General features: G+C 37.2%; 7 protein-coding genes across 9 annotated transcripts in view; 2 read left to right on the forward strand and 5 right to left on the reverse strand.

Moving 5' to 3' along the window:
- The first annotated feature begins 44,221 nt into the window (after positions 1 to 44,221).
- On the forward strand, positions 44,222 to 47,280 carry LOC133880122 (uncharacterized). Its single transcript, XM_062319003.1, has 3 exons — positions 44,222 to 44,505; positions 44,669 to 44,927; positions 46,842 to 47,280. Exons 1-3 carry the CDS (start codon positions 44,383 to 44,385, stop codon positions 46,967 to 46,969), a joined length of 510 nt encoding a protein of 169 aa, XP_062174987.1. The 5' UTR covers positions 44,222 to 44,382; the 3' UTR covers positions 46,970 to 47,280.
- Positions 47,281 to 116,814: 69,534 nt separating this feature from the next.
- Positions 116,815 to 170,725, reverse strand: LOC133880205 (uncharacterized). Of its 2 annotated transcripts, XM_062319106.1 has the most exons (10): positions 168,474 to 168,716; positions 164,403 to 164,455; positions 162,458 to 162,558; positions 154,136 to 154,482; positions 140,691 to 141,173; positions 140,443 to 140,592; positions 119,143 to 119,241; positions 118,839 to 118,886; positions 118,277 to 118,685; positions 116,815 to 117,569 (listed from the first exon to the last, which is right to left on the reverse strand). In XM_062319106.1, the coding sequence occupies exons 3-10, from the start codon at positions 162,514 to 162,516 to the stop codon at positions 117,512 to 117,514; spliced, it is 1,653 nt and encodes a 550-aa protein (XP_062175090.1). In that variant the 5' UTR covers positions 162,517 to 162,558; positions 164,403 to 164,455; positions 168,474 to 168,716; the 3' UTR covers positions 116,815 to 117,511. The 2 variants fall into 2 exon arrangements, with proteins under 2 accessions (XP_062175090.1, XP_062175091.1); XM_062319107.1 differs by lacking the exons at positions 164,403 to 164,455; positions 168,474 to 168,716 and adding an exon at positions 170,674 to 170,725.
- On the reverse strand, positions 116,961 to 117,476 carry LOC133878991 (ankyrin repeat-containing protein NPR4-like). Its single transcript, XM_062317545.1, has one exon. The coding sequence runs from the start codon at positions 117,474 to 117,476 to the stop codon at positions 116,961 to 116,963; it is 516 nt and encodes a 171-aa protein (XP_062173529.1).
- A 14,897-nt stretch (positions 170,726 to 185,622) lies between the features above and the next one.
- LOC133880749 (uncharacterized) lies at positions 185,623 to 186,958 on the reverse strand. 2 transcript variants are annotated; one of them, XM_062319741.1, is made up of 4 exons: positions 186,810 to 186,952; positions 186,595 to 186,711; positions 186,028 to 186,082; positions 185,623 to 185,922 (listed from the first exon to the last, which is right to left on the reverse strand). In XM_062319741.1, the coding sequence occupies exons 1-4, from the start codon at positions 186,923 to 186,925 to the stop codon at positions 185,749 to 185,751; spliced, it is 462 nt and encodes a 153-aa protein (XP_062175725.1). In that variant the 5' UTR covers positions 186,926 to 186,952; the 3' UTR covers positions 185,623 to 185,748. The 2 variants fall into 2 exon arrangements, with proteins under 2 accessions (XP_062175725.1, XP_062175726.1); XM_062319742.1 differs by lacking the exon at positions 186,028 to 186,082 and having other exon boundaries at positions 186,893 to 186,958.
- A 391-nt stretch (positions 186,959 to 187,349) lies between these two features.
- Positions 187,350 to 215,126, forward strand: LOC133878992 (extensin-like). Its single transcript, XM_062317546.1, has 5 exons — positions 187,350 to 187,537; positions 188,131 to 188,497; positions 188,634 to 188,698; positions 202,207 to 202,349; positions 214,815 to 215,126. The coding sequence occupies exons 1-5, from the start codon at positions 187,350 to 187,352 to the stop codon at positions 214,925 to 214,927; spliced, it is 876 nt and encodes a 291-aa protein (XP_062173530.1). The 3' UTR covers positions 214,928 to 215,126.
- Positions 215,127 to 244,269: 29,143 nt separating this feature from the next.
- Positions 244,270 to 261,482, reverse strand: LOC133880131 (ankyrin repeat-containing protein NPR4-like). Its single transcript, XM_062319011.1, has 8 exons — positions 261,346 to 261,482; positions 259,942 to 260,321; positions 249,497 to 250,000; positions 249,259 to 249,408; positions 246,511 to 246,609; positions 246,217 to 246,264; positions 245,645 to 246,057; positions 244,270 to 245,002 (listed from the first exon to the last, which is right to left on the reverse strand). Exons 2-8 carry the CDS (start codon positions 260,312 to 260,314, stop codon positions 244,394 to 244,396), a joined length of 2,196 nt encoding a protein of 731 aa, XP_062174995.1. The 5' UTR covers positions 260,315 to 260,321; positions 261,346 to 261,482; the 3' UTR covers positions 244,270 to 244,393.
- Positions 261,483 to 279,984: 18,502 nt separating this feature from the next.
- LOC133878993 (uncharacterized) overlaps positions 279,985 to 288,358 on the reverse strand; it is a 38,758-nt gene continuing 30,384 nt past the window's right edge. The window contains exons 7-11 of the mRNA XM_062317547.1: positions 286,875 to 286,987; positions 286,564 to 286,626; positions 283,338 to 283,447; positions 283,156 to 283,221; positions 279,985 to 281,815 (exon numbers count right to left, since the gene is read on the reverse strand). Coding sequence (XP_062173531.1) covers positions 281,414 to 281,815; positions 283,156 to 283,221; positions 283,338 to 283,447; positions 286,564 to 286,626; positions 286,875 to 286,987 — 754 coding nt within the window. The 3' untranslated portion in view covers positions 279,985 to 281,413. The remainder of the gene's footprint in view (positions 281,816 to 283,155; positions 283,222 to 283,337; positions 283,448 to 286,563; positions 286,627 to 286,874; positions 286,988 to 288,358) is intronic.

Raw genomic sequence — 288,358 nt, forward strand, 5'->3', positions numbered from 1 at the left:
CGACTCGGCTCGGCTCGATTACATCCCTACTTAAAAAGATAAAGTATAAAGATAATATCTATCATAGCCCGGCGGATTCACTAGGTCTTCTCCACATCCGTGCCAGCTAAATGGGATCTAACTCCTAAAAAATGATCCTAAGCATTCCCTCTAGTAGGACCATATGCTGATCCAAACACGCTAACACAAATACTATCTATAAAATAATACATGTTTCATAGGTGGAAAGATACAAGCATAAGTCCGCGACTTAGTGAGTAATAATACGCAAGATACACATGTTATCATATGGTAAACTCAATTTAAATTAAAATCACATGCAAGAGAGTATTATTTCATTATACAAGATGATGATGTATGCAACATAGATATAGTGTATATATAATTGTAACAAGAGTCACATCATAGTTCAATTCCAAATGGTCTACACAAGATATTTACCTATTCCTGGTAGGGTTGGCGCTGTATTGAGTGACCTGTACTACAACATTGGTGCCCCAGATATATATGCATACCGTCATATACTAGCAGCCCGACTAAGTTAGCCTTTGGGTGGCCAACGCTATTAGGAAAGCCGTAACTGTGACCCATATTCAAACATGGTGCGCAGGTCACAAAATAACCACTGGATTCAAGTTCCATCATAACACATTATAAACTTTTGACCATAAAGAACAACCCATATAATAGTAAGCCCATGACCTTTTATCCACACGAAATGGTGTACCATGTCATACGATACAATTTAGTATTTACTGTATTTTACATGCATGCTTTCATAATTTCATTATCTTATCATTAATCACACATATTCACAAAATAGAGTTCACATTAATAAATATGACATTCCATGTAAGTTGTAAACATACATGTTTTGATACATAAAATAATTGTGCTATGCGAAAAACAATAATAACAAGTATCCTTGTAAGTTTTACTCACTTGTATTGCACAGCTCTTCCAAATAGTCTCATTAAGGCTCAAAACCTCGAAATATGAGAAAACCTAATATCAGCCTTAAACTCGAGTTAAAACATGTTTTAAGTCTTAAATAGCTCAAAATAAGCTTTCTGCCTTTCTGTCGATCGTTTGGTCAGGAGGATCGAACGTTCGGCTTAGACATTGTTCGTTTGTCAAGTAAAGGTTGAACGTTCGGTGCTCGGACAAAATCTCAAATCCAAACTTAAAAGCCACAAAACTGGTTCTAAGCAAGTCTTAGGGTCTTAATATGATCTCTAGTAAGAGGCGCCATATCCAAGGTCTTCTTAATTTTTTCCCTTCGTTCCAAAGGGACTCTCCCCTCGGGAATGCCATACCCGAGGTACTCCCTCATGCTGGCGTTAGTGATAATTTTGTCAAAGTTTATCCTCTCAAATTTTTTCCCTAACTGGGAAAAGGTAATCGTAGCGACAACCCTCCCCGCTTTAACTCTGGTAAGCTCAAGGGGTTCCCTCCCTATGAAAAATTCAACGAAGAATGTTAGACAAACATAAAAGCAAGTGACTTAAAAAGAGATGATAAGAAGAGGATATTTATAATCGTTTTCAAGAGATCTCCATTCTGGGAGTATCATCTGATCAGCAGGGAGAGGCTCTGTAGCGGTAGACTCCCATTCTCCCAAGACGTAAAAAAATTCATTGGACCATTCTTTCTTGTTGGAATAGTTGCCATGCAGCCAGATGAAGATTGGATTTTGGCGAACGTGGAAGGCCATTGCTTGTCATCATAGGCGGTAGGACAATAGATGTTGAAGAATTTCTAGATAGACATCTGGCACCCCTTCCAAGACTATCGGCCAAAGAAGGTATGACGCGAAGAAATACCTCCATCCATTCAATCTGATTTGGCTTGAGGCGACCCCAAGGAAATTCGGTAACTCTGGGCTATAGGCGGGAAAGGAAGGTGTAGCCCCGCTATGAACATCCTCTCGAAGGCACAGTTCTTGCCATTGCCAAAGGTTTTGGAAACCGGGTCTTGGAAATGGAGTTTGACGGAAGGACGGATGTCGTAGTTGTGCCAAAGTATGGCTCGTCCTTGGCCATGTATTTCGGCTCGTTAAGAGCCTCTATGTAATGTTCTAGACATTATTTAATGATTAAAGTATAAAATTTAAGTGATTAAATGGTTAGGATTAATTAGATGTCAAGAAAATGCAAGAAAACACCTAAAAAGTGCTAAAATTGGAGTTCCTAGTGCTAGCGTCTGGACGGTCATCGAACAGGTGGCCGAACGGCAACCATAGAGAGTAAATTTTGCTATCTAGGGTAGGCATTCGGACAGCCCACCTAATAGGCTAGTGAACAGGAACCGCAGAGAGCAGCGTTTTTGCGTAGGCGTCAGGACGATCACAACCACCGTCCAAACGGCTGTCACAGCAAATCACAAGGCACCAAATGCACGTGTGTCCAGACGCTCTCATTACCCATCCGGACGGCTCTAGATTTAAACACGGGAATGAGCTCATTTGGCTCATTTTCTCTTGTTCTCTTCATTCCAAACACGTTTTCTCCTAGGGTTTTTGAAGGAAAACCCAAGATCTACGAATATCTAAGCCTCATACCTCAAATCTAACTCCATAAATGTGATCTACGCGAGGAGATTCACGTTTTGACCAATCATTTTGAGGTAAATCGCTAAACTTATATTTTTGAAAATTTTGATTAAATCTTGCGAAATATGAGTTTGATCTTTGTTTATCTTTAGGTTTTCTACGGTTTGCAGCTTCCCAAAGATTGTCCAAACTCTGAGTAGCATTTGGGTGAACTTTTGGTGAGTTTGTTCAAACCCTAATTTATGGGGATTTGGTTTAGATGGTATTTTATAAATCTAACCCTAAGATTTTCTCATGGGTTGGTGATTATGGTTAATGGGTATATGCTTGGAACCCTTAAAATCTTATTAGTCTTCCAATGGTGCAGCTCTTGAGTGATTCAAGTGATAATTAGAGTGTTTATAGTTTAAAATGCCTAATGGGTTGCAATGTGTTATATGTGTAGTGATACATTGCGGGTTGAACTTAGGAGCCCATTGTGAACCAATTGTCCAATCATCCTAGGTGAGTATTCTACTCACTGAGAAAAAGATACTTTTTACGTATTTTATAAAATTACAAGTAATATGTATTTTCTTACCGAACCGACAATATGTTGAAATATATGTTTTGGAAGATTTAAGTTATTTGAAGTATGTTGAAATTATGCCAATGGTGTTATTGCAAATTGAAATGTATGTGAAGTGTGATTTAAATTGTGATTTAAATGTTTGATTGCCTACTGCGGTTGAGATTTAAATTACGCAAATATTGATTTATGAACTGATGTGTTAAACTGTTATGGATCTACATTGGAAGCATGTGTTAAAGGCATGATTGTGAAAATGAAAATATAGTATATTGTCAAGCATGAAGCATAAGCATATGGCATACAGAACATGGAGCAAAGTGGGATCCATGTCCCACGGGAAACTGAAACTCTAATCGGCAAGTAGTATGGGGGGTTCACATCCCATGCTATTTGGTTGATGTAAAACTCTAATCGGCATGTAGGACTGGGGATTCACTTATATTATTCGGTCGACGTAAAACTTTTATCGGCAAGTAGTATTGGGAGTTCACGTCCCATGCTATTTGGTCGATGTAAAATTGGGAGCTCACGTCCCAAACGAATGGAAATTTGCATGAGCATGCATAGCATTGTCTTTATAAGTGTGATGTTTTCATGATATGATAGTAGTTTTATGCTAGACGTATTAGTATGCATATGAGTTTTAATGGAGAAAAACATATACATATTTCTATCAGCTAGTTGCATGTTTTAAAACATTGAGCTTTAATGTACATGGATGTTTACATTGCTCAGAATTGGAAAATATTATATCTTTGTATAGATAGGAGAACTGTCATGTGTTCATCAGCAGAGACATGCTTGTATCTTAGAGTTCCACTCAAGTGCATGCATGATCGAACTGTTGTATCAAATGCACTAAGCTTCAATGTACCTAGATACAACATTAACCATTTTTAGTAATGCTAAGGTCTTCGTATAATTAAGCAAGATGCCATTGTTTTCTTGCTTAAGGCCTATGTGTACGTGTGAATCCGTAATGGAGTAACCGTGTGCACGTAAGTCTGAGCCACTGATCTAAAAGTAATATATTGTAAATGGGTCTATATGTAGAAGCTTTCAAGGTAAGATGTCTGGAACTTCTATATATATATATATATCCATAGCTGCATAGTATGCTTTAATGTTTTCTTAAAAGTCGGTGTTTACTGTATTAGCTACATGTGTTTTTGAAAGATAAATGTTATAAGATTGGGTAGCTGTTATTATAAACGAAAAGTCGGTTATTTACGAAAACTCAGTGATTAGTATACTACTGAGGTCTCAGTATGTTTTATACTAAGACGGTGAACTCATAATTTCACCTATACGGATGTAGCGAACACCACAACCGTATAGATGGACACAATGCATCCAGTTTTAAAATCCCTCTCTAAAACTCCGAAGGCCTTTAAACAACCTCCCTTTTTAGAATGGCTCCAGCGGCTACATTTATGCTACTCCTTTGGTTGCAGGTACACCTGAGGTGGATGACGATCCAATAGCTCTATTTATACATGTTTAAAAAAAACACAAAACAAAAATCAAAAATGGGTCGCCACACTCTAAAGGGTGTAACCCATGAACCTTAGGATCTTGCGCCACCTCCCCGAGTTGCAAAATCTCCTCATCACCGTATGGAAGATTCGGAGCAGGGTCCCGAGAATAAGATTGGGACCCATCGGATTGAGAGGAAAACATGATGCCAAAGAATCTAGAAAGCAAGAGAGAAGTGAAAGAAAAAGGAGAAATAGGGAAGGTTTATATAGAACTTTTTCCAGGAGTCCAAAGGTCGCGTCTTAAGGGCAAGTGATAGGTCTTGAATTATTCGATTCAAGACCCCTTAATTTGCATTTGTTATACCTAGTTTGTGTTATATATATAACGTTTTGTTGTAGTTTTGTGTTTTGTCTTATTTTCAGGTCTTAGTTGAAATCTAGTTCAAAACACTTGAATTAGACCTGAAAATACATCAAGGGTATTTTAGTCATTTTCAGAGTTCAAGATTGTTCCTGCCAATTAAAGAATCAACTAAGGCAAGTCAATCGATCGACTTTATAATCGATCAATCGACACTTATCGATCGAAGAAGAAATCGATCATGCGAAAGATGTGATCGATCGAACTAGGCTAGCCCCGAATGCGCTCGAGCGAAATGCAATCGATCGACATTATATCCAATCGATCGACTTTTGCATCTTCTAGAAGGTTCAAATATTTCAAATTTTTGTGCGATCCAAATCAAAAGTTGAATTCAATGGACAAAAATGGACACCGACCTCCTTTGTTTGTGCGGCTAGAATTGATTCTTGATGATATTTTGTAAATCCAAATCTCTATATATATGAGATGATGGATTATGGTTTAGTTTATTCATCTTTTAGGAGTTTCAGATTTTTTCAGGTGTATCGCTTAATTTCTTTGTGCTTTTAGTTTCCTTTGATGCAACTCTCTAGGCCAAAATCCAGAGAGCTCAATTCCTTTGTTTTTCTTCCTTTAAATTTCATGTTCTTGCTTAGTTTGCTTTACTTTTCTTTTCATTCTCTCTTTGTAATCCAAATTTGATAGCTTTAATAATAGTTGTTGTTCTTCAATTTTCTAGCTTATTCTTTATTGTTTCATTAATTTTCATGCTTAGATTAGATTCAATTATGCATAGCTAAACTCTTCCTTAAGGTTTGATCGAAATCTCTTCCAAAGCCAGGGAGTGTTTTTGATGTTCTTAAGATTTTCTAAATGTGTTTGATGATTGTGTGAGACTAGAGGATTGCACACTCATGCTAAAAAGTTTAGTTGTCAATATTTCAATCCATTTATTCATGAAAAATTGTTATACTTGTCTATGAGTTTTCTTGAATTCTTGAGTAAAACCAACGTTCTTAAAAGGGAAAGATGTCTTTTATAATGATTCTATTTGACATGATATATAGAGTTGCCTTATAGGGTATGCTAGGGAGCACCAATCATTTCATACATTTCGTAGTGTAAAATGATTTTTCATTGTAATTAATCTTTACATGGAATAGATCGGTGTGAAACTAAGATACCTTATCATTGTGGCATAACTAGGGTTTTCATGTATTGTGTATGCTTATTAGGATATTTTATAGAGTAGTAAGTTAGGGAGCATCAATCTCCCACACCTTTGGTAGTGTTGTTGCTTTTTCATTGTAGTTTTAATCTTTACGTGGTAAGTGTTTGATGTGAAACTATATGCTTTATCATTATGTCTTAACTAAAATATTTTCATGTCGAGGTCGTCGTAACGGTTGACGCACATTACGCGCTCATATCATGCATGTTAGGAAGATCCATACAGATTTTAAGCATTCAATTGGTTGATGATTTGATAAAATCATTACCCTAAGTTTTCTTTTAAGTTTGTTTCATTTTCTGCTTTCGTTTATCACTTTACTCGTTGTAACTTCAATTATACAACTTTACTTTTGTTTTTAATTCAAAGTTAAGTTAAATACATTCATTTGAATATCCCGTTACGCAAAACAACCCTCCAATCCTTGTTGTTCGATAACCTTTATTATAGTACAATTGATTCGTACTATTGCGAGTGGTTCAATATATAAATTTAAAATTCATGTATAGTGTCGTTGAGACACATACCAGCAAGATACACGCATGAGTCGAAAGGACCGGTTGTCCAAGAGCCGCATTTAAGTTGACAGTAATGACAGGCGTGCACACGGAGACCGGTCATCCAAGAGCAGCATTCAAGTTGATAGGCGTGCACATGAAGCTCGAGGTTACCGATTGGTGTTCCCTTTTCCTTGGAAACACAAGAGACTTATAGTCAAATGATGACCAACAAAGGGCAATAGCAAGGCACGCGCCCAAAAAAAAAAAAAAATTCCCCTAATTGAAGAATATCTTAGATAAGGGAAATTTGAGGGTAACTATTGGGAAATATTCTCAACAGTTAGTAAATGGGCTTACTTAATTCATGTAAGCCCATTAACATATATATTAAGAATGAGAAAACAAGTTAAGGCTAAGGCCCATCAAGAAACAATTTCAAAAGAAGCCCATAAATATCTCGGAAGCATAAAATCCCGGGATATTCGGGTTATCTCGAGATATTCGGGCTGTACGGATCCCGAGTATATAGGGAAGGAATCACAGAGTCAGGAAATCGGTTTTCACCCGATCCGGAGTGAACGGTCGAAATCCCATCTATAAATAAGTGCAAACCACCAAGTATGAGACTGATGAATTTTTTATTATAAAGACTTTATCTGAATTCTCGCCAAAAGATTGACTTCGGCATCGGAGTAGCCAAGCTCGGCTGACACTCCCGGCGAGCTCCTTTGTTGATATTTATGATTTTGCAAGAAGCTAGGAATGATATGATTTTACAAAAGATTGTACCACTGTACCAAAAATTGTCTCAACAAATATTATTCAATTTTTGAGTTGTTAATTTTAAGAGGTATAAGGTTCTTTGAAGGACCCTACCGTTACCTATACATTTATCTTTAATTATCATCATAGGCAAAGGCAAGCTCAGAAAAGCCAATTCTAAAACGTACCGGTCACGTGACAGATTTCTAATCCTAGAACTAGCTATTAGCATTCCAGCATTAAGAAAAGAGGGTATCTTGTTCACGTGATGCATGTACAATTCACGTGACTCGATCGCGTACGTTGCGAAGAAATAGTGTATCTTTTTCCAACCTGACGCGGTTCGTAGGTGTGGACTGGATTCGCCATTGAACACAAAATTGTTCTCTTGTGCAACTGTGTTGTGTCGGATCTTGAGATTTTGCTTGAATATTTAATCACCAATTGCAGCTGATCGACGACATTGACAAAAGCTTTGCTTTCAACTACTAATTTTGTCGTAAAGCCCCAAATCAGTGTGACGTAAGTTCCAGGATCTTTGACAATTCTATAGGAGGATTACAGATGTTCACTTTCGGTCATGATAACATTTTTTTATTTGATACTGACTTTATAATAATGATTTCACATCCTTTCCTTAATGCCCCTATGACGACTGTAATGGAAAAGCAAGCAGAGACAGATTTTAATTTTCTTTTTAAATTTTTTGAGGTAGCTTGTAGCTAGAGAGAAGCTATGGAAATATCGTTATCCATGGGAACGTGTATGCGTGCATGCGCCCGTGTTACCGTGTAGGGTATAGGAAATGAGTACTAAGGTTTCTTGCATATTTTATACATAATTTTTGTATAATTCTAGCGACATTTTTTTAAAATTCAATCATTAAATATTTAGAGTTCATATGTTGAAAAATAAATTCAATGGTTGATTATAAAAATAAGTGGTTAGAATTGTGTAAAAATTGTATAAGAGTTATGCAAAAAACATTACCCTTAAGAAATTAATAAAGAATTTGGGAAGTCTCCGATTTTGACAAGGATATTTTTAGAGGGCGAATATTTTTCTTTTATTCTGAGATTAATTATTGATACCTATGACAATATCTGGCCATCTGACCAGCTGCTAATGAATATATATAGATATAATTAAAACATTTTTGCCTTTTGTTACTAATACTTCAGACGAGGGTATGTGACACGCTCTATAGACTATATATAGATAGCAAGAGACAGACTCAAGATAGCATGAAATTATTAATTCAACTTTATATATATATTAACAATGGACTACTTTATGTTGTTAATAGCTGCAACACCATGATATGAGCGTGTCAGGATGTAAATAACCAAGTTTGTTTCGCCGCTGGATACTTATTTGTATAAACTTCATATGTAGTCGGTTCTTTTAATAAATGAGCCGATCATGATCGAACATAAAATTAGACTCGATTATTAACCGAGCTATACTTGTACAAATCCAACTTGACTCGTATAACTTCATATATAGGCTTCAAGAAATAGTGCGTATGTGCGCGCGCGAGGGCCGACTCTATGCCTAGGCCAATTAGGCTATTGTCTAAGGCCCCTTATTTATAAAATGCCTCAAAATCGGCTTTTATATTACATTTGTCAAAAAAAAAAAAAAAAAAAAAAAAAGGTAAAGGTAAAAGGCTTCAAGAAATATAAAATGTGAGGCAATTTGACATTCTATGAGGGTTTTTTTTTTTTAAAAAAAAAAAAAAAAAAAAAAAAAAAAAAAGAGCACAGCCTACATTATGTTTATATATTATTTATTTCTTATATTCTTTCATCACTTCTATTCTATCATTCTTTATTTCTTTTAATTAAATTCTACTTATATAAGAGTTTATCTTACAAGAAAAATAAAATAAGTTATTCATATTATCTATTGAGAATAATATATTAATAAATAACTTAAATATAAAAAATTAATTAGTAATGTTACATCTCAAAAAGCTATAAGAGTGATTTTTAAATTAATTTTTAATATTTATTATAAAAATTTATTATCTTAATATTTTAAAATTATAATGGCCTCATTTTAAATTTTTGTCTTAGGCTCCGGGTGTTTTTGTATATTTATAATTAATAAATGAGCCAAGACTGGGAACAAACTCGAGTTCGCACAAAAAAATAAATGAGCTAAACTTGAACAGATTATATAGTTTAGCGTGTTTTCGGCTCATATTCAGTTTATCCTAAATAAATACTCTCAAATTTTGAGAATAAAACTAAATCAACAAAGCTTGAACATTTAGTACTTGACTCGATTACAACACTATGAGCGTTACAAATTAAGTATACTAAATATAGTATTATCGTGCCCCTCCATTTTTATCTTTTTTTTTTTTATTGCGTATTTAATTATTGATTTGAATCCATTTCATCCCTCTTAAAATATTTATAGTATCTCTCATTCGTATAATCCTTCAAATTTCCCTAAAAAAAAAAAAGGCTTCAAATCAAGTTTTAGCTATCTTGTGTTTCTCTTAGCAACTTTTGTTAAAACTTATTTCCTACAAAGAGATTTAAAGTCGCCCATATGTCTTTCTCTCTCTCTCTCTCTCTCACACACACAAACACACATATATATACACTTTGGGTAATTAAATATACAGATAACTACTTATATGCAATGTTGTCTCCCTTGGTATTTCATCAAAAGTTATCATTCTTGATGGAAGGAAACGGTTGATTACGGATAAGGGTCTTGGTCTATTTATAAATAAGCTTGTGATTTTTTTATCAGTCACAACTTAAACTTCATAAATAGATAAGCCAAAAACTTTATCCAACACTCTCTATCTAGGTATATTGTGAGAGTTCATGCCATAAAATCAAGTTTTAGTGAGAAGAATTGAAGAAAAATGAGAAAACCCATTTTCAGGCCCAAATTGGGCGAGACCCGGCCGAAGGTAGGGGATGAAGTCCCCTCCCCGATTTCATACCCACACACATGATGGGCACGTGCTGAGTGTGGATTAATTGGGAAAAATTGAAAACAAAAAAAAATGGTACATTTTTGTGGGATTGTGATTCGAACAGCTCATGTAATGCCCCAGGAATTTAATAAATAATTAATGAAATTCGGTGTGCCTTTCACAGACTCATTTACCACTTAAATAAGTCCCAAGGAATCTATCTATAACTAATGAGCATTGAATGTTGCACATTCAAGTACCTTAGCTTGCATATATTAGCCTCTTAGTTTCATTGTGATATGATGTTTTGAATTATTTTTATGTTAACAGCAGTCTCAGGAACCAAGGGTAAAACAAGAGTTATCTTCCTGAGTTAAAGGCAAGATCTAGCATTCATCAAGACAAATGAGCTCCAGCGTAGTTCAGTTATGCTCGAGCGCATCAAGCACACTTGGGATCAAAGGCAGCAGGAAGACTCGCGGACTCCATCACATTAGGATCGAACACACATCAACTAGGCTCAAGCGCAACCTGAGCTCGAGCGCAAGAATACCTAGGATCGAGGGTAGTAGTGTGGCAGAGTTGACAGTAAGACACCAAATTCACTTAGGAGTTGTTTTACGATTTCTAATTGGATTAGATGTTCTCATATGTACAAATCTGTGAAGGATTTCACTTGTAATTTCTATAAATACTCTAGAGTCATCCAGCTTAAAGGATATAGAGATTAATTTACATTAAAGAATAGAAATCAATAGGATTAGAGGCTAAGGTTTTGGAGAAAATTTGGAGAATTTCAAGCAACAAATTGGAATTGATTTCTCTCTGACAAAGATGATTTTCAACATCTCTATGAGCGGCTAAACCTTCCTTAGGATATTGATGTAGCCATTTCCACGTCATACTGGTGTAATTATGTTTTCTCTTGGAAATTTTATGAACATGAGTATTGGTTGTTTAATCTTGAGATTGTTTATAATATTGTTTATATTCGATTTTGATATATCTTTTATCTTATCTTAGAAAATTATTTATCTTGATTGAACTCAACGTTCATGTTTTCTGTAATTATGTTAACGACATTTTTACAACGGTTTTAATGAACACAAAATCAAGAGGGTTTGACAGGCCATGCCTAAGAAGAATAAATTGTTTTACACTCTAGTTAATTTAATTTAGTTAAATCGATTTATGCTTGCCGAAAAATGAGTTTTGTTTATCCCTTGATTATGTGTAAGCTAATTAGGTTATTTGATAGCCCATGCCTAAGAAGAATTAATTGTTCTACAGCCTAGTTTAGGTTGAGCATTCATACCTTACCAAAAGATGAACTATGCTTATTTTTTAATAAAATAATTTTCTTGACGACATCGTTGAGTGCTTGACACACACACGAGTCATAATATTCATACACATGAAATTTCCATGTTAAATGCAATTTACTATTATTATGAGGTTAATTAGAGGAGAGATCAATCCCTTATATTTCTCCTTATTATTTACACTTTCATTAAATTTTTCTTTAGTAATAATTGCTACAAATCAATCAACTCTTTTTCTGGATTATATTACAATTAATCTTTGTAAACTTAACGATACAAAACCAACAATCTTTGAGGTTCAACACCCCCCACATAGACCCTATTTCACAAGGATCCATTCTATTGCGAGTTGTTTTTGTTATTGGTACATTTCACACCACATTAGTAACCCACCAGAATTAATTTGTAAAAATAATCGATCTGTGAGTTAAAGCTGAATTTTCCACATCAACTATCAGAGAGTTAACTAGAATAGACTATCCTAAATATCTATCAGAGTAAAAGAAAAGTGGAATATGAAAGAGTATACAGTGTTCTAACTACATTGCAAAACCTCAATACAATTCTGAGAATAAGTACCACAAAACCTCATTAACAAAACAACCTTATAGATACAACAACCAAGAATCAGCCTAAAAGTCTCCATTAAGACTCCTCGCTCGACCTCAAGCCTGATGAAAGACTAGTCTGCCAATTCTACTGGTACCTGCTAAATCTACAAGACAAGTAAATGTAAAACAAATGGAAAGAAAATAACAACTAGGTAAGTACATAACTTAGTAAGTAAGATACCTCGAAACCGAGTTCATGTTGTGAGCCCAACTTTTAATGCAATAAAAAAATTAAGTAAATCACAAGTTTCTGAATGTCATGCAATTTATAATACATTTTAGAAAATATGATGCCTCTACTATTATGCCAATGAAAAGAGACAAAGTAGGTTTAGAAAAGGATAATACACCATAACCTTAACAACAACAGTGTCCAGCATTTGAGATCATAAAACATGATGATGCATTAATAAAATATATCATATACTTATTGGTCATATATTTCCTCTGTATAGTCTACTCGGGCCCTTAACCCCTTCCCGCTCAGGTTTGTGCGTTTTCAAAAAAACCTTTGGTACAACACCGGTACCCCAGTACACACAACTAACAGCCATCATTACACAGCCCGACCGGGTCTGACACCGAGTAACTCACGTGGCTACCAATGTCATAAGGTCGTGATGTGGTGCCCCAAATTATTTACAGGGTTAATTAGGTCTTAATTGAAAATTAGGACTTTTTGACTTTTTGAGTTGACCAAATGTTCGCTTCCCACCGAGAATGTCCAAAGTTTCCACCAAGAACGTTTGTAATTCTCACCAAGAACGTTTGATGACGTGTTATACTGTGTGTCAGAAGGTATCTCCCACTCCTTCGGCATGTGTGTCAGATCGTACGCCAAACAACCGGAATCGTACAACGAACATTTGTCTAACCCTATAGCACACAAACGTTTGAGCCTCACTTGGTAAACATTGGCCACTGGCAGATTTGACAATCATTATCCACCTACGACCTTTTCGGTATAAATACCCCCACCCCTCATCATATTTTGTGTATTCCGTCCCTTGGAGCTAGTATTACTCTGCTAAGAGCGTGTGAGGTCGTTTCGGTGTGAGGGAGACGTTTCCAGTTTGAGGAGGTAATGCCCTTACCTTAAACCTATTATTTTACAGTCGTTATGTTGTCAATTTATTCTTATAAGCTTTAATCTTAGGTTTAATTCTCTCGTCGTTGTTTTAATCTTAATACTAGTTCGATGTTAGATATAGCCTTTTGATGCTTTAGACGTCATAACGTTTGCATGAGGTGTTATTATGGCTTAGAACCGTGTTTAGAGTGTTACTTAAACCCTAGGTACCCTAGGTCTTGCTTAGTAATAGCTTAGACTAGATTTTCGTGAAATGTAGTTTCTGCCAGAGACAAACGTTCGATCTCTCATGCTTCGATTGATCATTCCTCATAGTATGAACGTTTGCAGTCCATATCACGAACGTTCGACCCTTGAACACAAACATACGCAGATTAGGCAAAATGCCCATTTCAAACGTGTTATAAAGTGAGTTAGCTTTTAACTTGGATTTAACAATAGGTATTAACTTGTTTCAAAACAATTTGTATTTTCCAAAGGGTTTACATTTTAAAAATTAATTTTTTTTTTCGGGGTATTACATGCATTCTCATCGCCTTATAAAATTTTATCCTCTAAATTCAGTTTCTTTTTAAACAAAGTTAAAACTAACAATTAATAAAATTACACATTATACATAACATATCACAAATCCAACGATTAAAAAAAAAAAAAAAAAAAAAAAAACATTATCCAAAATACCATCATCCATCATATTACATACGTGCATATATAGATATGAAAATAAAACAAAACAAGGTTCGTGATCCTCGCGAGAAATCCCGATCTCCACAAAATGCTCACGTGCACTGGGTCGATGCTTGCTCCGTGGTCATGTCTCTTCATCGTCCTCATCCTCGCTCGCTGACTGTGACTTCTTCAATCTTGACACAATTCCCTAGATATTCAGCAAGATCTCTTGATCTTTCATCGTCGCTCTGGCCACTGTATCACGTGCGATCAATCTCGTGTGCACGAGCCAGTTCCCTGAGGACCTACTCCCCTCTGTCTTGTTGGGCTTCCAAGAGGTTCAAGCAATCTCCAATCTGTGTGAATATGAGTTGTTCCAACTGCTCTCAGCATCTCTCCATACATGATTGTCGATCACCACCCAGTTGTGATGACCGACGACCCTCGCCAAAATCTGCTATCAGGGCTCCATGCCATCTCCACTCGTAGGTGCAGCCTGTGACTGTGATTGAACATGCACCAAACTACTATTTGTTGTCACATTGTTAAATTACAAAAATACTTCTAATTATAATTGACTGGCATATTCAACTGGAGAGGATTCTGTTGCTGCTGCTTGCACAAGGCATGCAAAAGACATGCCCTTGGGAAACTAATCTAGTTGTACCGGTAAATTGGCCACAAATTCTGATTCAGGGTCCGACTCAGCATCCTTGTGCCCAAAGTGAAATACTTGAGATGAAAAGCATAACTTTTTTTTTTTTTTAAGAAACACAAAATCAATGTCAAATATACTTGTTTTAAAATATGTATATTTTCTACATGATTTTTATTTTAAATATTAATTTTATTTTTCGGGATATTAGGGCTCACCACTGAATGGTTTAAGGAGAGCATTACCATTTAGCCAATGTGTTATCCTTAGTTCATTAGTATTCAGTTTACATCTATATAGTATAACTCTATTCTGAAAATATGCTTTATATTTTTTACTTTTTATTTTGTTTTTTTTAATGATATCATCGTAGGGTAGTGAACATCATAATGATGGAAAATGCCATATTTATATAAATGATATTATTGCGTATTAAGAATAGCCACAACATCTTAAGACACATAGATGTGAAATTTTTTAAGGGCATTCCATATTGCAATTAAGTTGCTATAGTGATTACTTGGCCCTACAGGAATGTTGGTACAGTTTCTGGTATGGTGATGAGCTACACGTTCTTCGATGTTCTTCACGCTTCCCAAAACTCTACTAAACAACCAAACTAGAGACCCTTCTGGGGGTCCCGCTCCGATGCCTAAATTAGCTTCTATAAAAAAATAATGCTCTATGCATAATCAGTCTGAGTTTATACCTAGAGTATGAGCCTATTTATAGGCAAAGAGGTGGAGTCAAACCTGAATTAAGTTTCTTGTTCCTTCTTGATCTAGGAGTGTAATCAGAGTTCTACTTGGACTTTGATCCTTTAGTAGACATATATTCTGATCTGATCCCTTAAGATCCGAGATCAGATTTGGACTAGGAGTCCTATTCCTGGTAGAACTGGGAATAGGACTACTAATCAAACTAGACTTGGACTAAAAGTCCTATCCCGATTTTGCCAGGGATAGTACTACTAATCAGATTATAACTCCTACTTCAATTCAACTTCGAGCAGAGTACTCCTAATCCGGATTTCTTATGACAATTGATACCTGATTTCTTAGGACAAGCTTATTTCGGGACCTAGCTAACTGAGTTGACTCTCGGTCCCGAGTTATCTGTATTCTCGGGACCCAATATGGATTTACCTCATGTCGTGTATTCTTAGGAATAGTTGCTTAGTGCCCAACTCTCGTGATAGGACCTTCCAGGAGTGCTGCTGCCTTGGCTAGTTAATGTCTATCTCCCGAGATAGGACTTCCTGGTTGTCCTGCTGTCTTTTTCTTGGGCCGGTATTGACCCGAAGGTTCATGATTCTTTTGATGGGCAAGTCTGAGTAGAATTATTCCCAACAAGAAATATGATCATTTTATGTAACTTGATTGGAATAAGATAGTAAAAAAAGATATTAGGAAAATAAGATGCCAAATACCCACAGGTGCAAAATCTCTCTTAAGCATGTATAAAACACAATGGTCTTATTATAAAGGTAATACAAACAAATCTTATGCATAATGCGATCTTTACCCACAAGGAGATTTTGATTTGTTGTTGAATTTGACATTGGTTTATCGTTTATTTCATAACATTAAAGTATCTTATTTTTCTTGATTATTGTAGTTGATGAGTGCCAAATATTGTGTATTTGGACCCCTTGATTTGCACTAGTTAGACCTTTAGCCTTGTTATTTTCTAATGTTTTGGTTAGTTTTTGTGTTTTCTGTTTCTGTAGGACAATAAGAGAGGAATGACAAATTTCATAAGGAAATGACTGGAAATTCGGAGGTCCTGAAAAGTCGATCGATCGAAACTTTGCCTGAAGTTGATCGATCGAAATTTTCCAGAACCTGCTTTTGCAGAGCGCGCCAGAACACCCAATCAGAAGCCAAAAAACAGCTCTCCCTCTGATTTTTGCAACAAAACACGCTGGTTTCGTGTTCTTGGTTGTCTCTAGCAAGAGAGGAACCCTAGAGGAGGGTAGAGGAGTCATTTTACATGGGTTTCTAACCCTAATTTTCTTCTATAAAAGCCATAGCCATGCCTCCTTGTTGGGAGAGTAGAGAACAGCAGATAGGTTTAATTTCGTGCATTTTGTAGTATATTTCAGTAGCTTTTGTTCTCAGACACTTTATCTTTGTAAAGCTTTTCTTTTATTTCCATGGTTGTTCATCATGTTCTTGTGGTGTTCTTAGTCATGGAAGGCTAGTAACCTCAACTAAGGTTGAGGATGAAACCTTTCCACTGATGACACTCACACTCTTGATGTACCACTTGCACATTTAATGATATATATCATATTAGTTGTTCATGTTCCATTCATTTAATGCTTTATCTTTTGCAATGAATGTGGTTAGTGGTAGAAATAGGACATTTGATGTGTTTCAACCGATGGATACATTGTTTTATCAGTTTGAATGATGATATCCATTGTGATTGAATGATACATTGGATGATTTGATTTCAAATTGGTACTCTTTGTGATTTGTCTTTGTGTTGGATTCATTTAATGGTTCTAGGGTTTATGGTTGAGAAACTTGAATGACACCCTAGGCTTAATGTTCTTTGGGTGTTCAAGTGGAAACCAAGAGTGTGAGCTGTTGGATTTGGTTGGGTGGACTTCTTAGCCTTAGTTCCTTTTAATTTGCATATTTCATTCCATCTCTTTTATTTAGTCTTTTATTCTTGAATCAATCTTCAAACCTTTGGAACTAGGTTAAAATGAGGTTGATTAAACAAGACACCAATATTTGACCATTTCCCTGTGGATACGATCTCACACTTGCACATACACTATATTGCAAACGATTCGTGCACTTGCGAGTATTAAAATTTGCACAACAGCAGTTATTCATACTGCTTTAATTGTTGGTATTTTGTATTTCAATGCTTTATGGTAATAAATTTTCTAACTAAAAAGAAATTATGCTTTTCACTATGGGGTATTTGGAGCTTGATTTGGCGCTTTGTGTGGACGAATCACCTACTCCCATAGAATCAAGTATGCCACAAGAGATTATTAATCAAGAACCGTGGGAGCAATTTAATCACCTGAGTTTCATGTTCTCAAAATCTCATATTACCAAATGCATTGGGATTCTATTCCAAAATATTGTAGAGCCAAATATTTTATAAAGGCTATTTTGGAACATTTAGTAAGTTCCTATAAGGCTTCAGCCAGCACCCTTTCAAGAAAAAACCTTAGGCAGTTCCAAAAGTATGCATGAGCACATTATGGTAGGTACATAGAAGTCAAAAGGCTTGCAAATTAAAGAAATATGTTTATGGGCTAACACAAGTCTCCTGTTAGTGGTATACAAAATGTTACAAGGTTGTTATCTCATATGGTTTTATTGAGAACCTTGTTAATCAGTGTATATACCTTAAGATCAGTGGGAGTAAAATTATTTTCTTTTAGTCTTGTATGTAGATAATATTTCGCTTGCCCTCAATGTTTTAAGTTTGCTACCTATAATTCCTCTCACAAAGATTGAAATGAAAAATTTGGTGAAGCCTCTCAAGTCTTTGGCATAGAGATTCACAGAGACAGAAAATTAAAAAACGTTAAAACTGTCTCTGAAGGCCTACACCAAAAAGGTTTTGAGGAGATTCATAATGAAAGATTGTGCACCTTCATTAGTACCTGTTATCAAAGGGGAGAAATTCAGTAAAGAATAATGTTTCCAAAAGTACTCCATATGCATCTATAGTAGGCAGTTTAGTGTATGCACTAGTGTACACTTAGACGTGACATTCGACTGGCAGCATGACTATTAGGTTGATAGAGAGTTATAGATAAAAGACTTGTGGTATATGCAAGAAACCAAGGGCTATAGCTTGACATCCATATACACTAACCATTTAGAGATGATTGGTTATTCAGATTCAAATTTTGTTGAATGTATAATAGTAGAAAGTCTACTTCATGATATATTTTCTTATTGCAAAAGGGCTATATCTTGAAAATGTAGTAAGCAGACTATGGTTGGTATGTCTACCATGAAATTGCATGCTATGAATTCAGTTCGATCAAAGGCATTATGGTTGACAAATTTTATTAAAAGTCTCAAGATTGTCGATTTTCTAGAGAAACCTTTAAAAATTTTCTATGATAATTCTACTACAATTTTTCTTTTCTAATAGTAATAAGAGTAGAAGTAGAAGTAAGTATATTGACATAAAGTATCTCATTATGAGAGAGAACATTTAGAGACCAAAAATGTCTAGTGAGCATTGAATTAATGATTGTGAATCCAATGACTAAAAGTTTACCGGTAATGAAGTATAAAGTCATGTGGAACATATGAGACTCACTAATTCATTTTGTGCTTAGCTTCTCTCTAATAATCTATAAGCATAAATTTGTTATGAAAAATTGATTTTATCTGTTGGGATAAATAAAGTTATACCCACCACAATGACTTATTGGAATTTATTCATAAAGAATTATACAATTTTATCTAATACTACGAAACAATTAGTAGTCCGAGTATTTGATTAAAGAAGAAGGAGAAGATTGAAGAGGAAGAATTGTTAATATTATTATGAGGATGATGATTGTGGAACAAGTTGTTTGATTATTTATATTGAAGAGGAAGAATTGTTAATATTATTATGAGGATGATGATTGTGGAACAAGTTGTTTGATTATTTATATCGAAGAGGAAGAATTGTTAATATTATTATGAGGATGATGATTGTGGAACAAGTTGTTTGATTATTTATCAACAACACAGAACTTTGAAAGTCAGTTTGAAGGTGGAAGCATATGAAATTTTAGCGTGTAGGGCCCAGTGGGTGCGATCCACGTTTTAAGCTAGTTGTGATTCCCATATAACAGGAATGGCATGCAATGCAAGGCTGGATCTCCTTTGAAAATAATAATAATTTTAAATTCAGATTAGATAGGCCCATTTTCACGACTAAACAGAACGAACATATCCTCACTGCCACCCCCTCCTATTATTCTTCCAGTTTAGGGGTAATAATATGTAGTTTTTTCAACTGTTTGGAGTTTAACTCCAAGTTTATCACGAAAAGGAGAGAAAATTAAATTAAATTTAAAGTATAAAAAATAAATCAAAAAATTACAGAATATTTACTGCAGTTATTTTTTTAGCTCCTAACCAAATAAAAAAGAAATTAAAAAGGGAATTATTACTTGGATAAAAAATTTTGACATTGGATCAGAGAAAAAAATTTCAAACCTAATCTTTAAAAGTATAATGTGCCCTTTTAGTAGCATATTATTTATATATATATATATATATATATATATATATATATATATATAACTGGGAGAGTAATAGTAGGGCTGGCACTCCCATATAACTTTCTCACTCGAACGGTTGCATAATATTATTGTAAGGCCTCACGGCCCACACTATATCGTTCATTAATATTATATTTTGTAGGGGTAAAGCATACTTGTTAACTGGAAAAATTACATTTTATCCTTATGAAGTTTTACCCAAATTGTAATTTTGCCTTCAAAGTAAAAAAAGTTACAATCAATAGTAACAAAGTTTCTAAAATTTACAATGTAGCCATTCCGTTAGTTTATTCCGTCTTTCCTAACGGAAAGTACCACAAGTGCACCGCAAGTGCAATTTTTGGACCACACTTGATGAAAATACTCTAAAAAATACACCGTTGCTTTTTCAAAAAAGAACATCAACTTAAACTCACGCGTGACCCATTTTTCCTTCTGTTTACCTACTAGGAGAGAATTAAGAAGAGAGAAGAAAAGAGAAGAAGAGAGTGCTTTCGGAGAAGAGAAGTGTCTAGAGTTTGGCCAACAGCTTCTTGAATGAGAATATGGATGCCTCAACACAGGATGCAACCTCCGAAAAAGCAACAAGTGCATTTTTTTGGACATTTCCATCAAGTGTTGACCAAAAATCGCACGTGCGGTGCACATGTGTTACTTTCCATAAAGGAAGATGGAATAAGCTAATGAAATGGCTACATTACAAATTTTAGAAACTTTGTTAAGGTCGATTGCTACTTTTTTCACTAGTGAGGTAAAATTGCAATTTGAGTAAAATTTCGAGAGAATAAATTGTAATTTTCGTTACAATAAACTAGCAATGCCAACTGTGTATGGCCACGTTTTACCAACTCACATGCCTAACACATGGACAGTCTTTTTTCTAGTTAGGACCCAAAAAGTTTAAATGTAGATAAAAAAAATGACATTTGCTTTTATTATTTTGCAAAGGCTACAATAATTATTCGAATGCTGTAGGGAATTAGATTCTTTTCTTCTTCTTTTTTTCTTTTTCTTTTTCTTTTTTATGTAGAGCGAAGGACGGCAATGCTACACATTAAACTCTCATTCAACTTTCATCTTATTATTCATTAGTTCTTGAATTTACTTTTTTAAAACAATGATTAAGAGCTAGTAGGCCCAATAAAATAAAAATAAGATGAGAGTGAGTTGAGAATAATCCCACTCGACCTTGCTCGTTTTAAAGATTACAAGCTTTTGAATTCACATTGATTCGGTGACAATTATGAGCTCATAATCCACGAGCTCCACGTTCACGTTAACGCAAGCAAGAATTTCACAAATAAGGATTCACAATTGAACTGGAGAGTTCTCAATTAGTTTTATTTTAAAGGTAAAATTATTTTTTAAAATTTTTATGAATAATTTTATCCTCTAAATAAAAGATGTTTAGCAAACGCCAAACGTGACTTCCAACCACCGTTGACAGAAGAGACATCATTATCAATCAAGCTTTGCCTCTTTCTTTTTCTGCTGTCATTTTCCATTAATTTCTTCTCCCCACCACAGTCTGCTGCTGCCTTTCACTTTCTTGGAAATGGTTGTGATGATCTCTCTCTATCTCCTGCATTATTGGTCCGTGCATGCCTAACGAAGTCATGTATGTCTCGCGGGAAAGAGATCGAGATGGGATCAAAATTGGCGAGACGGAACGAAATGGCCCAACATTCTGACTCATATCAACAAGTGGGTCAATCATAATAACATTTTTCATGTCGGTTGGAGTATTTTGATGGCACCAGAATAATTTTAAAAGTTTCTTTAGTGTTATTTATGTATTCCTCTAAAAATGAAAAAAAAAATTAAAATTATTATTTAATCAAAATTTAATAGTAATTAATTACAAATTCAATAATAATTTTATAAAAAAAATTACACACAAAAAGATTTTTAATATTATTCGGCAGCACTAGGTGTTACAGTAAAATCATTAAACTTTCAAATCAATTTTTATGTGACTATCCGTACATCCTCTAAATAATTAACGAAAATTTTGCCGCATCATCAATGGGCCATGTCACTTCATCTAAAATTACAATCATACCCTTTTTCAATAAAATTCAAGGGGTGGCTCTTGGACTGAGAGGTGGCCCCAAGCCACCTTCCTAAAAGAAAGGGTGACTCATGGGCCCATGGCTGCTTCCCCACATGAGGAAGTTAAGGAGGTGTGACGGAAAAGGACTCTTACGCCAATTAATGCAGGAGTCATGTTGAAAATGTTTGGGATAATGCCTCAAATCTCAATATATTATATATATATATATATATATATATATATATATATATATATATATATATTATGAATGACATTGTTTGTAATGAATAAAATTATTATTTATTGATCTATTTAATTGGTTAGATAAATAAGTCTTTACATTAAGTATAAATTTAAGACAAAATTATTGTGTTTGAGCATTTTTTTTTCTCAAAAGTGAGATTTCCTGGCAACCCTGGTGCATTTTTTTGACTGTATTGATTCTTTTTACAGTGGAATATGAATTCTTGAGAGATGAAGAATATCGTTGATTAATTACTAGCTCTCACGCATACCAGAAATTGTACCAATTAAATATAATATGTAACACCACTCGTGAATGATATAAGTTTACTCGGTTTGAAGATCGTATGATAGAGAGCAAGCAAGATTGAGATTTAAAGTTTAGCAACGTCAGCTCAAAATCTTTTTCCTATTTGCACTTGCCTTAAAGTAAAACTTTGAGTATTTCTTTTTTTTTTTCTTTTTTTTTTTTTTTTCTATCCAGTTGGCAATCTTTAACCTATCTAACTATATGCATAATCTAGTGGAGGCCAGGCAGCCCTTAAATCTTATCTAAATATTAATGTTAGGTTAGAATAATGTTATTTAATAAACTGTTATATATGAGGTGATATAATTAGGGATGTAAACGAGTCGAGCCGAGCGAGTTAGAGCCGAGCTCGAGCGAGTTGGAGCCGAGCTCGAGCTCATTCATCACGAGCTCGAGCCGAGTTCGAGCTCATGATGAGTTTTAAAAATTAAGTTCAAGTCGGCTAAACGAGCTTGAGTCGAGCTCGAGCTCATAACAAGTCTTAAAAATTAAGTTCAGTTCGGCTGAGTTTGTTGTGCTATATAGTCTATTTAACATACAAAAAAAGAGGTGGGCTCATTTAAAAATTAATATTACATTATATAATATATAAACAATATATATTTATATTGTATGTTAAATAAACTATATAACTTACAATAATAAATAAATGATGTACTAATTGTTAAATATCTAATGATAATACTTATAACATATAATAAAATGATTACATGTTATATAGCACAATGTTATATTATTATATTATCATATAGTCCTATAATCCTACTATATTACATGAATAATATGATTAAGTATCTTTTATATATATATAGGTATATAGGTTTACATTAAACGAGCTAACTAGGCTCGCGAGCCGTTAAACGAGTCAGGCGAGTGGGTTGGGTCGGGCTTTAAACGAGTTAGGCTCGCGAGCCCCTATCGAGTTTTGTCGAGCGAGTCGGCTATGTATCACTTACTAATCGAACGGGTTTTTACAGTAACGAGCGGGTTTGTACAGTGTCGAGCTCGAGTTCGGGTCGAGTTTAACCGGGCGGGTATCGAGCGAGTTGTCGGACGGACTAGCTTATTTACATCCCTAGATATAATAGTAAAAATTAATTTTTGAATAATCAACAAGAGTTTAAAGAAAGAAAAATTAAAATCTAAATTTCATTATTACATTATCTCAATTATATAGCACTTTACACAATAACATTTTTCATTGAGTAATATATTGAAAGGATATGCCTATGGACTTTTGAGCCTATGCAATGCCTCCAAATTTTCAATACCGTTTCTTCGTACCGTGTCTTAAATTATTGAACCCGTATATTCAGAAACATTACCCCTCGTACTTTTGTTTTTAATTTTAATTTTGGGCTGTCCCGCTTTTATTATGTATTTTCTTTCTTGTTATAATCTGTTTATATATTTAAAAAATAATAATAATAATAATAATAATAATAAATAAAAATAAAAATAAAAATAAAAAACTATTTCTGCACAGAATATTCAAAAGGTAGTGTACGTCACCGAAAGGAATGTGTGGGATGACGTGGGTAGGATCTTAGCAGATAGGCGAATCGTGATAGAATCTTTGATTTTTGGTGATATTTTGGTTAGAATAAAGGGGAAAAGTGGTGCCGTAAGAGATGGTGCATTGTGGAAAGATTGGAGAGTCACCAATTTGATTTGAACTCGTCTCTTTGCCTCTCTACGGATTTTCCGTTTGCATCCAAATTGAAGTACTATAATATAGTCATTCTTTACTTGTCAAGTAAAGAATCGTGTTATTTGTATACACTATTTTTTTTTTTTTTAACATATTTATATTTAGCGTGTCTATCCGGCAAAGAGACGTGTTATTTGAATACACTTTTTTTTAACATATTTATATTTAGTGTGTCTATCAAGCGAAGAGACGTGTTATTTGAATACACTTTTTTTTTAACATATTTATATTTAGTGTGTCTATCAAGTAAAGAGTCGTGTTATTTATGTACACTTTTTTTTAACATATTTATATTTAGTGTGGGACTCATTAGAGTACTAGTAGCAGATTCCCTATAATGGTTCACTTCCCTATATTTAAGAAAAATTTGATAAAAAAAAAAAACACCAAAAATTGACCCACAATAGCTACCCTAAATTTACACATTTTGGTTGGGTAGTTACAGTGCTACCCAATTAGGGTTGGCAATTTTTTACACGACCCGCGAACCCGGCACGAACATGACACAAAAAAACCGAGTTTGGGTTTGTTATAATCGGGTTCGGGTCATAATCGGGTTGACCCGATTATGACCCTATTATAATCGTGTTTGGCGGGTCAACCAGCGGGTTGACCCACCAACACGATTATAACCCGATTACACGAGTTGACCCGCTAACACGATTGTCCGCCAACACGATTATAACCCGATTTTTTTTTTTTTTTTTTTAAAAAAAAAAATGAAGGTAAAAACTAAAATTGAAGGTTGAAACATGTGAAAACAGTGAAATTGATGCCAGGTCGGGTTGGGTAAACGGGTGACACGTTTATTAGTCGTGTTTGTCGGGTCGTGTTCGGGTCGCGTGTCACAACCCGATTAATAATCGGGTCGGGTTCGTGTCAGACCCGTTTATGTAATCGGATCAGTCGGGTTGACACGAACCCGACCCGTGAACCCGAATTGCCAACCCTATACCCAATGTATTGGGTAGCACTGTAGCTTCCCAATACCTTATTTTAATAAAAAAAAAATTCTATCTCTCTCTCCTCTCTCCTCTCTGGCTCTCTCCTTCACGCATCCTGAATCACTTCACCCGTCCTCCTTCCTTTCCCAACAAGAACGCCATGCTGAACCAGTCGAACCAACTGAACCAGCCCCACTTCTAGCCCTCTATCAACAACCTCCACGGGCAACTGATTTTGTTGGGGCAACCGCTCGCCAACCTTTTTCTCTTCTGGTGACGGCCTGACCGGCTGGGCCTCCTCGCCAGAGAGGGGTCTTAGAGGTACCCGTACCACAATCGGCGCAGGTCTTCAATTGTGGCTTTCTTCAGATGAAACCCCATTTGGGTTCTTGGTATTCACGTCCTCGGACTCCAATCCCTGCAGCAGAACACGAAATCAACCGGATCAGCTGGTTTTTGTGGCTTTCTTCGGATGAAACCCCAATTGTGAGGACTGGGCTGGTTTTTGTTTTGCTTCAGCTCTGTTTGTGGGTTTTGGGAATTTGTTGGCATTCTTCTGCAAGTGGAACCAGATTTGTTGGTTTTCATCCAGGATTAGCCAGAAAAGACGAGAGCAAGAGAGTCTAGAGAGATAAGACAGGTGGGAGAAGAAAAGAAATTGATAAAAAATAAATAAAAGTAGGAGAGAGAAAAAATAATAAAATAAGAGTAAAAAATAATATTTAATTGGTATAAGGAAAATTAAGGGAATCTATTGTGTGGTTTTTTTTTTTATGGAAACAAAAAGTGGTTTTGTTCCCTAAATATAGGGAAAATGGTTGGAAAGCTGCTGCTAGTGCTCTTAGGGATGGATCTGGGGTGGTCGGTAGGGGTTATGCCTCCTTAGTTCATTTGAAAAAATAAATAAATAAATAAACAAATATAGTTTGATTTTCAGTCTATTTGACCCATATCCATTAAAAATTTTGGCCTTACCTGTTAGAAATTTTTGCTAATTTTTACTGTTAAAGTGTGGAGGAATAAATATTTTAGAACTTATCTGTGTCGATTGGTTATTTGTGAAACGGTTTATAATTTGTTGAAAAATAGAAATGAAGTATGGGAGCAAGTCGAAAACAAATGAACAAAATTCTCAGCATATTTTTTTAAAGGTTCGTTCTTGAGTGCTGAAAACTTGGAAAGAAGAAGCTTTTTTTTTAAAAAAAAATTCCTGAGAATATTGATCTTTGTAGGAGTTGGAATCTTAGTAAAGAAATTTTGGGTTAATAGGCGGTTCAACCCCACTGTGAAAAGCATTATTCCACCATATTGTGACTGATATTACCTGTTGAATGAAAGGAAATTTTGGCTTGTATTGTAAATGATATGGTGTAGAATTGAGAAAAAAGAAAAAAAGAAAGAATAAAGCTATTGTAGAAAATATGCGTTTTTTTTTTTTTTTTTAAAGCACAGAAGAAACTCAAGAAGGCGTTAAAAATTTGAAGATGAAGAGATACCAAACCCACCCAGTATATTTTGTATTTATACTTTGACCACATATTTTAATTTTATTTTTTTTTGCCCCTTCCATCCAAATGTCTGGCTCCGTCTCTGAAACTCATGTATATGTAATGGATCTTACATGCATGGGTTCCACACTAAATATGAGTGTGTGTATTTACAAATATCATTTATCAACAAGTAATAGCTACTCAAGTAGGAGAAAACCGCTAGAGTCAAGGTCTACCATAGAGTCATGTCCTATGTGGACATTGACACAATTGGTAGTTTGTGAGAAAATAATTGAATGGTAGTTTGAGGAGACTATGTGTATTTTTTCCTTAATTATATTATATTTATTTCTTCTAACTAAATAACCGATTCTCATGGAAAATACCATCCTCTATTTTTTCGTCATGATTTAAAGTTGTCTTTTAAAAAAATTTAAATAATATAGCGTTATGTATATCGTTAGATACACTAAATTTTAAATTTTAATCAAGAAATAGAGGGGATGCTTTACATGGAAGGACAAACTAAAATCGAAACTCTTAAATAAGGTCTTAGTTGAAATGAGATAAGATTTATGGGAATAAGTTACAGTTCGATGATAGTTTATGCTAGAAAAATGTCATTTATCCATAAATAATAACACTCACGAAATGTCCCTAAGGGATAGGTCAATCCGGCTGGGGACCACGCCTCATAAAGCAGATGTCACTAGTTCGAATCCCTCCTCCCCCTCTTATGTGAACACATAAAAATAAATAAATAAATAAATAACACTCACGCAATTCATTCTTATATGTTATTTATGTATAAAAAAAGGCTTGAAGACTATTGCTTACTACTTTGATGGGAGAAGAAAAAAAACAACACATTTATTTATTAATTTATTCATTTTGATTTTCTTTAGAGCATTCATTTTGATATTTGAACACGGGAAAATAAAATCTAGTCATTAGGTTTTTAGACAGTTTCAATTTAGTCTTTGTTGGGAAATATTCTCAACAGTTAATAGATAGGCTTATTTGTTAATTACAAGCCAATCTATTAATATTAATCATAGGAAAGGCCAGCTACGTGATTTACTGAATGACAAGTCAAAGTCCAAGCTCATCCAAGAACAACATGTAATAAGCCAGGAAGATATCAAATTCTGAAATACCCGAGAGCACCTCGGAGATACCAAGATCGCGAAATACTTGAGAGTATTATGGACGTTACAATCCCCCGATGCCGGAATTTGAGAAATTCCAGATATCCCAGAATCAGTGCCACGATGCCAAAGTTGGAGGAATTTCGAATATCCTGGAATCAATCCCATGATGCTAAAGTCGTAGGGATTCCGGATATCCTGGGATCCCCTCTCAAGATCAAAGAATAGGTTCCCTACATATCCGGAGGGAACGGTTGAAGTCCCTACTATAAATATGTACAAGCCTCCGGGTATTCTCTAGTTTATATTATTATTTTTTATACTTGATCTACGCTCTCCCCAAAAGACTGACTTAAACATTGGAGTGGGATTGGCTGGCACTCCCAACATGCTCATTTATCGATCTTCATTGTTTTACAAGGAAAAGGAAGTATTTTTTATAAGCTTGTGTCATCGTATCGAAAACTATTTTAACAGTTTGGCGCCATCTGTGGGACCGATTTTAATTCATTTCCCATTAATATATCTATGATGGTGCACACAAGATCCACATATCCCAGAAGGAATAACCCTCCACCCGAGATGGGGGAACCATCTAATAACGAACATGTGGCTGCCCTGGAAACCCGGATTGCTCAAATGTCTAGGGATATAGAAGTTCTTACCGAGCAAAACCTACGATTATTAGGGCGAATCCCAGAAGAGTCAAACGTGAATGAAGGAGGATATGAAAGCGATGGACAAAATAATGGCCATCTAGATGGAGATGTGAACCCAGAAAGCAGAGGGGCTCCTCGGGATAACCAACTCTAGGACAATTCTCGGAATGACGGAAGTGAAAGAAATCTTCGCCAACGGAAGAAGAAAAGATTGAGTGAAGTGGTAGCGTCCCTGGACGAGAAGTACAATCGCGTTCAACAAGAAGTCCACCAAAAGGAGAAGGGCAAAACTTCTCTGGTAGATAACCTGCTGCACAAGACAGCCTCATCTTTCACCAATCAGATATCTACGGTTCTTCTTCCCAAGAAGTTTAAAGTCCTAAACATCACAATTTTCATCGGGATCAAAGACCCAACTTAGCATTTGGATAATTACCAGGCTCATATGGATCTCCATGGAACCTTAACAGAGGTGGCTTGTCGAGTCTTCCCCTTCACCTTGTCTGGAAGTGCCTGAGATTGATTCAAGAAACTTCCTCCAAAGTCCATTGATAGCTTCGATGAACTTGAGAAGAAAGTTCTTGGTCCAAAGTCTGATGGGATGTGTGCAAAAGAAGCCTTCGGGTCACTTAATGTTGTTGCGACAGCAGGATGATGAGTCCTTAAAGGATTACATGATGAGATTTCACCAAGCAAAGTTATCTATGGAAAGCCCTACAGACGAAATGGTGTATGCTTCTTTGTACCAGGGCTTACGAGCTGATGGGCCCCTGATGGCCGAACTTGTTCATCGTCAACCCAAGACCTTGCTGGAGTTTATGGATAAAGTGGAAGAGTTCATAAACCAGGAAGAAACACTCTGAGCCATCATTGGCTGCCGACAAACCCAAGCCTTGATTTCCAAACATCCAGAGAAGAAGAAGAAGAAGAACCCGCAAATGGAGCAGAAAACCGAGGCAAAACCGCGTAAGTAGTTCAAGGATTATAACTTCACGACCCTCGACGCGTTGATTCATGATGGAAGTTAGGAGAGATCCTAATTATAACTCTCACCTGTGTGTGTGTGTGTGATTAATAATGGGCATACACATCTATAAGCCCATTTACCTGGGCTAGGCTTACGAATTACTCTAACCTAGAATTGGGGTCGTTAATCGTTATAATTACCACTTAAAAATGGCTATATGTGTATGTGTGTGTGTAGACTTCATCAGCATGGTCTTTCTGTCTACTTATTTGTTGAGAACTTCTGATGTATGAAATCTAATGTACTCACATGTTTTGTAAAGGAATAGGTTCACTACATACTTAAATGTTTTGACATAGTGATGATGTTACGTGAATGATTCTTAACACGTAACGGGATTGATTTTTAGGTTTTAAAGGAATTTAGATATTTTAGATTCTAAGAGAACCTTATTAATCACTCACCTAGAGCTGGCTAGCAAAACGAGTTCATGTGTTGGGTTCCAGTCAACCTGTTTTTCCGCCAACCCGTTTAATTAAAAGGGTCAAACCCTTCAACCTTAACACGACCCACTTAAATAACGAGTTAACACAACATGATCCATTTATTAAATGGGTCGTGTTGGGTTGACAAAATTTGACACGACCCATTATATAATAAAGTCTATAAAAATAAAAATAAAAACGCAAATATAAACTAAAAAAAAAAATCATATTTTTTGAATAATCATATTACTCCACAGTAGAAAGTATAAAACGTTAAGTTGTTTTATTATTTACTTGTTTTGGTTTAACTTCAAGTTCAAAAACTTTATAAAAAAAAAAAAAAAAAAAAAATCTCAGCTAATTTTTTTAGTCTTTACCTTTTTGTTTCAAGTTCTAATTCAATAAAAGAAAAATACTTGTTTTGTCTTTTATGAGATTTTTTTTTTTTAAAAAAAAAAAAAATTATTATTTACGCTTCAAACAGTGAGAGAAAGAGAGAGAAGTAACATAATTATTTAGGTTTACTTTTTAATGTTAACGAGTTGTGCTGGGTTGACAAGACTCGACACGACTTGTTTGACCCATTATATAATAAAGTCTACAAAAATAAAAATAAAAACGCAAATATAAACTAAAAAAAAAAAAAAAAAAATCATTTTTTTGAATAATCATATTACTCCACGACTGAAAGTATAAAACATTGAGTTGTTTTATTATTTACTTGTTTTGGTTTAACTTCAAGTTGAAAAACTTGAAAAAAAAAAAAAAAAAAAACAATAAAAAAAACTCAGCTACTTTTTTTTAGTCTTTGCCTTTTTGGTTCAATAAAAGAAAAAGACTTATTTTGTCGTTTGTGAGATTTTTTTTAGTTTAACCTTTACTCTTTTAGACAATGAAAAAAAAAGAGAGGTTACATAATTTTTTAGGTTTACTTTTTAATATTAAAAAAAAACAGATTTAAATATATAGATAAAATCGTTTGATTTGTTAAGGACCCATTTATTAAATGGAACTAACAAATTAACTCTTTAATGGTTCGAACCATTTTAAATTTAATCCTAATTTTTTAATTTGGTGCCAAACTTGTAGGTGGTATAAAAAATGAGGAATGCTAGTCATCAAAATAATTTTTTTCAAAATTTGGTTCTAATTTGATGTGTCACAATCTCATAAAATTTATTATTTTGAGAAATGTGTCACAATTTCATAGAATTATAACACATCAAAATGAAATTAAATTTTAAAAAAAAAAAAATTTAAATTTTTAGCATTTTTCATAAAAAAAAAATAAATAAATAAATAAATCACTTCAATGTTATAGTTAAAGCTGTGAAGTGTAAAGGAGTAGGACAATAGACAGCGTATTGTCATGTCAAGGGCCAGAGTGTTTTTTATGGTAGGCCTTGTGATGAACGTGTGCTTTTTTAATGCAGGTTTTCAAATCTGTTTCAGACGCGTTTTTACTAGCATTTTAGGGTTTAGGTTGGTTGTATTGAGGTCAGTGTCACACCTAATATTAATTGAAAAAAAAAATAAAAAATAAAAAACCAATAATTATTTATGCATGCTGAATGGAAAGATGCATTTCACTTTTACAAATTCTTGGTTTCAACGCTAGTTTTTAAAGGTCATATTAATGGTGGAAAGGATTCGTTTGGTTTTTGATTGATTGAATTTGTGGCTTAAGATTCTATGCATTTTAAACGAGATTTTGAGTATTTATTCTAAGGTTAAATAGGGTATTGGTGGGTTTTTTTTTTTTTTTTTTTTTTTTTTTTTTTTTTTTTTATTATTATCTTTTGCTTCTTGTGTTTTATTTTTTTTTACCGCAATTGGTATCTAAATTATTGAAAAAAATAAAAATAATACCTCCATTTAAAAATTAACGATTATTCACATTAGCATCACGTAACACACTTAAAAACGCAACACTTGTCCATATGTCACGTAAGTCATTACATTAGTGCTAACTTGGTTGCCACAATTTTTTTTTTTTTAAAAAAAAATTTGAAGGCTTAAAAAAAAAAAAAGATTGAAATAATTGTTAGGGTTGGCTGGGCAAGATGGGGTGCCCAACCGCTCCCATTTTGGCGGTGGGGGGTGGCTCGATCTGGGGTGGCCGAACCACCTGCAAGGGACACGGGGGTGGTCTGGCTATCATCAAGGGTTAAACTCCATAAATTTTGTTTTTGTTTTTTTGTTTTTTCTTTGATCGGTCGGTCTGGGGATGACCGCACCACCCCCAAGGGCCAAACCCCTAATTTTTTTTATTTTTTTTATTTTTTTTTAGCCAACGAGAGTGGTCCCCCCCCCCCCCCCTAACCCTTGCCCAAACATAACAATTTTTTCAATCCTTTTTTTTTTGTTTTAGCCTTAAAATAAAAAATAAATAAATAAATATGTAGTAGCCAAGTCAGCGCTAATGTGACGACTTATTTGGCATCTAGACATGTGTCATGTTTTTAAGTGTGTTATGTGGAGTTAACGTGAACAACTGTTAGTTTTTAGACAAAAATTTGGACGGATATACATTTTTCATCTTTTTTCATAGTCCATATACCAGCTGTGATTAAAAATGAAGCACATGGAGCGAAAAATAAAAATAAAAATAAAATAAAACTACAAGTGACAAAAAGGTGTTTAACCCTTTATTTTATCTTTACATTTCAAAATTCGTTTATTTAAAAGTTTTCGTAATAGGATATTAATTTAAACCATAAAATAAGTTTTTTTAACCATCAATTAGATTTTTTTTTTTTTTCAAACCATTTCTTTTGTTAAACCCACACAATTTAACAAAGAAGAAAATTGAATTATCAACTGTTTTATAAATTAAAGCGGTGGCTGCTCAACCGATTTTGTCTATTTACAGAACCTTTAGCTTGGGATTGGAAATGTGAAGCCAAAATCTGTCTCTCCTGGAGTGATTAATGAAGCAAAAAAAAAAAACAATGTGGATAAGAATCACCTCCATAATCTATAATACTTTTGCTATCTTGAGCTTCTATTTCTCTGTTTGGGATTTGTCTAATCACAATTTAAATTTCATGTTCGATTTAATTGATGGTGTAGAGGAAAAGGGATGGAAATTTCTATCGTGTCTACAAACTTTAGAGGCATCCACATGCTTGGCTGTTGGACAGCACAAAAGTTTTGCAGTATATAATCAACAAACAAGTCTGAAAATTGAATGACAATAGTAGTCTAAAGAAAATTCATAAAGTGGTTTGGTATGTACGAAATAAGGTGAGAATTCGACTTTCAAAATAAATTTTTTAAGAAAAATTATAATTTAGCCATTTAAACTGTCAGTCATTTTGCAAATAGCTTCACAAACTGCCAACGCTTGAATTCTAACCCTCCAAAGTACCAAAAAGTTTTGAAAAATGTCTATTTTATTGAAATTTAGCTATAATACCTCTGTCATGTGTCATTTTTCAGTTTTTAAAAACAAAACTAAAAAATTAAAAAAAAAATTAAAATTTTTGTTTTGTTTTGTTTTTGTTTTTGTTTTAGTTTTTTTTTTTTTTTTTTTTTTTTTTTTTTTTTTTTTAAAATAAAATGAATGTTTGGGGGTGAGCCACCCATAAGGATCTAGGGCCCCCTCGAAATGGAACCACCATGGGTATGGGGTGTCGCACAGTCACCCCAGAAGTGGCGGCGGCCACCTTCGAGCCACCCCCAAATGCCCAAACACTCATTTTCTTCTTCTTCTTTCTTTCTTTCTTTCTTTCTTTCTTCTTCTTCTTTTTTTTTTTTTTTTTTTTTTTAAATATAAATAAAATTTTAGTTTTTTAATTGAAAACTGACACATGGCAGGAGTATTATAGACATATTTTGATAAAATTGACCTTTTTGAAACTTTATGGTAGTTTGGGGGACCAGAATCCAAATGTTGACAGTTCACGAGACTACTTGCAAAATAGCTGGCAGTTTAAGAGAATAAATTGTAATTTTTCTAATTTTTTAATTTTATTGACATTAATCGCCTTGAGTTTTACTAATACTTTGATGACCAGTGAGACTAAGTCAGACTATAACTAGTCGAACTTAAAACAACAATTTAATACTATTATAATCATCTCCAACTAAAATATTCACAATTAATCCCCAACACTACAATTTGTAATAGAAAAAAAAAATTCTTAAAATTTAGTTTTCTATTAAACTATTTATCGATAGTATGAAAATGGGCTGCTGTCTCTTAGAACTCAACCCACTGTGGGTACATTAAAGGTCCTCCTTTTTAGAGCATCATTATCAAGCTCTCCAAAATTTTCTCCAAATTTAACCCAAACAATATACTTTTTTGATTTTATCCATCACTTTTAAAAAGTCTCATACATCAAGCTCTCTAAATTTTTTTCTATTTTAACTAAATATTATTTTTTATTAGTTTTTACAACAACTGCTTTAACTGTCATCAACATCAAAATCACACGAACCCATCTCAGATTCAGCCCAGGAAAGCACCAAAAAGCCCAAAACTCAAACAGGGATTTATATGAGATTGCAAACACTAGGCTACTGACAGTCGAAAAACAGGGGAAAAATTCATACAGAAACATCAAAAAATCCTACCCAAAGCCCATTTGGTTTTCTTCTCAAATAACCCCAAAATTTTTATTTACCTGAAAACCTCATGAACCTAGAAAATTTTCCAATTCTTCTATGGCTTCTCTCAGAGAATTTCTATCCAAAAATTCAGTACCCATCAACCGGAAATCAAAACCTGAGAATCTACTTACCCAAAAATTGAATCCCCACTGTTTGGGCTTCGGGAAAACGTCGGAAAAAATCCAATCTTCAGCGTCGCCGGGGCCGTCCGTGACCCTCCGACGTCAACTTCCTCCCCAGCAGCGGCCGACCCACCAGAAGCTTCTCCTTCTCCCTCTCCCGATCTCTCAATCTCCCTATACGGTCCAGATTTTGATGACCCACCCAAAAGTGAAGACAGAAGGCGCTAGAGAGATGGAAGTGAAGACGAAAGGCGCGAATGGAAAAAAAATTGTTAAAAAATTCAATAGAGAGTAGAATTCGTGAGCCAGATTTGTAGTGAAAATCTGACAAGAGAGGAATTAGAGAAACAATAAAGAGCTTGATGCAGCATGCTTATTGAATCTTTTCTCCAAATTTTGGAGAAAAGTTTGAAATAGCTACCTTGATACAGATGCTCTTACTGCCATATGTTTATTTTAAAAATTAAAAAAAATAAATATAATCTCGTTAAACTGCTACCTTATTGTCAATGTACCATTTAAGTTATTAATTGTGTTAATATCCCACCTCAAACAATTAAAAAATGTCAATGTTTCCTCTAAAAGCAACAAAAAAACAAAAATATCCCTAAATTTTTTTGAATAAGACAAAAAATGTCCTTATAAATTAAAAAAAAAAATCTAAAACTAAAACTAAAAAATTAAAAAAAAAACTAAAATAAAAAACTAAAAAAAATTAAATAAAAAACAAAAAAAAAAATTAAAAGAACGATAAAGAACCTTTTTTTTTTTTTTTTAAAAAAAGGCAAACGAAAAAATAACTTAAAATTATAAAAACAATTTTTTTCTTTAAAAAAAACAAATAAAAAAGAAAAAAGAAAAACCAGTTTTTTATTAAATTAAAAAAACGAAAAAGAACATTTTTTTTAAAAAAAATACAGAATAAATGAAAATTATTTAAAAAAAAATAAACAAACGAAAAAAAAAAACAGAAAAAAAAAGTTGTTAATTTTTAATTTTTTTGGTATAATTTTTTTTTTACATTTTTTTAATAATTTTTTTTTTATATTTTAATAATTTTATGAAGGTTTTTTTATCATTTGAAAAACATTAATATTTTTTGGTATTTTTTTATATATATTTTGTAATAATTTTAAAAAAATATTAACACAATTAGTAGTTCAAGCGGTTAATTGACAATGAAATTGAAATTTTGAAAAAATTATGTTTACTACTTTTCTTTTTCTTTTCTTCTTTTTTTTTTTTTTTTTTTTTTTTTTTTTTAAATTCAATGCAGCTGTTTCTAACATTTTGTAGACAGTTGAGGGAGTAAGGGGCAGTGTTGCTGGTGTGTTGTCATATTAAAGGGTTGATTTTTTTAAAAGTAGATGCTGTCATATCACGTGTTGTCGTATCAAGGATTCCCTAGGTTTCATTCAATGTGGCGTAGGCTATAATTTTTGAATCCAAACAAGAGCATTCTTTCTACGGTCCCTTTTCTATCTTATACAAAAAATCACCCGGCGCAAATATTTTTTCGGTTATTTAATAACCGAGAATGATACAATTCTACTCGATAGGTAAGAAACTAAAAGAATTTTTTTATTCATTATTTCAATACAAAATATTTTTCTTTTAAGACTTATTTCTCATTTTTTTGCATTTTATTGAATACTTTATCAAAATTTTGTGAAAAATGTGAAAGCAGGTACAAACTTATATTTGTACATAAAAAATATTTAATTGATATAAGGAAAGATAAGAGAATATATTCTAGAGTGTATTTGGATAGAGAAACAAAAAGAAATTGTGTTTCTTAAATTTAAGAAAAATAAAAAAGGAAGCCGGTGTGAATGTTCTACTGTTTGTCAACTTTAAAACATTCTAACTTTTTTTTTTTAATATATATATATATATCAGATCAATTATTTTTTTAGTGACCTCTTTATTTATGACACTATTTTTTTAGAAGTGTCATAAATTACATCCTAAAAAATTTGCACTGCTTCCTTAAAAGGGGTATGTTCCTTAAGTTTTAAGAAAAATTTAAAAAAAATTACAAAAATCACTCTACAGTATCTTTTTTAAAATTTTAGTTTCTCTGAAAAGTGAATAGTACTTCCCATATTCACTTTCTATTCAATTGTTTATTCACAAAATATATTTTTTTATTGTAATTTTTTTTTAATTTAAAGTAAAAGTAAATAAAAATAATATTTTAATAATATAGAAAAAAATATAAAAAAGATACTGTAGAGTATTTTTTTTTTTTTTAAAAGAAGAAAAAATGGTTATTTTTAAGAAAAAAAATGATTTTGTTTCGTATGTATAGGGCAAAATGAAAAATGGTTTTGTCTCCTACGTGTGTATATAAAGGATGGACCGGGGGCACGGTGAAGTAAAGAGTAAATAAGTTATATATTGAGGGTAATTTGGTACTAATTTATGAGGGCAAGGGCCCACATGCATGGAGTTGTGGGAAGAGAACATTTCCCTTTTCCACTTCGCCTAAAAATAGCGTGTCCCAAATTCTTATTCTTCTTCGCGTGTATGGCAAGATGCTCCTTGTGAGGCCCAGATTCAATCTAATCCAACTCGGCCAGCTGTGATGCGCTTCCTTTTGACTCATTCTGATGTGATCACCGGCTTACTTTGTACCATTAATTTGTGGCAATATTGTCTTTTGCGATATCAGTTCCCATTTATCGGAGTAAATAGTTAAAATTTTATCAATAAATAGGTATAAACGATTAGGTATTTTTTAGATGATTTTTTTTTTTTTTATTATACAAATTTGATTTGAATTCTTCCCAAAATACTAATGTAGGTATAGGAGTTAGTCCGACTATCACTTCCGCGAGCTTCTTTGTTGCTATTTTTTTATTTTGTAGAGGTAAAAGAATGATTTTACAAATACTTGTATCACCGTATCGAAAACTGTCTCAATAGTGATGATTATCTTACAAAAATATAGAATAAAGGTCCGTTTAAGTTTGCGATTTCAAAAAGTGCGATTTAAAATCACTGTTTTAAAATGTGCGATTTAGAAAAAATGATTTTTAAAGAAGCAGTTAAGCGTTTGGCAAAATCACAGTTTAATCTTTAAAATTGTAAATTAGTCTTAAAAATTCTACTTTTTCAAAAAAAGTACAATCTTACTTGCGATTTGAAAAAACAGATTTTCTGCGTTTTCAAATCAGTTCCCAAATAGTTTATGTTTTGGAATTTGGTTTAAAATCGAATTTATTCTTTACGAAATCGCAATCCCAAACGCACCCTAAGAAATGAACTTATGCCTCTTCTCAACGATAAACCTTTAATACAAATAAACTCTTTTGAAGATAACTCATATACTAAAACAAAGATAATTAAAACAACACTAACTCTACAACTTGAAAATAAAACAAAAATAATTACCACAATACTAACTTCAAAATAGATTACTGGATGTTGTATTCTTTATTTTATTATCGGGCCAAGTGATGCTAAAACAATACACTTTATATAATAATTATACAATATTGTGTAAAATGTGTTTTGTTAATATTATTACTCTTTATTATCATAATGTACGTCAGATGACATGGTGGTAAAGGTTGACGTCACTGGCTGATTGGAACCTTCCGTACGCAGGATATATATATATAACTTGGGAGCCGATGAATAAAAGCAACAAGGATTAAGGCTATATTCGAATCGAATTGAGTCGAGTATTGATTGTTTAAGTTTGACTCATTTAATTTTATTTCGAACACGAGTCGAGTTCGAATTTATCATCGAACGAAATATTTGTTCAAGTTTGGTTCATTTAATTTTATTTCAAACACAAATCGAGCTCGATCTTATCACGAGCTGCTCAATTAACTTATATGATTATTATATAAAGTAAATATCATGATTGTTTATATTTTCATAAATTCTATACTAATCATTAATTAATTAAGTCTTGTTAAAATTTTATCATCTGAGTTCATTAAATAAATTAACTTGAATCTTAAATAATATAATCTTGAGTTTATATGTATGTATATAAATTTATTATGCACATATACAAATTACATGTGTGCACACAAACATATATAACCACTCACAAACACACTTATGTACAAACAAATCTATAAAATTAAACTCACAACAATAATTCAAGCTATATCTATTATATTAGGAGGATGATTCATTTTTACTTCAGATGTTCTTATTACAAAATTAAAATAATACTAAGAAAAAATTGTAAAAATGAAGTTACACGAGTTTATACAAGCTTATCCAAGTCGAGCCGAGTTTATACGAATATGTCTCATTTAATATTCGAACATATTATTGTGTTCACGAACAGCTCATTTATTATTCAAATCGAGTTTAATCGAACCGAATTGAGCCGAGTTCACGAGCGGCCGAGCTCATCTTACACCCCTAACTAGGATGGAGGAAACGGAAACGTGGCATTCTTTTTTATAAGATAGGATGGACTTACAACTTTTGGATAATTTTTGTATAATTTTAAGCGCATTTTTAGTGAACTTTTTAAATTTTTGTTTAAATTTTAGTTAAATAATTTATTTTTGTTATTTTATCCAATTATTTTTTTATTTCAACTAAATATTAATTTTTTATTAGTTTTAAGCAACCATTCTTAACAAATAAGAAGAGAAAAAAAAATAATAAGTGAAGTGAAAGGAGAAAGAAATGATAAAATATTCAATAGCTCATGAAATTTGTGAGCCAAATTTGGAGTGAAATTCTGACAAGAGACAAAATAAAGAAATCATAAAGAATTTGTTAAAATAGATTTTTTTTGAGTTTTTCACCAAATGTTGGTGAAAATTTTGAAATGAAAAGCTCATTGGGATGCTCTAACTACTTTTTTTAAGATTAATCATTGAATATTTATGACTCATATATAGGTCCGATTAGTTTAAAAAAAGTTATTAGAGTTGTACGAAAGTTATGTCAAGAATTTAAAACAATCATTTTGCTTTTTTTATATACCGAAAAACAATTGGAATGGTAAAATGCGAAGCAGTACATTTTTTTTTAATTTTTTTTTTAACATAGCACTTAAAATTGTCATTGAGTTTAAAATTTAGTAATAATCTATTCAAAATTTAATTGTAATTTTTAATATCACATTATTTAAAAGGGTGAGAATATAAGAGTGTAGATATCATTCCTTATTCAACGAATACTTCCTAAAGAACTGGAAGTAGCCAGTATTTGTGGCCAAAAGAGCATTTTTTCTTTATGTAGATTTTATTTGTTTAAAAAATAAAAGAAAAAAAAAATACAATATTCCATTGTGTACTTTGTTAATTTACGGGCACTCTCTCTCTAGACTCGAGCTGCTCTTATCATACACGAACTCGTTTATGATTCGATCTTGTATAAAATCCATAATATTACTTTTGTTGAATTGTTTATCTATTTTGTCAAATATATTCTTTAATAATTTTAATCTTTTTTTCAACTTTAATTTTTTTTTGCTTTTAATTTTGTACCTCCTTGTACTAAAATTCTGATGCTGTTACTAAAATAATGGTATTACTGATATATAAAAGATAATATATATTTTTTAGTTTGTACTTTTTAAATTTGCTTCCCAATATATGCCTTTTGCCTTGAGGATTGAACTTCTTAATTAGTCATGGCATTGAGCACACCCGGAGATGAGGCAGAAAGTGAGCACCCCATTGCGTACGCTGCGCTCTTCAGTCTTCACATGGAATAAATACACTGTTCACGATAATTTTTTGAGATGATATCCTTGGTAATTGAGAATGGTCCTTCTCAGTGGGTACTTGGTCTCCAGCCTATATGTTTCCCACATGTCTCTCTTGGTGCACGTGCACCGATCACTTTGTTCTAAGAAACTTCTATAGCAAGGTGATGCTACTGTAAAAATATGGACTGCTTTTAGGATAACTCTATCCTTCAGCCGAGCCTTCAGGTATAATTCAAAGATGAAGGGAAAAGGTTCTGAGAAGAAAAGAATGCCATAAATTAGATGGTGAGACTACATTGTTAGGAAACGAAACAGAAGAAATAAGCAAAACAAACACACATGAGCGCCAAAGTCACGTGGTTCACTTTTACTTGTACAAAGAGTTGCTTCGGTTTTTCACTATGCATAGGAGTTCACAACACTATGAATATATGTATAACGTCTTGTTCAACTATTATTAGGGCTTTGTGGTATCCGTGTCTTTAGTCAAAGGGCTCGCATTTTTGGAAACATTGCCCTCGCGTACTTTCGTTCTTAACTTTGTTCTTGGATTGCTCAGCCCAATCGTGTTTTATTTTGTTTTTGATTTTTGAGGTAATCTATTTTACATGTATTTAAAAAAAAAAAAAAAAAAAAAAAAAAAAAAAAAAACTATTACTAGGGCTATAGACCCAAAGGTCAATATTGAAACTTTAAACTTTAAACTTTTAACGTCTTGTTCAACTATTACTGGCTATAGGCCTAAATAGCGTGTCCCAAATTCTTATTCTTCTTCGCGTGTATGGCAAGATGCTCCTAGTGAGGCTCAGATTCAATCTAATCCAACTCGGCCAGCTGTGATGCGCTTCCTTTTGACTCATTCTCATGTGATCACCGGCTTTCTTTGTACCATTAATTTGTGGCAATATTGTTTTTTTTTCCAATATCAGTTCCCATTTATCGGAGTGAATAGTTAAAATTTTATCAATAAATAGGTATAAATGATTAGGTACTTTTTTAGTTTTTTTATTTTTATTTTTATTTTTTTTTATTATACAAATTTAATTTGAATTCTTTCCAAAAATACTAATTTAGGTATCGGAGTGAGTCCGACTATCATTTCCACGAGCTTCTTTGTTGCTATTTTTTATTTTGTAGAGGTGAAAGAATGATTTTACAAATACTTGTGTCACCATACCAGAAACTGTCTCAATAGTGATGATTATCTTACAAAAATATAGAATAAAGGTCCATTTGAGTTTGCGATTTCAAAAAGTGCGATTTAAAATTACGGTTTTAAAATATGCGATTTGAAGAAAGTGATTTTTAAAGAAGCAGTTAAACGTTTAGCAAAATCGCAGTTTAATCTTTAAAATTACAAATTAGCCTTTAAAATTTTGTGTTTTTAAAAAAAGCAACATCTTACCTGCGATTTGAAAAAGCAGATTTTCTGCGTTTTCAAATCAGTTCTCAAATGGTTTATGTTTTGCGATTTGGTTTAAAATCGAATTTATTGTCTACGAAATCGCAATTTTAAACGCACCCTAAAAAATGAATTTCTGCCTCTTCCCAAAGATAAATCTTTAATACAAATAAACTCTTTGAATATAACTCATACTAAAACAAAGATAACTAAAACAACCCTAACTCTGCAACTTGAAAATAAAACAAAAATAATTACCTCAATACTAACTTCAAAATAGATTACTGATGTTGTGTTCTTTATTTTATTATCGTGCCAAGTGATGCTAAAACAACACACTTTATATAATAATTATACAATATTGTGTAAAATGTGTTTTTGTTAATATTATTACTCTTTATTATCATAACGTACGTCAGATGACATGGCAAAGATAGACGTCACTGGCTGATTGGAACCCATCCTGATATATATATATATATATATATTCCAAGTTTTAGGAGCCAATGAATGAAAGCGACTAGGATGGAGGAAACGGAAACGTGGCATTCTTTTTTATAAGATAGGATGGGCTTACAACTTGAATAATTTTTGTACAATTTTAAGCGCATTTTTAATGAACTTTTTAAATTTTAGTTAAACAATTTATTTTAGTTATTTTATTTAATTATTTTTTTATTTTAATTAAATATTAATTTTTTATTAGTTTTAAGCAACCATTCCTAACAAATAAGAAGAGAAAAAAAAAATGATAAGTGAAGTGAAAGAAGAAAGAAATGATAAAATATTCAATAGCTTATGAAATTTGTGAATTAAATTTGGAATGAAATTCTGACAAGAGACAAAATAAAGAAATTATAGAGAGTTTGTTGAAATAGATTTTTTTTTTTTTTTTTTTTTTTTTTTTTTTTTTGTTGAGTTTTTCACCAAATTTTGGTGAAAATTTTAAAATGAAAAGCTCCCTAGGATGCTCTAACTACTTTTTTTAAGAGTAATCATTGGATATTTAAGACTTACATGAAGGACTGGTTAGTTTAAAAAATGTTATTAGAGTTGTACGAGAGTTATGTCAAGAATTGTACAACAATCATTTCTCTCGTTTTATATACTGAAGAACAATTGAAAAATGGTAAAACGCAAAGTAGTACAATTTTTTTTTTTTTTTATTAACAAAGTACTTAAAATTGTCATTGAGTTTAAAATTTAGTAATAATCTATTCAAAATTTAATTGTAATTTTTAATATCACATTATTTAAAAGGGTGAGAATATAAGAGTGTAGATATCATTCCTTATTCAACGAATACTTCCTAAAGAACTGGAAGTAGCCAGTATTTGTGGCCAAAAGAGCATTTTTTCTTTATATAGATTTTATTTGTTTAAAACATAAAAGAAAAAAAAAATACAATATTCCATTGTTTACTTTGTTAATTTACGGGCACTCTCTCTCTAGACTCGAGCTGCTCTTATCATACACGAACTCGTTTATGATTCGATCTTGTATAAAATCTATAATATTACTTTGTTGAATTGTTTATCTATTTTGTCAAATATATTCTTTAATAATTTTAATCTTTTTTTCAACTTTATTTTTTTTTCTTTTAATTTTGTACCCCTTAGACTAAAATTCTGATGCTGTTACGAAAATAATGGTGTTGTTTCGTAAAGATTGTTAGGTGGAGGTTTTTTTTTTTTTTTTTTTTTTTTTTTTTTTTTTTTTAAGGAATGTTAGAATATTTACTATGGTCTTTCTTTGTTGGGGCCTTATGTGATTTTGTATCTTTTTTTTAATAAATAAAAAAAAACTACAGCTTGAAACTGGTTATCTTTTTATTCTTTTTTTCTTCTGTGCCAAGTCAGCATAGAAGTACTCAATAAAGAACCCAGTGTGATAGCATTTTTTTTTTTTAATAATAATTAGTGTTGACGTGATACAATTTGTATGGAAAAATCAAAAAAATTTGTAATGTAGTGAATTTTTTTTTATTTGAATAATAATAAAAAAAATGAGACATGATTAAATGCACATATCTTGTACACTATTTTTTTAAATTAACTATTAAATCTGTAGGATTTATGTGTAAATTTTTGTAACTCTTACAAATTTAATAATTAATTTCAAAAATTAAAATGAATTTGAAAAATGAGTTGTATGTTCCCAAACAGGCAAACACGCCAATGTCCTTTCGTAATTTTAACGACGTCATTATTAGAATGTGCAACACGAGGATAATGACAAGGACAAAGACGGACAAATGTGTTAAGAAGTAGGCCCAGCCCAAGCACCGATTAAACGGGTGTTTTAAACCCAGGTGTTTAGTAATGTTTACTGTGTTAATTTACTGGCTCTCTCTCTCTCTCTCTCTCTCTCTAGACTCGGTCGAGCTGCTCTTTTTATACGGAAATTTGAGAACAATTATCTCGTCCTGGTTTTGGGTTTAGAGCTCGCTCATCTCTTCTCTGTGGCCCCTTTCGTTTTGCTGTCATTTTCTTTGTTCACTTGAGGAAAGCTTAGAGGTAGAGATGAGTGGTCCTCCAGAATGTGAAAGTGTTACTCTTGATCTTCTCAAGAAGAAGATGGAAGACTTTGCTAAGGAAAGGGACTGGCAGCAGTTTCACAGCCCCAGAAACCTCCTTTTGGCTCTGGTATAAATGCTCAATCTCTCTCTCTCTTCTTTGCCTAGCTATGGCCTATAAACAATTAAGACCTTTTCTTTCGCCTCATCCATATATATATATATATATATATGTAAACAATCTTTTGTTCTTGTGGGGGTGAAGTTATTTGTCGTGATGAAATATTTGGCAGGTGGGTGAAGTTGGGGAACTCTCTGAGATATTCCAGTGGAAAGGAGAGGTTGCGAAGGGACTGCCTGATTGGAAAGAAGAGGAGAAAGTGCACCTGGGTGAAGAGCTTTCAGATGTTTTGCTCTATCTTGTTCAGCTCTCTGACGCCTGTGGCGTTGATCTTGGCAAAGCTGCTCTCAGAAAGGTTCAACTTAACGCGATGAAATACCCAGCTCCAAATCAGCAAAGCCAGACCAACATGATCAATGGCACCCAGACTGGTTGATTTTTCGATCCAACCTTTTCAGTTTCCATTGCATGGAGACTAGTGATTGCATTAATTCTGTTAGATTTCGCTACTCTTTTGGCAAGTGAATCAGATCCATCCGACAGATAAGATATTTGGTGGTGATTGATATCGTCAAAATTTCTTTTTTGACTTTAATTTTACTTTTCCGTATCTTTTAAAGTTTACATTAAGCATATGGAATTTATGAGTTGATTTTGATCCTTATTTTTTATTCGTATCCGAAAGAGGATAAGTTTAAAAAATGGATTCTTTTCTATAAATAAAAAATTATTTATTATTAATATTAATTACACTATTACAAGCCAATGTATGCATGTTTACCTTATTGACCAAAATAGCGTCACGTACATTTAATTTGCAAAGTGAGGTAGCGTCCTTCCAGCTTTGAAAGCCACACGTACAGTATTTATACGCATTTGATATTGAGATGGGATACGGTTGCAACTTCTATACAATTTTAATAAATTTTTTTTTTTTTTTTCAAAATCAATCATTAGATATGTAGGACCCACGTATAAAAAGACAGATTCAATAGTTAATTTGAAAAAAAAAATTATTGGAGTTGTACAAAAGTTGTAAACCTATTATATCTCTTTGAAATTTTTTATCTTATTGATCAAATACACATTACTACAAGAAACCTGGTCTTTAGCAATGAGAAATTGTCATTGCTAATAGTGTGAAAGTCATTGTTAATTACTTTTAGCGACGACACATTGTTATTAATAAGTTCTTACAAAAAGATGGATGTTGTTGCTTATTAGCAACAACTTTATTTTGTTGCTGATAACACCTTATCAACAACAACAAAGGTCATTGCTAAGAAGCATGGTGTCGTCGCTCCTCCTTTCAGAACACAAAATGACTGTCGTTGCTGAGAGTGTGTTGTGGATAGTGGGTTATTAGCCAAAGTCGTCGCTGATAGTGGGTTATCAGTTACGACATAAAGTCGTCGCTGATTACAACTTATTAGCAACAACCTCAAGTTTTCGCTAATAATTTTTATTTATTACTTTTTTAATTTTATTTATATTATTATCAATGCTAAATTTGCCATTAAACTCCTACACCATATAAAATATTTCACTCTCTTTGAGTAAAATATGATTTATATTCAATTAAAAATATGAATTACAAGAAGTATATACGTACAAGCCTAGCAATTAAAGTTCACATTAGACATAAATTACTCTCTTCACTACACCTTATTCCACTTTGCTTGATACACATTTGCTTCTTTTTCTTCATCTTCTTGGATCCATGTACTTGCTTTCTTGTCATTAAAAGTTTTACGTAAAGTTTAAGAAAGCACACTTTATAGAACTAGAGTATAAATTGCTAAACATATAACAAATTATTATGATAAAAAAAAAAATAGGCACTTGATATAAGCAGAACTCACGAAATGGTGACCTATTTTATGTATGTCAAAAAGCCACCAAAAATTTATCATCTACCAGGTCCTCAAAAGGGCTCAAAAATTAAATACAAAAAATTAAGACCTCAAGAGGTCTACACCTTAAGCCTTGAGGGACAATTTATGGAAAATAAAACAAATCATCTTACGTTTTCACTTTTTTTTTTTTAAAAAAATCTTATGAGGCTGGGGTACTCTTTTTTTGTTTACATGGATGTTCAAAATTGACTCAAGTTTTATGCACAATGTTAGATTATATGTTAGATTATATTCTTGTACTGTCCCATATGGGCTATGTTGTGTATATGTCTTTCATGTCCTAGCCTATATATATAGGCCTCTCATGTACAGTATTTGTGTGATTCAATATATATCCTTTCTCTCAACATGGTATCAAAGCACAGGTTCTGAATCACCAATTTATTTTTATTTTATTTTTTTCTTTTCTTTCTTCCGGCCTCTTCCCAGCAATTTTCCGGCGCTGCCGTTGCTTCCGCCGTATCTCATCGCTCTGTCTTCCTCGGTTCTTCGTCTTCCAGTCCTTGTTTCGACCTGGTTTATATACCAATCGAAACCTTGGGAGACCATCGTGCTAGAGCCGTAAAGAACAGCCCGATCGGAGCATTCACGCTCCTCCACGCGCCGCCTGAAGATTCTGCCGCCGCCAGACTCTGCTGCCGCTCCGCCGCCATACGATCCAGCCGTTCGATCACTCCAATTTTAGTACAGATCCATAGATCCACCGCCTAGCTGCTCAGAGACACCAAGTATGTCCAAATTGGACGGTGGACGTGCCGCCATGCGCCGCTAGAAGATTGCAGCCTGCTGGTTCAAGCGCCCACGCGCCGCCACACCTCGCATGTGTCATCCACGCGCCAACCTTCTGCAGTGCCACGTCAGCTACTGCCACGTCAGCCACTGCCACGTCAGCATTGGTTTGACCGTTGGCCGTTGACTTTGACCACTGCATCGGCTAACCAGGTGTTTTCTACTTATTTTCTCGTTCTGATTTCATTTTTCTGGTCTATTTCTGCATTTGGCATCTCCAGATGGCACAAAACAAGATTCTTACTCATATTCATGCTAAATTGGATGGCACCAACTACATTGTTTGGTCCCAATCTATGAGGAGCTTTCTTAAAGGCCGCAAGCTCTGGCTTTATGTGACTGGGGATATCCCCAAGCCTACTAAAGTTGATGCCGAAACTGATGATGCTTTCCACACTTGTCTTATTGATTGGGACAGCAAACATCATCAGATTCTTACGTGGTTTCGTAACACCACCATTCCCTCTATTGCGGCTTTATTTAGCAGTTTTGATGATGCTCAGGGTGCTTGGAATATGCTTGCTTCTCGCTACTCATCGATTGATGGTTCTCGCGAGTACCAAATTATTCTTGATCTCTATCGTCTGAAGCAAGAATCAGATCAGACTATTACGGATTTTTTTGCTCACATGCAGTTCTTATGGGATCAATTGGCTCTTTCTGATCCTGCTTGGAGGGACCCTACTGATGCTCAGATGTATGCTGCCCGCAGGGACCAGCATCGTCTCTATCAGTTTCTGATGGCTCTGCGGGATGATTTTGAGCCTGTTCGTGGGCAACTTTTGCATCGTTCTCCTCTTCCCACTTTGGACCAGGCTGTCTGTGAGCTTGTTCGAGAGGAGACCAGATTGTCTACTTTGCGCTCCTAGCACACTCAGCATACTCATTCAGTATTAGCTGCTCCATCTCCTCAGACCGAGCACTCTGACAGGTCTGTTCGTGGACCCTCCAAGAATCGTGACAATCCTTTTTGTCGCTATTGTCGCCGTTGTGGGCATACCATCGACAAATGTTGGCGCAAGGCCAAATCTTCTACACCTGCTGCAGCTGTTACCACTACTGAGAGTGCTTCCTCTTCGGCTGCCCCAGCTGTCCCTCTGGCGACTCTACCGGATCTACTCTCACCTTATCTCCAGCTGACTTTGAGGCAATTATCAACCAGGTCCTCGCTCGTTCTGGTAAGGCATCTTCCTCTGTCCTCTCCGTTTTGCCAAGTAAATCTTCCTCTTGGCTTTTTGAATCTGCCTGCTGCAATCATATGACGCCATATGCCTCTTCATTTACCACTTCTGTCCCTCCACCACATACATCTTTAATTCACACAGCTGATGGCTCTTCTATGACGGTTCAATCCTTAGGCACTATTCATACACCTTTCCTTTCTGTTCTTGATGTCTTTCATGTGCCTAAATTATCCTTTAATCTCTTATTTGTTCGGCAATTGTGTGAATTGGGTTATAGACTTATTTTTGACTCCTCTGGTGTGTATGTGCAGGATCCTCGGACGGGCCAGACACTTGGGACCGCGCGTAGAATTGGGCAACTGTTTGAGCTTTCCTCCTTACACCTTTCCATCCCTGGTGTCTCTGCTGTTGCCGCTTCATCGCCGCCATCTCTTGCTCTTTGGCATTCGCGTCTTGGTCATGCATCTGTGTCTCGGGTACAGGTTTTGGCTTCTAAGGGTTTATTAGGTTCAGTGTCCAATAAGTTTTTTGATTGTATTTCTTGTCAACTTGGGAAACAACCAGCTTTGCCTTTTAATAATAATGAGTCTTTTGCATCTGCTTCTTTTGATTTAATTCATTTTGATGTTTGGGGGCCTTCCCCTGTTCCTAGTATGAGTGGCTCACGCTCTTTTGTGATTTTTGTTGATGACTTTTCCCGTTACACCTGGGTGTTTTTAATGAAATCACGTTCTGAATTATTGGATATCTATCGCAATTTTGCAAAAATGGTTGAGACTCAGTTTTCTAAACACATTAAAGCTTTTCGTTCTGATAATGCCTTAGAATATACTCAACAGGCTTTTCAAAATATTTTAAAACACTATGACACTGTTCCTCACTTGTCTTGTCCAGGCACCTCACAGCAAAATGGAAGAGCTGAACGTAAACTTCGGCACATTCTAGACACTGTTCGTGCTCTTCTTCTTTCCTCTTTGGTTCCTACTCCTTTTTGGGGTGAAGCCACTCTCACAGCTGTCTACACTATCAACAGGTTGCCTACACCTCTTCTTGCACATTGTACCCCTCACGAGCGGTTGTTTGGCTCTTCTCCCACTTACCATCAACTTCGTGTTTTTGGTTCTGCCTGTTTTGTTTTGCTCCAATCTCATGAACGTACCAAACTCGAGCCTCGTTCTCGATTATGTTGCTTTCTTGGGTATGGGGTAGAACAAAAGGGTTATCGGTGTTATGATCCCGTGTCACACCGCCTTCGCATCTCTAGAAATGTGGTCTTCTGGGAGCATAAGTTATTTCATGAAGTAGGGAAATTTTGCATGCCCTCTTTCCTTCCCTTTACCACACTTCTAGAGACACCTCTCTCTCCCTCTACCTCTGGTGATATTTGCCCCGAGTCTTCCTCACTTGAGCCGCAGTCTTCCAATGCTCATGATGACACTACGCTTGAGTCCCCAGATTCTGTTCCTTCCGAGGCTCCGGCTCCTGCCTCCCCACCTGCTCTTTGCCGATCCACTTGGGTAAAGTCTCTTCCATCTCATCTCTAGGACTTTCATTGTTTTCATGCCTTAGCTGCCTTACATGAACCTCACTCCTATCGTGAGGCTTCCACTAACCCTCTTTGGCAGGACGCGATGAAAGAGGAACTTAATGCATTACACAAGAACCATACATGGGATCTGGTTGACTTGCCTCGAGGGAAGTCTGTTGTTGGGTGTAAGTGGGTCTACAAAATCAAGACTTGTTCTGATGGTACTCTTGACAGATACAAGGCTCGTCTTGTGGCCAGAGGTTTTAATCAGGAGTATGGTGTGGATTATGAGGAGACCTTTGCTCTTGTTGCTCTCCTATCTTCTGTACGTGCTCTATTGGCTGTTGCCGCCTCTCGACATTGGTCACTTTCTCAAATGGATGTCAAAAATGCCTTCCTTAATGGCGATCTCAGTGAGGAAGTCTATATGCAGCCACCTCCTGGTCTCTCTTCTCCTCCGAACAAGGTATGTCGTCTTCGTCGGGCTCTCTATGGACTAAAGCAAGCTCCACGGGCATGGTTTGCTAAATTTAGCGCCACTGTCTTTGGTCTTGGCTACTCCATTAGCTCGTATGACTCTGCCTTGTTTATTCGCCGCACAGATCGAGGCATCATTCTTCTGCTGTTATATGTTGATGACATGATTATCACTGGCGATGATTCTCTTGGTATTCTGGAGCTCAAGCAGTTCCTCAGTCAGCATTTTGAGATGAAGGATCTTGGCACTCTCAGCTATTTTCTTGGCCTTGAGATTTCTTCTTCTTCTGATGGTTTATATTTGACATAGGCTAAGTATATATCTGATCTGCTTTCACGGGCCAATCTCACAGACTGTAAGATCGTCGACACACCGACTGAGCTCAATGTCCGCCTCAATCTACAGGATGGCGAGCCTCTTCGTGATCCTTCTCTCTATCGGCATTTGGTTGGTAGCCTTGTCTATCTTACTGTTACTAGGCCTGATATCTCATATGCTGTCCATCAGGTGAGTCAGTTTATGGCTGCACCCCGTTCTACTCATTTCTCTGCTGTCCTTCACATCCTTCGCTACCTCAAGGGGACATTATTTCATGGGCTCCACTTCTCCTCTCTGTCTCCTCTTGAGTTGTATGCTTATACTGATACTGATGCGGATTGGGCAGGTGATCCTATAGATTGGCGCAGTAAGAAGCAGTCTGTTGTTGCTCGCTCTAGCACTGAGGCAGAATATCGTGCTTTAGCTGATAGCACCTCGGAGCTCTTTTGGTTGCGATGGCTATTACAAGATATGGGTGTCACTTTTTCTTCAGCTACTCCTGTCTACTGTGACAATAGAAGTGCTATTCAGATTGCCCATAATGATGTTTTTCATGAACGGACCAAACATATTGAGATTGATTGTCACTTTGTCCGTCATCATCTTTTTCAGGGCTCTCTACAACTTCATTCTGTCACGTCTCATGATCAGTTCGCGGACCTCTTCACAAAGTCTCATCCTCCAGGGCGGTTCCGCGATCTTGTGTCCAACCTCAAGATGGTCTCTTGCACTCCGCCTTGAGTTTGAGGGGGGGTGTTAGATTATATGTTAGATTATATTCTTCTATATTGTACTGTCCCATATGGGCTATGTTGTGTATATGTCTTTCATGTCCTAGCCTATATATATAGGCCTCTCATGCACAGTATTTGTGTGATTCAAACACACAATAAACACTTCAATATATCTAGAGGTTGAAACCATGAAAAATACTTGGATGATTGTAAAAATTCAATAATAAGGTATTAAGCATGGATTGAAATGTTGCCGTTGAATAATGTGATACCAGAATTGTCAGTGATAACCCCAAAGAAAAATCACTCTATAACAAAAGGCCTTCATTATTTTCTTTTTCAATTATATATAACAAAAACAACTCGATTAAGAAAAGCCATATTCAACCTTTCTTACATGAAGAGAGAGAAATCAGGATGATCTCATGAAGCATGTGCAGTTCAAAAATCTAAAGAGTATTACTGCTTGCAGAACATAATATCACTATAACTATAAGTTGTACTTATGGCTAAATAAGCAACAGTCCTGCACCATATCACGATGGTATAGATTCTTTTGCTCTGAAAAAGAAAGGATGAAAAGTCCACTGCAAGAGAATTAACAATATATTAGACCAATATAAAACTAACAATAGTTGATTAGCAAGAGGTTATATTTCAAAAATGAGTCTTTCTTATGCATGTATTTGTAGTACACGTTTTATCAGTTGCCACAGAAAACACATGGTACCATGGTACCACATTTGAAAAAGGGAGAAGGAGAGAAAAAAAAACTCAAATAAACCACTGTTATATGAAAAAAAATGATTGCAGGAGGTAGGGGGCATGGGGGGAACTTCTGAAGACAAACGAACAAAAGATGAAGGTAAATATAGTCTCATTGAAATAAACACAAAAGCAAAGGAAATAAATGCTACTACAATCTTACATCAAAGATTATGGAACCAAACTGCAATCCAAAAAGTGATATCCATCGGAATAAGAAAGAACCCAGCATCCTGAAGTGTTGGCGTTGGCTGATGTCTGTAATGAAATCCATGAGCAACCAATCCATGAAAATACTGAAAATGGAACAAACCTAGTCCATAAACATCTGAATAATTCTTATTTTGACATCCAAGCAGATACTTAAGAGAAAGTTACAAAACCAAAAGTCCAGCGATATAAAGATTATTAATAAGGCTTCAGGAAAAACATTACTTGTACGTCCTTCAGAAAGAAGCATCAAATTTGAGAAATTCAAGTTTGTTCATATCCTAAAGTGAGTTATATAGCTACAGTACAAAAAACCACGAACATGGTGTGCTAATACACTTTTGAGTCTAACCATGTTCTTAACAAAATCACCAACCAACCAAAAGGGAAAACATTATAATGGAACACGATGTACTCCTACAACTTTCAAGTGTAAAACTTAAGCAAAATAAACAGCTAAACAAACATCCCTTAATGCATATTATCATGATTTTTTCCCTGAATCGTTACTTCAAACAAGAAACTCCCATAAGTAGATATTGTCATGTGATTTCCAGAAACATCTATCAAAGCACAAACACATTGTAAAAGCAATAATATTAGCAACGATGGAAAAACCAAATTAGCAATAAATGAGAGAGGGGACCTAAAAAACGAGCCCAGCAAGGTCAAACTTCCAATTATCAGCAAGGAGAGAAACTTTAAATAGCAACAACAATAACGAAAAATAATACAATCCTGATGCTTTAAATTGTCAACATACCTAGCCATAAAATCGGTCACACTAGTCAATCCATGTGCATAAATACTGCCCTTGCGTCATAAACTGTTATTCTATATAAAATGAATGGGAAGGGGGGAAGCAAAGATTCAAAACTAAATAGAACACCAGAGGGTAACAGATAGAAGAAGCTTCATAATTAAACAAAATACCACAGAGTTACAACTACATGAGCTTAATAGTAGGGGGAAAGACAAACGATTACAAAAGGTGTTATGAGTTTTTTTTTAATCACAAACTCAAGTGTCTCTCATCCCTAATCTTTCCCATTGCAACAGCTCATATTTTAAAATTAGGTGACTACGCATAAGTCCACTATCACTATCAATCCGATAGACACCTTTAAATTAACTATGTCAAGAGGTTGCCCTAACTTGAATCACCTTCCACGCTCCGTCCTGGCCTAGGAAGAAGAGAATTTCATATCATAATCATGTCCATCATAACAATTAGTGAATGTGTAAAAATAAATTATATTGTAAATATTCTCTAACATCATAAGTGCCATTAGCATATCTATCTTCTCCTGAATCTCTTCCATTCTTTGGTTACACTCTTTATGGTTGTTGACATGGATTGCGTCACGCAACCGAGATGAAGATGAGGTAGGTATGACACCATACCCCATGCCTCTAACATGGCCATATTGTGGCCCCCCTAGTACTTGTGTCATTACAGAAGCTTCCTCCATGCTATCAGTGCCTTCTTCGAATGTTTTCTCCATCATTTGATTCTACATAACCAATATAACCTTTAATTAAATAGTTTATGCAAGTAAGCTAATTATATAATACATTATAAGAAATCATGATTATCAAATAAACTTTTCATTTACTTACGTATAAAGTCTCACAATGTGGGTTCACAAAAGAACCATTTTTCTTTCTGTGAGTCTTCTTCTAAAATCCACCCAAGGGGGCTCGACTCTAGTTCCCAATGGGGCTCGACTCTAGTTTTCTTTGTCTACACATAATACACATATAATAAACGTATACTTCCAACAACATTATTATGATACTATAATAGTTTAAAAATCTTACTTCTTAATCGTGATGACTTATGAATGGTTTGGAGCTAGCCGTGTGATTTGTTAACAATTTACTTCTATTCTTCTTATTCCGTCTAGACTTAACCTATTGAATGGTGTCCAAAAATAAAGTATGAGTTAAATTAAAGAGTTGTATGTAAATCATATCTAACAACATTGTAAATTTAGTTTAATAAGATTTACCTTCCATGATTTCTCATGAAATTAGTCGCATATCATAATCCATGCGTTGTCCATGATACCTTTGGGGATAGTGGCCCTTGCCTTAGCTTCACCCTCCTCTTCATCTTCTTTGACAAATGGTTTATAGTGTTTGGAGTAAAGTTTGCTGCGAAGTCATGTATAGCTATGCTGAAGTGCTCCATTCTGTGTCAACATCTCCTCCACACGATTCATGTTCAGGGTGACATAAGACTGAGACATAATAATAAAGAAAATGGTTAAATACCTAATTGCCCCATGTGGTTTACAAACTTTATTTTTTGCCCCTTGAGTTTTCATTTTTATCATAAGAGGTGCTATGGGAAAAGGCAGAAATGGTACCTCTGTTCATTTTTCCGTCCTAAACTAACGTCTGGCCATGTCATCCTACACGTGTTGGCGTACCTATGCAACACCTGTCCCTAGACCCATCTCAGTGCTGACGTGGCTACTATCTATGAGAAAAGACAAAAATGGTACATCCATTCATTTTTCCGTCCTAAACTAACGTCCGACCATGTCATCTTACACGTGTCAGCGTACCTATGCAACACCTGTCCCCAGACCCATCTCAGTGCTGACGTATATATATATATATATATATTATTTTATTTTAAGGACTAAAAAAATAAAAAATTCCCCATGGCCCTTGGGGGTGGCTGAAACCACCCCCATTGGGCTTGGGAGTGGCTCGGCCACCCCCATTTGGTCTGGGGGTGGTTCGGCCACCCCCATGGGCTAAAACCTCTTATTCTTCTTCTTCTTTTTTTATTTTTTATTTTTTATTTTATAATTATTTTATTTTATTTTTATTTTATTTTATTTTTTATTTTATTCTTTTTTTCTTCCACTTTGGCCCTGGGGGTGACCGAACCACCCCCATGGGCCACGGGGGTGGTCAAACCACCCCCATATAAGCCGGTCTGGGGGTGGCGGAAGCACCCCCAGGGGCAAAAGTGAAAAAAAAAGGTGAACGGAGGTACCATTTTCGTCTTTTCCCATAGCACAGGTACCTCCTACGATAAAAATGAAAACTGAGGGGGCAAAAAATAAAGTTTTTAAACCACAGAGGTGTATAAGGTATTTAACCCTAAAGAAAATAATGGTCAAAACTTTATCACATAATTTGTATTAAATAACATTATTTCAAACAATAAGAGATGTAACTTAATACGGTTTCTTAAACGTTGACTCATGTTCAGGTGGGACCTTACACCAAGAAGCATGATGTAGCTCGCAATGGTTGCGAACAATTTGGCTCACCATCCTCGTAAATTGCCCACCACCCTTGCCTACAGCTCCTTGGGTCCCATCCTTGATTTCTAGACGAATGAGACCACCTTTACACAATTCCTTGAACTCTATGCACTTATTCCTACCCCTTTTTCGTCTAATTAACGTGCTCTCCGTTAGGCGAAACATGGAAACATAGCCAATTATATCTAGTAAAGTAGTCTGTTCATAGTCTATAACAAAAAAGGAATCTCTTTAAAAATCAAAATACGACTACACAAATAAGATATGTGGGCTTACATGGTGCAGTTAGGATAGATCCCTGTAAATTAGATTGTGCCGCTAAATGCACCGCATCAGCCATCGGTGAGTCTGTACTCGTATCTTCACCTTCATCAATGAGAGACTGTGAGCCATGATGATTAATCTGAGCTCCAGCCCTAGCCTAGGCCAACTCTTGCTCTCCTGATGCAGCAGCTATATAACTATACTCACCGACTAACAAAAGTTCAGAAACTTAATTCACAAGCAATCAGGAACAACACACAAAGTATTAACGATGGCGTCTCACCATCGCTTGAGAAGTCTCATCTCAAGAAAATTGGTTGCTGTAACTTTATTCTCAAAATTGTTCTCTGTCGTCTCCTTACAAAAATCACACTTAAATAGGGTTCTAACAACAGACTAACAACCCTTAACCCTACTTACCTTCTTGGGTCCAAGCCCATTATTGGAAAATAAAAGACTAAACCTTAAATACGTAACTTACCAAAATAAGAAAACACAACTTGTAAACCAAGAAAACAGAAAAACAGCAGCATCCTAAACATTATTCTTGGTGGTCCTATGGTCCACCATCAATCCCCCCTTCCCGGAAAAGAACTCGACTCCGTCGAGTGAAGAGCTAAGTACTCCTCATACAGATCGGGATTAAGACGTTGAACTTCTTCAGTTTTAAGCCAGCTATCATCGGACGCAAGGCGATTCTTCCAACGAACAAGGAATTTCTGATACCCACCCCTTCGTGTAGAAACCAACTGATAATCAAGGATAACATCAATTTGGTCACGTGATGGGGCATGAGTAGGAAGGTTGGCAGGGGGAGCTGCAGTGGTGGCAGCTTGAAAAACCTCCGCAGGACTGCCCAGATAAGCAATCAAATCTTCCACATTAAAAATGGGACTGATGGACAGAGTGGGAGGGAGTTCCAAGTGATAAGCATTGGTGCCCAACCGTTTAAGAATCTTGAAAGGACCAGCCCGACGATGGTGTAACTTGTGGAATGCTCCTCTGGGGAATCGCTCGGGTCGCAAGCGAACCAACACAAAATCACCAACATTAAAGGTGACAAGACGACGATGGAGATCAGCATACTGTTTATAATTTTCTGCACTAACCACCAACCGGCGACTTACCTCAGCATGAATATTGTGAATGTGCTGCAAAAAATCCTCAGCACCTTGACTAGCAGGGGAATGTAGGGGCATGGGAGTGAGATCCAAGGGAACCTGTGGACGACAACCCGTAACAATCTCAAAAGGAGAGAGCTCGGTGCTACGGTTAACAGAGCTATTGTAGGCAAACTCCGCCTGTGGAAGAAGCAGGTCCCAAGTAGTGTGATGGTTAGTTACCAAGCAACGTAGTAAATTGCCGAGACTCCGATTAACGACCTCGGTTTGGCCATCATTTTGAGGGTGAAAAGCACTCGAGAACTTGAGTTTGGTTCCCATTTCAGCCCAAAGAGTTTTCCAAAAGTAGCTGACGAATCGAACATCACGATCAGACATAATAGAGGTAGGAACACCATGCAAACGGACAAATTCCGTAAAGAACAAGGCAGCTATCCGAGAGGCATCAAAAGTCTTGGCACACTGGAGAAAGTGAGCCATTTTGGAGAATCGGTCAACAACCACACAAATAGAGTCATGCCCTCGTACGGTCTTGGGTAATCCGAGCACAAAATCCATGCTAAGGTCAAGCCATGGTTGCTCGGGAATGGGCAGGGGCGTGTACAGGCCGGTGTTTGTCTTGCTGCCCTTAGCAAGTTGGCATGTCCGACAGTGCTTGATAATGGTCAAGATGTCCTTCCGAAGCTGTGGCCAAAACAAACGATCTTCCACCAAACTAATTGTTTTGTCACACCCAAAGTGACCCGCTAGGCCACCGAAATGTAGCTCTTAAACCACTAGTTGCCTCAGAGAGGATTGGGGAAGACACAACCTAGTGCCTTTGAAGAGGTACCCCTCATGCAGGCTGAATTCAGCTTCAGTGGCCCTGGGTAAAGTGCTTAGTCGGGTATACAATGGGCCAAAATCGGGATCATCTTTGTAGGTGGAGGGGAGGTCGGCAAAACAAGTAACCTCCACGGATAATGTCTGAAGCAAGAGAGACTTGCGGCTGAGGGCATCAGCAACACGATTTTCCACTCCCGCCTTGTGTTTGAGCACAAAAGTGAATTGCTGGAGGTAATCAAACCAACGGGCGTGCTTGGAGTTGAGTTTCTTTTGGGAGTTGATGTGCCGCAAGGAATCATGATCCGTAAAGAGAACGAACTCAGTGTGGATTAAATAATGGCGCCAGTGCTTCACAGATTGCACCATCGCATACAACTCGAATTCATAAGTGGAGTACCTGCTCTTTGCCTCGTTGAGTTTCTCACTGAAGAAAGCGATGGGGTGGCCTTGCTGACTGAGAACACCTCCAATGCCGACATGGGACGCATCACAAGCCACCTCAAATGGAAGTTCAAAATTGGGAACACGAAGGATAGGGGCCTCGGTGAGGAGTTGTTTAATGTTGTGAAAGGCTTTGGCAGCAGTAGTCGTCCATAAAAATGCCCCTTTCTTCGTACATTCTGTAATGGGAGCCATAATGGAACTGAAACTCCTAATGAAACACCTGTAAAACGAAGCAAGGCCGTGGAAACTCCGGACCTCATGAATGTTGGTGGGAGTGGGCCACTCCAAAATTGCTCGTACCTTCTCTAGGTCAGCAGAAACACCCTTAGAGGACACAATGAACCTCAAAAACTACACACTGGATTGGGCAAAAGCGCACTTCTTGAGGTTAATAAAAAAACTTTCAAAGCGTAGGGTATGCAATACCTGGGCTAAGTGGTCCACATGTTCTTCCAGATTTCGACTAAAAATTAAGATATCATCAAAATAGACCACTACGAACTTGTTGATGAAAGGCCGCAAAATATGAGTCATCACTCGCATGAAAGTGCTTGGAGCGTTAGTGAGCCCGAAGGGCATGACAAGCCACTCGAAAAGCCCATCTCTAGTCTTGAAAGCGGTCTTCCATTCATCGCCAGGGCGAATGCAAATTTGATGATAGCCACTCCTCAAATCGACCTTGGAGAAGATTGTCGCACCATGTAACACATCCAACATGTTGTCAAGGAGAGGGATGGGAAACAGATACTTGATGGTAATCTTGTTAATGGCCCGACTGTCCACACACATACGCCAACTACCATCCTTCTTAGGAGTCAATAACACTGGCACAACGCAAGGACTAAGACTCTCTCGGATGAACCCACGTTCCAGGAGCTCAATAACTTGGCGGTGTAATTCTTGGTGCTCGGTGGGACTCATACGATATGCTGGAAGATTTGGAAGTGAGGATCCAGGGACAAAATCAATGACATGCTGTATAGACCGCATAGGTGGCAATGTGCGCGGCAGCTCCTCTGGGGTTAGATTGCTGAATTCTTCCAGTACAGCTTGTATCATAGCAGGGTGCGGGATTGCAACTTCTGCAATGGTGGGGCGGGCAACAAGAGCCAACACCACTTCTCGCTCCTGGCAAGCCTCCACAAATCCCTCAACGTGAGAATCCTGCTATCATCACGGGGATTAACAGCAAAGTCTTGTAACTTCATGGGTTGAAGTATCAATCGGTGCCCCTCAAAGTTAAATGAATAAGTATTACGATGCCCATCATAATGGACTTTCCTGTCAAAGAGCCACGGTCGTCCTAGCAGTAGATGGCATGCCTTCATGGGGACTACATCACACCACATGGAGTCTTTATAGTTCTTACCCAATGAGAAGGAAATCAGGCACCTATTCCGCACAGGAATTGATGTGTCATCCACCCAGCTGAGTTTGTAAGGTTGTGGGTGCTTTTCTAAGGGCAGTCGCAATTTCTGGACAGTCTCTTGGGAGGCAACATTCATGCCACTACCGTTGTCAATGATGACATTCAATGCCTTTCCATGGTGTTCGACCCGAGTATGAAAAATATTGGTGCGAAGCCAGCTTTCTTCATCCTTGTCTTCTTTTCGTTGCCTTGCTAAAATACGGCGATTCACACACACAAGTAGTGTGGAACTCTCCAGGACCTCTTCAATTTCATCCTCCGAACGGGCCTTATCCTCCTCCAAAGGTGGAAAATTTTGCACACGTTGCTGCTATTGGGGTGGAAATTCTTCCCCACAAATCAGTGTGCACTTTTGATCTCTGGTGGGACATACCACGACAAAATGGCCTTTGCCTCCACATTTGAAACATTCATCCCGGGCCTTATCACCTCGTGCACCCATGGAGTCTTTGGACTTCCTTTCTTCAAACGAATTCCAGCCCGATGAATGGGACTTCTCATACTGGTTACCCATGGCTGGTCGGGTAGGAGGTTTATCAGAACTCATTGGTGTCGAGCCACTCCAATTAGGCTGAAAATGCCTTAGCATTGCAGGCTGTCGTTGCTATTCTAGTCGGACAGCAAATTGGTAAGCTTCCTCCACGCTCATGAGGCGCACGGTAAGGAGTTCTTTACGGATATCTTCCTGCAATCCCACCTTGAACCGGGCTAGTGTTTGTCGTTCAGCTTCTGCAATTTGGCTCCGTATGCTCAATTCGTGAAACTTGTTGGTGTACTCATCCACGGTCATAGTTCCTTACTGCGGTAGAATTAATTCCTCAAACAAGGAATCTTCATAGTCCAACGGGAGGTATTTTTCTTGTAACTTCATCTTCATCTCGTCCCAATCGGTGATGGGTGGTTGTTTGAGCCTATGTAACCGCTCTTCCACATTGTGCCACCAAACACGCTTGCCCCTTTAACTTCATCTTAGCAAACCGAACCTGTCGGTCCAACGATAAACCTGACCAATCAAAATAGTCCTCAAGAGAGGTGAGCCAATCCTGAAAAGTATGTGGTTCGAACTTTCCATGATAGTCAGCAACATCGACATGGACTCTTCTAGCAGCATCGTCCATCCGGGATTCTACACGTTGGTGCAGCAACGATACATCATGATCACGCTCCTCTTTGCGTTTCTCTCCCGAACATTCAGGTTTGTCAAACACATGAGTCCAGATCCTATCCACCCTTTGATTCGTCACATCCATCTTCTGATTCAAGGAACGCAACTGTTCCAGGACTTCGTTGAGTACTTCATGCTGTTGTTGGGGCATAGGGGCGGCGTCAGATTGTCTACCACTACGTGTACTCATGGCTAGTTGGGATCGAGTTGCTCTAATACCAATTGATGCAGCAGCTATATAACTATACTCACCGACTAACAAAAGTTCATAAACTTAATTCACAAGCAATTAGGAACAACACACAAAGTATTAATGATGGCGTCTCACCATCGCTTGAGAAGTCTCATCTCAAGAAAATTGGCTGTTGTAACTTTATTCTCAAAATTGTTCTTTGCCGTCTCCTTACAAAAATCACACTTAAATAGGTTCTAACAACAGACTAACAACAGACTAACAACCCTTAACCCTACTTACCTTCTTGGGTCCAAGCCCATTATTGGAAAATAAAAGACTAAACCTTAAATATGTAACTTACCAAAATAAGAAAACACAACTTGTAAACCAAGAAAACAGAAAAACAGCAGCATCCTAAACATTATTCTTGTTGGTCCCATGGTCCACCATCATCTCCCTTCCCTTGCCACCATTTCTATTAGGGTAACAACTTGCTAACATGCCAAAGAAACCCATCAGACATATAACCATATTACATCATACTAAGTCACTATGGAACATGTTCATACAAATAATTTAGTTAACTATACATTATGAAACATCAAACAATATGTTCATACAGTAAGTACTTACACCAAACTGAAATATATTCAACACATATCATCATAAGAGTTTGTATGAGAGTTGCTAGAAAACTCCTCTTCGTGTTCAGAGTCTGTGTTATCGTTACTAGACAACTCTTCTTCATCATCGGAGTTTGTATCATGTTCCTCATTATACAAGCTGTCATCAATGAACATGCTTTCATCAAGTTGCACATATACTTCATCAACAGCTATTAAGGTAGGTTCTACGTCATCTCTACATAACAAAGTTGAGTCTTCACCATTTTCTTATGCAATAATGGCATTGAGATATGATATGTTGCTACCCCATGAAACAACTATTAATTTTTTTTATTAAACAAAAAAGCACAAAATCATGTAAATGGGTTGGGGTTTGGTTTTGTGTCTTTTATTTAAAAGAAAAATAAAAAAAATAATAAAAAAAATTCAATAGTTGTCTTTGGGTGGCAAAATATCATTTCTCAATGGCATTACCCCCAACATATTCACGTTCCTGGTGTACCTCATCACTGATTCCTTGGTCATCTTCTTCATTATCTCTCTCTAGTACTATTAGAATATCGTATATGTTTCTATGGGTCATCTTCTGCACCACTTTCCAACTACCACCCAATTTGATATTACTCAAGTAAAATACTTGTGAAGCTTGAGATGCTAAGATAAATGGGTCAAATTCACACCATGTAAGAGAAGTATTCACAATTGTAAAGTATTGGTTCGTTTGCATTTTTGTTCTAATCCCAGTGTTCCACCAATCGCACTCAAATAGATAAACACGATTTCGCTACTCTTTTGGCAAGCGAATCAGATCCATCCGACATATAAGAGATTTGGTAGTGATCGATATCGTCAAAATTTCTTTTTTGACTTTAATTTTACTTTTTTACTTTTACTTTTCCTTATTTTAAATTAATTTACATTAAACATATGGAATTTATGAGTAGATTTTGATCCTTATTTTTTATTCGTATCCGAAAGGGTATAAGTTTAAAAAATGGATTCTTTTCTATAAATAAAAAATTATTTATAATTAATATTAATTACACCATTAAAAGCCAATGTATGCATTTTTACCTTCTTGACCAAAATAATGTCACATTTAATTTGCAAAGTGAGGTAGCGTCCTTCCAGCTTTGAAAGCCACAGTACGTATACACATTTGATATTTGTTATCTTATCAATCAAATGCACATGACTACAAGAAACCTAGTCTTTAGCAAGTTCCTAATAGTGTGAATTGAAAGTCGTCACTAATTACTTTTAGCGATGACACATGTTACCTATAAGTCTTTACAAAAAGATGGACCTTTGTTGTTTATCAGCGATGATGGCATAAAGTCGTCCCTGATTACTGATGAGTGCCAAATATTGTGTATTTGGACCCCTTGATTTACATAAGTTAGACCTTTAGCCTTGTTATTTTCTGATGCTTTGGTTAGTTTTTGTGTTTTTATGTTTTGTAGGTTAATAAGTGAGGAATGGCAAAATTCATGTGGAATCGCATGGAAAATTCAGAAGTTCTGAAGAACTCGAACGATCGAACGAACTTAAAAGTCGATCGATCGAATAAAAGTTGATCGATCGAAATTTTCCAGAACTTACTTTTGCAGAAGCGCGCCAGAACACCCAATCAGGAGCTTCTCCATGACAAAAAGCAGTTCTCCCTCTGATTTTCACAGCAGAACACGTTGGTTGCATGACCTTGGTTGTCTCTAGCAAGAGAGGAACCCTAGAGGGGGTTAGAGGAGTCATTTTACATGGGTTTCTAACCCTAATTTCCTTCTATAAAAGCCATAACCATACCTCCTTGTTGAGAGAGTTCAGAGAACAGTAGCTAGGTTTAATTTCGTGCCTTTTGTAGTGTATTCCAGTAGCTTTTGTTCTTAGACACTTTCTTTTTGTAAAGCTTTCCTTTTATTTCTATGGTTGTTCTTCATTTTCTTGTGGTGTTCTTAGTCATGGAAGGCTAGTAACCTCAACTAAGGTTGAGGATGAAACGTTTCCATTGATGACACTCACACTCTTGTTATAATACTTGCACATTTGATGATATATCATATTTGTTATTCAAGTTCCATTCATTTAAATGCTTTATCTTTTGTAATGAATTTGGTTGTTGGTAGATATAGGACATTTAATGTGTTTCAACCGATGGATACATTGTTTTATCGGTTTGAATGATGATATCCATTGTGATTTGTTCATTGAATGGATACATTGGATGATTTGATTTCAAATGGGTACTCTTTGTGATTTATCTTTGAGTTGGATTCATTTAATGGTTCTAGAATATGTGGTTGAGAAACTTGAATGACACCCTAAGCTTAATGTTCTTTGGGTGTTCAAGTAGAAACCAAGAAGTGTGAGTTGTTGGATTTGGTTTGGTGGATTCCTTAGCCTTAGTTCCTTTTAATTTGCACATTTCATTTCATCTCTTTTGTTTAGTCTTTTACTCTTGAATCAATCCTCCAGCCTTTGGAACTAGGTTAAAATGAGGTTGATTAAACAAGACACTAATATTTGACCATTTCCCTGTGGATTCGACCTCGCACTTGCACACACTATATTGCAAACGATTCGTGCGCTTGCGAGTACTCATTAAAACACACATCAATTACAACTTCTTAGCAACAACCTCAAGTTGTCGCTAATAAGCTTAGTGTCGTCGCTCCTCCCTTCAGAACACAAAATGAATGTCGTTGCTGAGACTAGTGTTCTTATCAGCAACAACTCGAATGTCGTTGTGGATAGTGGCTTATTAGCAACGACTTTGAGTCGTTGCTTATAGTGGGTTATGAGCCACGACGTAAAGTCGTCGCTGATTACAACTTATTAGCAAGAACCTTAAATCGTCACTAACCATTTTTATTTATTTGTTTATTAAATTTTTATCTTCTTCATCTTCTTGGATCCATGTACTTGCTTTCTTCTTGTTAAAAGTTTTCTGTAAAGTTTAAGAAAGCACACTTTATAGGACTAGAGTATAAATTGCTAAGCATATAACAAATTATTATGATACCAAAAAAAAAGGCACTTGATATAAGCAGAACTCACAAAATGGTGACCTATTCTAAGTATGTCAAAAAGGCACCAAAAATTTATCATCAACCAGGTCCTCAAAATGCCTCAAAAATTAAATATAAAAAATTAAGACCTCGAAAGGCCTACACCTTACGCCTTGAGGACTCAATTTATGGAAAAATAAAGCACATCATTTTACCTTTTCACTTTTTAAAAAAATTCTTATGAGGTTGGGAGATTAGGATCCTCTATAATTTTAAAGAAATTTGAGATTCTTAAATTATGTGAATTCAAGCTGTTTTTTACATTAATGACATAAAAAATGCAACATATTAAAGATATGACCTGTTATCGAGGCAATAAAAAAAAATCATTCCAATCTTCACTTTTGAAGAGATGCTTCTTTACTAAACCAACAGACAGTTTTTTGCTCAAAGCTTTTATACAACATAAAATGTAAGAACCTGATAAAAAAAATACTCAATTCTCATTGTTAACATGTCATATTTATAATATGTATTATTTTCCATGCCGTTCAATGCATCAAACGACATAAATTCACATAATTTGAGAATCCCATTTTTTTTTTTTAAAAAAAAAAAATTGTAGGGCATCTTTATTGAGGTTGAGGTACTTCCTTTTTTTTTTTTTTTTTTTGTTTACATGGATGTTCAAAAATTGAATCAATTTTTATGGACAATAAACACTTCAATGAGCCTGTTTCGACACGGTAGACTAGCGTTTGGTTACTTGTTTTAAAAACAAAAACTGAGAAAACACAAAAAATGGAAACAGGTTCAACCTGTTTCCGAAAACAGCTCTTATGAAACAAGAAAAGGCGCCTTTGTTTTTAAGTGCACAATGACGAAGAAAGTATTGTTGATATGGGGTTCGACTCATGGGAATAATCAAAAGCATTTCACTGGCTTTGCTAAAAATTCCTACCAAAACCACCTAACCCCAATTAAAACTCATTGACCCACCATAAAAAATACAACATATTATTAAACTACCAATATTCAAATTCCTCCAGCAAAGTTGTTTAAAACTAAGATAACTTAAATCACAATACCAACATATAAACTAGAATAAGTACAAATATATACTGTATACTAAACAAACAAATAAATAAATTAAACAACACAAAGAATTCTAGAGGAACCCAAAAAACTCACTGACTAGATGAAGAAAAGGATGGTCACACATATAGCGAGATGCCTCAGGACCGCCATGGCTGTCATTTACGCCATCAAAGGTGGCGCTTTGGCTGGTCTCAACCTGGCTCTGATCCTCGATGACCTCGTTGGCCTGGACTACGGTGAAGGAGAACTCTCCTAAGGAGTGCTTTTCGAGGTCCCTGGACCATAGGAGCAAGTCTTCAAGAGAAGAATCAGCGTCATTACTATCATCCTTGTTCATACGGGCTAATAGGATTTGAGGGATTCTATCAAGAGAAATTAGGGAATAGACGAGAAAATAAGAAAAAATGGATCAGGCCTCCAATATATATTACTGTTAAAGATGGATCCTGGTGTATGTGTGTGGATTACTGTGCTTTAAACGGTATTACTGTTAAAGATAAGTCTCCTATACTGTGATGGATGAGTTACTTGATGAATTGGGAGGAGCACAACACTTATATAAGTTGGCTCTTCACTTGGGTTACCATCAAATTCAAGTCCATGATGAAGATGTGCCAAAGACCGCTTTTTCATTGGTACCCATCCTTGAGGGTAAGGTTGTTTTTAAGGGTGGGAGAATGATAGGATTCTCGCACCTTCTTGATTGGTCACTACGCTTGGCTTGGTCACTACATTAATCTCTGTTTCTATTTTATTTTCTTGCGAATTACGTTTGTCTTCCTATTTCCATATTTAGCTTGATTTTATGCTATAAAAAGATGTAGATGTTGTATGGCTTATTTGTAACACCTGAGATATTAATTAAGTGTTTAAGGTGTAAGTTAGAATAATTCAATGATTAGAATTAGTAAAATGCAGGGACAACACTTAGAAAATTCAAGAAAGGGAGTTTCTGGGTGGGCGTCCGGATGCTCACTTGACCGTCCAGACGGCCTTGGCAGAAAGTCTGTGTGTGCAGCGTCGTCTGAACACCTCTGCGAACATGAAAGTCTGAGAGGACTTGTTTGCAACCCTGTCCAGACACCTGTGCGAACACTTGCGATTTATCGTGAGGGCAGCCGGAAGCTCACTTAGCCCATCCGGACAACATTGGGCTTAAATGCGAGACTGAGCCATTTCTGGTTCATTTCTTCGATTTTTCTCTCTTATTCTACACGATTTTCTTAAGGGTTTTTGTAGTAAATCCTTGATCTATGAAGATCTAAGGGTCCAATCTCAAATCTGACTTTGGAAGTGTGATCTACGTGTAAGGATCTTCGTTTCTACTGATCGTTTTGAGGTAAATCATTAAACTCATGTTTTGGAGATTTTTGGTTAAATATAGAGAAATATGAGTTTGATCTAGTGTTTTCTTTAAGTATTGTGCTACTTGGAGTTTGCTAGACGTTTCCCAAACTTTGGGTATTGTTTGGGTGAGCTTTTGGTAAGTTTTCCCCAAACCCTAATTTATGGGTATTTTGTTTAAAGGGTATTTTGTGAGTTTAACCCTAATACTTTCTTATGGGTTAACGTTTTTATGCTTGGGTTAGTGGTTAGTGTTTATGGCTATGTGTTTCGAACCCTTAGAATTTTATGGGTAATCCAATGGTATAGCTCTTGAGCGATTCAAGTGCTACTTAGAGTATTTATTGTTTAGAATGCTAAATGGGTGCAATGTGCTATGTTTTTAGAGACATTGTGGGTTGAGTTTAAAGTCGTTGGGAGTTATCATACAAGTGGCCTTAGGTGAGTATTCTACTCACTGAGAAAATTACTACTTTTAAGTATTTCTAGAAAATGAATTGATATGTGTTTTTATTACCGAACCGACATTATGTTAATTATGTGGTTTGAATGATTTAAGTAGTTTCAATTATGATGAGATATTTGCATGAATGAAAAGTGTTATTGAATTGATTTGAAATGTTTGATTTCCTACTGTTGTTGGGATTTAAATTGCGCAAAGTTGTTTGAGAAATAACATGTTGACTGGTCTTACCATTTTATAAAGAATGCATTGTTTGCAAAGAGAAAGAATATAGAATTTGAACAGCAAGCATGAAGCATGTACATCGAACAAGATAATAGTGGAACAAAGAAATAAAAGACTGAGGCAAGCCTCTAAATTGTATGACAAGATTAGTCATTGGGGTGTGATTGCAAGCTTTCACTACCTCTGAACAAGCTCCATACAGCAAAGAGAAAGAACTTAGAAAGAGAAAATTAGGGCAAGCCCCATATAGCTAAAAAGAGGAAAGAAATAAAAGAGATAGAAAACCTAAGCATGTATATCATTGTCTTTATGAGCATGATGTTTTCATGATATGATAAATAGTAATTTTATGTTAGACATATTGGTATGCATATGAGTCTTAATGGGCAAGAACATATGTACACTTCTATCGACTGGTTCCATGATTTAAAAGCATTGAACTTTATCTTACATGGATGTTTATATTGCTCAGAAATGGAAAATGTTAATATCTTTATATAGATAGACAAACTATCATTTGCTCATCAACAGAAACATGCTTGTATCTTAGAGTTCCACTCAGGTGCATTATCGAACTGTTGTATCAAAGGCACTAAGCTTCAATGTACCTAGATACAACATTAACCCCTTTTAGTAATGCTAGGGTCTATGTATAGTTTGTTAGTTTTATTGGCTACATTTTGTTGACAAAATGATTACTATGTAAGTGTGCTGCTATAACAGGGATACCGTAATTATTTAGAGTCTTCAGAATATTCAGAGATTTATTTCTCCGATATGGAAAGGGCCTTGATATGACAATTATCAGTGTCACAAGTTTCAAGAAGGGAATTTTTGGATTACAAGAAGATTCTATGCAATTTACAACTCAGCAAAAGTCGGATCCTCAGTTGACTATTTGGACGGCCCAGTGAAACATCTGGATGACCATCAGTGTTCGAGAAGATTCTGAACAACTCATCATCGACATTATGCAATCATCCAGACGATAGGACAACATAGTCCAGACGCTATAAAGTGTTCGAGAAGATTTTGAACAGCTCAATACAAGCTTGGTGAAGATAGCTTGCAACCGTCCAGACTCCAAGGCAACTCCGTCCGGACGTGGAGACTAAAGTTTAGTAAGGAAACGCGTGAAGCGCGTTATGGAAGTCTGTTGCAGCTTGCCGTCTGGACGCCCTTTGTCTAGGTCCGGATGCCTGTAATGTCCCGAATATTAAATAGCATTTTTGGAGTAAAATCTAGAAGATAAACAACTAGGATTGATTAGACGTTTAGAAAATGCAAGAGGACACGTAAAAAACACTTAGAAATCCAAGAAGTGTAATTTCTATCTCTGGCGTTCGGAAGGTTGCCTCAAGAATCACGCGGCATCAAATGTGCGTGTGTCCAGACGTTCACTTATCCCGTCCAAAAGCTGGACCACGACTTAAAAACGCACATTCGGACGGCTGATCAATCCCGTCCGGACAACTCCTAGATTAAAATCGGACAGAGAGCCCTTCCATGCCATTTTTACGGATCTCCTCCCCCCCTCTCTCGATTTTTCACCCTAAAAACCGTGATCTATGGAGATCCAACCGTCCAAACTCAAATCTGATTGTGGAAACATGATCTACGAAGCCTGATTTACGTTTCTACCGATCGTTTTGAGGTAAATCGTTAAACTTGTATTTTTGGGATTTTTGATTAAATCTTGTAAAAATGAGTTTAATCTAGTGTTTTATTTTGGTGTTGTTCTACTTGGAGCTTGCTTGTGATTCCCCAAACATCGGATATTGTTTGGGCAATTTTTGGGTAAGTTTGTTCAAACCCTAGATTTTTGGGTATTTAATTTAAATAGTATTTTGTGAAATTAACCCTAAGATTTTCTTATGGGTTAATGTCATTTTAAAAATGTTAGTGTTTATGTTAGTGTCTTAATATTTATTGTGATTAGGTTAGTGAAAATAAATTATGGGAAGTGTTTAAATTTAAGGGTATATGTTAGAATGTGGTTTTGGTGCCTGATCCAAAACAAATGTTTTGGATTAGTTGGATTGTGGTTAAATTAGTAAATAAGGTTTATGGGTGTGTGTTTGGAATCCTTAAAATATTATGGGTTTTCCAACGATTTAGCCTCGAGCGATTCAAGTGCTAATTAGAGTGTTAAATTATTTAGAGTGCTAAATGGTGCAATGCGTTATTTCACAGTGATGCATTTGCTAGGTGGTGCCTAGGAAACCTAGTGCTTTTATCCGTGGAACCAAGGTGAGTATTCTACTCACTGAGAAACTATTATTTTCACATATTATGAAATTGCAAAATATATATGTTGTTTTATAAATTCGAACCAATTGTATGTTAAATATACTTGTTTTAGATGATTTGAGTACTTTCGAGTATGTTCAAATATATCAATGACAGTTTGAGAATATAGTATCATGTGTTGCATGTTTTGGATGAAATATTGAATTGTTTAGTAAAGCATGATTTAGCAGCATGATACAATAATGAAATATTTACTGGTCAAGCACAAAGCATAGATCATACAACATATAACCCAGCAGCTTAATAGTAGTAGACCTTGGGGGACCCATGCCCCACAGCAGTCCAGCAGCTTAACAGCAGCCCAACATCATGCATAACATATAGCATGATTTATGTTGTGTGTGGTTTTCATGATTACTATGTTGTAGTTTTGCTAGACGGATTAGTATGCATATGAGTCTTAATGGCAAAGAACATATGCATCTTTCTATCGACTGTTTGCATGATTTATGGGAATTGAGCTTTAATATACTTAGGTGTTTACACCACCAGATTTGGGTAATGTAAGTGTTTTGCAGTAGGTAGGCGGAATGTCATTTGTTCTCTAGAAAGACGTGCTTGCATATTAGAGTTTTACTCTAGTGCTCACATGAACGACAGTCGTTCAAAGGCACAAAGCTGTAATGCTCATGACATGAAGTTACTTACATTTGGCAATGCTGGATCTTTGTATTGCTGAGTAAGATGCCATTTATTTGTGCTACGATGTACTTAGATGTTTACGCTACAGGATTGGGTAATGTGAGTGTCCTGTAGTGGGTAGGCGGAATGTCATTTGTCATTCAGTAAAGACGATTAGAGTTTCACTCTAGTGCTCGCATGATCGACTGTCGTTCAAAGGCACGAAGCTGTAATGCTCATGACACGAAGTTACTTACATTTGGCAATGCTGGGTCTTTGTACATTTGAGCTACCATTTACAAAAGTATTATTGTAGGTGAGAATGTATGTAGTTGTTTCCAACAGCGGAACTTCTATGTATAATCTCAGTTGCATAGTATGTTTTGAATGTTTTCTATTAGTTGGTGTTTGCTGTATCAATGATAAGTTCCAATTATTATATATTTGGACACCTTACTTTACATTAGTTAGACCTTTAGTTTTGATATTTTCTCTTCAAAGCAGGAAGGAAAAGCTCCTAATCTTGTGCTAGAAAGGCATTGCACCTCCTAACATCAAAATGGGAAAACGGGGATTTCAGACAACCCAAATATTAACGGAAATGGCATTTTTCTGTAATATTTGATTGAGTTTACGAAGCCTCATGAGTAACGCTTCGATCCTTGAGAAAAGAGTTTGTTTATAGTTACAAGCTAAAAGTTAGGAGTTAGAATTGTGCTTGATTGAGCTCGTTTTTTGCTAGTTATGGTGTTTTAGTAAATTACCAGTCATTAAGGAAAAATGGCATTTTTAGAGCCATTCAAGCACAAGTGTTAGGGCTGACGTGGTAGCATTATTGAAGACAAAAGGAAAGCTGAAGACCTGGAAGAGTGCATGATTCACTGCGATGTTACTTAAGCGCACTTATAAGTCGCCAGAGCACACTTACAAGGCGCTCGAGTGCAATCGCGCTGACATGGCAGGCACGAATTCCCATGTTCTAACGGCTGCTGACACCTTAAAACCCTTGCATCTTTTTCTCCTATTAGGTTTTTGAGGGGTAGAGGCGCCATTTTGAAAATATGGTCATAAACCTTATCATTCTTTTCTCCTATTAGGGTTTTAAGGGGTAGAGGCACCATTTTGTTAAATTTGGGTTTTAAGCTAAATTTTTGCTATAAATACCCCATGCTAGGCACCACTTACATCATCAACTTTCTTCAGAGCATTGTTTTAGCTCTTGTCTTGTTTTTCTTTTGTAAATAAAAATTTCTTTTGTATTTCCTTTAATTTATTTAAAGTTATTTAGTCTCTATTCCTTTTTTTTTCTTCATCAATTTATTTTATTTCTTTATGTTTTCATTTCAAGATTGTTCGGTTTTTTAGTCATGAGAGGCTAAAATCCTCAACTAAGGTTGAGGATGAAACCTCATCAATGATAATACCTACATTCTTGTCATGATGTTCATAGATTCGATGTTTTTATCATTTTATATTTGAGTTCTATTTCAATTTATTGATTTATTTCTTTAGATTGAGAATTTTATCTTTTAGTGGATATTTGTTGTGTTTCAACCGATGGATACATCGATTGATTTCTTTGAGATTGGGATATCCATTGTGATTTGTCTGACAAACGGATACAATGGATGATTTCTACTCTAAGGGATAATTGTTGTGATTTGTTTTTTAGTTGGATTCATCAAATGGTTTCATGCTTTGTTGTTTAAGAACTTGAATATCAAGCTCATTTAATCGAATTTATGAATATAATGCAAGAGTATGGTGTTTGATTTGGTTTGGTGGATTCCGATACCTTAGTATTTTTTTCTTGGTGTTTGTTTACTCATTTTCATTTCTTTGTTCTTAAAATCCAAAACTCGGCTCTAAGTTAAAATAAAATTAATCTAAATAGAAATTGATTTTTTTTTTGTTTAAACAAACTTCCATTTGGATACGATCTCGTACTTGCGCATGCACTATGCTACATATGACTCGTGCCCTTACTACTAAAATTTGCACAACAAGTTTTTGGCGCCGTTGCCGGGGAAGTGTTGATTTGTAAGAAGAAAAAAAAAATCAAGTTTTTTTTACATTAATTTTGTTTTTCTACTAGATTTTATTTTTTATTTATTTTTTCGGATTTTTGGTTTTCTCTTTCAGTTTTTGTTTTAGGTTGTGCTGAATCGCCGAAGTCGATCGATCGACAATCTCAGTCGCTCGAGCAACCTGAGCCAGTGCCAAGAAATTCAAGAACATTGAAGCTCGAGTGCACCAACACACGAGGCATCACCTGCGGAAGTTTAGTTGCTGAAAGTTTTGCCAAAAATTGATTTTTGGTCAAGTCTTGTAAGTTTTAAGTTTTAATTTTTATTTTTTTTGGTATCTTTGTTTCGTCTTATGCTTTTGTGTTAGTTTTCATTTTTCTTTTATTTATTTTTGTTTGTGTTGTCTTGTAATTAGAAAAATAAAAATAAAAATTGCTAGTGTGGTCTTACGGTGCTATCGAAGTGTCTAGGCAAGTTCTGGCTAAGAAAGTCTTTGGACTTAAGAGGTCCGTGTGACCACCCTCACTTTCCTGGGAACGAACCTAGGTTTTTGGAGAATTCTGTCTACCCCACTTGCATTTTCTTTTAGTAAAAAAAAAAAAATTGGTCCAGTTTGTGGAATATCTGCATGCTAACGAGGGTGAAACATGAATTTTCCATTTGATGATTTCAATAATTTCTTTGTACAATATGCTTTACATAGTTGTAGGGCGCCAGCTCCTATCAACTACCCTTAAAATTTTCACCCATATGGACCATGTTTATATTGCTCCAATCCCTATCATAATCTAGCAATTGTCCATCCTAGGGACAATTATCTAATCTTCCACGTGAGCAAATGAACATAAATTTCTACAGCCCAGGATTTGAACCAAATTCTAATTTTTACAACCCGGACTGGAGCAACCATTTTGATTTCTCGTGGCAAGCTCAAGCCCCAGGAAATTATGCTCCCCAATGCCATGAGCTGCACCATCTTGAATATTCGCAGTTTGATAGCCAATCTTCCAAATCCTACAATCAATCAGTACCACAGTCCACTCTTGAAGATACTCTCAAGGCCTTCATGCAGATCACAGGCCAGGCGATTTCCAGGATAGAAGGACAGCTCGAATATCTGGTTGCTGAAGTCAACAGAATATAGGAAGAAGAGTTTCAAAGTTACTTGATGGCTGAAAGACACTATTTTGTGCAAACCAAAATCATCCTCAAGTTGTGCGGTTGTAATGGGATATCGACACTCTTCATTTGTGAGGTTGAAAGTGATTGAATGGGTTAAATTTGTTGTATCAAATTCTATATAAATAGAGAATGAATGTGAGAGTTAGGAGAGTTGTTTATTATTTATGTTTTAGTTTTTGTGCATTAGTTTGATGCACCCTTTCCTTTATGTTTACTAGAGAGCTTAGAATTAGTGTATTTTAGTTCTGTTGCTCACTTTAATTCCGTTTTTATTCAAGTAAAGTTTGAATTTAGTTTGATGCAATTGTTCTTTATATTTTCCAGCAACTTCTTTCTTCTTCCTTTCTTGTTTGTTTCATTTTATGTTTGATACAACCTTGGAATCCAAAAATTCCAAAGAGTTTAGCTAGTTCCTTTAGTGTTTTTCTTTAGATTTTCCTTTCCTTAATTCTTGTTCTTCGTTGTTCTTAGTTCTTAGATTAGTAATTTTATTAAAATAAGTTGTTTTACATATTGATAGTTTGATTTGTAGTTTCTAAATCCTCTTAGAGAAATGGGATCTCCTTCTTCCATAAGAGAATCCCATTTCTTCATGAGTAGCTAAATTTATTATTGGGTGTTGATGGAACTCCTTCCAATTGCCATGGCTTAATTGTGTTATTCTTGGATTTCTATACATGTGTGATGATTGCATAGCCTAGAGGTTTGCAAAACTCTAGTGAATGTTCTTCAAAACAAATTCAATCTTGAAAAGAAGGATCTCTTATCTATGAGAATCCTTTGATTCTTGATTGAACTCAACATTTCATTTTTCTTTGATTAAGGGAATGATGGTTATGTAATGGTGCTTTGTGACATAATTTATGTGAACTTGAAGAATCATGCTAGGGGACATGTATCACTCCACATCCTTTTGGTTTAATTGTTGTTTAGATGCTTTTCAATTATAGTGTAATTTTATGTGGGGGTAATGTGTGAAAATAAGATGGTTTATGCTTTTTCCATAAATATGTATGCTTATTGAGAGGTATTGTAGTTCATACTAGGGAGCATTAATCATTCATGCGTAGATTTTAGTTGGATGAGTATTGTGTAACTAAATAGGTTATTATTCCCTCTTAACTAAAGTAGTTTCATGTTGAGGTCGTCGTGTGATTGCCAATTATTACGCGCTCATATTATGCATGTGAAGGAAATCCGAGATAGACATAATATGCCATGTGTATGAGGATTGAGTGAAATCAATTCCCTATACTTCTCATTCTCTTAAATCTCTCCATTTTTAATTGTTTTTGGTTCATGTTAGTTTAGTGATAAAAATTGAAACAAAATTTCTTTTTCAATTAAATTGGATAATGTCTTAGATATTTCACAACCAAACAACCCCCAATCCTTGTGGTTCGATACCTTCCTTAGTCATATTCTGCAAAGTCTCGTACCATTGCTAGTGGTTACAAATATTAAAATCCATGTAGTTGTGAAAACCGATAAAGTTTCAAAACCAAAATTATTTATTTTTAATCATCGGTTGGAATGCTACCATCGCTCGAGCGCACTTCCTTGTCGCTCGAGCCCTTGGTCGCTCGAGTGCACTTACAAGGCACTCAAGCGGAATCGCGATGACGTGGCAGGCACAAATTCCCATGTTCTGATGGCTGCTGACACTATAAAACCCTAGCATTTTTTTTCTCCTATTAGGTTTTTGAGGGGTAGATGCTCTATTTTGAAAATATGGCCCTAAACCCTAGCATTCTTTTCTCCTATTAGGGTTTCGGGGGTTAGAGGCACCATTTTGTAACAGTTGGGTTTTAACCTAATTTGCTATAAATACTCCATGCTAGGCACCACTTACATCATCAACTTTCTTCAAAGCATTGTTTTAGCTCTTGTCTTGTTTTTCTTTTGTAAAAAAAAATTTCTTTTATATTTCCTTTAATTTATTTAAAGTTATTTAGTCTCTATTCTTCTTTTTTTCTTTGTCATTTTACTTTATTTCTTTAATTTATTTTAAGTTATTTAGTCTCTTTTTTCTTCTTTTTTTCTTCGTCATTTTATTTTATTTCTTTATGTTTTCATTTCAAGATTATTCGGTGTTTATAGTCATGAGAGGCTAAAATCCTCAACTAAGGTTGATGATGAAACCTTATCAATGATAACACCTATATTCTTGTCATGATGTTCGTAGGTTCGATGTTTTTATCATTTTATATTCGAGTTCTATTTCAATTTATAAATTTATTTCTTTAGATTGAGCATTTTATTTTATGTGGATATTTGTTGTGTTTCAACCGATGGATACATTGATTGATTTCTTTGAGATTGGGATATCCATTGCGATTTGTCTGACAAATGGATACAATGGATGATTTCTTTTTTATGGAATAATCGTTGTGATTTGTTGTTGAGTTGGATTCATCAAATGGTTTCACGCTTTGTTGTTTAAGAACTTGAATATCGAGCTCATTTGAATAGATTTTATGAATAAAATGCAAGAGTATGGTGTTTGATTTGGTTTGGTGGATTCTGATACTTTAGTGTTTTTTTCTTGGTGTTTGTTTACTCATTTTTATTTCTTTGTTCTTAAAATCCAAAACGCGGCTCTAGGTTAAAATAGAATTAATCTAAATAGAAATTGATATTTTTTGTTTATACACACTTTCCTATGGATACGATCTCATACTTGTACATACACTATGCTATATATGACTCGTGCGCTTGCGAGTAAAATTTGCACAACAATCAGCTATGGGAGTTTTCAAACAAAAGTTTATAAAATTGGTAGCTGTAATAGTGTACACAAGACAAAAAAGGAAAAGTTGGTTCATTGCGAAAACTCAGTCAGTTTAATATCACTGAGGTCTCGGTATGTTTTATACTAAGATGGTGAACTCATTCTTTAATCTGTGTGGATGCGGTCAACCCCCACAACTGTGCAAACATTGATGCTTTTGTTGCAAGTTCTGCTGATATAGATACAGACTCGTCCACCTAGTGTATGGGATGCTATGATTGGAGCATATCACGACATTCATAAGTCACGGACTCATGGGTAGTCCGCATTTTGGATATTTTGATATGACTCGTGTCCTACATGGCACAGTTATTTGTTGAGCCTATATTTTGGCATGTAGTTAAAGTATTGTTATGTTAAGCTTTAAACAGATAGACTTGTAAATGGCTCCTGTTGTTATTAACTGTTATGTATTAGATAGATGTATTTTCACTTATGATATGTGTTCCGTTGCACATTGATTATTATATTCCACTGTTAGATGTAACTCTGAATATCATGTGCATGTTATGGGGCATGTGCCATATGTTGGCTGAGCGACATGTAGTTGTGCCACCGCGAAGATCTGTTTGTATGTTTTCAAAAAAGAAAAGAAAAAGGGGAGGTCACAACTCTGCCTAGAGAACTCCGAATCAGACTTGTAGTAGGTCTTCTAAAGCATATAAATAGAGGTCTTTAGGCTTGTATTATTTATAGAATTTGGTATTGAATTCCATTATGCTTAGAGAGGGTGTTTAGGCAGAGATTGTGAGATTTACTAGCTCTCTAAGAGTTTTGTTTGATTTGATCTTTTGAAGTCTAGCTTAGGGAGGAGCCCTAAGCTAAAGGATTCCTTGAAGACCCCTTCAGGTAGGAGACCTGGTTGGGAAGCGTTCACGTATAGGTATGTGTCAGAGTTCAAGGTACGACCACTACATCGGGTATGTGAGTGCTACTGCTTTGTAACTAGCTTTGTTTTCTAAATAGTGGATATCCTGGGTTTGGCTGCCCCGGAGTGTTTTTTTCTCTTAATTGAGTTTCCACTTCGTTAACAAAATATATGTCTTCTTTTAAAATTCCTCATTTAGATATTTTGTTACACAATTGATCACACACATACATTAAATTAGGAGTCTATTATTTTTCAATTGGTATTAGAGCAAGTACACTCGTGTTTGGATTAATTTCCTGAGTGTGATCCTCATATATATATTTTTTTTCTGACCCCTATATTTTATCATGTTTGTCAATTTTGATTTGATGGAAAAAGGAAAACTCTAGAGGATGTGCATTGAATTGTTCAAAAAATTTGAAGATTTTCAAACTTCTAGCATTGACCATATGCAAAGACTTAACAATTTTGAAATAGAAAAAAGATGTTCTTATTGCAAAAATTAAGTCTTTGGAAGATGCTCTAATAAAATAAAAAATGCCTCTGGAAAAACTTTTTGATTCTACTTTGAGTATTGATAGTATTGCTTCTTCTTCACATGCTATGCCTGCTTATAGAACTATGTTTGTTAAACCTAGCATGTCTATTCATCATACTCATTTTGCTTGTAGGGATGCTGAAGGGACTAGTCTTAAAAATTCTAATTTTCCCCACATGTCATCACTACGGCGTTAGTGGTCAAAGACCTTGATATAAACAGCATGTGCCTAGGGAAGATGAACCTGGTATTAAGAACCAAGTTAAGACCTTAAGTGATCAAGTCAAACTTATTAGTGGAAAGCTAGGAAGCCTTACTCCTAATGGGAAGAAATCTGTCATATTTAATAAAAGGAAGAATACTACCAATAAACAAGTCTGGATTAAAATAGAAGACAACCTGTGTTTGGTTGCTCATACTGCCTTGAAAATATTTGATACTTGCTTGTGGTATTTGGATAGTGGATGCTTTAAACATATGACAGGTCACAAGACACTTTTAAAGGAAATTCAAATGGGCAGAGGAGGAAAAATTACCTATGGAGATGGAAGTCAATCCAAAGTCATCGGAAAAAAGGGCTTATTGATATTTCGAGACTTGGAGCATCTCAAGAGGCCTTATATGTGAAAGGACTCAAGGCGAATCTCCTCAGCATCAACCAATTTTGCGACAATGACTTGGTGGTTAAATTCTACAAAAAGGAATGCAATATCTTTGACAGCAGTGGAAAATGGCTAATGGGAGGAGAAATGAGTATTAACAACTGCTATGGCTTCCGTGGTCTCACTTCAGAGCCTCATATAATTTGCAACAAGGCAACCGTTGATGACAGTGAACTATGTCATCAAAGGGTGGGGCACTTAAACTTCACAAATATGCTCAAGATTGCCAGCAAGGAAATTGTCAAAGATGTACCCAAGATGGAGAAAACTGGGAAAAGAGTATGTGGTCCATGCTAGCTAGGGAAGTAGACTCGAGCAACTCATAAGAAAACTTAAGGTATTCTCACTTCCAGAAACTTAGAATTGCTACATATGGATCTCATGGGTCCTACTTGAACTTTAGTCTAGGTGGAAGAAAGTATATACTGGTGATTGTGGATGACTATTCCCGATTCACATGGGCTTTTCTTCTCTGGGAAAAGTCTGATGCTTTTGATGCAGCTCAACAATTGTTCAAGAAATTTTAGATTGAGCAAAATTGCCCTGTCATGAGAATCCGTAATGATCATGAAAGAGAATTTGAGAATGCCAGATTTAAAGAATTTTGCCACTGACATGGCATTTAGCAAGAGTTTTCATCCCCCATTACTCCTCAACAGAATGGGGTTGTGGAGCGAAAGAACAGAGTTATACAAGAGATGGCTCGAGTAATGATCCATTCAAAGGATCTGGCTCAACACTTTTGGGGAGAAGCTATCAACACTGCCTGTCACATCATCAATAGAGTCTACTGCGGCCAGAAACCAACAAGACTCCTTATGAGATATGGCGAGGAAAGAAGCCCACAGTCAAGTATTTTCGGGTCTTTGGAAGTAAGTGCTACATCCTTCGAGACCGAGAAAATCTGGAAAAATTTGATCCCAAAAGTGATGAAGGAATATTCTTGGGATACTCCACCAATAGTCATGCTTACAGAGTATTCAAAAAAAGAATAGGAACTGTGATGGAATCAATTAATGTGGCAATTGATGATGAAGAAGTTGGGTCACCTACCATGGGGGAGAAAACTTTGTCCTTCTTGGAAGAGCCACCTACTCCTTCAACTGATATGGTCAAGCCATCTTCTTCAACCCAAGAAACACCTGTCATTCCTTAAGTAGCTTCTCCTCCACCACATCCTCTAGAAAACTGTGTCTTCTGGGGATATTGCCAATGCATCTGAAGATGAGGATGAACCTACTAATCCTCCTAAAAGGTCATGGGTCAAGCTTAATCATCCTTCCAGGCAGCTAATTGGGATCTCGATGAAGGACGTCGTCTGAGAAATAGAGTGATCTAACAGTCAGATGAAGTAGCAAATCAAGTCACATATAGTTGTTATCTTGCACAGGTTGAACCAAAGAAGATTGATGAAGCTCTACAAGATGAAAGCTGGATCACTACAATGCATGAGGAACTGCATCAGTTTACAAGAAACGATGTGTGGACTCTTGTCCCCAGACCTTCAGATAACAATGTCATTGGCACCAAGTGGATTTTTGAAAACAAATCAGATGAGCATGGTACGGTGATCAGAAATAAGGCTTGTCTCATTGGTCAGGGGTATACTTAGATTGAAAGAGTAGATTTTGATGAAACTTTTGCTCCGGTTGCTTGCTTAGAGTCCATTCGAATCCTTTTTTCCATTGCTTGTCATCTTGGATTCAAGGTTTATCAAATGGATGTTAAAGGTGTCTTTCTGAATAGCATACTTCAGGAAGAGATGTATGTAGAACAACCAAAAGGGTTCCAAGATCCTCATCATCCTCAACATGTCTACAAGCTAAAGAAGGCCTTGTATAGCCTCAAGCAAGCTCCATGGGCTTGGTACGAGCGTCTGACTACTTACCTTTTGGCTAAAGGATTCACAAGAGGACAGGCTTACTAGACTCTATTCATCAGGAATCAAGGTAATCATATGCTCATTGCTCAAATTTATGTAGATGACATCATATTTGGAGCAACTCTGGATTCCCAAGCCCATGATTTTTTTGAAGAGATGAAGCAGGAGTTTGAGATGAGCATGATTGGTGAGTTGACCTATTTTCTGGGACTTCAAGTTAAGCAAACTCTTGAAGGGATCTTTATCTCTCAATCCAAATATGCCAAAGATCTGGTGAAGCGGTTTGGTCTAGATGGGAAGAGTCATGCTCGTACTCCCATGAGCACAAATGTCAAGAACAATGCTGATGTTACAGGCAAACAAGTGGATTCTACTCTCTACAGAAGTATGATTGGGAGTCTTCTCTACCTTACAGCTAGCCGACCAGATATTGCTTTCAGTGTGGGAGTCTATGCTCGATTTCAAGCAAATCCTAAGGAATCCCACCTCACTGCAGTCAAGTACATTATCAGGTATGTTAATTATACTATTAACTATGTCGTTTGGTATTCTAGAGAAACAAATCTTGTGCTTGGAGGTTACTCTGATGCAGATTGAGCTGGCAATGTGGATGACAAAAAGAGTACATTTGGAGGATGTTTCTATGTTGGGACTAATCTAGTGGCTTGGTTGAGTAGGAAACAATCTTCTATTTCCCTCTCAACTGTTGAGGCCTAGTACATTGCTACTGGAAGCTGTTGCACTCAGTTGATATGGATGAAGAAACTTCTTTGTGACTATGGTCTCACTTAGAACACCATGGTCATCCACTGTGACAACATAAGTGCCATTAATATTTCCAAGAATTTGATTTAGCATTCTAGTCCCAAGTACATAGACATCAGACATCAATTCATCCATGATCTTGTAGTATCTCTTTCTTTTATACCCACTGACAACTAATTGGCTGATATTCTTACCAAACCTCTCGATGGGAGCAGGTTCGAGTCTCTTAGAAAAGCTATTGGTGTTTGTGACATGTCCTAGACATTTCTCTCTTCATGCTTCGATTAGACTTTAGTATGCTCCTTAGTCTTTTCATCTGGGAAAAGAGGAGGGGGGGGGGGGGGGGGGGGGATGCAAGTTGTTCTTTAAAGTCTTTTAGCTATCTCATGTATTTTTGCTTGATTTCTCAGTTCATTGTGTATTGATTGAATATGCTTATATATGATTGAAAGTTTATGCCTAATATTTGCTAAATTCTTCTACTGCATCTTAAATCCTAGATAGTGTATTCCTCTCATGCAATGAAATTGTGCACTATCCAAAGCTCCCATAAAGTAAATTAATTTTTTTTTTTTTTTTTTTTTTTTTTTTTTTTTTTTTTTTTCTCTCTGATTTCTAACTTCTGAAAATTCTGATGAGATAGATTTATTTTTTCAAGATGGTCAATTGACCAACTCGCTAGTTGAACCTTGATGTGGTTGTTTTGTGTACAAAAATATCAATAATAAAATTACCACTTGCAATAGTATGTGTTAGTATTTTGGCCTCATTCTGTGTTTGGACAAAATCACTTAAGTGTAAAGATGCTGTAAACAGGGATTCTACTATTCAGAGTCTTCAGAGTTAGAAGATTTTCAGTTCCCTGTCAGCCGTCCGGACGATTGAGCCATCCCGTCTGGACGCCCATCTGTCCACTGTTCCATCCGTCCGGACGACGTGTCTTACCGTCCGGACCGCCAGACAGACCAGCATCATCCGTCCGGACGACGTACTCTTTCCGTCCGGACCCCTACACTGTATTGAGAAGCTTCTGTTCCAGCTTGCATCAGTCCGGACGTTTCAGCAGTACGTCTGGACGCCTCTCAGTACACGATCAGTTTCAGATTTCTTTCCAAGTTCCAAAAGAGGGAAGATCGATCAATCGTCTGGACGATGTAGTATCCCGTTCGGACGCGCGTGTCCTTAAGGTAAGAATCGCAATTCAAATATCACCGTCCGGACGTCTGACAGCTGTGGTCTGGACGCGCGTTCATCAAAGAAGGAAATTGCCAATTCGACTTCAACCGTCCAGACGACTGCCTATCATGGTCCGGACCCGCGCATAGCAGATATGGAAATTGCGTGTTGAAGAATAGCCGTCCGGACGCTCATCCCCCATGGTCCGGATGCTCGAAAGCCTTATAAGGAAATTACTTGCAGCGGACGTGCGACCGTCCGGATGATGTACCATCCCATCCGGACGAAGCTCTTAAACAGGAAAGATTTCCCCGCGAAATTTTCAGAAAATCTTGTCGCACAGTTTTCCGTCCGGAAAGCCCATGTCCACCGTCCGGACGGTGCCCATGTATATTTTTCCTGACACTTATTTGAGCCCCCAGCCTATAAATAGAGGCCCATGGGCATTGAGAACTGCAAGAATTCGGTGTGAATTCCATTAGAGCTCAGAGAAGTCATCAATCCCTCTGAAGCTGTTTTACAAAGTGTGTTGTGCTATAAACCGAAGTCTATCTTATAGGTCAGCTCTAAGATAAAGTATTCCATTGAAGATCCCTTTAGGTAGGAGAACCTGGTTGGGAAGCGTTCGTGTTGGGTTACACGTCAGAGATCAAGATACGACCACTGCATCGGGTATATGTGAGTGTTACTGTCTTGTATCTAGCTATGTCTTCTGAATAGTGGAATTCCTGGGTTTGGTTGCCCCGGAGTGGTTTTTCTCTTAATTGAGTTTTCACTTCGTCAACAAAAATCTGTGTGTCATTTATTTTCTGCTGTGCTTTAATTTTTGTTGACACTTATGCACACACTTTATTTCTAGAAGTCAATTTCGTTTTTCAATTGGTATCAGAACAGGTACATTCTGTTTTGGATTTATTTCCTAAGTGTGATCCTCATCTCTTTGTGACTTCTATTTTTTTTATTACACCTTTTATCATGAATTCTTCTCAGTTATCAAATGAGGATTTTGATATTAAGCTCTTTAAGGTTTTTAATAAATTAAAGAATGCTCAACATTCTAAAATTTCACATAAAGAGCTTAAAAAGGTTGTTAGTATTTTGGCCTCATTCTGTGTTTGGACAAAATCACTTATATGTAAGGATGCTGCAAACAGGAATTCCACTGTTCAGAGTGAAGTCAAAAGAATTTCAAAGTTCCCTGTCAGCCGTCCGGACGATGTGTCATCCCGTCCGGACAACCATCTGTCTACTGCTCCATCTGTCCGGACGCCCATCTGTCTACTGCTCCATCCGTCCGGACGATGCATTATCCCGTCCGGACACCAGACAGTCCAGCATCTTTCGTCCGGACGACGTGCTTCTTCTATCCGGACACTTCACTGTATCGAGAAGCTTCTGTGCCAGCTTGCTCCGTCCGGACGTTTCAGCAGCACGTCCGGACGCCTATCAGTTCTCGAACGGTTCACTGATTCTTTCCAAGTTCCAAGAAAGGGAAGATCAATCAACCGTCCGGACGATGTGGTATACCGTTCGGACGCGTATCTCCGTAAGGCAAGAATCATAGTTCAAAATGAACCATCCGGACATCTGACAGCTGTGGTCCGGATGCTGGTGCATCGTATATGGTAACTGATGATTCGACTTCAACCGTCCAGACATCTCCCCCTTATGGTCCGGTCGCACGCACATCAGTTATGGAAATCGCGTGTTGAAATTTAGCCGTCTGGACTCTCCTGCCCCTTGGTTCGGACGTGCCAAGCCTGTTATAGAAATTACTTGCAGCGGACGTGCGTCCGTCTGGATGATTGAGCCATCCCGTCCGAACGATGTTCTTATACAGGAAAGATTTCTCCACGAAAATTTTGGAAAATCCTGTCGCACAGTTGTCCGTCCGGACGGCTCACAAGCTTATTTTGCCTGACGCTCATTCTGACCCCCAGACTATAAATAGGGGTCCTTGGGCACTTAGAGTTGCAAGGATTCAGTGTGAATTCCATTAGAGCTTAGAGACGTGTTATTTCCTCTAGAGCCGTTTTTCAAGTGTGCTGAGCTATAAATTGAAGTCTATCTTAGAGGTCGGCTCTAAGGTAAGGAGTTCCATTGAAGACCCCTTCAGGTAGGTGAACCTGGTTGGGAAGCGTTCGTGTTGGGTTACACGTCACAGATCAAGATACGACCACTGCATCGGTACATGTGAGTGTTACTATCTTGTATGTAGCTTTGTCTTCTGAATAGTGGAATTCCTGGGTTTGGCTGCCCTGGAGTTGTTTTTCTCTTAACTGAGTTTCCACTTCGTCAACAAAAATCTTTGTGTCATTTACTTTCCGCTGTGCTTTAATTTTTGTTGACACTTGTTGCACACACTTTACTTTTAGAAGTCATTTCAATTTTTCAAATGGTATCAGAGCTTGGTACACTCTGAGAAGATTAATTTCTTGAGTGTTTTTATTTTCGACTTCTATCATGTCTGAATTGAGTATGGATAATGTTGTTTCTATTTCTCATGATATGAATGTGCATAGAACCATGTTTACTAAGCCTATCATGCCTCATACTCAATCTGGTCCTAAAGGAAAAAGGGTAAGTCAATCTATACCTACTTGTTGTAATCACTGTGGTATTATTGGTCATACTCGTTCAAATTGTTTTCAAATTAGGTCTCAGAAACCTTGGAAGAAAACCCTGATCCCTAGAAAAGATGAACCAGGTTTGGAAGAACAAGTTAGAATGTTGAGTGATCAAATGAAGCTCATTAGCGAGAAGTTAGCATCCCTCACCCCTAATGAGCTAAATTCTGTCCTGGTTAACAGTAAAAAAATCTTCCAAACAAGTCTGGGTTAAAAAGGAAGATAATCTATGTTTAGTCTCTCATACTGTACTAAAAATTCTTGATACTTGTTTGTGGTATTTGGATAGTGGTTGTTCTAAGCACATGACAAGTGATAAGACTCTGCTCAAAGAAGTTCAGATGGGAAAAGGCGGGCGAATCACCTATGGAGATGGGAGCCAATCCAGAGTCATCGGTAAAGGGATCATCGACATCCCAGGCCTCGGAACATCTCAAGAAGCCTTGTATGTTGAAGGGCTCAAGGCGAATCTCCTCAGCATCAGCCAATTCTGTGATAATGACTTGGTGGTGCAATTCTCCAAGAAGGAATGTAATATATTTGACAGCAGTGGCAGATGGCTCATGGGAGGAGAAAGAACTGCTAACAATTGCTACGGCCTTGCTGGTTTGACTGCAGACCCTCAAATCTTCTGCAACAAAGCAACCATAGATGACAATGAGCTATGGCACCAGAGGTTAGGGCATCTCAATTTCTCCGATATGTTCAAAATTGCAGGCAAAGATGTTGTTAAAGGCCTGCCCAAAATGGAGAAGACTGAAAAAGGAGTCTGTGGGGCTTGTCAGCTAGGGAAACAGACTCAAGCTGCTCATAAGAAGACCTCAGGTATTCGTACTTCCAAAAATCTAGAATTACTGCATATGGATCTCATGGGTCCCACTAGAACTGCTAGTCTAGGTGGGAAAAGATATATTCTGGTTATTGTAGATGATTTCTCTCGATTTACTTGGGCCATTCCTATTCGAGAAAAATCTAATGCTTTTAATGTAGCTCAGCATTTGTTCAAGAAAATTCAGGTTGAGCAAAATTTCCAGATTATGAGAATCCGTAGTGATCATGGAAGAGAGTTCGAAAATTCCAAGTTTGAAGAATTTTGTCTCTCTTATGGAATCAAGCAGGAATTTTCCTCACCTATTACTCCTTAGCAGAATGGAGTTGTTGAAAAAAAGAACAGGGTAATTCAGGAGATGGCTCGTGTAATGATCCACTCAAAGAATCTTGCTCAACACTTCTGGGGAGAAGCTGTAAACACTGCCTGCCATATCATCAACAAAGTCTACCTTAGGCCTGAAACAAACAAAACTCCCTATGAAATTTGGCGAGGTAAGAAACCCACAGTGAAGTATTTTAAAACTTTTGGGAGTAAATGTTATATACTTCGTGACAGGGAAAATCTGGGGAAATTTGATACCAAGAGTGACGAAGGCATCTTCTTGGGATATTCCACAAACAGTCGAGCTTATCGTGTCTTCAACAAAAGAACAGAGACTGTGATGGAATCAATAAATGTGATTGTTGATGATGAAGAAGTTCAGAGATCTATCAGCGGGGAAGAAAAATAGATTGATTCAGTTGATTCTTCAGCAGCTCCAACTGGTATTATTGAGCCCTCTTCAAAAGAATCTCTAGATGAATCTTCTCCTACCATTTCGGGTTCCACTCCCATTACTTCCGAAGATGAAGATATTCCAGCTAATCCTCCTAGGCAATCACGAGTGAGGCACAATCATCCTCCTCAGCAGCTTCTTGGGAATTTAGATGAAGGGCACAGATTGAGAAGCAGAGTCATTCAGCCTATAAATGAAGTAGCAAATCAAGTCACCTACAGCTGCTATCTTACTCAGACAGAGCCCAAGAAAGTAGATGAAGCCCTACAAGATGAAGGATGGGTATCTGTAATGCATGAAGAGCTACATCAGTTTACCAGAAATGATGTCTGGACTTTGGTTCCCCGTCTTTCAGAACAGAATATCATAGGAACGAAGTGGATCTTCAAAAATAAAACTGATGAGCATGGTACTGTGGTTAGAAATAAGGCCCGTCTTGTTGTACAGGGATATACTCAGATAGAGGGAGTAGATTTTGATGAAACATTTGCCCCGGTTGCCTGGTTAGAATCCATTCGAATTCTTCTCTCTGTTGCCTGTCACCTTGATTTCAAGTTGTACCAGATGGATGTAAAGAGTGCATTTCTGAACGGTGTTCTTCAAGAAGAAGTCTATGTGGAAAAGCCGAAGGGTTTTCAAGATTCTCATCATCCCCATCATGTGCACAAGCTGAAGAAGGCTCTTTATGGGCTTAAACAAGCGCCTCAAGCATGGTATGAGCGTCTCACCACTTATCTCTTAAGCAAAGGTTTTGCAAGGGGGCAAGCTGATCGAACCTTGTTCATCAGAAATCAAGGTACTCATAAACTGATTGCTCAAATATATGTTGATGATATCATTTTTGGAGCTACTTTAGACTCTCTTGCACATGAGTTCTCTGAAGAAATGAAGCAAGAGTTTGAAATGAGCATGATTGGTGAGCTGAACTACTTCCTTGGTCTTCAAGTCAAGCAAACTATTGAGGGCATCTTCATCTCTCAATCTAAGTATGCCAAGGATCTGGTCAAAAGGTTTGGATTGGATGGAAAGAGTCGTGCTCGCACCCCCATGAGCACCAGTGTCAAGATTAGCAGTGATCTTGCAGGAAAATCAGTTGACCCATCCCTTTACAGGAGCATGATAGGGAGCCTCCTGTATCTTACAGCCAGCCGACCAGACATTGCTTTCAGTGTGGGAGTTTGTGCTCGTTTTCAAGCCAATCCTAGGGAATCTCACCTTACTGCAGTAAAGCGTATCATCAGGTATGTAAATGATACCCTTTCTTATGGCATTTGGTATTCTATAGAAACAAATCTTGTTGTTGCAGGATACTCTAATGCAGATTGGGCTGGAAATGCTGATGATCGAAAGAGCACCTTAGGAGGATGTTTTTATGTGGGGAACAATCTTGTAGCTTGGATGAGCAAGAAACAAGCCTCCATATCTCTCTCCACTGCTGAGGCTGAGTACATTGCTGCGGGTAGCTGTTGTACCCAATTATTATGGATGAAAACATTGTCAGGGGACTACGAATTCTCTTAAGATACTATGATTATCAACTGTGATAATACTAGTGCAATCAATATTTCCAAGAATCCTGTTCAGCATTCTCGGACCAAGCACATCGACATCATGCATCATTTCTTGCGTGATCTTGTGGAATCCGAGGTAGTATCACTCTCATTCATCCCCACTGAAAATCAATTGGCTGACATTCTTACCAAACCTCTAGATGGTAGCAGGTTTGAGTCTTTTCGAAAAGCCATTGGTGTTTGTCCATGTCCTAGACATGATGTTTCCATGCTAGGATGAAGTCTTTGTCCTCTGATAGCATGATGTTGTTTTTTTAAAAAAAAAGGGAGAAAAAGTGGGGAAGAGGGGAGTTTTTCGTAGCAGGTTAAGTCTTTCACAAGGTATGTCAACTATTTCGTGTATTCTCTCTGCCTTACTAGTTTGTTGAGCATTGATATATTATGCTTACATGTGGGTGAGAACATTATTCTGACATGTGCAATAGTTTTCCCTGCTCATTGTTCTGGTTGATAGTAACTTGTCTCATGTGATGACCTCATGCACTATCCTAGACTCCTCGAAGGTGCGTATTTTTCCTTCTCTGACTCTTTGCTCCTAGAATTTTTTGGATAAGAGAAGAAGTTCTTGTTTGGATGGCCAAAAATGACCACAGGCTAGTTGAACCTAGCACCTATAAATTCTTCCACTCCCTACAGACTGCAGTATCATAAGTCACAAGTAGTAATTCATCAAAACTTTTGTGCTTTAAATTGTTTAATCACTTCTTATGTGCTTCAATTTACCTTGCCCTCTATGAGCAAGTAAAAATTTTACCTTGTCCTTCATGGTACAAGTAAAGCTGAATATGTGCTGTCACTTAGGGGGAGTGTATCAGATGAGGGTGTCTAGGCCCTAGCAAGTTATAAGGTTTCACTTTTGGCTTATGTGTCTCTGACTTTCTCTCTTGTTTAGCAAATCTGGTGGTTTCTTGTCATTTTTGTAAAACGCAAACCTTATGGATAAGAGTCTTCACATACACACGCTTTACATGAGTTGAGCAGGCTATCTTCTTTATTTTGGCAGGGTAACATTTGTCTATGCTATGCTTATCTATCACCTCTATGTTCTCATAATATTGACTTGCTCTATGACTAGTTTTTCAGACAAATACTGCATGTGCTACTATCCTTGTGACGGTCCTAACTCTGCTGATCTCCCGCTCTTCGAAAGTTTTCTTCATCATTTCTTTTCAGTCTTTGTATTTGAACAACTGTTGAACTTATATTACTCTATTTCCCGGGTCCTTCTAAGACTGTTAGGGGGAGTAATTTTTATTACAGTTAGTTTTTATTACTCTGTTTACCCTTTGTCCCTTTGTGACAAAAAGGGGGAGTAATTTTTATTTTGGACTGGGAATGTATTTCCAAACCGGTCAAGTGATTTTTGTCCCAGAATGGCCAAAGGGGGAGTTTGTTAGTATTTTGGCCTCATTCTGTGTTTGGACAAAATCACTTATATGTAAGGATGCTGCAAACAAGGATTCCACTGTTCAGAGTGAAGTCAGAAGAATTTCAAAGTTCCCTGTCAGCCGTCCGGACGATGTGTCATCCCGTTCGGATGCCCATCTGTCTACTGCTCCATCCATCCGGACGATGTGTCATCCCTTCAAGACGCCCATCTGTCTACTGCTCCATCCGTCCGGGTGATGCGTCATCCCGTCCGGACGCCAGACAGTCCAGCATCTTCCGTCCGGACGATGTGCTTCTTTTATCCGGACAGTTCACTGTATCGAGAAGCTTCTGTGCCAGCTTGCTCCGTCCGGACGTTTCAGTAGCACGTCCGGACGCCTATTAGTTCTCGAACGGTTCACTGATTCTTTCAAAGTTCCAAGAAAGGGAAGATCAATCAACCGTCCGGACGATGTGATATACCGTCCAGACGCATATCTCCGTAAGGCAAGAATCGCAGTTCAAAATGAACCGTCCGGACATCTGACAGCTGTGGTCCGGACGCTGGGCATCGTATATGGTAACTGACGATTCGACTTCAACCGTCCGGACGTCTCCCCCTTATGGTCCGGACAGACGCACATCAGTTATGGAAATTGCGTGTTGAAGTTTAGCCGTCCGGACTCTCCTGCCCCTTGGTCCGGACGTGCGAAGCCTGTTATGGAAATTACTTGCAGCGGACGTGTGTCCGTCTGGACGATCGAGCCATCCCGTCCGGACGATGTTCTTATACAGGAAAGATTTCTCTGCGAAAATTTCAGAAAATTCTATCGCACAGTTGTCTGTCCGGACGGTTATGGTCCACCGTCCGGACGGCTCACAGGCTTATTTTGCCTGACGCTCATTCTGACCCCCAAACTATAAATAAGGGTCCTTGGGCATTTAGAGCGGCAAGAATTCGGTGTGAATTCCATTAGACCTTAGAGACGTGTTATTTCCTCTAGAGCCGTTTTTCAAGTGTGCTGAGCTATAAATCGAAGTCCATCTTAGAGGTGGGCTCTAAGGTAAGGAGTTCCATTGAAGACCCTTTCAGGTAGGTGAACCTGGTTGGGAAGCGTTCGTGTTGGGTTACACGTCAGAGATCAAGGTATGACCATTGCATCGGTACATGTGAGTGTTACTATCTTGTATCTACCTTTGTCTTCTGAATAGTGGAATTCCTGGGTTTGGCTGCCCCGGAGTGGTTTTTCTCTTAACTGAGTTTCCACTTCGTCAACAAAAATCTTTGTGTCATTTACTTTCCGCTGTGCTTTAATTTTTGTTGACACTTGTTGCACACACTTTACTTTTAGAAGTCATTTCAATTTTTCAAAGGTGAAGCAAGAAAAAGAGTCATTAATTATGCAATTGTCTGAATCACATGCTTTGATTGACTCTTTGAGATCTGAAAATACCATGATGTTTAACATTATTGATACACTAGAGAATAAATTAAAAGAATCTGATGATCTCTTGAAAAATTTCTCAAGTGATAATTTGAAAAGCATGCTTTGTATTCATTTAGATGTTCCTAACAAGTCTGGTTTAATTGTTAATGATTTGAGTGCTTCTACTTCACATGGTTCTGATTCTGAATTAGATTCCACTATTATTATGCCTGTGATAGTAGACACTGCTTGTTTGAATAATTCTTGCTTTAATAATCATGTGATGTCAAAATCCAAAGACACAGGTACACAAGCTCATGGTAAGTTTGTTCCTACTTGTCATAATTGTGGGAAGATTGGACATATTAAGCCAAATTGTTATTTGTTGAGATCCCACAGGCCTTGGATTAAGTAGGATGCTTTGAGGAAAAGTGAAGCTGAAGATTCTTCCTCATCTAAATATGTCCCTCCTCATAGGAGACATATAGAAGGTAAGGGCAATGTTATTTGTAAGAATGCTAATCATAATTTTGCAGAGAATACAAAGAAGCATTCAAACAAAATAAGCTTGCCTACCTGTCATCACTGCGGCATCACCGGTCACATCCGATCCAAATGCCCACAACTCCAGAAGTTGAAGGTTCAGAGGAAGCTGCAAACTAGAGCTACATCAGGCACTCTACCTCCTATGGCGCTTCAGGCTCCACGGCATCAGCAGCAGTTTGTTCTTGCCTATCAGAGTGACAAATCAAAGAAAAATAAATCAAGGCGCTACAAGAGAAAGCCGCAGAAGCCCATGAGCTACCATGACTATGAAGGGTTTCTGAGCTTGATGCAAGGTATGCTAAGGAGAATGGACAACATAGGCAAAACCTGCAAGCTACCGCCACGGGTTAAGCTGGTATGGGTTAGGAAGGATGAGACCATTCACCCCTTGAGGGGGAGTTGACTCACCTAGTAGGTGATGTTTCCCATGCCTAGGATTTTGGTTCCTAAATCCTAGTGCATGTCAGGTATGTTTGCATTGCATTATTTATCTTGTCATATCTTATTCATGCCTTGCATTCTGTTTAAGGAACCATTTATTTTGTCCCTATATTTTCTCTTGTTGTCTTGAGAAACATCTGCAGATATTTTTGGGGATGACAGTTAAAGCACGTCAGGTGGCTGCTTTTCTATCTTGGTATTTCTAAACCTCTCTCCATAAGGACAGGTTTGGTTTTACCTTACATGCTGGGATTATATGTCATTTCCTTTTCTGAGCATGTGTTTGTTGTTATTTTGTTTATCGGTTTTCAACAAAAAAAAAAAAATTGGGGAGAAGATGCGGAACTTTATTTCTTTCTTTTGATAGCATTTCAGATATTGCATGTGTTTTTGCCTGATAACTCAGTTCATTGTGCATTTATTAAATATGCTTATATATGATTGAGAGTTTATGCATGATATCTGCTAAGTTTTCCTGTTGCATCTTAATGATAGATAGTTACTTTCCTCATGCGATGAAAATGTGCACTTTCTAAGACTCCCCTAAGGTACATCTTTTCCTTCTCTGACTTTTTGTTTCTAGAAATTCTGGATAAGAGAAGAGGTTTTCGATAAGATGGCCAAATTGACCAAATGCTAGTTGAACGTAGAACCTAAAAATTCTGGCATTCTCTCTAGGTTGCAGCATCAAAAGAATCAATCAGTTACCTTTATGAATTCTGCACGATATATGTATATTTTCTGCTTATGTGCTAAAATATGCCTTGCCCTTCATGTGCAAGTAAAATTTTACCTTGTCCTTCATGGTACAAGTAAAACAATTAGATGCTGCATCTTAGGGGGAGTATATCAGATGAGGGTGACAAGGCCCTAGTAAGATAAGGTTTGACTTTTGACTGTTTCTTCATTGATTTTCTCTTTTTTGGAAAATCTGGTTGCTTTTTGTCATATCAGTTGAATTCATACCTTTTAGGAAAAGTCTTCACACACACACACACGCATTGCATGAGTTGAGTAATCTATTTAAAATTTCTATCTGCAGGGAAATTTGTGCTTATTGAATACTTAACTCTCATTTATATCTTTGCATATTTTTGCAATGCTATTTGACTGTTTTATCAGTTGATTATACATGCGTGTTTTGAAGCTAACTTTTGAGAAAAATATTTTTCTGCAAATTTTTCTCCAGTTTCAAATTTTTAGTGTGAAGCGTCTGGATGGACCTACTCTTACATCCGAACGAGCGCAATCTGGCCATATGCTGATCTAGCAGTTGTCATCTGGATGGTTAAGTGACACATCCGGACAGGATCTCTACAGGTTTAAGACTTGCGTCTCTTTTTCTGCCATACACACATCTTTTCATTTTTATTGATTTGTCATGGCATGTTGTGTGTTTTCCTTGTGGATTTCTCCCGAGATTTTGGCATTCTTTGCACATCTCTTCTCATCCCATGATCTTCATTGTGTTTTCCATTATTCTTTTAAGCTTTTGTGCTTTTAGAATATTGGAATATTTGTTGGGATATTTTCTTGAGATAGAGTGCATGGAAATTCTATTTTGTCTATGTGTTGGGTGGATATTGTTATATCTGTGCTATTTGGATTACTATATTTGCTTGTGTAATTCATGCGCATCCAAATTGCAAGTTGTCATAATACCACATTCTTTTTGGAACTAACAAGAACTAATATTTCCTTGTGGTGTTATGTTTGGATAGATTTATGTTAAATCCTTTCAGGAATATGATGTCCAGCAACTCTCAGCTCAATATATGACAGATGGATCCTTTGGAAAACTGACAGTGGTTGAAGTCGGATGTTCAAAATTTCCAAAGGTCTTGGGTTTTGAGATGAGCTTTTTCCCTAGCTCATGCAAAGCTTTCCGTAGCATTCCCTCAGATCTACATCAGTCAAAGGTTCAGTGGTGAATCTCCTCATTATCTGCGGATAATCAGTTTCAGGCTTTGCAAAATCAAGAGATTGAAGATTTTTCAATCCATGGTTCCCGGCTTCCGAGCTAGAAGCCGAAGTAGTACAAATCCAGCCTTTACGGATTTCTCTCCGATACTTGATCAGATTTGGTACTTGGAGGATTTCTGTTCCTCTCTTTTTGGCCACTTGCAGACTTTTCTCTATTTTCCTATTGTTTTGGATTTTAGAAAGTTTATGTATGTGGATATTATTACTCTGTTTACCTTGGTCCTTCTGAGACTGTTAGGGTGAGTAATTGTTGTGTGGTTTCTCTCATTACTCTGTTTTACCCTTTGTCCCTTTGTAACAAAAAGGGGGAGTAATTTTTATTTTGGACTGGAATGTATTTCCAAACCGGTCAAGTAATTTTTGACCCAGAATGGCCAAATGGGGAGTTTGTTAGTATTTTGGCCTCATTCTGTGTTTGGACAAAATCACTTAAGTGTAAAGATGCTGTAAACAGGGATTCCACTATTCAGAGTCTTTAGAGTCAGAAGATTTTCAGTTCCCTGTCAGCCTTCTGGACGATCGAGCCATCCCGTCCGGACGCCCATCTGTCCATTGTTCCATCCATCCGAACGACGTGTCTTACCGTCAGGACCGCTAGACAGACCAGCATCATCAGTCTGGACGACGTGCTCTTTTCGTCTGGACCCCTACACTGTATCGAGAAGCTTCTATTCCAGCTTGCATCCATCCAGACGTTTTAGCAGCACGTCCGGACGCCTCTCAGTACTCGATTAGTTTCAGATTTCTTTCCAAGTTCCAAGAAAGGGAAGATCGATCAACCGTCCGGACGATGTGGTATCCTGTCCGAGCGCGCGTCTCCTTAGGGCAAGAATCGCAATTCAAATATCACCGTCCGGACGTCTTATAGCTGTGGTTTGGACGCGCGTTCATCAAAGAAGGAAATTGCCGATTCGACTTCAACTGTTCGGACGACTGCATATCATGGTTCGGATGTGCGCATTGCAGATATGGAAATTGAGTGTTACTGTCTTGTATCTAGCTACGTCTTCTGAATAGTGGAATTCCTAGGTTCGGCTGCCCCGGAGTGGTTTTTCTCTTAATTGAGTTTCCACTTCGTCAACAAAAATCTGTGTGTCATTTATTTTCCGCTGTGCTAATTTTTGTTGACATTTATGCACACACTTTATTTTTAGAAGTCAATTTTGTTTTTCAGTATGAATCCTTGTAGGATAGAGCTATATTGAGGGTGTTGAACCTCAAGGACAACGTAGGTATTGCTATCAAGTTTTTAGAGATTAAATATAACTTAATTAAAAGAAGTTTGATTTGTTTTTTGTTTTCTAAAAATAAATACATAAAAGTAAAAGACATAAATGTAAAGAGAGTAGTGATGAGAGAAAGAATATGGGGTTGATTTCCCCACTCACCGCATTACAATGGTTAATGATAAATTAATAAGGGAAATTCATTTTATCATAGTATGCATGATATAGGGCTCGTCTCACTCGAGTAGTTAAGAAATTACCTCTAAAGAATAAGTATAATCCATCTTCGGCTAGCATAGACAGTCCACCTAACCACTAAGATGCGGTATGACCCGTCTTCCTTAGGTATGGATTAGCTACGTCTTTAATAGGATATATACAATCAATGGAATTGTATAACCCATCTTTGGTTGGTACGAATTGTCTACCTAAATTACACTAAACTAGGGCGTAGGACATTCCGTTTTCCTTAGGCATGTCCAATCTAACCCTCTTGATCATATATAAATTAAAACTGTTGTATAACAATCATTCACATAATCACAAAAAATATGAAGGATTGAGTTCAATCAATATAAAAGACTTTCAAAGACAAGATACGAAATTCATAATGATTAAATATAGACATTAAGATCAATTCTCATAGTTATACAACCATCATGCATGTAAAAAATCACAAACTAAAATACAATTAAACTATTGTTACTTAGAAAGGGCTACATCAACACCTTATTATGAATTTAGCTGTTCATTGTGGTGCTGGGATGGCTTTCTGCCATGTTCTTCTCCTCCTCAACTTGTCAAGCCGCCAAGAAGAATTTTCTGTCTAAAGGTAAGCACACCTTTTCTTAAAACTTAGGGGTCTATTTACAGAGACTAGGAGAGGCTTAAAAGTCCTAGGAATCCAAGAAAAATTGGAACTTAGTCTCTAAAATTACGAATTAGGAAAAACCTATTTCTGATATATTTGTTTCATTTTCTATTAGCTTTCCAACGTCACCAATGTTGTTGAAATTCGATACTTACGCAGAAATTTATGGTTGAAAAATAAAGAGACTTCTAATTAACAATGTGTATGAACAATGTGCAACAAAATATTAAATGCGGAATTAAAGGAGACAAATATTTTGTTGACGAAGTGGAAACTCAATTAAGAGAAAAACCACTTCGGTGCAGCCAAATCCAGGATATCCACTATTCAGAAGACAAACGTAGTTACAAAGTAGTAGCACTCACATACCTCTGATGTAGTGGTTGTACCTTGAACTCTAACGTGTAACCCAACACGAACGCCTCCCAACTAGGTCTCCTACTTGAAGGGGTCTTCAATGGAATCCTTTACCTTTGGGCCAATCCCTAAGATAGACTTCACAGCTTATCAAGTCACACACTGGCAAAAGCTAGAGAGCTAGCAGATCTTCAATATCTCCCTAAACACCCTCTATAAGCTATAAGGAATTCACCACCGAATTCTGTGTTGAATGCATGCCTAGAACCCCTTATTTATAGGCTTTAGAAGCCCTAATTACAGTAAAACATAGTCTCTGGCACGCGCATCCGGATTGTAGCCTTGGCTGTCCGGACGGGCTACTGTTTCTGTGTCCGAAAAGCAATTCTGGAAAATTCTACAAGGTTGTCCGAACGCTTAATGTTTCTGTTCGGACGGAGGCCGTCCAGATGATTCTAATGGCCGTACAGACCATCAATTTACATCATTTTTCGTTAGCTTTCCAATGACGCCAATTTCATCCCAATCCGATTTTTGAATAAAACATTATGTCCAAAATATCGGAGGGTGTCTGGACGGCATGACCGAGCGTTCGGACGATCAACTGCATCCGTCTTTCCAAAGTAGCACTGAAAGCTTCCATAACAAGGCCGCGTTTGGATGGTGTTGCCCTAGCGTCCGGACGATTGCACTTCGGCTGCACGTAATTACCATTATAAGGCTTTGAGTGTCCGGACCCTGAAGGCTGATGTCCGGAAGGTTGAACTGGTGCATGCAATTTCCATATATGATGCTTGATCGTCCGGACCATGAAGACTGACGTCCGGACGGTTGAACTTTGTATGCATAATTTGCCTTATGGAGGACATCGTCCGAACGGGATTGCACATCGTCCGGATGGTTGTAGTTGTCTTCCAATTATTGTGTCTTGAGGCAAAAACCATAATGCTTGTCAAACACTGAATGGCATCCGGACGGTATAACCACGTCGTCCGGACGGATGCACTTGAACGCTGGATTCTTCTCGAAGTCTGAAGAGTGGCCGGACGATTTGTCATTACGTCCGAGCGGATGCAACCTTGAACTGTTTGAAGCTTCTAGACACTGATGGGCGTCTGGACGGAAAGTTCTCGTCGTTCGAACGGATGATGCTTTGACAGATGAGTGTCCAGACAGAATACCACGTCGTCCGGACAGATGTTGCTGATTGATGAGCGTCCGGACAGAATACCACGTCGTCTGGACGGCTGACTGGGAACCAAAATGAACTTCCTTAAAAACTTCACAGAATCTTCTTGAAGAACATAGCTGAAGAGTAGACTCTGGATAAAGCAGCATCCCTGTGAAAGCAACAACATTACATAGAAGTGATTTTGTCCAACATAATGTAGCCAACACAAAAACTAATAATGGTCAAAACACTGAGACATGTGCAGAATCCAAATTTGAATCCAATCCGATTTTGACTCTTATTGGAGAATTTTCGATTTTATCCTTTCGTTGATTTGATTATACTTAACCACATCATATATGTCCTTAATTATGATTGGTTAAACTTAACCATATCTTCTAGGTCTTCGCAAAGTGTGCTTTAAGTCCAAAATCAATGGAATCAATTTCATGTTTATTTAAAACCCGAAAAACAATAAAACAACACAAAATCAAACAAATAACAATGCTAAGGAATTAACATATATAAGTTAAGGGGCTTGAATGTGCAACATTCGGCGCATATCACACCCCTAAACATACATATTGCTAGTCCCTTAGCAATACAAAACAGAAAGAAAACTAGAAAACAACAAGATAAATCATTCTTTCGTGGGATGTACAACTGCATTTAGCGTATGCAACAAGTCTTATAAACCCTTAGGCCTCCCTAGTGGACGAGTGAAGTCTCTTGATATCTCGTGAGGGTTTACCAGAGATGATACACACAAACATTATGCAAGATCATGTTATCCGTAAGATTGAAGTGGCACAAAAACAATGATTCTCATTCATTAGCAAGCTTAATAAAACAAGGGATAATTACACTTAACCCCCTTGATTTATCCACGGTGTGGCGATTTACCCCCCAATGTACCAAAATTGGTACATGACCCCTCCGAACTTGCCAACGTGTGGCAAAATTAACCTTCCGTCCAATCGACCGTTCGTTTGGACGGAAAATCGGTCTCGTGCAAGTCACGTGACCGTTTAAGACAGAGACCCTCCCCAAGTCACGTGACTTGCACGTGACCGACTTTCCGTCCAAACGAACGGTCGATTGGACGGAAGGTTGATTTTGCCACACGTTGGCAAGTTCGGGGGGGTTATGTACCAATTTTGGTACATTGGGGGGTAAATCGCCACATCGTGGATAAATCAAGGGGGTTAAGTGTAATTATCCCATAAAACAAACTCCATCTTCACAATTTCAGGGAATTAAAAATTAAGCTACTAACATGGCATTATGAGATATCACAAGATTCAACTAGTGTAAATTGAACTTAACACATAGTCATGAGGTTTCAAAAACTAATCTCAATCATGAATAGTTCAATACTCAAAATTTGCTGGACTCAAGGAAAAAGAAGTAGAGAATTAAGGCATTATCTTGGCTTTAATTCTATTACAGATGATTTGATGGAGGAATCAAAAGTCAAAATTAAGTAAGTTTAACTGATTCATTGTTTTAATCAAAAAAATATAAACTAGAGTGCAATTACAATTGATTTTACAATTGTTTAGAGGAATCAATTGTAATTAAATAGTGACTGGAAAAATTAAAATTATTTTGGCTAGGTTTTATTTTCCTTTAGGTCCTTCACCAAGCTGATTTAATTTAACCAGGTCAGGGTTTTTATTTAATTAAAAACATGTGCTAGAGAGAAACTGTGCATTAGATGCAAGAGGGAGATTGAGCTTTGGGATAATACCCAAACCGGTAAGGATTGCAGTTGATGCATGGGCCAAGGAATTATTCCTTGGCCCCATGCATCAGTTCCAAGGAGTGGAAGGCTAGAGTTTTCCTAGCCCTAGCCGTCCACTACTAGAGAAGTTCTAGTTCGACTAGAACTTCTGCTACAACTTGTCCCACATTGCTTAAATCTCCATCTCTCATAGTATTCAGATCATATAAATAGATATGCTTGTAGCTTTTTAGAAAATGAGCAACTACTACAGTTCTTTAGTTTTTACTAAGAACTAATATTCTTGAGTTCAATTTTGAAGAGCAAGTTGAGAGCCCACTCTCTTAGTTATCATTAGCCATTAGTGAGAATATCTGAAGGTTCATCACACGTTCTTCAAGGAGCAAGGAGCTTAATCTTGTCCATAAAGCCAATGAGTGGCCATTTAATTTTAAACACGTTCATGCAAGTGTTTTGCTTTGTAGTTTAAGTTTAAAATAGCATCGTTCTTCACCTGTTCTTCATAAAGTTCGTTCTTGGATTTGGAAATTTTATTTTCTGCTGCGCAATATTGTTTTTGCAAACCAATTTCCAACAATTAAAAGTGCATTGGGCCTTGGAGATAAAACACAAGCCCATGCTTAAGAGTTGGTTCAATGGGCTAGGGTTCTAACCCTAGTCCTAGACACATGCAGAGAATATTCTCTCCTCATGGCCGTGTGATGTAGAGGCATGGCGAATAATTTTTTCCCCTTGGTCGTGCACCTTATAGAGTAGGGATTGGAGTTCTAGTTCTACTATGATTCCAATCCTATCTCTGCTACAGCTCCAGTTTATCTACTAACCCTATCAGGAGTGTAAATCCAAGTCTATAAATAGAGGGCCTATAGTGAAGCATTATTCACCAATTCACTATATCAAAGTTTGTGAGTCCAAACTGACGGTCATATTCAGTCATTAAAGATAAGATCTACAGGTTTTTGATCAAGAACCCTAATGTGATGACCTATTTTTTTTTATTTTTTATTTTTATACAAATCATTTGCATAAACATTAATCTCTTAAAAATACAAATGGATCTTCACAGTGGCACGACGATTTGTTGCAAAGCCCACATATGGTACATACCCCATAATATGTACCTGGTAAATCAGAGTATAACATCTATCTATCAATGCAGCATAAAACATAAACCTGAATAGCGGAAATCACATCATAATCCTCTATTACAAACTGATTACAACAAAGAGCCACATAACATCTATCTATTCAAGTCTTATCAGTATATTAGTTACATAACAAGAATGGCTTTACAAAGAATAAGTGACACAAGCGTCACAAGCCATATACCAAACCTATAAAATAATGGACATCGGTGGACCAGCAATTACGACCGTCGCGACGAGTTTTAGTCATAACATCCCAAATACACTGCTACAAAACCATCAGCTACGATTGGAGTACTTGCAGGTAAAGGAATAACATCTACATGGTTGTGGTGGTGGCCACATCCGCATAGGTGAAAGAATGAGTTCACCGTCTCAGTATAAAATATACCGAGACCTCAGTGATATTAAACTGACTGAGTTTTCACAAAACACCAATTTTTCCTTTTTAGTCTTGTGTACACTATAACAGCTACCAATTTCATAAAATTTTGTTTGAAAAACCCCAATAGCTGATATAGTAAACACTGACTAATATAAAACATTTAAAGCATATTATGTAGTTGTGAACATATATATATAGAAGTTCCAATCTACCGCTTGGAAGTTTCTACATATTGACCTATCTACAATAATACTTTAATATCAATGGCTCAGACTTACACATACGCGATAGCACCATTGCGGGTATACACATACATATAGGTCTTAAGCTATAAAACAATGGTATCTAGCTCAACATACTAAGACACAAGTATTTGCTTGCTATAGTAATACCGGTATCTCGTACATCGATGCTTGAAAGCACATATACATACGTACTAATATCACTAAGCTTTGGCTAACGCTGACATCTCAGTACAATGAAGCTCAATGCATTTTTATAAACATTAAATCATGGCATTTAGTTTAGCTGTACTAAGACATCCACATCTCCTGAACTAGATGACACCATGCCAACACCTATCAACTTATTGCCTTTGGACGTCAATGGATCATGCGAGTACTAGAGTCAGACTCTAATATACAAGCACGTCTTAGCTGAAGAACAACAACAACTCGCGCGGTATTACATGGACATTATTATCTTTAATTCTGGGCAATGCAATCATCTACGTACTCTCAAACTCAATGCATTTAAATCATGCAACCATCCGATAGAATTATACATAAGCTCTTTTCCATTGACACTCTTATGCATACTAATACGTCTAGCAAAACTACTCATAGCATAAAAACAACACACTCATAAAAACAATGCTATATATGCTATGCATGTTGCTGGTTTACTGTGGGCCTTGATTCCTATTGCTGCTGTTTTACTGGGTTTGCTACTGTTAAGTTGCTGTTTTACTATGTATGCTGCGTTTTGCTGCTGTTGTATGTATGCTCTATGCTCTGTGCTTGATCAGTATATGTTTCACTACTGTATCATGCTGTTAAATCATGTTTTGCTAAACAATGTTCTCTTAAAACTAAACAATCCAATATTTCATCAAACACTTTGGAATCATTCAAATCATACTTCACACACAATATTCTATTATCAAACTGTCATTGATATATTTCAATATACTCTAAATTATTCAAATCATCCAAAACAAATATATTCAAAATATAGTCGGTTCGGATTTATAAAATAACATAGATATTTTGCATTTCTATAATATATAAAAATAGTAGCTTCTCAGTGAGTAGAATATCACCTTGGCTGCGTAGGACTCATGACTCGAATACTTCTTTGTGTTCTAATTACTTGGATTCTATATTGGAGAACACATTGAAGTCTCCAATCATGACACATTCCTGTAAACATTGGTAACATTAGACTATGCTATTGAACCAATACTCTATGACACATAAACTACCCGCGTGCTCACACGTAGCGTCACTTGTTTCTAAAGCTAGTTAGGCATCCTAAACTATTATTAGGCTAACATTTAGGTCTAGGTTCATATTTTATCTTGTTTATTAACACTAAAGTGCGTTTATTTTCCTTAGCTCATTCATTCTTGTTGTATTACATTACTATTACTAACCCTTTTATAGCTTGTCATTTAATTACTAAGTTAACAATACACACACACACACGCACACACACACACACACACACACACACACACACACATACAACACTTAAACCTAATCCATGATACACTTAAGTACTTTGTGTAAATGGATAGATAAATTAGTTACTAAATTAACTTATTATCATTCTTAACTATTAAGCCTTATAATTTTTTTATCCACTTAAGCTAACTAAGTGTATTCGGTCCATATACACTTAATTATCTAAACACATTAATTATCTAATTACACCACTAAATGAACTCTAAGCCTACTATGTATTTCCATCACTTATATATACTTATTGACTTAAGATTGTATTAGACATAACAACTCTAAAAATTTAAATTGACTTCTAAAAATAAAGTGTGTGCAACAAGTATCAACAAAAATCAAGCACAGCGGAAAATAAAAGAGACATAGTTTTTGTTGATGAAGTGGAAACTCAATTAAGAGAAAAACCACTCCCGGGCAACCAAACCCAGGAATTCCACTATTCAGAAGACGAAGCTAGATACAAGATAGTAGCACTCACATGTACCGATGCAGTGGTCGTACCTTGCTCTCTGACGTGTAACCCAACATGAACGCTTCCTAACCAGGTCTCCTACCTGAAGGGTTCTTCAATGAAATTCCTTACCTTAGAGCCGACCTCTAAGATAGACTTCAGTTGTAGCGCAGCACACTTGAAACGGCTTCAGAGGGATCTTGAACTTCTCTGATCTCTTGTGGAATTCAATACCGAATTCTTGTAGTTCTCAATGCCCAGGAGCCTCTATTTATAGGCTGGGGGCTCAAATGAGCGTCAGGCAAAATATACCTGGGCGCCGTCCGGACGGACAACTGTGAGACAAGATTTTCTGAAATTTTCCCAGGGAAATCTTTCCTGTTTAAAAGCCTTGTCCGGACAAGATGGCACATCGTCCGGAAGGTCGCACGTCCGCTGCAAGTAATTTCCTTATAAGGCTTCGAGCATCCGGACCATGGGGGATGAGCGTCCGGACGGCTGAACTTCAACACGCAATTTCCAGATCTGATGTGCGTGCGTTCGGACCATGAAGGTAGTCGTCCGGACGGTTGAAGTCGAATCGACAATTTCCTTCTTTGATGAATGCGCGTCCGGACTATAGCTGTCAGACGTCCGGACGGTGATATTTGAATTGCGATTCTTACCTTAAGGAGACGCACATCCGAATGGGATACCACATCGTCTGGACGGTTGATCGGTCTTCCCTTTATTGGAACTTGGAAAGAATCTTAGACTGTTTGAGTACTGAGAGGCGTCCGGATGTGCTACTAAAACGTCCGGACGGATGCAAGCTGGATAGAACCTTCTCGACACAGTGGAGGGTCCGGACGGAGAGACACGTCGTCCGGATGGATGATGCTTGGTCTGTCTGGAGTCTGGACGGTATGGCACGTCGTCCGGACGGATGGAACAGTGACAGATGGGTGTCCAGACGGGATGGCTCGATCGTCCGGACGGCTGATAGGGAACTGAAAATCTTCTGACTCTGAAGATTTTCTGAATAATAGAATCCCTGTGAAGCATCTTTACACACAAGTGATTTTGTCCAAAACACAGAATGAGGCCAAAATACTAACAACCTCCCCCTTTGGCCATTCTGGGACAAAAATCACTTGACCGGTTTAGAAATACATTCCCGGTCCAAAAATAACAGTTACTCCCCCTTTTTGTCACAAAGAGTCAAATGGTAAAACAGAGTAATAAAAACCAACTGTCATAAAAATTACTCCCCCTAACGGTCTCAGAAGGACCCGGGAAACAGAGTATTATAAGTTTAAGTGTTTAAAAAAATTAACAGAAAACAACAAAAAGTCTCAAAATATCACAAAAAGGAGACAATAAAAACAGAGGGAAATCAAACATCCTCTGGCATGGGTTGAGTCCGATCTGCATCATCCTCATCATCACTGGTGCTAGGGTGATGAAACTTCAGGCACTCCTGAAGGTCCAGTTGGTTCTGCTCTACTTGCAGGTTGATGGAGTGCACTTCTAGCTGCATAGAAGTGATGGTCTGCTGCATGGAGGACATGGATACCTGCATATTGCTCATCCCCCCCTAAATGGCAGCAAGGGCCTCCATGATCTGGGAATAGTTGACCTCCAGCTCAGAGGGCGGGACGGTCTGGGAGGATGAAGCCATCTCTGGAAATCCAACAGGCATGGCAGCAGCTACGGGCACCTCATCATCGGAGTTAGCCCTACGCAGCTGCGCATTGGACTTCATCAGGGTTTGCTTGCGGATGGGCTATTGTATCTTCATCTTTGGCTCACCAGTGACATTGACTCTTGACTGAAGAATAATCTGAGTGATCAGGCAGCCAAACGGAAGACCAGCATTTCCCTTATCACAGGCCTCCGTCATAACACCTAGAATGTGCTTGCACAGGCAAAAGGGCAAGCGGAGGTGGACTGTATAGATGAACTGGGCCCGTTTCAGGATCAGATCACTGTGCCGAACAACAAGCCAGATGTTCTGCTGAATGATCTTGGCCAGCATGCGGTGGGAGGGAGACAAAGCGCCAATCCTGATGGAGGTAGAGCGCTCCTTGCCATGGGGAACGGCATGGAAGAATTCCCTGAGATCATCTAGAGAAGGAGGAAGCACCACTTCATTGTATGGGATGGTTGAAATCTCGAGCACTGGGACTCGGATGATGTGACTGATGACCTGGGGATCAACAGTGATGATGTGGCCTGCCACGGAGGACTGAAGCACCACTCCATGATCATCGTTCTGCACCACTTCCAGGTTGGCGTAGAAAAGCTTCACCAGTCTGGTGTACACCACACATGCACAATTATGGAGATATCCCCAACTGTAAGTCTGGATAATGTCAAGAATGTTGTCTAGTGGTGGCACCATGATATTAGATCGAATAACGTTCCACTCATCAATGACAGTGCGGTCCATAATTTTGGCCTGGATTGCAGCTCTATCTTCCATAGTCCTCTGACGGATCCTGCGAGGTGGACTGCCGGCTGACATGATTCTGGACAGTGTATCACAATATTAGTCCTAAAAAAAATCATCACAAGTACTCCCAAAAAAATAGATATGCATCACATAATTCCAAAATTAAAAAGAGAGAGAGAGGCTAGAAAAATACCTGGAATGGATTGAGAATGCAAAAAAGACAAGGATGAAATTACTCCAATAACTCCAAAAACACTCACTTACAAAATGCCAAAAAGAGGAGATTATGTGGGGTATGGAGAAGAGAATGCGGTCAACTGAGCTATATATAGCCTCTATGGGGTCCCCGTCTAGACGCGCGCTACATTGGGAACATACGGACAGGTCGTACGCATCCTACAGTTTTACAAACCGTCCGCTCAGTGGTTGACGTGAGCGTCCAAACTCAAACAGGTCCCGTCCCGACGATTGGGCTCCATTCCCGTCCAGACTCCAAAAGAGTACCGTCCGGACCACTAACTCGTCCGGACGTCAATAGAGACCGTTCGGACGCTTCACACTAAAACAACAGAAAGATTGAGAAAAATTCACAGAAATCAAAATTTTCAAAGTCAGTTTCAGAACACGCATGTATAAACCACTGATAGCACAATCAGAGAACATCTCAATACTAAGTAGTGATATAAAAGAGAGTTGAGAATTCAATTAGCACAAATAAGTTCTTGCACATGCAAAATTCAACTAGTCACCTCAACTCATGCAATGCGTGTGTGTGTGAAGACAAAAACCATCAAGGTAAGACTTTCGATGACATGACAGAGAGTAACTAGATTTTCTAGACAAGAGAGAAAATAACTGGAAGATAAGCCAAAAGTCAAACCATATAACTTACTAGGGCCTAGCCACCCTCATCTGATACACCCCCCCTGAGATGCAGCACCTAAATGATTTACTTGTACCATGAAGGACAACGTAAATGTTTTACTTGCACGTAAAGGGCAAGGCATAAAGCAAATGTAGCACATAAGCAGAGAATATATACTGTAAAGCATAGATTTCATACGATTAACTGCTTGTTTCTTATGGTGCTGCAAACTATAGGGAGTGCCAGAGTTTATAGGCTCTAGGTTCAACTAGCATGTGGTCAATTTGGTCATCCTATCAAAAATTTCTTCTCTTTTCTAGAGTTTCAAGAAACGAAAAGTCAGTGAAGGAAAGATGTACCTTATAGGGGAGCTGTGGATAGTGCACATTTTTCATCGCATGAGAAAAGAAACTATCCAATTTTTGCATATACAGGAAAAACACTTGGCAAATCATAGTCAAAAACTCTCAATTATATCTAAACAAAATAAATTAACACCCAAGGAATTGAGATATCAAGAGAAAATACATGCAATGATCTGATAAGCCAAGGAAAAAAAATTATCTTGTAAATTCTCCCAATTTTTTTTTTTAATTAAAAAATGCAATATGGAAAAACATCATATGCAAGGCAAAATCAAACCTGGTGATGCCAATACAGAAAAATAGTCGCTCGACCTGCTTTTTCTGTCTTCCCCAATAAACACCTACAAAGGTCTCCAAACCGAACTAGGGGGCAAAAATAAGAATACCACTTGTTCCTAGATTGCAAATATAACAGTAAAATAAGCAATCAAACCTGATGCCATAGGATTAGGAATTGAATTCTAGGCACAAACACCCGAAACTGCTATGTGCGTCTGTACCCTCTCATGGGGTAGCTGTCCTTCTCAACCTAAGCCTGCCTTCCAGTGGGTGGTTGCTGGCAGGACTGCATCATCCACTCCATCATGTTCTGCATCCAGATAGGAGGCTCACTGGACTATTGCTCTTCTTTCATCTTCTGAGGCCTTCTAAACTGCTTGGGTTTGCTCTTGTAGGTGCCACTCTGATTGGCTGGTACAAACCGCTGCTGAGGCCGCTGATGCTGAGGAGCATGAGACCAAGGGGCTTGATAATGATACCTTGGTGCTTGGTGAGGTGCCTGATGCCATGGAGTTCGATGCTGAGCCGCAGGTCTAGTGCCATATTGAGCTTGTCTGGGCACTTCTTGCTTGGCTTTGGCCTTTTGTGCTTTCAGGAGAGAGCAGTGAGGGCGAACATGCCCACTGAGACCGCAGTGATGGCAAATGGGAGGTCTTCTGATGGAATGAGGCTCCTGAATGCCTGGAACATCATCGTTGACCTTTTCCTTCTTTTTATCTTCAATAGTGGGAGGAGGCTCTGGGATTGTAGGTTTCACAAACACAGTCTTTGAGGAAGAAGGAATATCAGAAGAGGGAGCTACATACCCGAGGCCAGTCTTGTCATTTGGACTCTTCTGGATGGACAGCATACGGGTCAGCTTCTCATAAGTAACTCTTTCTAGCTGGAGCTGTGTCTCTAGTAGCTTTTCCTCGAGCTCTTGTACTTTAAGCAAGAATGAACTCTTCTCGGTTTAAAAACTGTTTAGATCATTCAGGTGCTGCTTTCGGCCTTCCCTCTGCTTCTCATACTCTATGTAGAGTGTCTTGTAGGCCTCCTTAAGCTCTTCCTCATTATCGGTATGCTCCGAGTAATAAGAGTCTTCTTCTTTAACATGTGGGGCTACAAAGGCCATAAATTTTTCAGACTCTAGAGCGTCTTCTTCTGACTCATCACTGAGAGTCACATTGTATACTTTCCCTTGCCCTTTCTAAGATTCCCGCAATCGGCCTGGATATGCCCAAAGCCTGAGCATGCAAAACATCGGGGTCCTCTGGGATCTTTCTTATCTTTTTCCTCAGGTTCAGCTTCTTTGCGAGATTTCTTTACTCTTTCAGAAAACTTCTTTTTGAACCGATCACCTTTCATCAGTCTTCTGAAATTTTTGGCTAACATAGCCACAGCCTTTTCTTCATCCTCAGAGTCATCTTCAGATGATGCTTCTTCCTTCTTCTTGGAAGCCTTTAGAGCAATGGTCTTCAACTTCTTGACCAGGGGCAGAGACAGCTCATATGTTTGAAGAGATCCCACCAGCTCTTCAGTCTTCATCTCCTCAAGATCCTTGCTTTCTTCAATGGTAGTCACCTTGATTCTGAAATGCCCAGGCAAAGATCTTAGAATCTTTCGGATGAGTTTTACATCCGAGATAGGTTTCCCTAGACTCACCATGGAGTTCCTCAGGTCACTCATCTTGGAGTAAAACTCTCCAAAGGTCTCTTCTTCCAACATCTTAATTTCTTCAAATCTTGAAATCAACATTTGAAGTTTGGCAGATTTAACAAGTTTCATGCCTTCATATGTTGTTTGCAAGATTTTCCATGCTTCATTGGCTGATTCGCAGTTTGAAATTTTGGCGAATTCAGAAGGAGAAAGTGCTTGGCATAGAGCATGGAGGGCTTTATCATTTGAAAGTCGGGCGTTTTTCAGAGGGACAGTCTCGAGTGTTGTATCCTCTGGTTTAGTCCAACCAGTTTCAACAATATTCCAACAGTCAATAGATTTTAAAAAGAATCGCATCAGAGCTTTCCAATAGCCATAGTTCGTACCATTGAAGGTAGAAACAGAATTAAGTGTTTGAGACATAGTAGCAAATAAAAGTCAAAAGTAAATGGCACTCAAGAATTTAATCTTCTCAGAGTGTACCAAGCTCTGATACCTACTGAAAATTTAAATTGACTTCTAAAAATAAAGTGTGTGCAACAAGTGTCAACAAAAATCAAGCACAACGGAAAATAAAAGACACAGTTTTTGTTGATGAAGTGGAAACTCAATTAAGAGAAAAACCACTCTGGAGCAGCCAAGCCCAAGAATTCCACTATTCAGAAGACGAAGGTAGATACAAGATAGTAACACTCACATGTACCGATGCAGTGGTCGCACCTTGCTCTCTAACGTGTAACCCAACACGAACGCTTCCCAACCAGGTCTCCTACTTGAAAAGGTCTTCAATGGAATTCCTTACCTTAGAGCCGACCTCTAAGATAGACTTCAGTTGTAGCACAGCACACTTGAAACGGCTTCAAAGGGATCTTGAACTTCTCTGTGCTCTTGTGGAATTCAATACCGAATTCTTGCGGTTCTCAATGCCCAGGGGCCTCTATTTATAGGCTGGGGGCTCAAATGAACGTCAGACAAAATATACCTGGGTGCCGTCCGGACGGTGGACATGGGCCGTTCAGACGGACAACTGTGCGACAAGATTTTCTGAAAATTTCGCGGGAAAATCTTTCCTGTTTAAGAGCCTTGTCTGGACGGGATGGCACATCGTCCGGACGGTCGCACGTCCGCTGCAAGTAATTTCCTTATAAGGCTTCGAGTATCCGGACCAAGGAGGATGAGCGTCCGGACGGCTGAACTTCAACACGCAATTTCCATATCTGATGTGCGTGCGTCCGGACCATGGAAGGTAGTCGTCCGGACAGTTGAAGTTGAATCGGCAATTTCCTTCTTTGATGAACGCGCGCCTAGACCACAGCTGTCAGACGTTCGGACGGTGATATTTGAATTACGATTCTTGCCTTAGGGAGACGCGCGTCCAGACGAGATACCACATCATCCGAACGGTTGATCGATCTTCCCTTTATTGGAACTTGGAAAGAATCTGAAATGTTCGAGTATTGAGAGGCGTCCGGACGTGCTGCTGAAACGTCCAGATGGATTCAAGCTGGATAGAACCTTCTCAACATAGTGGAAGGTTCGGATGGAGAGACACGTCGTCCGGACGGTATGGCACGTCGTCTGGTCGAATGGAACAGTGACAGATGGGCGTCCGGACGGGATGGCTCGATCGTCCGGACGGCTGACAGGGAACTGAAAATCTTCTGACTCTGAAGCTTTTTTGAATAGTAAAATCCCTGTGAAGCGTCTTTACACACAAGTGATTTTGTCCAAAACACAGAATGAGACCAAAATACTAACAAACTCTATATTCTTTTCACCTTAATCACTACATCTAGTACTTTACTCTTATTAGTTTCTAACCTTCCAAGTAGTTTAGATTTAGGACTTTAATCTTATTTAACATATCAATTTATTAACTCTTATTAAACTAGATTATAATCACATTTGTAATATATCGTTACTAAAGCTTGAGGCATATACATAGACTTAAAGCTAAATATTATGCTAAGAATTGATTTATTAATAATCCATATTTCTTATGAACTCTATTCCAATATTAGTTATGTTTATATTTCAACATCTAACTCATTATCTATGTTTATTTAACTATCTCGATTATCAATTCTTGTATTTCCTTTATATCCATTTATTTACTTACTATATATCTTATGTCCTTCTTATGTCCTTTACTCCTATGCTTTGATTCTCATTTCTCATTTAGCCAACCATCATAAAGACCTATTCACATTTTAGTATCTATACAAACAATTCCAACTTAATTCCCTTCACTTGAAATCAAACACCAAAGACATCCATAATTCTTGATAATAGTTACCACAATCAAACCTTCATTATTTCAACAGTATTTGCCAGTTACCCAAAAGGATATAAATACATTAACTTCAAACTCTACACCATCAAGCCAACACTAAATCTCATATCACATTAACACATACATACTCGGCCCTATACCAACCAAACATCCAAACCCATACAAAAATCAACTCAAACCATATTTAAATGAACTCGTAACTCCTAAGTGAGATACCAATAGATTTTCTACAAAATCACATAGGAATACCTATTTATTCCTGTATCATAATCAACTAAACTTTACTCCAATCAATACTTTAAAATCCTACTATACTCATTAGAATCAACTTCTCATTTAGTCATAAAAACATACATCACCCAACAATCCATAACAAGCCAAACTAACTAAAACTACATTACCCAAAAACTAATCCATTCTAGCAAATCAAATACCCATTCGACTAGCAATCCATGAAAACCCCCAAAACTATATAGATCTATCCCATAAAAACTGCACCGAAATCCACCATACCTAACTTAGTTTTCGGTTAACATTACCTCAAATCTGCAAATCCAAGACAAAGAAATCATCCAGCAACATACTCCAAATCACCCCTCATTCATAACCAAATTCCATCAACAAGGCTCAAGAAAACATCATCAAATCATAATAAGCACCCAACATTGCATCCATACAACCAAACCACCGAGAATCACAACTCAATCAACAGAAATCATCTAAACTAAAATACCCTTTGAACATTCTTTAACCGGTAGCTACAAAAACCCCAAAGAGGAAGACCCATTCGGTTCAACCAAAAATTAAGGAAATACAAGTAAAATCAAAGACGAGAAGGAGGAGGAATCTCACCCACGAATTTTCTGCATTTCGTACTCTCACATGGTTTGGAACATCACAGGTTTCACTCCATCTCTGCGTATATCTCCCTCTCAATTGCTCTCACGGGTTTGTGTGTGTGTGTGAGAGAGAGAGAGACGAAGAGAGGAAGAAGGAAGAGGGGGAAGGGGCATGAGTTGCATGAAACAGGGGGGGCTATGTGCGTGCTGTAGAAGAAAAGAAGAAAGGAGAAGGAAGAAAGAAAAGAAAAGGAAGAAGAAGGAGAGAGACGTGATTGGGGAATGAAGGGAGAAGATAAGGCAATTTTCTCCCAGCCAACCATGGACTGACACATGGTAAGTGGGGATTGTATTTTTATTTTAAAGTCCTTACTGGCATTTCAAATTGTTTACAATTTGTGAATGGCCGGGTTACTCCAACTATGAACCAAAGTCTTCTTCAACCTTTTACGGAGGCGGAAGTTCGGGTGGCCCTTTTCCAAATGCATTCTTTGAAGTCCCGGGTCCAGATGGGTATTCAACAGGTTTCTGTCAAAAATCTTGGGCTGTTGTGGGCAAGGAGGTGACTCGGGCAGCTTCATCAGTTCTAAATGGAAGGTCTATAGAAGCTGGGTTGAATGTCACTAACATATGCTTAATTCCTAAGGTGGCAAATCCTACAAGTGTGACCGAGTTTTGACCAATTAGTCTCTGCAATGTGCTTTATAAAATAATTTCAAAAGCCATTGCCAATTGGTTGGAACATGTGTTGCCCCATATCATCTCATAGGAACAAAGCGCATTCATTCCGGGAAGGCTCATTATGGACAATGTTTCGGTGGCTTTCGAAACATTACGTGCTATGGATACGCGGTTAAAGGGAAGGGAGGGTTTCATGGCCATGAAATTGGATATGAGCAGAGCAAGGCCTATGATAGGCTTGAGTGGGACTTTTTGGAAGAGATGATGAGGAAGCTTGGATTTGACAATCGGTGGGTCAACCTTTTGATGTCTTGTGTCCGTACGGTATCCTATGCTATTCTTGTAAATGGATAGCCTTTTGGTCAAATTATCCCGACTCTAGGTTTACGTCAAGGTGATCCTTTATCGCCTTATTTCTTTATTTTATGTGTGGAGGCAATGTCAACAATGATATAACATTTAGCATGTGAAGGCTCTATTAAGGGCATTGCCATTTCTAGAGGAGGTATTCGGATCAACCATCTCCTCTTTGCCGATGATAGGCTCCTATTTTGTAGTGTAAATTTAAGAGAATGGGACCACATACATCAGCTTCTTGGGCAGTACAAGGCAGCAACTAAATCGTGTGAAAACATCATTATATTTCAGCCACAATACCTGGATGGATGATAGGATTTTAATCCTAAATGGTACGGGTCTCAACTCAACAGCAAACTATGAGAAGCACCTTGGCTTATCAACTCTAATTGGAAGATCTAGGATCTCTACTTTCAATGGCATAAAGGGTAGGATTTGGAATAGGATAAACGGATGGAAGGAGAAGTTCCTTTCCCATGCCGAGAAGGAAGTTCTTCTCAAATCGGTCATTCAAGCAATCCCCACATATACAATGAGTGTCTTTAGGCTTCCAAAGACACTATGCAAGGTGATAAATGCGATGATGGGTTAGTTTTGGTAAGGACACAAGGAAAACCTATCTAAAATTCCTTCGATGTCTTCGAAGGGTATGGGAAAGAAGAAATTGGAAGGAGGGCTGGGTTATAGAGATTCGGTCAGTTTCAATACAGTTCTTCTTACAAATTAGGGTTGGCGTTTACTCAAATTTCCACACACACTGGCAGCAAGGGTGTTTAAGGAGAAGTACTTTTCAGAAGGTGATTTTCTAAGCTCTTCATTGGGTGCTAAGCCATCTTATACATGGCGAAACATTTGGGGTTCCAAACAACTCCTCAGAGATGGTATTATGTGGAGGATTGGTGATGGTTCGAATATTAAAATTATGGGGGATAAATGGCTACCAATTACTTTTTCACACAAGATTCAAATTCCAATTCCAGGAATAAATCCAGAGGCCAAAGTAAGTGATTCAATTGATTTTACTGTGAATTGGTGGAATTTACCTGTAGTTGAGCAATTATTCGCAACCAATATTGTAGAACAAATATGTAGCATAGCTATTTCTCCTCGGTGTATGCAAGACCGGGTGATCTGGGTAGGCACAAAAACATGGCATTTTTTAGTAAAGAGTGCATATCATCTTGAAATTGAACGTCAATCAAGCTCACAATGAAATAACTTTTCTGCAGCTTTGGCTACACCATTGTGGAAGAAACTCTGGGAGTTGCATCTTCCACGGAATGTCTTGCTTTTTCTTTGGCGAGCATGCAATGAGATTCTGCCCACGAAGTATAATTTATGTAGACGCAGGATTGTTGATGATCCTCTCTATTCCATGTGTGGAACAGAAGCCGAATCTACTGTCCATGTCATTTGGAGTCGTGAAGCAGCTAAGGCAGTGTGGAATGAGAGTCCAGTTCGAATCTAGAAGTGCTCGGTGATGGAGACTAGTTTTGTGGATTTATTTGGGAAATTGCATTCCAGATTGGAGAAGGAGGAGATCGAATTAATGATTATGATTGCTCAGAACATAAGGTTTAGGAGGAATTAACGGGTTTTTAAAGGAGAGCTTGTGCCTCCCATCTGCTCGATGAAATGTGCAGTTGAAGATCTAGAAGAATTTGGAAATCTAGTGAAGGCAAGCTATCAAATGTCGATCTCGGTCTCAGTCCTCCAACAACTGAGTGGTCTCATCCAATGGGGTCTGTGATTAAAGTGAACTGGGACTCATCAGTCAGTCGCTGAAAGAAAATGATTGGCGTGGGAGTTGTTGCACTGGATTCAGCCAGTTGAGTAGTTGCTTCCTTGTGTTCGATACATATTATGGACTTAACAATTGCAGAGGCCTACGGTGCGTGCCAAGCAGTGGAATTTGGGCTCTTTCTGGGTATTCAAACAATTCTTTTGGAGGGTGATGCTTTAGAAATCACTAACTCTTTTAACAACATTGAAGACAGCGTTGGCAAGTATGAAAATTTTATTCTGGACACTCGTTCCATACTTCAGGGTTTTGGGTCTTGGGATGTTTCTCAAGTAAAACAGGAAGGTAATAGGGTGGCACACACTCTTGCAAAATTTGCTATTTCTTCTGAGCAAAATAAAGTGTGGTTTGAGTCTTACCCGACATGTCAGTCAGGACTTGTAAATTCTGAGCTTATTTTGCTAGTTAATTAATGATATTACAAGATCCCTTAAAAAAAAAAAAAAAAAAAAAGTCTCTACTTTCATAAATTACAGCAAGACCCCATCTAACATTATTTCTATCATTTGTTAATTAATATATAACCCCACATTTACTTTAACTACATTCTACCTATATAATTAATTATTTATTCAACTAGGACTCATTATTATTATTACTCTAAGTCTATTATTTTATCTTAGATTTATTTTATTTCCATCATACAAATATCACTTAAAATCTAATATTAATCCATCCTATTTAGTAAATATGATTTATTAATCGTTAAACTCCCTATTTAATTTCTTGATCTTTACACTAAAGAACATTAAGAATGTGTTCTTGATCATTCAACATGCAAGGAGCAACTCAACCAAAATCAAGTAGCCCTAAATGCTTAGGAGAGGCCGAATTTGAATTGTAAGTAGCCTGAACTTGTTTATTTATTTAATCTAGCATTGTTTATCTTGAAAAAAAATAAAAATAAAAAATTCCTGGGATCCATATTCCTATGCGCTTACCTGTACGTGCATGATCCCCAACAATATGCCATATGCTCAAATAGTTTAATAAATGAATAACAATTTATATCCATTACAAACTTTTAAATGACAACATAGATATAAATTAAATCATTGGGATTTACGGCATAATCCCCAACCAAATTTATATAGAAACTTAAACTTTTGGAGTAAATAACCTTTTAGAATGTAGAAAACAAGCCCCCATAAGTGCTACCTTTTTAGCTTGTCTACTACTTGATTGGATGAACTCGACGCGAAGTAATTTCTTTTCAAATAAAAAAGTCTAAGGCCTCATGTCTTAGCCCGCATAGATGGAAATTGATAGGCTTTCAAAGAGTTCAGATATGACGGAGAGAGAGAGAGAGTAAACAGTTTGGATCTTTTTAACATGGGTTGGATCATTTTTCACCTTCATTTGTGGGTCTCCCTGAACAAGTGGATAGGGTTTATCTTCAGTCACTGTATGAATTGAACACAGCCAAATACCGAAATGTTTCTATAAAAGCCTAAGAAGCAGATCTAGGGGCAAATGAATGGCCTAGCCTATTGGTCAATAAAAGGGGTGCCTAATTAAGTAAGCGGTTTGATGGAGTAGTAGTTGTACAGAGATGGATCTGCATGAAACAACGTACACCTACTACAAGAAGAAAAATTGAGAACCGCAAGAGGGAGGTGAGCACTCGTACATTAAATATCCACTAATAAAAAAAACTAGATTAAATACGCAAAAATTTAGATCCATCAATTTCTTTATTTTTTCTTATAAATTGGGAATTTTGTAAATTGTCATCTATATTAATTGTTGCATATCCTTAATATCAATGATAAATATGATTGCCCTTCGAACTTGTCCTCCTTGCAAAGGTGAAAATATGTACTCGATCAATATGTTACATATGAGAATTGCAGGTAAAAGTTTTTCAATCGATTGGCAATATAAAGAAAAAAGAAAAAAGAAATCTACGAAGGTTATATGATTAATCAATTACCAGTGTCAGACCAATATGCTTAATACATCACAAGCTGAATGAACACAAATTTCATTCTAAACTCATATCGTCTTTAGTAACCCAATTATTAAAATAAATTACTTAAGAAAAATGTTTCTTTTTCCTATCGAAGATACTAGGCCCATATGTTGACTTGATCATGTCAAAAATAATGGGAAACTGCATAAAACCAAATAGGATGACTGTAACACTAGCAAGACAAATGACAGGAATGGTCACCCATGATTTTCCGGGTAGTATAATGCAAATACCAGCATAAAAGGTGATCATCATAGTTGCAATTGAGAAGAAAAGAGTGGAAAGTCCTATTATCATCTTTGTCGGCAAGGATCCGAGAAAATCTTCTTCCGCATAACGTGATGTAAGGATTCCCAGAAAGACCAATACTGAAGTTGATGAAGAAAAAAGTGATAATACATCGCATATGATGAAGACCGTAAATAACCTTTTATGTGAGAACATTGGGAACCCCGTATTTTGATCGTTACCACCTGGAACAGTGAATGCTGCAGTGAACATAATGGTAATAATGAGAGCTCCTACAACTGTACAAGAAGTTGCAGTGCCCTTCATCCATTCCTCCCCTCCCTTCACCATGTCCTTGTGGTCATGATTAAAGAGTTCTCTAGCTGTCATCTTTGTTTCATTTCGAATTTCACTATGTAGAGGATTGCAAATGCTCTCCACCTCCTGCATTTATTTCTAAAATCTTAGAAATTAGAACTTGAAGAAATATATAAGACAGATGAATTTATGCTTTCTTTTGTGGCATCTCTTGCGATCTGTTAAATCTCTTATTTCTAGATACTAAATTACCTTAAAGAATTGGGTTTTGTATTTTTACAACTATGAACTATAACATATTGTTGAAATAACATACGATTGAAAATCCTTGTTTTAGAAATATGCAAAAAGAAAACAACAATTTTATTTATGGTGCCAACACTCAACTTCATTCTATGTTTATGATGAATGTCGAATAATGGGTTTTCACTCTCTAATGGAAGGTACGTAGTTGAAATTCATCAAGTTAAGTCAAGGCCTTTTAATCAGTTACAAGGTACGTACGCATATAATTCTTCAATATTCTTGTGAAAGTTTAGTCTTAAAAAGGATAACTAACATACTACAACAATTCTGAAACAAAGACATCTTAATCTCTTAGCTATGAGGGTTGTTATCACTTACCCTTGTCGTCTAATGAAACTTCTCAGTTTTCTCCTCTTGATAAGGAATGTACTTTTATAGGTTCGATCCATGAAAAAAGAAAGATTTGAAAAGGGAAAAGTTGCCTTATTTTATAGTCTAGTAATTTCATTTGATGTAAAATAACTTGAAGCATCCTACTTATAAGGGTAATCACATTAGAAAAAATATAGACTAAGAGATATGATGACCTGAAACCATTGAACTTCACTCTGCAAGCGTCACCTGCAATGCGATCACGTTTAGTGGAAGGTTCTAACATCGCTGCCATGTGCAAGATAGTGCTTTTTGATGAATCTCGAACATTTGTAACTGAATTTTTCGCTTTACCAAGCCGGTATATAAGGTTAAAAATTTTAGCTTGACGATATAGGACAGCATAAAAAAATATGTTTCTTCCCATTGTGTCAGTGGTATATAAAAGCTGGTGATCCACTTTCACTATTTCATCAATAAACTCAATAACCCCTCCCTTGATGGCTTGGAAGATGGCGTCATTAACATAATCAGCATTCATTTGCTTTACTTCACTACACATTTGAACTAAAAGTTTACGGGCTTGGTAATTGAGCAACTTCATTTCATATATTTGCTTGATTCCTACATCAATAATCAATACGTCATTAGCTGAACTAGATTAAAATAAAATAATAGATTGATCAGCAAAAAGAAAAACAAATTGAAGAAGAATACAAGAAAGTTGACGATATTTATAAAAAGATATGGAATTAATCGAGTGGATCATGTATATACCCAAGAGCTTAAAGAGATTCGAAGGTAGCCGACGTAATAGGCCTAGCACTGAAAAGTGAAAAGGAAAGTAACTCACATAAACAAGTTAGAAAATTATTGCTAAATATTGAAAATTGAAGTATTTGTTAATCAGGTATGAAAACTATTTGAAATTTGACTTATTGAATATGAAATATTTTTAGCTATTACAAGGTGTGCGTCATGTACGTGCTCATGCGCCACGTACACTTACATTAAAGGCACCCAAAGATTTTTAGTGTTACATATAAATGGTTAAGAAAAGGGAGTTTGGACGATGACGTACCTGATCCGCTAATCTTTACTAGATCACTTGGTTGTTCATTTGGTTTGGGGATGTCTATATGAATTTCACTGGTGGAAGGCTCTGATCGAATGGTTATACCTTTCAACGTACAAACAAGTCCAATGAATACTATATCTTTGTCATACTTTAAACCACATAGGAAACATACAAATGCAATCTACCAAATGAAATATAACTTTCTTTTAGTAAGTTAATATCCATCCTATTAATTTTGGGTTGTTGCTCGAAATTAATAATCAATAAGAAAACATATAAAATAAAAGAATAAATTGATAGAACAACTAAAATTAAAATTGATTTGGTTGGATTGGCATGCCTTTCCCGTGGTTGGCTGCCATATTAATAGGGGATGCCCCAAGGCTACAAATTATTATTTTAGGGATATTATCTAGAATCTTGCTTGTGGTTTGTGCCTGCTATGATCTTGCTGATAAGTGTCGAATATTGCATATTCGAGCCCCTTAACTCGCATATATTAGCCTTTTAGTTTTATTGTAATATAATTTATTTATTATTATTTTCTTTTTTTATGGTTTTTGTGTTTTTAGCATTTTTAGGCAAAGGAAAAACGTAATTAAATCCACCAGTCAAAAGCTTCAAAGCGAAATTCTGAAATTCTGCCATGACATGGTGAGCTTGAGCCCACTGGCATGCTGTGCTCGTGCTCTGTACACCATCAGGCCACCAGCAGGAACCCATGACATGGTGAGCTCGAGCCCATTGGCATCTTGAGCTCGAGTTCGATCAGCACACCATCAAGACACCGGCAGGAACCCACGACATGGTAAGCCTGAGCCCACTGGCATGTTGAGCTCTAGCACATTCATGCCTGCTATGATCCTACTTTTCCATGTCTATGGCTACTGTAAGTTTGATTTTCCATGCCTCAAAATTCTCGCCTGCTCAAGATCAACATTCTTCTCATAGTTTAAAATCTGAAAATCGTTCATGCAAGGAGTGGGCATCTTACCACATGGAATCATTTGAGAGTAAGTCGATCGGTTCATTGGACCAACAACTAGGTTAGGTCGCGATACTCTTTCCCTATTTTCCAATGCCCTAGCAACCGCAGGGGTGTCACTTGGAGTGTGCCCTAGTCATTCAAAGTTTGCAAACCTGTGCATCTAGACGTCATCTCTACCTATTGATAAGTGTTAAATGTTACACATTCAAGCCACTTAATTCACAATTGTTAATGTCTTAGTTTTGTTATAGTTTGATATTTTGTGTTTTCTTACATTTTGTAGACTTTGGAAGAAAAACACTCAAAATTTATCAAGTTCCAAGCTTAGGACAGAGTTTGCAAGAAGCTGAAGTCAGCAAAATCTATTATTTTTGTAAAGACTTAAGAATTATCATGTTTTTGTATTTTAATCATAACTTTCTACTTAAGTATAGGACTGTGATAAAATGAGTGGCTTTCAACCGCTAATACAAAAGGCAACAAATATTTCTTAATAGATTTTTCATAATTCGGACGTTTACTGTGCCAAAATTGCATTGCAATATAGGACCAAAAATCTAGACGAATTTGGAAAGATTCTTCAAATCCTTTTCCACATTGGTTTGGGTTTTGAGTGTCATACTTGGACTTGGAGATTGACTTACGATTTTCCTAGGTTTTCTAGAGCTTCTAAGGCTCTCCTAATCCCAATAAATAGACATCTAATTCATCTTTTAAGGGTATGCTACAATAGAAAATAGAAATCAATAGGATTATTGGCTAGTTTTAGGGTGAAAAGTTCTTCAAAGCTCCAGTAGCTTTTTGGGATGACTTTCTCTTTGGCAAAGATGATTTCCAGAAACTCCATAAGCAGCTAATTCATTTGTAGGATATTGATTTAGCCCTTTCCAAGTAATTATCGTGTAATTGTGTTTTTCTTCGAGAATTATATGAACATGAATGATGGTTGTTTAATCGTGAGATACTTTAATGTTTATATTCAATTTTAATAAACCTTTTATTTTGTCTTAGAAAGTTGTTTATTTCTATTAAACTCAATCTTCATATTTTCTGTGATTGTATGAATGATGGTTTTACAACGGTTTTAATGGACACAAAATCAAGAGGGTTTGATAGGCCATGCTTAAAAAGGATGAATTATTCTACACCCTAGTAAATTTAATTTAGGTAGAACAGTTCATGTCATGTCGAAAGATGAGTTATGCTTATCCCTTTGATTACGTGTATGGTAATTAAGAAATTTGATAGTTCATACATAGGGAAGAATTATCATACCGCATCTTAGTGGTTAGGTGGATGATCTGTGCCAACCAAATTAGATGAGCTATTCTTATTTCTTAATAAAAGAAATTTCTTGACGACATCGTTGGTTGCTTGACAGACACACAAGAGTTATGTCATTCATGTAAGTGAAACTCCTATGTTAAATGCAATTTATCAATATTATGATGTTAGTGATGAAATCAATTCCTTATATGATCTTCTCCAAACTATCTTATCATTACTTTTTTGTTTTTATGTAGTTTCAATTATAAAACCAGAAATCAAATATCTTTTCTGAATTAGATTGGAGTTAATTTCAATAACTTAACAACAACGTACCTACAGTCCTTAAGGTTCGACACCCTCACATAGACCCTATCCTACAAAAATTTATTCTATTGCGAGTGATTTATTTATTATTGATACACTCAAGACTACATCACCCGTGACCTTTTTGAGACACAAAACATGAAAAAACAAGATGAACAGTAAAGTGCGAGGGAACTTGCAATCTATTGACATAGGGATGATCACACCACAACAAGTGTGACCATCCCACATCAGATCATCCCCACCGAAGGTAATAATCATCTCACACTAATTTTCTCTTGCTTTATTTTCTCTTTGTTGTCCGTCGGATTTCCACCCTAGAGGGATTTGTTCCTTCCATTCGATCATACACATAGATTTCGTATCAATTGGTAGGCTTTCTTGCATGTGATACACTGGCATGCATTGTATAACTTGGGAAATTTTAATTTTAAGGTTCAAGTGGGCGTTATTTAATTGTTGAAATTTAATTACGATGCTTTTTGAAAATAATTTTCTAAGGTTTAAATTTATTAAGTAGAATGTATAATCGTTTTTTAGGAAAAACAAAAAAGAAAAAAAAAACGAAGAAGAAGTACTACAATATAAGTAATGTTAGGGACCATATTTTTATCCTTTTAAAACCACCATCGTATTTTGAATAGATCACTATTAGATTTTGATACAATGGTGATTTTAGAAGCCATATCAACTTTGGGATGATAAAAAGAGAATCAAAAGATGCTCCCTAACATTACTCATTAAAATATAATTGTGGTTGTTCTTATTATCAATGGATTAATATGATTGGTGTTGAATAAACTCATAAATATTTTAGTTTCTTGATATTTAATTTAGGGCTGTAATTGCCGAGTCTAGCTTAGCTTTAGGATTCTGGGACTATAGGACCCTTAATTATTCGAGCTGGGTTAAGAAATATTTTTCCAAGCTCGGCTCGCTAGAGGCTCAGTCTAGCTCAAGCTCGAGCTCGGGCTCGTTCAAAACACCATTTGAGCTGAGCTCGCGCTTTTACCTGGGTATTTGTTCCTCTTCTAACTCGTCTTCTAGTCCACTGGAACAACGCACAAGTGCTTAACCTCTCCAGGTATTTCTTTACTCATAAGAAGCTAAATATGAGATAAACAAGGTGGTTGGAACTAATCAAGGATTATGATTATGAGATCAACTACAAACTGAACAAGGTCAATATACTTGCTGATGCGTTGAGCAGGAAATCAACGATCGAGTTAGCTGCTCTGGGAGTTTCTCAATCCTAACTAGTTACGGAGCTTGAAAGAAAGATATTAGAAGTGGTGGAAGAAGGAAAACCAGCGTTTATTGCATGTTTCGTTTTGCAACTAGAATTGCTTGGAAGGATAGAAGCTGCTCAAGTTGAGGACGCATAGTGTTTGGAGATCAATCAACAACGCAAAGAAGGTAACGCAGATGAGTTTCACCTTGGGGACAATGGGATGCTCACCCTTTTCAAGCAAGTATGCGTGCCTGGCAGGGGGAGCTAAGATGCAAAGTTATTAACGAAGATGTATATCATCCATCCAGAAAGTACGAAGATGTACTTGAATCACGATATCTCCAAGTACGTTGAGCAGTTCTATACTTTTCAACAAGTAAGGAAGAGAACCAAAGGCTGGTACGAATGCTGAAACCACTACTCATGCCCAAATGGAAGTGGGAGGAGATAGAAATGGACTTTGTAACCGGTTTTTCGAGGGCACCAACCAGTGAAGACACTATATAGGTAGTGGTGGATAGCCTAACGATAAGCGCACAATTCCTTCCAATAAAGGTTAAGGATCCAATGGATAAGTTGACAAGGTTTTTTGTCCAAAACATTGTACGACTTCACAATGTATCTTCAATAATGGTTTCAAATCGAGATTCCAGATTTACCTTCAGATTCTGGCAAAGCACACAGAAGGAGATGTGAACATAACTGAATTTTAGTACTACCTTTTCGCCCACAGATGGATGACCAATCCGAGAGGACTACTAAGATTTTGTAGGATATGTTAGTGGCATGCATATTGGACATCAAAGGTAATTAGATTCAATATTTGACTTTGATTGAGTTCGCCAACAATAACAGTTATCAAGAAACTATCAGGATACCACCTTACGAAGCGCTATACGGACGAAAGAGTTTGAAATTGAAAGGTATTGAATTGCTGTATTGATCGATGATTTACAATGAGAAGAATATCTTAATATATACAGAGAGAATACATGATGGAAAAAGGAAAACAATTAATGATGATTACATCGTATGGAATCAAGGTATTCTATATTGGAAATGATCTGCATAGTTGTATTAGAACGGTTTCCTTAGTGAGTGATCTTTGCTGTCTGTACTTTCCTTCTTAGGCTGGATATGCTGCCTAGGCTGCCTTGTATAGCTAAGGTATTTCCATTCGTGTATGCATGCTGCGTGATTGGTTGCATGAGTTGGGGAAATTAGCTGCATGAGCTGGAGCTAAATGCACACGATCATCTGCAGCATGATTTGCTGTAGAATTCTCTCGGTAGCTTCCTTTGATTGAGGAGGTGGATAACATATCCTTAACATCCCCGCTCAAGTTGATGGGGATAGAATCAACCATCAACTTGCCACGAAGGAGGAGAAACCGGGCCTTGGACAGGCATTTGGTGAAAATATCGGAAGGCTGAGACTGAGTAGAGATGTAGCGAGCCAGGAGATCTTTGTTGAAGATTTTCTCGCGAATAAAATGATAGTCCACCTCGATGTGTTTCATGCGAGCATGAAATACTGGATTCGAGGAGAGGGAGAGAGCTCCAAGGTTACAACCCAAAGACACGGAGTTTTAAGGAGAGGAACTCGAAGCTCTTGGAATAGCAAACGAAGGCAATACATTTTAGCAACAGTGAGGGCCATGGATCGGTGCTCGGCTTTGGTGCTCGATCTGGCAACTACGGCTTGTTTCTTGGCAGCCCAAGAAATAAGGAAAGGCCCGAGATAAATGCCATAACTGGTAGTTGATTTGCGATCATCAGGGCTTCCGGCCCAATCGGAGTCACAGTAACCATTGAGTTGCAAGGATCCGCAAGTGTAATGGAGGCCAAACGCCAAGGTACCCTTCAAGTAGCGCAAAACACGCTTGGCAGCAACCATGTGGACGGTGTTGGGAGAGTGAAAAAACTGATAGAGTTGATTGACACTGTAGGCTATGTCGGGGCAGGTGAGGGTGCAATATTGTAAGGCCCCCACAATGTGTCGATATTCAGAAGGGTCATTGAGAGGATCCCCATCAAACTGGGAGAGTTTTCTGTCAGTGGAGCATGATGTGGAGGCAGGCTTAGCTCCATCCATGTGTGTCCGTTGGAGAAGATCAGAGACATACTTGCTTTGATTGAGAAGGAGAGCATGTGGCAGCCGGGTGGCTTGAATACCTAAAAAATAGGAAAGCGCCCCCGAGTCTTTGACAGCAAAATCACGTTGGAGGTGTGCAATGAGACCTGAAACAGCAAAGGGAGAGTTGTTGGAGACAAGGATGTCATCCATATAGATTAGAACAAATACATGTATGGAATGCATATGAAACATGAACAGGGAAGTGTCTATAGCCGAGCTATTGAAACCAAGTTCCAAGAGAGCTTGATAAAGGTGCATGAACCAAGCCCGAGGGGCCTGTTTCAGGCCATAAAGGGACTTCCGGAGCCTGCATACATAGTCAGGAAATTGGGGATCCTCAAAGCCTTTAGGCTGTTCCATGAGGACCTCCTCTTCAAGGTAGCCATGGAGGAATGCATTGGAGATGTAGAGCTAGTGAATAACCCAATTAAAGTGGACAGCAAGGGCTAACACCAAGCAGATTGTGGCTGGCTTAATGACCGGGCTGAAGGTCTCATGGAAGTCCACACCCTTTTCCTGATCAAACCCTTTGGCAACAAGTTGAGCCTTATACCTATCAATGGTTCCATCAGCCATTTGTTTCAGCTTGAAAACCCATTTATTCCTGACAACCTTCTGATGAGAGGGCCTTAGACATAAAATCCATGTGTTATTGGTCATAAGGGCATGGTATTCGGCCTGCATAGCAGCAAGCCAACAGGGGTTCTTCACTGCTTGCTGGAAGGTCTTAGGCTTGGCAGGAAGAGTGGTGGGGTAAGAGCAAGGAGAAGATATTTGGTAGAGGAGTAAAGCTGGTAGTCTGAAAAAATTTTGGGATGAAGAGAGTTGGTGCGGGACCTTGTGAGCATGGTATGAGTGGGTGGAGCATTGGCAAGAGCCAAGGATAAGTCACTGTGCAAAGGAGGGGGGACTCAGGAATAGGGGAAGGAGCCGAGATAGGGGATATTGGTGGTTCTAAGGTAGTGCCTAGACTAGGTGGAGAGGCCAGGGGAGTTTGACTTTTAGGGTTAGTGAAAATGGTAAGGGGAGTAGAGGAAAGGGCAGAGCCTAACACAGGACATGGACTAGGGGTAGGGGAGGATGGGGAAGGCTGAGTCTCAATAGGACTAGAGGTAGGGGAGGGTGGGGAAGGCTGAGGCTCACAAGGAGAGGGGACATCCATTGGGTGATATTGCACAGGGGATGCAGGGGAGGGTAAATGCACAGAGGAGATACCTGGTGGAAGTGTGAAGGCAGTACTTGGAGGAGAGACCACTGCAAGGGCACTAGAAGCAGGTTGCTCATGGGCTGGAAACTGCAATTCATCAAAGATAACATGACGAAAGATATAAACCCTTTTAGTTTGCATGTCAAGGCACTGAAAGCCTTTTTGGGTGCTGCTGTAGCCAAGGAAAATACATCTTGTGCTGCGAAAGGCAAGTTTGTGAGGGGTTTATGGTCTAAGGAGAGCGTAGCAGGCACAACCGAAAATTTTGAGAGGAGAGTAATCAGGGTGTTTGTGGAGGATTTTAAAGTAAAGAGAGTGGTGATCTAAAACTGGTGTGGGAAGGCGATTGATCAAGTACACGGCTGTGAGGAAGGCATTAACCCAATAAGTGGAAGGAAGATGGATTGAGCCAAGAGGGTCAAACCAGTTTCTGTGATACGTCTATGTTTGCATTTAGAAATAACATTCTGTTCCGAGGAGTAGGGGCAGGTGAATCGGTGGAGGATGCCATGACTGTCAGTGAAGGACTTGAAGGCCATAGACACATATTCTCCTCCATTGTTAGTTTGGAGCTGTTTAATGGAGCAGGAGAAGATGTTCTCAACAAGATTTTTAAATTTCACAAAACAGGGAAGAACATCAGATTTTTGTCTTAAGGGATAAAGCCATGTAAATTAGGAGTAATCATCTATAAACAAGACATAGAATTTGCAACCACTTTGAGATAAGAAGGGGGAAGTCCACACATCCGAGTGAACTAACTCAAGAGGATGTGTGGACACCCGATGAGAGTCCATGAAAGGCAATTTTTTTGCTTTTAGAGATTTGACAAGAATCACAAATTTTATTAAGTGTAGTAGAGCCAGTACAAGGCAGCAAGGATTGCTGAATAACTTATTTAAAGCAGAAACTAAAGGATGGCCAAGTCTAGAGTGCCAGATATCGGCCGGGGCAGTGACTCCTAGGAAGGCAGTGAAGCGAGAAATGAAGGTTGCAGAAGTGAGAAATGGAGCTCTGGACTAGACCTTATTGGATTGGAGTTGCTTGAGGTAGATAGGATAGAGACCTGCTTCACTCGGCCCATGCAGGAGTATCTCCTTGGTCTACATATCCTTAATGGTAAAGTGAGTAGATGTTAGTATAAAATAACAGTTGTTATCTTTGCAAAATTGCTGGATAGAGAGTAAGTTAGCTGAGGCATTAGAACAATGTAAAACTTTGTGAAGATAAAATTGAGAAGTAGGGGTAGTGATGAGTGAAGAACCAGTGTTGGCAATCTGCAAGCCTCCTCCATTCCCTACAGTGACACAATTTTGACCCTGGTAAGGTTGCTGCTGCAGTGAGAGTTTCTCCAATTCAGAAGTGACATGATGGTTAGCACCGCTGTCCAAGTACCATGGTTGTTCAACTTCAGGAGGGGCAGGTGTGTAAGCAGTCATGGCGGCCAATTGAACAGGAGGATGGCGACCTTGGAAAGCAAAATCCATCCTGTGGTAGCAGTCCAAGGCTTGGTGACTGATCTTCCCACAAATCTGACATGGAGGCCTATTGTGGGAAGCAGGGAAAGAAGAAGGTTTCCCATACTGGAAGTTGCCAGGATGCTTGGGAGAGGTAGATGACTGCTGCTGGGAAGGTTGAGAGCCTGCAGAAAAAAGCTGATGATGGGACAGTCAAGGTAGGTGCCGACCATATTGTGGAGCTCCAAATTTCTTGGGAAAGTTTTGGTTTTTCTGTCTGGTAAGATGGAAGGCAAACTAACCTCCATCTGGTTGAAGAGGTTTTTGATGAACTTCAAGGAGTTGTTCATAGTTGAGCAACTCAGTTTGGAAATCCTCAAATGGGACTACTGTATCGCGATTGCCATAACTGAAAGTTGTAACAAACGTGTGATATGAAGGGTTGAGGCCTCCAATCACATAGGAAATTAGATCTTCATTGTCAACTCCTTTGCCAATGGCTGCAAGTTGGTCAGCTAGGCTCTTGGCAGTAAGGAGATAATCTATGCAGGTTTTGGAGCCTTGGTTTATGGTTTGGAGTTGACGTCTGAGGCTGGTGATTCTAGTCCGAGAGGTGGGTGTAAACCTTTTTGCAAGGTGAGCCCAAACCTGTTGTGCTGTGGAGAGTCCATAGACCATGGACAAGACCCTCTGAGAGAGAGTTGCATTCAGCCAGGCCAGTACAAACTGGTCATTTTTCTGCCATACCAGAAAATCCAGATTTATGGTAGATGTGGATTTGCCCTCTGCATCAACAATAAACTTGGAGGGACAAACTACCGAACCATCAATGATGCCCAACAAATCGTGTGTGCTTAAGGCAGGAATGAACTAAGTAGTCCAACTCATGTAGTTTGGACCTTCAAGCTTGGTTGTCACCAAGGAAGTGATGTTGGGGACAACAAATGAAGGGGCAGAGACTGCAGATGAGGAAGCCATTTAAGCAATGGATGGGAAGCTTAGTGGTAGGATCGAAAAAGGGGTTAGCCAATATTGGCTCTGATACCAAGTTTGAAATTGAAAGGTATTGAATTGCTGTATTGATCGATGATTTACAATGAGATGAATATCTCAATATATACAGAGAGAATACATGATGGAAAAAGGAAAACGATTAATGATGATTACAGCGTATGGAATCAAGCTATTCTATATTGGAAATAATCTGTATAGTTGTATTAGAACGGTTTCCTTAGTGAGTGATCTTTGCTGTCTGTACTTTCCTTCCTGGGCTGGATATACTGCGTGGGCTGCCTTGTATAGCTGAGGCATTTCCTTTCGTGTATGCATGCTGCGTGATTGGTTGCATGAGTTGGGGAAATTAGCTGCATGAGCTGGAGCTACATGCACACGATCTTTTGCAGCATGATTTGCTGCAGAATTCTCTCGGCAGCTTCCTTTGATTGAGTAGGTGGATAACATTTCCTTAACAGAAAGTGTTAGTAGCCCTTGTACTGGAGCAATGTCGGTGACAGACAGTTGTTGAAACCAGAGATGACTCAAGACACTTGGGAAAAGGTAATCTTTTTTAAACATAGGATGGCCTCCAGTTAAAGTAGACAAAAGAGTTACATTGATAACCAGAGACGTATGCTGGAGTTCGAAGTAGGTGACATGGTGTTTCCTAAGATATCCCCACTGAAGGGAGTTAAGATTTGGGAGGAAAGGAAAACTGATCCCTCATTTTGTTGGACCTTTCAAGATTACTAAAAGAGTGGGAAATTTAGCTTATCAAGTTACCCTAAAATCAGACCTGACAAGAATGCATGGTGTCGTCGATGTTTAGATGCACAAAATTCATTGAGTTTGAATGTATAAGATAGAATTTTAGGCGTTCAAACTGGAATTTTTCCAGTTTGAACAACAAAACAATAAAATGCCTATATAAGGCCTTGTACACTTGATTTAGTTGCTGAACCATGTTTCCTCATACTTTCACGCACCTCTCTCATTTTTCTTTCTCTTCATTGGGTTCAAGCTTTGACCATGGGTTTTGATTCAAAGTAAAATCTTCCATAACGTCTAAGCTTCGGGTTGCGATTGAACGTTAAAGCTTGCGTGATACTAAAATCCTAAGAGTAGGCTAGGTTTTTCTTAGGTAATGTAATTCTATGCAAAATCCAACCTCCTAGCAAGGGTATGAATTTAGATAGTCCAAGGCCAAAGAGGGTTCGACTTCAATCAAGACACCCCAATACCAGACAAGGGTATACCTTTCAGCAGTCTTATGATAGAGGAGTTTCAATTCTCGAGTCAAAACTGTGAGGACAAGCGCTCGGAAGCTAGTAAATCCCACCACCTTGGTAAGGGTATGCCTTTTGATAGTCTTACACAAAAAAGGGTTTTGAATCTTGGAGGGGACCCCGTCACCTGATATAGGTTTAACATGTAAACTGTGTTGGTTTGTTTTAATTGGTTACATTTTGTTTGACAAAAACACTTCCATAACAGGGACATCGTATTTCCAAAAGGAAACGGCCCAACAGATGCTGAAGTCAGTCGGTTCCCGTTTGCAGAGAAGTCCAAATGTTGAAGTGAAGACTGCGGACGGAGGAACTTTCTATGCAACCGTTCGGACGCTAGGGTTTGAAGTCCTAAAGCGCTTCAGTAATTTTATGAAGTCGCAGTTGCAAGTCCAAATTCCTATGGAAATCCGAATTTGAGTAGAATTTGGATTTCAAAAGCCTATTTAAAGAGTCTTCTAGGTTATGTTATTATAAGAATTCTGAATCGAATTCCAGTGTGCTAAGAGAAGGTTTTAGGCAGATATTGTTAGATGTTCTAATTCGCTTAGAGTATTTATGTAGTATTTGTTCAACTATTTGAAGCCTAACTAGAGAGGAGCTATAGTTAAAGGAATCTATTGAAGAACTCTTCAGACAGAGTCTGGTAGAGAGGCGCTCAAGTATATGTGCTTGTTAGAGTTCAAGGTACGACTATTGCAAGGGTATTGTGAGTACTACTATCTTGTAACTAGCTATTTCTTCTATTAGTAGATTTCCTGGTTTTGGCTACCCAGGAGTGGTTTTTCTCTTTGGTACAAAGAGTTTCCAATTCATAACCAAAATATTTGTGTCTATCTCTTTACTGCTTTTATATTTTGGTTGCGTGTTTGGTTGCTATTGATTTAGGAGTCATTTTTATTTTGCAATTGGTATCAGAGCGGGTTCACTCGTGTTTGGATTAAATTCCTGATTGAGATCCATGACTCATTTTGTTAAGAATTCTTCTCAGTTATTTGAGAATGATTTTAATAATGATTTCTATAAGGATCTTATGAAATTAAGTTAAATCTCTAAGATTTCTCGTAAAGAGCTTAAAGATGTCACAATGGTTGTAACCGAAGACTTCCATGACTAGTCCCTCCGGAAAGGAGACAATCATCTCAAAGGTTTGTTCGTACTTGCCATCATTGTGGCGTCATTGGGCATATTCAACCACACTGTCCTCCGTTTCGCTCTCGGATCAAGAAGCAAGAGCCAAAGAAAGGTAAATCTTTTACTTGATCTTCCGAGACTCATCATGCTCCTAGGCAAAAGTGGCAATCCCCCCAAAAGTTTGTTCCCACTTGCCGTCACTATAACAAGACTGGCCATAACAATGCCAACTGTTTCAAGTTGAAGCGTAGTGAGCCTAGAGATAACAACCTTTATGAAGGGTTATCAACATGATAAAAAATGTCCTGAGCCAATTTGACAAATTTGACAAGGGTTACAACCCTGCACCTAGTGTCAAAAGGGTATGGCTAAGGAAGGATGAGACCATTCACCCCTTGAGGAGGAGTGGACTCACCTAGAGGTAGGTGAGTACATGGCATGCCTAGGGTCATGGTTCCTTATCCTAGAGCATATCGAGTTCTATGCATTGTATCTTGCAATTATTGCCATATATTTTTGCTCATACTTTGCATCTCTGTTTGGAACTCTATTTATCCTCATACTTCTCTTGGTTACTTTATGAGAATATTTAGCAGGTTTTCACGAGGATAACAGAAAAAGCACGTCAGACAGCTGCTTTTCTGGTAATATCAAACCTCCCTCGAAGGACAGGTTTGTTTTTCTTTACATGCTAGTTTTAGGCTTTGGTATCTTAGTCCGATTCTCTGAAAAGTATGTTTTTGTTATTTTTATTTTGTGTGTTTATTTTTCAACAAAAAAAAGGGGGAGATGCAATACAAAAGATTTGTTTCTTTTATTTAGCATTTCAAATATCTTATGAGTTTTTAATTGACATATTTAGTCATGGAAGGCTCTTCAAGCTCTTTACGCATAGAAGACAACCATCTCAAAGGCTTGTTCCTACTTGCCATCATTGTGGTTTCATTGGGCGAATTCGACCACACTATCCTCGGGTTCGCTCTCAGCATTCGCTCTAAGTTGTAGCACAAGTAATAAATAAAGCATTAAAAAATCAGAAAATATGGATTGAAAAGATCCACTACTAAATGTGCTTAAAATATATTCTTGAACTTGTCCTTATAGAAACAATCAGGGACCAATCATTGCAGAAATAGATGGTCACTAACGAACTAAGTAAAAGAAAAGTGTTGCATCGTCGGGGGAGCTTATCAGATGAGGGTGACTAGGCCCTAATAAGATAAGGTTTGACTTGTGACTGATCTAACATTAAATTTTTCTCTCTTGTTTAGAAAATTCAGTTGTTCTAAATCATATCAGCGAATATCATACTTTATGGAGAAAGCTTTCACAAACACACACGCATAGCATGAGTTAAGTCATCTATTTAAAATTTCTATATGCGGGGAAATTCATGCTTATTGAATACTTAACTCTCAGTTATATCTTTGCATATTTTTAAATTGTAATTTGACTGTCTTATCAATTTCTTATACATGCGTGTTCTGAAGCTAACTTTAGGGAAAAATATTTTTCTGCAAATTTTCCTCTGATTTCAGCTTCCAGCTAACTTTGGTCCAAACGTGCTCGCCTCTGTCGATCGATGATCTGGCAGTGTGCTGTTCAGACAAGTGAGTAACACGTCCGATTGCAATCCCATTACTTTCTTGGCCAGCCGCACATCATTTTTTTTTATTATTTATCATGTCATGTTCTATGCGTTTTCTCGCATATTTCTCCATAGATTTTGACATTCTCTGCACATCTTTTCTCATTCCATTGTATTTTCTTTGTTTTCCATTGTTCTTTTAAGTTGTTATGCTTTTTAGAATAATGGAATATTTATTAATTGGAATTTTTTCTTGAGATATTGTGCATGTAAATCCTATTATGTCTATGTGTTGGGTTGATATTGATATATCTGTGCCATTTGGATTGCTATATTTGCTTTTGTAATTTTTTTTGGCATCCAATTGACAGCCGTCATAATACCCCAATTGTTTTGGAACTAACAGGATCTAATCTTTCTTTGTGGTGGTATTTTTGAAAATATTTTTGTTTAAATATTTTTCTAGAATATGCCATCCAGCGGCTCCCAGCACAGTATCCGACAGGTGGATCACTTTGAAAACAAGCTGTTGTTGAAGTCATATGCTCAAATTCCAAAGGTCTCACAATTTAGATGAGCTTATTCCCCCAACTCCTACAGAGCCTTCTGTAGCATCTTTCTTCAGATCTACACCAGTTAGAGGTTCAATGGTGAATCTTCTCACTCATCTTGCAGACCAGTTGACAAGTGGATTTCAATCTGCGAATGATCAATTTCAGGCTTTGCAAATTCAAGTGACAGAAGGTGTTCAGTCTTTGCATACTCAGCTTCAGGAGCTAGAAGCCGAAGTGGCTCAACTTCAGATCAATATGCAGAACATTCTCCGTATCTTGATGCCAGAGGGCCAGCTTGACTTGACTTGGTGCCTTGAGGATTTTCTTTCTTCCTATGGTTATTTGAACTACTGTTGAGACACTTTATCATTATCCTTATTGTTTTGAATTTTAGTACTTTATATCTGTGGTTTTTCATACTCTGTTTTACCCTATGTCCTTTTGAGACAAAAGGGAGAGATTTTTTAATTTTTTAGATCGGGGTTGTATTTTTAACTGGTCAAGTGAATTTTGTCCCATAATGGCTAAATGGGGAGTTTGTTAGTTTTATTGGCTGTATTCTATTGACAAAATCACTACCATATCAGTGTACTGCTGAAAAAGGATGTCGTAACTATTCAGAGTCTTCCAAAATATTCAGAGTTTAACTCCAAATTAGAAAGAGCCTTAATATGGTAATATCAGCGTTACAAGCATCAAGAAAGCAATTTCTGGAGCCAAGGAAGTTTCTGCGTAGTTTACAGCTCATCAAAGTCGATTCCCTAGTTATCGTCCGGACGCCCATCAATGTTCAAAGAAGTGTCCAAACACCTCAGCAGATACCAACCACAAGGAACTCATGCTCGCACAAGTGTCCGGACAGCCTAGCAGACACCAACTCCTAAGAGCACCTATTCGCACAGGTGTCCGAACAACAAACTAAAGGTTGTGAACAGTGAAGACAGCATGCAATCGTATGGACGGTGGGGCTATGCCATCTGGATGCGATGACTCAAGATTAATGAAGAAACGCTTGAGACCGTGTGAAAAAAAAAGTTGGTTGCTGCTTGTTGTTTGGAAGCCCATTATCTTAGTCCAGACGCCGCCCAAAGCACTCTAAATTAGAGATTTATTAGTTTTTCTAAAGCCTATATATAGAGGTCACTAGGCATGTATTCTTTAATGAATTCGGTACTGAATTCTTGTGTACTAAGAGAGTGTGTGTAGGCGGAAATAGTGATATTTGCTAGCACTCTTAAGGTTTTTATTGTGTGATTTGATCAACCCATTGAAGTCTAGTTTAGAGAGGAGCCCTAAGCCAAAGGAGTCCATTGAAGACCCCTTCTGGTAGAAGACCTGGTTGGGAGATGTTCACGTATAGGTACGTGTCAGAGTTAAAGGTATGACTACTGCATTAGAGGTATGTGAGTACGAGTGCTTTGTAACTAGCTTTGTCTTCTGAATAGTGGATTTCCTGGGTTTGGCTGCCATGGAGTGGTTTTTCTCTTGATAAGAGTCTTCACTTCGTCAACAAAATATGTCTTTTTTAAATTCCGCATTTAAATATTTTGTTGTACAATTGATCACACACACACAATCACGTTAAATTAGGAGTTTTTATTTTTCACAGTTGTTTGAAACCTTATTAGTAAACATGTTGCCTTATTGAGAAAGCTTTCACACATGACACGCATAGCATGTGTTGAGTAAATTGTTTAAATTTCATATCTTTAGATGAATTTTTAGCTTATAAATTACTGAACTCTCAATTATATGTTTGCGTATTTTTATTTGCAATTTGACTGATTTCTTAGTTTTAGATACATGCGTGTTTTGGAGTTTCTACTATTTTCTCCTATTTTTAGAGTTTCTGTGTGAAGCGTCTGAATGGCTGTGGCTCGCATCCAGACACGCGCGGTAATGTTGTTTTGACAAACTGCGATCCAGACGTATAAGTTTACCGTTTGGACGGGCGTACCAGGTTTATAAAACCCTCGCTCTCTCTCTTGAACCGCCGCACTCTCATTTTTCCTTAAGGTTTCGTTTGTTCTCTCTCGATTTCTCTCATTCTCTTCTCGAGATTTTGGTGCCTTTTTGTCTTATCTGCATTATCTCCTCTCAATATTTATTCCAGGTATGCCCTTTTTCTTCTCTTTCATTATTTGTTTATGTTTATGTGAATTAAGGGATTATGGATAATGGATTATTTTGAGAATGTTTGCTTGAGATTAATGCTTGCTGGGGTTGAAAATTTATTTTTGGCATATAATTGCATGCATGCACTTGATATTTTTGCTTGTCCAATATTAAGTTTTGCATGTGTAATTATTATTGGACTAGATTAATTTTGCATGCTTATGCTATTTTTTTTTTTTTTTGGTCATACTGTTAAGACATGCATATCACATGATTGTTAAACAGCCTCAATTTTCGGTCTGACTTTTTATTTGGATATTGTGGTTTGGATATTCAGTGTTTTGGGATATTTTTTCTGTGAAATTTTTTTTCAGGAAAATGTCTTTCGTTGTTGAAAGTGACTCTTAAGGCCGACTCTGTAAGAAAACAAAAGCGAAGATTGCTACTGCCAAGGAAAAAATAGAGACAAGGTCAATTGTGATGGAGCGGGCTGTTATCTGATAGGATGTCATGGTCGCCCCTTTTGACTTCATCAACCAGGTTTTTCAGGAACATGGTTGGCAAAGCATGTTCACATCCAACAAAGTCTATCCTAGACTTGAGTGAGAATTCTATGTGAAACTGCAGATTGTTCAGATTGTGTAGAGCTGTCTGGTTCTAAAGACAAAGGTGTGCGGACATAAAATCAGAATTTATCATGCTCTCATCAGCGTAGTGACCCACATCTCGATGTCTCCTACTCTTGGGATTCCTTTCACAGATTACGTGGATCCCCCCTCTATTGAAGACTTACAAATGTGCTTTGATCCTCAGAGAACCCAAGTTTGGACTAAAGAAATGAAGAATATTCCAATTGGCTGGCTGCAGTCTCCTCACCGGCCTCTACTTTGCATTATGATGCAGAATTTGTAACCGCTCTCCAAGAACAGCAATCCCACTATTAGAAGGGCCAGATTTCTGTATGCTATCATCCGTGGAGTTTCTTTCTGCCTATGCAAACACATCATCATGACCATGATAAAGATGTAGGAGGAAAGTCAGATGGCATTTCCCTATGGATGTTTGGTGACTAGGATTTGCCAAAGGTTTGTGACTGACATTCCCTCCTATGAGCCTGAAGCTACACCTGAATGAGCTTTTGGAAAGCATACGGTCATGAAGTCCAATGATCAGCTCCAGTGGCACATGGACTCAGAAAAGCTAGCTCATCCAGCTCCACCAGCTCAGCCAGAGCCTTCAGCTGCTTCTTTTTCACAGGCTGCTCCTCCTAATGATGCAGTTTTGAGTGCACTGGATTGGATTACTGGTCAGCTACAGTCCATGCAAACCCAAATGACTGAGGGGTTTCAGAAGTTTGAAGAGCGTTTCCAGCTGATAGAAGCCAAAGTGGAGCAGGTCAATATCAACATAGAAACATCTCCACGTTATTTGGCGCCTGAAGATCAGCAGGATTAAGTGTTGTGTCACTTATTTTATTTTATCTGTTGTTTGATAAATATTTTATTTTCTGGGCTATTTTTGTTGAACTCCGGATATTTTTTATAATTTTGTAAATTATCATTGTTTTTTTTTACTGGTGGTTCATACTCTCTTTACCCTTTGTACTTTTGAGACAAAAATGGAGAGTATTTTTTATTTTTTGTACAAGTCGTTTTTGTCCCAGAATGGCCAAAGGGGGAGTTTGTTGGTTTATTTTAATGGGCTACATTCTATTTGACAAAAATACTTCCATAATATAGACTTCCATAATACGGACACCGCATTTCAAGAAGAGTTACTGCAAAATATTAATTCCAATATGAAAAGTGCTTAATAAGGAAATATATGCACAAAATAATCACTAAGAAGGCAAGATTCTGAAGAAGGAAAGTTTCTAAAGACTTTACAGTCAGAAAAGTCAGTTTTCCTTACAACTTGTCCGGACTCCCAGAAGACCAGAAGCCACATTTCGGACACCTAGCTCAGAAACTTAGAGTTCTATCCATGTCCTAATGCCACCAGTGAAGGGCAATGTCAATAAGTTCAAGTTTGGAAGAAGTCCGGATGACCTAGCGGACGTTGAAGTCAGTAGGTTCCTGTTTGCAGAGAAGTTCGAACGCTGAAGATTGCGGACGGAGGAACTTTTTATGCAATCGGTTGAACGCTGGGTTTCAAGTTCGGACGCGCTTCAGTAACTTTATGAAGTCACAGTTGCAAGTCCGGACGCTAGAAGTCAGGTCTGGATGCCGCGTATGGAAATCCTAATTTGAGTAGAGTTAGGATTTCAAAAGCCTATTTAAAGGGTCTTCTAGGCTGTGTTATTGTAAGAATTCTAAATAGAACTCCAGTGTGCTAAGAGAAGGTTTTTAGGCAAATATTATTAGATGTTCTAATTCTTATAGAGTATTTGTCTTGTATTTGTCCAATCGTTTGAAGCCTAACTAGAGTGGAGCTTTAGTTAAAGGGATGTATTGAAAAACTCGTTAGATAGGGTCTGGTAGAGAGGCACTCAAGTATAGGTACTTGTTAGAGTTCAAGGTATGACTTGTACATGGGTATTGTGAGTACTACTATCTTGTTTTTCTCTTTGGTGCAAAGAGTTTCCACTTCGTAACCAAAATATTTGTGTCTATCTCTTTACTGCTGTTATATTTTGGTTGCGGTTGATTATTTAGGACTCATCTTTATTTTTCATACTACTTTCAAAGGAGTTTACCCAATCACAAGACAAAAGGAAAGGCTCGAAAGCCGCGTCCCTCCTCCAAAGAGGGACTTTAGGATCTTGATCGATGGCCGGGCCTTGTGGACCCAGACTAACAGGGAGGGGGTCGAGGGTCATTTGCCTGAAATTGTCAGGGATATGCATAACAAGAGAGGGAGCAAAAGCAATTAGCTTTTATTTCTTTTCAACAAAATTTGAAATTACAGGTTGTGCTCCTTCTATGCTCAAGCATTTATGTGGCTTTCCAGTTCTACTACATTTTAGGTAGGTATCATTGCATCAAAGCTTGGATCTTTGCGATTCAATTGGTCGCCTGTTAGGTTTCTATCATGTCAAATGTCTGTAAACAAGTAGTGGCCCACGTGGGTTGCAATATTTTATCTTCTCTCAAAGTACCCGATGTTGCTATTTGATTTTCTACATTTGATATTCAACTGTTGGATTTCCCTAATACGGTTGAGGCATGATGGGTTATTTCCTTCCCTGCTACCTTGACCCTGGGTATCATTTGGTGATGGGCGACAAATCAAGATTAAACCTAGAAATTGCCTTGAGCGCTGTCTCCCAAAGGGCTCTCGTGCATGTCATGGAAGTGCTTAGCTTTCTCATCACAAATTTTGATCGTTAAAGAAGTTGGTTGTTTGAAGGTGAGCTTCCTATGTTCAAAATCCATCTTTTAAACAAGCGCAAACCACTTGGGTGTACGAAGGTTCATTTTATGTTAGTAGCGGACGTGGCACCACCAGGTAGCTTGAGAGTTCTATTCCCTTCTCAATATTGCCCCCTCAAAATCTGTGGGAGGCACACTTATCTCATTGTGAAGGTCCATGGATCATGATCCTCTTAAATTATTTGTTGGAATTTGAGATAATTTGGGCAGGAGATTGTAAGAGACCTATTATGGGACCCGTTTGACCAGATAAGTGGTTGGACAACTCAATTTTTATTTGGTTAGGTAGGTTCCAGAAGTGATCTCTCAAAATTACTTATCTGAATTCTCTCAAATTTGAAAAAATAATTTGAGAGGATCCTAATCCACCTCGATGCATGGCCCGCCTAGCCATAAATGCCTTTTAAGGTGAGCTTCCCCATTTATACTAGACTTAGGTCTTCACCATTATATAAGGGCTTGTTATGCACGACTTTCAAAGTGTTGAACTTTCTGAAGCCGTTGAGGACTTTTAAAGCAGAGGACAGTCTTACTTTCATTAATTAATCTCTTGGAGTGTTATTCAAACAACACTTTCAACAAAGAACAAACCTAAAGTTTCGATTAAGGAGATCAATGGAAGAATTGTCAATAAGTTGTAGCAGGCAAGTGGCTCGTTTGTCTTGTATAAGAGAGAATCATCTACAAAGCTTTTCCGAGTATAGACTTCTTATAATTTTCTCATTCTTCTATAGTAAAGTGATTTTCTGAGTTTGGTTACTCTAAAATATTCAAAGGGTTTTACTTTGCCAACAAAAATCTTGTGTGTTGTGATTGCTTGGTTATCATTGTTGTGGTTTTGTATTTAAATGAATTGTACTACATAATAATCTTTAATTGAAAATTGTTGCTGCACATCACCTATTCACCCCCTCTAGACGAGTATTTGAGGTCTAAAATATTTTTCAAAATCTATCCTTTATTACCTTGCCTATCCATGATTAATTCAATACACAAAGGATCCGCAGGAACATCTCACTGAAGGAAGACAATTTATCGGGGACCCTTCACCTTTGACATTGGTCTTCAGCTTTTACCAAATCAAGTCTCCTTACCAATTGGAGATAGGAACAACAACTCTATAAAGGTAGAGAAATCCCGATTACAGGTATGCTCACTCTTGAACCTTTCACCTACAATTTGTCCGTTGATTCCCTCTCTCTCACTCTTGCTAATTTACTAGTGGAAGGTGTTTCTTCCGTCATCTCTAGCGATTAACTCTCACTGTTGTCATTTTTTCAGGTTTCCTTTATCGGAAGTTTGGTGTGAGGTCGTCGTCGTAACAATATGAAACTCTAAAGGATAGTTAAGAGGAAGGGTTCATCGATATTTAAGGTCGAGAAAATTGAAATATATAGAATATCACATCCCTCATATTCATATATAGAACAATTTAATTAACGAAACCGTCTTTTTATTTTCAAACAATTAAAAAAGAAACTCAACTCTTAAAGATGTGACACCAATCCTCAATAATTTAGAACATTATAAATATTATATTATGCAGCCTACTCATTTTTCTTGAATGCAAATTCGGAGGGACATACAGGAAGGCATAAATAAGAAACTGAAATGAAATATGCAAATAAGAAACAGAATGATACATACAGGCATAGATCCAGTTTTTCCAAAACACGAGCTGGTTCCCACTCGAAAATGCAGAAGACTTCCAAGCCAATGCGTTCAAAGGAGAGTTACCATACATGTTCGGAACAATAGCAGAACGTGGGCAATGCTGGAGCAAGTGCAGAGCAACATCTATTGTGTCGTACGGTAGAGACAAAATTAATAACAAAGGGAAATTATTCAATATTTCAAAGCATCGGAAAAAAGAAGATTGAATAATTACATCTTACCAAAATTATTGACTAGTATGAACCGGGTCAGAACCGTGGAAGCATCAATGTCGCTTAATGTTTGATGATTTTGCAGAGAGGCGGAATAAAGATAGCGAGCCACTTCTATATTTCCATACTCTAGAGCCGTTATAAGTGGAATACGATTCTCTTTGTCTGGGATGTTAATCAAGTTAGTGTTCATTGTAAGCATGCAATGTACCATGCTAGTATTTTGTAGAATAGCAGCCTGGGCTAGAGCTGTCAAACCATACTCATCACTTATTGCTAATTCCTCTTCCGACATTAACTTCACTAACTCCTCCACAATTTCTGTATGTCCTGCAAAGACAGCCACGTGAAGAACAGTGCGTCCATGGACTGAAACTCTTGCACTCGTTGCATCTTTGTGGCGGCTAAGGAAATTTTTTGCAGCATCCCAGTTACCATTGTTGATAGCCGTATGCAAAGGCTCATATGGAACAAGGTCTTTGTTGATGTTGCCTGCAAGGGGGAATGAGAAAATTTTATGTGTGGGGCAAAACTTTAAAAAATAAAAATTGTGAACAAAAAGGCATAATATATGAGGTTACTACTCATTGTTTTTTCGGAATCTAATGGAGTAGCAAAAACAAATAATTGAATATTAAAAGTGTTAGAATATATTTCATATATTGAGTTTATATTTTCCATGTAAGATTATTCTCCATTTAATTGCGATTGTAATCAAACCCTTGTTAGATTCAGCAAAGAGACCATTCTTTCGGCTTGTCACATTCAAAATAAGGTAGCTTATAAGAAAACCAGTAAAAATCCTTACGAACTTTGGGGAAGTTGGAAGCCTAGATCCAAATACCTCAAAGTGTGCAACTGCTTGAGAAAGGTCATATTGCTCGAGCCTAAAATAATTATCATGTGCAACCTTTTGTCTGACATAGGGTAGCACTAATTTTATATATGACAGAGCGTTGTTTCTGCATGCCTTGATGAAAGGTTGCACGATTGATCTCAGCTCACTCATCATCGATCACATTGCTACAATCTATAACTCAAACAATCTTGCCCTTTCTTATGTTGTGTGATAAGCAAGTTATTGACTCATTTTAAGGTTCCTCAATCTCAAGAGACCACAAACCTCACCTTTCGATCGGTTTTCTGCTGTAAAATCTGAATCCAAGAAGAATATCAACTCCATTGGTTCTCAGCCCTCTTCTTCTCAGGCTGGCTCTTCTTCCCTTTTTGCTGCTGCACCTGTTGCCCCTAATGTCTCTTCTATATCTCAGCAAGAAGAAGTTATTGAAGAAGCAGATCCAAATCCCGAATTAAGGCTTTGGGGCATGTGCAATATAAGTTCGTGGATCATGATCTTATGGTTTCTCCATAAGCATTCAAAGACTTATTTCAAGATGGAAAAATGATCCTTTCTAGGCTCCTTGTCAGGATGTCCAAAAGCCTCAGTATGATCTTACCAGGGATGGAGAGTAGTTTGCTTGAGTTTTTCCCACTTTGACAATTGTGACAAAAATGGGGAGAAGTTTTGAGAGGGGAATTAGGACTCTTCTAGGGAGTTGATCCACTCGAAGGGTGTTAGTTTTTTATATTGGCTGCATTCATGTAACAAAAGGTTATTTATTTGTTGAAGAAATTGGTGTTCAGATCATTCAGAATTCAAGATATTTCTTCAGTGTCCAGACACAACCCACACCAGTGGACGCAACTTCCAGAGATCCTCTTGTTCTGCAAACTGTTCTAATAGGTTAGCGAACGTGACTTCCTGAGAGTGCCAGTTCTCTAAGGTGTCTGGACACCTAGCGGACACAACTTCCCGAGAAGGTTTATTTCATGTATGTGTCCGGACAATAGGGTTACCTATTCGGACATGATGTACTGAAAATTTTTCTTTCTAATTAGTGTTCGGCACGCGTTAGCCTGTCCGGAAGCCGCCGCCCATGAAACTGTTCCTAACTTGTTTTAGGGCACTTTTAAAGGTTATTTAAAGGTGTTTCAAGGCAATCTTTGTTTATGGATTCAAGTATAGAATTAATTCATTTTGCTAAGAGAAGGTTTTAGACTTGTATCTCTCTTAAAGTGATGCTTTTGTTTTCTTTGTTTAACCGTCAACCATTGAAGCTAACTGAAGTTCCTGTAAAGGAAGATCAATAAGATTTCTCAAGAAGGGTCTGGGAGAGAAGCAGACAAGTGGGTCGCTTGTTGTAATTTAAGAGAGTAACTACTGCAAAGGTGTTGCGAGAACGAACTTCTTGTAAAATTCGTTGTTTCTTCATTATAGTTGACTTTCTGGGTTTGGCTGCCCTGTATGGGTTTTTCTCTTTGAGTTCAAAGAGTTTCCACTTCGTAACCAAATATCTGTGTTAACTATTTTACTGCTTTACATATTTGGTTATCTGTTTTGTTGTGTTGGTTTGGAGTCTATAATTATTTTCAATTGGAATCAAAGCAGGTTCACTCTGTTTGGATTAATTTCCTGAGTGTGATCCTAAACTCCTTTTTATTATGTCTTTTCTCCTTAATTCTGTTCCTTCCTTTGATGGATCAAATTATAGCTATTGGAAATCTCGCATGAGATATTTTCTAAAATCATTAGGCGTTTGGCATATTGTCGAATCTGAATGGATTGCATCAGATACGACAATAGTTGAATGGACTACTCTTCGAAGACAAACTCATGTTGTGAATGACAAAGCCATGAATGCTATATGCCTAGCACTTTCACCATCAGAATTCTCACGAATTTCTCATTGTGAAACTGCTCTGGAAGCATGTAATGTCCGAGACATTACTTAGTGTTTGAAGTGTAAAAGTTAAGTTATTAAATGATTAAGACTAATTAGATGTCATTAAAAATGAAAGAAAAGCATTTAAAAGTGCTAAAAATGAGTTTCTAGAATTGGTGTTTGGCCGGTGACCAAACGGCAAACACTGAGAGCAATGTTTTGTTCTCTGGTGTAAGCATCCGGACAATCACAACAACCGTCCGAACGACAATCTCAGAGACTAAATTATGTGGCACAAAACGCACGCGTCCAGACCCTCACATAACCCGTCCGGAATGCATTGGGTTTAAACGCGGAAAGGGATCTTTTGGACTCATTTTTCTGGAATCTTCCATATTTTATCTCATTTTCTCTTGATTTTTTCATGGGAAACCCGTGATCTACGATTTGATAAGCCCCATACCTCAAATCTAACTTCATAAACGTGATTTATGCAAGAAGATTTATGTTTTGACCGATCATTTTGAGGTAAATCACTAAACTCGTATTTTTTAGATTTTTGGCTAAATCTTGTAAAATGTGAGTTTAATCTTGGTTTTTCTCTAGGTTTTGAGCAATTTGGAGCTTACTAGAGATTCCCCGAACTCCGGGTAGCGTTTGGGTGAGCTTTTGGTAAGTTTCTCCAAACCTTAATTTTTGGGTATTTGCCTAGATGGTTGATGAGTCACAAATATTGTATATTTAGACCCCTTAATTTACATTAGTTAAACATTTAGCTTTATTATTTTATGATGTTTTTGGCTATTTTTGGTGTTTTAGCGTTTTGCAAGTCATTGAGAGAAAATTGGCATTTTTCATGTGTAATTGCAGAGAAGCAGGGAGAGGACAAAATCAGACAGCACAAGTCGCTCGAGCGACTTTGATTTCGATCTAGCGACAAACCGCTCGAGCGTAGCATGATGTGCTCGAGTGCATTCCCCACACACAGCTGGCATAGCGCCCGTGCGCTGCACCGCAGAAGCCCTGACGAATGCCCGAGTGCGCTCGAGCGCACTTATACTGACCTGAAATTGCGGAAACCCTAGCCAGCTCTATAAATACCCCTCCTTCTCATTTCTTTTGGGAGAGGACACTAGGAGAGCACCCTAGGCACCATTCTCAATGTATTTTAGGGTTTCTTGGGTGATTTTCACCTAGAACTCCCATATTTTGTAAGTTCCTTTGATTTTAATGCATTCTTGTAGTTTGTTTAAGCTTTCTTTTGCCATGAGAGGCTAAAACCTCAACTAAGGTTGAAGATGAAGCCTCGCCATTGAAGAGCAACAATGTTTCCATGCTAGTTTATGCTATTTGATTTTATAGGCTTTTGATTTCCAATTGTTCTACTTCCATTTCATTATTGAGATAATTCTTGGGTATCTCTTGTGGTTTCCGGATACATGTGATGATTTGAGGTTGCCTCATTTAATAATTTAGGTGATTTTTATTTATCAAAACGTTGGGTATTCGTTGTGTTTCATTCAAGTGGGTACATTTGATGATTTGAAGAAAAACTAGGTATCTTTTGTGATTTGAGCAAAGAATGGATTCAATGAATGATTTAAACGATTTTTGAAGTAAAGTAGAACAAACATAAGATTGGACGGTGAGAACTTCAAATGTGTATTGATGAACATGAGAATATGTTGCTATGATTAGGTGGGTGTGAATTCTAAAGCCTTAGAACCCTATATTTTGATTATTTTACTTTGTTTAGTTTGTGGTCTTTTGTTAAAAAGCCCCAAATTTGGAACGAGGTTAAAATAGGATTAGTTTGAATACAGATTAATTTTCGCAATGCAATTCCCTATGGATTCGACTTCGCACTTGCACACACACTATATTGCACATGATTCGTGCGCTTGCGAGTACTTTTAAAACTCACAACAAGTGTTTGGCTCCGTTGCCAGGGAATTGTTTTATTTGTGGAAATTGATTTTTGTTTGAATTGATTTTATTTTTCTACTAGTTTAGGTAGATTTTTGTTTTGTATATTTGCTGTTTTGTTTCTGTTTTGTGTTCTAATAAAAACCAGAAGAAAAAATAAATAAAAAATGTGTTGGTTTTTTTCGGTTCTGTTTCTACAGAATTCAAGCCTCTGTAAAGTCGCTCGAGCACATCCCAATCCGCTCGAGCAAAACTTGCCATGGCCAACATGCTCAAGCGCATCCTGCTTCGCTCGAGCGACTTTTGCTGGCAGCAGCAGCTCTGAAGCAGATATGATAGCCCTCTTAAGTCTAACAATTACTATTCTAAAAATAGTGAGTCAGAAGATGAACAAAATGAGCTTTAAAGCACCTACAATAAGTTGTTTTTAAATTATTCTGAGTTAAGAGATCTAAACAATTAGCGTGTGAAAAGGCTTAATGAATTTGAAATTGAAAAAATCAAATTGATTGAAAGAGTTAAGTCATTGGAAGATGAATTGAGTGAATCACATATTCATTTGAAAAAAATTCTCTAATGATAAGCTTGTTCAAATGCTAAATGACCAAAAGTGTTTTTCTGACAAATCTGGATTAGGCTTTGATAAATTTGTTGCTTCTTCTTCAGATGTTGCTTCTACTTCTAGAACTATATTTGTTAAGCTTGAATTATCTGAGTCTCGTGTTACTTGTTTAGATAAAGGAAATAATGCCAGCTTTAATGATCATGTGAAAATTGAACCTAAAATACATGTCAAGATGCAATCTAAGCCTAAATTCATTCCTACTTGCTATCATTGTGGTATCATTGGTCATACTCGACCACACTGTCTTCAGATTCACTCTCAAAGACCTTGGGCTAAGAAAAATGATCCTAAGAAAGGAAGAGCTGGTGTAGAGCTTTCCATGCCTAAATATGCCCCCTGCAAAGGAGACAACCTTCTCAAAGGTCTGTCCCTACTTGCCATCATTGTGGCAAAATTGGTCATACACAATCTAGCTGCTTCAAATTGAAACTCCGTGAGCATAAGAATGACAATTCCTATTATAAGAAAAGCTATGAGGGGCTGTGCGACATGATGACAAATGTTTTGACAGGGTTAGATAAGTTGGACAATAGTCACAACACTGCACCTAGTGTTAAGATGGCTTGGGTTAGGAAGGTTGATATCATTCACCCTTTGAGGGGGAAGTGGTAGTGGACTCACCTAGAGTTAAAAGGTCACATGGCATGTCTAGGATCATTGTTCTTGTTCTTTTTTTATATCCTAGAGCATGTCGAGTTCCATGCATTGCATTTTATTGTTATTTTCTTATTTTTTGGTTTGCATATGCTTTGCATCAATTTTTGAGTAATTTCTTTGCTATACTTTAAGTCTCTATGCATTTAATGGTTTGATAATGTTTAAGAGAACAACTAGCAGGTCTAATATTGCTTTCAAAGTTATTCTAATGCTGACCGGGCTAGCAATGCGGATGATAGAAAAAGCACTTCGGGCGGCTGCTATTCTATTTTGGTTGAGTCCCAGGTGGTTGCTTATCACTTTTATATTTTGGTTGAGTCCCAAGTGGTGTCATGCCCACTGATAATCAATTGCCTGACATCCTTACCAAAACTCTCGATGGCAACAAGTTTTATTTTCTTAGGAAAGCTATTGATGTTTGTGACATGTCCTAAACATGTCTCCTCACATGCTAGGAATATAATTTCTTGTATTTTTTAGTCTCATTCTCTCAGCATGTCCTTTGTTTCTGTTCTTTTTCTTTTTCTTTTTTTCTTTTTTGTGTGTGAAATTTCTTTTAATAAAAAAAGAAAGAAAGGGAAGGTAGAATTGTTTATCTTTGATAGTTTATCAAATATCTCATGTCTTCTTCACTAATATCTCAGTCTCTATGCTTTGTTAAATATCTTTACATATACTTGAGATGATCTAGTTTGACAACTACTTTGTTTCTTTGCTGCATCTGAGGCTAAATGGTTCATTTCTCTCATGCTATCTATATTGTGCACTATCAAAGTTCCCATAAGAAATGTTTTTTTCTCTCTGGTATTACTCTGGATATCCTCTTGAGAGAATCTTTTAGTGTGTTAGTAAAATTGACCAACTCGCTAGTTGAACCTAGAACCTAAAAATTATTGCATTCTCTCTAGGTTACAGCACTAAGAATGAAAGCAATTGATTCTCAAAAAAATATGGATATAAAAAGTTCACTACTGAATATGCTCTTAAAAAGTTCTTACACTTGTCCATAAAGAAATAGTCAGTGACCAAATCATTGCGAAAAGAGACGATCACTAATGGACTAAGTAAAAGATAATGTTATATCTTAGGGAGAGTGTATCGGATGAGGGTGACTAGGCTCTAGTAAAATAAGGTTTAACTTTTGAGTTGCCATACTCTATACATTCTCTTGACAAGCCATTCAGTCGTTATTACCTTATTGGTGTTCACTTTGCTTTTTGGATTGGCTTTCACACACTACACACATGGCATGAGTTAAGTGAATTTTTGTTTTCTTTCTTTCTTCTGCAGAGAAATCTTGGTCATATTTTTTTGCTTCTCATATATATTTTTGGATATTCTACCTTGCTATTTGACTGACTTCTCAGTTTTAAATACATGCATGTTTTGGTTCTCTCATTGAAAAATTTACTCTCTTTCTGCCTTAAAAATTTTGGTTTTGTGTGTGGAGTGTCCGGGCAACCCTACCTTGTGTCCGGACACCAGTGCCAGGGGTTAGTCTTGGGAACTCCTATCCAGACACAGTTTCCAGGTGTCCGAACACGAGTCGGGTTTCGTTTAAAAATTGCCTCATCTTTTTTTTCCCCACCGATTATGTTTTGCCCTAAACGTTGTTTACTGCTTGCTGCTTCATCTTGTGCTCTTACTCAAATCTCTGCTGCTTTTCTTTCTCCTCGTCAAGGTATGTGCATTCTCTTTCTTTTAGTTCTTGGTTTATTTTTGCGACTTTGGATTTCTAGGGTTTTTAGTTCTAAGATCTCTTTTAGTGGTTAATATTTCCTTGGATTTCCATTGTTCTAGAATGTTTGTCTGTGGTTGGGAATTCTTTTTCATGTAATTTTGAGAATTTTTGAGGTTATCACATTATTTTGTTCTTCTTAAAATATGATATGCACACCATGTGTTTGATAAAATGCATCAAGCAATTCTCATTATATGTTGCCATTTTCTTTGGCTCCTCCTTATTCCATTTCCTTTTTATGGGATTCACTTGTGATTTCATCATGGTCTTGCCTTTTTTGGTATATTTTTGTTGTGTGTGTTTCAGACCATGTCTAGCCGTAAGAGATCTAAGGCTTAGATTGATGCTATTATTGAACGCATTCGTCATCAAATGATTGTGATTGAGCGTGGAGTCTTAAGGTCTGACATCAGGGCTCCTCATTTCCAGTTTATCTATCAAACTTTTCAAGAGAATGGGTGTCTGAGCATTTTTTATGAGGTCAACATCTATCCACAGCTGATACATAAGTTCTACATGAACTTGAAGCCAAATGCTCACTATGCTACTCCATATGTGGAATCCAAAGTGTGCAGCACCAAGCTACACATCACTCCTGAGGTAATCAGTGAAGTCTCAGGCATTCCACTTACTCCTGCTCTAAGCACGCCTTTTCCAAATACAGTTACTCTGCCTCCAAGGGTTGAGCTTATGGAGTGTTTGAATCCCAATGAGGAGTATGAGTAGGAAGAACATAGGAACAAGATTCCTTCTAGTTATCTGTGCACTCCAGAATGTCTATTGGCCAGAATTGTCATGCAGAATATCTGGTCCATCTCTCGCAACAGTGAAGATACACTTGATAGGGCTCGGTTAATATTTTCCATCATCAATCAGGTTCCATTCTGTATGTGCAAGCACATGGTGATGACCATGATAGAGCTTCAGGCCAAGAACAACATTGCATTACCGTTTGGAGGGCTCATCACTAAGATTCTAAGAAGTTGCCCTTCATTCCTCCCTTTGAACTGATTGAGATGCCTAAAGGGTGTTTTGGGAAGGCAACCATGTTGAAATCTAATGCTCAGCTCCAACGGTTTCATATGCCTGATGAACTTGATTCTTCTAATCCTTCGGCGTCTTCTTTTGCTTCTGGGCCATCTAATGTTAAGCTTATGAGTCTCATGACTTAAATGAATGACACGCTTCAGTCTATGGATCAATGTATACGGCTCGTTGAGACAAATGATGTGCATATCAAGCTGAAATACCGGACCACTCTCTGCAACATACTCCCAAAAGATCAACATGATTAAGTGCCATGAGCTCTGAGGAAATGAATAACAAAAGATTGGCGAGTCTACCGAAAGGATCGGTGAGGAAATGAATAACAAAAGATTGGCGAGCTCGGAGGCAAGCGATAAGCTTGTTGTCTTACTGAGTCTAAAAATTACAAAGGGTTGTAACTTTTGCTTGTGGATATAATCTATATAATCCTATAGTGATTTTTCGGGTTATCTATATGAAGTACTTTTCCTAACCTTTGATTTTCTCAAAGGGGTTTACGCTTCGTAACAAACGTTTTTGTGTTGTGGTTGTGATGTTTAGTTAATTTATTGCCTTTCAATATTGTTATAAATATTGCTTGTATAGAAGACGGCTAGGTCACAAGACATAACCATTAGTTCTAGCCGTCATAACATAATGCTGGAAAATAAACTAAGGACGAAAAAAAATAATGGAAAATACATTCCTTATTAGCTAAAACACTTAGGGAAATAATATATGGAGATTTTACTCCTTATTCACTGTTGTCTTGGGGATTCGGTACTGCCACGTAAGCCCTAAAATTTTGAACGTATCAACTCATTTATGATGCTAGGAGTTGATAAGATAGATGATGGGTAGAGCTTATATGGAGTGATCGATTCACCTAAATTGAGGAAAGTTACTCTCCATAGTAGTGCAAATAATACGATCAAATGCTACCAAGGTTGCTTAAAGAATAAATTTTATAGCTAAAATTTTGGAGTTAGTTTCCCACCAAAACTAAAAGTTTGAGGCGGTAAGGAAAAACTAAAGTATAAGGTATGAAGGAATAGGTACAATCTATTCTAAGAGCATCCCCAACAAGTTCTCCAAAACTTTAACCAAATTAAAGATAAAAAAAATCTACTTTTGTTATTTTAACTACTACTTTTAACAAATTTCTTACACCAAACTCTCCAAATACTTCTCTATTTTAACTAATGCTCCGTTTGTTTCGACGTAAAATGGTTTCAGGGAAGTCATTTTTCTGGAAAATGTTTTTCGCCGAAAGCATTTTTCGGTGTTTGGCGCGTACAGAAAATCACAAATATTTTTCATATTTTTATTCAATCATATTAACCTATAAAAATTAATTTTTATTCAAAACATATAAATATTAATATAAAATAAAATAAAAAATCATCGACGACGAGATTCGATCACTGACCGACAAGATTCTGACCATTTTTACCTGATTCCGGCTAATATAGCCAGAATTCGAGATAAAGGCCGGAATCTGGATAGTTTCGTCGGAATGTGGGATAGCCGAATTCTGGCCATCTGGCCGGACCTTGCAAGATCCGTCCGGCCAGCTGGGATTCGGCCTCTCTGGCCGGATCTGGCCAGCCTAGCCGGATTCCGGCAGTTTCGTCGGAATCCGGCACAAACGGCCGGATTCCGACCATCTGGCCGAATCTGGCCAGATCCGTCCGGCCAGCCGGCCGTTCTGGCCAGATCTGGTCGGGAACCGGCCTCTTTGGCCAAGGCCAGTCGGAATCCGGCTCTTTGGCCAGATCCGGCCAGATGGCCAGAATTCGGCCGGTCTGGCCCGATTCTAGCCAGATTGGTCGCCGGAATCTGGGCTACCGGATTCCGACGAAGGTGGCCGGATTCCGTCGCCAGATTCATGCGACATTAACCGGATGTTGTTGGATTCCGATACCGGCAATATTTCGATGGTGGTCGGCTGCTTGAACGTGAAGGTTGACTGTGTCGTTTAAAATAGATCGACCGTGTCTGGTGTCTTCGGAAAACGATTTACGCTTTTTACGCTTTTAAAAAGCGTAAATTATTTTCTGAAATTTACTAAGCATTTTTGGTCAAACAGAAATTATTTTCCGGTTGACTATTATTTTCACCCCTACAACACCGAAAAATGCCGAAATCATTTTCCAGAAATCATTTTATGCCGAAACAAACGAAGCATAAATATTAATTTTTTATTGATTTTAAGCAACCACTCCAAGCAAATGAGGAGAGAGGAAAAATGAAAAGTGAAGTGAAAGGGGAGAGGAATTAAAAAAAAAAAAAAAAAAAAAAAAAAAAAAAGCTCATGGAATTTGTGAGCAAAATTTGGAGTGGAATTCTGACAAAAGACAAAATAAAGAAATTATAGAGAGTTTGCTGAAATTGGCTTTTTTGAAATATTCACCAAAATTTAGTGAAAACTTTGAAGTGGAGAGCTTGTTGGGAATGCTCTAAGTCATAAATCTAAATAATGAGTTTTAAACTAAAGAGGGGAGGTATAGTAGAATGATTTGAACTCATGATAAATGTAGAAGAGACAAATGATGCTCGTAAGGTCGTACGTGGTAAAGTGACTTATGGGTAGATGTGATTAAGGATTATGGATGATGATCATGTAAGATTTGAATGAATGAAATACGAGTGAAACTAAGTGCGAGGATTAGATTTGGCTTTGAGATTAAGGATATAATGTTTGGTGCTGATTATCTTTGAGGTCTATTAAGGTAGCCCAATGTGAGCACAATATATCAATAGGGTTTGTACAAATTTTGAGGTCGAAATTTAAATAAGCAGAGGGGGATGTTGTGATGCCCAAGACTTTAAATAGATGTTTGAAATATAAATTGGATGGAGTAAATGATTAGAGTTAGAAAAAGGCAGCAAGAAAACACCTTGAAAACGCTTAGAAATCCCCGTAAAATCAAGTTTAGGGAAGTCGTATTTGAACGAACGAAGAACAGAATCTAGACAAGAGAAGCTGAATGTTCAAATGGACATTTTAGCTGTGTCCGGACTTGGGAGTATGTCCATTTCCAAACATGTGTCCGGACATGTTTCGGGACACACTTGGCAGTAGTTTGCCTTCTATTTGCGTGTCTAGACAACTACTTACCATGTCCGGACACTGGTTGGGATAAAACTGGAAATTAGTCTTTTTGGGCCCATTTCTTTCGGTTCTCTCCCACTCTCTCATGATTTCTCTTATGGTTCTGATAGAAAAACCTTATTTTACGAAGATCTAAGCCCCATACCTCAATTCTAACTTCGGAAACGTGATCTACGTTTCTACCGATTGGTTTGAGGTAATTTTGTAAACCTTTGTCCTTTGAGATTTGGGTTTGATTCTTGGAAGATTGAGTTTAATATTCCAATATTCTTTAGGTTTTGCATGTTTTGGAGCTTCCTAAACGTTTCCCATGCTCCGAGTTGTGTTTGGGTGAATTTTGGTATGTTTTCCAAAACCCTAGCTTTTTGGGTATTTATCTAAGTTGTGATTTTAAGTGCCAAAACCCTAGTTGATTGGAACACTAGAAATTCTATGGGTATTCCATGGGTATAGCCCTTGAATGATTCAAATGCTATTTGAGACGTTTAGAGTTCAAATTGCTAGATGTTGTGGAATGTGTCGAATTATAGTTGTGCATTACGAGTTGTTGTCTAGGAATCTATAAGTTGAGCCCAACATCCAAGCACCCATTGTGAGTATTCTACTCATTGAGAAAAGATGCTATGATTTACATATTTTATAGAAATGAAATGATATGATGAATTTTGATTCGAACCGACGATAGTTTGATGATATGTGTTTTGGATGTTTTCAATAATTTCAAGTTTGTTGAGATATGACAAGGATGTTTAAGTGTTTTGAGATTACAAATATGAAAGTATGATTTGAGATATGTTTTGATGAGTTTTAATGCCCGTTGCGGTTGTAATTTAAATTATGCAAATTGTGATTGAGAAAATGACATGTTGAATTGTTTATGTTTTATGAAAAAGTATGTGTTAAAAGCATGACCATGATGTAAATGTATAATGTTTGAGCATGAAGCATGAGCATAGATGTGAGAGAAATGCATAAGACATTATAAGAATCGAGACAAGTCTCTAGCCTTGTACAAACGGACAAGTCCGTGAGGGCAAACCCTCGATAGTACTGTAAATGGAATGTTAATGACGTTATGAAGGACAAGTCCTTAGAAGGAGTGAGTTGCAAACTCTCACTATCTCGGGGCAAGCCCCATAATATTAAGCAAGTGTACACAAAAGGATATTCTAGAAACCCATTGGCCTGGTATACACATTAGTCCATATATAACACGCGCACCCGACCCTGCGCTGTCTTTCTGTAACACATAATTTGCTCTAAAAATTTTAGACCATTATCTAGTGAGGATCAAAGGTTTCTTCATCTTAGCTTTCACCTTTGGAAGTGCCTCCGTAATTAAGGTACACACTATAATCTATAATCTATAATATAATCCTTGCGTGTAAAGAGATCGGTCTTTAAGGACAACACTTTAGCGTGATTCTATAGCATTGTGAGACCCTTCCTTACTCTTCATTTTAATCTCTTGCATTATATTTATCTTATTATTAATTTTCATAAATAATAATATTACTTATTTATCAACAAGAATTTTTGGACTATCAACTTATTTTACAACAATAAGCCTAATGTTTAGAGGGAGAGATATAACCAGTTGGGCATGGAGGGAGAGAGAGAGAGAGAGAGAGAGAGAGAGACCTGGGATGTCTGATAAGTTGATTGGCTTGTTCATTGTAGCCAATGTATTCCAAACTTCTTTGGCGGAATCGATTTCCCTAATCTTCGATAATATGTCCACCCCGCATGAAAGTTGAATTGCATGTAAAGCTTGAGCATTAATCTTTCTCCATTCCTTATATGTATCTTTCTCAAAATCGTCCGAATCAGGTGTCAGGGTTGGTTTCATGATTGGTTCCTCGATAATGAACCAAAGTTCTTGACCCAACAAATAGTTTTTCATTGAAGCACTCCAATTCTCATAATTGTCATCTCTAAGAAGTTCAAGAACAATTGAGTTTGAGATAGAATCTGTTTCCTTGCTTAATCTGTCAAATTACGAAACATGTTACGTGAAACTCGGAACATATACGTACAGATCATATCATATATATTTCGTTTACAAAGCAATTTAGATTTTGCTTTCAAAATATCCAAAAAAAAGAAAAAAGAAAAAAAGAAAGGCAACTGCAATACTACTTGAGAGAAAGCAATTTATAAATATCGAAACTGTAAGTATTTATGATGCAATCAAATAATAAAAAGAAACAAAAGAAAAGGATATGGGCTACTTCGAGAGAGCCGTGATCTCCAATGGCTACTTCGAGAGAGCCTTGATCTCCAAAACAACCAAAAAGATCTAGGTTTTCATAATATTCAGCATGCTTATTCATTGAGTAGGATTACACTTAAATAGATGACGTCTAGGTCATAAGACATAACCATTAGGTCTAGCCGTCATAACACAATGCAGGAAAATAAACTAAGAAGGAAATAACTAATGGAAAATACATTCCTTATTAAACTAAATACTTAAGGAAATAAAATATGGAGAATTATATTCCTTATTCCAGCCGGCTTGGGGTTGCTTGGTGGCTACGGTAATGCCACCTAGCCCTAGGAAAATCTGAACGTATCATCCCTCTCCCCTAACATCTTCCTTGTCCCCAAGGAAGAATTCTGGTTTTGCAAAAATTAGTCCCTATCCTTCCAACCTTGGCTTCATCTCTTCTTCCTCCTTCACATTCTGCTCCAGCATCTCCTTGTCAAGAACATCGCAAAGAACAACCTTTTGAAAATCCTCAAAAGCTGGAAAACTATAAGGCCAGCTTTGGACTTCATTCATCATCTGTATTTTAGCATCCTCCCATAGCCAAAATGGATCATCTCCATAGGTGCAGAATTATGATAGATAAATACTGGGCCAAAAACCTTCTTCCATGGCTCACCAGCTCTGAATTTCAGCACCAGGTCTTTTCCAGCATAGTGAGCAGCCTTGCCAAAAAATGTATAAATTCCAGTAGCAATGACCACGGCTTCTATCTCTCCCTGTTTGCATGTCGAACCTGAATAAACACGATCACCAGGGCCTTCAACACTAATTATATCACCAGGAACAAGAATAGACGCATTTTGCTTGTACTCTTCAACAGGAACATGTTGTCCATGTTGTCGTTCACTGGTTCTCCCCAAAAGAGCTGCATCCTTAGCCCCAAAGAATAGTGTTGTGGCAACCGGAGGTTTTGTAGAATCCTCAGCTTTCTTGTTTTTTGTTCGCGTCTCTAACACAGCTTGGGGCTTTGGCATCAACAGGTCATTTTTTGTTGTCGGAGAGGTGCGTGGTGGAAAAAAACTTGCAATTCTTTTCCTGATCTCCTCCATTCGTTTGCTTGCTTCTTCTTTGTACACAAGGAATTCTGACCGCATCTTGTCTAGCCTCGCTTGTTCCTCTTCATTCCAAAAAGACATGGTGATGATGTGGATCGGAGATTGTTGTAGAAAACAATCAAACTTCGCTCTAATACCACTTAATGCAATCAAATAATAAAAATGAACAAAATAAAAGGGATATGGGCTACTTCGAGAGAGCCGTGATCTCCAATGGCTACTTCGAGAGAGCCTTGATCTCTAAAACAAACCATAAAGGTCTAGGTTTTCATAATATTCAGCATGTTTATTCATTGAGTAGGATTACACTTAAATAGATGACGGCTAGGTCATAAGACATAACCATTAGGTCTAGCCGTCATAACACAATGCAGGAAAATAAACTAAGAAGGAAATAACTAATGGAAAATGCATTCCTTATTAAACTAAATACTTAAGGAAATAAAATATGGAGAATTAAACTCCTTATTCCAGCCGGCTTGGGGTTGCTTGGTGGCTACGGTAGTGCCACCTAGCCCTAGGAAAATCTGAACGTATCAATTTATGATACCTATATGTGTTTTCGATTTTCTATTTGTACAAAATGCTTCTCTTTTTTATTTTTTAAAAAGATTATATCCATATACTGTTTAGGCATCATCGTAATTATTAATTTAAATATTTCTTATAATACTATTCCTCTACAATCTTCGCACAGGATTCCAAAATTATTGGCCGAGTACTGTTAAATTGAATTGAAGTTCATCTTATTTTTTGTTCTATTCATCACCCCACATCCCTCCCCCATTCGCCCATGTCATATGGGCTCTAGGGGATGACGTGATTATGTACGTATGGCATTACTTTACTTAGGTTCTGTTGGTTTCAAAGTAAAACATTTTTTAGAAAATGTTTTCCATATTTTTCGGTATTTGGTACTAACGAAAATCATGGTCAAACAGAAAATATTTTTGGTTCATTAAGAAAACCAGCTTCTTTAATTTTCATAAAATGGTTTCATGTTTCTAAAACCGTAAACCGATGTCTAAGTTTGAGCTTCTCCTTCTTGCACACATTGTCTCTCACAATTCATTCTCCACAATTGTTGGAATCCACCGCCCCCAGAGTCCACAATCGTTCGCTGCCAAAGTTTGTCCGAAATGCCGCCAATAACTGGAGTCCACTGCTGACTACTAGTTGCCTCCATCAAAAGTTGCTAGAATTTGCCACTCTGTACGGTGGAAGTCATCACTCATATTTCGCAATCACTAATTTTGCATACCAGCGAAACACCAAAAAATATTTTTAAGAAAATCATTTTTGTTAAAAAGATTTTCTCACAACATATATTTGTTAGGGAAATTATTCAAGGGAATTCTAACATGTGCGCTTCTCCCCATCTATCTCCTTATGTCTCTTAATTGCTCCATTTTTTCCTAATTTAAAAGGCAAGATGGAGCGACCAAACTGAATATTGTAGTTGGGCATAACCATACTACTACTCATCCACTAGGAACGGCTGAGGAGGGGCTTAGACAGTGGGATCCACAGGCACTCCCTCAAGTCCGATTGAGACATACTCTGATCCAGCCTCATTAGTACATCAGTGGAGGCCAAGATGGTTTACACTAATGAGGCATGATGATTTCCATTGTGAAATTTGAACCCATGTCCTAGTGTGTACCTAACCACTTAAAAAATTTACTTAGACCACTGAACCACCATCCTAAATGGTAATTGTTCATCTTTAAAAGTAGATAGCCTCTTGATAATATTTGGACTCTTAAATTCGTTAAATGGGAACCATCAAAATAGTGAATTTTAATTATTTCCTTCTTACACCAAATGTTGAACTAACAAACCTTATCTCTTTGATCACCTGAAGCTCACAAAGACACAACTTATCTATTGTTGCTCAGCACTCGTCAACCCAGGATACAGGATATCCCGAGATCGCCATGGAAAATACTCGTATTGGGTCACCCCAGAGGCAAATACGCCCCGGGAGACCATGACCGGTGAGTATACTGCAAAGTAGTCTCGGATAGGAATATTCTGGGATAATAGAGTTAACTTGTTCAGACAGCACGATCGAGATTGGTCCCGGGACAGGTATTTCTCGGGACAACCAAGGCAGAGGATATATGGGAGGTTGTTGCGAGGTCTTAATCCCGAATTCTTAGGGCTCTTATCCCACTTAATACGGGATAAGAGCTCTACTCAAATTCGAATTGGAAACAACTACAAATTGAATAGGGCTCGAAGTCGAACATGACTCCTTGCCTATAAATAGGCCCATACCCCAGGTATGAAAAACAACTCTGATTATTGTGCTTTCAATACTCGATAAAAAAATGTCTTAAGATACTAATTTATTCATCAAAGTAAGACCCTACTGGCACACCCAGCAAGCTACTTTGTTTGATTTCTTTGTCTTGTAGCACTCGGTGAAAGCACCAAGAAAAGAGTACATCACCAAATTGGAATCTGTCCTAACAAACGTAATTTGGTCCAATCAAATCAAAAGCATTAAAAGTAGTTGAGAAAATGGCTAAATATAGGCATTCTAGTTCTAAAATATTAAATATGAGCATATATCAGACATATACATTTAGCACTAAATAAATATGTTAACTCATAAGAAAACATACTATTTAAAATGCAACGACATCCTAATCACATAAATTAAAAACACCCTCTACGTGGAACACAGGCAATGGCCAAGGCAAGACTTGTTCTCATTATTAATGCCATCAAGGCAATGGGCATATTACACCGAACATTAATACTTTGCCGCTTTGTCTTTAGTTTATAATTTCAAAATAATAGAGCTCTTCTGGAAGGTTAACACCCTAAATTAATCAAGTGTACACTATCAAGTAGATTTGATATGATTATCATGTAACTCCATGACAGTGTGGTCGTTAATGATATATAATCACATTGCAAGCAACACTGCTACTAATTCACCTTCGATAGGTTCCCATTCAAGGGCTTCAATCAGCATTCGCCCCATCCATCTAGAATTGGATCAAGATCAACTGGTTCAGATACCTTTCACTTGTCTTCTGCAAGTTTGAGACCTTACTTCTAAGACTACTCAACTTTTGCAAGTCCTTATCTTGACAAAATCTTCTTAAAGTCTCCTCTATCTCAGAGTCTATTCTAAAAAAACAAAAGAATCCACCTATAGCCCTATAATGGATTGAGTTACATAGTGCCACCCGGGTTTGGAGCCCAATTTTTAGAAGTTCATGTGCATTCATGCATGTGTCATCACCTCATTGATCGGAGGTCCAAGGGATCCTTGGAAAAGCAGTTTTAAATACCAACTGAAAGCTACTAAAATATATCTTTGCCGCATTCCCTTGATCTTGGGGGAAGAGGGAGGGCTTATTAGAACAACAATATCAGACAATATAACAAAATTTAATTTTATTGTTTCTCCTCTATCCTTCAAGGAAGTATAGTCTTGTAATCCATAAAGTAAAGTCACCCTCACAGGGAGCAGGGCTCAAGGCCAAGACAAGATGCCTTTACTTTGTCATTACTATAGATATATGATGGGAACCATGAGATTCTACTCATGAGTCTCTCTCCCACTTGATATTTTAAAAAACATATGGGTTTATCAAAACAAATGTAATCTCATTATAACTGAGACCTTGCCTTTTGTGTTCCTTTTAAAAGAAACATCATTCCTACTATCATTAGGAACCACAACCCTACATCATTCTTTCTTGCGCTAGAGAACCTTAAATAGTTAGGTTATCTTAACTTTCATTAAGATGGCAAATTCCAGTCATATGATTTTCATTGGAAACTGCCCTATCTTAAACTTGGCAGAGACCTGAACCAACAATATCAAGAAATCATCTCCCTAAGTTTGAGAAATCCAAACACCTTAGTGTTCAACACAAACTTAGTACGAGGGTTAAGCGAAGTAGGTACAATTTCAAAAGAAAAAACTAGCACTATTCATGGTAACCAAATTCATCTTAAAGATCATGATTACCTAGGCAACCTTCCATCAATGAATTAAATTCAAGGTTTGTTAGTCCAGTGTACCTTAATAATATGTCCAACCATAATGCCACCACAAAACAGCTCATAAAAAATTCCCTTGTTTTCTCAACCATGCTGCTAAAATTCGGAATTCTAGATTCGAAACAATGATCTTATCTTACCATTGCGTCAACCAAGATTCTAACATGCAAAAACAAGTTCCCAACAAATTTTAAGACTTGTCTAAAGTATCAAAAAATTGTAAAAGAGCTTCAAATGACTTGAAATTTTCCAGTTAAGATTTCAATATGTTTTAGTTTCAAGAACATTTTTTCAATCACAGGAGGTGCCTGGAAAAAATCCAGACAGCAACATACAGAAAACACATAAACAGAATTTCTACAATGCTACTATATTTTCCATATTTTCTATAAAACCTTCTCTAATACCTTGTTGGGAATAGTGATGCAAAAACATAATTGGGCAACGGAGAATATCAAAGTTTGTGAAACACATGTGAAGAACTATGCTATTTAGAAACTAAACTAACACAGAACAAGAAAACCTACTTTGTATTATGGGCACCCCTTCGCAATTGGGACAAATCTTCTTACTCCTCCAATGAGAATCACGTGTAATCACGTGTAGCCTTAAAGATGTTGAGACCTTCAAATCTTCTCACAATTGACTACGTATAGCCGAGAGTTTAGGCTCTCAACATGCTCTCACAATATATTAATTTATTCTTGAGATTGCTCAAAAATATAAAGTTCATAGTAAAAACTGAAGAACTCAAGTATTCATATGTTTTGACAGAGCTACAGGCTTCTCTATTTATAGGCTTAGGAAAGAGAAAAATGAGATAAATTTTTGAAATGTGGGACTAAAATCCAACGATAAAGTGAACGACTAGGGTTTCCTTAACCCTAGCATTCACATGCTAAAAAAACGTGGCCAAGAATAGGGATTAATTTCCCAGCCCAAGCGCCTACCCAGTAGACTTGGGCTTGGGTTTTATCCTAAAGTCCAATCTCCTATCTATACATCTAATGCATTGTTTCTCTCTAACCTATGTTTTAATAAATAAAAATAAGCAACTCAATAAATAAAAAGTCTCACATAATTAATTCACACTAGCGAGCGGTAAGGGGCCCAAATGAAAAATAAATAAAAACTAGCTTCAAATAGGCTTGTGACATTTGTCATCTCATGATTATTACAAGTTACTATTTAATTACAATGGATTACAATATATATATATATATAAAATAAAAAAATAAAAATTGTAATTGCCTTCTAGTTTATATGTTTTTTATTCATTCACTTAATCTCTTAATGTTGACTTTTGATTCCTCCATAAAAAATTTTCGTAGCAGAGTTAAAGTCAATAATACTGTCACTTGAATTCTCTACCTCTTTTCCTTGAGTAACTGATTTTATTTACTATTCTTATACTTGTGAAAACTCTTTTCACCATTTATATAAGTATTTTAATAACTCTTACTAAAATGCCCGGCCCTGACTAGGGACTAAGAATAATTCAATCTATAAAATCTATCTGAATGAAAATTTTCGTATCATTTAAATAAAGGATATGGATTCCATCTTGAGAAATGTGTTCCCAACAATGCTACATGTGATCACCCAATGTACTGAGAATTTTAGCAGCAGTAAATGTCTCACTCCTAAATGTATCAAAGTAACTACTACTTGACATCTGAGTTCACAATCATTTGAGGATTTGTAATCAATGTCATAAGAAGTCTTTCTAAACTAAGTTATTATATTGACAATGTTTGATAGGAATGACTCACATAGTCAATTCTGTGCACTAAAACTACACATCAATTTGAGGTCTCTATTTCACTCGATCAAGATAAATCATCGTGATAATGCATAACAGTCTTTCAAAATGGAATGCCAAATTCCATTATCGACTATGAACAAAAGGATTTTAGACTTTAAGGTTTATAATCTAAGATTTTGTGTGATAATCTCATTAATCATACCATAGACTACATTTAATGTAATCTAAGGACCATTTATATGAAAGTCATAAATAAATATGCAAAAAGATTATATGATATATGCTCAATAAAATAAATCAATGAATAACAAATTTATTCACCGTGAACTAAAATGTCTTTCAAATAACTACATTGAGATATATATATATATATAAGTTAAATGAGGCCAAAGTAGAAACTACTTCCTATCTGTTACCTTTAGAGCTTTCTTTCTTATATATAGATACATTTTGTCAAATTTCTAATTGCATCAAACTCTAAAAAATATGTTACCTTCTCTATTAGTGGTATTAAAATGCCTGAGATCGAGCTCTTTGTGGAATGTAAAAATAACAAATAGGTCCATTTTGTCAAATTCTGTCCTAATTTACGGATGCCGTTAGTACTGTGCTACTTTAAATCTAATTATATAACGATACGTGCCACCCATAATAAAAATTATATAACAATATAAAACTATAAAACTGTAATATATATATATATATATATATATATACACACTAAAAACTAAATTTACTTAATTAAAAAAAAAAGACACGTATAGGCCAGGTGGCTCGGCCCTAAAAAAAACAAAACGCCTTGTATCACCTGAAATGTTACAAAGAAAGAAAGAAATTAGTAGTACCTTGATAACTTTGGAGGTTTGGCCGTAGCATAAATGGGAATTGAGGGAGTTGACGGCATCTTCCACCTTTGAAATGTTACCCGCTGTCACTGTCGATGTTGCTGCATTCACACCGTCAAGAAACCCAACATTAAAGAATAACCAAACCTGAGCGAAGAAGAAAAACAAAACCACGACAACGAAGCAGAAGAAGCCTTTCAAAAATGAACAAGAAGGCCATCCTTATTTGCATAATGGTCTCTTCCACCTCCTTTTTCTTATTTTAATTTAGTTTTTCATTTTTACATATTTATATTTTACATATTTATATTATTTTTTACTATGGGTGACACATTTGAATATATAATTCTAGAATAATGGTCCCACATGCATGGAACTCACATTATGTAAGAGAGGTTGTGTAGGAATCTACACTAAAGAATTCACAGATTTTAGAAATTATTATTATTATTTTTTTTTTTTGAAAATTGGAGATTCGAACTAGTAGCCTCCGCTTTATGAGACGTAGTGTCCAGCCTATTAAGCCACCTCAATTTTTTTTAAAAAAATTGAGCATATGAACTCATTTCTTATTTTTGCATACAATAGGAAGCTCTCATAACATTTTTTATATAACAAAGAACTTATTGTGAATAAGTGTAATAGCAATTCTGATTTTCAACTTCTTCTTTTTTTTCTTTTTTTTCTTTTTTTATTTTTTATTTTTTTAACAAAGATTTCCTTCAAATTAGACTGTATACAGTTCTTCAACCCAATCTATAAAAACGACGTGTGCACATGCTTTTTTAATAAAAAATATTTCAACATTCCCTACTATTAAAAAAGTATGTGTTTTTCACATGCTCAATGAACACATGTCATTTTTATAAATTAGATTGTAGGAAGTTCTTCCAACTAAGTTTGAAGGAAAATTCAATCCCTTTTTTTCTTTTTCCCTTTTTCTTTTCGATTTTATACAGATAGAGTTGTCTTTTTAAAATTTGAGGAGTATTTTTATCTTATTGTGAGACAAAAAAAAGTATACTTTAATTTTCTGATCGACAATTTGACTCCATTCTCTCTCCTTGGATTTGCACATAAACTCTATATTATATATAGAATTTGGAAGATTTTAAACTCATATCCGATGCTGAAAATGCAACCTTTAGCATGAAATCGCTATTTTCACTAATTAGTTTGAGGTAAATCTGAAACCATAGCTTTTCGTACATTTAGGTTTGATTTTTAGAGTTTGAGCTTAATATCTCAAATCTCTTTAGATATTTGGTGTTTTTGTTCAGTTAGAAGCAACAATAAAGCATTGAGTTTTATTTGGTTGAGAGATCAAGGTAAGACCTAAAATCCTAGATTTTTGCCAAGTGTTGTAATTGATAATTTGTGTATTTAATCCAAAAATTTTCTTATGAGTTAGGTTAAAAACAAATTTAACCTAAAAAATATCCACCCCTCTCTACATGGCTCACCATACCCCCACCAAGTCTAACTTGTCCGTTTACTTGTCCCCATCTATCTCCTCACTCTCTCGTGTTCATGATTAAAACTTAAAAACAAAGGAATTAAATTAATAGAGACATTAAATGTGGATTTTAATTATTTTCTTCAGAAAACCTCACCAGTTACCACAGCTGTCATTTGTTAACAGATGTAAAAAAAACTATAGCAAAAATAGCATATTGCTTCATATAAATCCGCAATTTTTAGGTTTGACTCTTTTAAAAAAATTGAATAAAATATGATTTGTTTTATTCGTAATTGAATTTTTATTTTGTTTGCGAATTTCAAGGTTTGACTTTTTAAAAAAATTTAAATAAAATATGATTTATTTTTTAAAAAAATAGAATCAAAATTTCGTATCCAAACAAAGCAACTTCCCTACATCCATATTTACGCAAACATAAAATTTGATTAAAAAAAAAAGAGAAGGAAATAAGTAATAATTACTTACAGGGTTGGACGAGCTGCGTTCCAAAACCGCAAGCTTGTAAGTCCCAGTGTGCACTGCAGTAGACGAACTTAAAGAGGTAAAGCTATACCCCCAAAAACAGAAAGATTAAAAGAATGCCCGGTTTGAAAGTTAGCGATGCTTTTCTTTTTTTATAGCAACAAACCACTTTCCCAACCACTCCACCACTGGAACAAAAAACTAGTCCAAAAAGATTGCCATTCTTTTCCCCGCCCGCCCAGGGCCGGCTCTATGTTTGACGGGGCCTTAGGCGAAATTAATAGTAAGCCGAAATAGATGAATTGTTCAATGCCCATTAATTTCAACTTTTGCATGTTGGCGGCAGAAAAATAAACAAAATGTTTTGCAGGTAGGAGCTGGTTTTCAATGAAAATAATAATAGATAATATAATGCATTAGGATAAGAGTATGCTCTATGCATGGGACTAAGATCAATAAAATAAAATAATTATATATTAAAAATATTACTGTAAAGTTACGAGAATACCCATGAATAACCCGAATAGTAAGACACAGAATATTGCAAGGATTAGGCGATTTAAGGTTGGTTCCTTATTATCCAAAAAGAAATAAATAAACTAAAAAAATAAAAGGAAACAATGTTTACTCATGTTAATTAAGCGGTCGGGTCATCGAGGACGTTAAGCTATACCCCCAAAAACAATCAACTCCGTCATCGTCCCCTCATCCACTCCCGACATCACTACACAATAAAACAGTACCGCAAACCGTCCAGTTTTACCCGTAAAGGTACAACGGAGGACTCACAAACACTCACCCTTGAGTTCCCCGTGAAGAGGAACCCTAAGAGGAGGACTTTGGTGTGTATTCCCCGATCACTTTTTGTGCTCCCTTGTCATGTTAACATAGGGTCTTATGTTTTAATTCATTTGAATGTTTTATGAGATATTTGTTTTTCCTTTATGTGATTTACATGAATTTCACTTTTTTTTTTTTTGAAGTATTATTCTGCTTTTGAAAGCCAAAAAAAGGCAAAATTTTATTTGATTATTGTGCACAAAAGGAATACAAATGCTTTTAAAACAATAAAAAGTTAATTAAGCATTAAATTTGAATTTTTTTTTTTTTAATGTTCAAAATTATATGGATTTTATTTTTATTGAAACATAATAGGTACATATCACACTAACAATATCATATATAGATTCCAATATTTTAAATGTTTTAATTTATATGGATTAAAACTAAAATTATGGTTCTTTTGATAGTAAAATTTTATGTGATTTATATATTCATGTAATGTTCTTTGTGTAATGGAGAATTATGACACATGGCATGAACAAATAATTTTTAAACATTAAACCAGTTTTTTAAGTAAAAAAAACCGGTGAATTTTAAAGGTTGAACTAGTTTTGTCATGATTTTAATAAATTTATTGTACTTTGATTAAAAAAATCATGGATGTTAATCTTCATGAGACCAAACTAAGGATTTTTTCGCATTATATCATTAAGTGTCATTATAGCCCCATTAAGTTGAGATTTTTTTAAAAAAATAAAATTAAAAACATGCATTAATTCTAAGTGGTCAGATTTTTTTTTTTTTTTTCTCCAAAATCTTGTTTCAAAAATTTTCCTTATATGAGATTTCATTAAGTTCAAAATTTTAATGTACAGTATTTTGGTTTCAGAGTTTACTACTCACCAAAATTATAGAGAGACAAAATTTAAAACTAAGAACGTACTACATTAACTACCCATAATTGACCATATAGGTATTGCCTGCATTAATTCTAAAGAAACCGTACAAGTAAGTTGAAAAGTCATATTACTCTATTAAATTGGTTCTTTATACCTCTCTCTCTCAGTCTCTCTTTAGGGTTTGAAACATCTTGAATTGTAAAATCAAGAACATTCAGCAGTGACATTCAAGAGAAGAACAGAGTGTTGAAGTACATAATTTTATTGTGTTTTTTTTCTTTTTTTTTCTTTTTTGGTTTTGTGGAGGTTGAAGGACTTCGTGTTTTATGCATTTTTATTATGAGAATCTAGATATTGTTCTTGCTATATTTTTTTTTCTTTTTACATTCCGTTTTCAACCATGTCTACCTATGGGAATAAATTTTCATAAAAAATGTTTATTTTTCTCTGTATTTTTTTTTCCTAATGTTCAAAATTATTTGCGTTTTATTTGTATTGAAATATCTTCTTGATATTTTTTTTTTCTTTATACTTTTCATTTTAAACCATGTATACCTATGGGAACAAAGATTTAATTTTTTTTTTATGTGATTTACTCTATTTTTAACCATTTTTTGAAAGTGTTTTTATGTTGATGAAAGCAAAACAAGGCAAAAATTTATTTGATTGTTGTGCATAAAAAGAATATAAATACTTTTGAAACAACAAAGAGATATTAAGCATTGAACATGATGTGATGATTTATTTGATTATGTTAAATGTTCAATGAAAGATTTTGTTTTATTTTGTATTCGTAAAAAAATATTTTGTTTAGTTTGTTTAGTATTGTTTTAAATGTTTATAATTACTTGGGTTTTATTTTTATTTAAATCTAATAGGTATCTAATAGGTATCACACTCATAATATCATAGATTCTGCTAATTTTTTATTAATGCTTTGATAATTAGATTAAACCATATTTTCTTCTTGCTATTTTTTTTTTTTTTTTTTATTTTTTTTTTATACTTCTTTTTCGTTATAAACTATTCATATGGAGTCCCCAAGGAGTAGCTTAATCGGCTGAGGACCACGCCTCATGAAGCGGAGGTCACTAGTTCGAATCCCCCATCCCTCATCCCCCCTCTTGTGTGGATATGTCAAAAAAAAAAAAAAAAAAAAACTATTCATATGGGCACAAAGATGTGTAATATATCATAGCTCTCATCATTATAACTACTACCATTACTATTTACTAAACTGCTTGTCAAAGAGCGAATTTTTTACGTTTTGACAAGCAAAAGATTAGGGCTTAAAAAAATATTAAAACAAGTCCAAAACACTAAAAATCGACTGAAAATATTTTTAAAATCGTTTAAAATAGGCTTTAATAGAGACCCAAAGAATGCTCAAAAGGCTCATTACCTAATTCGCAGGTAGTTGATAATAACTGCATTTAATAACCATAATAATCGCACGGATGCAATTAGTAAAAACATGACGCAGATGCAGATACAAACATAGATGCGGAGCAGATATCTAAAAGTAATATCCGCATTTTGTGGATGTAGTTGTGAATATTGCAAATAACTTCATCCGCATGTATACCCCTGCGCTACCATCCCTAAATAGATCAAAGTCACTCTTTCATTACTTTTGTGTCCCTCCAAGAATGATGTGGCTTTTAAAATTACTACTTAATCAAAATTCAATAGTGATCAGTCACAAGTATAATGGTGATCTTAAAAACTACATCATTTTTTGAAGGATACAAGAGTGACAAAATAGTGACTTCTTGCATTACTCATAACAATTAGAAAGGGGGATTTTTTTTGTACCATTAGTATTCACATTTGTGGAATATTTTGTAATCTATAATTGATAGTGTCATAAGCTTTCATTGTCTTCTCCGTAGAGATAGGCAAAAGATGCTATGCATAAATTCCAATAGGTTCTCAGTTTTGTCTTTATTGGTTCCTTCACTTCCTTGATTTATCTCACGGAAAATTGTATATAGCCAAAATTTAATTTAATTCACTTGATTTTTTTTTTTTTTTTAATGGCATCCCTCTCGTTAGGGTTTGGCTTTAAACTATACGGTCAAATAGTGGAATGACCATTGTACCTTGTAAGCTTTATAAAATTACAAAATTACTCTTAATTTTTTGAATGCATGGGTATTTTAAGAATTTTTCACTCCTCCATCAAAATTTAAAAGAAAATCTTAACAAAAATGATTACAAAAACAATGAAAGTTAAAAAAAAAATAAAAATTAAATGAAGTTTCGGACAACATTTACATTCATTTAAAGATATGTTAATTGTTCTTTACGTACACCAAAAAAAGAAAAGAAAATTGAGTATATATAACTGGTGTTGTGTTGTGAGTAGTAAAAAATGAGTATATTTACTTACTGTCTTTAGAAGAGCTCTCTTTAATTACTCTTGTCTTCACTCTTCACCCAATGCCCAATGGAGGAAGAACCGAACAAGGCTTGGCAGAACCACGAAACTTCTCTTATATTTCCTTCTTCCCTTTTTTAATCTTAAATCAGATTACCAACGCAAGGGACAATAAATAGAGAATGTAAAAGGGAAAATAAGGGGAGCCGTTATGCTTGCCTCTTGGAGCTAGCAAGAATCCCTTTTCATTTAGGAGTTTGCTTGCGTAGGAGACCAAAGAATTCTTTTTATCCTTAAGAAAAAATACACAAGCTTTGGAGAAGAATTAAAGGCTATTCAAGAATGAAGTTTTCTCTAGTTTTTCTATTCTTTTATTATTTTCTTATGAGGATGATTTCCATCCGATTTATGTTGTAACTAATACTTTAGTTAGGGCTCGATTGAAGCCCTACTCATGTCTCTTTAAGTTTTTCAATTTGCCTTAATTGCTACAATTTGTATGTTGATGCTTAACTTGATTAATTCTAGTTTCTTGAATTCTTCGCATGTTTATGTTTAGCTAGCATAGGCTTATGGTACGGATTTGTTATTTATGTCAATTTAGATGACCGAGCCCTGGGCATAATAGAGTAACGAAATAACTTCGCCACAAGTTTTTGGATTAATCAATATAAAGACAACTAGAATAGATATCATGTACCAATATGAGTGTGTTTACTGATTTACATAGATTTATGCTTTCTTGAAAAACAACTTAGTAGATACCATGCTAAATCTTTAAAGAATAAAAAAGTTAGAGTCGATACCATGCCTAACTCGTTGGTTAAGGAAATCAATAGTTTTTTGAGAAGATACAATTCCCTTGTGATCAATAAACATTAAGCATCATGTTATGATTGTAGTATTGTGCATATTGTGAATCTTATTTGAGTATGATTAGCGGTGGATATCCATTCTCTCTCCTTGAAATTGCACATAAACTCTATATTATATATAGAATTTTGAAGATTTTAAACTCAAATATGACACTGAAAATGCAATCTTTAGCATGTAATCGTTGTTTTCACTAATTAGTTTGAGGTAATTAAATCTGAAACCCTAGATTTTCGTACATTTGGGTTTGATTTTTAGAGTTTGAGCTTAATATCTCAAATCGCTTTAGATATTTGGTGTTTTTGTTGAGTTATAAGCAACTTTAAAGCGTTGGGTTTTATTTGGTTGAGGGATTAAGATAAGACCTAAAACCCTAAATTTTTACCAAGTGTTGTAAATTGATAATTTGTGTATTCAATCCAAAAAATTTCTTATGGGTTAGGTTAAAAACAAAATTAACCTAAACATATCCGCCCCTCTACAAGGCTTACCATACCCCCACCAAGTCTAACTTGTCCGTTTACTTGTCCCCATCTATCTCCTCACTCTCTTCGTGTTCATGATTAAAACTTAAAAACAGAGGAATTAAGACTCTCAGATTCATTAAATTAATAGAGACATTAAATGTGGATTTTAATTATTTTCTTCAGAAAACCTCACCCGTCACCACAGCTATCATTTGTTAACAGATGTTAAAAAAAAAAAAAAAAAAAAAAAAAAAAACTATAGCAAAAATAGCATATTGCTTCATATAAACCCGCAATGTGAAAGTTAAACTTCCCGAAACCTTGCTTTAATGGCTAAGTGTGGGGTCGCAGATCCTCCGGTGGATTGGGATGATGACTCTCGATGGAGTTAACAACATATAAGAGGGAAGAGCTTGCGTGTGGAAGCTCCAAAGCTTTGCTTTGCAGCCAGTGTCTACAATCTCTAGATTCAGAGAAACTTGTTGCTGCATAATGGTACCCCCGGGCTCAGGAAGCTCTTCTTTTCAAGATCAGATGGGAAGTGAAAGTTAGATTGATTTCAAAGTTTGTTTCAAAGTAGTCTTGTCTTTAGAATTTGCTTTGTATAATCTCTTTGGTGTTTAGAGCTGTTTTTGTTAGCTTTTTTAATCGTTTGTTGTTTCCTCTGTTATGAGGAAGCGTTTGTGGTTTTGTGTTTAGTTCTTGTTTGAACCAAGTTTTCAGGCATCTGGAGTGTTGTTTTTTGTTATGTTTGAGCAATAAAGATTTTATTCACTCAAAAAAAAAAAAATTCCCGAAACCCATATTTACGCAAACATAAAATTTGATTTAAAAAAAAAAAAAAAAAAAGGAAATAAGTAATAATTACTTACAGGGTTGGACGAGCTGCGTTCCAAAACCGCCGCTTGTAAGTCCCAATGTGCAGTAGACGAACTTAAAGAAGTAAAGCTATACCCCCCAAAAACAAAAAGAATGCCCGGTTTGAAAGTTGGCGATGCTTTTCTTTTTTTATAGCAACAAACTTTCCCAACCACTCCACAACCGGAACAAATTACAAACTAGTCCAAAAAGATTGCTATACTTTTCCCCGCCCAGGGCCGGCGGGGATGAGGCATTTTTGTAATATTTAAATATTAATTAATTAATTTTTTTTTTTCTTTTGGAGATTCAACGTCATATTGTTAGTAAGAAATTTGCCTCTACAGATTCATTTTAATATTCATTAATTTCTTATTCTTTATTTTTAAAAGTTTTTTAAATCTAATGCATATTTCTAGTAAAAATTAACAACTAAAAGTATTTATAAATAAGAAAGTTACATAATAGAATAATTGAACCTGATTCAACATACTCACTTTATTACGCTCTTAACCTGAACAAGAAAAGAATAAATTTCTTTAACAATTAGTAATGAGCGGCTAATTATACAAACTGACTAGTATTTCTTTCATATGCTTAATATAATTTATTAATTTTTGTTGAAAAAAACATAAATAATTTATAGGAACACAAACTTTCCAAACCAGTCCGTATTCAAAGAAACCAGTCCGTATTCTTTCATATGCTTAATGCCATTGCCGCCTACAACGCTTAGTTTAGAAAAGACTTTTGAAAGACTTTTATGAGCAACTTGCTCATAATTATTCAAGGCACGTTGTCTGGGCATTGGAAAGACCCTCTCTATTCCACATCAATAATAAAAAATAATAATAAAACAACTTCAAAAAATGAGCATTTTGAAAATGTCTCCAATTCACTGTTGGTGCAGATGTCTCTCCTCCAGCTCTTTGTTTTTTTTTTTTTTTTCCGTCATTTCGGTGTTTATTGTAGGATATGTCCGTTTGTACACTTCTAGATTGTCATCTCTCCTTTTTCCAAAGGTAATATCCATGAAATTTCTTTCTTTTTTAGCTAATAACTTTTAAAATTGATGCAGTGTGATGTTGTGGGTCGTAAAGATAAACAACAAGAGATTCACAACAGTTCTCAAACCTTAAATTGTATCTAATGTTTTGAGGCAACATAAGAGAAAAACTCATCGATCTCTCAGTAGTTCATATTGAGAAACTGATAAAAACAAAATTCAACTCCTTTATTACACCGCAAGCTACGTATTTATAGACTCATAGTAGCGGGATTAGTTGGAGCCAAAGAAAAAATAATCCAAAAAAGGAAAAGGACAATTAAAACAAATCATATTATATTATAAGAAATTGGTAGTGGATACTCTAGCTAATTAGATTCTCCAATAAATTCGCCATTAAAAAAAAAAAAAAAAAAAAAATCTCCATTCTTTTGGAAGCTTCATCATTAATGCGTTAGATTCTTGGATATTGTCTTTTAAGGCGCTAGCCGATTTCTCGATCGCTTATTGATTCAATTGCTTCTCTCAATCCCGATCCCTAATCGCCTATTAATTCAAGGATCATTTCTACGGACTTTGATCCCAATCACTTTTCCCCCCGATTGCTTCTCATCCAATCGCCTTTCCAAAAGATTATTCGAGACAACACTTACATCTGCTCTTACCTTTCTTAGGAACTTACACGCGTCACAATCTACATCATCCTTCAAGTCCTCATTGGAAGAATCACAGTGAAGGGAACCAGATGCTTAACGTTGAAAATGTCAGACATTCAAATGTTGCTCGAGAGTTTAAGCCGATAAGCATTAGAATTGATCTTCTCAATAATTTATGCTAGACAAATCTTGCGGGCAGCTAACTTATTATACTCTCCCACCAGCAAGCGATCTTTAGTTAAGACAACCCACACAAAATCTCCTTAGTCGAATTCTACAACTCTTCTCTTTTTATCTGCACTGGCCTTGTACTTCGCAGTGGATTCTTGCAAATTCCGAGTAGTCATTTGATGGACCTCTTGTATTTGGGCAATTAAATCTTCTGCCTTAGTATGTACTCGCTTCAAGTCTAGAACAGGTTCCAAGTCGATTAGTGCTTGAGGATTAACCCCATAAATAATATTGAAAGGACTACGCCATGTACTCCGATTAGTTGCTTGTTATAGGCAAATTCAGGTTGAAACAACTTATATATGATCCCAAGACTTGAGATGTTCGCCAACTGAACTCCAAAGCAAAGCTCCCAACGAATGATTGACGACCTCTATTTGCCCATCGGTTTAAGGATGATAGACTCTACTAAAGTCAAGCTTGGTGTTGGCCATCCTCTATAAGCATCGCCAAAAATGACACAAAAATTGCATATGGACAATGGTAACCCGTGAAGTCGGTATACCTCTCGGAAATACAATTGGACCACATTGACAGCATCAGATGTTTTCTTGCAAGCAATAAAATGAGCCAACCTTAGAAAATCGATCAATCACAACAAAGATGGAATCATTACCCTTTTGTGTTCGTGGTAACCCCAAAACAAAATCCATGCTCACGTCAGTCCAAGGACCCTCTCGAATAGGAAGTGGCATATACAACCCTGTGTTAGTAGTAGTTCCCTTAGATACAGGGCAAATTCGATAGACACTCACAAGTCGCTCAACTTCCACAAACTTAGCCAATAGAATTGATCGGACACCAGTTTGAACGTCTTGTCCCAACCCATATGCCCTTCGTCATGCAGCTGTTGGATTATTTTCAACCACAAACTACCCTAAAGAACGCAAAGTTGCGTTCCTTTAAGAGAAATCCATCAAGAAGGCAATAACCACTTTGATTGTCAATGACCCCATTGTTGAGCAGTAGACCAAAAAACAGATCAATACATAATGCATCTTTTACAAACTCAAAACAAAGTACCTTCGTCTTCATTGAAGTTATTAGCGGTGTTTTTCGACTGAGAGATCCGCCACTTTCTTCAGGACCACAAATTTTTGTTTGACCGTGAACGTAAATTGCTGCACATAAGCTGCCTGTTACGTACCAAGGGTAATTAGAATTGGGTTTTAAATTAGGTAAGTGTTGTACTTTCGTTTAAGAGAATAATAGGTTTATTAGTATGGTATTAGTCGTATAATAGATTGATTAGGAAAATAAGGTGTCTTGCTTATAAAGCAAGAATCCCTAGATTAAGGGAATTATATCCCATTATATTAGGTTTTTTTATTAGGAAGGAAATAATGGAATTAATTATCCCATTAGGTTTAGTATTATTTATGTAATATTTATTTATTTATTGTTTCAGTATTTTCAGCTTTGTAACCCTATAAATAGGGTATTGAATAATAAAATAAGATATCAAGAAGAAAAATTATAGTCAACTCTTATGTTTGTTTAGGAGTTTTTAGAGTTTTTCAAATAACCCTAATTTTAGAAGGCTCAGGATCCTTCGAATACCTTATTATTACACGCACCCACTACCCAATTATTCATTGTTCATCCCTTGTTAGGTCCGTAACAAGGGCATACTGGCCTAAGCGGCGTTTTCCAAGTAATTTCTTCCCAAAATATGCTACTCCAGCAACGACAATGACAGTTTCAACGGCTATATAGCTAGAGATAATGGCTGTGTGAGGCACTAAACAACATGTCGCATGGTATGCTAATAACGATAACGTTCGGTACCTAATAGATAGCCATGCAGTTCAATTGGCAGCAAATGACAAGTCGTTTGATACAAATGGAAACAACATGTTGTATACATCGGGCAAATGACAAGTAAGATCAAAACGATAGGTTGTTTTTCAAGTGAAAAAAGAATGATGTTGCATTATTTGTGCAGTTGTTTTTTATGTTTATTATGGATCTTTGATATCTTGTTGAGTGGTTGTTTGGGAATTAAATTTTTGAGAATTAGAATTGAATTCTAATTCACTGCACGAATTTTGAGATTTGACTTTGTTAGATAAAATTTGAAAAAGTTGAATAAAATATGATTTGTTTTTTAAAAAGTAGAGAAGAATAGAGATTCTTCTCTATTCCCAAACACATGTTGGGGATAAATTCAACTCAACCCGATCCAAGGAGGAGATAAACATTTAACAACTACTTCAGATAAATCAAAGAATTGGGATCGGACTCATGGTCCAATCAAATAAGAAGAATTATCAGATCAGAAGTCTAAGAAGATATTCCAATTAGAAGTCTAATAAAGGATTAAAGTCCAATTAGAACTCTGACAGCAGTTCTAGATCAACAAGGAGCAGAAGTCCTAATCCAGGTTTGACTCCACCTCTTTGCCTATAAATAGGCACATACCCCAGGTATAAACGAAAAGACTCAGTTTTTATGCATAGAGCATTATTTTTCTTACAGAAGCTAATTTAGGCATCAGAGTGGGACCCCCGGAAGCGTCCCTAGTTTTTGTTGTTTTGCAGAATTATTGAGAAGCATGAATAATATCAGAGGAACGTGCAGATTCACACCATATCGGAAACTGTACCAACAGTTTGGCGCCGTCTGTGGGAACGATTATTCGTTCCTCATAAAAAAGAAAAAGAAGATCTAGCATGGTGATGAACACACATTCCGGAAGCCAGACCAACCAAGAGCCCATAGTCCGAATGGAGCCAGTAATTCAAAATAATTCGCAGCCTCCACCGTTCCCTCCCCCAGGGGGTGGATATCAAAATCGCATAGCAGCGTTGGAAGCCCAGATCGAATCCTTAACTCAGCAGAATGCCGAATTATTGCGCAGGAGGCCAGGACAGCCTAATCCTGAGATAAACAGGGATGAGCGTGAGGAAGAAGATCACAACAGCAACACTAATCCTCGGAGGGAGGATGCCCGCCAAGGAGATCTTTGCAGAGTTATTGCCGAGCTGGAGAGAAGGTGCACGTACATGGAGATGGAAAGAAAAGATAAAAGATACTAAGTAATCCTCCTTACAGGAATGCAGGCAAGTATTGTGATTTTCATAAACAAGCAGGTCATTACACCGAGGGGTGCGTAACCCTAAGGTTGTTAATAGAAGAATTCATAAAGAATGGCAAGCTGGTTCGGTTCTTGGGAGAAAAACGGAACCAGCAAGAAAATAACAGGCCTAAGAATCATCAGGACTATCAGCCACGGGATTACTATCCCCGAGATCGTCCTCAGCTAGAAGAGAGGCATCAGGAGAATGATCCCCGAGATGACATAGAAAGAAGAAATCTCTCGGATCAGTCCTAGCCAAGAGTCTCGGATCAGTCCTAGCCGATAGTCTCGGATCAGTCCTAGCTGAGTGCAAAAAAAAACTCTTGGATCATTCCTAGCCAAGAGTCTCGGATCAGTCCTAGCTGAGTACAAGAAGATAACTCTCGGATTAGTCCTAGCCGAGAGTCTAGGATCAGTCCTAGCAGTGTGCAAGAAGAATTTTCTAGGATCAGTCCTAGCCGAGAGTCTCGGATCAGTCCTAGCCAAGTGCAAGAAGAAAACTCTCGGATCAGTCCTAGCCGAGTGCAAAAAGAAAACTCTCGGATCAGTCCTAGCCGAGAGTCTCGGATCAGTCCTAGCCGAGTACAAGAAGAAAATTCTCGGATCAATCCTAGCCGAGAGTCTCGGATCAATCCTAGCCGAGTACAAGAAGAAACTCTCGGATCAGTTCTAGCCGAGAGTCTCAGATCAGTCATAGCTGAGTACAAGAAGAAAACTCTCGGATCGGTCCTATCCGAGAGTCTCGGATCAGTCCTAGCCGAGTGCAAGAAGAAAACTCTCGGATCAGTCCTAGCCGAGAGTCTCGGATCAGTCCTAGCCGAGTACAAGAAGAAAACTCTCGGATCAGTCATAGCCGAGAGTCTCAGATCGGTCCTAGCCGAGTGCAAGAAGAAAACTCTCGGATCAGTCCTAGCCGAGAGTCTTGGATTAGTCCTAGCCGAGTCCAAGAAGATAACTCTCGGATCAGTCCTAGCCGAGAGAAAAAAATAAAGAGAGCCAGGGGGTAGAATTTAACCCTCAGGTTTTACAGTTTCTTCGGGAGTTAGCCATTCCAAGTGACAGGGAGAAAACCCTAAGGAAAAACAATAAGGTAATGGGGGGTAAGATTTAACCCTCAAGTTTTGCAGGTTAGCGGGTTTTCAGAAGGAGATAAAGCTCGGGTTTCCTTAGACTTGGAATTCCCATTATTCAAGCAAGCTTTGGATAAGGGAATTGGGGGGTAATTGTTGGGGATAAATTCCACTCACCCGATCCAAGGAGGAGATAGACATTTAACAAATACTTCAGATAAATCAAAGAATTGGGATAGGACTCATGGTCCAATCAAATAAGAAGAATTATCAGATCAGAAGTCTAAGAAGATATCCAATTAGAAGTCTAATAAAGGATTAAAGTCCAATTAGAACTCTGATAACAGTTCTAAATCAACAAGGAGCAGGAGTCCTAATCCAGGTTTGACTCCACCTCTTTGCCTATAAATAGGCACATACCCCAGGTATAGGCACATACCCCGGGTATAAATGAAAAGACTCAGTTTTTATGCATAGAGCATTATTTTTCTTACAGAAGCTATGTAATGCCCCAGATTTTTAAGACATATTTTTTTTAATAAAAATTATTATTGGAATAAATAACCATTTGTCTTATAAATTGTTTATAAATATTTTCAAATGATTTTTGAATGAACCGGTGTTTATTTAAACTGATAAATTATTTTATCACCAAATATTTATTACTGAGCTAATGAAATTGAGGAATAATTAACCGTAAATATTTATTTACCTATTTTTATAAATTCATAATATATTATTATACAAATATATTTATGATTTAATTATTCAGATTTATTAATTAGTAATATGTAATCGCACTGCACCAAACTTTCTCCACCATTTTCATTGTTAATTCCCACTCAAAATTCATAATCTCCACTGCGTTTAATTAATCATCCACTGCGAATGTATTGATCGACCAAACTCCACCATTTCTCCACCTGCAGCAATCATCTTCCACTCTTCTCCACTGTGTATTTTTATAAGATCACTTCAACCACCTGCACTCGATTCTTCTTCTATAAAAACTGGGCAATTTCTCATACAATCGCACACTTCTCCTTCGTTCTTTCTTCTCCTTTCTCCTTCTTTCTCATTCCTTTCCTTCTCTCTGCATTTTGAGAGATTACAGGAGACTGAGTGAGGAAGTATGAGACAGTGAGATAGAAGAAATTGAAGAGAGGCATAGATGAAATTTTGAAGTCAGTGAAGGAACAGAGACCCGGTTCCTTATTTTCTTCTTTCTTCTCCTTTTCCTGTTCTTTCTTCTTCTTCTCTTAGACCGAAACACCAACAGAGAGAGAGACAGAATTTGAGAGACCAAAAGAGAGTGGAGGAAACCCGGGTAATGAACCCAGAACCACGGCAGTGAAGGATCCGAAGAAGCCGATTTTAGATTGTGACCCACTGAACCAGCTGGAAACCGTGGACTCCAACTCAACCCACTGAACCCAATAATGCAGAAAACCCACGGCAACCCAGACCCATCAACCCAGCACGGATCCACAGCCCGTAGCTAACATTGATCTGCGATCCAGCAATCCCGAGCACTCCATTTCCTTCTGAACAACCGAACCTGCCGAGACCAGCAACCGACTAACCGAGACCACCGAACCAGAAGGAAACCCCGACCCCAGCAGATTCCAGCAACCCGGCAACCCCGTGAACCACCGTGACCCAGTAAAGCCCGATGAACCCAGCTTGTTTTCCGGTGAAGGCCGTATGGCACGAACCGAACACAGTAAGGAACCCAATCTGACTTCAGGTCAAATCCCAACGACCCGTGCAACCATGAACGAGCCAGTGAACCCAGAACCTGTAGCAGTGACTGAACCCAGTGAACCAGGGCCTTGAACCCGCAACCCCGCCTGGCCGAACCCATCTTCAGTAACCGGTCCTCCATAAACCAAGACTCAACCAAACCTCGACTGATCTACCGTGACTCTCGGCAAACCTATAACCCGTAGCAGGCCTGAAGCAAACCCAACGAAGCCGTGACCATGACTACCGTGACCCGCATTCCCCGAAGCCCAACAGCCCATAACTGAACCCGTGAAGCCCAGCCCAGAGAACCTGCTAGCCCAGAGATTTGGCAACCCAACAAGTTAAGTCAGCCCAACAGCAACCCAATTAACCAAAACCACCAAACCATCGATCCAGCCCAGATACATAAATCCAACCCAATCCAAGTTGACCCATCCAAGCCCAGTTGTGATCCAGCCCGAACCCAGCCGGCCCATAACCAAGAGCCTAGCCCAGAATCCTTTAAGCCCGATTCTCAGAAAACCCATAACCCGAACCCAGTCGACCCGAGCCCATAACCCATGAACCCGGCCCATCTCATACCCGTGACCCGAACCCGAAACCCGACCCGCCGGTGACCCATCTCCGGCAGAACTCCGGCGACTTTCCGGTGACTTTTCCGGCGACTTTCCGGTGATTTTTCCGGCTATTTTTCCATGACCGAACTCACCGTTTTCACTGAATTTTCTAGTGAAAATTCTTAGTAATAAACTAAGAAAATATACAAAGAGGATTAAAGCTCGATCCCGATATTATGGGAAATTCGGTAAGGGAACCCTTTGCCCCTTCTCAAATTATTATATTATTTTAATTATATTCCTTTATTTGAAAATTTTCGATTGACTATTTTGATTCGGTATTTCAAATTATTTTATTTATATAAAGGATTTGTTGGTTTTGATATGAAAATTATTGAGTAAAAATAATATTCTTGAAATCGTGATTTTGAGTAAAAAACCCTCCAACACGTTGCCCTATATATACTAGTAAAGAATGAGAAAGTTTTGTGAGAAGATATACAAGAAAAGAATGAGAAAGTTTTGGGAGAAAAACTCTTTGAGTTATATATAAAGGAGAAATATTTTTGAAAAGGGCACGTGTGTGGAGGAGACTATTATTTGGGCCCTAGACCCGTCGAGACCCTTCAAGATTTAGCTCGGTACCGTAGCTCGAGATGGAAGCGCACCCGCTGGTTCGCTTAGTGACAGCGGTATCTGTCTCTATGTCAGTCTAAGTGCACTTCAATTAATTAGCTGATGCGGGTGGGGCCTGTGGCCACAGGTAAACCGCGTTACTCACCCAAGGTCAACGCATCGACCGCGCAACCCTACTTACACAGGGCGTAATAGTGTATTGGGCATACTATGACTAATGATTATATATATTATATAAAAAGGAGTTTTTGACAAATGTTTTGGAGATTTATAAAAGGGAGTTTTTGACAAATGTTTTGGAGATTTATAAAATGGAGTTTTTGACAAATGTTTTGGAGATTTATAAAAGGGAGTTTTTGACAATTGTTTGAAGATTTTCAAAAGAATTTAACTCAACTGTTTTATGGTTGAGGATTCCTTACTGAGCATGTTTTTTTGTGCTCACCCCTTATTTTGTTTTTGTTTTCAGGTTATGAACAGAGAGACGTAGGTGGCCGGGATGGGATCTAGGAATGCATTTGGACATTTCATTTATATTACCCCATAATTTTCAGTTATTGTATTTTTTACAATTAAATGACCGTTTCCGCATTTATTAAAAACTCTGAGATTTTGAAACCATTATTATTTTTATTTATTTAAATCAGCATACTAGTTAAGATATTTGGCAGACCTTACGAATCTTTGCAGTTTTAAAGAGAAAGTGACGAACCTAACCCTTTGCGGTTTGGGGGCGTTACAAGCTAATTTAGGCATCGGAGTGGGACCCCCGGAAGGGTCCTTAATTTTTGTTGTTTTGCAGAATTATTGAGAAGCGTGAAGAACATCAGAGGAACGTGCAGATTCACACCATACCGGAAACTGTACCAACACCATTTAAGTTGGATATCTCATTTAAAAATGTCAGAGACAAGTTAGACTTTAGGAAACTACCAAAAAAAAGGAGGGGGGGGGGGGGGGGGGGAGGGTGGGGTGGGTTGGTGGTGTCGACTGTCAGGTTACCTCCTAGTGTGAAAATCTTACTCTCCAAATAACAACTGGGAAATTTGACAGATATAACTATCTTGCTTGGTCGCAATATGCTCTTTTATATATTGAAAGTTGAGGAAAAATAGGATACTTTAATGGTAGAAGCAGAGGAAAAATAGGATACTTGTTACCTTTGTTTTAATATTTAACCCTGAGGGGTTGGCTCAAGTGGTAAGGGTATTGGTCTTTCTAGTAGTCCCATGAGGTCTAAGGTTCAAATCTTTTTGGAGGCAAACAATTCATTGGGGCCAACCTGCCCGCGAAACTAGAGTATTACCCAATCCGTGTAGAGGGCGCAGTTTACACACGTCTGAGGTTTACCTGACAGGGGTGGATACACGAAGTGGCCCTGCATTGGAGGGGTTTCTCGTCATAAAAATAAAAAATTTTAAAAAAAAATTTTTTAAAAAAAAAAAGAGAAAAGAAAAAAAAAATCAAGAAGCAAAGTAGATGATCCAGTTTATGATAGATGGGAAGCAAAAATTCCAATTTTATGTCATAGTAGTCATTAAACTCAACGCAACCAGTGATTAGTCAGGGGTACTTGTTTCTCTATACTAAGAAAGAAATTTAGGATGCAACAACTCAAACTTATTCCAAAATAGGGAATGCAACACAAACTGTAAACTCAAACGTCGGATTCATGGAACAACGACATAGTGTGAATGGTCTATAGCAACCTACTTTATAAGCTTTGTGCATTATGGCAGGAATTGGATCACTATCAAAAATTTCAGATGGCATGAGCAATCGATATATGACTTTCTTGTAGGTTTCATGGTTGTCATAATGGTGTCTGTTTCCGTTGCAAAAGTGTTTGGTGTACTAAGGTTTCATTGAGAGTGGCCGTTTTTGGTTGGTCAGCGGGCCCTAGGAAAGATCTTTACCATGGATAATCTCTGAAAGCAGCATGTCATTGTGGTTGATTGATGTTGTTTATGTAAAAGGAATAGGGAGTTTGGACCATCTTCTGCTTCATTGTGAGGTTGCTTGTGCCATTTGGAATGTTTTCTTGATTTGGGTTATCTAGGGTCATGCCTAGACGAGTAGTCGATTTGTATGCTTGTTGGTAGACTGTTGGCAACACTTGAAGTACTGTTGTGTGGAAGATGGTACCTTTGTGCCTTTTTTGGTGTCCATGAAGAGAAATGAATGATCAAAGTTTTGAGGACTGTGAGAAGACTTTGAAAGAGATAAAGTCTTTATTTTTCAACACATTGTACCTTTAGATAGTTGTTTTTGTCTTTTGATGATTAATTATCATGATTTTCTTGTTCTTTTAGCTAGTGGCTTCTCTTGTATACTTCCTGTATATCTGAGAGTGTCTTATGCTTTTAATGATATTTCGATTACTTATCAAAAAGATTTCTTGTAGGTTTGAATTATGAGTATGATCAAGTTTGAGTCCAGAAATATGATATTTTTGCAAAAAGCAATTAAGGTAGTAGACAGTCTTGCAGCACACAATTTTGGTATGGAGGGATGAGAGTTTTTATATTTTATTTTTTGAAGAATGACATCCCTTTTATTTGATGCTATCTTAAGATAATTAGAGCATCCTCATCAAACTCGGCATTTCAAAGGTTTAACCAAATTTTGGTGAAATTTCAGAAAACCACCTCTGCATCAAGCTCTTCATCCTTTCACCAAAATAAGTTATGTCAGAATCCATCTCCAAATTTGGCTCCAGATTTCTTCACGCCATTTGTTTTTTAATAATTTTTTTTTTCTTTCCCGCTTCTCCCCTTTCTTCCTCAGCGCCTCTTTCCTTTCCTTTTCTTGTTCCGTTTCCTTTTCTGAGGATTTCTGTTTTTCTTTCTTCTCTCTTTTCTGAGAGACACCGAGAGACCCGAGAAGAGAGAGAAGCCGACTGAGAGAGAGAGAGAGATCGTGAGAGGGAGAGACCGGATCTGAGAGTGAAACCGGGAGAAGACCACCGGAGGTCCGATTTCCGGTGGTCGTTGCTCGAGAAACCGACGGAGGAGAGGACCCAAAACCGGAACCCGTCAGCAGAAACCCGACCCTCCAACGACCCAGACCCGATTTCCGGAGAGTAGAGGCGCGGCTTCCGGTGGATCGTAGGCCGAAGCTGATTTCCGGCGATTCTGGCCGGAAATCCGGCGACTTCCAGAGGCGATTTGAGGTGAGCAAGGAGTGCGATTTTCCGGTGATTTTTCCCTAGCTTTGAACAAAAATTCGCTAGGTAATTTCTGATGAATTCTTGTTCAAATTGTTATAGGTTTATTTTGATTTATGATTTGTTGGAATTATCTTTGATGTTGGTTGATTTTCCGGTTGAATGGCATTCGGTGGGTTATGGGTATTTGTTGAATTTTTCCCCTGCTTCGGTGATGATGGTTCTGATAAATGATTGGGTGTTTTTGGATGTGAAATTATTGGGTAAAATTCACTGATTGGCCGAACCCCCTTTGAAACTGATTTTCTGTTTGTTCTTCTTTCTTCCGATTGTGTATGTGTTACGGTATTGTGTTGATGTTTGTAGAAACTTTGAGTTCTTGAGATACAGGTAAAGTAGTTATTCTCAAAACTGATAAAAAAAGAATATATAATTAAAATAGAGAAAAATTTAGAGAGTTTGATGTAAAAGTAACTTTAAAAGTAATGGATAAAATTAAAAAAGTACATTATTTGAGCTAAATTTGGAGAAAACTTTGAAGAGCTTGATGAGGATGCTCTTAGGAGAATGGATTTTCTAACCTTTTCTTAACTACTTGTTATATTGCTTAATGCAACCCCTTTCTGGGGATTTCTACCTAACCCCATAAGATCTTCTAGAAAGTGTGAAAAAGCTCACAAAATTCATGTAAGTTTAGGTGGTAATCCAAGTGGATCCTTTTTTTTTTTTTAATAGGTAAGAAAAGATTTATTATAAAAACGTAAATGTGCCCCTTGGTACACGTGAAGTATACACAAAAAAAACACCAAAAGCTAACCCACAACAATTGCCAGAAAACAGAAAAAGAACCCCAAAACCCAAGAAAGAACGCCCAAAACAACTCACAAAAGAGCCCAACCAGTCACACGAGAAAAAACCCAAAGGCCTGAGAGATAACCCACAACCCACCAAAGCACACAACCCTACAACATGCGGGCCTTTTCTTTACTACGCCTAGAGGAAACAGAAGTGTTGCCATAATTTCTGGAGCTTTGCAGATTCAGTAGCTCTTTCTTGCCTTTCGACTTTTGGCGTGCTATCATTTTCTCTCGCAAAAAATCTTCTTCCATGGCGTCCTGAATAGCTAAGGCCTCCTCCTCAAAAGAACCATCCAAAGCCCAATCCAAGGGTAAACTATCCCAATAATCTTCGTCCTCCTCCCAAATCATAATCTCCCCATTATGATCAAAGCCGATAGGCCAATTTCGAGATTGGGAGAATCCATTTCCTTCAGTGGAATTAGGAGAAAAAGGAGATAGGCAACCTCTCGAGGAGGAAGAAGGTCCAACCATCCCGACCTCAATGACCTTCTGTAGCGATGTGAAAATAACTGGCACCATCGGGTGTGGATTGAGAAATCCCCTTCTTAGACACTGCTACGCTGGAGGCTCTGTAACCTTCTTCTCTGGCAGCTCTGCAACTGTAACCTTTCTAACAGCACAGCCAGCAGACATCTTCATGGCTTCCAGGGAATCCAAAAATAGCTCGTCATTCCATTTCACAGAATGCCCTCCTTAGTTCCTTCGTATCATCTACAACTAAGCTTGGCAATTCGGGTTAGCGGGTCGGGTTCGTGTCAACCTGTCAGGTTGGCGGGTTGGAGTACGATCCGATTAACAACCCGATTAATAATCGGGTTGGAACGAGTTAACTTGTCGGGTTGGCGTGTCAACCTGATTATGATTATTATTTTTTTTAAAATAAAAAATAATTCAAAAAAAATGCCATAAACGGGTTGATGAGTCATAAACGGGTCGTAAACGTGTCATAAACGGATTGGCGGGTTGGAAAATATTTAATCGGGTCGCAACCAAGTTGGGACACGATCCTAATTGGGTCATAATTGGGTCGACCCGATTATGACCCGAACCCAATTAGCCCAAACCCAAACCCTATATTTTCGTGTCGTGTTCGTGCTGAGTTCACGGGTCATGTCAAAAATTACCAACCCTATCTACAATCCTCATAAAAGTTGCAGTTAAGGCTTGGAACATGGAAATTTAGAATTTATATGTTTAAAATCATTCTGAGATTGAACTGTCAAGGCATTGTAGACATGTTTAGGTCCTTAAGTTTTGAGAAGAATAGCTACTTCAAATATTCTTCTACAAATCCAATGTCTATTGAGTAAAAGTAACTACAAATTTTATCATGTGATTTCAGGTGGCAGAAAATAAGTGATCCTAGAAGTATCACAGAGGTACTCAAGCAAGTTTACGTAGATCATTCAACGAAGGTTGATAAAGTGTTTAATTTGTATTGAGAATTAAATTAACAATCAACTTGTATTGCGAAGGTTTCAATTGGGTTTAATAAAGTGTTTACCATATTTTTTTTTTCATATATTAAAAGACGCTAATATAAATCTAAGTAGACGAGTATGCTTGTTTTGTGGCAATAAAATCAATTACCCATTTTTATTAGTGAATAAACCAAAAAATAAAGAGGAAAATATTGAGTTTGAATGATTTCTTTTATGTATGTATATTACAGATTGAGAAGTGGCCAACCACCCTCTTCAAAGAGGTGGTCCGGCCTCTCATTTAATCACTTTAGTTTTTTTAAAAGAAAAATAAAAATATAACATAATTAAATTTAGACTATTCAATTTAAATTATGAGTCTAAATCTTAGGAATTGCAGAGAACCTCAATCTGGGTTGTCATGTTCCAACCCCATGAGGTTTGTATTCCCATGTAACATGAAGTCATTTCTGGTGACAAGCAAAAAAAGTGAGAAAAAAAGAAAAAGAATAGAAGAGAACCAATTGAAATTCAATTTTATTCTAGACTAGGGTAACCTATTCATTGGCATTAGTAGGCTGCAAAGAAAAAGATGGAGCTTTTTGCTTACGAGAGAAGTCCATGGGCATTTATTTGAAGTTGTAATTATACTCTTGATCAGTTAAAAAGGAATTTGTCTATTTGGATACACAACATCCCTAAAAATTATAAAATTAAATTGCATGAGCAGTAAGGCATATCTCCGTATATTCACAATCTCGATCAGTTTGTTTCTAGGGATACTGCATTTAGGATAATCCCTTCCCTTCTCCATGCCTTTTTGGCTTGAAAGATGCTGACAAAAACGTAACTAGATCAGTATGGTTCCAACGATGCAATAAAGTTAATTACCATTTTTAACCAATAAATAAACCAGAAAAAACAAAGGAGCAAATATTACCATCAATATCCTATTTAGGACCAACATTTTCTTCATTGAACACTTCAGGTTCCACCTACAAGGGCGTGATGCCAAATCACTGGAAAAAGAAAAAAAACATATATGCTCTGGGTTTGGTGTTTAGGAGTGGGAGTGTTGAACTTACAGGTTTTCTTCCTTTATGTAAAGCTAACGAAGGCACTCATAATAATGAAAAACTTCAATTTTAGAAGGCGTTCACTCTCCACTTGGTTGTTGAGGCAATTCAACAAATACTTGTTATGCATTTATGCGAACCCAATGAGAACATTAAGAAATTGGAGCAATAAGATCTCTCCAACGCCAACATTCAAACACAAACAAAAGAGCCTCTTATATCTATGCAATACCAATGATAATTACAAAATTCCCAAATAGGAAAATTAACAAATATACTAGGGTAATGCTAAAATTACAAGTGCCCCCCAACGTGCCTTAGAGTTTTTCACTACATATCACAACCCAATATACAAACCCAAGTTCCAAAACATCGAGATTGTTTCTTAGTCAAATACATGCAAAGCATAAAATAAATCAAGTAGATCATACCTCATGGCTTCCTTTAGGCCCATAACAGAACAGCGTGATGTGTGGCTCGTGGAGATGAATTGCATAGTGGACCCACTTTCCATGGCCCTGTTGAACGCCAATCGCATGCTGTTCCTTCTGTACAAAAGAAATGAGAGAAAGAAAAATAAATGCAATGTATTTAAATCTTCCAAAGGAGATGAAAAATGTGAAAGAATATCAGAAACCCTAATTACTTCCAGGAGGAAGCACTGAGCCTTCCCCGATAGAAGTCGAAGAAAAGCCAGAAGCAAAAGAAGTGACATGACAACAAGCTGACCTTTGGACTTATTTCTTGACACTTCTCTAGCATCTAAATAGAACTGTGCAAATGGGTGTAGGAGGAACCGGCGCTCTAGCGTCCCTCAGGCGTCCCTCTCCATCTGACGTGGCATAGTCCACGTCAGGCCCTTTTTTTTAAAAAAAAAAATAAAAAAAAATTAAACCCTGCGTTTATACAAAGAGAGCCCCTTCTATCAGGCAAGGGCAGAAAACCCTTGTTTTCTGCCCACCAATTACATTTTGACACATCACAAAATTAAAAGACCCTTTTATTAATTTTGCAAGCCACCCTTTTATTAAGAGACTGCCCCTGCCCAAGCAGCATTCCGCCACAGCCAGGCCGGGCGCCGCCGGCACTGCCCAGGCCAGACCACGCCGGAACCGCCCAGGCCAGACCACGGACCCGCTGCCACCGACCGGGTCGAAACACCACCAGGCCAAAACCAACGCCCGTAATGGACCCACTGCCAGCAGCGCCCAAGCCGGAAGACGCCGCCAACTCCCGAGTCGGAACACGCCACCGACCGCCCAGGCCGGAACACGCCGCCAACTCCCGAGTCGGAACACGCCACCGAACGCTGTTCCTCCTACGGATCGACGTCCACCCGGCCGACGAAATGGTTGGCCCGAAAGCCACCCCCAGGTTCGGGCCAACCCCAGACCTCGGGGGTGGCCGCGCGACCTCCCCATGGACCGGGGATAGCCGCGCGGCCACCCCCCAGTGGTCGGGGGTGGCCGCGCAGGGCCAAGGGTGGCCATCGGGCCAGCCCTAGATGGATCTAGGGTTGGCCCGAAGGCCACCCCCAGACCCCGGGGATGGCCGCGCGGCTGCCCCCGCGGCTGCCCCATGGACCGGGGGTAGCCGCGCGGCCAACCCCCAGTGGCCGGGAGTGGCCGCGCGGCCATCCCCGGCCAACTTTGGGTCCAAGCAGTTCGTCTTCTCCTTCCCGTTCGTCTTCTCCTTCCCGTACAGGGACTACCCACCACGTTCGTCTTCTCCTTCGAGTTCCGACGCCGTGGAGTCGCCGATCCAGCCGTGGAGCTGCCGCCGAGCTCGAGGTCCGGCGTGGCCGCGTGGGGCAGTGGCTGGGAGGAGGATTTTTGGTTTTTGTTTTTTTTTTTTTCTAAAGACTAAAACTCTAAAGAGAATAATCCGGTGTTTTTGCCTACACTTTCATTTTTGTGTTTTTTTTTGTTTCTTGCTGATATGTCAACTTGCTATTGGTGGGCAAAAAGGTGGTGGTTTTTGCCACCACCGAATAGAAGTTATTCCCTTATACAAAACTACATTTTCAGTTTCTTTCAAAATATTTTTGCCCCAAAAAAGCTTTCTTCTTTCCCTTCTCCCTCCCTCCCTCCACCCCACCGACAGCCACCCACCCACCTGCTGAGCACCGTCGACCACCAGCTACCACCACCACCAAACCCCGGTTCGTCCATTTCCGGCTTCCATCCACCGTCAAGCTCCGACGACGCAACGTATAGCTCTAATGACCCATCGACCATTCCGCCACGACTAGCCCAGCCGAGCCACCACCATCGCCGACGAGCCAAGCCGAATCACCACCACCGCAGAGGGCTTCGACGATCCATCCACCGTAAGGTCTTTTCTGTTTTGTTTCGATTTTCCTTTCGATTTTCTTTTCTTCAAACAGATCTGGTTTTTGAGTTTTTGGATCTGGTTTTTTGAGTTGTTTTTTGATCTAGTTTTTTGATTTGCTTGATCCGCCACCCACAAGCACCGTCTACCACCGCCACCAGCGACGTCCATCTCCATCTCCGGCTACAAGCACCGTTTTCCACTGTAAGGTTTTCTCCATCTCCAAATGTTCTCCCATCTCGTTTAAGCTTTCAAAGCTTTGGAGGATGTAGTTGTCTGATCTTTCAGTGGGTTGTTTGAGTTGGTTTCCTCGTTGTAGGATTTGTGCTATTGTATTTGTTGAGTTGTTTTTTCTTGATTTGGGAATGTGTTTGTTGTTGTTGATGGGTTGTTCTCTTGTTTGGGAACTTCATTCAGTTTTTACTAGAGTGGTTGTACTATGATGAGTTTAGCCATGAAAGTTTTAATTCATCCTAAAAAAAGTTATTTTCATTAGAAAAGAAAATGGTTTGATTATTTTTATTCAAGTCTCAAGCTATTTATGCCTACTAATCCGGTACAAAATTAAGGACATTTGGGATTTTAGGATGGTAGTCAGTTTGTATGAGAATCAGAGGAGGAGAAGAACCATATTCAATTAGCTTCTTTTTTTTTTTTTTTTTAATAATGTTTCTTTGTTGGTTTGCTGACTTCCTTTGTAAATTTGTTGGGCCTAAATGGATTATATGATGATTATGTTACTTGATCTTTTAATATTTTTGCATTTTTCCATTGTGGCTTTTTTGTGCTTCCAGACAATGTTGATATGGGGGTAGCATTTGGAAAGTATTTTCATGTGTCCTACCTTACCATTATTGATCCAAGGTTTAATTTATTTATTTTTTTTTTTAAAAGAGGGCCTGACGTGGACTATGCCACGTCAGATGGAGAGGGACGCTTGAGGGATGCTAGAGCGCCGGGTAGAATTACTCCTCCTGAGTAATACCCATTTGCACAGTTCTATTTAGATGCTAGAGAAGTGTCAAGAAATAAGTCCAAAGGTCAGCTTGTTGTCATGTCACTTCTTTTGCTTCTGGCTTTTCTTCGACTTCTATCGGGGAAGGCTCAGTGCATAGTCCACGTCAAGGTTGGATCCTACTCTTCTGGGCGATAAAAGCATTCCAACACTTCTGGGCAGTAGTCGGATTTCACCTCTTCTGAGTCATAGATGAATCTACTTTATTGATGGCATGAAATTAACTTTTCACAGTTATTAAACTCATAATTTTGCATCAACTTACAACAAAGACTAAATTGTCCATTAAAATAATTTTTATAATGAAGAAAATCAAATTTTATATAAAAAAAGATTATATGTAGCTTAACACAAAATATGATATATGTTGAAATTAAATGTCTTTTAACAAAGATGAATTTTGCAAGTCGTTCGAAAAAAAAAATAATAATAATAATAATAATAAATTAAAAAAAAGTCCCACCTAAATTTATCGCCTTAAATCTCAAAATTTATTGAGCCAGCCATGCTTATAGGGGCAAATTCTAACTGTTATGCTCTTCATAGTCCTTGTACTTCTCCAAATAAAATGTGCTTGGTTGGGATTAATTTATTTTGTTATGGATGTGCTGTATTCATTTGCATTTGAATATGCTCACTTGTTCATACCTTTTCTTGGAGTTGATTTTGTTTGTGTCAACTACTCTGTCCTAGCTACAATTTCATCATGTTACTTCTTGAAATTGCAAGATAACGTTTCATGAAATAAGTTTAACCTGTCCTCTTGTGATCAATTGAGCAATGAGACTGAAATGTCACCTTTGAAGCCTGCCCATTATCTCATCATTGCTCTGGAAATTATGTAGATATTTTCTTTTTATATTACTCCACCTCTTTATTCAAACTTCCTCGGACGTTCTATGAATATGTATATTTGTTCCCATGTGTGTGGTATAACATTAATTATGCAGATCAAGATTGACTAAGCCCATGAACCTTTTTTTTTTTCTTTTTTTATTTTTCTAATTGAATATTAGAAAAGGGTTTCAAGGTTGGATCTTTCTCACTTCTTATCTTAATGGAAAAGAAGATAGGATATCTTATGGGAATGTTTTCAAAAATATGATTGGAAGCGGCCCACTTTGCTAAACAATGTGCCCGAAAATTGACACTATGAGACACTTTCAAAGCATTCCAGCTATGAAAGGAAGATAAAACTAACTAATATTTGAAATGTAATTAGCAAAAGACCAATAAGAGAAAAGATGAGGATTGTTGATAACAAGAATAACAAGTAAAGCATCTCCCTCCAAAAATAAATTCCCACAACCAGAAAGATAAGATCTGAAACTGCTAAAGGATGCTGATCAACCAAACAAGGGATCCGGGGTGTAGGAGTAAAATTCAGCACAGTAGGAATCCAAGGAGAACCCCAAATTGCCAGTGAACTATAGACATGTGGAACAAAACATGAGCCTAATTTTAACAGGGGAATAATAGATTTGATACCATTCCACACATAGGAACCGGAACCCAAGGGACAGGAGATGAGAGAGCCATACTTAACATATTTCTCTCTGAAAAGAGACACCCAAAGACAATCGTGGTTTGAGTGAATTTTCCGACCAAGTTTGGCAATAAGAGAAATATTGATGTCTTTCATTAAATGAAAACCCATACCGCCCTGATCCTTTGGGAGACATAAAGAATCCCATGATTTGAGAGAAAGATTATGAGTTTTCCCTTTAGGAAATCCCCACCAAAAGTTTTTGAAAGCTGTGTCCAAACGATGACAAAGAATATCTGGAAAAATAAATGAGCTCATTGCATATGAAGGGATAGAAGAAGCCACCACCTTGAGATGAACCAACTTGCCAGCTTGTGAGAGGATTTTAGATCTCCAACCTTCAATCTTGTTGTGCACTTTATCCAGGATATCCATAAAAGAAGACTGTTTTGATCTGCCAAAAAACATAGGAAGACCCAAATGCTTTGCCGAAGGTGGAGTTTCAGTAAAAGGAATAATATTCAAAATGCTGGCCTTTGAAGAAAGGGAAGTATTCTGACTAAATAGGATGTTAGACTTTCCCACATTCACAGACTAGCCAGACCAAAGGCTATATTTGGCAAGACACTCTTTAATGATACCCGCCTGGATGGCATTAGCATGAGTAAAAATAATCAGATCATCCTCAAATAACATATGATTAAGAGGGAGGCAGTCCCGAGAGATTTTATAACCTTGCAAATTCTGTTGAAGAAGTCGGGAAACAACCTCAGTACCCAAAATAAAAAGAAAAGGTGATAAAAGGTCACCTTGGCGCAAACCTCTGGAAGGCCCAAAAAAACCAAAAGGGGAGCCATTTAACAGAACTGAGAATGAAGAAGTAGTGATACAAAGTCGGATCCAGGTAATCCACTAAGGTTGAAAGCCCAGTTTTTCCATGATAGTCAACAGAAAGTGGCATTCCATTTTGTCAAAAGCTTTCTCCATATCAATATTAACTGCCATAAGGCCACCACGTCCACGCTTCGATTTGAGTGAGTGGAGCATCTCATGAGATAGGATGGAATTATCTTGGATATGGCGACCTGGAACAAAAGCAGTTTGAAATGGAGATATAATTTTAGACAACAAAGGCTTCAGTCTGTTAGCAAGGAGCTTTGATATGATCTTGTATATAATGTTGCAAAGACTAATAGGACGGAAATGATGAACCGTCGAAGGGCCCAGTTTCTTGGGAATTAAGGTGATGAAAGTATGATTTTGTTCTCTAAGCAATTCATTTGAAGTGAAAAAATTCCCAATGGCCGGAAGAATTGAAGATTTTATGCAATCCCAATATTTAACATAAAATAAGGCTGTGAACCCATTAGGACCAGGAGCCTTTTCACGACCTAGACTGAGCAAAGCTTCAAAGATTTTCACTTCTTCAGGGATAGCACATAGTTATCCAAATCCGAGACAACAGGATGAAAAAGATCCAATAAATCCGGAGGGGAGGGGGGGGAGCAGAAGATGTGAATAGCTGTTTAAAATTATTCACAAAACAGTTGCCAATATCCGTTCAATCATAAATCCACCCACCATTCGGGGTCTATAGAAGAGATTAGAGTTACGGCGCCGACGAATCAAAGTACTAGTATGAAAGAATCTAGTATTGAGATCAGAAGCAGTAAGCCATAATTCTCTGGACTTAGTTTTCCAGAGAGTTTCTTCCTATTTTAAATATTCATCCAATAAGTTCTGAAGATGAAGTTCCATAGCCAAATTGGGATCCAAAGGCGAAGCTTGTTGAACCGTGTCAAGCAGAGAGAGAGTGTTATCCAACTTGCGTTTAATATCACCAAAATAATGCTTATTCTAGTATTTGATAGCCTCCTTAGTAATTTTTAACTTCTGAGTCAAACAGAAAGAGGGAGAACCTGCAATAAGTGCTGACCAAGCTTCATTAATAACAATACCACAAGTAGGATCCCTTGTCCAAAAAGCCTCAAACTGAAAAGGTCGTGGAAGAGATTGTACAGGAATATTGGAATTAAGAAGTAGAGGACTATAGTCTGAATTATGTGATGGGAGATGTTTAACCGAATAAGATGGGAAAAAATTAATCCAATTACTGTTCGCAATCCCCCTATCAAGACACCAGTTAATCAAACTAGATCCCTGTCGATGGTTGGACCACGTATAAGGATTTCCACAAAACCCTAAATCAATCATTCCATAACCATCCATAAAATCAGTAAATGGATTGGAAGAGTAAGAGTCAAAAGGTCGACCCCCCAATTTATCATTAGGCGATATAATAGCATTAAAATCCCCGATACACACCCACGGATCATTATAAGAAGCCCTAAAGCCATCCATTGCATCCCAAAAGTCGGCACATAAATTCTTGTATGGGGGGCCATAAACAAAATTAAGCAAACATTTAATGCATGGATCATCAGAATAGTGCCAAACACAGATTATATTACAAGAAACATGAAAACAGACAATATTAACATCAGTTTGCCAAGCAAGCAAAAGACCTCCCTTAGAAACAGAGGGAGGGGAATGAGCCATTAAAGAAAACCCCAGTTGACGCAAAATAGGGGCAGAAACCGAAGGTAAAACTTTGGTTTCAGACAAAAACAAAATGTCAGGATTATGTTTCCTAATCAGAGCCCTAAGACTACGAATTGTAGAGGTTTGGGCCAAACCCCTACAATTCCAAGACACAGTAATCATATGTTTGGAGGGGGCATGGCCAAGCCAGCCGCCTCAACTTATGCAGAACTAGTAGCCACTGCATGAGAACCTGAATCCATCAAAATCAATTGAGTAACACTCCTTGATTTTTTTGCAGCCTTGTAAACTTTCTTTCCCAAAGTAGGGGACATTGGAGCTGTAGAAAAACCCATAGATTCAACTCTGGCCGGAGGAGAAGATTTAGCAAAAGAGGAATGAGTCACCAAAGGAGTTGTAGGAAAAACTGGGGTGGTCGGTGCTGGTGGAGACTCCCTCAAAGACGAAAGAGAATGAGCCGCCAACAGCATCCGATCCTCCTGACTACTACCAATTGCAATCTTTTTAGAGGGAATAGGGAAAAGATCAGAGATTTCTGAAACAGCCATCCGTTTCTGTTCACTGGTTTTACTCAACTCAGAAAGTGGAGATGGGTAGGTGTCCTCAAAAGGGGGGGTGATCTTTAGAGGTTGCTGCAGAGCCTTTTTTGTGATATGGATGATGGCGAGTTACGGATCTAGTAGAATAAGTGGGTCATTTGTGGGGTAGGGGGGCCATAGAATATACTAGATGTGGGGAATTGGTGGAATAAGGCTGAACAGGGGAAGGTGGCAGAGAAAGAATGGGAGAAGAAGATGGTAGAGTCGGAGTTTGTAGGGGTGATGCCATGGAACCAGCAGACACCATGGAAGGCAAAGGAAAAGAACAGGTAACTATCGGACTGGCTTGGAAGCTGAGAGAGAAAGGAGAACCAGTTAGAGAAGAAGGCTCAGGAGGCATCAAAGACAGGCCTGTAGAAGAAGGCCCTTGATAAAAATGAAGAGCAGACGGGCCAAAAAGATTCAAGCCCGAAGAAGAATGCCCCATAACCCCAATTAATTGCTGAACCAATTGTAGATGGCCCGATAGACAGTGCTGCGTTGTGGGCCCATGAAGAGTTGGGCCCGTAAAAGAAGGCCCCAAAGCAAGAGGAGGAAAACCATAAGTGGGTGGGCCAAAGCCAGGAGGAAATAAAGGGCCTCAGACACCCATGGATCGGGAATCTTGAACCGGTTCAGTAGGACCCGAGGAAGAGGATATTTTGGCCTTGCCTTTGGGACACCTGGCCTGTTCCTACTGGTGAGACGTGGCCAAAAGGGGATCAGGGAAACCACCGGCAACTGGAGAAGGAACTACACCCTGAACCGCCAGATGAGAAACACCCTGCATAGGCTGAGGAAAGTCAATAAGGAGCAGACCAGAACGCGAAGCACCATGAAAATAAGCCGGCTGATTCTAAGAAAAATTGCCCAAAGCCTCTGTGTGCAGAGCTGGGAAGAAGAAGACTACGCCGTGGAAGGTGCTGGTCGAGCTTGGGCAAATCTGGACACCGGATAAACATAACCACGAAGCGTATGAGCATACAATTCTTGCTAGAAAGAGGGAATAGGACCAGGTCAAAAGAACTTCCGATGACCAATCAACCCACAATAAACGCAGTAACCAGCCAACCGTTCATACTGAAATCTAATCCAAATAGATGGAAGATCCAGACGAGGAAGAAAGAATCCTGAATTAAGTGGCTGTAAGGCATTAAGCAAGAGACGGATTCGAAGATGATGATGAGCAATAATCCCCTCTAAATCACCATTTTCAACATCAAGAACTTTAATACCAATAAATTTCCCTATCTTGATAGCATTCACTGCTGTAAGATTTTGCAAAGGAAAACCATGCACTTGCACCCAAAAAGCACAAAAGGAGAGATCAACTTCATCAATGGATAATTCTGGGGGCCAAGGTTTAACAACCATCAAGGCTCCTTTAACATTCCAAGGTCCATTATCCATAATCTTATCAACTAAAACCACAGAAGAGACAGTAAACATAAAACGATCGCCCTAGAGAAGATCAACCATGAAAGGATAAGCAAATTTCCAGGCTTGAAGAAGAAATTCACGTACCGTGACTAGAGATGGCGGATTTGGCGAAATGATATGACCAAGAAGTCGAAAACCAGCCTCCTGAGAAAGTGAAATAGGCACCGACTCAAGAGGGAACGGATCGTCACAGTTGAGAGCAGCAGTGGCCTGTATAAGTGCCTGTAAGTTGGAAGAGATCAAAGCCATTGTGAGAGAAAGAGACAATATGGTGGGCCTGCCGATGTAGTTGGGAAGATAGTGATTGGGGGAAAAGTAGTGAAGGCAACAACCAAGCTTTTTAAAAAACTAGGAGTTATAAATGAGAAGTTCTGCATTTTAGTAGGAAAAAAAAGAGCCCTTCTCCTGTGAGGATGGTTTTCACCGGATGACGCCACCCCCTCCTGGTGGTGATTTTCCTTTGGCTCCTAGTGAGTCAGGGTGTTTTTCGTTCTCCCTGAGTTGGTCCAATGGGGTTAGTTTACTCCTAACTTCTAGGGTTATGAAGCTTTTGTTCCCCCTACCTAGATCTGGTGGTGGCTGACCTTCCCCTAGCCTTTTTCGGCTATTGTGGCTTGTTATTTGTTTTTTTTTTCGTTATCTCTTTTGTTTTGGCAGGATTGTTCATCTCAAGATGTCTTTTATGGGGGAGTGGTCGAGCCTACGTGTCATCGACTGGATGATTTTTGGCCTATTTTTTCACCTTTTTTTCTTTGATTTTGGAAGCCATATCTACACTTCTCCGCCGACTTCTGATTGACACGCGCCCCCTAGTCGCATTCCCCGCCATCTTCCGCCCTTGCTGCCGCAAGCCCTGGTCGTGCCGGTCGTCGATGATCGGCGCATGGTGCCCATGCGCCTGGGAGCTCTCTGTTAGTTGGTGGGCATGAGGGCCACGCTCCATCTTTTTCAGGCCGTGCACGGTGGCGACCGGTTCTTCGGCATCGGGTCTTCGTTTGTGTGGTTTCAGTGACGGCTTGTGTCTTACACGCGCCGCCTTCCGGCGTCTTTAGCCTCTTTCTCCACTGCCGGCAGCTTGTTTTTGGGTGTTTCTGCTTTTTTTTTTGTGTTATTATTTTATTTTTCTCCGATCACAGCCTGCTTGTATTTGGATCAAATTTAATGGAAATATTTGTTGGCTAATTGCTAGATCAGACCTCTTTCTTTAGAGAGTGAACGTTATTGTAAGAGAGGCTCAAGTGTCATTCTTGTCAAATTTGTATTTCTACTTAGGAAATTATTTTATAAATCCAGATCCTACTGGCTTAGAGAGTTGAGGGGTCTTGTCTCTTACTTTCAAGTTGTAAGCCTCTGGCTATTTATAGAATTAATGATAGCACATGATATTTGTTCAAAAAAAAGTAGGAAAAAAAAATATGGTTTATAGAGAAGTATATCAATTCTAACTTAACCCGTTTAATTTACCAAATTATTTATAACCATGTAGTATTCAAGGGAAGACTAAAAATTCTTTTGAAAACTCTAGAGATATTACCCTTGTATATAATTTCCTTACCAGTATCAGTCCATAAGTTAGAAGAAAAAAGGGACTGTGAAACTATCTAATCAGTAAAACATGTTGTCATCCATATGTCGTTTGGTTAACTTGCCTCAATTTAAATGATTGGTGCATGGATGATTCACCGCAATGTGGTTCTTATTTGGCTATATATTTGCAAAGCCAGGATTTTTTTCCACATTCCTATGTATCTATTTGATTCTTTCCATTTATAAATAATTTTTAATGGGTTTTGTTACTCTATAGTTACTCTTGGGCCAATTATAGTAATAGTTCTCAAAGAGATTTGTTTTGACATCTTCTATGGTCGTTTTCCCATTAGTATTTATTTTCTTATATTCTTTAATTCTCATATGCTTGAAATCTAACTTGTCATGGAATTGGTAATATAAGTAAATAGAATTATGCACTAATTAACGATTTCATGATGATGCTTCTTCCTCCAAAATCTAGCCAAAGTTATTAAAAGTTATTAGGAGTTATTTATAAATTCCATTCCTTATTTGTGGTTTGTTTTGTGACTTTTTTTTTTTTTCTGCAATTCATAAAAGAAAATGTCACGAGCAATAATTTGAAGATGGCTTCATATACTCCTTGAGCAGGCATTAAGTTGACTCCAAACAGTTTGGGTATGTTTAGATCATGTTAATTCTTAATGGTACCTTGGGTGTCACGCATCGTTGCTAAAAAGAAAAAAGGCTTAGGATGGTAATGCAGAAGATCATCTCTAAGTCCTAGATTGCCTTTATTAGAGGTAGGCAGATTCTTGATCCGGTTCTTATTGCCAATTAATGTCTTGATAGTAGGCTCAGATCTAGCAAGCCGGGTGTCATTTGTAAAATGGATTTGGAGAAAGCGTATGATCATGCGAATTGTGATTTTTTTATTGTATTTGCTGAGGGGATGTGGCTTTGGAGGAAAATGGTGCTCATGGATAGCCCACTATTTCTCATCAGTGCGTTTTTCGGTTTTGGTAAATGGAACTCCGACGGGTTGAGGCATAGGGATCCTTTATCCCCCCCTGCTGTTTGTTTTTGTGATGGAGGCTCAGGAAATGATTTCTGTTGTGGTTAGTGGGAGGTTGTTGGATGGGTTCTCAGTGGGCAATACTTCATTCTCCCATCACCAGTTTGCGAATGATTCATTGATCTTTTGTGATGCTCTTCCTGCCCATTTGTGTCATATGCAGTTCTTGTGCTTTCAAGTTATGTTGGGCTTAAAGGTGAATTTGGCCAAGACAAAATTGGTTCCTCTGGGGAATGTTAGTCAGGGGGGAAGTTTGGCCCAAGTCCTAGGGTGTGGGGTTTTCTCTCTGTCGGTCAAGTATCCTGGCTTACCGTTGGGGGCCTCCTATAAGGCTAAGCATATTTGAGATGGCGTTATTGATAAAGTGGAAAATTGGTTGGCCAGTTGGAAAATGATCTATTTGTCCAAGGGTGTTAGGGTTACTTTCTTCAAGAGTACTCTTGCTAATATGCCTATGTATTACATGTATTCCGGCGAGTGCTGCTAACCGCCTTATTGAGAAGATCCAACAGGTTTTCTTGTGCGTGGGTTAGGTGAAGAATTCAAATATCACCTGGTGAGTTGGTCTAAGGTTTGTTTTCCAATTTTTGAGGGAGGGTTAGGTATTAGAAATTTGATGATGTTTAATCGTGCTCTCTTAGGTAAATGGTTGTAGTGCTATGGGATTGAAAGAGAGGCTTAGTGGAGAGTAGCGGTGGACTCTAAATTTAGCAGTTTATGGGGAGGGTGATGCTATCTAGAGCTTGCAGGAGTCTTTGGGGTGGGGTTGTGGAAGAATATCAGGGTGATGCTATCCAGCTTTACAAGTTTTGAGGTGGGGGATGGGTCCAAGATTAGATTCTAGCAGGACTAGTAGTGTAGGGAAACGACTCCAAAGGTAGCTTTTCTAGTTTTATATGGTCTTGCTTGTGAGAATGATGCCTCTATTGCATCTAATTTAGAGTTTTTGGGCGGTTCCAACCAGTGGAACTTGAGTTTCACTAGAGCGGCATATGATTGGGAGGTAGATGGCTTTGCCTCTTTTTCTAGGTATTACATTCCATTAGAGTGAGAAGATGATGTATAGATAAGCTGTGGTGGAATCCTTCCAAAAGAGGTTCATCGATGTTAAATCCTTATACAACTCTTTGGCTTTTTTAGGAAGGTAGCAGCGTTCCCTGGAAGAGTGTTTGGCCCACTTAAGCTCCTTTGAGGCCAGCCTTTTTTGCATAGTTGGCGGCTCTAGGCAAGATCCTCACCTTGGATAATCTTAGGAGACAGCATGTCATCGTGACGGACATATGTTGCATGTACAAGAGGAATAGAGAATCTGTGGACCACCTTCTTCTTCATTGTGACGTGGCTTCCACTATTTGGAGTATTCTTTTCAATTACTTTGGGATGTCCTAGATTATGCCTAAATGTGTTACTGGTTTGAATGATTGTTGGTGGTCCTCTGGTAGGCCAAGGAGCAGTGCGATGTGGAAAATGAAGTCTACATGCCTCTTTTAGTGTTTACAGAAGGAAATGAATGATAAAAATTTTGAAAACAGGGAGAGGACTATAGGGGATATTACTTCTATATTATTTGAAACTATGTATCTTTGGACGGCGGCATATGTGTTTCCTCTGTTGATTACTTTTATTGATTTTCTTTTTCATTTTACCCTTTCTAGTTAGGTTGTTCCTTTTGTATACTTCATGTGTACTTAGGGGTACCTTAGGCTTTCAATGAGATTGGTTTTATTGCTTATAAAAAAATAAATAAAAAAATAACTAATAATAATAATAATAGTACCCTGTATAGTCATGTTGCAAGTAGTATGTAACCATCTTAAACTATTGACCTGTTGCTTTGAACCTCCCAAAATCAAACGGCAGCTGCTAATTAGTTGGCATTAAAATGCCCATAGAGAGTGACTTAAAGATGCAAATGAATTGAAACCATGCTATAGACATGGCCAGGAGATTTAAAACGTGAACTGTCGTTATCATTTTCCATCTCTATTTGCTATTCCATCCGTAGATTCTCTATGGTGTCCACCATGGACACAAGTAGTCTCAATTTTGTTTGAGATCAAGTAATGAAACGCCTGGCAATCAAGTGTATTCTTATTTTTTCAGATAACTAGGAGAAAGTTGGTAACCACACAAGGATTATATATATGATGTTCAAAAAACTTTTTAATTTCATTGAAAGGGTTTTCTCTGATATGATTTTCGGTCATCTTGCTAGAAATGCTAAGCTTTTGCATCTTTATTTATGTCTGTTTTCTGCTTTATCCATGTGGGCGTGAGTTGTTATTAGAGACAATATGGGAATATATCTATGTAAGGAATGATCCCACAATATAAGGATCAATCCGTTATTCTATCTATGATACTAGAAGTAGTCTAATGTGGGTAGATGTCTAACGTATCAATCCATTAATCTAGTCATGATACTAGCAGAAGTCTAATGCGGGTAGATGTCTAATGCTATTTATACATGTAAACAGTGAGCAGAAAAATATATGGAAAAATCAGTTCTTTACCTATGATTTCTAAGATGGTATCAGAGCATGGTTTAATCCTGACGCCCACCTTTCTTCCCCAAATCTAACCCATCCATTCCATTCATCTGCAACCATGAGCGATCCCGATCAAACCAATGAAACTCCACCTACATCCATCCTCACCAAACTGACCACCAGAATGAGTGAAGCTCTGACCAAAGCTTCAACTCCAACCCATATGACAGACAGCATAGCAGCTTCTATCGACATCAAGTTGGACGGCTCCAACTATGCACTCTGGTCCCAGGTGGTCGAGATGTATATCTCGTGCAAGGACAAACTGGCCTATATCAACGGCGACATCCATTAATCCCCACAAACGGATCCATCCTTTCGAAAATGGCGCACTGACAACGCCATTGTCAAGGGTTGGCTGATAAACTCAATGGACCCATCACTGATCGAAAATTTCATCAGATTTCCAACGGCAAAAATGGTGTGGGACTCCATTGCACGACATACTTTGACGGGAGTGATACCTCCCAAGTCTATGATCTCCGGAGACGTGTTACCCACTTGAAGCAAGCAGGAGGCTCACTGGAGAAGTTCTTCACCGAACTACAGGACCTCTGGCGTGAAATTGATTTCCGCCGCCCAAACCCGATGGAGTGTGGTTGATATCCAGCACTACAACACCATGATTCAGGAAGAAAAGGTATGTATTTTTCTGGATGGCTAGGATGATCGGCTGGATAATATTCGAGGTTATATTCTGCAGATGAATCCATTCCCAACCATAGAGCAGGCGTACGCTCATGTTCGCCGGGAGGCTGTACGGCAGGCTGTGATGATCTCCGGTGACTCCACAGAAAATCCAGGAGCAGTCCTGGCATCAAAAAGCGTCAGGCCCGGTCAGCATCCCTCATCTTCTACCAGGTCGCTCACTATCAGCAGTGGGAAAGGAAACACTTCCTCTAGACCACGAGCCTCCTCTGATGGACCAAAGTGTTCACACTGTGGTAATTCAAAGCATACCCGAGACACATGCTTCAAACTCCATGGCTACCGGGAGTAGTGGAATCAGCTTCAGGCAAGCAAACGCAGGGATGGTTTGGGTTTTGATGGAGGAAGTGGCCAGGCTGCGGTGGCCACAGCCGCACCTCAACTCTCTGTTTCTTCTCATGCCGAGACACTCTCTGTTTCTCCTCATGTCGAGACAGTCCCTGGTGACCCACCAACCTCTGACCCAGGTACATTTAGCACTGTCCTGTGTAGCTCCTCTCAAGTGGGTGATAGGAGCTCATAGGTAGTTAACTCAGGGGCGTCAGATCATATGACGTTTGATGACAGAGACTTTGCAGAAAAAACTCCACCACAGCGCACGTGTGTTGCAAATGCCAATGGGGTTCTTTCTCCAGTCACAGGGGCTGGCACTGTTAATCTGTCTCGCACTTTATCACTAACCCACTGCCTAATTGTTCCGTCTCTTTCCCATAAATTATTATCTATGAGCCAGGTCACCACCGCCCTAAACTGTGTTGTACTTATGTACTCTATGTTTTGTTTGCTTCAGGATATTCTTACCAAGGAGATCATTGGGCGTGGTACTAAACGGGGGGGACTCTACTATGTGGATGATTTTAGCATGGGCCAGGCACATCACATGCATCATCCAGTTGACAATAAAGGGCGGCAGATTTGGCTTTGGCATCGTCGGTTAGGACATCTGTCTTTCGGTTATATGAAGCACTTATTCCCTGATTTGTTTTCCAATATATCATTATTTGACCTCAAATGTGAAACATGCATTCTTGCTAAGAGCCATAGAAATACTTATCCTTTGAGTATGAATAAAAGTTCTGTTCCATTTGCATTAATTCATTCGGATGTGTGGGGCCCTTCCCCAACTTCTACAATTTCTGGTATTCGATGGTTTGTAATATTTGTTGATGATTGCACACGCATTACCTGGCTTTATTTGTTGAGACACAAAACTGAAGTACTAAGTGTATTTCAGTCATTCCACACTATGGTTCAAACCCAATTTTCTGCTAAAATTCAGATTCTAAGATCCGATGATGATGCAGCTACTGTGGGGAGATCTAGTGGAGGCAGAGGAACAACGCCTTGAGCCTCGTGTCGCAACTGGGCATTAGACTTCACGAGAGTCTGTATGCCAAGAGAATCTGGAATCCGTGAGCGGCGCTCCGAGCCTGAAATGTCTGGCACAACCTGAAGGCAGATTTGAGTGATCAGACACCCAAACGACTGACTCGTGTTCTTCTCATCACGAACCTCGAGCATCGTGTGCAAGATATGCTTGCACAGGAAAAATGGAGTTCGCATCACAATGACATATAGAAGGGTGGCCTTCTTGAGTGTCAGCTCACTCCGTCGAGCTTGAGGCCAAATATCTGTCACCACAACTTTTGGTAAAAAGCGGTGCATAGGAGCAAAGGCACCGATGTTGATCTGGGAGTGGGACTTGTCCTCACGCTGTGGCCTCGTCCCAAAGAAATCATGGAGAAAATCAATGCTGGGAGCCTTATAAGGAAAAAGAGTTCCGGAGACTGGCAGGACAGGGATCCTGGTCACAGAACTGATAAGCTAGGGGTTTATCAGAATAGTCTGCCCTATGACCATAGTTTGCATGATCAATCCATGATCATCATCCTGAGTGACAATCATATGGCCATAAAATTCCCACACCAGTCTGGGAAAGGCCTGGCATGCACAGTTGTAAAAGTACTCCCAGTTGTTCTCCAAGGGCATCTGAGCAATAGGTAGTAGAACGGGGTCTCGCAGATCTGCGCGGAGAAGATTCAGCTCAGATAGGACCTGTCATGATTGCATATGATGCAATCAGTCAGCAACTGATTCCTCAATTCTTTGTCTGAATCGAGGAGGAGAACTATCTGAAGACATGATTTCTGAAAAAATAAAAAAGAAAAAAAAAATCATAAACACGAATCCATGAAAGTATTAATTTCAGTTGGTTCAAAAAAAAATAAAAATTGGGCATTATAATGGTTGTAAAATGGACTATCCAAAATTTTACAATATCAAGAAAACACAAACCAAACATAGAGAGAACCAAATAGACATAATCTCAACCCAACTAATATTATATTTTGAGAAAAAAAAAATACATATTAAAATCAAAGTAGTAAACACCAAAAAGAATAAGGTGGTAAAAGAATAAAAATATACCTAGGGTGGAGATAAACTGCAAATTTGACATGTGCACGTGAGAACTATGCATAAGACGACAAAACAACACAAAAGGAGGCCAAAAGTGAGCTGTGGTGCGGGGAGAAAGCGATTTAACTCCACAGGGTTCACCGTCCAGACGGAACATAAGTAATGTCTGAACGTTGTGCCACGTAAATGGTTGCGAAAACACGGCCGTCCGGACAATAACGAAAAACGTTTGGACGAAGAACCTGTATCGTTCGGACAATCAGAATATACGTCCGGACGTTCAGGATAACCGTCCGGACATCCCTAAACATACCGTCCGGACGCTTCACATAAAAAAATTTGAAAAAGAGGAAAAAGAGCAGCAAAATATTTCCCAGATAATTTTCAAAGCACGCATGTAAATAACACTGATATCTTAGTTTAATTAACAGTCCAAACATATCCCAAGATATAAGTGAGAGTTAAGTTTTTTAAAAAAAAACACAAGGATTTCCCTCCAGAAGGATATTTCAATAGAAAACTTAACTTAAGCAATGCGTGTGTGTGTGAAGGCTTTCTCAATAAGATATGAAGTTTACTGATATGACTTAAAACACCAGGATTTTCTAAACAAGGGAAAATCAATGTTAGATCAGTCAAAATTCAAACCTTATATTGCTAAGGCCTAGTTACCTTCATCCGATACACTCCCCCTAAGTTGCAGTACTTTTCTTTTTCTATGTCCTATAGTGAACGTCTATTTCCGCAATGATGTGATCACTGACTGTTTCTTTAGGGACAAGATCAAGAACAGATTTATAGCACAAAAGCAGTGGATCTTTTTATCCATATTTATTTCGAATTGAATGCTTTTTATCATTTGGTGCTGTAACCTAGAAAGAATGCCAGAATTTATGGGTTCTAAATTCAACTAGCGAGTTGGTCAATTTGATCATCTTGACAGAGCAATATCTCTCTCATAAAAAATCAGATGTTAAAAGTTAGAGGTGAGATACAAATACCTTAAGGGATCCTAGGAAAGTGCATATTTTTTATCGCAAGAGAAAAGCAACTATCTAGTATGGATGCCAACTGGAAAACTTTGCAGATAATAATAAAAAATAAATAAATAAATAAACTTTCAATTATATAAAGGCAAATGAATATATGCATCAGAAACTGAGACATCAGTTAAACATACATAAGATATTTGAAAGTTATAAAACAATATACCTCTGCATCCTTGTAACCCCAACCCCCCCCCCTGTTTTTTTATAAAAAAAAAAAAAGGACAAACATGCTTTCAAAATAAAGAGAATAATGTTGACCAAGCATGTACCGTAAAAACAAACCTGACCTCAGGGAGAGAGGTTTGAGAGCAACAAGATAGAAAAATAGCCGCTCGACGTGCTTTGACTATCATCCCTATTTAATATCTACAGAATTTCCTCAAGACAACCCAAGAGGGAATATAGGGTAGAAAATATGGTTCCACAACAACATGCAAAGTATTAGATGATCAAATAAAGTAAACTATGCAAGTGTACCTGTCATGCTCTAGGATTTAGGAACCAAAATCCTAGGCATGTGTGACCTTACCTACTAGGTAGGTCTGTTCCCCCTCGAGGAGTAAGTGTTCTCATCCTTGTCCTGTCCTTCCTTCTGAAGCTATAGAGTCAGAAATCTAACTAGATCTTGCATGAAAGTACTGGTGGAAGATGTTCCTTCACTGGAGTTTTCCTTTGCTGTAGTTTTCTTGGGAACCCAAGTCTTTTTCGCCTGAGTAGGCTTCTGCAGCTGCTGATGCCTTGGAGTATGATTTTTGGGTGGAGATCTATACTGCCTGGGTGACTTAGTTGGAGAACACTTAGGTCTGACCTAACTACTAACTCCACATTGGTGACACATGGGAGTTTTAGGAGCCTGCCATTTCTTCTTCCATTGAACTTGCCGATGTGGGCAGTTAGGTCTGATGTGCCCTGGCTCATCACAGTGATGGCATGTGAGAGGCTTTCTTCTAATAGGAAGCTTGGCAGGAGGCTGAGGGATGAAAGAAACTTCCGCTTTCATTATAGCTTTTCCCTTATCCACTTTTAGGGGTGAAGTATCGGGAATAACTGGCTTCACAAAAATGGTCTTGGAAGTAGAAGGAGTATCAAAAGTAGGAACATACCCGAGTCCGGTCTTATCAGTTGGGTACTTCTGAATGGAGAGCATGTGAGTGAGTCTCGTCTGAGACTCTCTCTATTTGTAACTGTGTCTCCAATAGCCTTTCTTCTAACTCATTGATCTTTATGAGCATACATGTCTTTTCAGTTCTGAGGCTATTCAGCTCTAGCATCTGCTGCTTGTATTACTCCCCCAGCTTTAGAAACTCTACATATTGAAGTTGATAGGCTGACTGCATATCTTCTTCTTCATTGTTCTCAGAGTAGTAGGACTGAGAATCCTCCTTATCTTTATATGCAGCCACGAAGGCCAGGAATTTTTCTTCCTCAAGAGCTTCTTCTTCTTTCTCAGACTCATCACTGAGAGTTACATGAATGGCTTTCCCCCCTTGTTTATTCAGATTTGCAAATTCAGTCTTGATGTGCCCAAAGCCTGAACATTCAAAGCACTGAGGACCCTTTGGATCTTTCTTCTCTGCTTCTTCTGTATCAGTTGTATGAGGAGCCTTTCTTAATTTGTCAGAGAACTTCTTCTTGAATTTATTATTCTTCATAAAGCGCTTGAAGTTCTTGGCTAACATTGCCACTGCATCTTCATCAACATCCGAGTCTTCGTCAGATGAGACTACGGATTTCTTCTTGGATGCCTTAGATGCTTTGAAGGCAATTGTCTTTGCCTTTCTGACTGGAGGTAAGGAGTATTCGTATGTCTGAAGAGATCCTACCAGCTCTTCAATCTTCATCTCCTCCAGATATTTGCTTTCTTCTATTGTTGTCACCTTAATCCTGAACCACTCAGGCAAAGATCTTAGTATCTTTTGGATGAGTTTTACATTCGAGATTTGCTTCCCAAGACTCACCATCAAGTTTCTTAAGTTGCTAATCTTAGTGTAGAACTCTCCGAATGTCTCATCTTTTGGCATCTTAATTTCTTCAAATTTAGAAATCAATATTTGAAGTTTGGCAGATTTTACTAGTTTTGTGCCTTCATATGCTGTTTCTAGAATTTGACATGCATCTTTAGCAATTTCACAATTTGAAATTCTTGCGAATTCAGATGGTGAAAGTGCTTGACATAGTGCATGGAGGGCTTTATCATTGGACAGCCTTGCGCTTGTTTGAACAACAGTAATTTCGTCTGTTTCTTCTGGTTTAATCAAACCAGTATCAACAATTTTCCAGATGTCAATAGATTTTAAAAAGAAGTACATTTGGGCTTTCCAATAGCCATAGTTTTTTCCATCAAATAATGGAACATAATTAAAATTTTGAGACATAATAATCAAAAATAGAAGTCAAAAGGATACACTCAAGAAATAAATCTAAAACAGAGTGTACCAGGCTCTGATACCAATTGAAAATAATTTATTGACTTCTGATTTAAACGAAGTGTGTGTTTGTATGCAAACAAATATCTTAAATGCGGAATTGAAATGAGACAAGATATTTGTTATGAAGTGGAAACTCTATGAAGAGAAAAAACCACTATAGGGCAGCCAAACCCAAGAAATCCACTATCCAAAAACAAAGCTAGTTACAAGACATTCATACTCACATAACCCTAAGCAGTAGTCATACCTTTAACTCCAATGTGTAACCCAACACGAATGCTTCCCAACCAGATCTTCCACCTGAAGGGTTTTTGATGGATTCCTTTACCTTAGGGCTGACCCCTAAGATAGACTTCACACGAACACTTGAGCACACACTGGTAATGGCTTGAGAGCTAGCAGATTTTTAATTCTCCCAAAACACCAAAGCACTATGGAATTCACCATCGAATTCTGTACAAAACACAGACCTAGAGCCCCCTATTTATAGGCTTCAAGAAACCTTAAAAACTGCTGAAAATTGGACTTTGCCTGTCGAGCGTCCAGACAGAAGATAGCCTTGTCCGAATGGTTTTTTGCGATATCCTTTCAAAAATCGTGTAGTTCAATCTTTATCAGGTTTGCGTCTGGACAGCTTGACCGAGCGTCCGAACGGTCTTCACTGCAATCCTTTCCGCGTTCAAACAGAATTCTGGAGTTATCTGAATTACTGGATATTGTCCGAATGTGTTGCCAAGTCGTCTGACGATTTGCAAATATTGGACATCATCTGGACGTGATTCTGAGTCGTTCGGACGGATTGCAGAGACTTCCCAAACATTGTCAACTTTTGAAAATAGACTCCTTGTTGAATACTGATTGACCGATCGTCCAGATGGTGTTGCTTTGACATCCGGACGTCTTCAATGTTTATCTGTAGGACACTGCAGGGCGTCCAGACGCCTTCAAAGGCCCGTCCGAACGGTTGCACAGGAACCGGCTGATTTATCTTGTTTTTTGCAAAAGACTCTTCATGGATAACTTCTAGAAGCTTGGAACAGTAGATGTCTGAATTATGAAGATTCATTTTGAAAACCGACTATCCGAGTATATGAAGATTGAAAAATTGACTGTCCTGTTAAAACTCAACCATTACAAAAAGTGTTTTTGTTTTAACCAGAATGTAGCCAATAGAAATACTAACAAATCGACTAAATTTAGTTAAGTGTAGAGGAAATGTAAGAAAATGTTTAAAAGCTTAAAATATAGGGTTTCTAAAAGCAGGGTCCGGACTGCTGCTTACCCCTATCCAGACGGCCACGACTGTAAGGGATGGTTCGAACCAAGTTCGAACTGAGCTCGAGACAAGCCTGGCAGTAGGTCTCCTAATGTGCACGCATCCGAACAGTAGTTCCAAAATGTCCGGGCATGTGACTTAAAGTGCACGTGCATCAGGACCCTGGCATGTCCCGTCTGGATAGTGCTAGATTAAAATCTGGGAATGAGCCTTTTACACGCATTTTTTTCAAAAATCCTTGGGTTTCTCTAACTTCAATCTTAGGGTTTTCATGGAAAACCCTTGATCCATGATTTTCTAAGCCTTATACCTAAAAAACATAATCTACGCAAAAGGATCTACATTTTGACCAATCATTTTGAGGTAAATTGTTAAACTCGTGTTTTGGAGATTTTTGGTTAAATCTTGTAAAATGTGAGTTTAATCTTGGTTATTCTCTAGGTTTTGTGCTATTTGGAGCTTGCTAGAGATCCCTCAAGATCCAGGTTGATTTTGGGTGAACTTTTGGTAAGTTTCTCAAACCCTAATTTTTGGCTAAATCGTTTGAGTGATGTTTTTGTGTGTTTAACCCTAAGTAAACCTTATGGGTTAATGATATGGTGGTTGGGTTAGTGTTAATTGTAAATGGGTAAGTGTTTGGAACCCTAAAAATTTTATGGGTATTCCAACGGCATGGCTCTAGAGTGATTCAAGTGCTAAATAGAGTGTTTTTAGTTCAAATTATTAAATGGGTTGCAATGTGTTATGTCCTTAGTGATACATTGCGGGTTGAGCTTAGGAGTTCATTGTGAGCCAATTGTCCAAGCAGCCACTATGAGTATCTTACTCATTGAGAAATGTTACTATGCTTTTAGTAATTTATAGGAATGAAGTGCTATGTTGTTTCATCAAACCGACAATATGTTGATTATGTGTTGTTGATGTTTTAAATTAATTCAAGTATGTTGAGATATAACCATGATGTTTATGTGTTTTGAGATTATGAATATGAAATTGTGTTTAGAGATATGATTTGATGAATTTTGATGCCTACTGCGGTTGGGATTTAAGTTATGCAAATGGTTTGAGAAAATGACATGTTGAATTGCTTATGTTTTATAAGGAAGTATGTGTTTAAAGGCATGATCATGAAATGTAAAAGTATACTGTTTGAGCATGAAGCATAAGCATGGATGTGAGATAAATGCATAAGATACGATAAGAATCGAGGCAAGCCTCCAACATTATACAAATGGACGAGTATATGAGGGGGAGCCCTTGATGTTGCAGAGAATCTTAATGACATTATGAAGGATAAGTCCTTAGAAAGAGTGAGTTGCGAGCACTCACTACTTCGGGGCGAGCCCCATAATGTTTGTTAGTATTTTATATTGGCGACATTCTGGATGACAAAAACACTTTATGTAATAGTTGCATATTAATAGGATGATCAGTTCTTATTCAAAGTCTTCATGTATACGGACAATGTTCATTTCAAAACATGTGACTGATCACAAGTTTCTATAAGATGTCCATGAAGATTCCTTACAAAATTCCAAGACAGAAAAACTGGTTGCTGTGCAACCGTCCAGACAAGCCTTTGAAGGCGTCTGAATACCCCATAGTATCTAGGCTTCAGCGTTGAAGACGTCTAGACATTAGAGCAACATTGTCTGGACGCTAGTCAACGTTGGATTTTATCAGTCGACACTGTTTGGGAAGTTTGTGCAAGACATCCGGATGACGTGGCAACACATCCGGACACTGTCCAGCTTTTTAGAATATTTCAGACTTCCGTTCAAACATGAAAAAGAGTTATAGCGAAAACCGTCTGGACGCTCGGCCAAGCTGTCCAGACGTATGCCTGTTATGGAAAGATTTACGCTAATCTAGAAAGCTGTCACAGAAGACCGTCCAGACGAAGCTAACTTCTGTCTGGATGCTCGATAGCCAAAGTTTGAATTCAATCAGATTTAGGTTTTCTGTAAGCCTATAAATAGAGGGCTCTAAGCTTATAATTTGTATGAATTTTGTATTGAATTCCATAGTGCTTAGAGAAGGTGTTTAGGGAGAATTGAAGATTCGCTAGCTCTCTAACCATTGCTAATGTGTGCTCCTTGTTCATGTGAAGTCTATCTTAGTGGTCGGCCCTAAGGTAAAGGGATCCATCAAAGACCCTTTCAAGTAGGAGACTTGGTTGGGAAGTGTTCACAATGAGCTTCGTGTTATAGTTAAAGGTATGACTACTGCAATAGGTTTTGTGAGTACGAGTGCTATGTAACTTGCTTTGTTTTTGGATAGTGGATTTCTTGGGTTTGGCTGCCCCGGAGTGGTTTTTTCTTTTCACAGAATTTCCACTTCGTCAACAAATATCTTGTCTTTTTTAAATTCCGCATTTAAAATATTTTGTTACACACAAACACATACTTAGTTATATAGAAGTCAATATATTTTTTCAATGTTAAGTAAGTGTACACGAAAGGGATATCCTTTAAGCCATCGGGACGAGTCCCAGAGAGAAATAAGAATATACATGAGCATGCATAGCATTATTTGTGATGTTGAAGATATTTTTATGAATATATGTAATAGTTTTCATGCTAGACGTATCTATATGCCTATGAGTTTGAATGGCACAGCGCAAATGTATATGTTTACGGCTGGATTACATTGATTTAAAGGCATAAACTTCAATGTACCTAGATGTTTACGCTACCAGATTAAGTAATACAAGTGTCTTTGTGTAGGTAGGCGGACTATCATTTATTCTGCACAAAGCTGTAATGCACTTACACACGAAGTTACTTATATTTGGAAACGCTGGGTCTATGAATAGTTGAGCAAGATGTCATCGCTTTGAGCTACAATGTACTTAGGCGTTTATGCTACCAGATTGGGCAATGCAAGTATCTTTGAGTAGGTAGGCGGATTGTCGTTTTTTCGACATGAAGTTGTAATGCACATGGACACAGAGTTCCTTATATTTGGAAACGTTGGGTCTCTGTATAGCTGAGCTACCAATTATAAAAGTAATATGTTGTAGATAGGCTTGTATATATACAATTCCAAGTGGTAGATTGGAATGTTTATATACGTTCACAGCTACATAGTATACTTCCATGTATTTCTGAAACATCGGTGTTTACTTTATTAGCTACGTTGTGTTTTTACAAAACAGATGTTTATAAAATGGGTAGCTGTTACTGTAAACATAAGACTAAAAGAAAAGTAGGTTCTTTGCGAAAGCTTAGTTAGCATTATACTGTTGAGGCCTCTGTATTATGTATTAAGGCGGTGAACTCATACTTTCACCTATAAGAATGTGGCTATCACTACAACTGTATAGATGATGCTTCTATGGCTGCAGGTACACCTGACATAGACGATGACTTGGTAGCTTTGTACTTGAGATATTACAATTGAAGCTTGATGCGATAGTTGTGACGTGTGGGACTATGGGTGTCCTCTCTTTTTTATATTTTTTGTCTATGGCTTGTGACGTGTGTGTTACCTATTATTTGGTATAAGCCATTCTTCTGTCATGTAATTAATGTTGTTCATAAGCCTTAAACAGATAGATTCATGTATGGCTCTTTTGATGTAAAACAGTTATGTTCATATAGATGTGTTTCCGCTATGGATGTGGATTCCGCTGCGTATTGATTATGTCATCCGCTGCATAGATGTAACTCTGAATATCAGGTAAAAATTATGGGATGTGTACCGTATGTTGGCTGAACGACAAATAGTAGTGCTACTGTGATGACTCATTTATGTTTGTATAAAAAAATAAATAAATAGGTCGTCACAACAGATGGCATCAGAGCAGTTAGCTCTAGGATTGGTTAGGAAAAGCAGATAAGCAGAAACTTAGGGTTGTGTCAAAGTTTAAGGATAACAAAGGGCCTTAAGATTCTAAAAGCTAACAACACATATAAGAGAAAACTTAAATAGAAACTTGTATGCATTGCATGATTTCTTCTATATTGCATCTGTCATGGCTTGAAGTTGTTTATGTGGCATCCCTTTTCTCTCACATTGTAGGCTAACTTTAATGTGATGATACAGAGAAATGCCGCCTAAATGATGAAGGGTCGCTCGCCATGATGAGGGAGAGGGATCCGTGAATAGGAGTGGTAGTGATGCACCTCCAGCTCCTCCTCCACCGCCACCTTCTCCCCCTATGCCTGACTTAGGGAAATTTGTGGTAGCCTTGATGGCCACCATACCTAGAGAAGCTGAGTGAGTCAAAGTGATTGGTTGTTCATCGGCCACTTTCTTCAGACACAATTCACCTGTGTTTGACGGAAGGGAAGGGCCTATGGCATGATACGAATGAGCAACTGTGACGACTTGTTTTTTTTTTTTTTTTATACAAACCTAAACGAATCCTCACAGTGGCACGATGATATGTAACAAAGCCAAGCACATGCCTCATAACATGCACCTGATAATCAGAGTAATATCTAATTAACTATGAAGCGAAAAACATAAACTTGAATAGCAGAAATTACAACTTATACATCTATCACAAGTTAATTACAACAAAGAACCATTTAACATCTATCTGTTTGAGTCTTATTAACACAATAATTACATAACAATAATGGCTTTACAAAGAATAAGTGACACAAACGTCACAAGCCATACCAGACTTATAAAATAGTGGACAACTGTAGTTCGACAATTACAACCGTCGGAGCGAGCTTCAATCATAATATCCCAAGTACACTGCTACCAAACTATCAACTATACGGAAGTACCTGCAGCCAAAGGAACATCATCTACACGGTTGTGGTGGTATCCACATCCGCATAGGTGAAAGAATGAGTCCACCGCCTCAGTATAAAATATACGAAGACCTTAGTGATATTAAACTAACTGAATTTTCACAAAGAACCACCTTTATTTTATTTTTAGTCATACGAGGACTATATCAACCACAATTTACCAAGACCTAATACAGTAAACACCGACTATCCAGAAAACATTTAAAACATACTATATAGCTGTGAACATATGTTGAAGTTCCAATCTACTACTTGGAAGTTTCTACATATAGACCCCTCTATAATAATACTTTTCAACGGTGGCTCAGACATATGTGCACACGATCACTCCATCACAGATATCACGCCTACACATAGGTCTTAAGCAATAAAACATGGCATCTAACTCTTCCATACTAGGATATCATCCTTCAACAAAATACTCGCAACACCATCTCTAATCGTATTTTAGCTTCATGCCTTGAACGTCAGTAGATCATGAGAGCACTAGAGTTAAACTCAATTATGCTAACACGTCTTTCTTTAAGAACAAGAACAGTCAACCTTTTTACTTATAGACATGCCATTACTCGCACTTGGGCAGTCATGAATCCATGTACATTCAAGTTCAATGTATGACATCCTAACACATGCGACTATCTGATAGAAATATACATAAGCGCTTTTCATTTAAGACTCTTATGCATACCAACACGTGTCACGCCCCCGTTTTGGGAAATAAGGGAAACGCGAACTAAAAGATAAATAAATAAGTAAATAAAGACGGAGAGTTTCAAGACACGAGTAGTATTACTATTTATACTAACTATGATAGCAGTATCAAAATTTTACACTGGGTTCAAGGTTATTTACAACTCAAAAGTAAAGTGGTAATACAAAAGCTAGCAATCAACATTGCTAGAAAACCACATAAGTTAAAAGACTGAAATGCGTACAGTTTCCATCACAAAATAAAACTGTACTATTATGATCTAACAGCTCTACAGTCCTTGTCCACGAAAGAGTCCCCAGGTACTAAAACTGCTGTACTATTTACAAAAATCTACATCTTCAGCTAGTCCACAGAACAGTAAGTCCAGGTTGCCCACGGATGGGGCCAGATCTGTGGATCACTGACAACCAGGAGTCCTACTGGTACTCCTCCCCTCATGACTATTATATAAACCTTCATCTGAAAAAGGTTATAAGGAAAAGGGGTGAGTTTGACAACTCAGTAAGGAAATATCAACACCAGGAAAATAAAACATGCTATAAAATCATTAATTATGCATAATGACAATCTATACAAAAATATCAAAATGAACAATTAAGACAGAATTTATAAGTATAATTAACAGAACTTAAAAATAGATGAACAAGAAACATGAATAATGGCATGAGAAATTTATAAATAATCAAATCAATTCTTTTAATCTATTTTCTCTTTTATCCTTTAACTGTGGTTTAACCCTTTACAGACTCTAAACTGCTGTTACCCGTGAGCGGAGCACGTTGGCTTTTGTCACACAGACCTATGGACTCAGTCTGTCGTCACAGGGGAGAGCCGTACCGAGTTGGGGATCTTCCCTAGGTGAAGGCCAACCTCGGGTGGTAGCACACACCAACTTATGGTATGTTTGCCATGCTACCCTATGGGTACCAATCCTAACTGTAATAGTGCCTCAGGGTTAAAACAATTACTGTACATGAACGTTTTTCTGTAATACTGTAGGCTCTGCTTTATCTGTATACTTTATTTCAAAACTGTAAGAGCCGTTTTCATAACTGTAGTCATGTGCAGAATTTAACTTTAGATTTTCTTTTCTTTCAAAACTGTATTCATGAATAGAATCATATACTTTGGAATTCTCTGTAATCATATCTTTGAAATGCTCTTTATCATAACTTAGAAATACTCTTATGCATAATCCATAACTTAAAAATGCTCTTAATCATAATTGTAAATATGCATAAAATTGCATGAATAATAACATATGAGAAATAACAGCTTGGCATTTAAAATTTCACATAAATATAATGCTTTGTAAAATTTCCCAACATTTTTCTCAAAAGTTTTGTAATAAAATATTATTGGGATTTTTCAGTGTTGTATCCCCTTACCTTGCTAAACCAAAGTTTGAGATGCCCTTATACCTAAACAAAACACAAGGGTAAATTTATTTAGAGGATATTCTGAGTTTTAGGAAACTGCTTATAACGAAGAGCTATAAATCCTAAAATTTAATAAATTTTTGGCTTACATAAAAAATTTCTATCTAAATTAGAGCTTATACTTACACTATCGATATATTTATACTAATTTAAAAGCCTAACTGATCCAGTACCAAATTAGCTAGTAAAACATCCATTTAAAACATAATAGTCCTCAAATAATATTTCCAACTACCAATCCAAAATCCATAATAGTACCCAAAACATCACATCCAAGCATATACTCAAAATCAGTACACTAGCAAGGCCACTCACTCTACTAAGAGTCACAAAAACCCACTGTCAACCTCCATCCAACTGACCGAACCCACAAAGCCAACCAAAAACCCAATCATCAAAAGCCACCACAAAATCATCAATATCCCACTTCACGGCACACAGCCCAGCTCAAACCAAACCAAAATTTTCTCTTAACAACTTAGAAATTTCCTACCACCCAAACGGTTTAACCCAAAGAATTCACTCCCAAAATCAATCCAAAAATCAAGCCAAAAGATAAAAAAAAAAAAAAAAAAACTAGGATTTCACTTACCCATGGAAAATTTGGCTTCCAAAGGTATGGGTACCGGCAAAATCGCCAGAAAATAGCCACCAGGGAAGTCGCCGACGCGGGACCGTGGCCGGCCGGTCCGGCGGCTTCGTCCACCCAGTCCGGTGGCCAACCCACCGGCTGGGTCTTCTTCCTTCTTCCCCTCCCTCTCTCGGTCACACACCATCTCTCCCTCAACTCCACTCTCCTCTCCCTCTCTAATTGAGTAGAAGAAAAAGAAAAGTAAAAAGAAACAAAGACAGAAGATAAAAGAAGAAGGAGAAGAAAAGAAGATGGGTCTGTGACCCAGTGCGGTAGAAAGAAAAAAAAAAAAAAAAAGAATAAAGAGAAACAAGCATGGTAATATAAATATATCTATAAGGCTACAAAAACAAATAAATGTACCATGAAGAAGAATGAATAAAAAGAAAAGAAAACTCGGAATACCTGTCCAAAGGCTTGAAATTTTTGAGTATGAAGAGAAAGGTAATATATCTTCTGATAGCAAAGTGAAAAGGTGAAGAAGAAGAAGATGACCACCGTATTTATCTTCAGATAAAAGGTGGACGTGACTGCCAAGTGTCAAAAAAAAGAACCACGCCTCTTTTTCTTACTAAGGAAGATTTCCTAAATGCTTGTGTGCCACGTGATTCTAGAATGTCCAGAATACATTAAAAAAAAATGTCCATTCTCTTGTAAAAAAAATCCACACGTACCTATGATTTGCCAGATTTTTTTTTTTTTAAAAATCTTTCAGCATCTTATTATTTAATCTTAAAATATTTTAATTATTATTATTATTATTATTATTATTATTATGGGGTGTTATAAAACGTTTAGTAAAAGCTACTCATAACATAAAAACATCACTCATGAAACAATGGTATACATGATATGCATGAAACTGGGTGCTGATAACTGCTGCTTAACTGCGTATACTGCTACTTTATTGCTGTACTGCTGTTGATGTATGCTCTATACTACATGCTCTATGCTCTGTGCTTGACCAGTATATATTTCACTACTGTATCATGCTATAAAATCATGCAGTTGCTAAATCATGTTCTCTTAAAACTAAACAAAACCAACATTTTATCAAACACTTTGAAATCATTCAAAATATAGTTTCTTCATAAAACCTAAACAGTTTCAACATGACATGCTCTCAAACATTTTTGCATAATTTAAATGTCACCGCAAAACATACTCAAATACTTTAAATCAATTCAACACACTTCATTCATGCATAAATTCTTAAACATCATTGATATAATTGAACATAATCAAACTAATCAAATTATCCAAAACATATATTTCATCATATGGTCGGTTTGGTTTCATAAACAATATATATATATTTTTATCAATCTATTACATATAAAAATATATATTTTCTTAGTGAGTAGAATACTCATATTCGTTGCATTAGACTCTTAACTCGAACTTCCACTGGATTCTAGTTACTCGAACTCTATATTGGAGAACCAATTAAAGTATCCAATCTGGACACGATCCTACAAACATTGGTAACATTAGACTATGCTATTGAACTCTATACTTTATGACACAAAAGCTACCCGCGTGCTCACACGTCGCATAACCCGCGTGTAAAGCTAATTCAACACCTTTAGTTACTATTAGGTTAACACTTAGGTTTAGGTTCATATTTTATCCCACTTTAATTTTTAAAACACGTTTGCTATTTTATTTGTCTCCTTATTACCATCCGTTACATCATATTGTCATTATTGTTAATCCTTTTATAGCTTATTGCTTATGTACTAACTTAGCATTATTTATTTACATATATATATATATATATGCACTGCTTAACAAGCTTAAACCCAATCTAACGATGCACTTAAACACTTGGTATACATAGATAGGCAAATTGGGTATCAAGTTAACTTATTATCATTTTAACTATAAGTCTTATAGTTGTTTATCCATTTGAGCTAAGTGTATTCGGTCCATATATATATAGAATACTTATTAAGCTAAACATAACCTTATAATGCACTTAGGTATTTTATATTGCATAGGTAAATACATTAATCACCTAATTATATTACCACTAGACTTTGGAGCCTATTCATGTATTTCTATAATGTCACTATTTTATATTTGCTGTCTTAAGGCTATTTGGACAATTTACCATTTTAAAGCATTCTCATTTAAGCATTACACTTAACACTTAATCCTTGCTAATTACTAGTCATCTACGTAACTCTTATTCTTTCATTACATAAATACTTGAGTACTTAAACTATAGAGCGTAATCTTATTTAACATGTTAACTTAATAACACTTATTGCAATTTATGTGAATCTATTTATTTGTGAAAATAAATATTGACTTCTAATTTAACCAAGTGTGTGTGTTTGTGTACAACAAAATATCTTAAATAAGAAATTTAAATAAGTTAAGATATTTATTACAAAGTGGAAACTCTATGAAGAGAAAAAACCACTCCAGGACAGCCAAACCCAGGAAATCCACTATCCAAAAACAAAGCTAGTTACAAGACACTCGTACTCACATACCCTTATGAAATAGTCATACCTTTAACTTTGACACGAAGCCCATCGTGAATGCTTCCCAACCAAGTTTTCTACTTGAAGGGGTTTTTGATGGATTTCTTTACCTTATGGCCAACCCCTAAGATAGACTCCACACGAACAAGGAGCACACACCAGCAATGGCTTGAGAGCTAGCGGATCTTCGATTCTTCCTAAACACCCTCTCAAAGCTAAAATAATTCAATACCAAATTCTATACAAAATGCATGCCTAGAGCCCTCTTTATATAGGCTTTACAAATCCTATTTCAACTCAAATAAATAGTCCTACACCAACAAAGATTTGGACTCTGGGCGCGCGTCCAGACGTTTTTGGGTGCTCATCTGGACGTTTCTTTTGGCCATCTGAAAAGCTAGGTTATATTATTTTTTGTTAGCTTTCCAATGACACTAATTTCATCCCAATCCAATATTTGAATAGAAAGTTATGATCAAAATACTGGAAGGCGTCCAGACGGCTTGACGGAGCGTTCAAACGGTCAATTGAAACCGCCTTTCGAAAATAGCGCTTGAAAATAATTTATTGACTTCTAAAACAAACCAAGTGTGTGTGTTTGTGTGCAAACAAATATCTTAAATACGGAATTTAAATAAGACAAGATATTTGTTACGAAGTAGAAACTCTGTGAAAAGAAAAAAAACCACTTCAGGAAAGCCAAACCTAGGAAATCCACTATCTAAAAACAAAGCTAGTTACAAGACACTCGTACTCACATAACCCTATACAGTAGTCATACCTTTAACTCTGACGTGTAGCCCAACACGAATGCTTCCCAACCAGAACTTCCACCCAAAGGGGTTTTTGATAGATTCCTTTACCTTAGGGCCAACCACTAAGATAGACTTCACACGAACACTTGAGCACACACTAGCAATGGCTTAAGAGCTAGCAAATCTTCGATTCTCCCTAAACACCCACTCAATGCACTATGGAATTCTCTATCGAATTCTGTACAAAACACTAGCTTAGAGCCCCCTATTTATAGGCTTCAAGAGACCTCAAAAATTGCTAAAAATCAGACTCTGGCTAGCGAGCGTCCAGACGGAAGTTAGCCTCGTCTGGACAGATTTCTATGATATCCTTTCAGAAACAGCGTAATTCAATCTTTATTAGGTTTGCATCCGGATGGCTTGACCAAGCGTCCAGACGGTCTTCGCTAAAAACCTTTCCATATTCGAACGGGATTCTGAAATATTTTGATTTACTGGATATCGTCCAGACGAATTTTTGAGTTATCCGAACGTCTTCCAGGGACTAGACATCATCCGAACGGATTGCAAAAACTTCCCAAACAGTGTCGACTTCTGAGATACAACTCCTTGTTGAATGCTTATTGACCTAGTGTCCGGACGGTGTTGCTTTGACGTCCGGATGTCTTCAATGTTTATTGGTAAGACACTACAGGGCGTCCGGACGCCTTCAAAGGCTTGTCAGGACGGTTGCACAGGAACCGGCTGATCTGTCATGGTTTTTGCACAGGACTCTTCATGGATATCTTCTAGAACCTTGTGAATAGTATATGTCTAAATATATGAAGTTTCCAATTTGAAAACCGACTATCCGAATATATGAAGATTGAAAAACCAATTGTCCTGTTAAAACGCAACCATAACATAAAGTGTTTTTGTTTTAACCAGAATGTAGCCAATAAAAATACTAATAGCGCTGAAAGCTTCCATAACAAGGCTGCGTTCGGACGGTGTTGCCTTAGCGTCTGGACGGTTTCACTTCTGCTGCACGACTTGCCCTTCGAAGAATAGCGTCCAGACGGGAATACCACATCATCCGGACGGTTTGCAACTATCTTTCCATATATGTGTCTGAGACAGAAACCCTATTACTTGTCGAACATTGAATGGCATCCGGACGATATTGCCACGTCGTCCAGACAGATGCACTTGAACCCTGGATTCTTCTCGAACTCTTAATAGCGACCAGATGATTTGCCATTACATCCGAATGGATGCAATCTTGAATTGTTCAAAGTTTCTAGACACTAATAGGCGTCCAGATAGAAAGTTCTCATTGTCCAGACGGATGTTGCTAACTGATGAGCGTCCAGACGGAAACACCTTATCGTCCGGACGGTTGCTTTGGATCCGACTTCTCTAAGTTGGAATCTGTACAGAATCTTCCTTGAACATTGAAATAACCTTCATGAAGCTTGTGACACTTGCAACTTGTCATAAACCGCTCTTTCCACATCAAAGAAATAAACTTTGAATATCTGAAGACTCTGAAATATACGGCATCCCTGTGAAAGCAGTAACATTACACAATAGTGATTTTGTCAACAGAATGCTGCCAATCAAAAATTAACAATTTTATTTTAGCCCTCATCTCATTCGGCCTACCTTAGGGAAATACCTATAAAAACCATACAAATCAAACATCAACTCAAAGACATAGAAAAAGCCCCAAAATCAACTTTAGATATCCATCAAAACAACACTATGGAAACTTAATTAAAATCCACCCATCAAAGCCTTAACTCCTATCCATAAGCATAATACTCAATTTATAACTCCTAAATCCAGATTTGGATTTCCATCAAAATACCCTTGAAAAAGCACTTTCCAATTGAGCACCAACAACCTACAATAGAGCATTAATCATAGGCTAACTTATTCATTAACTTACAATTCCATAATGAAAAATAAACTTGACTTCTAAAATAAAGCAAGTGTGTGTGTGTGCACAATTTGTTAACAAAATAATGCGAAAAATAAATAACACAAGATTTTTGTTAACGAGGTGGAAACTCAATTAAGAGAAAAACCACTTCGGGGCAGCCAAACCCAGGATATCCACTATTCAGAAGACAAAGCTAGTTACAAAGTAGTAGCACTCACATACCCCTAATGCAGTGGTCGTACCTTGAACTCTAACGTGTAACCTAACACAAACGCCTTCCAACTATGTCTTCTACCTGAAGGGGTCTTCAATAGAATCCATTACCTTAGGGCCAACCCCTAAGATAGACTTCACAGTTGATCAAATTACACACTGGCAAAGCTAGAGAGCTAGCAGATCTTCAGTATCTCCCTAAACACCCTCTTTAAGCTGTAAGGAATTCGCCACCGAATTCTGTGCTGAATGCATACCTAGAACCCCTTATTTATAAGCTTTAGAAGCTCTAATTCGCGTCAAAAATGGAGTCCCTGGCACGCGCGTCCGGATGGTAGCCTTGGCCGTCCAGACGGGCTGATGTGTATTTTTTTTCTACTCAATAATAATACCACTCGCAATAGAACGAATCGTTGTAGGATAATGTCTATATTGAGGGTGTCGATCCACAGGGAATGTATTGGTTGCATGCATCAAGCTTTAATAAAATCGGTCCAAATTTATCCTTTGGAAAGTATGTTGTTTTTTTTTGTGATTTTCAAATTGTAAACTACTAACAGAAATTAAATTCTACAAAGTAAATTAAAGTTGTATGAAATGATATGGGAAACTAGGGAATTGATTTCACCACTATCCTTGTACCAATGGCTATCATGTTAACATGGGACGTTCATTTTAGTCATGATATTACCCGTGTGTGGTTGTCAATCACACAACAAAGTGTCAAGAAAATACCATCATTAAAAATAAGCATACCCCATCTTAAGATTAGTACGGATCATCTACCTAAGCTAGGGTGTAGCATCATCCGTCTATCCTAGGCATGAAGTATCAAATTTATTAACTTAGTTACATGCAAACAATGATTAAGTGTAGCCCATCTTAAGATTAGTACAAATCATCTACCTAAGCTAGGGTGTAGCATCATTTGTCTATCCTAGGCATGAACTATCAAAACCTCTTGTTGCATGTTCAAAGAATACCATTGCATAACCATTACACTTATCATTTTTTTGGATGACAAATATAATTTGAGTACAATCAAAATGATAAGCTTTCTAGATAAACATTTCATCATGATTGCATTTAACTTTAAAACCAATTACGAAAATGTAATTCTTATAGTTATACAATCATCAATGCCCAAAATAAATATCCCAAAATAAAACACAATTAAGCCATTGATACTTGGATAGGGTTTATCAAAACCCTAGGAGGAGCTTAGCTATGCATGGAGAGCCTTTGAAAATTTGGTGTTGAAAACACTTCCATCCCCTTGCTGTCCACCGAGAATTTCTTGCCCAAAAATTCTGCCCTACAATTTCTGCCCGAAAAAATTCCTCGCTTACAATTTTTGCCCGACTCTCTTTTTTTTTTTTTTCACTGCCTTCTACTGATTGGTCTCCTCTCCCCCTTCTTTTCTTTTCTCTTCACGCACATGTACTGCCTTGGGTATCAATCCCCCCTGGGAGACATGAGTGGAGTGATTATTCTTCTCCTAGTGGATGCAGCCAGCAGGTCTTGGAAGTGGGAGAGAAGTTGCTGCCCATCACGAAGTGTTGCTGCCTAGTGTGCTGTGCTGCTGCCTAGTGTGCTGTGCTGCTGTCCTTGGTGCTTTGTGTAAAGTGGAGCTGCTGTCTTCCAGGTGAAACAGGCGTGCATTGCTGTCCAGGTGAGAGGAAAAGGTGCAGAATGGTGCAGGAAGCTGCCAGGCCTGTCTTGGATGGTGCATGCTGGCCGAATGGTGAGGTGCAGCCCATGCTGCTGTGCTGTCCAGCAGCTTTGCAAGGAGAGGTGGGTTCGGTTGGTGCTGCTGCCTTCTCATTTCCTGGATTGTTTATTGCAGGAGCTACAGGTCTGGCTTGGGCGTGAGGTGCTGCCCATGCTGCTGTGCTGTCCAGCAGCTTTTGCAAGGAGAGGTGGGTTCGGTTGGTGCTGGAGTTGCTGTCCGAATGGTGCTGCTGGCGTGGAGGAAGCTGCCAGGCGTGTCCTGCTGCCCATGCTGTCCATTCGGTGCTTCAGCTCCCAAGTCTTGTGCTGCTGTCCCCTTGAGTGGAAGGATGGGTGTTGTTTTGCTGTCCATTGAGTGGATAGCTAGCCGAAAGGTGGGAGGAAGGAGAGACTTTTCCAGCAGCACTTGAATAAGTGCTAGACAAGAGTGCAATTCAGTGCATGGGTTTTGGAGGTGCAAGCATGCATTTCCTTGTGCTTCCCTTTTGGTTTCACGAATTGCTACAGCCCAAAGAACATTATGGATTTCACCTCCACGTGCACTACTTTTGGTTGCCAAGTTCACATCCGTAATTGGGACTTAATCCCATTTCTTTGCAATTCCTTCATAAATACCATTATTTTCTTCCAATGACCTAAAAAACACTTAAATACTAAAATTCGCACAAGACATTAGAAAATAATAAAATTAAGGGTTTAACTAATATAAGTTAAAGGGTCCAAAAATACAATATTTGTGACACATCAAATACCCCCAAACTTACATTTTGCTAGTCCCTTAGCAAAACAAAATGAAAAATAAAATCAACACAAGAAACATAAATCCTCTTTCGTGGGAGAGACGATTGCATTTAGCATATGCAATAAGCCTTTTAAACCCCTAGGTATCCCTAGTGGACGAGTGAAGTCTCGTGAGGGTTTAACAGAAGTGATACCCACAAACACTTTGCCAAAAATTTTACCAAGAAATGCAGTGTCATAGAAATCATGGTTCTTATTCATGGGCAAGTTTAAAATCACAAACTCCATCTTCGAAATTCTAGAGTAAGCTCGAATTAAATCACTCATAAATGAACAGTTGAAATACCACACCTTCCCTTGGTGTAAAGTGAACTCACACGTGACTATGAGGTTTCAATGCAATTCCTATATACATGATTCAATGCTCAAAATCCATTGGAATCCCCATTGGATGACAACCGAGGCAATAGAAAATTAACTCACTAAATATATTTTTTTTTCTTTTTTTCTTTTATATATATATATATATATATTTTTTTTTTCGTGCGGACTGTGCAATGTCTAGCTTCCCTAAGCTTTCTAATTGACCCATGTAACGAGCTTTAGACCAATGACTCCCAAACCAGATGGCTTTAGGGCATTAGGTGTAAAACACCCTTAAAGATTTAATAACTCGAGTCAAAAAAGGCTACGAAGCTAAACTAGCCCTTAGCTCTCTATTAACAATTCCAAACTTCTTGTTTTTTGACGCGAACACTCACTGCTTAATGAGGCAAGAGGCCCGGTTACTCAACAAAAGGCTTAGAATTTTTTTTTATTTTTTATTTTTTTTTTATTTTTTAATAAATAAATAAGATAAGCTATATACATATGCCAAGGTGTTCACCCAACACGTCAACCGATTGAAATCTAAGACATCAAACACATACATATTCGGTTTCACATTTCATGCCTCACAAGTATATGCTAGTGTGCTCTGTGCTCAGTGCAAGGTAAAACATGTGATATCATCACCATTCAAAAACAAGTAACCAATTCAGCTATCCTAGTCAATGATCATGTGTTCATAACTTTAAACTCGCCAATGAATGCAAATCAGAATTAAAATGTCAACATTCTCAGATTTTTTTTTATTTTTTATTTTTATTTTTTTTTATTTTTTAAACAAAGCATATAAACAAAAGGACATTCCTTACCCCCAAACTTGAATGACACATTGTCCCCAATGTGTGAATAGAGATACATTACCGGGAGAGAAGGAAAAGATGGGGCGAATCAAACTCCCCCAAACTTGGATGTAGGTGCATCTGTCCTGAAAAACACAACACTGCTCCAGCCGTATAATGGACTAGGCATCATGAAATGCACGGATGGAGTGTTGGTAAATACAAACAACTACCGAAAATAAAGAAAATGAACTGAATGTAAACAAACAAAATCAACTAAATGGATGGGTTGCCTCCCACCAAGCGCTAAGTTTAGCGTCTTCAGCCAGACCCTTCAAAATTGGCTTCCAAAGATTGGATCAATGAACGACGGATGGTGTGCGACATTGAAAATGTGGGGCTGAGCATCCGTGTTCCCATTAGGCTCTTTGAGACATTGAGAAAAAGAAGCTTTGGGTTGATAGTCTGTCTCAAAAAGGTCAGTGGCTGAGTAAGGCACTTCACTAATCACTTCATTGCCTTTGAGCTGTTTAGACTTTTCGGTTGGCCCTATTTGCTCGGTTCTCCGTTTCTCCACTCGATTATTGACTATCCCTCCACTCCTAAGATTAGTATTCCCCTGGACCTGCTCATGATGAGAATTACTGGAAGCATGCTCATCAATCATGTAGTGTCCTTTAGGTTTAGGCAGTGGTTGACTTGAAAGCTTCCATTCCTCTCTCTGATTCAGTGCATTCGCTAGCTGTCCAACTTGGACTTCTAGCTTGGCTATGGATTGAGAATGGGAATGGAGCAATTGAGTTTGTGACTCAAGTTGGCTAAGAGCAGTCAACACTTTATCTTCAAAATCAGTGTTCTTAAGAGGCGGAGGGGCTAATTGCTATTGTTGGTGGGGAGGACAAGAGCCATATGGCGGCTGGAAAAACTGATTGTTGGACTGGGGATAAACTTGATGGTGCGGTCCATTGAATTGTTGAGCAAAATTTTCATTACCAGGAGCTCGCCATGAGAAATTAGGGTGATTTCTCCATCCCGGGTTATAGGAATTGGAATAAGGGTCATTCCCCGGTCTAGAGAAAGTAGCATGCACTTGCTCTGTAGAAATATCAGAGAATTGCCCATTGCTGGGACAATCTCTCACGTGATGTGTAGTGCTAGAGCAGAATGAACATGGTTCATGCTGTGGAAAAATGTTTGAAGAGGAAGTATGGACAAAACCGGCTGCCATTAATTGGTCTATTTTACGAGATAATGCTTCCACCTTGGCGGTCACATCGAATGGAATGCTTGCTTCGAAACGACTTTCAGTCTTTGGAGCTTTGGGAGCAGGTGTCCTACGACAAGTACTAGAAGCATGTTGCATAGAGTTTTCACTTAAATTGTCAAATAGAATCCATGCTTCATTCTCGCTCTTCATCATGAAAGTACCTCCACAGGAGGCATCAACCATCTGCCTATGTGGCTCAGTCAAGCCATCATAGAAACATTGCACCAGCTGCCATTTAGGAATGGCATGGTGCGGGCATTTCCTTAACAGATCCTTCAATCTTTCCCACGTCTCGTGGAATTGTTCTCCCTCAAGTTGTGAAAAACCAATGATGGTTTTCCTTATTTGATTGGTCTTGCCAATGGGAAAATATTTCTTCAGGAATTCTTGCTGCATCTGAGTCCATGACGTGACAATGTTGGGTTCAAGGGACTTTAGCCAATGCTTGGCTTTTTCCTTCAGAGAAAACGGGAAAAGACGCATCCTCAACGCATCTTCAGAGAAACCGTGCATCTTAATCGTCGAACAGATTTCTAAGAATTCATCAATGTGCTTGTAAGGATCTTCGTTATTGAGTCCATAGAAAGATGGAAGCATTTGAATTATGCTGGACTTAATTTCATAATTAGCCACCGTGACATTAGGTAGCTGAAGACATGAAGGTGAATTGTAGGTGGACGGGATATAGTGATCTCTTAACAAAACAGGTCTTTCTTCTTCATCGGCCATGACTGAGTTAGGATGTTCTCCAGACACACTAGCCGTTCTTCTGGTCCTATTTTTTCTAAGAGTACGCCCAAGTTCAAGGTCGCACAAATTTAAAGGAAGTGATAAAGATCGACGACCTAGCATAAACTAATCTACAATTCACACTACTAACACAAATTAAAAAGGAAAGGTACTAAAAACATAAACGAACAAATGAAAGCAAATTTACAAACTTGCCCGATGTTTCGAAATTCTGTTTAAAAAGAATGACTTTCAAAAAAAAAAAAAAAAATATATTTTTTTTTTTTTACTTACTGTTCTGGTACAGAACTGAAACAGTGGGCACAAATTGATCTCTATGTACTGAGCAAAACAGAAATTTTACAAGACAAAGACTAATAACACCGAAACTTGAACATTGGAATCTTTTCTTTTCTCTTTTTTTTTTTTCTTTTCTTTTTGTCAAAACAGAAACTTTATGACTTCAACAAAAAAAAAAAAATATTTCAAAAATAAATAAATAAATAAATAAATAAATAAATAAATAAAATTGTAAAGCGAAAAAAAAAAAAAAAAAGGTAAAATTTATCACAATTCTAGAAAAACTTAATAATGCATCCGTTAAACACTCCCCGGCAACGGCGCCAAAAATTGATGTGTATTTTTTTTCTACTCAATAATAATACCACTCGCAATAGAACGAATCGTTGTAGGATAATGTCTATATTGAGGGTGTCGATCCACAGGGAATGTATTGGTTGCATGCATCAAGCTTTAATAAAATCGGTCCAAATTTATCCTTTGGAAAGTATGTTGTTTTTTTTTGTGATTTTCAAATTGTAAACTACTAACAGAAATTAAATTCTACAAAGTAAATTAAAGTTGTATGAAATGATATGGGAAACTAGGGAATTGATTTCACCACTATCCTTGTACCAATGGCTATCATGTTAACATGGGACGTTCATTTTAGTCATGATATTACCCGTGTGTGGTTGTCAATCACACAACAAAGTGTCAAGAAAATACCATCATTAAAAATAAGCATACCCCATCTTAAGATTAGTACGGATCATCTACCTAAGCTAGGGTGTAGCATCATCCGTCTATCCTAGGCATGAAGTATCAAATTTATTAACTTAGTTACATGCAAACAATGATTAAGTGTAGCCCATCTTAAGATTAGTACAAATCATCTACCTAAGCTAGGGTGTAGCATCATTTGTCTATCCTAGGCATGAACTATCAAAACCTCTTGTTGCATGTTCAAAGAATACCATTGCATAACCATTACACTTATCATTTTTTTGGATGACAAATATAATTTGAGTACAATCAAAATGATAAGCTTTCTAGATAAACATTTCATCATGATTGCATTTAACTTTAAAACCAATTACGAAAATGTAATTCTTATAGTTATACAATCATCAATGCCCAAAATAAATATCCCAAAATAAAACACAATTAAGCCATTGATACTTGGATAGGGTTTATCAAAACCCTAGGAGGAGCTTAGCTATGCATGGAGAGCCTTTGAAAATTTGGTGTTGAAAACACTTCCATCCCCTTGCTGTCCACCGAGAATTTCTTGCCCAAAAATTCTGCCCTACAATTTCTGCCCGAAAAAATTCCTCGCTTACAATTTTTGCCCGACTCTCTTTTTTTTTTTTTCACTGCCTTCTACTGATTGGTCTCCTCTCCCCCTTCTTTTCTTTTCTCTTCACGCACATGTACTGCCTTGGGTATCAATCCCCCCTGGGAGACATGAGTGGAGTGATTATTCTTCTCCTAGTGGATGCAGCCAGCAGGTCTTGGAAGTGGGAGAGAAGTTGCTGCCCATCACGAAGTGTTGCTGCCTAGTGTGCTGTGCTGCTGCCTAGTGTGCTGTGCTGCTGTCCTTGGTGCTTTGTGTAAAGTGGAGCTGCTGTCTTCCAGGTGAAACAGGCGTGCATTGCTGTCCAGGTGAGAGGAAAAGGTGCAGAATGGTGCAGGAAGCTGCCAGGCCTGTCTTGGATGGTGCATGCTGGCCGAATGGTGAGGTGCAGCCCATGCTGCTGTGCTGTCCAGCAGCTTTGCAAGGAGAGGTGGGTTCGGTTGGTGCTGCTGCCTTCTCATTTCCTGGATTGTTTATTGCAGGAGCTACAGGTCTGGCTTGGGCGTGAGGTGCTGCCCATGCTGCTGTGCTGTCCAGCAGCTTTTGCAAGGAGAGGTGGGTTCGGTTGGTGCTGGAGTTGCTGTCCGAATGGTGCTGCTGGCGTGGAGGAAGCTGCCAGGCGTGTCCTGCTGCCCATGCTGTCCATTCGGTGCTTCAGCTCCCAAGTCTTGTGCTGCTGTCCCCTTGAGTGGAAGGATGGGTGTTGTTTTGCTGTCCATTGAGTGGATAGCTAGCCGAAAGGTGGGAGGAAGGAGAGACTTTTCCAGCAGCACTTGAATAAGTGCTAGACAAGAGTGCAATTCAGTGCATGGGTTTTGGAGGTGCAAGCATGCATTTCCTTGTGCTTCCCTTTTGGTTTCACGAATTGCTACAGCCCAAAGAACATTATGGATTTCACCTCCACGTGCACTACTTTTGGTTGCCAAGTTCACATCCGTAATTGGGACTTAATCCCATTTCTTTGCAATTCCTTCATAAATACCATTATTTTCTTCCAATGACCTAAAAAACACTTAAATACTAAAATTCGCACAAGACATTAGAAAATAATAAAATTAAGGGTTTAACTAATATAAGTTAAAGGGTCCAAAAATACAATATTTGTGACACATCAAATACCCCCAAACTTACATTTTGCTAGTCCCTTAGCAAAACAAAATGAAAAATAAAATCAACACAAGAAACATAAATCCTCTTTCGTGGGAGAGACGATTGCATTTAGCATATGCAATAAGCCTTTTAAACCCCTAGGTATCCCTAGTGGACGAGTGAAGTCTCGTGAGGGTTTAACAGAAGTGATACCCACAAACACTTTGCCAAAAATTTTACCAAGAAATGCAGTGTCATAGAAATCATGGTTCTTATTCATGGGCAAGTTTAAAATCACAAACTCCATCTTCGAAATTCTAGAGTAAGCTCGAATTAAATCACTCATAAATGAACAGTTGAAATACCACACCTTCCCTTGGTGTAAAGTGAACTCACACGTGACTATGAGGTTTCAATGCAATTCCTATATACATGATTCAATGCTCAAAATCCATTGGAATCCCCATTGGATGACAACCGAGGCAATAGAAAATTAACTCACTAAATATATTTTTTTTTCTTTTTTTCTTTTATATATATATATATATATATTTTTTTTTTCGTGCGGACTGTGCAATGTCTAGCTTCCCTAAGCTTTCTAATTGACCCATGTAACGAGCTTTAGACCAATGACTCCCAAACCAGATGGCTTTAGGGCATTAGGTGTAAAACACCCTTAAAGATTTAATAACTCGAGTCAAAAAAGGCTACGAAGCTAAACTAGCCCTTAGCTCTCTATTAACAATTCCAAACTTCTTGTTTTTTGACGCGAACACTCACTGCTTAATGAGGCAAGAGGCCCGGTTACTCAACAAAAGGCTTAGAATTTTTTTTTATTTTTTATTTTTTTTTTATTTTTTAATAAATAAATAAGATAAGCTATATACATATGCCAAGGTGTTCACCCAACACGTCAACCGATTGAAATCTAAGACATCAAACACATACATATTCGGTTTCACATTTCATGCCTCACAAGTATATGCTAGTGTGCTCTGTGCTCAGTGCAAGGTAAAACATGTGATATCATCACCATTCAAAAACAAGTAACCAATTCAGCTATCCTAGTCAATGATCATGTGTTCATAACTTTAAACTCGCCAATGAATGCAAATCAGAATTAAAATGTCAACATTCTCAGATTTTTTTTTATTTTTTATTTTTATTTTTTTTTATTTTTTAAACAAAGCATATAAACAAAAGGACATTCCTTACCCCCAAACTTGAATGACACATTGTCCCCAATGTGTGAATAGAGATACATTACCGGGAGAGAAGGAAAAGATGGGGCGAATCAAACTCCCCCAAACTTGGATGTAGGTGCATCTGTCCTGAAAAACACAACACTGCTCCAGCCGTATAATGGACTAGGCATCATGAAATGCACGGATGGAGTGTTGGTAAATACAAACAACTACCGAAAATAAAGAAAATGAACTGAATGTAAACAAACAAAATCAACTAAATGGATGGGTTGCCTCCCACCAAGCGCTAAGTTTAGCGTCTTCAGCCAGACCCTTCAAAATTGGCTTCCAAAGATTGGATCAATGAACGACGGATGGTGTGCGACATTGAAAATGTGGGGCTGAGCATCCGTGTTCCCATTAGGCTCTTTGAGACATTGAGAAAAAGAAGCTTTGGGTTGATAGTCTGTCTCAAAAAGGTCAGTGGCTGAGTAAGGCACTTCACTAATCACTTCATTGCCTTTGAGCTGTTTAGACTTTTCGGTTGGCCCTATTTGCTCGGTTCTCCGTTTCTCCACTCGATTATTGACTATCCCTCCACTCCTAAGATTAGTATTCCCCTGGACCTGCTCATGATGAGAATTACTGGAAGCATGCTCATCAATCATGTAGTGTCCTTTAGGTTTAGGCAGTGGTTGACTTGAAAGCTTCCATTCCTCTCTCTGATTCAGTGCATTCGCTAGCTGTCCAACTTGGACTTCTAGCTTGGCTATGGATTGAGAATGGGAATGGAGCAATTGAGTTTGTGACTCAAGTTGGCTAAGAGCAGTCAACACTTTATCTTCAAAATCAGTGTTCTTAAGAGGCGGAGGGGCTAATTGCTATTGTTGGTGGGGAGGACAAGAGCCATATGGCGGCTGGAAAAACTGATTGTTGGACTGGGGATAAACTTGATGGTGCGGTCCATTGAATTGTTGAGCAAAATTTTCATTACCAGGAGCTCGCCATGAGAAATTAGGGTGATTTCTCCATCCCGGGTTATAGGAATTGGAATAAGGGTCATTCCCCGGTCTAGAGAAAGTAGCATGCACTTGCTCTGTAGAAATATCAGAGAATTGCCCATTGCTGGGACAATCTCTCACGTGATGTGTAGTGCTAGAGCAGAATGAACATGGTTCATGCTGTGGAAAAATGTTTGAAGAGGAAGTATGGACAAAACCGGCTGCCATTAATTGGTCTATTTTACGAGATAATGCTTCCACCTTGGCGGTCACATCGAATGGAATGCTTGCTTCGAAACGACTTTCAGTCTTTGGAGCTTTGGGAGCAGGTGTCCTACGACAAGTACTAGAAGCATGTTGCATAGAGTTTTCACTTAAATTGTCAAATAGAATCCATGCTTCATTCTCGCTCTTCATCATGAAAGTACCTCCACAGGAGGCATCAACCATCTGCCTATGTGGCTCAGTCAAGCCATCATAGAAACATTGCACCAGCTGCCATTTAGGAATGGCATGGTGCGGGCATTTCCTTAACAGATCCTTCAATCTTTCCCACGTCTCGTGGAATTGTTCTCCCTCAAGTTGTGAAAAACCAATGATGGTTTTCCTTATTTGATTGGTCTTGCCAATGGGAAAATATTTCTTCAGGAATTCTTGCTGCATCTGAGTCCATGACGTGACAATGTTGGGTTCAAGGGACTTTAGCCAATGCTTGGCTTTTTCCTTCAGAGAAAACGGGAAAAGACGCATCCTCAACGCATCTTCAGAGAAACCGTGCATCTTAATCGTCGAACAGATTTCTAAGAATTCATCAATGTGCTTGTAAGGATCTTCGTTATTGAGTCCATAGAAAGATGGAAGCATTTGAATTATGCTGGACTTAATTTCATAATTAGCCACCGTGACATTAGGTAGCTGAAGACATGAAGGTGAATTGTAGGTGGACGGGATATAGTGATCTCTTAACAAAACAGGTCTTTCTTCTTCATCGGCCATGACTGAGTTAGGATGTTCTCCAGACACACTAGCCGTTCTTCTGGTCCTATTTTTTCTAAGAGTACGCCCAAGTTCAAGGTCGCACAAATTTAAAGGAAGTGATAAAGATCGACGACCTAGCATAAACTAATCTACAATTCACACTACTAACACAAATTAAAAAGGAAAGGTACTAAAAACATAAACGAACAAATGAAAGCAAATTTACAAACTTGCCCGATGTTTCGAAATTCTGTTTAAAAAGAATGACTTTCAAAAAAAAAAAAAAAAATATATTTTTTTTTTTTTACTTACTGTTCTGGTACAGAACTGAAACAGTGGGCACAAATTGATCTCTATGTACTGAGCAAAACAGAAATTTTACAAGACAAAGACTAATAACACCGAAACTTGAACATTGGAATCTTTTCTTTTCTCTTTTTTTTTTTTCTTTTCTTTTTGTCAAAACAGAAACTTTATGACTTCAACAAAAAAAAAAAAATATTTCAAAAATAAATAAATAAATAAATAAATAAATAAATAAATAAAATTGTAAAGCGAAAAAAAAAAAAAAAAAGGTAAAATTTATCACAATTCTAGAAAAACTTAATAATGCATCCGTTAAACACTCCCCGGCAACGGCGCCAAAAATTGATGTGTATTTTTTTTCTACTCAATAATAATACCACTCGCAATAGAACGAATCGTTGTAGGATAATGTCTATATTGAGGGTGTCGATCCACAGGGAATGTATTGGTTGCATGCATCAAGCTTTAATAAAATCGGTCCAAATTTATCCTTTGGAAAGTATGTTGTTTTTTTTTGTGATTTTCAAATTGTAAACTACTAACAGAAATTAAATTCTACAAAGTAAATTAAAGTTGTATGAAATGATATGGGAAACTAGGGAATTGATTTCACCACTATCCTTGTACCAATGGCTATCATGTTAACATGGGACGTTCATTTTAGTCATGATATTACCCGTGTGTGGTTGTCAATCACACAACAAAGTGTCAAGAAAATACCATCATTAAAAATAAGCATACCCCATCTTAAGATTAGTACGGATCATCTACCTAAGCTAGGGTGTAGCATCATCCGTCTATCCTAGGCATGAAGTATCAAATTTATTAACTTAGTTACATGCAAACAATGATTAAGTGTAGCCCATCTTAAGATTAGTACAAATCATCTACCTAAGCTAGGGTGTAGCATCATTTGTCTATCCTAGGCATGAACTATCAAAACCTCTTGTTGCATGTTCAAAGAATACCATTGCATAACCATTACACTTATCATTTTTTTGGATGACAAATATAATTTGAGTACAATCAAAATGATAAGCTTTCTAGATAAACATTTCATCATGATTGCATTTAACTTTAAAACCAATTACGAAAATGTAATTCTTATAGTTATACAATCATCAATGCCCAAAATAAATATCCCAAAATAAAACACAATTAAGCCATTGATACTTGGATAGGGTTTATCAAAACCCTAGGAGGAGCTTAGCTATGCATGGAGAGCCTTTGAAAATTTGGTGTTGAAAACACTTCCATCCCCTTGCTGTCCACCGAGAATTTCTTGCCCAAAAATTCTGCCCTACAATTTCTGCCCGAAAAAATTCCTCGCTTACAATTTTTGCCCGACTCTCTTTTTTTTTTTTTCACTGCCTTCTACTGATTGGTCTCCTCTCCCCCTTCTTTTCTTTTCTCTTCACGCACATGTACTGCCTTGGGTATCAATCCCCCCTGGGAGACATGAGTGGAGTGATTATTCTTCTCCTAGTGGATGCAGCCAGCAGGTCTTGGAAGTGGGAGAGAAGTTGCTGCCCATCACGAAGTGTTGCTGCCTAGTGTGCTGTGCTGCTGCCTAGTGTGCTGTGCTGCTGTCCTTGGTGCTTTGTGTAAAGTGGAGCTGCTGTCTTCCAGGTGAAACAGGCGTGCATTGCTGTCCAGGTGAGAGGAAAAGGTGCAGAATGGTGCAGGAAGCTGCCAGGCCTGTCTTGGATGGTGCATGCTGGCCGAATGGTGAGGTGCAGCCCATGCTGCTGTGCTGTCCAGCAGCTTTGCAAGGAGAGGTGGGTTCGGTTGGTGCTGCTGCCTTCTCATTTCCTGGATTGTTTATTGCAGGAGCTACAGGTCTGGCTTGGGCGTGAGGTGCTGCCCATGCTGCTGTGCTGTCCAGCAGCTTTTGCAAGGAGAGGTGGGTTCGGTTGGTGCTGGAGTTGCTGTCCGAATGGTGCTGCTGGCGTGGAGGAAGCTGCCAGGCGTGTCCTGCTGCCCATGCTGTCCATTCGGTGCTTCAGCTCCCAAGTCTTGTGCTGCTGTCCCCTTGAGTGGAAGGATGGGTGTTGTTTTGCTGTCCATTGAGTGGATAGCTAGCCGAAAGGTGGGAGGAAGGAGAGACTTTTCCAGCAGCACTTGAATAAGTGCTAGACAAGAGTGCAATTCAGTGCATGGGTTTTGGAGGTGCAAGCATGCATTTCCTTGTGCTTCCCTTTTGGTTTCACGAATTGCTACAGCCCAAAGAACATTATGGATTTCACCTCCACGTGCACTACTTTTGGTTGCCAAGTTCACATCCGTAATTGGGACTTAATCCCATTTCTTTGCAATTCCTTCATAAATACCATTATTTTCTTCCAATGACCTAAAAAACACTTAAATACTAAAATTCGCACAAGACATTAGAAAATAATAAAATTAAGGGTTTAACTAATATAAGTTAAAGGGTCCAAAAATACAATATTTGTGACACATCACGGGCAACATTTTCCTTGTCCGAAAAGCAATTTCTAGAAGTTTTACAGGGCCGTCCAGAAGCTTGATTTTTCCATCCGGACGGGGCCGTCCGGACGTTAATACTTGCCGTCCGGTCAACTGCAACCGCCTTTCCAAAATAGCGCTGAAAGCTTCCATAACAAGGATGCGTCCGAACGGTGTTGCTCTAGCATCCGGACGGTTGCACTTCTGCTGCACATAATTACCATAATAAGGCTTTAAGAGTCCGAACCCTGAAGGGTGATGTCCGGACGGTTGAACTAGTGCACGCAATTTCCATATATAAAGCTTGAACGTCCGGACCATGAAGACTGATGTCTGGACGGTTGATCTTTGTATGCACGTCTTACCTTATAGAGGACATCGTCAACACGGGATCACACATCGTCCAGACGGTAGCAGCCGTCTTCCCATAATTGTGTCTTGAGGCAGAAACCCTAATACTTGTCAAACATTGAATGACATCCGGACGGTATAACCACGTCGTCTGGACGGATGTGCTGGAACACTAGGATCTTCTCGAACTCTGAAGAACATCCAGACGATTTGTCATTACGTCCAGACGGATACAACCTTGAACTGTTCAAAGCTTCTAGACACTAATGGGCGTCCGGACTGAAAGATCTCGTCGTTCGGATAGAATACCATGTCGTCTGGATGGCTGACAGGGTACCGAAATAAACTTCCTTGAAAACTTGATAGAATCTTCTTGAAAAACATAGCTGAAGAGTAGATTTTGGATAAAGTAGTATCCCTGTAAAAGCAGCAACATTACGTAGAAGTGATTTTGTCCAACAGAATGCAGCCAACACAAAAACTAACAAACTCCCCCTTTGGCCATTCTTGGACAAAAATCACTTGACCGGTTAAAATTACAATCCCGGTTCAAATAAAAAATTACTCCCCCTTTTTGTCACAAAGGGACAAAGGGTAAAACAGAGTAATGAGAAAAACCACACAACAATTACTCCCTCTCAATGTCTCAGAAGTACAAGGGTAAACAGAGCAATAATATCCACAGGCAAAAACATTCTAAAATCCTAATCAATAGGAAACTAGACAAGAGTCTGCAAATGGCTCAAAAGAGAGGAACGGAAATCCTCCAAGTACCAAATCCCGCTGATCCACTGAAATCAAGTTGCAGAGAGAAATTCGTATAAAAAGCTGGATTTGCACTACTTCGGCTTCTAGCTCAGGAAGCCGGGAACCATGGACTGAAAAATCTTCAATCTCTTGATTTTGCAAAGCCTGAAACTGGTTATCCGTAGATTAACATCCTCTAAGCAACTAGTTTGCAAGATAACTGAGGAGATTCACCACTGAACCTCTGATTGATGCATATATGAGGGAATGCTACGGAAGGCTCTACATGAGCTTTGGGGGAAAAAGCTCATCTCAAATCCTGAGAACCTTGGAAATTTTGAACACATGACCTAAAAAAAAATTAATTTATCAAAGGATGTATCTGTCAAACACTATGCTAGGAGCGGCTCGATGTCGTATTCTTGAACCAAAACCAATCAGAAATATCTCCAAAAATACCATTAGATCCTGTTAGTTCCAAAAAGGATGTGGTATTTAAGACAGCTGTCAAATGGATGCCAAAGAATAACAAAAACAAAGACCGCAATCCAAATGACCCAGATATATCAATATCAACCAAACACACAGACAGAATAGGATTTTCATGCACACTATCTCAAGAAAATATCCTAACAAATATTCCAATATTCTAAAAGTACAAAAACTTAAAAGAATAACGGAAGACACAATGAAGATCATGGGATGAGAAGAGATGTGCAAAGAATGCCAAAATCTTGGGAGAAATCCATGAGAAAAACACACAACATGCCATGATAAATTAATAAAAATGCAAATATGTGTGTATGGTAGAAAAAGAGTCGCAAGTCTTAAACTTGTAGAGATCCCATCCAAACATGTCACTTAACCATCCGAACGGCTACTGCTAGGACAGTGTATGGTAAGACTGCGCTCGTCTGGACATAAGAAAAGGTCCGTCCGAATGCTTCACATTAAAAATATGAAACTGGAGAAAAATTTACAAAAAAATATTTTTCCCTAAAGCTATCTTCAGAACACGCATGTATAATCAACTGATAAAATAGTCAAATAGCATTGCAAAAATATGCAAAGATATAAATGAGAGTTAAGTATTCAATAAGCACAAATTCCCCTGCAGATAGAAATTTTAAATAGATTACTCAACTCATGCAATGCGTGTGTGTGTGTGTGTGAAGACTTTCTCAATAAGGTATGAAATTCACTGATATGACAAAAAGCAACCAGATTTTTCAAACAAGAGAGAAAATCAATGAAAGATCAGACAAAAGTCAAACCTTATCTTATTAGGGCCTAGCCACCCTCATTTGATACACCCCCCTAAGATGCAGCATCTAATTGCTTAACTTGTACCATGAAGAACAAGGTAAAATTTTACTTGCACCATGAAGGACAAGGCTTATTTTAGCACAGAAGCAGTGAATGTAAGCATATAGCATAGAAAACTGAAGATTTACTGCTTGATTCTAGTGATGCTGCAACCTAGAGAGTGCCAGAATTTTTAAGCTCTAGGTTCAACTAGCATGTGGTCAATTTGACCATCTTAATCACAGACATCTCTCTCATTAGAATTTCTAGAAGCAAGAAGTCAGAGAGGAATATGATGTACCTTAGGGGAGCTTTGGATAGTGTACATTTTCATTGCATGAAAGCTTAGCAGATATCATGCATAAACTCTCAATCATATATAAGCATATTTAATCAATGCACAATGAACTGAGATATCAAGTAAAAACACATGCAATATCTAAAAAGCTATCAAAAGAAAAAAAAAAAAAAATTCGGCATCTTCTCCCTAAATTTTTTTTTTTTTTTTTATTTCTATTTTTTTTAAAAAAAAATGAGACAGAAAAACAACAAAGACATGCTTATGGAAAAGGAAATGACATCTAATCCCAGCATGTAAGGTAAGACCAAACCATGGAGAGAGGTTTAGAAATACCAAGACAGAAAAGCAGCCGCTCGACGTGCTTTAACTATCATCACCCAAAAAAATATCTACAGATGTTTCTCAAGACAACAAGAGAAAATAAGGGGGATAAAATAAACGGTTCCTCAACCAGAATGCAATGCATGAATAAGATATGACATGATAAACAATACAATGCAAGCATACCTGACATGCACTGGGATTTAGGAACCAAAATCCTAGGCATGGGAAACCTCACCTACTAGGTGAGTCCACTCCCCCTCAAGGGGTGAATGGTCTCATCATTCTTGACCCATACTTGCTTGACACGTAGAGATGGTTTGCAGGTCATGTCCATGTTGGCCATACTCCTTTGCATACCTTGTATTAGGCTCAGCAATCCTTCATAGCCGTGGCTGCTATTGGGCTTCTGTAGCTTTCTCTTGTAGTGCCTTGATTTATTCTTTTTTGGTTTGCCACTCTGATTGGCAGGAACAAACTGTTGCTGATGCCATGGAGCCTGAAGTGTCGTAGGAGGTAGAGTGCCTGATGTAACTCTTGTTGGTAGTACTTTCTGAACCTTCGACTTCTGAGCCTGGAGCTGTGGACATTTGGGTCGGATGTGACCGGTGATGCCGCAATGATGACAGGTGGGCAAGCTTCTTTTGTTTGAATGCTTCTTGACATTCTCTGCAGAATTATGATTAGCATTCTTACAAATAACATTGCCCTTACCTGCTATATGTCTCCTATGAGAAGGGACATATTTAGATGAGGAAGAATCTTCAATTTCACTTTTCCTCAAAGCATCCTGCTTATTCCAAGGCCTATGGGATTTCAACAAACAGTTTGGCCTAATATGACCAGTTTTCCCACAATTATGACAAGTAGGAACAAACTTACCTCGTGTTCCTAATTCCTTGGACTTCGGTATCACATGTTTATTTAAGCAAGAATTTTCAGAACAAGCTGCATCTACTATCACAGGCTAAATATCAACAGAATCTAATTCAGAATCAAAAGTGCGTGAAGTAGAAGTACTTAAATCAGCAGTCAAACCAGGCTGGTTCGAAGTATCTGAATGAATACATAGCATGCTTTTCAAATTATCACTTGTGAATTTTTTCAAGAGATTTTTAGATTCTTTTTATTTATTCTCAAGTGTATCAATAAACTCAAATAGCATGGTATTCTCAAATTTCAAAGAGTCAATCAAAGCACGTGATTCAGATAACTGAACAATCAAAGACTCTTTTTCTTGCTTCACCTTTTTTAGCTCTTTTGGAGAAACAATTTTATCAATTTTAGCAAAAACTTTAGAGAGCTCAATATCATAATTTTCTTCAGATAACTGAGAGAAATCCATGATAAAAGGTGTAATCAAAAAAATAGAAGTCACAAAGAGATTAGGATTACACTCAGGAATTAAATCCTTAACAGAGTGTACCTGCTCTGATACCAATTGAAAAATGAACTTGACTTCTAAAATAAAGCAAGTGTGTGTGTGTGCACAATGTGTTAACAAAATAATGCAGAAAATAAATAACACAAGATTTTTGTTAACGAAGTGGAAACTCAATTAAGAGAAAAATCACTCCGGGGCAGCCAAACCCAAAATATCCACTATTCAGAAGACAAAGCTAGTTACAAAGTAGTAGCACTCACAAAATCACTTCGGGGCAACCAAACCCAGGATATTCACTTTTCAGAAGACAAAGCTAGTTACAAAGTAGTAGCACTCACATACTTCTAATGCAGTGGTCGTACCTTGAACTCTAACATGTAACCCAATACAAACACCTCCCAACCAGGTCTTCTACCTGAAGGGGTTTTCAATGGCATCCTTTACCTTAGGGACAACTCCTAAGATAGATTTCACAGCTGATCAAATCACACACTGGAAAAGCTAGAGAGCTAGTAGATCTTCAGTATCTCCCTAAATACCCTTTCTAAGCTGTAAGGAATTTACCACCGAATTCTGTGTTGAATGCATGCCTAGAACCCCTTATTTATAGGCTTTAGAAGCTCTTATTCACGTAAAAAATGGAGTCCCTGGCACGCGCGTCCCGATGGTAACCTTGGCCGTCCAGACGGGCAACTTTTTCCTTGTCCGAAAAACAATTTCTAGAATTTTCCCAGGGCTGTCCAGAAGCTTGATGTTTCCGTCCAGATGGGGGCTTTCTGCACGTTAGTACTTGCCGTACGGACCATCAATTTACATCATTTTTTGTTAGCTTTCCAACGACACCAATTTCGTCCGAATCTGATAATTGAGTAAAATGTTATGATCAAAATACCGGAGGGTGTCTGGACGGCTTGACCGAGCGTCTGGACGGTTAATTGCAACCGCCTTTCCAAAATAGCGCTGAAAGCTTCCATAACAAGGATGCGTTTGGACTGTGTTGCCCTAGCATCCGGACGGTTGTAATTCGGCTGCACGTAATTACCATAATAAGGCTTTGAGCGTTCGGACCCTGAAGGGTGATGTCCGGATGATTGAATTGGTGCACGCAATTTTCATATATGAAGCTTGATCGTCTGAACTATGAAGATTGACGTCCGGACGATTGATCTTTGTATGCACGTCTTACCTTATAGAGAACATCGTCCGGATGGAATCACACATCGTCCGGACGGTAGCAGCCGTCTTCCCATAACTGTGTCTTGAGGCAGAAACCCTAATACTTGTCAAACACTGAATGGCGTCCTGATGATATAACCACGTCGTCCGGAAGGATGCGCTGGAACAATGGGATCTTCTTGAACTCTAAAGAGCATCCGAACGATTTGCCATTACGTCCGGACGGATGCAACCTTGAACTGTTTGAAGCTTCCAGACACTGATGGGTGTTCGAACGGTAAGATCTCGTTGTCTGGATGGATGTTGTTGACTGATGATCGTCCAGACGGAATACCACGTCGTTCGGACAGCTGACAGGGAACCGAAATAAACTTCCTTGAAAACTTCACAGAATCTTCTTGAAGAACATAGCTAAAGAGTAGACTCTAGATAAAGCAGCATCCCTATGAAAGCAATATCCCTGTGAAAGCAGCAACATTACATATAAGTGATTTTGTCCAACAGAATGCAGCCAACACAAAAACTAACACATAACAATTCATCACAACTAAAACTACTTATCCATCAATATCAACAATAATATCCTCTAACCACATACCCAAAAATTCAACTCCCAAGTTCTTAATTAACCAAAATACACCCATTAAAATTGCATAAAAGCCCCCAAAGAAATTCCAACATTAATACTGCCGAAACTCCAAAGCGAAACAACAATTCTACAAACATACCCATAGAATTCACCCAATCAGTTGCTACAAAGACCTAAAGGGAAAACCCATAAATTTTAACCCAAAAGGAACCCTAAATTCGGACCCATTCGGCCATCCCTTTCAAAATCATCAAGAAACCCTAAATCATATCTCCCAAAATTACTAATTCAAAATCCACAACCCAAAGCATTACACAGCCAAGCTCAACAAATCACCCAACCTCAGCACATTAAACACACATAACCGGCACTCAAAACACATACTAACAATTTGCCAAAAACAGGGGAACAACCAAAATCAACTTACATAATCAATCATGAAAGCTACAAGAAACAAAACCATAAAATCATTAGAAATCACCTTTAGCTTCTGGGATTAAGAACCACCGAAAAACTCTATTGAAACACACCGAAAACAGCCTCGGATAGCCAGAAAATCACCGGAAATCGCCCCTATTCTCTTCACCGGCGTCACTCGCCAGAAATCGCGCTCCCAACTCCGATGGCGTCAATTGGTCTGGAAGGATCGGGTCTCTCTCTCGGGCTAGATCTCTCACTCTCACTCTCAATAGCTCTCTCTCTCTCTCGATCTCTCACGGGCTGGTGTGCAGCAGAAGCAAGAAGAAATGGGGAGAAGAGAGAAAGAAAGGAAGACGAAAGAAAACGAAAGGGGGAGGGAAGCTACTGTGTGCGTGCGGGGAGAGAAGGGAGAAGAGAGGATCAGTTAGGTGGAAGAAGAGAAGAAGAGAAGAGAAGAAAAGGGTGAGGTGTGCGTGAGAGAGGAGAGAAAAGAAAGAAAAGAAAGAGGAAAAAGAATAGGGTGACACGTGGCAAGCTGTGAGTAGGTAGGAAGAGATAATGAAATCCCCCACAGCGAATCGGGCTGTGACACATAGCAAGGATGAGATCCCCTTCATTTAAAGCCTCCAACTTATATAAATTACACTAAGGCCTCATTTTACAATATTTCTATCAGTTATAAATTGTTATTTAGCTCGTCATTTCTAATTCCATTAAAACTTACACTTATAATTAATTATTTACTTACTAGGACTTATTTTATTATTTATTTTAACTCTATTATTTTATCTCAAACTTACTATATTTACATAATATAATTATTATCACGTAGAATATAATTATTAGTCACATCTATTTAATAAATGTAATTTATTAATTGCTAAACCCCCAATTTAATTTCCTGGTCTTTACAGTAACTTCCTTCGAAGACCTCGCCGATGCTCTTAGGTGCACCGATGAACAAAAGGTTGACCATGCGGGGCTGAAACTAGTATGTAAAAGATAATTTGTATGGATGGGCTTGTATATTTGTACTTCCAAGTTGTAGATTGGAATGCACATATATAATCACAGCTACGTAGTATGATGTTCACATGTTTATGAAATATCGGTGTTGACGTGATCAGTTATGATATGTTTTCAAGGGAAAAATTTTCATAAATAAAAATTGTAGCTGTTATTGTAAACGAATGATAAAGTAAAATGTCGATTCTATGCGAAAAATTAGGTAACATTCGTAACCTAACTCATTTCTTAAGTTGTTGTTATGCTGTTTAGTTCATTTTCACGCCCTAAATTATAGTTTTGGTATCTCTAGTTAGTTTTTGGTTTTAATACTAGATTAGTAGTTTGGTGAGATTTAACGTACCAAGTTTTGCATGGAGGCATTATTATGGCTAAGGACTCTTTTATGAATCATGTTAAGTCCTTAGTACTTATGTAAAAGTGGTTTTGTGGCTTTTCAGTTAGGATTTAGGATTCTGTCCTAGCACCGACGTTCGCCCTTGACTAACTAAAATTCGATGTCAAGGCCGAACGTTCCACCCCTCTATCTAATTGTTCAACCGACAAACAAAAAGCCTATTTTGAGTTATTTAGGATTTAGGACTTGTTTTTACTCGGATTTAGGACTTATGATAAGTCATTTCTTAGATTTCGAGATTGTGGAGCCTTAGAAGAACTTTTTTGGAGTAGCCTAACGATACAAAAGAGTAAAACTCACATAGATACTTGTTATAATTATACGAATGATAAATTATTAACATGTACTCATTCTGCTAGAGTTGAGATTTGCAAGTAGAACTTTTTCAATCGATTGGGAATATAAAGATAAAGAAAAAAAAAATATACGAATGATAAATGATTAATCAATTATGAGAGAGTCAGACCAATACGCTTAATACATCAAAGTCGAATGATCACAAATTGTTCATTTTGAACTCTTATTTTCTTTAGTAACCCCAACTATCAAAATAAATTACTTAAAACAAACGTTTCATTTTCCTATTGAAGATACTTGGTCCATATGTTGACTTGAACATGTCGAAAAGAACTGGAAACTGCATAAAACCGAATAAGATGACCGTAACACTAGCGAGGCAAATGACAGGAATGGTCATCCATGATTTTTCGGGCAGCATAATGAAAAGACCAGCACAAAAGGCTACCATCATAGTTGCAATAGAGAGGAATAGAGTAGAAAGTCCTATTATCATTTTTGTGGGCAAGGATCGGAGAAAATCTTCTTCTGCATAACGCGATGTAAGGATTCCCAGAAAGACCAATACCGAAGCTGATGAAGAAAATAGTGATAATGCATCGGCTATGATAAAAACGGTAAATAACTTTTTATGTGAGAACATTGGGAACCCTGTATTTTGATCATTACCACCGGGAACAGTGAATGCTGCAGTGAACATTATGGTAATAATGAGAGCTCCTACTACTGTACAAGAGGTTGCTGTGCCCTTCATCCATTTCTCTCCTTGCTTCACCATGTCCTTGTGGTTATGGGTAAAAAGTTCTCTAGGTGTCATCTCTGTATCATTTCGAATTATGTTAATCCAAGGAGTGCAAATTCTCTCCACCTCCTGCATTTATTGACTAAAATATTAAAAGAGAAATTTAAGCAATTATTGACAAGTGAATTCATGCTTCCTTTTGTGGCATCTCTTGTTATCCATTAAATCTCTTATTTCTAAATACAGAATGACCTTAATTAAAGAAATGGATTTTGGTTTTTTACAACTATGAACTATAACGTTGAAATCATATACGATTGAAAATCCTTGTTTTATAAATATGCAAAAATAAAAATAACAATTTAGTTTATGGCAGCAATGCTCAACTTCATTCTAGTTTGATGATGAATGTGGAATAATGAGTTTCCACTCTCTAATTGAATCAGGCGGTTGAACTTCATCAAAGTCAATTCAACGCTTTTTAACCTATAATAGGGTACCCACCGAATTCTTCATTATCTTTGTGAAAGTTTAGTCTTGAAAAGGAGAACTACAACCATTCCTAAAAGAAGACATCATAATTTATCATGAAGGTAGTTGTCACCGACCCTTTATAACTTTTATAGGTTCGATCCTTGAAATGATATAGATTTGAAAGGGGAAAAGTTGCCTTATTTTACAGGCTGGTAATTTTATTTGATTTAAAATAACTCAAAGCATCCAACTTATATGTGTAAGCATATTAGAAAAATATGGACTTAAAGATATGACCTGAAACCATTGAAGTTCACTCTGCATCTTCAAAGCTTCTCCTGCAATGCGATCACGTTTAGTGTAAGGTTCTAACATCCCTGCCATGTGCAAGATAGTGCTATTTGCTGTATCTGTAGCATTTGTAATTGAATTTTTCGCATCAATCCCGTATATAAGGCTAAAAATTTTTGCTTGACGATGCAGGACAGCGTAAAAAAATATTTTTCTTCCCATTGTATCAGTGCTATGCAGTAGTTGGTGATCTACTTTAACTATCTCGTCGATGAACTCAACAACCCCTCCCTTGGTAGATTGGAAGATGGCTCCATTAACATAATCGCCATTCATTTGCTTTAATTGAGTACACATTTGAAGTAGAATTTGATGAGCCTGGTGATGGAGCAACTTCATTTCATATATTTGCTTGATTCCTAGGTCAATTATCAATAACTGCGTCAATAACTTAACTAGATTAAAAGAAAAATAATAGATTGACCAGCAAAAAGAAAAACAAATTGAAGTAGGATATAAGGAAGTTTAACAATATTTATCACAATGGTATGAAATTAATCAAGTGGAGATGTAAATACCCAAGAGCTTAATGAGATTTGAAGCTAGCCAACGCAATACGCCTAGCACTGCAAAGTGACAATGAAACCCACTCACATAAACAAGTTAGAAAATTATCACCCCAAATTGAAAATCTAACTATTTTATAATCATGTATGCTATTGGAAAGTAAGATTTTAATTAATGTGATATTCAAATATTATTGTGCTTATGCGCCACGTACACGTACATTAAAGATACCCAAATATTCTCAATGTTGCATATATATATATATATATATATCCTTAAGAAAAGGAGTTTAGGCGATGACATACCTGATGTGCTAATCTTTATTTCATCACTTTCGTGTTTATTTGATTTGTGGATGTCTATATGAATTTCAGTAGTGGAATGCACTAATCCAATGGGTATACCTTTCAGAAAATAAGTCCAATGAATACCCGTCATACTTTAAACCACAAAGAAAACATACAAATGCAATGTACCAAACGAAATATAAATTTCTTCAAGTTTATATACGTCATATAAATTTTGTTTGTTCCTTGAAATTAATAATAAATAGGAAAGCATATAATATTAAAGAACAAATTGATTGAACAACTAAAATTGAATTTGGTTTGATTAATTGGATTGGCATGCCTTCCCCATTTTTGGTTCCTATGTTAATAGGTGATGCCCGAAGGCTAGAAAATTTTATTTTAGGGATATTTGCTTGAATCTTGCTAGTGGTTGATGCCTACTGTGATTCTGTTTTTCCATGTCTTGTTAAGGATTGTACACTAAACTGTTTAAGTAGTTAGTGCCCTAAACTCCAACTGGTTTATAAGATACTTTGATCTAAATTAAATAAAAAAAATTATTTACTGATATGTTTAATAATCATTGAGCATATAGCACATGGTCCGTAGATTGCATTGAATAAGCATTTTTCATGTGCATGTAAATGGTCATTAGATTGCAATGAATATGGTCTATGGTGAGAGTAATGCATGAGATTATCATATAGAAGATCCTAAGCCATAAACCTCACAATTTATAACTCAATGCTCGCAGTCAGTACTGGAACTAGCATTTCATTTCATAAGACTGTAACACATCAACCATGATGATTTATCTTGGTCATATGAAGGGGTGACTTTTGATTGATGTGCTGGTGCGAATTTAATGCAATGAATGGACCGCCGGAGTTTTCATTCCATTAAAACACTATCAGAAGGAATGATGTAAAACTTCAAGACTTCTTACAACATTGATTCTAAATCTTGAGAGGATCGTAGACTCAAATGTTAAGTGTAGGTCACTTTGATGCATTTAAGAGTTACATATTTTGCAGACAAAATTCTCAGTCATTGGGTGATCACATATAGCATTGTGGGAACTCCATTATCAAGAAGGAATCCAAATCCTTTGACTAGATCAAAGAGATAAGAAATTTTTCCTTGAGATATAATGGATTAATTATTCTTAGTCTCTAGCGAGAGCATTTTAGTAAGAGTTGCAAAAATATTTATTTGCTTCATGAAATGATATTTCACAAGTGAGAGAATAATTATGTGATTTAATTGGAAAGTCAAGGAAAATAGGTAGTGACTTAAAGGGATAGTCTAATTGACTTAAATTCAACTACAAAATATATTTCATGGAGGAATCAATTGTTCCTAATAAGAATTGTCCAAGGGATTAATTGTTTAATTAAAAAAATATTAACTAGAGTTTAGTTACAATTAATTTTCACTTACAATTAGTAAGTGGAATTAATTGTAATTAATAGTAACCTATGATAGGTCATGAGATGACAAGTGTCATAGGCTTATTGAGAATTCTTTTATTTTATTTTATTTTTTTCTTTAGATCCCTCTTGAAGGTAGCTAGTGTAATTTGACTGTGGTAACAGGCTATTATTTATTTTATTATTGCCATGTTTTATTCTACATCATGCACCACAATGAGACACTGGTAAGAGCTTGTGTAAGACAATCTAGGAGAAAAGATAGGGGGCTGGGATTAGGATGAAACCCAATCTTAATGTACGCTTATAGGATGAATGGGCTAGGGTTAAAAGCCACATGGGCCTCCTTTAATTTAGTGAGTAGAGGCTAGGGTTTTAGCCCTAGCCTCCTCACTTCCCTGTGGCTGTCCCCCACTAGGAGTCTAAGTGGCAATCTGTTTTAATTCCCACTCTAAGTGATCCTACCTCTACAAGTATTCACAACTTTATACATGGAGGAGCCCATGATGAGAGAGTAATATGCTAATTCACTCACAACTGATTTGAACATTTAGTAATCTTTTTGAATGAAAGTGAATTGATTTATCATTCTCTTGTGAGAGCCCTCTAATTCCTTAGGGAGTGAGAGGGGCAAGGGGAGACAAGAGGAAAGGAATTCAATTTTGTTCCACTACAATCTAGAAGTCGATTTTCAAGATCTCTCTATATTTTTCATAATTTTTTTATCCTGGGATTATTCCGTAGCACATGCTTGAGGCACATAGATCTGAACATATCTATGGCTGCTGTGAGCTTGCCTTTCAATGTTCATTCTTTTGGTTGGTGGTTGCTAGAATCATTCCTAAAAATTTAGGCCCGCTTGAGATCAACCATGTTAATTGTTACGGATGGTGCCTTGAACTCTAATTAGTTTGTAAGACATTTTGATTTAAATAGAATAGAATTGTTTATTCACTGATTTATTTAATGAACATTGGGCATATAACCAATTTACATATTTATCTTTTGTGATTATTATTTATCAAGTACATGCATATAAATGGTTAATTAATTGCATTGAATATGATTTATGAGATTATTATACGTACTGAAGATCTTAAACCGTGAAATCGGATCCTCTCCATTTCATTTGAAATGGATAGGAGCCGGTTGACGGCTGAGATGCCTTTAAAGAAATAAAAGGTTTAAAACATGCCACGTCATCAAGGACATCAAAATTGAAATTTAGCGTCAATCCTAATCGGCAAACTTCACGTAACGTTTGACCATGGAATTTGATACTGTCTATAATAATGGGTTCTTGGAGGAAAAAAGGAAGAGAAATGATACTTACATGCGTAGATCCAGTTTTTCCAAAATACGTGGTGGTTCCCACTGGGGAATGAAGAAGACATCGAAGCCAATGCGGCCAAACTGGAGGTATCATACTTGTTTGGAACAATAGCAGAACGTGGGCAATGCTGGAGCAAGTGTAGAGCAACATCTATTGTGTTGTACAGTAGAAACATAATTAATTAACAAAAGGGAAATGATTCAATATTTCAAAACAAGAATGAATAAATAGATCTTACCAAAATTATTGAGAAGTATGAAATGGGTAAGAGCCGTCGCACCATCGGTGTCGCTTAATGTTTGCAATGGCAGAGAGACAGAATAGAGATAGCGAGCCACTTCTATATTTCCATACTCTAGAGCCGTTATCAGTGGAATACTATTCGATTTGTCTGGGATGTTAAGTAAGTTAGTGTTCCTTCTACGCATGCAATCTACCATCTGGATATTTTGTAGAATAGCAGCCTGGGCTAGAGCTGTCACACCATTGTCGTCTTTTATTTCTAATTCCTTTTCCGACATTAACTCCACTAACTTCTCCACAATTTTAGTATGTCCTGTAAAGACAGCCACGTGAAGAGCAGTACGTCCATGGACTGAAATTCTTGCACTCTTTGCATCTTCTTGGTTGCTAAGGAAACCCTTTGCGGCATCCCAGTCACCATTATTGATAGCCGTACGTAAGGGCTCATACTGATACTGAAGGAGGTCGTTGTTTTCACTGCCTGCCCCTGCCAAGCTTACTGTAGAGTAAAATGAGTGAGTCGAAACTAAAAAACTCATGTTGTGGTTATAAAATATAAGACACGAATCCAACATGAACTTATATATATATATTGATATAACAGGAGATAATTAGGCATAAGATTTGACAGTACAAAAATTTTAAAAAAAAAATCATACAAAATATTTGTAGATTCTTTTTAGAGTAATATTTTTTTTCTTGGCCTACAAGAATTTTGTTGTCTCTAAGTATTTTGCTTGGCAAGCAGTCTAAATCTAGCCTATATAAAGGCATCTTGTATGTGTTGTTTTTCATTTCAGTTTTTAAGTATCAATTAAATTTCAATCTTTCAGAGTTATTTTTCTATTTGTTTATTTGGGCAACTATGGTCTTTCTTTTTCCTGTTTGTTATTTTCTCTCTTCTTTAATTCTGGTTTCAATCTTTAATTCTTAGTTTTTGCTATTATTTTACGTTGTCAAAACAATCTTAGTTCTGTCCGGCATCAATAAGTTAACTATATTCATGTTCAGATCACATTTGGGCTGTCCAAACTCACAATTTGGGTTCAAGTTGACTTGTCTGATTCACAATTGACCCATAATTAACCCGGTTATCATTCGTGTTTGGTTGATCCATGTAATAACCATAGCTTCCTCATATATAAAGTGAAATAAAATTAAATTTTAAAAAAAAAAGTTCTTTATCAATTTTAAAATTCAATTTTGAATATTAGAAAGTTAAACTCCCCAAATACACATTGAAGGATAAATTGGGAAGTAGATGCCCAAAGTTTTAACACGAATTAAATTAAAGATGCGGTAACTTCTTTTTTTTTATTGGGGGTGAATACCATTATGACACACATTAATACCTTAGAATCTACCTGTTAGTATTTTGGCCTCATTCTGTGTTTGGACAAAATCACTTGTGTGTGTAAAGATGCTTCACAGGGATTCTACTATTCAGTAGTGCTTCAGAGTCAGAAGATTTTCAGTTCCCTGTCAGCCGTCCGGACGATCGAGCCATCCCGTTCGGACGCCCATCTATCACTGTTCCATCCGTCCAGACCACGTGCCATACAGTCCGGACTCCAGACAGACCAAGCATTATCCGTCCGGACGACGTGTCTCTCCATCCGGACCCTCCACTGTGTCGAGAAGGTTCTATCCAGCTTGCATCCGTCCGGACGTTTCAGCAGCACATCCGGAGGCCTCTCAGTACTCGAACAGTCTCAGAATCTTTCCAAGTTCCAATAAAGGGAAAATCGATCAACCGTTCGGACAATGTGGTATCCCTTCCGGACACGCGTCTCCTTAAGGCAAGAATCGCAATTCAAATATCACCGTCCGGACGTCTGACTGCTGTGGTCCGGACACGCGTTCATCAAAGAAGAAAATTGCCAATTAGACTTCAACCGTCCGGACGACTGCCTCTCATGGTCCGGACGCACGCACATCAAATATGGAAATTGCGTGTTGAAGTTCAGCCGTCCGGACGCTCATCCCCCATGGTCCGGACGCGCGAAGCCTTATAAGGAAATTACTTGCAGCGGACGTGCGATCGTCCGGACGATGTGCCATCCCGTCCGGACGAGGCTCTTAAACAGGAAAGATTTCCCCGTGAAATTTTCAGAAAATCTTTTCGCACAGTTGTCCGTCCGAACGGCCCATGTCCACCGTCCGGACGGCGCCCAGGTATATTTTGTCTGACGCTCATTTAAGCCCCCAGATTATAAATAGAGGCCCCTGGGCATTGAGAAATGCAAGAATTCGGTATTGAATTCCACAATTGCTCAGTGACATGATATTTCCTCTGAAGCCATTTCAAGTGTATTGTTGCTGCGCTACATCTGAAGTCTATCTTAGGGGTTAGCCCTAAGGTAAAGGATTCCATTGAAGACCCCTTCAGGTAGGTGACCTGGTTGGGAAGCGTTCGTGTTAAGTTACACATCAGAGAGCAAGGTACGACCACTGCATTGGGTATATGTGAGTGTTACTATCTTGTATCTAGCTTTGTCTTCTGAATAGTGGAATTCCTGGGTTTGGCTGTCCCAGAGTGGTTTTTCTCTTAATTGAGTTTCCACTTCGTCAACAAAAATCTCTGTGTCTTTTACTTTCCGCTGTGCTTAATTTTTGTTGACACTTTGCGCACACACTTGTCTTTCAGTTAGAAGTCAAAATTTCAATTTTCACTACCAATTTAATATTTATGTTTTCTAGCTAATTTTAATCTAGTATCACATGGAAGTATTTCTAGAATTTAGTAGGGCGACTGTGGTTAATTGGTGAGTTATGTAAAGTGTTTGTTTTTGTTCTTAATTCATATGATTCCAAAATATTAAACTAGCTAGGTTAATCTAAGACTCGGCATCGGGCCAGTTAAAAATTGGCCTGCCCATAAGGGTATTGGGCAGCTATTCAGCCTAGTACCTTAGTCTGTGTCCATTTTGGCTATTCGGCCCAGTACCTTGGGCGCGCGATCCTTATTTTGGCTATCCTCCAAATACCCATATAGGGGATTTGGGGTATGTGGGTGTAGGTATTATCTATCAGCCCTCATAACACTTTAAACGACCTTTTTTTGGCAATTCTTTTTTTGAACACAATAACCTTCTTCATTACTGGAAAATAGACCCCAAAGGGTTACATAAGTCCAAAATACCAGATAAAAGAACAAAGCAACGAAGGCTGCTACAAACGTCCATTGGCGAATAACAACAATGCCCGAAGGCCTTAGGAGAGATTAGAGAAAAAAATTCTCTACCCACAAAGCTAGGAAAACCTAGCTTAAAGCAACTACCAAATTGGTAGACTGTGAATCAAGATAAGAATATACAAACAAAAAACAAACAAAAAACCCAGAAATGCAGGCTCCGGAAAAAAAACCACCGGAACCAGCGTGTGTAAAGCACGCGCCTTCTCTAGGAGCCCCCCCAACAACAGCTGACCTTCCAGATCCCAGATCGACACTTTCCGAAACCGAAAAAGTAAGCTGTGACTCACATGCGCGAGAGTAGAAAGAGAAAACCCCCGGTGAGTACAGGTCACGTACCGAACAGGAACGCACCACACAGTCTCATCAAACATCCATCGTGACCAGAGAGGGTTGAAGACCGTGACAGGAGGGTTCATGTTGAAGAAAAACCAGCCGAGTTTACAAGATCTAGCTTTGAACAATGTCTCCACCAAAAATCCTCCAACACCCGCCTTTCTCCACAAACTAGTACCTGAAATTCTCTGCTTGTACAAATTCTTATTCTCCGTTTTTTTCGGCGTAAAATGGTTTCTGGCGTAAAATATTTTTTTGGAAGTCATTTTTCAGGAAAATGTTTTCCGCCGAAAACATTTTTCAGTGTTTAGTGCATACGAAAAAGCACAAATACTTTTTTATTTTCATCCACTCATATTAACTTATAAAAATCAATTTTTATTCACAACATAAAAATATTAATGCAAAATAATATAAAAAAAAAAAAAAAACAACTAAAAAATTATGTTTAACTAAGATATACACATTGACTAACAATAATCATATATTTTACAAATTGGGATTATTTTAAAAAAATGTTTTTAAAGTAGCCGGTATCTGGCCATTTGTGCCGGATCCCGGCCATCCCGGCCATTCTAGCATGATCCCGGCCAGATGGAGGGGATCTGACCATTCTGGCCCATTTGGCCGAAATCTGGCACAGTATCGCAGAAATTCGGCAACGGTGGCCGGACATTGCCGAATTCCGATAGAAAATTTCAAATTCCGGCACCGACCTGATTCCAACCAGTGTCGGAATCTGGCTTATCGGAATCCAATGATGGTTGCTGGATTCCAATAATGGTTGACTGCTTGTACGTGAAAGTCAAGTGAGTCGTTTAAAAGAGGGTCGACTACGTCTGCCATCTGGGAAAAATGATTTACACTTTTAAAAATCGTAAATCATTTTTCAAAATTTACTAAGCATTTTTGGTCAAATGGAAATCATTTTTCAGTTAACTATTATTTTCGCCCCTACCAAACACAGGAAAATGCATAAATCATTTTCCAAAAACAATTTTTCGCCGAAACAAACGGAGCATTAAAAATTGTTCTCTCATTGATTCACCATTTCTTTTCTTGAATCTCGTTTCCTAGGTACGTGTCATTGTCTCATTTTTTTCATTGCTTTCAAGTGTTTATTTATTTCATTGTTTGATAAATTTTGTGCTTTGTTTAAATTTTAAACTTTCATTTTTATGCCTTTCTTTTTAATTAGCTGTAGTCTCAAACAAGAAGGATCTGTGATATTTGGTTATTTTGTTTTATGGCATATTTTTTTTACGCTTCAAGGATAAGTTTTGTTGTTCAATACTTCAATATGTGCTTAAAGTTTAATATGTTTGATTGCATGGAAAATTGCCAATATATTACGTCCAGAACATAGTGTAATTGCACGGAGTATCGAATCCTATTGTGTCATATCACGACCACCAATTCAGTTTGAGATTTCGACAAAGCTTATAGAAGGAAATGAGGACTCAGTTGAAGTTCAACGTTGCATTCCACCTGTAGAACAATGGTCAGACGTCGGAGAGGACCATTCAAATACTTGAAGATATGTCGTGGGCATGTGTTTTGGATTTCAAGGGAATTTAAGTTTGATACAGTATATTCCATTGATTGAGTTCACCTACAACAACAATTACTATGCAACAATCGGAATGCCACCTTATGAGGCATTCTACAGGCGTAAGTGTCAGTCTCCCATATATTGGCACAACGTCAGCAAAAGAAAGTTGTTAGGCCCAAAGCTAGTTCAGGACACCTGAGAAAAAGTGGCGTTCATCAAAACAGAAGATGGCGGGGGTGCAGAGTAGTCGAAAGAGGTGGCTATGTCGATTGTCTAAAACGAGAATTGCAATTCGAGGTAAGGGATAAAGTATTCCTAAAAGGAGAGAAAGAGGAAGTTGAGATTCAAGAAGAAGGTGAAGTTGAGCTCTTGATACATAAGACCTTTTAAGATAATCAAGTGGGTGGGCCTAGTGGCATACCAAGTTACTTTTCCACCGCATCTAGCACATGTACATAGGATCCGACGTCCAGAACATAGTGTAATTGCACGGAGTATCGAATCCTATTGTGTCATATCACGACCACCAATTCAGTTTGAGATTTCGACAAAGCTTATAGAAGGAAATGAGGACTCAGTTGAAGTTCAACGTTGCATTCCACCTGTAGAACAATGGTCAGTCGGAGAGGACCATTCAAATACTTGAAGATATGTCGTGGGCATGTGTTTTGGATTTCAAGGGAATTTAAGTTTGATACAGTATATTCCATTGATTGAGTTCACGTACAACAACAATTACTATGCAACAATCGGAATGCCACCTTATGAGGCATTCTACAGGCGTAAGTGTCAGTCTCCCATATACTGGCACAACGTCAGCAAAAGAAAGTTGTTAGGCCCAAAGCTAGTTCAGGACACCTGAGAAAAAGTGGCGCTCATCAAAACAGAAGATGGGGGGGGTGCAGAGTAGTCGAAAGAGGTGGCTATGTCGACTGTCTAAAACGAGAATTGCAATTCGAGGTAAGGGATAAAGTATTCCTAAAAGGAGAGAAAGAGGAAGTTGAGATTCAAGAAGAAGGTGAAGTTGAGCTCTTGATACATAAGACCTTTTAAGATAATCAAGTGGGTGGGCCTAGTGGCATACCAAGTTACATTTCCACCGCATCTAGCACATGTACATAGGATCCGACTTCAGTGCTGTAGTTTAAAACTATACAGTACATCTACTGTAGAAAAATGGAAGGCCCATTTGTTTTCTAAAACACTGTCGTTTCACTTATATGTAAACAAAATTGAAAAATAAAAGGCACAACAAATTTTTTTATTCTCATATTGTGGTTATCCTACTGTATTAGAAGGATATTGTGATGCTAATATGATTTTTGATTTAGATGACTAACATAGTTCGACCTATGTGTATACTAACATAGTTCGACCTATGTGATTTTTGATTTTTGGTTTACCTTTATATACTAACATAGTTCGACCTATGTGTATTCATTGTCATTGTTAGACTACCATAGCTCAACCAAAGAGCAGGATCTATAACTGGAAAAGTTGATATATTAGATTAAGGCATAATATTATTGGCAGCTCATTGAAAATGGTAAAATCTCCATGGAATTTGTAAATTCAGAAAGGAACTTGGCCGATTCTTTGACCAAGCCACTGGTAAGAAGACTGGTGACCAAAACATCGAGGGTAATAGGAGTGATACCCAAGCTATGACACTGCAATGGACACCCAGCTTCTATAATTAGAGATCCCGTAAATGAGGTTTAATAGGTAAAAAAAATTAAGTTGCAAGTGTCTCTGTGAGGTACTTTCATTTATCCTCCCCTATTTTTAGTTAGAAGATTAGTAATGAGTCCATTCTTATGGTGTGAGACAGTATAAATATAGAATAATTAAGGATGAACTTAAAGCTCTTAATGGGTGCATAGTCCCTACCGGCTCGGATGGGGTGTATTATGCACGCATTTTTTATTGATGTCACCTATATGAGTGAAGAGATGGTGCCACTTCTTATGAGATTAAGGTAGGTCTCTAACGCAATCATGAAACCCTAGAGGCACATAGCCTGTATAAGAAGCGAACTTGCTATAGAATAAAACTAATATAAAAGAAGCTCTGTGGATAATAAGTTTTGTCTACTTGTGGATGGCTTGAAGAAGTTTAATTCCACCATGATTCACTAAGTTCCTACTTATTTATTCTAAGTGTGGTTAAAACCCATGGGTACCACATTGATGCATGCTTTCTCAAGATTTTTCTTATTATAATGTTTGTAATTAACATGTGGGGGGATTGTTGGAGTGTATATGTGTTCCAAACACTTTTTCCCTTGTCTCACATTGGTTGGAAATAAGTTTCTCTTTGGCTTTATATACACTTAGGGACCTCCTTTAGTATCTTTAGATATTAGGCCTAGTCTACATGTGATGTCCCTAATGTTAATTGCCATTTTAAGAATAAAACATAATGGGATAAACAACTAGAATTACTTAGACAGTTGGAAAATACAATAGGACGTGCATAGAATAGTTATGGGCCAAAGAAATAAATTATACAAGGAAAATATGTGAGAAAATGAATAAAATGCGAAAAAATGGATTAAATAATAAAATTAATAGGGCGCGTCTGGACGGTTCAACAGGCTCGTCCGGACGGTACCTTATCACCACGTGGCTGACGCCTCATTCCACGCGCGTCCGGACGCCTGCTTTAAAGTGTCCGGACGGTTCACAATGAACGGTGTATTGTCTTCTTAAACGACGCGCATCCGGACGGTAGTCAGTGTTCGTTCGGACGGCCTGCTATGTGGCACACGTCTTCTTAAACGGAGCGCGTCCGGACGATGGTTAGTGCTCGTCCGGACGGTCTGCCTAAATGACACACGTCCGGACGGTTTGTGATGCCCGTCCGGACGGGGTCCGAATTAAAATGGGCAGTACGCCCATTTCTTTCTGTTTCTTCGGTTTTCCTTCGTTATTTCCTATGGTTTTTTCACCTAAAAATCATGATATCTTGAAATCCAGCCGTCCAATCTTAGATCCAACTTCGATAGCGTAATCCTCGAAGCCCGATCTACGTTTTGACCGAACGTTTTAAGGTAAATATTAAACTCACATCTTTTAGAGGTTTTTGTTAAATCTTGTAGAAATGAGTTTAACTTGGCATTTTCTCTAGGTTTGGTGTGGTTTGGAGTTGCCAGGAGCATCCCGAGCATTTGGTCACTGCTTGGTGAACTTTTGGTAAGTTTTCCATAGACATTTGTTTTGGATATTTTGTTAAGATGCTATATTGTTTTGATTAACCCCTAAGTTCTGTTTATGGGTTAACAATATTAGGTTTAATAAATACTTAGGAATGTTAGAACTTTATGGGTAAATTAGTAATACGGCTTTTGAGCGATTCAAAATGCCACTAGGTGTGATTATTAGTTGGAATGCTAATTAATGCAATGTATTGTGTTTTAGCAGCACATTGCGGTTGAGCTTAGAGTCGTTTGAATATTTGGGAGTACAAGCGACTTGAGGTGGGTATTCCACTCATTGAGAAAATATGTATTTTTATATGTATTGGATTGATAAAAAGATATATATCATTTATGAAACCGAACTAACCATATGATGAAATGTATGTTTTGAGATGATTTGATTAGTTTTGATTATGTTCAAATTATATCAATGATGTTTAAGAAATAGTGCAAGAGTGAAAAGTATTGAATTGATTTAAAGTGTTAAGTTCTGCGGTTGAGATTGAAATTATGCAAAATTGTTTGAGAACATCTCTTGTTGAAACTGTTTATGTTTTATGAAACTATGTTTTGAGTTTAAGAACATGTCATGTTGAAACTGTTTATGTTTTATGAAGAAACTATGTTTTGAATGATTTCAAAGTGTTGGTTTAAAGGTTGGATGGGTTTAGTTTTGAGAGAACGTGAATTAGCAACTGCATGATTTCAGCGTGATACAATAGTGAAATATATACTGGTCAAGCACAGAACATAGAGCATGTAGTATAGAGCATACATACCCCAGCAGTATCAGCATATCAGTATTAGCAGCATATCAGTATCAGTAGCCCCAGTTCATGCATATCATGTATAACATTGTTTTATGAGTGATATTTTTATATTATGAGTAGCTTTTACTAGATGTGTTAATATGCATAAGAGTTTTAATGGAAAAGAGCTTATGTATATTTCTATCGGATAGTTGCATGTGTTAAGATCATACATTGAACTTGAAAGTACATGGATACATGACTACCCGAGCGCGAGTAATGGCATGTCTATGAGTAAGAAGGTTGACTGTTATTGTTCTTCAGGAAAGACATGTTAGCATAATTGAGTTTAACTCTAGTGCTCTCATGATCTACTGACGTTCAAGGTACGAAACTGAAATACGATTAGAGATGGTGTTGCGAGTGTGTTGTTGAAGGATGTTATCCTAGTATGAAAGAGTTAGATGCCATGTTCCTTGCTTTAGACCTATGTGTATGCATGATATCTGTGATGAAGTGATTGTATGCACGTATGCCTGAACGACCAATGAAAAGTATTATTATAGAGGGGTCTATATATGGAAACTTCTAAGGAGGGATGTCTGGAACTTCTACATATTTTCACAGCTATGTAGTATGTTTTAAGTGTATTTCTGAATAGTCGGTGTTTGCTACATTAGCTATTAGTAAATTGTGGCTAATATAGTACTCGCATGACTAAAAATAAAATAACGGTTGGTTCTTTGTGAAAACTCAGTTAGTCTTATACCACTGAGGTCTTAGTATGTTTCATGCTAAGGCGGTGAACTCATCATTTCACCTATGCAAATGTGGATACCACCACAACCGTGTAGATGCTATTCCTGTGACTGCAGGTACTCCTGAGGCGGACGATGATCCGGTAGCACAGTATTTGGGTTACTACGATTGAAGCCCATAGCGACAGTCGTAGTGGGATAGGACTATAGTGTCCTTATTTTTGGGTGCTTTTGTATATCAGGCGCATGTTATGGGCATGTGTCTATGTTGGCTGAGCGACACGTAGTCGTGCCACTGCGATGACTTGTTCTATGTTTTGTAATAAAAAAAAAATAAAAAAAATAAAAGGGTCGTCACACTACACATTGGGCCTTATATATATCACGTCTAGTCTCGCACAAGTGAAATCCGGTCCAATTTTTCTTTAGCTCAATATTTTTTTAGCTGTTTTATTACCGTTGTCATCAGCTTACTATGTAAGCTAATACTTTTGCCTATAAAAGGCCCACCAGAGAGCATTTCTTTTTGGCTAATTCCTCTTCGTAGCCTTCCAATTTGAAAGTGGTTTCATAACTAATGTAGGCGCTACAGTCTAGTCATAAGAGGTTGCATGCATGTCAAGAGATTGAGAGATCGAGGGAGAGAGCGTCACCTGGATTGTTTGATAAGGAGTCACTTGGAATGTTTGACAAGGAGTCAGCTGGGATGTTTGATGAGATTCCTGGCCCGTACATTGTAGCCAATTTCTCCCAAACAGTTTTGGCGGAACTGATTTCCCTTATCTCAGATTGTATGTCCACCCCACATGAAATTTGAATTGGATGTAAAGCTGCAGCATTGTTCTTTCTCCAAGCCTTGAATTCAACTGCATCATCTTCTGGTTTAGGAGGTTCCGTGGTTGCTTCGACAATGTCCCAAAGATCTTGAGCCAACAAATAGTTTTTCATCGAAGCACTCCAATTCGCATAATTGTCATTTCTAAGAACTTCAAGAACAATTGTGCTTGAGAGAGTATTTGTTGTCATTCTTAATCTGTCAGATTATATATGAAGTATGTTAGGTGAAACACGGAACATATATAGACCATATGGTATATATTTCGTGTACATAGAAATTTAGTTTTTGCGTTCCATATATATGAATAAAAAAAAATAAAAAAAAAAATAAAAAGTACTTTGAAAATAAAAAAGCAAATGACACCAGCGCTGTCAAACAAGGCAACTGCAAAATACTCATATAAAAAAAAACACAATTTACAAATATCACACCAGTAAGTATTTATGATACCTATATCTGAGCTATTTCATGTGTTTCGGATTTTATATTTATATATAAAGAGTAATTATAAATACTTAACTCCTATCCCACTTGCATACTACTTGACTGATGTAGTAGTGCCATCACGTTTAGACTTTTTTGGTTTTAAATAAAGGCTAAATCCAATAACTGATGGATACAGTCACATTAGCATAGTAAAATAGAAATTACGGTTTAAGCTTAATGGTACATAGTTATAAATTTCAATATTTATAACTTAAATATTGCTTTTAATACCATGCCACTACAATCTTTTCATAGAATGCAATAATTGTTGGCCGAGTCTTAAATGGAATCGAAATTCATCTTATTCTTAGTTTTATTACTCATATTACGTAGAAGACAAAATTAACCATTCACTCTTAAACCGGGCAGACAGTTGGAGTAAAACATCATCCTCGAGAAGCCACTTAATTTCAAGACTCAGCACACTAGCCAATTCTAACTTGAACGCTTACTTCTCCCCATCTCTATCTCCTCTGTCTGTCGCCTAATAGCCGCCATATTGATAATATTAGCACTCTTAAAAGTCATTAAATAGTAACCATAAAAGTTGTAGATTTTATTTCATTTCTTCTTACTCCAACGATGAACTAACAAACCGTATAATGACTGAGACAATTACATGCATCACATCTTTCTTGAAGAATCCTCACAATAACTGTTATTTGATCAAATTAAGAGTTCAAACTAAATGCAAACGAAAACGTTGATGCATAAATGAAGCAGTTATACTTACAGCTTTAGATTTAGACGGGCTGTCTTCCCAAACCGTTGCTTGTTACTCCCACTGTGTAATATTGGTAGCCAGTAGAAGAACGTAAATATTTAAAGAAATGGTTAGATATCCACGGCGCCAATGCCTGGCAACTTGCTCGTAATTATTCAATACATTAAGACTTAAGCTAGAGCAACTTGCTCATAAATATAACATCCTTCGAACGTCCCGCCATGGTGGAAGCAACGTTGTACATGCACGTTGACCGGAACCAAGCCACGTTGTACCAAGCAACTTGCTCATAATTATTCATCAGATTAAGAGCGCTTAGAAGAAAATAGACTAAACGTTAGCTGTCTCTCTGATTCTTTACATATATATCATCCTTCGAACGTCCGGCCATGGTGGAAGAACACATGCTACCGACAACTGCTACTAATTTTTTTTTATTATTTTGTAAGTTGCTACTAAAATTTTAACTTTAAAGAAGACCTAGCGAAAAGCTCGCACGTGTACACGTGTTGTACCAAAAATTAAGATTATATTCTTGAGTTTCCTATTATGCTTGTCAGGGAGGCCAGGGAAGCAGAAATTATTGTCTATCGAGGCTAAATATAAATGAAAAATATATTAAAATAGGGGTCAAAATAAAAATGCAAAATTTATTAAAATTAAAAATAAAATTATTACAATACCGTTTATTGACAAAGGACAAAGTTTTCTTTTAATTTAGTTTAAATTGACATATTTTTACACCACGTGATTCTCAGAAGTAATTGTATAAAGTACATGTGGGAATGCACATAATCAGTTAATCCTGTCAAAAACGCATGTAAAAATCAAATACTTTAAAATAAATCTTTCAATTAATTTGTTTAAAAATTAATTGAATTGGAATTAGATTCCAGCAGGAAACAAGGCCCGGTTGACCATTTGCCCAATTCCTCGATCTCTGCTGGTGCTATACAAGCAATACAGGAAATAATATTGTAACAAGCAACTTGCTCATAATTATTCAATACATTAAGACTTGAGGGCAACTTTAGTACGTGAAGGCTTTGAAAGAGTTTTATGAGCAACTTGCTCATAATTATTCAAGCTAAGGCACGTTGTTTTGGCATTTGAAAGACTCAGTATTCAACATCAATAATATAATAAGACAACTAAAAAATGAGTATTTAGATTAGTTAATTTCCAATTCACTGGTGGCGGTGATGTCTGCTCCTGCCCTTCTTCTTCGTCCTTTTGGTGTTGAATTTGAGGATATGTCCACTGTTCACTTCTAGGTTGTCATCTCTCTTTTTTTCCAAAGGCAATAATATCCACGAAATTTATCTCTTTATTTTTCTATTTTTTGTTTTAATTGAATAAGGGTTATAGGGGATCCTTCCCAGTCCTCTTCATCCGAATGGAGATGATTCTAAAAATGAAAATGGGATGTGCTCCTGAACAACAAACCAAACACAAACTAAAACATTAATTTGAATGTTCGATCTAGCTAACTTGAATGAGTTCGATCAATCATACTTGAGACAGTGAATGTTCGATCTAGCTATCGTGCGATTGATCCTATTGCATTAATTAGTCTGATCGATCGGATGATCTACCATGATCGATCGGATGATCTATCGATCCTATTGATCTTTCATGACCAATCGGATCTTCTACCATGATTGATCGGATGATTTATCGATCCTATTGATCTATCATGATCGATCGGATGATTTATCGATCCTATTAATCTATCATGATCGATCGGATGATATATCGATCCTATTGATCTATCATGATCGATCGGATGATGATCTATCCATCCAATTAATCTATCATGATCGATCGAATGATCTATCGATCCTATTGATCTATCATGATCGATCAAATGATCTATCGATCCTATTGATCTATCATGATCGATCGTTTGATCTATCGATCCTATTGATATATCATGATCGATCGGATAATCTATCGATCCTAAATATGGATACATCATGATCGATCGGATGATCTATCGATCCTATTGATCTATCATGATCGATCAAATGATCTACCATGATTGATCGGATGATCTATCGATCCTATTAATCTATCATGATTGATTGGATGATCTATGAATCTTATTGATCTATCATGATTGATCGGATGATCTATTGATCTTATTGATCTATCATGAATGATCGGATGATCTATCGATCGTGATAGAGTTTGATCGACCAGACTTGACACAGTGAAGGTTCGATCGAATGTCTGATCGATTCTAGTGTAGTAGATTGATCGATCATGATAGAACAATATGATCGATAGACCATCCGATCAATCATAGTGCATTAATTAGTCTGATCGATCGTGATAGAGTTAGATCAATCATACTTGACATATATAAAATTATTAAATAAAAATTATTTAGTAAAGTGCCAAAATTTGCCTAGTTATTTTTTAAAACAAATTAAAAAAATTAAAGAAAAATGAAAATTAAAAAACGAAGAAAAAAAAAAGATTATGGTTTATTCGATCTTACAATGATCGGACTAATGCATTAGTATTGATTTGATATTCTATCAAACCTTTAATCGTGTCAAGTTCGATTGATCATTTGATTGGATCACGATCAATCGGATTGATCTTATAATGATTAATCGGACTAATACACAAGCATGAAATAATACAAAATTCATATAGTTTGATCGATCAAACTAATGCGTGAGGATCGATCAAATTGATCTTATCATTATTGATTGGACTAATGCACAAGGATAAATTTTTTTAAAACCAAAAAAAAAGAAATAGAAAATATTAATTCATAAGATTAGAAAATAGAAAAAACAGAAAACAGAAAACTTTACTAATAATATGAAAATCATTAATTTTTTGTAGAGTTTTTTTTTTTTTTTGCCACTCCTTCCTTATTTTTTAATTTTTTTTGTATATATGTATATGTATTTTCTATTTTCTTCATTTTTATGTTTTTTTATGGGACATGACCACCTGACAGGTTTTGATTGGTTTGAAATAAAATTTCATTTATGATACAGAATAAAACCTATCTATAAAAAATTAAAGTCGTTAAAAACCCAAAGATTAAAATAGCATTTAACTCAATTTTATTTTTTTATTTTTTTAAAAAAGTTTAATAAGTTTAGATGATTTTTTCTTTTGTTATACGGGATCATTAGCGTCGACCTAAAGTGGACGCTGATAAGAGGTTATCAGAATTGACTTTTAGGTCGAAGCTGATACTTTTCAATTTTTCAAAAAAAAAAAAGAAATTAATTTTTTTATATATTGTCATTAGCGTCAACCTAAAATGGACGTTGATAATAGGTTATTAGCGTCGACTCGCAGGAGTCGACGCTGATAACCTATTATCAGCATCGACTTATTGGTCGACGCTGATGCTTTTCAATTTTTTCAAAAAAAAAAATTAATTTTTTTATACATGGTCATTAGCGTCGACCTAAAGGGGACGCTGATAAACTATTATCAACGTCGGCTTTTTGGTCGACATTGATGCTTTTCAATGTTTTTTTTTTTTTAAAAAAAATAATAAAAATAAAAAAATAAAATTATACAGGATCATGGGGTCGACGCAAATGACCTATTATTAGCGTCGACCCCGACGTCGACGCTGATAGTTATTTATTAGCGTCAACGAAAGTGGACGCTAATACTGAAATGTCATTGCTATTGCTCAACCCACGCGAGGTAAAATTTCCCACTAGGTTATTAGCAACGACACATTAATGCCGACACCAAATTCGACGCTAAAAGTGTGTTTTTTCGTACAATTAGCGTCGACTAAAGGGTCGACGCTGATAGTGTCTCCACTAATGGGCGAATTTCTTGTAGTGTTGTTTTGGCACTCTTTCTATTCAACATCAATAATATAATAAGACAACTTAAAAAATGAGTATTTAGAAAATGTTTCCAATTCACTAGTGGTGGTGATGTCTACTCCTGCTCTTCTTCTTCGTCCTTTTGGTGTTGAATTTGAGGATATGTCTATTGCGCACTTCTAGGTTGTCATCTCTCTTTTTTCCAAAGGCAATAATATCCACGAAATTTATATCTTTATTTTTCTATTTTTTGTTTTAATTGAATAAGGGTTATAGGGGATCCTTCCACTACTCTTGATCCGAATGGAGATGATTCTAAAAGTGAAAATGGGATGGGTTCCCGAACAACAGACTCAACATAAACTAAAACAGTACGAAAATAATTATAGAAGGTAGGAAATGGGTTAAAGAATTTGTCGGTTCTCTCAAGGAGCCGCACAAGGCGATTAAAGAAGCAAAGAAGGCACAGATTAAGGTAAGCATATCTAAACCTCCACTTGGAACTAGTAACACACCAAAAAGAGAGACTAAACCTGAATATGCATTGTCATAGTCCAATGTAAGGACTACAGGAAAGATAGGAACCAACACAAAATCGATTGCAAAAGTCTTCACAGTAAGATCAAAGCGCCTAAGAGTTGGAAAAGAGCAACCCAGAAAATAAACAAGCAGCAAAATACAAAAAGAGCTACAAAGCACAAAGGAAAAAAAAAAAAAAAAAAGGCCAACTGAGTAGCAGCTTGGACAGATGACGGGGTTGGACAGAGAACGGCGGCACCGTTGCTTAGGGGAAAAAAAAAGAAGGGAAAACGACCACACTAGGAGGAAGGGAAGAAGGTGCTGGGGATCCTCTTGCACATATGAAACAAAATTCATATCAAAGATCGCAACGAAATAAAGCGATCCCACTGAGCTTTTAAGTTTTAAAAAAAAAAAAAAAAACATGGATAGATTAATTTTTAAAACAGTTTATGCTACTTACTTGATGATTCGACATCTCCTGGGCTTTGGGTCGTAAAACCGAGTAATGTTGGATGAACATTAATACCGCACCCATAATAAGAAACGAAGCTCATCTTTTGTTCTTTGTGTTCTTCAAGATCTAGATGTTCTTGATGTTCTTCAAGAACTAGAACGTCTTTTGGAATAGATTCCTTTCTTAGATCTCTTCTTTGATGACTGATCTGTTGGGGTTTATGCCCTAAATCCCAATGTCATGTTGACATATAAGTTTATCATGAATAAAGTTGTTATTCACTAATCTATTTTTGAGTATTTGACATATGTTATTTTACATGCTTAATATCGTTCTATGTATATTTTCCATGTGAAATGCCCTTGGATTACGTTGAATATGGTTTATAATGTGGGTAAAGAGTTATCACACAAGATCTTAGTCCATAGTCCTTGTAGTCTTAAACTTATAGATAGTTCGCAGCTAATAATGGAATTGGGCAATTCATTTGCGAAGACTGTTACACATCGAATCTTTGTGATTTATCTTGATCAGGCGAAGTTGGTGGCTTCGGGTTGATGTGTAGGTGTTATACGCTGAACAAGCCTTAAGAGTTGTTTTTCCATGAAAATACTATCAAAGGGAAAAACTCATACTCCCAATATACTTGGTGCGTTGGGTGATAGCAATTAACATTGTGAGAAAGCTTTTCTGAAGATGGAATTCAAGTCCTTTATTAAAAGGATAATAAATTTCCCCTTGAGATTTAGATTATTCTAAGGCTCTGGCCGGAACATTCTGGTATGAGATACTGAATACAAAGCACATGTGATAAGTCTTTCACGAGTATGAGAATTGATGTGGGTCAATTTCATCATTTTTTGGGTAGACTAAAACCCCTTATGGCAGTACAATTATCCATCATTTCCAAGACATGCCTAGGTATAATTTGAATTTTATAATCTTATCTTTCCAATGAAAAAGGTTTCAGTCCATTTAGAGTTGTACACCGAAAGTTATGACCATTTTAAGTTGAGTGGTCAGGCTTCTCGAGAATATGCATTAAGGTGGCTGTTTGTCCCCTTGTCTGCAGCACTAATTAATGATTGTTTTCTGTCATTATTACTTATTTAACTACCTTATATGCTTATCCTATGCTTAGAGGGTTGTTCTAAGCTTATATAATACTTGTGTGTGCAAGTGTAGGGTAGAGTAGAGTTTGTTTTAAACACCAGTCTTTGGCTTGTAAGAGGAGAGCTCTCCTTGTATCTCTGTATCTTTTTGGTTTGATTCTTAGAGTGGTGAGTTTCTAAAGTTATGTATCCCTTGTTTTAATCATTTTGGTGGTGATATTCTATATCCCTTTGGTGTTATCTCTTGGGTGTTGAACTTCTATCTTTCATTTTGAGTGTGAGTTTGTGTAGTTGTTTCCGTCTCCATTTTTGTCCAGTATCAAATTGGTATCAAAGCTAAGGTTGCTCAAAGTCTTGATTTCTATCGCTGTTTGTGGACATCATGCTCATGCTAACCAACCCCCAACAGCTCAAGAAAGAGACCTGCGAGATATCGAAATGGACAACTTGAGGAGACAAATACAGCAACTCCAAGAACGATTAGAATGTTATGAAACCTTTGAACATGGAGATGTTCATGATGATGTTGAACATGAAGATGTGGAAGATCCTTCACAAGGATTCATCGATTGGGATTCTCCATCAACCTGTGATATCGATATCAATAATGAAGATCTTGTAGGAGGTTCTTTGTCATTTGATCAAGAGAAAGAATCTATAGTAGATTGGGTCTCTCCACTAATGTACTATATTTATCCTGAGAAAGAGGAACCATTGGAAAAGGTAAATCTCTCAGATAATATTGAAAATTTTGTTGATGAGACTTCTACACATCATGCGCGTGATGAAATCCCTAAAAGTGAAGTCTTTGATTTAAATGTTAACGAAGTTGATTTCCTTAGGGTAGAAAATATTTTATCAAATTCTCTTGATGTTAATGCTTTTGATATTTTTATGCGGAGAAAATTTTATGTTTAAAAATGAAGAGATCGTTGATCCTTTTCGGAAGATATTAAAGGCTCGTAAACGGGAGAAGATGTGTGACAATTGTGTGAAGCTAAAGTTCTTTGAATCTAGAACGAAAATTTTTAAATTGATCATCGCAATCTTGTGGTGATTAGTGAAGAACTCAATAAGGAATCAAGGAGTATACCAAACCATTTAAAAAAGGTTGTGTCAAAGACATTTCATATACATTTAACAATGAAAATAAATTTTCTTTTTAGTAAATAAATTTGTCTAAAAATGTAATACAATCTATAAAGTTTCATAACATTGAAAGGTTATATTTCAGTTGTTACTCTCCGGCCTCATATACAACTACACCAAATATGTTAGGGTTATGTGTAATTCCGAATGACCTATTCTCAACTTGTGTTCGTGAGTTTAATTATTATTGGCCACCTAATTAACTTCGGAAGCACTCAGCATGACAAATCTCGAGTGATGGATCACACATAGTGATGGATCACATGTCTTATCTCATGTCAAATCTTAAAACATTACTTACCTAGACAAACAAAAAAGAAAAAAGTAAATTTTTTTCCTACTTTAACATAAAAAAGCTTCATTTTCTCAGGAAAAATCTTTCCTCATAAACTTTCATTATAAACTTTCCGTCGTTCTTACATCTCTACTAGCATGTGTAAAAGCATAATCTTTCTTCCTTGGAAATATTTTACTCCATATAAAAATCTTGCATATTTATCTTCATAAAATGGTGTATATTTTATAAATAGTAAGTTACTTCTTGAATGAATAACATATCAAACATGTGTGCAATAAAATTTAATAGTAAGAAATATATAACCAACAAATTAAATATGCGTTATGAAGGAAATAATTAATACAAATAAATATTTTTCTAAAGCATTCATTGCAAATATATAACTTTGAAGGAAATCCTTATTTGGAAATTCTTCACTTCATCTTACAAGCCTCACACTAACTTATTACTACCCTTGTTAAGAGTTGGCCCTAACTTAAGTTGACATATGTAGCACCACGTAAAATTTGGTGTGAATTGCTACATTTCGATCAATCAATCTAAGTAGCACCCAAACTAAAATCGATCAAATTGGAATTCAAGCGTGCGAGTATATGACATTTGACGTGTTGTAATGAAAAAGTTGGAAACAGGAAAATGGGGTGCATAGGAATGCTAGGATTATGTCAAATTAGGGTTTGGTTCATATTTTTTTGATACAAGACTAAAATGAACTAAACTAACCAAGCTGACTTAACTCAAGTCAGAACTCCATAAGTATGAGATCCCTAAGCACCTTTAGAAAAAGACATCTAATCACACCTACGAGATTAATTAAATCTTTCATACCCGCAAGTTCCACAACAACATCTAAGCAATTGTGGGGTTACCACATTCACATAGACAGATTAATGAGTCCACAGTCTCAGTAAGTATAAAAATGACTAATCTTTTTATTATGAGCCTTGCTTTTAGAAAATATCCCTAACATGTGATTATAATAACAAACTATATTAGGCTTTCCAAAAAGAAGCATTTATCACATAAAATCATAACTGATAAGATAAGCACTATAGAATTGTTTAGTAATACATATAGAAATCTTCTTATCTTTTCCGTGGTAACATCATATATCATAAAACCACAGGTACACACATACGCAAGCGCGTGTGCGCACACACACACAAACATCTATATATTCCACGATCTGTTACCAAGAAACATATACATACATAAATGTATATCTAGAGCAAGATAGCAGTAAAACAATCATTTATTCATATGTAATGCAATAACAATCTTTGGATTGCTAAAACTTATTTCTTTCTTTTATCACACTCTTGTTGTTCAGTTCCATTAGACCCTTCGCTCGATTAACGGCTTAATAGGGGGCCATAATCGCCCTTCACTATATGGCATTGGCAGCAATAACTTACCAACTCGGATTAATATTATTTTCTAGCACTAGCAACAACAACTTACTAGTCCATTGGCAACAACAAATTGCCAACCTTCTTATTATTATATTTCTATTCTCATCACTAGGGAACAATATGCATTATCATGTCTTTTGTTCTCTTAGCCATCTCTTCAAAAACATATGAAACTCATCAAAAGTATATAATCATATTCTTCATAAAATGATATGGCTCAATTGAAACATAAATATTATTCTGTCAAAAATAGTATCATCCATTGTAAGTAATATACTTACAGATCTCACTGACCGTAGGAAAAAAGGACTCCTAACACAAAAAGTGTTCACTGCAATATTAACACATGTTTATGATGGTGTCTAAGTATAATATTATTAAAAACTTATATCTAGACTCTTGCTTATTTAGTCTCTTAAAAATAGACTTAAAACTGTCATTATGTCATTCAAGCAGTATGATGCTAATGCCTAAATACTTTTAACATGATTTGGCCTTACGACGACATTAGTATACCCAATACCTAAATATATTTAAAGTAAATTGGGCATCACAACGATATTAGTTGACTCTGAGATGGTTGTTTTGATGTTTTCTTGAAGCATTTGGATTTCGTTTGACCATTCTTTCATATGTTCAAAATTTCAAGTTGAAAAATCACTTTGCTCCTTAAACGACCTCTGAACATAACCTTAATGATTCCTAATTTTCATGACATATCTAAGACACGCATAAAAACTTAATGATAATTTCATTTTATTAGTAAAATCTTGTTTCATAATTATTTGATGAGATTGAATTTCTTTACAACCGATCATCAATTAAACACCCATTTAACCTTATTTCATTTTTCCGATAGTTTTTCTTTGTCCAATTAGTAATTCTTTTTTACTCTAAATATTCTAGGAATAAAACCAAGACTTAAAATATCAATGAATAATAATCTCTATCAATATTCACATAATCCTAATAATTTGTCTGGAATTACCACTGTATTATTATTTGCTGCTAAATTTTCATTTTAAACTTCTATATTTTGCGATGTAAAATCTGAAGCGCTACAATCATAAACCTTTTATATATATATATATATATTCTTGAAAGAATATATAAGTTAAAATTTTATTTATTTTTTTTTTTTTTGGCAATGTTTGATAAAATTGATAAGCATTCTAAGAAACAAGCAGCAACATGACTTCCATCTTTGTGTCGTACGCAATCAATTATGTACCATAGCACGCCTGGAGAGATAAGAGATAAGAGACAATCGTTAAGAAATCTTTACAAACCTTAAGTTGGGTGTTCTACATATAAACGACATCCTAGTGCTTCTCGACATGCTTGTTGTAACTTCTTATATAATAAGCTGCAACCATGCTTTGATGTTTATGCTATTTGCAATCAATTAAGCATCGTGTAAAGCGAAGAGGCCATTTTTCGCCATGTTTGACAGAATTTGAGCACTTTGTAAAACCTTTGAAAAATACAAATTTTGAATCGAATGCTACTACGTGGCCATACACATAGTTGTTCACAACCTTTAATTTCATTTTCAAGACATTTATACAGTGGTTCTCGTAATTTCTCAGGTTTAGAGGAATGAAGATACGGGATGGGCAGTACAGAAAGAGAAAAATAGGTAGGGGCAAGATCGTTGGTTTGTACTTCGAGAATAAGGATAACTAATTCCATAACCACCACCATAAGTGTTATAATACATTTCCAAGCCATCGATTTTCTTCCACTTTAGAAGGTTTCTCACTTTGATGTATAAATCAAAAAACAATAAATAAGGCTTAAACATTAATATATTCTATCCAAATGAACGATTAAACACTAATATAATAAATTGATTCATTATTAAAGTACTTCAATTTAAATAAATGGTTGTTAAACTATTTTGATTCATTATTAAATTTCATAAGTATGAACTTTTTTAGTTAAGTGACTTTGAGTTAAAGTAATATCTTTTGGATAGAGTCATAAGGTTTTCAAAACAGCTGTTTTTTTTTTCCTCATATAACTCGCATTAACTTGTCAAAATGCAATTAGATTCAAATGAACAAGTGAAGAGGATTATCCCTTGATAACTATATATTATATCAAAGTACCCATACAAAAAACTTTGAATGAAAAGATCGATTTTATATATATATGACATTGAGAAGCTAGAGTTTTAATGGAAAAGACAAATCTTAGAAGAAGAAGAAAAAAACAAGGTTTTACAAACTATGAAGACATTAGAAAAGAAAATAGAATAAATTAAATTGATCACCTATGGAAATAAATGTATTAATTAAATGCTTGAACAACACATAATGTTGTCATATAACATTGCCTACTAAATTTTAGTTCAATGGAAAGTTGTTTATAAAGATAACTTTAAAGTTAAGCAGCATTCTTTTACTTTTTCTTCTAAATTTAAAGTAAAGAAGAAAAAAAAAGACACTTGTCCCTTTATTTCGATTATTAGCTTCCAAGAAAAGTTACTAAATAATTGACACGAATAATTGCAAAACCAGTGCTTGTGGTTGACCTACATTACAAATTGCTCTATATGGTATAAAAAATAACTCAGAAGTCCTCAAGGTAGTCCAAAATAATAATCTAGTCCCTGTAGTCAAATTCCATCAAAACTCTTAACGGATTCAATTAGTGTTCCACGTTAGCACCAATAGAATTATGACATGTGTTACTCTTAATAAAAAAGTTAATATATTAAAAATATAAATATATAAAACTTTAAAATTGAAAACTTATTTTTTTTTTTACAAGAAAAAAAAAAAAGAAGAAGAAGAAGAAGAAAGAAAGGGGGTTTGGGGATGAGTGGCTCGCGGCCACCCCCATGGGCCGGGGATGGCCCCTCGCCACCCCTTAATCCATCTGGAGTGGCTCGCGGGCCACCCCAGAGTAAGGGGTGGCCTTCGAGCCACCCCAGCCTATGGGGTGGCTACGCGACCAGCCCCACAGGCTGAGGTGGCCCGCAAGCCACCCCTATGTGCCGAGGGTGGTGACAGGCCACCCTAAAGGTGGCTGGTGCCATCTCTAGGGGTGTCTCGCAAGCCACACCCTCCACCAAGGGGGTGGGCTTTCTTTTTTTCCTTTGTTTTTTCTTTTTTTTCCTTTTACTTTTTAACTTTTGGGTTTTATATATTTATAATTTTTCAAATATTAATATATATTATTAAAAGTGACACATATCATCATTTTATTGGTGTTGACATGACATACATGTACTGAGAGTTCAGATGAGGATCCGATAGCCGCATACTTGGGCTATTATGATTGAAGTCGCAAGGGGCCACATCCTTTTATTTAGACTAGTTAGTGTTAGTCTAACTTTTGTATTACATCATTTGTTATACCATATAAACAATATTGTTGTATATTGGCTTCTGTTAGTTGTGACACTTCAGTATAATCATTCTTTTGAGGTATATACAAAAATGTAAGACTTTCTTGCCAGCTCTGTGTTTGGTATGTCTACTAGCTCCCTATGTATATTATGTCTCTGCTACTATGATACGCAACTCTAATGCAATAGATTCACTCTCAAAGACATTATGAGATGTATGTACGGAACATGGTTAAAAAATAAAATAAAATTGATGACATGTATTGAATTGGGTCACCACAATAGCTATAAACAAAAAAAAAAGGGGGGGGGGGGGGGGGAAACCGACAACTGTACCAAAACATCATTTGCCTCTTATTCTTTGTTCATCTTTCATGTACATGAACATGTTGCATGCTATAAAAATCATTCTTTCCTTTACTTTCATGCTCATGAAATCATTAACACTATTTCTTAAACACAAAACATACGTAATTTCTTAACACTTGTAAAATCATCGAAAGTGCTCATCAAATATCCATCAATTCATATAAGGTCATCAAAAGTAATCATAAATCACTTATAATCATAACATATCATCGGCTCAAGTTAAACAAACGGATCATACTTTGAAAACCATTTAAGTTCTATTTTTCCTTGGTAAGTAAAACACTTACTAAACATTAAATCATAAGACAATTAAAATCATAGTATGTTGAAAAGTTCTAAGCAACAGGTTGAAGTTTCATGGCGGGAAACTTTGGATTTCTCCTAAAATCAAGATGAGGTCTTACTCCTTAGATTTTCTTTGGATTTCTCAGTAAATCAATGTGAGGTCTTAAACCTTTGATTTTCCCTAAGTCTCATGATTCGGGATATTAGTGTCCAACCCTAATAAATTTCGATGGGTTGCCATGGGAGATAGACCTTTTGATAATGGGTTGTCCAGAGTTATAGAAATGTTATGGGTTGAGTCTTATGGCTAAATTGCAATGCGAAATGAAGTGGCTCATTGCAAGGCTTGCGTAGGGGGATCCTTCACAAGCTAAGCAAGTAGAAATTATAAGTATTTATACTTAATGATGATGATACTACCCTTTAAATGTTTTCAAAGCTTAGTTTATTTTTCCCTTACTAAGTAAAAGAAATGAATTTTAAATGAACTTCTCAAGCATGTTTAAATTCGATTCCATAATTTGTTGAGATATTACATGATTTATGGCGCTTTGATGATTTGATTAATGGGTATGAGATTTATCATATTTATGAATATTAAATATATGATGAATGATATGAGTTAAAATATAATGTTAATGATATCATAACATGAAAGCAACGGCAAGTATGTTATAGCATGGATCATGAGCAAGTACATGGAGAAAATATTGTATGATGAAATGGGACATGTAAGAAAAGGTTAATGGCTAAACGACTAATTATAAAGTAGAAAGTCCTTGTTGAGAGTGAGCCACATCTTCTCAACAAAAGGGTTGAGTGACAAAGGAGAAATTCCTCGATAGGGGTGTGCCTCATATGTCATTGCTTTAAACAGTACGTAATGGAAAGACATGAAAAAATGACATGCATGATACATGTTTAAGATTTGGTTTATTAGGGTTCTCATGCCAGATGTGCTAGTATAAATATGTGCTTGAATGGAAAATAGCATATCTATACGATCAAAGATAGAATGCATATGATGATTTATGGTTTCACGTGTAGATGTGCATGTATGCCTATTGCTTTCCATAAGTTGTGGTGGCATGTATATGTGCATAGCTGAGAGGTATGATATATATGTATAATGTTATATTACGAGTTAGATGAGTTAATATGGGTACGATTAAACTCGGAATCAACTCAAGGGAGCAAAGTAGACTTATCAATGCGGAATCGACTCAGAGAGAAAGAATGGTGTCTTTGTAATTATCCGTTTTTACTCAAAGTTTTTGAAAAATTGTTATTGTAAGAATGTTATATTACTCTATTTTATATTGTATATTTAAATTTCTAACACAAATGATTGTTGCATTAGGATTTTCATAAAAGGTGGGCTAAAAACAATTATACAAAAATGTACATCATAATTTTTTCATGCAATGACAGATGAGGCTTACCCCTATCAAGGACTTTTTCCTTTGTCACTCAGCCCTTTCGTGGAATATATAGATGTTTGTGTCTATGTGCGCGTGCGTGTGTGTATGTGTGTTCCTTTGGTTTTATGATATATGATGTTACCAAGGAAAAGATAAGAAGATTTCTATATGTATTACTAAACAACTCTATAATGCTTATCTTATCAGTTATGATTTTATGTGATAAATGCATCTTTTTGGAAAACCTAATATACTTTGTTATTATAATTACATGCTAGGGATATTTTCTAAAAGAAGGCTCATAATAAAAAGATCAGTCATTTTTATACTTACTAAGACCTTGGACTCATTAAACTATCTATGTAAATGCGGTAACCCTACAATTACATAGATGTTGTTGTGTAACTTGCAGGTATGGAAGATTGAATTAATCTCGTAGGAGTGATTAGATGTCTTTTCTTGAGGTGCTTAGGGATCTCATACTTATGGAGTTCTGAATTGAGTTAAGTCAGTCTGGTTAGTTTAGTTCATTTTAGTCTTGTATCAAAAAATAAGAACCAAACCCTAATTTGACATAACCCTGGCATTCCTATGCACCCCGTTTTCCTGTTTCCAAATTTTTCATTATCACACGTCAAATCTCACATACTCGCACGCTTAAATTCCAGTTCGATCGATTGTAGTTTGGGTGTTACTTAGATTGATTTATCAAAATGTGGCAATTCACACTAAATTTTACACGGGTGCTACATATATCAACTTAAGTTAGGGCCAACCTTTAACAAGTGTAGTAATTAGTGTGAGGCTTGTAAGATGAAGTAAAGAATTTCCAAATAAGGATTTTCTTCAAAGTTATTTATTTGCAATGAATGCTTTAGAAAAATATTTAATTTGTTGGTTATATATTTCTTACTATTAATTTATATTGCACACATGTTTGATATGTTGTTATTCATCCAAGAACTAACTTACTATTTATAAAATATATACCATTTTATGAAGATAAATATGCAAGATTTTTATATGAAGTAAAGTATTTCCAAGCTAGAATGATTATGATTTTACACATGCTTGTAGAGATGCGAGAATGAAGGAAAGTTTATAATGAAAGTTTATGAGGAAAGATTTTTCCTGAGATAATGAAGCTCTTTTTGTTAGAGTAGGAAAAAAAATTACTTTTACAAATGCATATATGAGATATAAAAAGAATTAGAATCTATGAGAAAAAAATTTTGTTTGTGTCTAGGTAAGTAATGTTTTAAGATTTGACACAAGAGATAAGACATAGTACGGTACTGGGTTTGGGATGGAGTCCAACCACTACGTGTGATCCATCACTCGAGATTTGTCATGCTGAGTGTTTCCAAAGTTAATCAGGTGGCCCATAATAACTAAACTCACATACACAAGTTGAGAATAGGTCATTCGGGAATACAAATAACCCCAACATATTGGGTGTAGTTGTATATGAGGCTGGAGAGAAACAAGTGAAATATAACTTTTCAATGTTATAAAAATTTAGAGATTGTGTTACATTTTTAGACAAATTTATTTACTGAAAAGAAAATTTATTTTTATTGTTAAATGTATATGAAATGTTTTTGACACAACCTCTTTTAAACGGTTTGGTATATTCCTTAATTCCTTATTGAGTTTTTCACTCACCCATTTTGTTTTCCCCTCCCCACAAATTTCGATGAGAACGCGCTAGAAGACGGGAATGTCTAGACTAGGGGTAGGGATCTCAGATTAGTTGAAGTGTTACATTTTAATGAAATAAAACAATGATTCTTAAAACTCGAGGACAAGTTTTCTTGAGGCATAGGTGAATGATGCAGAATGTCTCACAAAAATTATGTGTCTTTTTCTTTTAAGGGTATTCTCATCCTAATATGTTATTAAGGGTCTTTAAAGTCTTGATTTTTAATAATAGGAATTCTTTTCCATTAAGGAGTAAGAGTATTTATTAGTAATAATTAGGAATTCTTGTCCATTGAAGGGTGAAAATAAGTAATTCTATATGTCATACCCATGTCCCTCTTGTGTCCATTAAAAACTAACGTGGCTCGTTGGAATTGTGTAAATGAGTAATTCTATATCTCTTACCCATGAAAATGATTTTTTTGGCTTTCTTAGAAAATTGTGTTTTGAAGAATAAAATTTCTAGAAAGAGGTTTCTCTTGATCTTCTTACTTTTGGATGTTCTTTTGAATCAACCAATTTTTGATGGCTTTATTTATGGTATTCTGAGTGAATCGTTATATAGGTTTAAAGAAGGGCTTGGTTTGTTGTATTTGCATATAAATAAACGAATTCAAGATCGTTTATCTTTCCTTTAGAGCATTCCTAGTAGCCTCATCAAAATAGCTTTTTAGTTATTTTGGTGAGTCAATTTGATGAAAACACTAAAAAACCACTCCTAGCAGCCTCACCATTTTAACCAAAAAGTTTTGATGAGTGAAATTACTCACCAATTCTGATGAGTAATATTCACTCACCAACTCACTCACCAAATTTTGTTTCACCTTTCTCTCTCATATGATCAGCACACTTTTTTTTCCTTTTTTTCTCTCATTTTCTTCTCCCATCTCCCATCTCTCTCACACGATAATGTCCTTTTTTCAAGGATATGAAGGATTCTTTGTAAAAATATTAAATAGAGAAATAAAAAAAAAAATTGAAAAATTATTATTTAAATGGAATAGTGAATATTGACTAGTTAAAATGGTGAGGTTACTGGGAGAATTTTAATAAAGTAGCTCACCAGAATAGAAAAAAGTGATTTTTGACTATTTTGGTGAGTAAAATTTGGTGAGGCTAGTAAGAATGCTCTTATAAGTTCTTAATTTTTTCTACATGCTCATTGCATCAAAAGGAGGCCATCACTTTCTTCTTCTTCTTTTCTTTTGAAGTTTTTTAATTTTCTAAGTAAAAAGTCAACCTTCCCACGTAAAAAAAGTACATACATGTTTTCTAAAAATATTTTTATAAGGTGTGAGAAGTTTTCTAAAAGGTGTTTGTTTTTTTTTTAAAAAAAAAAGTGTTTCTTATCAATATAAGTTATCTTGATGCACTAAAAATGTACATTAATTATTACAACTCCAGAGTAATCAAATATCTCTTCTTGTTGTAAAGCTGTTACGTGTGGGCACGAGCTCTGTATACTTGTTTGTTGCTCACATATTTTTCGTTTCTTTTTCTTTGTTTTTCTTTTTAATCTTTCTTAAGAAATTTCATATAAACAAGAAAGAAGTAAGAGGTTAAGTTAAATTGCAAAGCGTGTTGAGAGCATGGGTAAGGCTTTGTTGCTGAGATTTTAGGTTGGGATGCCAGAAATGAAATAAAATTTTAGGAGTTGGGCATCAGGGAAATTGCAACTATTGAAGCGGGTCAAGAATCTTTATTCAAGGGTGGATGATGAGACATATGTGGGGGCAATTATAGGAACGTTCTTATTTTAATTAGTTTTCCAATTCAACAATGCATATGATAATGGTTTCATTTTCAATTGATATATATAGGCTGGCAAAACTACGATAGGCACCATAGAAAGAAAAAGTCCCGATCATCCTACTTTTATTTGGAGCGTAGGAAGGCAACAAAGGACAAAATTTGACTTGTTTGTTACTCACCTCATTGCAAGCATAACATTTTTTTTTTTTAATTGAATATGAAAGAAGGGTTACATGGAAGGAAAGAATAGTAGATCTTATGGGAATACTTTCAAAACATGATAAGAAGCGACCCATTTTTTTAAAGCATGTCCCTAAAGTTGGCACATCAAAACACTTTCAAAGCATTTCATCTTTAAAAGGAAGATAAAACTAAGCTAATATTATAAAAACAATTAGCACAAGTCCAAGAAGAAGAAAAAAAGAATGATTATTAATGGCCAAAACCACAAAAAGAGCATCTCCCCCCAACAAGAGACAATCATAATCCAAAGAGGTAGCTAATCGAACAGCCAAGAGAGCTACTAGGGCTTCCCCTTGCAGAGCATCAGGCGAATGAAGCTCGAGCGTAAGAGCCGCAATAATGGTCCCCTTATCTTCACTAATAACTGCCGCAGACACCACAAAGGAATCTTTAACCACCACATCAAAGTTACCTTTAATACAATCAACTGCAAGAGGCAACCACAAGGAGGGAAGAGCAAGCCCACGCCAATAAGCAAAAGAGAAATGATCCCTACACTCATTTCTCACAACAGCCCCACAACAAGCTGGCGTGACTGATAATATTTTATTATTATTTTTCTTTTCTTTTCTTTTTGTAAAAAAATAATAAAATATTACCAGACACATCAGCTTGTTGTGGGACTGTTGTGAGAAATGAGTGTATGGATCATTTCTCTAAGCAAAATGGGTCTCTTAAGGTACTGGAAATCTGGTAAATTACTGTACTTGGAGAGGGTTGAAGGCCTTCATGAATGAGCCGGTTTCTGGCCCTCCAAATGAAATCCGTTGCAAAAAGTTGAAATTTTCTTACCTCAGTCAGGGATACCAAGAGTAGTCACAGGAGAGAGGATAGCCAAAATCCAATCTAAGATGCGACGAGAGGAAAAAACGCCGAGCGATAGAGGCCAATGAGAAGATCTCTAAAGAATTCTCGCTAGAAGACAAAAAAAGAAGATATAAGAAAGAGTTTCCGAAGGCCTTTTGCATAAAGGGTAAACCCAAGCCTCTGGATTATCCAAACCCACAAAACGGCCAATCTTAGCCCTAGAAGGTAGAATATCCCAAGCTACCTTCCATAATAAGTGCTTCAACCTGGCTTGAATTTTAAGACCTCAAAGGGAAAACCAATCTTCTCATGAGAAACGGGATGGCCTGCCACCCAAAGAAAGAGCGAGCTCATGAGTTGACTTCAATAAAAATGAGCCCCAAGGGAGAAAGAACCCAAAACCATTTATCAAAAGAGGAGCAATGGGGCAAGTGGATGCTAAGAATGTTTTGAACAGTAGAGGAATCAAATAGATCTTGCAACAGATGAATATTCCAAATCTACTCACCCGGAAGCATGAGCAGCCACCGAAAAAATTGGAAGGTCCACCTGATTGACATTGGGAATAGGCCTAAAATTAGGCATCAAAGGGATCCGAGGCGAGTTCCAAATATCCAAATTCAAACCACTTGAAATAGAAATACAAGCACCCTTTTCAACCACCATTCCATTCTTTAACAACCCCTCCCAAATCCAAGAAGAGAGGATTAGGAGAGGCATTTAAAAAAGACACATCATTCTTGAGATATTTGCCTCTCAGAGAATTTACCCAAAGAAGGGGATGATTAGAAGTCATCTTCCACCCAAGCTTTGCAAGCAAAGAGTTATTCAATCACTCCATTGGCCAAATTTGGCTCGGCAGTTTTTGCAAGCATTCCAGTAGCCTAACCTTTGGCCTTTTGGGTATGCTGTAAACATCAATATTTATCCCTCCAACACCTTGCCTTTTTCAACTAAAAAAAAAATATTAAACATCCATGCTTGTCTTCTTGGATGATAATAATATGAAGGACTTTTCCATCACTTACCATACAATTACATTTCTCGTCTTTGCATTTGGGCAGTCATTCCTGTGGATGGGACCATCAATCCAAATGAGTTTCTTACACAAATCCCCAGGCTGGAAATGAATTGAGTTACTTCTTTTTCAAAAGATCTTAATCTTTGTTTTAGGTAAAATCAATCATCTGCATACAAAGCGCCTAATGAAAGCAGGACAGCCAAATTAGAAAGAAAAGGCCACTGGAAATTTAAGATTTAACATAGACTGATAGATTTTATGAAAATTGCCATCTCTATCTTCCAAAAGTAGAACAAAATCCATTACACTTATGTACATGTTCCAGCATATGCACAGGGAACCTAGAGGCACAAAACCACTAGCTTTTCCCAAAGTAGGAGAACAGGGTGGGTTGTTTATCACTAGCACTCTTCAGGTTCCTCTTCTTCCTTGCTGGAGTTGAGCACAGCTTGATAGTTTCATCAGTTATTGGCTCTGAATCAGCTTGAAACTCCCCATAGTCACACTTCATTTGGCACTTAGCTGTACTGTCTTGAGATTGTGTAATAGTAGATTTTGAGTCTTGGCCTCCTTCAGTAAAGGATAACATTGGCGTGTTGTCCTCAGTATTAGGCTCTTTTTTCAAGCTTTTTGATGCATCGGTCTTCAAAGATTCAGCATAAGAGTTGTTCGCCTCTAAGTTTGATTCTTGTTCTCTTTTAGTTCTCTTTGTTGAGAAAAACGTAGAGATTGGAGTGTTTCCCTCAGCCTTCAGTTGTATCTGTACAAAGATGCTACAACCACAATTAGAGGTTCTCTTCTGTCATAAATCAAGAATTAGGTGTATTCAAACAAAATAAAAAATTTCTAACATGAAACAAGTTTCATGGCTTTTTCAGAAAACCAAGGCAAATGGCAACAGAAATGAAAAAATAAAAATAAAAAATAAAAGTAAAAAGAAGAAGAGGGTAAATTACCCTTCACCAAACTTCAAATCTGCTACTCAACCCCTAAATCGAAGTTTTGATTTAACTTTTGCCCCCTCAATAAAGTTCAACCGTTAAGTGAGATGGAAAATGTTCTGTCACATGAAATGACTAAAATGCCCTAATTTTATCTTTCCATTCAAATTAATGGCTAAATTGACAAAGGGGCAAATAAAATTGAAACTTCAATTGATGGGAAGACTTGCAGCGATTTAAAATTGATGTATTGGAGAATGCTGATAAAGTGTAATTTACCCAAAAACAAAAACAATATATATATATATATATATATATATATATATATATATATATATATATATATATATAGCATACTAGTTGTAGCAAGCATTTTATCTTGTTACTGATTTTCTAGGTATTTTAGGGATTGATCTACAGAATTTGTAAAAGAAAATTGGAATTGGAAATGAATTGATGATGAAATTGAAATTGAAATTGATTGATTCATAAAAGGGAAAATATAGAATTCAAGCAACATTCGAGAGGGCCAATCTCTTAGCACATTCGAGAGTGCAATTCTTCAAGTTTGTTCAAAGACAATGATCAAATCAGATGCCTCTACAATTAGACTCTAGGCCTTATATAGACAAACTCAATGCCCACTAGGCTACTAAGGCCAAAGGCCACTAAGCTACTAAGGCGAAAGGCCCACTAAGCTATTATACCTGTGACACTAGTCAAGAATTAAATTAAAAAGAAAGAAAGAAAACAAGAGCCAATGTTACCAATAAATTGACACCCAGTCGAAATTGGGTGTCTTATTAACCTGGTCATCCAAGAACATTCAACTTTCCCTCTACAAAAGTTTATGCAAGACCTAACACACACACACACACACAGAGAGAGAGAGAGAGAAGAAAAAATAGCAAAAACTCTCCATGCGTACCACTAGAATAAGCATACATACATCGTTTCTGCTGAATGAAACACCTTATCAAATCTTCTCATGATATGTGCACCCTGGAGATCTGAACAATATTTGTTCAGATCTCCGACTGTGAACATATTTAGTGAATTAACCCTTTTACATGTCATTTTATGACCTCTATAATCTTGATAATTTCATCTCCAAATGATAAAAATTCATCACATTAAAGAAAAGGATGACTAGCCTCACCTCTTTAATGCACTGCGGTCCATCAAAAGATGTCTTACCCATTGCAGGAGTTACAGGGTACCAAACCTGGAGATAGGCAGATAAGAAAATTACGTTTGCAATATTTTGTACCAGGCATGCTTAAAAGTGGCAAATGTGAATACAAAAAACGCTGTTACTTCTTATATTTAGAACGCTCTTACTAAATCTGGATCTTCATATGGCTTAAGCACATTATCAAACTTGGACGATGAAGAACCATTTAGCCATGCATCGGTTGATTCCTTACCACCCAAAATAACAGGCATCCTGTCTATAAGGACAGATCAATCAAAAATTAGTATACAGCCACTCAACTTTGGCAAAGAGTGGCATCGTGGATAGATTATTTAGCAGCAGGAAAGAAAAAGTCCCATTTCAAACTCTTACAAGATAAAATGTCCCACAAGCAGATAACCAAGCTTAAGACTGTAATGATACTGTAATCTATAAACTTGAATACCACCATTTATCAAAATTACAAAGGAAATCATCAATCGCCATCAGCATTGAGCAATATAGCAGGCCTGCAACATGACTCCTGTTCATTCTGTTCAAACTCCCAACAGCAGAAAAATTACTGTTTTTTCCGCATATAAATGTGGCATTCCTCTTCTGCATGTGTAATTATGAAAACATAATAAATTCAAATAGTCATTCTTAACAGTTACCATTACAAAGCTCGTTGAAATTTTCTTTCACTTTGGTGATGTTTGCCTTTTCTGATCATTTGTTCAGTTATTAGAGATCACATTGTTCAGTTTTATGACTCTTTATTCTCTTAGCATCACAACTGGAGGCCCAGATTGGATAACCTTTCTTTCGACTCTCTAGAGGTAGATGATGCCTCTTGGCTAGAGCTCTCATTTGAGGAGAGGGAGGTTTTAAAGGTGGTGAAGGGTATGAATAGAGATAAGGCCCCAAGCCCTGATGGCTTCTCTATGGGTTTTTTAAAGATTGCTAGGATATAATCAAATCTGATCTCATGAAGGTTCTACTAGATTTCCATGCTCACAGCTATTTCAAGAAAAGCCTCAATGCCTCCTTCATTACCATAATTCCGAAGAAAGCTGGGGCGATCGATATCTCTGATTTTCAGCCTATTAGCCTTATCAGTGGGGTTTATAAGATCATCACTAAAGTCCTTGCTAATAGAATGAGTTCTATTATGGCAAAGATTATCTCTAAGCCTCAAAACGCCTTTGTTAAAGGTAGGCAAATTCTGGATTCAGTCCTTATAGCTAGCGAATGTTTGGACATTCGTCTCAAGTCCAGCGAGCCTGGGTTACTTTGCAAGCTGGATATTGCAAAGGCTTTTGACCATGTCAACTAGAATCTCCTCTTGTACATGTTGAGGCGTGGTTTTAGGAAAAAATGGTGCTCTTGGATAGCACATTATATATTTTCAATTCGCTTCTCCATTTTGGTAAATAGCTCTCCAACTAGCTTTTTCAGTAGCTCTCATGGGTTGAGGCAGGGCGATCCCCTATCTCCTTTCCTCTTCGTCATAGTCATGGAGGCTTTGAGCAAAATGATCACTGCTACTGTTGATAGAGGCTTTCTCTCAAGCTTCTCTGTGGGTTCTAGGCCTCCAGCCGTAAATATCTCACACTTATTGTTCGCGAATGATACTTTGATTTTTTGTGGGGCCAACCCTAGTCATCTCCGAGTTCTACTCTTACTTTTCAAAGCTGTTTTTGGTTTCAAAGTTAATCTGACTAAGTCTATTTGGGTTCCTGTGGGCAATGTGGACAACATGGGTGAGTTGACTAGCATTCTAGGTTGTAGGACCTCCTCTCTGCCTTTGAAGTATCTTAGCCTCCCGCTAGGGGCTTCTTACAAGGCAAAGTTTATTTGGGATGTCATTGTGGAAAAGATGGAGCGTCGGTTGGCCAGTTGGAAATGGATGTATCTTTCCAAAGGCAGCAGGGTCACCCTTATCAAGAGCACACTCTCTAACCTTCCTATGTATTTTTTGTCCCTCTTCTCCATCCCTGCTAGTGTGGCTAATCGCATTGAGAAGCTCCAACTAGACTTTCTATGGGGAGGGATTGGTGATGAATTTAAATATCACCTTGTTAGCTGGGATAAGGTTTGCTCCCCGATCTTTGAGGGAGGGTTGGGTATTCGTAATTTGTGAATGTTCAACTACGCTCTTCTAGGTAAATGACTGTGGCGCTTTGGTATTGAGAGAGATGCTTGGTGGAGAACCGTGGTGAATTCCAAATATGGTTGTTTACAGGGTAGATGGTGCTCCCTCGTTCCCACAGATGCTTTCAGGGTGGGTTTATGGAAGAATATTAGAAAAGGTTGAGAGACTTTTTTCAAGCTACACCAGATTCGAAGTGGGAGATAGAACCAAGATTAGCTTTTGGCATGATCTGTGAGTCGGGAATATGACTCTCAAGGCAGCTTTTCCAGCCTTGTTTGGTATAGCCGTTGCGAAGGACGCCTCTGTTGCAAATAATTCAGAGTTCTTGGGTGTGAGCTTTACTAGAGAAGCGCATAATTGGGAGGTGAATGTTTTTGCTTCTTTCTTCCAGATGCTGCATTCAGTTACAGTTAGAAGAGACGGCGAAGACAAACTTTGGTGGGTCCCCTCCAAAAAAGGCCTCTTCAAGGTCAAGACTTATTTTCACTTCCTAACTCGTACTATAGGTACCCGCTTTCCTTGGAAGTGTGTGTGGCGGACCCAAGCCCTCTCAAGGGCGACCTTCTTTTCGTGGTCAGCGGCTCTTGGAAAGATCATCACCTTAGACAATCTCAGGAAGCACCATGCCATCATGATAAACATATACTACATGTGCAAGAAGACGGAGGAATCCGTGGACCATCTCCTTCTCCATTGCGATGTAGTTTATGCCTTGTGGTACTCTCTTTTCAGTCGCTTTGGATTGTCTTGGGTTATGCCACGACGAGTTATCGATCTGCTTGCCGGTGGTCTTCGGGCTGGTCAAGGTGTGCTACAGTGTGGAAAATGGCACCCATTTGCCTCTTTTGACGCTTATGGAGGGAAAGAAACATCTGAAACTTTGAGGATGTGGAGAAGATCCCTGAGGAACTTTTATCCTCCTTCTATCACACTTTGTATCTTTGGACTTCAGCTTATATGTTCCCATTATCTATTAGCTTTCATGACTTCCTTATTCGTTTCTCTAGTTAGGCGTTTCCTTTTGTATACTCCTAGTGTATTAAGGGGAGCCCCACGCTTTTAATGAGATTGACTTATTACTTATCAAAAAAAAAAAAAACTACTAAAATGACAAACAAGAAAATTAAATTATTATTATTATTATTTTTTTGTTTAGTATGTTAATAATTGAAGTATCCACACACACAATAGACTTAGAATATTTAAGATATGAGTCAATTGAAACAAGCATGATTCACCATGCAGCCATTGTAAAGCTGAAGACGAAGTAGTAAGAATAGTAAAGGAGTAGATTATCTCACCTGCTGGGAAAAAAATGAAAATTATTATCCAAACAAAAGCCAGTAATTGGTAACAAATGGTAGACGTGACAATAAGAAGAGTGGCAATAACTATGGACAGCATAATAGACATATTTTTTTATTCGCTGAAATTTCAATCGGTTTAACACAAATAATATATCCGTTTATGGAGCTTAGCACATATAAAAATTAATTTAATATAGTCTTCCATTAAATGCATCTCAAAGATGTGGAAAAAAAAAAAACACCTTCTGAATTTTGCCGTGAATCATAAAGAGCAGCAAACACAAGAGCCCGACCATCCTCAAAATGGATGTAGTACGGCTGCTTTCTTGGCCCATCTTTTTTCCACTCATAGAATCTCGAGAAAGAATCAAAGTCAAGTTATAGTGTGGAAGCTCTGAAGCAATGAATGGATAAAGCAGAAAACAGACATAAATAAAGATGCAAAAGCTGAGCATTTCTAGCAAGATGACCTAAAATCATATCAGAAAAAACCCTTTGAACGAAATTAAATTTTTTTTGAAAACATCATATATATAACTTCAGCAGAAATATTCAGTGTCACATGGCAATGAAAGATACACACTTTGTTTGCATTATCACCTTCCAGAATATATGGAAGTACACACTTTGTTTGTATTATCACCTTCCATAATATATGGATGGTGTCAGTAATTATATCTGCACAAACTGGTTTTGAAGCAATGATTTAAATAAAAAGTTATGGAACACTGTATTGGTTAAACATTGAATTAGTCAGATTCAAGCTGGAAATTCAACAAGGTCTAACATCTTCATGCCTTCTGTTAAAATATGGCACAGCAGGGCGAGCTCCTAATGTATCCAGAAGTTTAATTTGGTTACTTTGCTTCTTTGTCTACTGCAATGACTAATGTAAGGCCAAGACCCAAAACTATAAAGAACACCAATGGAGACTGGTCACTCCAATAAAATCATTGCTAACAAGGAGTTAGTACAGATGTTGACAAGGTAATGTCAAGCAAGACCTTATGTTAAATGTTGCATTGTGCTAAAAATGTGCAATAACGCACCCAATACAATTTCAAATGCTGCATGTTATCAATTATGTGCTGATAAAGCACCATTGATATTGAAGACTAAAATTCACTTAAAAAGAGGGCATACTCCCTACATTGTTGGCTGAGGTTCAAATCCCCTGACTAACCTAGTACTTAAGGACAGGTCAGGTCCTTGAGGTTTACCGGACATTAGCACAACATAATCCTTGTGTGGTTACCTACTTTGTCCTAGTTATCTGAAAAAATAAGAATAAAATTCACTTGATTGCCAGGCGTTTCATTACTTGATCTCAAACAAAATTGAGACTACTTGTGTCCATAGTAGACACTCCCCCCCCCCGGTGCAAAATTCAAGGGTCCCCCCGCAACCCGCCCCGCACCGCGCTGGGGGGCCAAAAACAGCCCCAAAACCCGCACCATGGGTGCGGGTTTTGGGCTCTGCGGGGAGGGTTGGGGCGGTTTCTGCGGGGCGGGGCGGGTTTTGCGGGGATTTAAGTCACTTTCTATGGGCATTTTAATGCCAACTAATTAGTAGCTGCCTGTTGATTATTGGGAGGTTTAAAGCAACAGGTCATTTGTTTAAGATGGTTACATACTACTTGCAGCATGGCTATACAAGGTACCACTAACTTTTTTTTTTTTTTTTTTTTGACAAATAAAACCAATCTCATTGAACGCATAAGACACTC

The sequence above is a fragment of the Alnus glutinosa genome, chromosome 10 (assembly GCF_958979055.1).
Source record: "Alnus glutinosa chromosome 10, dhAlnGlut1.1, whole genome shotgun sequence".
NCBI lineage: Eukaryota > Viridiplantae > Streptophyta > Magnoliopsida > Fagales > Betulaceae > Alnus > Alnus glutinosa.

Excerpts from the sequence above, each read along its gene's own strand:
- LOC133880122 (XM_062319003.1), top strand. The coding sequence starts at position 44,383 with ATGAGTGGTCCTCCAGAATGTGAAAGTGTTACTCTTGATCTTCTCAAG. Across the intron at positions 44,506-44,668 it reads GAAACCTCCTTTTGGCTCTG|GTGGGTGAAGTTGGGGAACT; the intron begins GTATAAATGCTC and ends AATATTTGGCAG. Across the intron at positions 44,928-46,841 it reads GATCAATGGCACCCAGACTG|CAATTTTCCGGCGCTGCCGT; the intron begins GTTGATTTTTCG and ends GCCTCTTCCCAG.
- LOC133878991 (XM_062317545.1), bottom strand. The coding sequence starts at position 117,476 with ATGGTGAAGGGAGGGGAGGAATGGATGAAGGGCACTGCAACTTCTTGT.
- LOC133880205 (XM_062319107.1), bottom strand. The coding sequence starts at position 162,516 with ATGCCGTCAACTCCCTCAATTCCCATTTATGCTACGGCCAAACCTCCA. Across the intron at positions 154,483-162,457 it reads AAACCTCCAAAGTTATCAAG|ATTAAGCAAGGAAACAGATT; the intron begins GTACTACTAATT and ends GTAATTTGACAG. Across the intron at positions 118,887-119,142 it reads AGTAAAGATTAGCGGATCAG|TGCTAGGCCTATTACGTCGG; the intron begins GTACGTCATCGT and ends TTCACTTTTCAG.
- LOC133880749 (XM_062319741.1), bottom strand. The coding sequence starts at position 186,925 with ATGCTAGAGAAGTGTCAAGAAATAAGTCCAAAGGTCAGCTTGTTGTCA. Across the intron at positions 186,712-186,809 it reads CTCAGTGCTTCCTCCTGGAA|AAGGAACAGCATGCGATTGG; the intron begins GTAATTAGGGTT and ends TCTTTTGTACAG. Across the intron at positions 186,083-186,594 it reads GGCCTAAAGGAAGCCATGAG|GTGGAACCTGAAGTGTTCAA; the intron begins GTATGATCTACT and ends ACGCCCTTGTAG.
- LOC133878992 (XM_062317546.1), top strand. The coding sequence starts at position 187,350 with ATGGACCCACTGCCAGCAGCGCCCAAGCCGGAAGACGCCGCCAACTCC. Across the intron at positions 188,498-188,633 it reads GACGATCCATCCACCGTAAG|CACCGTCTACCACCGCCACC; the intron begins GTCTTTTCTGTT and ends GCCACCCACAAG. Across the intron at positions 188,699-202,206 it reads TACAAGCACCGTTTTCCACT|GATATTCTTACCAAGGAGAT; the intron begins GTAAGGTTTTCT and ends TGTTTGCTTCAG.
- LOC133880131 (XM_062319011.1), bottom strand. The coding sequence starts at position 260,314 with ATGACAACAAATACTCTCTCAAGCACAATTGTTCTTGAAGTTCTTAGA. Across the intron at positions 246,610-249,258 it reads GAAAAACTGGATCTACGCAT|GTATACCCATTGGATTAGTG; the intron begins GTAAGTATCATT and ends ATTTTCTGAAAG. Across the intron at positions 245,003-245,644 it reads GTGAACTTCAATGGTTTCAG|GAGGTGGAGAGAATTTGCAC; the intron begins GTCATATCTTTA and ends CAATAAATGCAG.